Genomic DNA, 288,358 nt, shown 5'->3' on the forward strand with positions numbered 1-288,358 from the left:
AGTGTATTATACATCAATGCGGAGGATCCATTTACTTATATTGATGACCAAAATGAGCAATATGGCAAAGTATGAAAACGATCAGATAAGAGGCAATTTTTTTCCTGAATTGTAATCGTAACGTAAAGGAGGTTTGTAATAAAAAAGACGACAGCTGGAGGTGTCTTTCACAGGGGTGTGCTCATGTACAATGCCCTCCATGTGTGTCAGGTCTTCTTAGACAGTGGATGCATTCTTACGAGGTGCAAGGAGAAATTTAGTATATATAAAATTTTATAGTTAAGTAATTAAGAATGTATTTGAGTAAAAATAGAAAGTGTATTAATAAGCTAAAATTATATAAATAAATATTTTTTTTTTTGTATGAAATTCAACTTACGACCAAGGTTCAAGAATATACGCCCATCGCAAGTCAAGGAATACTTGTACTTACGTACAATAGATGTCGGTTAATAAAATAGGTGTATACAAGGAATAAAAAATATTAAATTTTTTAATTTATGTCTTTTAACAAGGAAATTGGGAGTAGAATAAAACATAGAATAAATGTAAAAACAATTTTATTATTTACTTGCAAACAAGTAAATAAATTAAACCTTACAGCGATCATAATTCAAAATAAAACAGTCTCATATACATAGATAACTTAAATGAAGATGAGAATGGGGGGGGGGAGGAGGAAATACACCACAATTCAGTCATCTACCCGTTGCTCACATGTTCGCATACAAAAATAATATAACACCGGCATATAATTTCATTATTTATATGACGACTAAATCATTCGAAGACCTTTTATGTAACTTTGAAAAATTATCTAAATATATATATATATATATATTATGGTTTAAATTTTCCTATGTAAATCTCTTCTATTTCTTCTACGAGAGCATCAAGACGACTTTGATTAATTCACACGCACACATACATACATCCCAACATTCAAACCAATCAAACACTTATAAATATAAAATAAATTACGTATCATCTGTTTTTTTTCCTCTTCCGAAATCAATAATTTCACAAAGTAAATATATGTACATTCAACGCAAGTGTATCAATGATGATCTTTTCAGAATGTGTCCAGTTTTAAACATATGAGGGTTTACAACAGCGTGCCAGCATATTAATTAAATAGATTAGATTGAACTATGCAAAGAATCACAATAAATCCTTAAGTATATAAACTGAGCAAACATACGTCCGAGACTCGCGCGGCAGACATGCATGGCATGTGTGCAAAAAAAAAAAAAGAAAAACATACACTCTCCGATATAATCCTGACGCTAATACATATATAACGATAGTCGGAAGTTTCAATAAACTTCGCACATTGCAGTCTTTGGATCGTCCACCTTTTTTTTTTTAAATATTTATATTAATTGAATGTTTAATTTTCTCTTTTTTAAATATATGTATATATCACTATTAAATGCACTCTTCAATTGGATTAGTAATGGTGGAGATGATGAGCACCGATTGATGTTTTTACAATTCGTCCTTCATGTCGTCTTCCTGCTCCGACGACGGTGGTGGTCCCTGTCCTTGGTAGAGCTTCGAGATGATCGGCTGTACTACGTCTTCCAATTGCTTCTTCTGTTTTTTGTATTCTTCGGAGTCGGTGTCTTGATTCTCTTCCAACCACTTGATGGCGGCATCGATGGCTTCCTCCATCTTGGACTTGTCATCGTCTGTAACCTGATTAAAAAAGCAACCGTCGTTAGACACAACACCTCTGAGAACTTACAATACGTTTTCAGTAATAATACAAAGGAATACATAATGTCAAGCGTTGAAAATTTCGTTGAATGTGAAAAATTTCAAATATAATACGTGCTCAATACTTAAATAAATTTCATACAAATGTTTCAAGCGAATTATAAATGTGTCATAGATAAGGTTAAACTAATCAAGACACGATATTAAATATTAAAAAAATTTACTTTGTCTATGTACGTAGTAACAATAGAGTTCTGTGATCATGAAAATTCAAACCAGAGATTTTGACTGATTCCAACTAAGAATAAATCACTGATCACGTTTTCATGATCTAGAAAAAATGTGTGTGTCTGTGTATTTTGGGGAATTTTTGAACACCGTTAGTCCTATCGAACTGAAACTTAGTATCGGTTACTGAAATTCTTATCAATACGAATTTTTAAGTTGACCGGATATGGCACCTCCCCTTAAAGGTTACACGACAATTAGTCCAAAAGGTTTAACAACAAAATGTACCCGAAAATTAGTGCACTGATAAAAATTAGTGCATCTATACGATAAAAAGTACCATATACATCGATAGATATATAACATATAATACAATAAAAAGTTACGTTTTCCATTAAAATAGGAAAATTTAGGATTTTTGAACATTTAGTGCACAATATTGTGCAATGTCAGTGCACAATATTTCGGGTACATTTTGTCGTCGAACCTTTTGGACTTGCACCAATTGTCGTGTAACCTCCTTAAACTCTTCGTGTGCTCTTCACGAAAAAATCAATGTAATAAAAATAATCACTGAAATTGGATTTTTTCCCGACAGAAAAGTCAAAAATGTTGTGACATGACAATTGGTGCAAGTCCAAAAGGTTCGACAACAAAATGTACCCGAAAATTAGTGCACTGATAAAAATTAGTGCATCTATACGATAAAAAGTACCATATACATCGATAGATATATAACATATAATACAATAAAAAGTTACGTTTTCCATTAAAATAGGAAAATTTAGGATTTTTGAACATTTAGTGCACAATATTGTGCAATGTCAGTGCACAATATTTCGGGTACATTTTGTCGTCGAACCTTTTGGACTTGCACCAATTGTCGTGTAACCTCCTTAAACTCTTCGTGTGCTCTTCACGAAAAAATCAATGTAATAAAAATAATCACTGAAATTGGATTTTTTCCCGACAGAAAAGTCAAAAATGTTGTGACCACGATTCTTTACACATCCCTGAACATGTCAAGCTGAAAATTTATATTTGTATTATTTATGTACTAACTTAGAGCTGATAAGGGTTTTGGTCAGAATTTGTAAACCGGAAATAAGTATTTTTTTTATAAACAATATTTCCATATTTTATTTTGACCTTTTGAATTATTTTTATTTTCTTGATATTTAATGTGTATAATAATTATAGTAATTTTAAGTAATAAAAGAATTTCGAACAAAATCTGACAACCGGAAGTAGAACTTTTGTCTTTTGTAAGTTTCCCTATATTTGCGCTCAATTTATATCGAAAATGCTCTCATAACCGGAATGTGTGAACGTGTATGTATGTTTAATTATCGAATTTTGTTTTTTGACCTTCTTATATTCCTCAAATACATAGATAAAGTCATAGTTTGGTCACATCCGAATTTTTTTTAATGTACTTTCTTTGTTTTCGACTCATGTATGACTTGCTTGAAGACATGGAAAATTTGATATCGAAAAAAATTTAGAACCATGATGACCATGCAGTGGACTAAAAAATATGGATGAACACATTGGAAAGACATAAAACACTAATTGTAAGTGCCTGATGGAAAATATTCTATAGAGCAAAAAAATATCTGACCGAGGTTCACATTTCATCGGGAACTGGGTGCCCCGTCAAAGTCTGCTGTGGGAACAATGTTTTGATTTCAAAAAAACAAAAATATTCAGCCAAATGTTAGATCATTCAATGCAACGACAGTATGCGAGGTGCGATCAAGTATGAAGAAAAAAAGCATTGTTTTAACTCATTTTCTCGATCACACTCTGCATAATATGACATTATGTTTCCGGAATAAATTTACGGTCCCAAATGAAACCTATCTTACCTTGGCTCCGAGTTTTTCCTTGTCTTGCAATTGGTTCTTTAGTGAGTATGCATAGCTTTCCAAGTCGTTTCTGGCTTCGACGCGTTCCTTCAATTTCTTATCATCGTCGGCGAATCTTTCAGCATCCTTGATCATTCTTTCGATATCATCGGGTGTCAACCTGTTCTGGTCGTTGGTGATGACGATCTTCTCCCGATTGCCGGTGCCTTTGTCTTCGGCAGACACTTGGAGGATACCGTTGGCGTCAATCTCAAAGGTGACTTCGATCTGAGGAATACCTCGAGGTGCGGGTGGGATTCCGGTCAAGTCGAATTTTCCCAAAAGATGGTTGTCCTTGGTCATTGGACGTTCTCCTTCATAAACCTATTTACAGTAAGACAAATAATGTAAGTAAAATGTAGGGACAATTTAAATGCGCATTTACCGTAAGCATGTCATAAAATTTGTGTGAATTAAAAAAACATCGCATCATTTAAAAATACGAATGCACAATTTAAAAACAATTTCTAATATACCTCAAATAAATAAATCCATTGTTTTAATTAGGTCAGCATTTTAATATCAAATGTGAGCATTGGAAAATTTAAATAAAATATTGCTCAATGTAACATTTCGTTATTTAACAGAAATATACTAATTTAATGACCAATTTCTTTTATTCAAATGCGCAAATGATTCGTTCTAAAGAGCAAATTTATTTTTTTAAATGCACTGTTATATTGTATCTGTACATAAACATTATGTATTAAAAATTACCTGGATGGTGACAGTGTGTTGGTTATCGCTGGCAGTAGAGAAGATTTGAGATTTCTTAGTGGGGATAACAGTATTACGTGGAATCAATTTAGTCATCACACCACCGACAGTTTCAATACCCATAGTCAAAGGATTTACGTCCAACAATACAATAGCGTCAGTGTCTTGTTCACCTGTAAATGATATGAAGAAATTAGTATTGTCAAGTTCAACTTTTAAAAAAACAACATACAATGTCATTTTTTTGAAGCTTGATTGTTGAAAATTGGATAAAATCCACACTTACCACTGAGAACTCCAGCTTGTACGGCAGCTCCATATGCGACAGCTTCATCAGGATTGATGCCTCGGGATGGTTCCTTTCCGCCGAACAATTCTTTGACCAATTGTTGAACTTTAGGGATACGGGTTGAACCTCCAACCAAAACAATTTCATCTACGTCTTTTTTGTTCATATCAGCGTCTTCCAAAACCTACAATCAAACATTTTTATTTTAACACATACAATATTTCATTCTTCATATCCCTATTTTATTAAATATTCTTAAACAGAACAATAGATTACCTTTTGGACTGGCTTCAAGGTAGATCTGAACAGGTCCATGTTCAATTCTTCGAATTTGGCACGAGTGAGAGTTTCAGAGAAGTCATCGCCTTCGAAGAATGATTCAATTTCGATCCTAACTTGATGACTGGCTGACAAAGCGCGCTTAGCCTTCTCAACTTCACGACGGAGTTTCTGAACGGCACGGTTGTCTTTTCTGATGTCCTTGCCCTTCTTCTTCTTGTACAACTTGATGAAGTGGTCCATTACACGTTGATCAAAATCTTCACCACCAAGATGGGTATCACCGTTGGTTGCTACTACTTCAAAGACGCCGTTATCGATGGTGAGGAGGGACACGTCGAAGGTACCACCGCCGAGATCGAATACGAGTACATTTTTCTCTCCGTCCTTCTTGTCGAGACCGTAAGCGATAGCTGCAGCAGTAGGTTCATTGATGATTCTCATGACATTGAGGCCAGCGATAACTCCGGCGTCTTTGGTGGCTTGACGTTGAGCATCGTTGAAGTAAGCTGGCACAGTTACGACGGCGTGGGTGACCTTTTTGCCGAGGTATGCTTCCGCCGTTTCCTTCATTTTTCCCAAGACCATGGCGGAGATTTCTTCAGGGGCGAAGATCTTATTACCTTGACCGGTAGCGACCTCGACATGTGGTTTACTGTTCTTTTCAACAACCTGAAAATAACAATTAATTCAATTGATCAATAGTGTTTTAAGCTAAGCTTTCTAAGATTCTGTTTTTGAAGTATAAATCAAACGTTTTGTATTGAAATATATAAAAATTACCTTGAAGGGGAAGAATTTCAAGTCGTGTTGAACATTAGCATCGGACCATTCCCGACCGATCAAACGCTTGGCGTCGAACACGGTGTTTTCAGGATTGGTGGTCAATTGATTCTTGGCGGCATCACCGATGAGACGTTCACCTTCAGCGGTGAAAGCCACATACGATGGAGTGATACGGTTGCCCTGATCGTTGGCGATGATTTCCACACGTCCATTCTTGTATACACCAACGCTGTAATGCAATACATACATATTATCAAACTGAAAAGGACATGCTTTGACTCATTTGACCGTATACATCTTCACAAGTCTCACCAGGAATAAGTGGTACCGAGATCGATTCCCACAACAGTTCCGATGTCCTTCTCCTTCTCCTTCTTGTCGTCGGCGTAAACCACCACTGCCAAAAGGCAGAATATGCTAGCTAAGCTTAATCTCATTTTTGTTTGATTTCAATAGATTCTAATCTGAAACAATCGATTAAATCCAATCAATACACAAATATCCAATCGAGACATACTCAGTATATAATTTTTTTGTGAATTTGACAAAAAATCATCAGTAAATTTACATATCTAATCACATTTATATGAAATTTTTGTTACATTTACATATGTTGCTAAGTTTTTCTACAAAAAGCAATACCTTGAATACAAAATAGACTAATTAAACATCTACAGTAAGAATGATCGAATAAACTTGACCTTAAACCGGCGATTCCAAACACGTGTTACACGTAATCGATTACGACGAAGTCAAGACCATCTGTTCAGACAAATTCTACACACCATAAGGTGTATGCACAAGTTTTTAAAAAACATGCTGTGGGGATATTTACAGCACAGTTACTACAAAGATCAATCAGAAATCATTCACATACTTCACCTCAAAAACCAACAAGCGTGACATCAGCTCACATATGTGGGTCAAAATAGTCACTATTTTGAATACATAATCATTATTGTAGTGTTTGAAAGCACACATTTTATCTAAATATATGACTAATTTTGATTTGAATATAGTCATTGTTAGGCGAGTAAAAAAAAAAAAAAAAAAAGATCTTGAACATTCATACTAAATTCGAACTATGAGTTATGAGAAAGGTGCAATATGATTTAAAGTTTGATGAAATTTTTAAATGTATGGAAAAAAAAGATGTACCGATTCATACACGATGAAGCGTTAGAAGCATGCGGCATTTATCAGCAAATAGTGGAATAATCGGGCGAATTTTGAATGAAAATGGCGAGTGCAAACGTCCACGTGTCGACTTGCAGGGGTATTTGAGGTGGAAATCGAAGGGATTCGGATTCGGATTCGGGACACGTCAGCCGAGGCATAGCTCGATAATGGAGGCGACGCGTGTCAATGTAACGGTATCGGTATCGGTATCGGTATCGGTATCGAGTGAGTGAGGAGCTACAGCGAACCGAAAAGGGCAACGAGTGCACCATCAAACGATAGGTGAGGCTTACCTTCACACGTATTCACAGATCACAGTGTGAGAGCGCCAGTCGACGAAGGAGCGACGCGTGCTTAACGTTCTACACTCGAAGGGAAACTGAGCGTTGAGCGTGTGCGCTCTGGTTATTTAGGCGCGCAGGTCACCGTGGCCTTTGTCGATTGGTCGGTTTGCGCGCGCCTTTTGATTTTCTCGCTCGCGATTGGTCCACACGTGCCGATTGAGTGAGCTTTTCTCGTCACTGGTTGGTCGACGTGGCACAGTTGGCCGTTCGCGATTGGCCCACGTTCGACGCTATGCCACTTCTCGCATTTTCTGTGCGGATCGTGTACGCTCCAATTTTCCATTGGCGCGGCGAAAAGAGAACGTGTCCCTTTTTTGTTAGGTCTATCGTCTGGACAATTTGCTCCGTTCGTTTTGTTCGATATTGGAAAGTTGGATGTATTTCTTCCGTTTACTGGTTTGCGACGTGGTTTAGACAATACAACGAATCTTCTTTTTTTTCTCGTTTGCTCATTGCTGAGCGTCGTGGAAATTTCTATAATCTGGGATCCGCCTCCATTTATCCCGATCCTGTGTAAAGTTGAAAGCAGCGTTTAGGGACAATTCTGTTTTTAATTTGATCTGACCGTCTTATGGGTCACCGTCCTCTCGCTCGCCTTCCCTCTAGTGTTCCGATGAGCTTCTCTAGACTCTGCCATCTTTCCTGACAATACGACCAAAGTAGGAAAGAATCCTTTTTCTACATGTTATGGAGTCTGAAGCTGCCAGTTTTGCGGTCCATGGAATTGCATCAGATAGATTTTCGTCTTTATCAGCATTTCTCTTATTTTTACAAACCTCCTTTACGTTTCACATTATTATCAACAGTTTTTCCATGTCTTTGTCAGACTGACTTTTCGCCATTCCTATTGCGAATATCTGATAACCATATTCTTAATTTTGAGATCAAGGCACCTAGGTAAATAAAATCGTCGGCTTTCCGTCTTTTAGAATAAATAGCAACCTTGAAAAAATCAATTAAAGCAATTTTTTTATAATCTCCTATTTGATACATTTTATTATCAACACATCAAAATTTTGAATGGGAACCTCATATATTAAAGGTTTATAATAAAGCTAATCGATCAATAAGAATCGATATCCAAAATCTATCTATTCCGGACCTAAATAAGAAGAAGTTTGTAATAAAAAAGGATATTTATCGCAATAAGATTGAGAAAGAGTGTTAAAATTATTATTCAACGGAATTATTCAGATAAAGTGCAGCCATTCTTATTTAAAAACATTGTGAGGACTTTCATCAAAAGTAATGAATTATTCAAATACTTTTCTTGTATTACAGAGTATCGACCTACATATATATCCTTTATACAGTTGCTAAAATCAGCGAGTAATCAATGAAATCATAGAATTTGTCACTTTGTGTTATAGTTGAATAGAAAGTTGTAAATAATTTACTAATTGCTGTCTTGTAAGTAAGCTTTAAATTTCCTTTTAAAACTTATAAGCACACATATTTAAGGTGTTTAAACAATAATTGATCTTAAAAATTATTATCATTAGACTACTCAACTATCATATGTAGAATTGCTGTCGACAACCAAACTATTTGTCATTTTTTTTTAAATGTTACTAAATTGAATTAGTTGTGAATGTGTATTGGTTTACTTAATATTCCCAGTTATTCAAATGAGAAAAATTCTTAATACATAGTTGTAAAATTAATATTTCACAATCTTTAATATGTATAGTAAATAAATATATGTATGACGCAATTTAAAAAAAATCTTTATTAAATATTTAAAAAAATGTTCTATAAAATTGCATAAATTATGCCACCACAGCAAATTTATGCCACCATAATGCATAAATCAAAAACCCAATTAAGCTACCTAATAAAAACAACAACAGAGCATTTTATTTTCAATTTTATATGAAACCTTCGCTCTGAATATACACAACCATTATTGCTAAAAGCTAAGCTTCCTTTTACAGTATCATTATAAGTCCATTTCTCCGTTTTTGATCCAACTTAAAACAGTTGGGGTGAAGTACGATATGATGCAATCTGCACCTAAAAAGTCGTAAAAATTATTGATAAGTGTCAGAAGTACATCGTATTTCACGAGAATGTAACTGATAATAAACCTGCACGCCTCATTGATCGTAGTATTTCGGTGAGAATACTTTTTAGCCCTCCCGTTTCACCAGCTTTCATCAGCATACTATACTCTCCGGACACCTAAAAGGCGGTTCGATTAATACATTGCAAATGGCTTAGCAATTATAATACAGTATTGTCGAATAGCATGATTTAAATTTACTTGATATATAAACAAAGGATAGTTTGGATGTCTGTCTTTGATTTGTCGCAAAATATCCAAATAAGGCAGACCAGGTTTCACCATGAGCATGTCGGCTCCCTCTTCAATATCTCGATCCTGTAATTAATATAACATCTTAATGGAAAAGTGACATATATATATATATATGTATGTAGATAGCACATTTGATTATGTAGTGTTTACTGCAGCACGGATTGCTAGCCCGGAGCTTCCCGGTGGTAATTGATAACATTTTCTATCTCCGAACTTTGGTGCAGCTTTGGCCGCTTCTCTGAATGGTCCATACAGCGCTGATGCGAATTTGCAAGAGTACGAAAGGACAGCAATCTTATTGTGAATGTTATTAGCAAAGAGAACTTGTTTGATTGCTTTCACACGGTTATCGTTCATGTCGGAGGGAGCAACTATATGAGCACCTGAAATGAAAATATTTTTAAGCGTGAAAAATTCTGCGTTTGAGTTCTAGAAAATAGAATATTAGTAAATCAAATATTACTAATCAAACGATAAATAACATTAAATGTTTTTCTATTATGTCAATGTAGATACATACATACATAGTTAATTGATATTACATACATAGTTTAGTATGGATAATCGAGGTTCTATGTACAGTACAAAAGTTTTACTCTGTAATATTAAGTAATTATTTATCTCATAAGAAGACAAAATCGTCATCCTTAAATGGAAATTCCTACTATCTAGATTTGGGAAATTTATATGATTGCACAATTTCAGAATTACACAACATTTGTTGAAGTTTAACTACCACCACAAAGATTTGTGACAGTAAATTACAATAAAATGTAGTTATTATGATGAATTACCAGCTTGAGCATATGCAAGCGATATGTCAGCAATTCGCTGCACCGACTTAACATGATCAAGTTCACCACTTTCACCCAGAATTCCACAGTGACCATGTTGAGTATAAGGGCAAAGGCAGACATCACAAGCTAACACTAAGTCTGGGAACCATTCACGCAGCTTTGGCAGTGCGCGTATTACAGGATTCAATTTTGAATCTGCATTAGAACCAGTGTTATCCTGGAAGTAAAATAGTAAGGTTCAATGTTCGATCATTACTCAGACACTGTATATAGATGTCGGAGTAATGACGACTCGAGACGAGATTGATTATTACTTTTGGTAGTGTGTCGGGTACGCCAAATAAAAGAATGTATCGTAAACCATTTTCTACGACTGGTGCGAGAGCATCTTTCAGTTGCGACAATCCATAACGATAAACATTTGGCATGCTTTGTATAGGTTGTTTGGCATCATCGTGATCTCTGAAATTAAAATGAATAAATTATACAATAATAGTAAATAAAATAATATTTTCTAAGTTGTATGAATACTAACGTAATGAATATGGGAAACATAAAATTATTAGGCGTTAGTTCAACATTGGGTTGTTGTAGTTGTCTTAGTGTCGGATGAAATATACTGCTATGCAGCATATTTTTGGCATTAAAATTCATGGTCATCTGAAATAAAAGTCCGATGAATTGGATAAATTCAATTTTAAAACAATTTGTATACTTTTATGTTCTAATTGAAGACTTTGTATATTGAAAGTCAAATTATCTGTTTTGAATATTATGTATTAAAATTGTTAATCTAAAATTCTTTAAAAAAGTTTTTTATAGGAATTTTAGATATCGAGTGAATTCAACTTGAAAGATAAGAATTGAATTGATAATAAAGAAATGAAGTAAATACTGGAAACGCATAGGTTATATCAAAACACACATGCTTGATAATTTATATAATAAATAAAAAAATATCCATATAATAACATAAAAATTATAAATTAAAATACCGTTATTAGAATGAGCAAATGGAAGGCAAAGCACCTCTGAAGAACTGTCAAATGAATTGACAGTTCACAATATCGCACGTATTCAAATTCGATGTTGCCACATATGTATGTAGAATATACAAAATGTTCCCACATGTGAAAATATTTTTAATAAAGTATTAGATATTGTAACGCGACGTTTTCCCATCGTCCCATAGGGCAACACTCGCCCTTTATTTCGAGTGGCCACCCAGGGAAATGCTATATAGGCGCACGCGCTCTCTCACACGCGATCTCCCGTCGAAGAAAGATCTCTGCTGTGCACGTCTCCAGGGGAAGACGGGGCCCAGAGATCCACCGCCATCTTGCTGAAGAACCGCCGCGAGGTCGAGTGTAGCATCACTCCCTCCCCTGAGTTCCAGCACAACTTCCCCTGCATTCCTCACGCCGTTTCCGGAGAAACCTCAGCCGTGAGACGACGAGGAAGCTGTTATCTACGCAGACGACTTGCAGTCAGGAACCTCCCCGACTATATACACATATATAACTATCCCAAGGTTAGTCCACGTTTCTACATAACTCGACTCTTGGAAGAATAACGACGTATCACGCCCTCTGCATAAAGACGCGCGTAAATCCGTTCATACAATGTAATTCGGGTTCGGTGATTACTAGTCAAATGTGAATCGGTCACAGGACAACCGGTCGCTCTAGATCGGTCACACGTGATCACCCGTCACACGAAAACTGGTCACACCCTAAAACTGATCACACCCGAAAATTGGTCACGAAAAAACTGGTCACACATCTGGTACGCCTTACTTTATTTTATCTCAGAAACGTAAACTTTGTGTAACGTATATTTTTCCGAAAATTCGTGTTTATTGTTTGTTGTCAAGAAAGGTTTTAAATTAATATTTTACTGAATCGGTTCAATCCGAACTGTTTTTATTTGTCGTATTTTTTTTTGCGGACGTCCAATCTCTCACAAAACAACGAATGAGATGGATTTAATCTTCATGTGTGACAAGTTCGGTCCAAAAAAAGATTTAGCTATTAAATAAAATTGTATTCTGACCAAAACCTTATCAACTCTAACATAACTAATAAGTATGTAGGCGGGGTACGATGTGTTGACCGTATCCCGGCCTAACGAAACACTGTTGTGTGGTTCAAAGATGGGGTCACCAATGTAGGCGGGGTAGCGATGTGTGTTGACAGCGCTGTTGGATGATCAGAAGGTTGCGTAGATCACGTCGGATTAGTACCAATGTAGGCGGGTTACATGTGTGTTGACCGTATACCGGCCTAACGAAACACTGTTGTGCTAGTTTTATAAAGTTTTATTGTTTGCCTATGGTTGTACAAAGGTATGGTATTTGTGGGCAAAAGTATGTCGTTCAGCGGTCTCTGGATATGGTAGAGTGTCGCTGGCTCAGCATTCAGCTATGTTCGGAAGGTCTCTGGATACGGCAGTGTGTTGCTGGCTCGTCCGGCTGGTTGATCTTCCAAGTCCGCGTAGTGTAGTGGTGGCTGGTCAGGAGCTGTATGTTGACTGGTCTGCTGCTGTGTGTCGACGCTTGCTGCTCTGGGTCGACTGGTCTGGTGCTGTGTGTCGACGCTTGCTGTTGTGGGTCGACTGGTCTGGTGCTGTGTGTCGACGCTTGCTGTTGTGGGTCGACTGGCGTTGTTTGCGTTGTACCTCCTTTTATAGTGTTTCTGGAATGCTTGGTGGAAGTGGTTATTGACGCGTACGAAAGGAATTTTGTTTTCGTCGAGGCGTCGAATTTTCTGGAATGCTTGATGGAAGTGGTCGTACGAGCATTTAGTTTATTGATGCGTACGAAAGGAATTTTGTTTTCGTCGAGGCGTCGAATTTTCTGGAATGCTTGATGGAAGTGGTTATTGACGCGTACGAGAGGAATTTTGTTTTCGTCGAGGCGTCGAATTTTCTGGAATGCTTGGCGCCTTTCCGCTCGATGTATTTTAATGGTGGCGGCGTGTTTCGACCGGTTTGGTTCCACTCGACTGGTAGGGGCGTTCCGCTTGAGTTTAATATAACGACTACAGGTGCATGTCGTCTGGGTTTCGGGAATGTAGTTTGTTGTTGCGGAATATTCTCGAAGGTTTCGATGACGATGACGACGACGAGATTCCTACATGGCTCTCCGGTGAGTGTTAACGATGTGTGTGATTTTGTGGGAATCTTGATGTGTTGGAGTCTATTGACTCGATGGCGTCGTTGTTTGTCCGGTTGTGCTGGAGAAAGTTGTCTCGACAGCGGGTCTTGTGTTGCATGCCGGTCCAAGTCTTGTTCTCTACCAGGTTGCTTATTTTGGGCGAGCTGCGTTGGTAGTGAAGGTTTGTGATGGCTTGGATGGTGCTGTTGTGCAGGCTGCTGTGTTCTGCGTGGAGTCATTCGCGTGACTGTTTTGCTGGTTGTGCTGGAGTTAGTTGTCTCGGCAGCGGGTCTTGCGTGAAGAACGTTGGTTGACGAAGTGCGTTGAGTGCTGGTCTTCGTTGGTTGTGCTGGAGTTAGTTGTCTCTACAGCGGATCTTGCGTGAAGAACGTTGGTTGACGAAGTGCGTTGAGTGCTGGTCTTCGTTGGTTGTGCTGGAGTTAGTTGTCTCGACAGCGGATCTTGCGTGAAGAACGTTGGTTGACGAAGTGCGTTGAGTGCTGGTCTTCGTTGGTTGTGCTGGAGTTAGTTGTCTCGACAGCGGATCTTGCGTGAAGAACGTTGGTTGACGAAGTGCGTTGAGTGCTGGTCTTCGTTGGTTGTGCTGGAGTTAGTTGTCTCGACAGCGGATCTTGCGTGAAGAACGTTGGTTGACGAAGTGCGTTGAGTGCTGGTCTTCGTTGGTTGTGCTGGAGTTAGTTGTCTCGACAGCGGATCTTGCGTGAAGAACGTTGGTTGACGAAGTGCGTTGAGTGCTGGTCTTCGTTGGTTGTGCTGGAGTTAGTTGTCTCGACAGCGGATCTTGCGTGAAGAACGTTGGTTGACGAAGTGCGTTGAGTGCTGGTCTTCGTTGGTTGTGCTGGAGTTAGTTGTCTCGACAGCGGATCTTGCGTGAAGAACGTTGGTTGACGAAGTGCGTTGAGTGCTGGTCTTCGTTGGTTGTGCTGGAGTTAGTTGTCTCGACAGCGGATCTTGCGTGAAGAACGTTGGTTGACGAAGTGCGTTGAGTGCTGGTCTTCGTTGGTTGTGCTGGAGTTAGTTGTCTCGACAGCGGATCTTGCGTGAAGAACGTTGGTTGACGAAGTGCGTTGAGTGCTGGTCTTCGTTGGTTGTGCTGGAGTTAGTTGTCTCGGCAGCGGGTCTTGCGTGAAGAACGTTGGTTGACGAAGTGCGTTGTGTGCTGGTCTTCGTTGGTTGTGCTGGAGTTAGTTGTCTCGACAGCGGATCTTGCGTGAAGAACGTTGGTTGACGAAGTGCGTTGAGTGCTGGTCTTCGTTGGTTGTGCTGGAGTTAGTTGTCTCGACAGCGGGTCTCGTTTTGCGTACCAGTCCGAGTTGTTCTTTTCTACCATGTTGCTTATTCTGTCTAGGCTACGTTGATAGTGAAGGTTGGTGGTCTGGACGATGTTGTTGTGCAGGCGTTGTGCTGATTGTGCTGGAGTTAGTTGTCTCGACAGCGGCTGTGTTGTGTTGGAGCTAGTTGGCTCAGTGGCGATTTGTTTCGCCGGTTGTGCTGGAGTGGGTTGACTCAACAGCGGGTTGTGTTGGTAGCTGGTCCATATGTACTTTCACACCATGTTACTGTTGCGGTCGTTACAATGGTAGTGAAGGTTTGTGACGGTCTGGACGGTGCTGTTGTGCAGGCTGCGGCGTCCTGCATGGGCTCATCGAGGTGATGAATCATCGAAGGTGTGATGAGCGGTGCTGGCGGATCAACAGTAGTGGATCCATTTGGTTGTTGTCTCCGGGTTGCGTTTTGTTGTGGCGAAAGCTGCGGAGTTGTTTGACATGGTCACTAGTTGTGGGGACATGTAGCGGACTGCGTTTGAAGTCTGCTTTGAGGGTTGCGTTGTAGACTGCGTTGAAGGCTGCGGTTGCGTGAAGTCTGCGGTTGCTATGTAGGCTGCGATGTGGGCTGCTATGTAGGCTGCGATGTGGGCTGCTATGTAGGCTGCGATGTGGGCTGCTATGTAGGCTGCAATGTGGGCTGCTATGTGGGCTGCGATGTGGGCTGCTATGTAGGCTGCGATGTGGGCTGCTATGTAGGCTGCGATGTGGGCTGCTATGTAGGCTGCGATGTGGGCTGCTATGTAGGCTGCGATGTGGGCTGCTATGTAGGCTGCGATGTGGGCTGCTATGTAGGCTGCGATGTGGGCTGCTATGTAGGCTGCGATGTGGGCTGCTATGTAGGCTGCGATGTGGGCTGCTATGTAGGCTGCGATGTGGGCTGCTATGTAGGCTGCGATGTAGGCTGCTATGTAGGCTGCGCTGTGGGCTGCTGTCGTGGCGGCTGTTGGTTGTTGTGGAGGCTGCACTGTGGGCTGCCGTGTTGACTGCGCTGTTGACTGCTATGAAGGCTGCGATGTAGGCTGCTATGTAGGCTGCGCTGTGGGCTGCGATGTTGACTGCGCTGTTGACTGCTGTCGTGGCGGCTGTTGGTTGTTGTGAGGGCTGCACTGTGGGCTGCCGTGTTGACTGCGCTGTTGACTGCTATGAAGGCTGCGTAGTTCTAAGATGGGGTCACCAATGTAGGCGGGGTACGATGTGTTGACCGTATCCCGGCCTAACGAAACACTGTTGTGTGGTTCAAAGATGGGGTCACCAATGTAGGCGGGGTAGCGATGTGTGTTGACAGCGCTGTTGGATGATCAGAAGGTTGCGTAGATCACGTCGGATTAGTACCAATGTAGGCGGGTTACATGTGTGTTGACCGTATACCGGCCTAACGAAACACTGTTGTGCTAGTTTTATAAAGTTTTATTGTTTGCCTATGGTTGTACAAAGGTATGGTATTTGTGGGCAAAAGTATGTCGTTCAGCGGTCTCTGGATATGGTAGAGTGTCGCTGGCTCAGCATTCAGCTATGTTCGGAAGGTCTCTGGATACGGCAGTGTGTTGCTGGCTCGTCCGGCTGGTTGATCTTCCAAGTCCGCGTAGTGTAGTGGTGGCTGGTCAGGAGCTGTATGTTGACTGGTCTGCTGCTGTGTGTCGACGCTTGCTGCTCTGGGTCGACTGGTCTGGTGCTGTGTGTCGACGCTTGCTGTTGTGGGTCGACTGGTCTGGTGCTGTGTGTCGACGCTTGCTGTTGTGGGTCGACTGGCGTTGTTTGCGTTGTACCTCCTTTTATAGTGTTTCTGGAATGCTTGGTGGAAGTGGTTATTGACGCGTACGAAAGGAATTTTGTTTTCGTCGAGGCGTCGAATTTTCTGGAATGCTTGATGGAAGTGGTCGTACGAGCATTTAGTTTATTGATGCGTACGAAAGGAATTTTGTTTTCGTCGAGGCGTCGAATTTTCTGGAATGCTTGATGGAAGTGGTTATTGACGCGTACGAGAGGAATTTTGTTTTCGTCGAGGCGTCGAATTTTCTGGAATGCTTGGCGCCTTTCCGCTCGATGTATTTTAATGGTGGCGGCGTGTTTCGACCGGTTTGGTTCCACTCGACTGGTAGGGGCGTTCCGCTTGAGTTTAATATAACGACTACAGGTGCATGTCGTCTGGGTTTCGGGAATGTAGTTTGTTGTTGCGGAATATTCTCGAAGGTTTCGATGACGATGACGACGACGAGATTCCTACAAGTACATAAAGAATACAAATATAAATTTTTAACTTGATACGTTAAGAGGGCTGGACAGCAGCGCCTCGTCCATACAAACGTACTATACTTCTCCCTACCTCAATTATGGCACTAGAGAAATTATTTTTTAATATGCTATGGATATTCACCATTGGGGTGCATCTATCGTTTTATTTTTTTGATTAATTATTTTTTATAGGAGCTAGGAGCCGCCAAACATCTATAAAATCGCCTCTTTTTTACACCCACGAAAAGAGTCTAGCGTGGTTATTTAACGGTCGATTTTAAAAAAAAATACGCCGATAGATGCACAGAAAATATCTTTCTCATACCGACAACGAATTTTTTTTAAAAATTAGTCCAGTTTTAGAGGAGAAAATAGTAGAATACGAAACCTCGATTTTGTCAATTTAAAACACGTTTTATCTGGTCGAAGCGCAACTGTCGCATTCACTCAATATATATATATTGATATATATTGTCGCATTCACTCAATATATACATACACTCAATATATATATCGAAGAAAGGAACGGTAACAAAATTAAGGTTTCGGGTGTACAGCCCTCTTAAGCGGTGTGGAAAAAACTATGTGGTCACAGCATTTTTGATTTTTATAATTTTTTAGTGATACAGTTTGATTGACGATTTTAAGATTTTGGTAAAAAATTTTCGCCTGCGGCGCCTTTTGAACTTTTTGCATAGTACAAAATATGAATTTGAATGTTAAAACTTGAAATTTTTTTTACAAACGAAAAAAACAAGTGTTGTATATGAAAATAATAGAAAAATTAAATATTTTAAATATACTGTGGCGACTCGCTATATGACATGGTCGTATAGCGAGTTTGGAGTTTGGTCACCTTCCTGCGAGTGGGGACCAACTCGATTGTGTTCGGAGTTAGCTACCTCACTCTGCCTTCAGCTGTCATAAATAAAACACGTGCATTAACATGCCAGTCGTCTCATTCGTCCATCCCCTATAATACCCTTATTTAGTCTAATGTCGAAATAATTAATTTTTATTTTTCTAATTTCTCTCTTTAATATTTTTTTTTATCAAAAATAAGCTTATTTATTTTTCATAGTCCATAACTCACTAAGGTGTATGCAAAGTATATTTTCCATTTTTATTTTGATATAATTTTTTTTTTTTTTTTTAATTCAATTTGACCAATTTTTGTCCGCCTCCCCCCCCCCAAGAAAAAGCTGAAATGATGTCCCTGTCCTCCATTGTTTAGCTATAAGCAATAATAAGTTATTGGCCGCTTGAATTTTAATCCTTTCTGCCCTTGATGGCGTTCCTGTTTACTATTAACTGAAAGCAATAAATATATTGATTTACCATCTTCTTCTTCTTCACGTGCCATGTCGTCCTATCCATGTTGATCACTTCGACATGTTTTCCCATCAGGGCCAGCAACTCGACATTGGTTCATATAGGTACTATTGATTAATTCATTTACCTCGGCATTAGTTGATTTATCAACGATTGATGTTATTGTATTATTTTAATTTAAAAAAAATCATCGATATGACTAAAGGCTGAAATGTATCTTCTGTATAATAATTAGAAGAATCTTGTAAAAAAATATAATTTTTAATATATAAGGGAAACACGATAGTCGTTGGTCATGTGACAGTTATTGGCCTTTTGATTTAAATTATAAATTGAGGGCACAAAAAAAAGAGAAAACACTAGTTATTGGCCATGCTAAGATCTGGCCATATTAAAAAATTTGAGAACCCTGTGACATTACTGTTTACCTTGTGTGCCCTCAATGATTCTCCTGTTCAAAACTAACTGATAAAAATATATGTATTAATTTATCGTCAATTGGCGTTAATGTATTATATTATTTTAATCCAAGTGATCAACGTTTGTCTTGCCTTTTAATTAATATTTTATGAAATTTTGATAATAATCGAACGGTAAACGTTGCCACAAAAATTGCGAATACGGAATATCTGGCTCTCGAGTTCTCGTTAGTACAATGTTTCGCGTGGGTATTTTTCGATTGATGGAGTTTTTGGGTACCAGATGTTCTGTGATCGAGATTTTAGTGACTTGCGCGAGATCGCTTTTTGCGGAATAATCACCGAACCTAATCAAACAGTGAATAATAATCGAATACAATAAAGGACGGAAAATATTTGAAAGTTTACAATAAATTTTCATCGAAAGAATAGATGTCTTACATACGAATTAAATTTTCAACAGTTATCAAATTTAAAAGTGAACGTATCACCATTAGAGAAATCGATAGAAATGCATACATATTTAAAAAGTAGGGGGAGGGAGGCAGTTTATTTTTGCACCGAGCGTTCCGAATATGATTGATTTACAACCGAGGGAGATGCATTCTATGTAGGTCTGGGGTGTGGTGGGTTGGTAAGGGAACATCTAGGGTGTGAGTGTGGGGTTGAGTATAAGGGTGGGTGGCATTATCGATAGTCGTCGGGAATATTCTGCCAGTGTTCAGCGAGTTTTCAGCGAGTATACAGCTTTAGTAGAATGGCTATGGGGGCTTTGGTGGGCCTATTGATGATGGGAGCGATCGCTGTGGTGATCACCTTCACCTTCACAGGCGTCGCTATCTATCAAGCGACCCTCACCGCAGATTTTTGCCAGAGACTTTGCGCATCTCCACCCTCTGCCACCCCTCAGTTGGACCAGGTCTTTGTTTCCATTGCTCCCTTTCCTCCTTTACAATGATTTTTTGATATACATGTCGTTGTTTCAGCATATTTTCAGCGTTGACGACCATATTCCTTGCGAACATATGGTCGATTTCTCGGTGCATAAATAATCGCCTTTTTAAACGCATGCGCTTTATTCCCTACGTCGCAGGTGTTAATACCGAATACGACTATAAGGGCGAAATCACACAGGAAGGAACGCGGCACATGGTGTTTTTAGTTACTTTTAAACATGCGAAAAAAATGTGGCCTATCGCACACCATCCCAAAATCACCCCCTGGAGTGTTTTCGGTAAAATTTTATCCTTGATTGACGGTGATCGATAATGGTTTATACCATATTTGAAGAAATGTAGGAGAACCCCCACAGCGGGGAGCCAAGCACACGACGTGCAGTTCTTCCCTGTGTGATTTCACCCTAATACGTTTTCTGTTCGAATAGCTTTTATTTGAACTCTACCCTTTATATTTAATTTAAATTTGAAAATATACTGTTACAAAGAATTTACACGTATGAAAATATTCTGTAAGGGTTTTCAGTTTTTTAAATTATTAAAAAGATTCGAAACTTATCACTTAGAATTATACAAATATTGGTAATTTTTAACACAAAAATTCTTTTAATGATTTTCATCACATCTATTTATTATGCAGACCTCGGTTCTTCAATGCCAGCAAGGTTGCAGTTTTCCCAAAATCGACACGAAGATCAAACGTCTGTATGATAGATTGGTCTATTTGAACACAACTAGAGATCAATGCTATGGCCGTATGTTTGATTTCAATAAATATCTTTCAAAGCAATAATATATACTTAAACTAATCCATGTACATGTTCATAGTATGCACTGAAGCGTATGACGACAACGGTAAAGTCAACTGCTTTAGAGGATGCTCGAAAATTATCAAATTCCAAAAGGCAATTTGGCTATATCTGGAACAAGGTATTGAAAATCGCTAATGAAACTGCAAAATAAAACACATACGATGTAATAATTTTTTGAATTTATTTCTATTTTTAGGTGAAGTCGAAAATGTTTTAGAAGTCGAAGTTAGTCTCGTATCTGATCCAGCTTTGTGGAAACAAAACTCTGAGTTTTTCAACGTGTATAAATTGCCGCAGACTTTTATTCGAACTATGCCAATTCAACCGGAGGTAAAACCATGTGTATGTATACAAAACAGTTTATACTGGATTAAATATATACAAAAATCTTGCAAAAATAACATCTTTTTATGTACTAATAAGAAACTTTTCTACAATATGTTGAAATTAAATGTCAATAACTTGTTGCCTTATTGAAGTCCTAAATATAGTCACCAGAAAACTGTGAAGTATCAAAAAATTCGCAATTTAATATTAAAATACTTTCAATAATATTCAATTACAGATAGCTGAAGACATTGATGGAAAAAATTGGTCTCCATGCACGACACAGAGGGCTGATATACCTTTATGGATTGTCGCCTTGATCGCTGTAGCCCTTACCATATTCACATTGTACGTCTCCTTCATATTACCATCGCGCAATGACGAAGATAACATTTACAGGAATCTGTCCCAAGAAGACATGTACGAGGGTGACGACTTGCGCAAGGAGCTGGATATGCTTTACCGTGGCAACGGAGAAAAGAAGGACCCGGCAGCTGATAACATAGTGGTCGATTTGAATCTGATGACTCTGAATGAGTTCCTTACTGAAGACTACCACGCCAATGTAATTCCACCGCCCAAGTATACTTTGCTCCCCGTCGCCAAGGAACGTTCTGATGCTTAAGTTTACTGAATCACATGCAGTGTTTTTAATTCACGAAGGCTCACTTGCTATTAGGAAAATCTGAAACGCGCAGGAAACAAATCTGTATACATTGGAACTGTATTATTGACCAATAAATGTAAAACTCTTATATATTGGGAGCATTGATGGAGAATTTTTTTGACGGGAGAATATGCGCAGTCGTGAAATAAAAACACTGTAGATATAAGTACCCGCCCGTTTCAATCGTGAGGTTGTAATTCATTCTTCTGAATGTAGCACTAATATCTATACATTAAGTGTTTTAATCCTACCTATTAAGTTTTAATTTTTATTGTATACATGATTTTAACCTGTAAAGATATACATATTTTATTATTATTAACTGGAGAAACTTATCTGCTTAAGACTTGAATTGAAATTTATGTATTCATGTGTAGAACTTATAAATGTATAATATAATATGTAGGATGAGGATCGATGAATGAGAAGAATTATGGTTGTAAGACAATTTCGGTTCATTATTATAGAATATAGAGGACCGTCATTGACCGCAAGACTTTTTACATTAACTAACTGGAATCTAATGTCAAATTACACATATAAATTTAGCTCAACTGTTTAAAAAAAGCTATTTTACTCCACATATTTGTCAGAATATCATAAATATACTGACCAAATTTGTAACAAAGTGATCTTTAGAGTGGTACGTATTCCAGTCAGATTAATTTTGTTCAACGAAGCGGATTTTATTTCCTCATTCATCGAACGTCATCCTAAAAATTTGTGAAAATTCAGTGTATTGTGTAAATGTCAAGAAACGACAGTTTCAATCATACAATATGTATCTAATATTAAATGTGATAAATTGACGTTTCAGTTCATCGAAAACGGTAAATTTTATTATGCTAAAATCATGTAGAATTACCGATAAATCATAAAAAATATATAATATAAATGTGATAAAAAAAAAAATGAATGTATTTCGTTGTTATAATATATATACATATATATTATAGCTTATATATATATATATATATAGCCTAGTTGTTACAAATAAGGTTGTGCTTTACAAACTTGATTTTATCCCGATTATTTTATTACTTGTATCAATTTTAAATTTGTGTCATGAATATCGAATACAATCAATGAAATTATAAATAATAAATAAATATAAATAAAACGCAAAAAATTAAAACGTGTCAATTTTATTTCAAACACCCAAGATTGCAGTTTAAAGATCAGTTTTATTGCAAACGACAACGTATTTGCATATAAATAAATACATACAGCAAACGAGCCTTCCATAATATTAAAATAAAATTTAATGCAATAAAACATATCGCCTAATCGCCGATTACTTAACAACGAAGTAAAGAAACTTACCTAATTATATTTAATGGCTTCCATTTATTTGGTCTTAATTTTATATTTTTAATCGTCACTATTCGAATCAAACGGATAGTAATTTTAACATAAATACATACTAACCTTTTATATTAAATAGAAGCCGTATGTAATTTGTAAATTGTTAAAATACTTCTGTGGCTCAATTTTTTAAAGAAACACCGACATATTTTATGCCTATATGAATATAAAGGGAGAGATGCATCATAATTTAAACAAGTCCATGTTTTTAAGTTTGTGATATTTTAATGTATCCTATGTAGTAACGGGCCTGTATGAGTCAGTTCATATTCAATACAAGACCTGATCCCATTGATTATCTGTTAATTGCATCATGTATGCATTAATTTTTCACAGCGTAGGTGAATATTGTCAGCCGTTATTATAGTTATGTTAATATTATAGGTGAATATTGTCAACTATTAGTAATCAGTTTGAGTCCGGTAATCATCATATGTTTTTCAAACTGACGACTCCACATATTTTAGTTGTCACGGTCATTGCGCAACATTGTTTTTTTATTATTCTATTAGATTTTTCAGTCAACAATTAAAAATTTAAATTTCATAATACAATGCCAAATTTTAAATCTATTTAAAACATATTACTAATTTACATTTATATTAAAGTGAAAAATATTACATCACAGACGGTAAAATAATAAAGAACAAGATTAGAGACGCAAAAAAATATATAATGACTTCTTATAATTTATATTAAAATAATACTACATACATATATACAGCGTGTGAATATAATAACTATTTTCATTAAAGTACGATATGGCATAAATGATTTTATGCATTATAGTGCAACAAATGACCATAATCATATATGTACATATTATACACTATATGGATAAAATATATTCTAAGAACAAATCAACATTGGACGAGATTTGCAATGCAAGAAATACATGGTTTAATAGTCTGTGTACACATTGTATAACGTTTAAAATTGAAAACAATATAATATCTCGATTATGGAATACGAAAACTTAAACTACTCACAGTCTTAACAGAACATTCACATCTCGTTTAAATTACATTCCGATTCGACAATCAAATACTACAAATTTGTTTCAAACTATATACATATATATTAAATCCTCCTTTCACAGTGTTTTGAAATGTGCATATCGAAGGCTTAATGCACAGATATTGTATGTCCATTTTTTAATTTTAAGTTTGTAGATGTTTTTCCTTTCAAGGTAATTTATGTGGTATACCTTCAAAGGAAAAACCTAAATTATTCCAGCATCTACAAACTTAAAATTCAAAAATGGACATACAACATCCGTGCACCAAGCCATCGATATGTATGTATCATGTCACATATTTACTCAACAATGGTTTTTCTTTGTTTGATAATTAAATATGCGCACATTCCAATTCGCTTTGATTAAATCAATTTTTAATGTTACGTTAAGTTGGCCAACTACTACAAACCAGGTTGTAGTTTCTTTCCAATTTGACTATTTGACTTTCAGATATCATACGCATATGCAAAATTCATAAAACAAAGCAACTTCTCTGTCAAAAAGACAAATGCTCGTTAATAAATATGTATGATAAGAGAAAATATCTGCATAACAATGTCTTTTAAACATTTTTACTATTTCACAACCAACACATTGTTATATCGTCTTTTCTCGATTGTAATTTTACGACATGCCGGTATATTTTCAATGCAGGTCCTAACGGAAGTCCCAAGCAAGTTATTACATCATTTCTTCTCATCATCAGCAACGATTTCCCATCAATTTCCTGGAAAAAATCAAGTAAAATCAATTAAACGTTAAAAATAAATTAAGTCACAAAATAAGATTAAAATAAAAATTTAGAGTTACAAGAAAATTCTACTGAAATATGTATGTATGTAAGAACCCTCTCCAGTTACGCAATTTTATCAGGGAATATGATACTATTTTAATGAGACTAAATTTTCGCTTGTCTAGCAAAAAATTATATATTCAAAACATAACAAACCTGTTCTTTAAAAACATGAGCCTGCTCTGGAAAATACATAGAGAAGTAATCAAATACTTCGCTGAATGACCAAACTTGAGCATCAGGTATCGAAGTGTCAATATTATTATCTTCCTTATATAAAGGATGCCTTTGAAAAATATCATTGTTGTAGAGCTTATTTAAATCATAGCTCGGCAAAAAAATCGAATCTTTGGCATTGCCATTTTTCATTGTGTCATTGGTCGTGTCGCACTTGGCTTCCTTTCTCCTCTTACTACGTCGATTTTTCTCGTCTCGTTTACTGTTGTCTTGGACGTCATCGCTTTGCTTCCAGTCGTAGACGGTGCGCCGTTCGGGCGATACAAGCTTTCTCGAATAGTCCCATTTGGAACTATCTCGATAGATGGGTAGGAATGGGGAATTGTCGGCATCGTTCGATTTGGAATTTTTCTTGCCGACTTTCTCATCGCTGTCACCGCTCTTCACCAAGGACTTGTCTCTCCGTCGATCGAGCGTTCGGTTCATCGATATTGAGTCTGATCTGTCCGAAAGTTTAGAACTACGATCAGACCCAGGCATTTTTTCTATGTAAGTTGTATCTATACTTTGTCCCGAAGTTTTGGTTTCTTGACAATTTTTACATTCCCACTTACTCCAAGCCTTCATGGTCTCGGGTATCGGAGGTACGTGACAAAGTGCATGATAAGCGTCGGCGCAAACGCTACATACAGTCAAAATACCCTAAAAAAATAATAAATCAGATTATTTATTTCTGAAGTAAATAAATATAATATTAAGACCTTATATCTGTGACTTAGTATGTACTAGAAGTTTTTTGAAAACGTTATATGTATATGTACATCTACCGATTATTGTGATCTAAAAAATCTATATTTGTATTGATTTAGCATTGAAACAGATTTATATTAAAATATAGATTTGTTAAGTTCCCAGAAGAATGTACTGAATAGTGGAGTTTCGAAAACTCGTAATTTTCAAAGGCGCCCAAGAAGATAATATGCAGTAGAACTCCACAAAAAAGGGCTTACACCCTCGGATAACACACAAACACTCCTTAACGCTATTTTGTGGAATTCTATTGCATTGGTTCTTCTTGAGCATCTTTAAAAGTTTGGATGTCTCGAGAGTGAGGCTCTCTTGAATGCATTTATCCAATCACCGATTTGTTCATATAAGCTATAAAATGTATCTAACTTATTTGTAAATGTCTAAATCTGTATTTGAATAATGAAAAAAAATTACATATAAATATAAAATTACAATTTGATATTAAGAACCAATAAAACTAAACCACAGATATTAGTATATATGTAATAATTTACAGCATCTGCGGTTTCTATGCAGACGACGCAAGTTTTACAATGCGGACATTGCCAGGTGTTATCAGGCCGCAGCCGTAACATTCCATCATCTGGTAGACACGATGGATGAGCTGAAACATATAAAAAATATACATACAATGGAATGCTCCAATAAATTAATAATATATTAAGTATATATGTAAGTAAAAAAAATACATACCTTTGTTGCTGCAGTCTCTACAACCGACGAGTTTTTCTGAATTATCTTTTGAACTTCGATACTGCCGGCAAACAGAACATACACCACCCATACTCTTATTATTAGTCTCTATGATATAAGAGTGGCTGTCGTTAGTCTCGTCGTCATTGCTCGACTCTATACTTTCCGATTTTGACTTTTGGCTAAATGTCCTCGCGCCTTTTGAACTGCTCGATACCTGCTTCTTTATTGTAGTTTTGTTTAACGAGCCTATAGGACGACCTCTCTTTCTCTTCGGCAAATGATTATCGGAAGGGTCGAATACTTTTTTGGCCCGTTTCCGCCTCTCGCCGACGCGTATCCCCATATCTTGTTTAGTGTCCGTTTTGGCTGCCGATAACAATATCTTTTTCAGCACTGATGACTTTTTCTTGCCTATTTTGTCTTTGAGACGGTGAGGTGAAGATGCAGCTGACGAGTTATTCGACGAAGTCATCTGATTTTTGAAAATAATATATAAATATTTTAAACATTCCACAAATTAAATATAGCATTTAAAATAAATAAACAAAAGAAATTGAAGGATTGTATGGAGAAAATAAATGACACCATTTTTACACATTATTCGGAAAAATATGAATCGCACTATATTTTTGAATATTGAAACATACAACTAATGTTATATTTAATTAAAAAAAAAAAAACGACGTATTGATTACAAAAAATTATTACCTTTCATTTTATACTGTCCGATTTATAATCATATACCTAATTGAACTATGTACATATACTGAAAATATTTGCATTGAATACTGATAGAATGAATACTTATCTCGACTTACACATAGATATGCGTTTGATTTACGATGGTTTTTTTTTTTTGATAATGCGGTCGATTATAGTACATACTTAGCTTCTGCCATGTAAAGAAGTCTTGGAGAAAATGGATACTTCTCGAGTGATTAAAGGAAGGGACTAGGTAGAAAGAATATTTCGTAATTTTAACTGTTTATATGGAACAGTCTAACAATTATGACGGATAAAATCCATTAAATTTAGATAGAAGATCGACTATTTCTTATAATATATCTAATATCTAATATAATTTCGAAAGAGACTTTGTATTAAGGCTTCCAATCCCGGGATCCCGGTGTTTTCTGGTACCGTGAATCCCGGTGCTGAAACTTGTCTGAATACCGGGATTACGGTGCTGGCAGAAATTTCTTTAAAAGTATTATTTTTACAAAAATAATATGGAAAAAACATAAAACAACATTACATAATGAACAATGGTGGGATGAGCAATGCCATAGTCCATTTGTTTGCTCTAATCCGTTTCGACGCCGGCTTGAAATGGTATGAACGGCCTGTATTGTGTCGCAGATATTGTGCTCAACCGCAATGATATTTGATGGATATTTTGACTGATTCGAACTCAGAATCGATCACTGATCACGTTTTCATGATCTAGAAAACTGTGTATTGTGTGTCAGTGTATTTTGGGGATTTTTTGAACACCGTTCGTCCAATCGAACTGAAACTTAGTATCAGTTACTAAAATTCTTATCGATACGACGTAATTTTTTCCTAAACCGAAAGTAGTACTTTTACTCTAGAGATTCAAGGTTTTTTTTGTTTTTCTCAGAGATCAAAAGTAGAACTTTTGTCTTGTGTAAGTTTCCCTACATCTGTGTTCAATTTGTATCGAAAATGCTCATAGCCGGTATGTGTGAACGTTTATGTACATACATATGTTTGATTATCGAATTTTGTTTTTCATCCTTCTAATATTCCTCAAATACACACATAGATAAAGTTGTGGGTTGATCACATCCGAATTTTTTTAATAAAGTCAATGTATGTAATTGCAATTTTTATTTTAGGTGGATCGTTTCGATGAATAATTACTAGACGGTACAATCTATTACGACGGAATCAAAGTGATGTTTTATAATTTATTTATTGTGTTTTATTTAATCTTAGATATCTATGGAAAACAAACCGAAGTTACTATGACGATCATAGAATATTACTTTTTTTTCGATTCAAATTAATTTAATAAAAAAAACAAATGTTTACTATTAGATTAACCATGTTTAAGCGGTTTATATTACAAATACCGAGCAAAGCTGGGTAAAACCACTATTATAATATATATATATAAAAACCTTTAGGTATACAGAATCGTTATTTGAGTCGTCGAACGCTTCAGCAGTGCTGTCGTCGAACATCTTCGTCCTGCTGCCGAGCGACAAGTTTCCATTGTCCAATTTGATGATGCCTCCGTTAGCGTACTCCTTTTCCACGATTGACTCCAAATATTTTCTCGACAGGTTCACATTCTCCTTCGACATGATTTCCGTTAACAGTTTGCGGGTCGATACACCCTCTTCTAAGCAGTCAGGATCTTGGATGATCAAATCAGCCATAGTAGTGGTAAGCAGCGCGCGTTCGTAAAACGTGTTCTCCTTCATAGCATTACGATCTGCAAAATTTGAGAGAGTAAATGATAACAATTCTTCGTAATACAGAAAGTGCACATTCAAGCATTCAATAAAGGAGCGGGTTGTTATTATGCAGACTATTTGGTATATTAAATATTGCATATAATACTCATTATGAGTCGGACCACACCGGATGATTTTGTTGCCTAAATGGAGTTGCTCGTGATCACTTTTGGTCACCCAACTCGGGCAAACAGAAGCGACCAAGAATCCGTCCACTAATACCTATAAGAGTTTTCAATATGTGACGTATACACTCACGTGTTCATAGTTTTTAAACTATGAAGTCGCCGGCAACTAATCACCTTCAATACAATGCAATACATTGTGAAGAATTGCGATGGTTGTTCAAGTAATAAAATCACCGTGATCAGACGCAACGTTAGCAACCAATCTCGCTGATGAGTTGCCTGGTGTGGCATGCTCCATACAACTGCATACATTTGATCTGGTCGCGCAACAAAGTCACCCATCGAGTTGCCCGCATGTCAGCCGGTGTAGCCAAGGCTCTATAAGACGATTTACTGGTATTTAAATTGTGGCCCTAATATTTTGATTGTTGTAATAATGTAATAAATCGCTTTTCTTTTTAATTTATAAATGTATTATATATACATACATACAGTTATTGAAAATATTGTTTTGGACCTTTAATAATTGGACTCGTATAGAAAAATTATCCAGTTAGTATGTGAAAAAATAAATAAAAATGCGATGATATAATGTGAATTTTTAATGTTTTATTTCAAAATATTACACACCGGAATGTATGAATATGAAATAGGAATGTAAGTATTGTAAGTCAATTGATTTTTAATTAATATTTATTAAATGTATTGATGAATTCTGACTTAAAGTACAATATATAGGTAAAAACATGAAAAGATGTCTAATTCTAAACATGCTTACATCTCAAAGTATTACAACATGGATAAATGTCAACATTATTATATATTCATAATCAATAGTTACGATAAGTAGAAATAGTAAACATTATACAGTGCTACTATTATCAGACATGTTGCTTTACTGAAGACAAATTTGTTTCTGGAATAATTTGAACTACATACTGCCCTTTTATTAGTAGTACAAATTGTCCTATCTATTGTAAGACCATTGTACTATATAAAAAATCTCATCAACAAAGAAAGAGAAATAAAATAAGAAATTCCGATTAATTTTAATCTCAAGCTCAAGTGAGAACAAAACGAGAATTAATACTATAAGTAACTGTAAACAGATAGCTTTTAAAATGACTACTACTACTGCGGAAACTATTTTTCAACTATTTATAAATGGAAATGCACATGTATTTATAATAAATTCATATATATCTATATTTAAATTATATATATGTACTCAGAAGTGTCACCCCAATTTTGGACAACGGGTTTCCAATTTATATATATATATGAAAAAAATGTGGAGCCTTCGGCTTTCTTTGGGTATATAAGAAACGATGCAATAAAATGTATGACTTTTAATAGGAAGGATGGTTCCGAGTGCAAACTGCAAACCATAAATATAGTTAATACATATATATAATATAACATATTAAGTTATTCTATATCAATGCAGCAGACACATTGAACGGTTAGCAGTTAATTTTGCTTGTGCATAACGCAATGTGATCGACTGCAACCTTTTCGAAGTTGTAACTGTCAAAAACAATTTTTAAGATTTGTATAATTTTTGATAAAAATATGAATTTTTTAGATATCTAATAACAGGTTTCCGGAAACCCATGGAAACCATTAGGGTGAATGTACTGCATTTTTGTTGCTAGATTTTCTTATTGACAGACATTTCAATAATCTGTATTATATGAGGGGCTGAAAACCAGACTGGTACAAGTGACATTTAAAAAAAAATCTGATTTAAGTGCTAAAATATGAAATGCTATTATTTTAGCAATTAAACCAGCTTTTTATAAAAATGTCACTTGTACCAGTCTGGTTTTCAGCCCGTCATATGTGTATCAGGACTCTTTTATGTGAAGACATTTTACTCAATATACAATTAAAAATGGCATCAAAACAGTTTTTTTTTTAATTACCATTTGTAGGCTGCATTGTACTTTTGTCCAGGCCTATACATACATAAAATAATAATTATAATTATATAATATATATACATACATATAATATAATATTTATGTACAATCATGGAGCTCGTAAAAAGTAAATTAATGTAAAATCATCCAAGCAAATATATAGTGTATGCAGCTTTGTGTGTATGTATTATAATCTTGAATTTAACGTGACATACATTTGTTGACGTTTAGAGGTAAAGATTTGGCGCTTTATTAAGTGTACATCAATTGATAAGTCTACTTTAATCAAAACTGTAATCAATGTGCGACCACAGATGATGATTCATAATCTCCATTACTTATTCCCGTAACTAAAATTATATTTATATTTTAACTTGATATGTGATTATGATTTTGACTTGACCGCAGAGAGAAGACATTTCAACAAGTCAAATTGTTTTTAGTTAATATTATGAAATAATACTTTCTCAATTAGTCGTTTAATGAAATAGAAAGCATAATAACACACCAGTTACATTCAAATCTTTGCATATATATATATATATATATATATATATATATATATATATATATATATATATATATATATATATATATATATATATATATATATATATATATGTATGTATATTGTTCGATGGATTATTGATTATTACAAGCGAATTGTGATGACATTTTTAAATGTGTACCAAATATAATTTATTTACATACAAAATCATCTAGTATCTGAATGTTGTTACAATAGAGGAATTGTAGACGGTTCTGACATAGGATCGGACATCGGTTTATAATAATAAGACTCGGGTGTTCCGATTCATAACAGACCGTTCTTACAGTTCTTATGTGCATTATGTAAGTAGACAGCTAAACAAATGTTCAAAGAATCTGACAAAAATTGTTCAGAATGCAATTGCATCAAAGGCGACGTGTCTCATATTGATGCAATGAAAAAGTTCAAGGGCACTTTCTTCATGTGTGTATTTCGAGAAGCGAATTGAATGCTATTCGATGCATTCGATATATAATTGTTTTGATGATTCAATTCAGTTTGCACACTCGTGCGAAATGTTCTGTGGTGGATATAATTTAAGGTTTATTGCATATGGTGTGAGTTTGGCAATGTTTAAGTTGAAATATGTAAACGAGGAAAGGGACAGAAGACGGTCTGAGGTGAGAAGGGTGAGGTGAGGTGAGGTGAGGGGAAGGGGCACGACTAGAGTAGAGTCGCTCTCTCGACAGAGTCACCAGTCACCAGTCACCACCTGAAGCGATGGAAGGGCATGACGCGGCCGAGGCTGAGGGCTGGGGGCTGGGGCTGGGACTGGGGCTGGGGCTGGGGGCTGGGCCCGACTCTCGATCCTTCGCGCTCGCCGACAATCCGCACCATTCAATGTTCCGCGTTCGCTACAATTAGATAGGAGATCGCGATCGCGATCGCGAGCAGGAAGGAGAGCGACGATACGACCTGCGAGCGCAGCAGCCACCCGCTAACTGATCCGACGCTCAACACCTGGCTGGTGGCCATCGGTGGCTCGTGGCTCGTGAATCGTCTCTGGATCAGGATCAGGATCAGGATCACCCACGCTTTCGACGACGCGCCGATCGGCCAACGTTTACATCCCGACCGAACACGTTCCCATTCATCGCTAACGAACAAATCGACTATTTCAATCCAAATTCCAAGACATTGTTCCAAAGTGAGACGTTGCCGCTGTATTTTAACGATCAGGCAAAATCCGACGATTGGAACTCGTGCGAAACTGTCGTCTCCACTCGTTTCGTGATCGTCGTTATCAAAAGTCACATAGAAATTGGATAAATTAGCGGATTTTTAAAATTTCGAATAACGGGTGCAGTGGCTACTCGTTATTTCGAATGTTTGATCGACAACGTGCGTAGCTCGTTATACGGCCATGTACGCTGAGTGATTTTTCGAAATTAAAACGTAACGCTTTATAAACTTTTAGTAAATATATCGTACCGGTCTTTCATTTGATGAAGTCTAATCGTGTGAAAACACTCTGCTGCCAATGCGTACGTAATGCTAGCAAATGCGGGTATTTTGCGACGTGGCGATTGTATATACATAAGTTTTAAGGTCTGTTCATACCTAATCGGCACGCACCGACTTCAGCAGGTATCCGGCCGTACGAAAAGTATTCTTTGGTACATTTTGTATGCGTATGTTCATTTTAATCGTCACGTTTACGCCACGGCAGACTTACAGCAGGACCCGACATTTCCTGTTCATACCTTACAGCAACATCCGTCAACGTATCGTATCCGTCTTTTTGGCCATCGTGGAGATATACACGCGAATTACGTGCCATGAGTCTGCCGCTTTGCTGTTTTGGACCAATTATCGATAGTGACAGTTGACAGCTGTTCAATCTTTCGACATGGTTTTGGCGCAAATATTTAATTTTTTTTTTTAATTTTTTACGGAAATATTTAAAAAAAATTTGTTCATCATCCACAAGCTCCTTATACAGTGTCCAAAACTATCCTTTGGTTTTTCTATTTTTTAACATGGGATGCACATCAAAACGCCTCCCTGCTTTTTTATTGCCTTCTTGAGCTTCTTCTTTCAACAACAACGCGATTATACATAATTTTTCGTTCGATAAACGCCGAAACATTTTTGCTGACTTGTATTCTGACGCGTAGCTACGAATTCACATGTATGCATTCCAGTGGCGGCTCGTGATAATTTTTAGTGGCGGGGCTGCACTGAAAAGATGTCTAAAAAATGTCACCATAATTGTTCTATCATGTCATAACAGGACAAAATAAGCACAATTTTTAGCGTACGACCACTTACATGTGGATTTAAGTACTATTGAAAAAAAACTAGCAAAATTCACCACCCATTAAAGGGGTGCGTCCAAACGCGATGAAGATTTCGAAAAATACGCTGCTACTCCAGTAAGATTTCTAAAAGAAATTCGCGCTTGCTGGTTTCGCGACCCGGCTTTCTCAACAACTAAATTAAGTTGATGAGCATAACAGTGAACGAAGTGTGCATTTTTATAAGTTTGTTTCAAAATTTTCTGTACACCTCCCCTCTCTCCGCTCATTACAGCGGCACCGTCGTAAGTTTGAGCAATAAGTTTTTCATTGTCATCGTTTAAAACTAGTTTTAATTGTTCAGTAATGCATGCGCTCTTATTTTCCGGATTAAAAAAAACCCCAAAAACTTTACCCCCTAATTCGTAACGAAAAACATTAACCTGTTGACAATGTACATATATACATCGGTTGTTTCATCTGCCATAACAGCTAGATAAGTTGCTTTTTTTTTATTTCAGCACTTATTTGTTCCCTACACACGTTCAAAATAAAATCTAAAAGTTCATTTTGAATAGTTTTTGATGTCCCTTTAAAAACCGAAGAAGTTTGAAAATGTTTTTTTAAAGAATCGTCGAAATTTTGTGAATATTCTAGAAGCCCCCGAAAAACTCCTGGATTTTTTGAATTATCTGTTCCATCGTGTCCCCTCATTGGCATTTCAAATTTACCGCAAAATTTAATCAATAATTTTAAATAAAACATCCCGATTTTTTTGACGTTTTCGTTATGCTTATCTATTTCCCGCCGACAAGCTTCGCTTAAATGGGTTTTTATGTTAGCCGATCCCAAAATCGTGAGATTACACACATTTTTTAAGTGTTCGACACTTCCATCGTGTTATTTAATTTTATCGTTTAAATGTTTTAAGTCAATAACTCCTGTTTTATAAATGTCTGGATTAAATTTTCGCGAGTAACTAAAAGATCTACTAGTTGCAGGCTGTGAAATAATTAAATTAGGCGTGAGGCAGCCTAATGCTTTTATAGCGACTTTTTCGGTAAGTTCTAGTCGCGAAAAGTGCAAATTTTGTAAATATTTTACTGAATTCTTTTTTTCTTCCATTTTTAAAAGAAAAAAAAACTTAATATATTTAAATAAAAATTACGAGAAAAAGTTCAGCAGATTTGAAAAAAGTTTGCTGTTATCAAAATGAAAACGACTCACCGAAGATTTGATGAGGGCTCGTACACAACCAATTAAGAGTAACGAAAACGAATAAAGCTGTGATCGTGCGATTCAACTAATCAAATGTAAGATCAAGCGCGCGAAATCTTAAACAAACTGACAGATGAATGTCGTTTAACAGGCGAAGGCTGCCGACTATCCAGCCCAAAACGCCAGAGTGAGTGAAAGAGAAAGAGCTATCTGCCAGTTGCAAATAGCTCTTTCTCTTTCTCGTTCCGCAACTCCGGGCTGCGTGGCGTTCAGGGCGGCGCTGTAAAACTTTACAGCCAGTACAACAACATTTTAAATCATCTGTCACCATACAAGTTAGTGGGGTCTTCGAAACGGTCAACATTACTTACAATATCACCCTTTTGGATATGGGTGATATTGTATGTAATATTTACTCTGTCGAAGGCCCCAATAGTTCGTCCATCCAACTAATAAAAAAAATATCATTAATAAATAAAATATTAAATGTATTATTAATATATTTTAGAATTTTATAGGAGGGGCTGCAGCCCGGCAGCCCATTAGGACGAGCCGCCACTGATGCATTCATATTGTAAGTACTCGACAATACGACGTAAGCAATATTGCGCCGTATCGTCATGGCCTGTAATGTATAAGTAAGCCGATTTTACCTTGCACTCGGCCAAAGTGCTGTAAACGTGACATGACCGCGACGTGTAGGTAGATATGAATAGAAATGTAATAAAATGACATATTTGAAACGGAGTCGTGCAGTGCTGTTAAGTATGAACAGACCTTTAAGGTCTGTTCATACCTATCCAGCACGACCCGTATCCTGCAGGTATCCTGCAAGTGCGGATAGTATTCTTTGGTACATTATATGGACGTATTCACAATGGAGTATGCATTCGCGCATGCGCATTTTCGCATTCATGCGCGTCCATATAGAATGTACTAAAGAATACTGTCCATACAAGATACTTGCAGAATTCGGGTCGTGCTGGATAGGTATGAACAGACTTTTAAATGGTTCGGTGACTATTTCGATACTAATAATTAAACACCGGTTAGACACAGTGCTGTTTTCAGGAATTGGGGCGGTTCAGCTCTATTTACAAAGCTAGAGTAAAAAAAAAAATTCGATATTGAACTGATGACTATGATAGCGATACAAATTGAGCGCAAATGTATGGAAACTTGCACAAAACAAAAGATCTACTTCCGGTTGTCAGATTTTGTTCAAATTTTTTTTATTACTAAATATCACTATCAGTATTATACTCATTAAATATCAAGAAAATAAAAATAATTTTAAAGGTCAAAATAAAATAATGAAATATTGTTTTAAAAAAAAATACTACTTCCGGTTTACAAATTCTAACCAAAACCCTACTAGCTCTAAGTTAGTACACAAAGGATAGAAATATAAATTTTCAACGTAATACGTTCAGGGGTGCGGACAGAGTAGTGGGCACAACATTTTTGACCTTTTCACGAGGAAAAAAATCCCACTTCCGGTTCATTAAATTAAGTAATTTTTTTTTTATTTTTACTTAAAATCACTATTTTTATTATACACATTAAATATCAAGAAGCTTAAAACAATTTAAAAGGTCAAAATAAAATAATGAAAAAATAATGAAATATTGTTTTTAAAAAAAATACTACTTCCGGTTTACGAATTCTGACCAAAACCCTACCAGCTCTAAGTTAGTACATAAAGGATAGAAATATAAATTTTCAGCTTCATACGTTCAGGGGTGTGGACAGAGTAGTGGGCACAACATTTTCAACCTTTCTAAGTGAAAAAAATCCCACTTCCGGTTTATAAAATTTAATAATTTTTTTTCATTTTCATCAAATTGCAACAAGAATTATACTTGAATTTTTTTGTGACGAACACACATGTTTAAGGGGTCGAAAAAAATAGTGGAAGAAAAATCGAACAAGAGTAAACTGCTACTTCCGGTTGACGGATGCTAACTAAATTTTATAATTAACTTGGTATTAAACTTAAACTTCTAGATATGAAATTTCAGTTCAATAAACCAAAAGGTTTCTGAAAAAAACATAAAAAACTTCGATTCTCTAGAGTAAAAGTACTACTTCCGGTTCAGATAGAAATATTTAAAAAATATGAGGTTATAAAAACTATTATTTGTATCATATTTAAAAAAAATTCAGTCCGATACAGTTAGTGGTTTGGGAGATAATTGAATTCAAAAACTTAAAAAAAGAGGACACCTATAAGGCGAGGTACCATTTCCGGTCAACTTAAAAATTTGAAAAAAATTTACGTCGTGTCGATAAGAATTTCAGTAACCGATACTAAGTTTCAGTTCGATAGGACTAACGGTGTTTAAAATATCCCCAAAATACACACCCACACAGACACACACACAGACACACACACACACAGACACACACAGACACACACAGACACACACACACACACACACACACACACACACATTTTTTCTAGATCATGAAAACGTGATCAGTGATCGATTCTGAGTTCGAATCAGTCAAAATCTCGAGTTCGAATTTTCGCATGATCACAAAACTTCATCTATTGTTACTACGTACATAGATAAAGTAAAAATTCGGGTGTGACCAACCCATGACTTTATCTATGTATGTATTTGATGAATATAAGAAGGTTACAAACCAAATTCGATATTGAACTAATGACTATGATAGCGATACAAATTGAGCGCAAATGTATGGAAACTTGCACAAAACAAAAGATCTACTTCCGGTTATCAGATTTTGTTCAAATTTTTTTTATTACTAAAAATCACTATCAGTATTATACTCATTAAATATCAAGAAAATAAAAATAATTTTAAAAGTCAAAATAAAATATTGAAATATTGTTTTAAAAAAAAATACTTCTTCCGGTTTACAAATTCTGACCAAAACCCTACCAGCTCTAAGTTAGTACATAAAGGATAGAAATATAAATTTTCAGCTTAATACGTTCAGGGGTGCGGACAGAGTAGTGGGCACAACATTTTTGACTTTTCTACGAGGAAAAAAATCCCACTTCCGGTTCATTAAATTAAGTATTTTTTTATTATTTTTACTTAAAATTACTATTTTTATTATACACATTAAATATCAAGAAGCTTAAAACAATTTAAAAGGTCAAAATAAAATAATGAAAAAATAATGAAATATTGTTTTTAAAAAAAATACTACTTCCGGCTTACGAATTCTGACCAAAACCCTACCAGCTCTAAGTTAGTACACAAAGGATAGAAATATAAATTTTCAGCTTAATACGTTCAGGGGTGCGGACAGAGTAGTGGGCACAACATTTTTGACCTTTCCACGAGGAAAAAAATCCCACTTCCGGTTCATTAAATTAAGTAATTTTTTTTTTATTTTTACTTAAAATCACTATTTTTATTATACACATTAAATATCAAGAAGCTTAAAACAATTTAAAAGGTCAAAATAAAATAATGAAAAAATAATGAAATATTGTTTTTAAAAAAAATACTACTTCCGGTTTACGAATTCTGACCAAAACCCTACCAGATCTAAGTTAGTACATAAAGGATAGAAATATAAATTTTCAGCTTAATACGTTCAGGGGTGCGGACAGAGTAGTGGGCACAACATTTTTGACTTTTCTACGAGGAAAAAAATCCCACTTCCGGTTCATTAAATTAAGTATTTTTTTATTATTTTTACTTAAAATTACTATTTTTATTATACACATTAAATATCAAGAAGCTTAAAACAATTTAAAAGGTCAAAATAAAATAATGAAAAAATAATGAAATATTGTTTTTAAAAAAAATACTACTTCCGGTTTACGAATTCTGACCAAAACCCTACCAGATCTAAGTTAGTACATAAAGGATAGAAATATAAATTTTCAGCTTAATACGTTCAGGGGTGTGGACAGAGTAGTGGGCACAACATTTTCAACCTTTCTAAGTGAAAAAAATCCCACTTCCGGTTTATAAAATTTAATAATTTTTTTTCAGTTTCATCAAATTGCAACAAGAATTATACTTGAATTTTTTTGTGACGAACACACATGTTTAAGGGGTCGAAAAAAATAGTGGAAGAAAAATCGAACAAGAGTAAACTGCTACTTCCGGTTGACGGATGCTAACTAAATTTTATAATTAACTTGGTATTAAACTTAAACTTCTAGATATGAAATTTCAGTTCAATAAACCAAAAGGTTTCTGAAAAAAACATAAAAAACTTCGATTCTCTAGAGTAAAAGTACTGCTTCCGGTTCAGATAGAAATATTTAAAAAATATGAGGTTATAAAAATTATTATTTGTATTATATTTAAAAAAAAATCAGTCCGATTCAATTAGTGGTTTGGGAGATAATTGAATTCAAAAACTTAAAAAAAGAGGACACCTATAAGGCGAGGTACCATTTCCGGTCAACTTAAAAATTTGAAAAAAATTTACGTCGTGTCGATAAGAATTTCAGTAACCGATACTAAGTTTCAGTTCGATAGGACTAACGGTGTTAAAAATATCCCCAAAATACACACCCACACAGACACACACACACACACACACATTTTTTCTAGATCATGAAAACGTGATCAGTGATCGATTCTGAGTTCGAATCAGTCAAAATCTCGAGTTCGAATTTTCGCATGATCACAAAACTTCATCTATTGTTACTACGTACATAGATAAAGTAAAAAACGTTCGGCGAACCTTTAACAATGCAATGAACAATACGCAGCACCCTATGGGTCCGTTTTTTTCAAGACGTCACCTTGGTTTTCCGGCCTTTACTAATAATCAACCTTGCCGATGATTTGGGTACCGATGTAGATTCGAAGTATGTCCCAAATGATATGAAAATTTGTTAAATTTATGTTGGCTTTTTTATTTCTTAAATGTTATTTTTTGTTATACTTTTTATTTATTGTATTTTTTACATTAACATATAAAGTCATTAATTAATGAATTATGATTTTTTTATTTTATGCCTACATTTATACCATGGTAAACGCATTATTTCGCACATTACGACCGCGCGCACGACAATTATTACCACAAAAATCGCGAATGCAGAATATCTGGCACTCAAGTTCTCGTTATTACAATATTTCACATATGATTGATTGATAGAGTTTTTGGGTGCCAGATGTTTCGTGATCAAGATTTTAGTGACGTGCGCGAGATCGTTTTTTGTGGTAATGATATAAAACTGAACAATATTTACTGCTGGCTAAACGATGTTTCTGCCGGTATTCAATTTACACGCATTTCTTTCCAATACATATACAAGTTATTAATAGATAAGACTTCGTGAACTAAAAGATCTGTACAATTTCAGTGCATTTTTTTTTACAAAACACATTGAAGATGAAAACTATAACGAGCGAGGATATGTAAATATAAAGATTGCAAATTAAATTCAAAACATATATGTAATAACATTTAAGGTTTGTTCATACCTATCCAGCACGACCCGTATCCTGCAGGATGCAAGTGCGGATAGTATTCTTTGGTACATTCTGTATGGACGCGCATGAATGCGTTGTAGGCGGGGTAGGAAGTGTTGACCGTATCCCAGCCTAATGAAACACTGTTGTGCTTGTTTTAAGTTGTTTTATTGTTTGCCTAAATATTGTACAAGTGTATTAGAATATTTGGGGAAGTTTTCTTGAAGCGGCTATTGGCTGTTGACTTGGTGTCGTGCGAGCCGCTGGATCTGCAATGTGTCGTTGCTCTGGATCCGGCTATGTTCAGATGTCTCTGGATATGGCAGTGTGTTGCTGGCTCGGCGTTCGGCTATGTTCAGCAGGTCTCTGGATACGGTAGAGTGTTGCTGGCTCGGCATTCGGCTATGTTGCAAGCGTTCTTCCATTGTAGGGTAGTGTAGTGGTAGCTGTTCAGATGCTGGATGTCGACTGGAGTTGTTTGGGGTGGACCTCCTTTTATATTGTTTTTGGGCATCACGTGACTCGTCGCAGATGGTGTTTATGCGTGTGCGAGGAATGTGTTTTTGTCGATTAGGGTGGACGTTTCTCGAACGTTTGGCGACGTTCCACTCGATTTATTTTTTCTGGCTGCAGGTGTTCTTCGACTGGTGTCGTTCCGCTCGACTTGTAGGGGTGGAACATGCTAGAATGTTTGGCGCCGTTCCACTCGATTTAGTTTAATGGCTGCAGGTGTTCTTCGACTTCGGGTGACGTCAATGGTTAAGCGTGGGAAATGTATACTGCGTCGCAGTAGATGTTTCGATGACGATGACGATGACGAGATTCCTACAGCGTAAATGCGCATGCGCGAATGGAGTATGAATACGACCATATAATGTACCAAAGAATACTATCCGCACTTGCATGACACCTGCAGGATACGGGTCGTGCTGGATAGGTATGAACAGACCTTTATTAGTAATAAAGGCGTTTTTATATGTCTTAACAACGTTTTTAATTTTATTTTAAATATGTAGGTTTTTGAGCTCTTTTCCCTATTATGCTGTAGATTAACATTAGAATAATATAATACTATGATTACTAACCGAATTAAATTGAATTGTAAAATAGAAAATGATCAGTAGATCAGTGGCTATTAAAATAGATATAAGATGTATTGTGAACATAATTTCGTAATAATAAAAAGCATTTAAAAATCAAAAAATTTTATACATATGTATTGAGTGTTGTAACGCGACGTTTTCCCATCGTCCCATAGGGCAACACTCGCCCTTTATTTCGAGTGGCCACCCAGGGAAAAGCTATATAGGCGCACGCGCATGTGGCGCGCGCCCTCTTACACGCGAACTCCCGTCGAAGAAAGATCTCTCCTGTGCACGTCTCCAGGGGGAGACGGGGCCCAGAGATCCACCGCCATCTTGCTGAAGAACCGCCGCGAGGTCGAGTGCAGCATCACTCCTTCCCCTGAGTTCCAGCCCAACTTCCCCTGCATTCCTCACGCTGTTTCCGGAGAAACCTCAGCCGTGAGACCGACGAGGAATCTGTTATCACCAAAGACGACTTGCAGTCAGGAACCTCCCCGACTATATACACATATATAACAATCCCAAGGTTAGTCCACGTTTCCACCTAACTTGACTCTTGGAAGAATAACGACGTATCACGCCCTCTGCATAAAGACGCGCGTAATACCGTTCATTACAGTGTTGATTTGTAAGTGAAAGTCAGTTCTGAACGTATTGAGTCGATGAAGAATCGAATCATTTTATTATGGTGATGCATCAATCAGTGGGTTTTCATACCATTGCGAACAGAACTGATTTATTGAAATATTTTTCATGACTCGTCTTGAAATTTTTATTAATCAACAACTGCTGCTATGATTAAGTATTGATTGTATAATTAAGTTGGTACACTGCTCTATGGTCATTTGGCGGTGCGTGTTCCTCGTCATTGTTGTTATCAGTCTCATTTGAACTGTCACTCTTCAGCTGTAAGAAACTCTTTCAATTTCTACATTATATGCTTAGTTGTTTGAACGGTTGCGTGGATGCTTGAATGCGTTTGGTTCGAAGTAGTTTGATGCAGCAAGGAGCAATGTCATTGCAAAGTTAATGTCACATCTCGTTGTTACATTCAGTGAGGAAATTGTCAAGACCGTTTCGTACTAATTTGATAATTCATATTGCGAGAATACCTTTTTATTTATTGTACATAAGAAGACAGTGAAAATCGGCGGCGAAATGTAATTACATTGCACAATATAATCTAGTATTGTTTTTTTAGATCGTATTGCATTGTATTAAATTGATGATTTTGTTTTAGAGTGTGATGTCTGCTTGTTGAGAGCTATGGAAGCTGCTGTCGCTCCACACGGCCATCGGTCGCGCAGTCATCTTTTGAACCACATCGGAGCTGAAATCGACGACGTACCTACCGAATTCGTTTGGGTTAAATTCACCAATTGCTTATTTTTAGCCGTCACCCAGTATAAGAAGGTGGGATCGCTCGTCGTCGTCGAGAAAGACGATTTTGTATCGTCACCTGCAGGGAGTACCACTTCGTACGACGTCAACATCTTACTGGGCAGTTCGGACGTAGAAACCCAACTGGCCGCCAGATATCTCGCTGGAAATTTAAAAATAGACAAAACTCTGTATTTGTTTTGCAACTTGAGACACTACAATATTGAACAATTGAAAGCCGTCAAAGACGTGTTTCTAGACGTGCTCGATCTGTAATTCAAAATGGCTCTCGAGACGTTTAAAAACATCAAAGCGGCCAAGGGTCTCTTTGGCCAACTCGTCATTGGTCCACCAGGCTCAGGCAAAACGACCTACTGCTGGAAAATGGCTGAACATTTAACAAAATGCAATAGAAAAGTTGTAACTGTAAACTTGGACCCGGCTAATGACACTTTGCCGTACGTCCCTGATATTGATATAAAGAATTTGATCATACTAGAAGACGTCATGTCGGAAATGTCGCTCGGACCGAATGCCAGTTTGATGTATTGCATTGAATATTTGGAAAAGAATTTCGATTGGCTTTTGGATAGCATCAGAAGCAAAGGCGACAAGTGCTACTTCCTCTTCGACGTACCGGGACAGGTCGAACTGTACAGTCATCACGAGAGTCTCAGCCGTTTATTTTCACTGTTACAAAAGAAGGCCGAAATACAAATTTGCACAGTAAATTTGATCGATTCGCATCATTGTTCCGACGCTGGGAAGTTCATCTCGTCACTTATGCTGTCCCTGAGCGCAATGCTACGTATAGGCCTACCGCACGTCAATATTCTAACTAAAGTAGATCTGCTGAAGAAGCATGCTGAAAAGTTGCAATTCGGTTTGGATTTCTACACGGATGTGCTGGATCTGAATTACCTGTTGGACACTTTGGACAGCGATGCATTCACGTCAAAGTATAAGAAGTTGAATGCAGCTATGACTTCCATCATTGAAGATTATAGTCTGGTTTCTTTCACGCTGCTGGACGTTTTCAACGAAGATAGTTTGATGAAGGTTAGGAATGTCGCCGATCGAGCCAACGGCTTTGGGTTTGGCGTTGACGAGAAAAGAAGTATTAATTCGATGTTCGCATGTGCAATGGGCATGCAAGGAGACTCTTCAAATTATGAATTTTGATTTCTTTAAATAAATGGATTTCTGGATTTATTATTGTCTTTATTCACATATATCCTATCCCATGAGTTGTATTTTGAAAATACTTGAAAGAATTGCTTGGATAATTAATAACCAAGGTTTTCATTTCAATATATTAAAAAATAATAGACATGTTCGGTAGTAAAGAAGAAGAAATAAAGAAACGTAAGAAATTAGGATGGAGTGCATTTGGACGAATGAATGCCGTTTTTAAAATCAAAATACCACTTCGACCATTGTGTTTTACCATTGCTGACTTATGGCTGTGAAACTGGGACATAAAACGCTAAGACCATACCATGCAACTTTGTCAGCCGACTAGTTGCACGACCAGAAAAAATGTAAGCAAATGTGAGCGACAAAAAAGTTGACAGGTGTGGCATGCCCCATCTAACTGCATACAATGGTCTGGTCGACCTCAACCAAGTCGCACGGTGTGGCCCGGCTCTTAAGTTGTTACACAAAATCCAATGAACTCAAAGAGGCATGGAACGTTGTATGCTTGGCACAACTAGGAAAGACAGGAAATTAAATATGTGGGTGAGAAGTATGACAAAGGTAGTGGATAGAGTTAATAGATTGAAATGGCAATGGGCAGGCCACGTGGCTAGAATGAACGAAAGGTGGGCAGAAGAAGTGCTAGAATGGTACCCTGGAGAATGCAAAAGGGTTAAAGGAAGATGGGTTGACGAAATTAGGAAAATGTGTGAGTGAAATGGATGAGTTGCGCAAAACGAGTAGAAGCGTGTTGGAGAGGCCTTTATCCAACAGTGGATGGTGAGCGGTTGATGCTGACATACATTAAGTGATTACAACCGATTGGATAAAATTTACTTTCGGTTGACTGAAAGTCATGTGAAACCAACAATATTTATAATTTTGAATCGTGTCGTCGGGAACTGTTGGGAGCACCCCGGCCATCGTCATCATCCAGCGCTCAGTCCATTCATGCTTTGTCTAGTTAATTAGTATGAATTATTCTTGTTGGATATTGAATATCAATAATATATTTGAAACAGAAAAAAGTATATAGCAATAAGTCTTCCAACAGACGTTGCTGATAAAATTAATTAAACTTTTTAATATAATACCACATTTAAATACCTTATTTGTTAATTCACTTGCGTATTGTGTCATATTTTTTAATGTAGAAATATTTGCAAAAAATCGAATCCACATAAATATTTACGATGTATTACTAATGTATCTAATGCAAGATTTTTGTCCATTATTTGATAAGGTAAAATAAACTAAGCATATGTTAACTTGCAGAATTGCTAAATATGGCTGTCAGCGCTTTAGAAGAATTGGAAAACCTAAAGAAGCAAGAATCCGAGGTTGATAAACAGTTGTTGAACTTAGACGATGCTCACATTGAACGGCATCAACTCGCACTAATCCACGAGTATAATGATTTGAAGGATGCGGCTCAGGCCGTGATGGGTCTGCTGGCTGACATTGGTGCCACTACCGTCACGGAGATTCACAAGAAATTTGGGATAGAACCCAAGGATGGTGGGAATTGAATATCAAATACGTTTCAAACTCCTTTATTTATTGAAGACAAGTACAACTCTTACAATTTACAATTCTTTCAAAAGTCGGCTCTAAAATCCACCATCGACATCCATTGCAACAGTTAATACAATGAGAGTAAATTGTGTGACATTTTATTTAACATTTTTTCTATTTACGTTCAGATTTTAGATTTTTTAGTAATAATAATAATGTAATGTTTTGTAAAGCCATTAAGTTTTTTATTTACCTTATGGTTTTTTAAAAGCTACTTCAATAAACATTTTTTATTTGCTGTTTACATGACAATCTAATTTATTTGGAATATTATACTTTGACATATAGCAACAAAACTATTTATCAGAAATGTTCAAACTTTTCAATAATATGAGCATCTGATATTTTCACTAAAGCTAGTTAATTATTTTAATATTGAATTGTATATATTTAAACTGAAACTCAAAAATTTCTCATGCTGTGTTGATCTAGTAAATTCTTAATGAAAATGAACAACACAAATAACAACGGCAAACTTAGCCGAACATCATTATAATATAGTGTTGCGAGGGGGGGGGGGGGGGGAGGACTGAACAACTAGCATGATGCAGAAACAAGATTAATAAAAGAAAAAGTTCTCAACTATTTTAAATGTAATTATAAAACAAGAATTAAAAAGAACGAAAAACAAGAAAGTTCTACCAATAAAACGAAAAAGGGAATATATGAAATTCCCGGGTTTCTACTACAGTATATGATTAAACGAAAACCCCAATATCTATATAAGTGTAAACACATATTTTTATTATTTTATTATTCAAACAGTTTTTTTTTAATATCTTGAAATATTGAATATATCAATAGAAATCTAATATTACTATAATATTTGTGTTATAAGCAAGCAACGATAATTAAGATTAAGACTTTTTTTCAAAATGGGAGAGGCACATTAAGCCATTGTCGATGCCCCTTTTAATCTGGGTATACAATTTTTGCGTTACACAAGTGTATATACGTATTCGTACGATTCAGTCGTACAAACAATTTTATTGTTATTGTGAATGATCCCCTAGCCGAGGAAATATCGACGAGAAATTTCGCCGTTGCGTACATGACACTTTCAATTAAACTTTAGCGAGTCACAGATTTTACATTTTTTAATTTAATTTTAAAAACGTTTGAAAAATATGTTTCGACTCCGCATGTTTCTAAATGAAATAAACTTGATTGTGTGTGTGTGTGTGTGTGTGTATTTAGCCATGTTGTTTAAACAGTTATTTGCCGTGAATACGCATGAAATTTTACTCGTTCATATCATCTAGTAAATTGTTTCTTACAAGAGTTTCATTGTCAAATTGTTTTTCTTCTGTTGTTTTGTTTTTAATACTTTCATTAAAGCGCCGTATGTTTGGCGGGTAGCATTGTTATGTATTTGCATTTCTACGTTTATATTTTTTGTTGTAATACAGTATCAATAAACTCACTTCATTCCGTTGTTACATCTTACTTAGCCTGTTTTTTAAAGTTTTAAGGCAGTGTATAGGTATTATTATAAACATCATATAAAACACCGTCCATGCTCAAAAACTGCAAAAAAATCAGAACGCACACTCTCACGCATACAACTCTCTAACTCTCTAACTCTCTCTCTCTCTCTGTCAGTGTATTTGTCCTGCAACAATTTGTAGATAAGACACATTATCACTTTTACGATGATGGTCACCAGACCACATAATATATGGCTGCTATGCAGTCGTAGTTTATTGATACACATTAAATGCATCCGTATCCATATTAATAGTATCATAAATCCGTAATCAGTAAAATTCATACTTAATTTAAGTATAACAATATATAACAAATATATAAAAATACAATGTTACCACACTTCCAACTTACGAAATGAAACATCCTCACCACCATCATAATCATCTTACTCTTTTTTATACCACAAATAATACTTATTTACCACCTAACAAAATAGCACCTATATGAAACGACTACTTATATAAAATAAACCGGACAGTTTCACTGGGGGGTTAGGACGCATGGTAACTTTTTGTCAAGGTCTATTCTTTTGCTTTTTAAATATCGATTTAGATCTAGTGATCCCGGACACGACGGTGTCAACTCTCATCTCCCGTATAGCAGTTTCATCAACGCCAAATCGAAACTGCGTCTAAAAGGCACAATAAATATATATATATACATACATATGTAAACATAAATCAGAATTTTCAAACAAATCGACATAAATGTAATACTTTTCAAGCAATTGACGTCCAACTTCATCAAGTCAATAAAATACTTGTTCTGTGATATGGAAAAATTTATCGCTAACCATTTTTAGAACATATAGAAAAATTCTTGTAATTAGTCAATTCTTTTATAACGCAGTAGATTGATTGGATATTTATTTTTTCCCTGTCTTACATTTCATATGTTTTTTTTGTTGTTGAACCAATCTATTGTGTTATAAAATTGACCATACATATGTAAATATGCATAAAATTTTCATGTTCTCCGAAAGTTGGATTTCACTTGTTTGAAACATTCAATATAATACAGCACTCCTCATGTTATGTGCCGTCAACTATCAAACTACCGGGTTTCGGTGAGTTTTTTTCACATCAGATGCCATCAAAACTTACCAAGAAAAACCGGTTATCACATAAACGTCGAAAATTTCTTTGGTGTCTTCGCTCGAAAACATGAGAAGCGCTGCAATGTACATGATGTTGAAAAGCATAAACCAAAAGTATACGTGGCAACGTAAAATAAGTATTTTTTAAACGTATGCACACTTATAAAGCGATTATACTTTAAATTATCGTTATAAAATATATTTACACTTCGTACTTGCAAATCCTAATATCACTTTTCAATACCGACGTATCCGGGATTCTTCCGATTGGTTTAGTTCAAACATACGATCATTCAAATTTATGAAAGGAAAAAAAAGAAGAATTTGTGACTAAATAATACAAGAAAAAGTATCGCTCGAAAGCTTACACATGTTGTTTATAAAAAGTTATACAAACTAATTTAAACGAGATAAATGAATTTATAAGCACTTAATGAACATAATAATACACAAAATGCTTAAAAAAAAAACTAAAATCTAAACCTCAGATCGAAGAAAATAAATATAATACATACGAATATAATAAATATTTAACTAATATATATAATTTAAGGAAATCTTAAACATGACATTGCACTCGTTTATTTTTTAATATTTATATATTATATATATATGAAATGATTTCAAATGTGTGAACTAAACCTTTAAAAATAAAGTTTTGGTATATGCATTATACGCGTGCGCGAAAATGCATGTAAGGATCTATGCACACGCGCAAGTACACGCTTAAATAAATTCTTTTTAATAGTTATATATCTTATTATACTCTAATAGTAGAAATATAATATTTTTATACATATATATTAAATATATATCACTTTCCGTCACAGCTTGACAGCGTCCCTAACGTCTGATAAACAATTATTTAACTTTTATCTTCAGTTAGGGAACGGCTAACAGTGGTCAAATTCGGGTTAAATGCGTCTTAGATTTTTAGGGTTATAAGATACGGTGTAAAGTTGTATCAAACATATGTTACAAATCAGTTATTATTTTTCAGTCTATAATGTATATCATAATATAGAGGAAGCCTTATTTATAAAATATATATATACATATATTTGTATGTGTATATATATATATATATATATATATATATATATATATATATATATATATATATATATATATATATATATACATATATTTGTATGTATATATATATATATATATATATATATATATATATATATATATATATATATATCATATAAAACATGAAACGTTCGTGGCAAGGTTATTTCTTATAAGATGTTTCATTTTACGGAAGAGATCTTCAGGCTTCCTCGATTAAGTCTATCGATAAGGGTGTTTTTTAGTCGTCGAGGGCAGACTTGCCCTGACTTTTGTGATCCCCATTGGATTCGTTGCCGCCATTGACTATTGAGACAGGCTTACTGGGAATCTAAAATTCAAAACAAAGTTCTATTACAGATTTATTTTTTAAATGTCAAAATATCTGTAATGTTTAATGCAACCAACCTTGTTTTTCATTGTCGTATGATTTTCGACGAGTTTTCCATTATTTTCGGACACTTTTATCACATCTTCAGGTTTGGCAGGTGATTCAGTCTTTTGTGTTCCCTTTTTCTTTCCCTTGGGAACTGTTTTCTTGAAATTTTTGGCCGATTTTGGCTTGTTTACTCCGTTACTTGACGTGGCGCTGTCAAATTGGGAATCGGGCGATTCGCCATTATCAGACAACTGCTCTTGTTGATTGGTGGAGTCTGTCGTCGAATCGACTAAAGCCTCATTGGCGGCCGCTGCATCAGTCGCGCTATTAAAATTTTTTTTCTCTTCGCCATGTAAAACCTTTCCATTTATCGATATGGTGGGTTCTCGTATCGAGTTGGTGTTGGTATCGGAGCGTCCGCGAGGTGCCGCGGGACGAGTGGTGCGATGGCGTGTGCGACGAGCCAAGCCTCCCCGAGTTGTTACTCCTACACCTCGGCCGCGACTGACCCCACGTCCTCTTGATGAATGATGATTGTATGTACTGTGTTGTGAAGGATACGTGGAATATCCAATCTGTGACATGTTTATTAACTGATGAAAATAATTCAAAATGGTGATCCTGTTAATGTATATATTTAATTCTAATAGCATTAAAAAAAAAAGTCACCTGGGGAGTGTATCTCGGTTGAGCCGAGCGAGCGTAATTGGCTCCCCATTGTCCGACCACAACTCCAGCTATTTCCAATCTTCCGCCGACGCGGTGAGTTGTGTTCAAATTTCCGCGACCTTTCGAATTGGCCCAACCAAGGACGCCCGGTGGAGGATAGCCGATATTCGTCATATCTGGAAAATTTTGAGTTTCCTTTATAAAAATTGAAAATGTATTATACAAACTATATATAATAGTTTTCTTCTTAGTCGCCTCACAACACGTACACATATGTATGTACGTAAATGTGGCATTTATAGTTTATCAAGTACTAGTGGTTTTTGAATCAAAACTTACATACATACATACAAAGTCCCTTTCGAAATTATATATTAGATGTAATAATTAAAATTTGACAAATTTTTGTATTAAAACCAAAGCAATCTAATGTAGGCAAAAGAATAATTTAAAATAGTACTTGGGTTCATCGGCAGTGGTGGAATTGCGAATTCAATGTTCAGTCCTTCCAAAATAGCTTTTCGCATTCTTTCAACCTAAAGTGAACAAAACAATCAATTAACACTTCAACTTACGGTGAAAGTAAATTCCCATTCGTTAAAACACATCGGAAGATTTATACACTTGATATTAAATTACCTTTACAACGACATCAACTTGATTATCGCAGAGCTGCACAAGATTTTTGACAGAATTTGCTCTCGCTAGTTTGTGTTGGAAGAGTTTACCATCAAAGAATATCCAAGGAGACGTGAAGGGCCACCAGATTGGGGCACCACAAGCGTCATTTGCCAACAATGCATTTTCGATACCAGTCATAACGAGAGCTCCTAGTTGTACACCACGCACTGTGACAGCAGACAACTAAAGCAAATGTTTTCAAATAAGTTATATAAAAAAAGGAAATGTCAGCAAACAGTCTTCATATGAATATAAATGAAAATTCACAGTCATTTCTTGTAATGGTAATGGATTCATAAGATCGGTAGCGAAAGCAGTGGCCAGGAAAGCGTCTAGTTCATGTCGTCTTAAACATTGCACCTGCGATGTCATAATATACCTAAAACGAAAAATAAAACAGCATATAAATTTCGATTCATAATGTATTTAAGTCAAAATTGTACATTGCATACCTTAAAACTGTAGCAAACAGCATGAGATGTTGTGGCACATATGAACTGTTGGTCATCAAGGGATTTTCTGAACGCATACAAGATAAGAAAGCTCGAATTCGACGATTTTTATCATCTTGCGCAGTTCTAAAAAAAAGAAAACCACCCAAAAAAATAAATATCTTATGGAAATTTAATCACCTATATATATATATGTATTTACACACATATGTATGTGTGTGTCACAGTGAAATTATATTTTCACTGGCGTTTCAGTCAAATCATAACCAGTTACATTTTCAGGGTTGGTTTTATTCATTTAAGATTAGATTGTTAAGGTTGGTATTATTTAAGGGTTATGATAGGTTAGGTTAAATAAGGGTTGGCCCTATTCATTTAAAATTGGGTTGTTAGGGTTAAATTTATAGAGTGAAATGTTGTAAATTCGTTGTTTGATACATGTTTACTGCTTGAATTGGTGAAAATATGCTTTCACTGTAACATATACACTATCTAAAATAAATAAATTATATATGTACATACCCAAACCAAAGACGTTGAACAGTCGGAACAGGCCAGTCCAGCATAACCCCTGGCACAAGTTCAGATGACTTTCCAGGATTCCGCCGACTGTAAATCCATTCAGATATATTAATGGGAAGTGGCGATGTAGATTTCTCTCCTTCTGCAAGACATTTCGGCATACATTTATAACTAGACTCATAATAATGCATAATTTATATATACATATTTATATCTACTACCTTTATTTCGAGTCGCCATGAAGTGATAGTGATGCATGTTGAAAAGAATAGCATATATGTTTTGTCTGATTGGTTGGAAGAGGTGATGAATCGATGGCAATTCTCTATGGGTCTCATCCTCTAGCAGTACTGGTAACGTTAACTGACGATGCATGAGAATCGTGAGCAGTGACGGTGACATGAGGCCCTTCGAATGTCTCTCGGAACAAGTTCGAAGCACTTCAATGGGGAACGGTGTAATTGGACTTTTTATAGTCTGCAATGTACATCGTTAAGTATTAGAAAATGTATATGTATTTTGACAAATTGATATACGGTGGTAGACCACCCTCGAGAACACGGTAAATATATAAAAAAATAAAAAGTATTTTACGTTCACGTTTTGAGACAAAACTGTGTTCTCAAGGGGTTTACTGTATTGCGAAATTTCAATTTGATTACGTCTTTTGATGAGATTGGTGTCGGCGCCGGAGTCTTGGCTGACATTAATGTACTGGCACTGACATTTGATTTTGTGTCAGAAGTTGATTCCAATCCAACGTTTTCAGACCAGTCTGTTCCGGAGCAAGATACATTTCCTAGTTTAAACTCACCCATCTAAAAATACAATTATAATAATATAGAATACACATGATAATGAAAGGAAGTAAATCACTATTCGGTAAATTACCTCAGGTTTATTAGCTTCCGATGCCAGTCTGGATGTATCCATATCAACTTCTTTAGAAACATTGTGGATCGGCTTACGAAGTTTTTGTTTCCATCCTAGATCATTATAAGTTTCGTGAATAAAAATACAAATGTGTTTTCACAAAAATGATAAAACTTACTAAAATAAAAAGCTAACCGACTGTATTCTTGTACTTTAAAAATCCATCTTTCGTGCCGTTAATATAATACTGAATGGATTGTTTCAGCAGAGGACAACGATAGTCATTGGTGTTGCCGAAGACGTCCACGCACAATGCGTCCAAATCTTTGCTTGCAAAATCACGAATATGAGTAGCAACGCTGCGAACTAAAGCTTCGCCCGTTAACTGGAAAATACAATATATTAAAAACATCAACGTCAACGAGATATACATATTTATGGAATGAAAAAAAAAAACCTTTTTTTGGTTATTGTTCAGTCTTCTGTGAAAATCGGTCAAATGCTGCTCCGTTAAAATATTATTGCCAAGCAGAGCCGCCACGATGCATATTTTATCTTGGGAAATCTCAAGCCACTGCGCGAGATCGTGCACCATATATTCTTTGGTTTCTAACGATGACTGCAAATGCAATGAATGAGTACACCGATATTGATTTTTCAATATTGAATTCTGATGGTGGATCCCTCACCCTGTACGTTAGTTTCAAGCGAGAGGAACAGAAATATCTAGGTGGTTGGAATGCAAGATATTCTCCAGCACATCCAAGTAGCCCAGCATAGCCCCGCTCCCGACACAAACCTACGACTTCCTGGTGATGATCATCAGTGGTAACCATCTGAAAACAAAAACAGTTTTATTATTATTATTATTTTTTTTTATTTCATACCAGGAAGGCATTACAGGTAAACCCCAATGCGCCTTCCTGGCCAAATTACAAACAATACAGCATTTTTTATTATATAAGTCGCTAAATTACGAGACACTGACTTAAACTCGACAATTAACGAGACATCTATGAATTGTACATACATTTTTATTGTAATATTTACATTAATCATACTCAAATAGTGGTGACATAGTGGGTAGGAAGGATTTTTAGCCAATTTTTAATCGGGAATCGTTTCAACAATGAAATCAGAGAAAATTGGCAAACTCTGATAGGAAACGATCAACCAGGAGTCACAAATCCTGGTCTGACCAGCAGCATTACAGATATACTTAAAAAAATTCTTTTCAATCGAGGTCAGCTCAAGGGATCGAACTCGGCGCCTCTCAGTGTTAAGCAGAAGCTTAATGACCGAGCCACGCTGCTGCTTATAAAATAATCTTATAAAAATATAATTTTATGAGTTAAAACGCAATAATTACAAGGGAGAAAGTGAAATTGATTCATTTGACAAAATTAAGATCTTCAGATACATACATAATTACAATTGCGTATTGACGATTGAAAAATCGTCACAAATACGATAAAAATTCAACATTGAATTGATATGCCTATTTTACCAGCATCTGTGAAACCTGATATGGGTGAATATGCAGACCAACCAGTAAAATATATATTAAGGTCTATCCATACTGGTACAGTACAGACCAGCAACTGCACGTAAATAGCAGTGTGAAAAATATTTTTTAGTATATTCTATATATGGACACATTCATATGTTCCATAGGCCTGAAAAACGCCAATAGGCGTTGTATTTTGAGCATCTACAAAATAAACAAGAATACTACCTGCTAAGCCTTTCCATGTAGCATAATAAAAACTGCATTGAACATGGGAACATAAAGACTGGTTTACACCGGAATTTCTAAATTTATAACCATAGCAGAATTTCCCGATGGAAATCCCTAACCGCTGAGTATTTTCGATTGTGGCTTGGCATTTAGATTGTGAGCATTACATTTTAACAACAATGAAGGAGATGGAACTAGTTTTAGAACAATACGTTAATTAATAGACTTCTTTTGTTTTTTTTATATTGTTGCAAGATATGTTAGAGTCTAAACACACCTTTACAAAACTCGAAATCCTCAGCGGTAGTTATCTAGGGTTTGTTTGGATTAGCTACAATTTTTATACCTGCTTTCTATTGGATTTCTAAATAATTCTAATTGGAAATGTTGGCGAAATTTTCAGCGTGGCGGGCTTTCAACAGAAAGCCGTCAAACGTCAGCACTCAAAGGGTTAACATCTATATAATATGTTTTAGAGTTTAATTTTTCTATGAGCTTACCATGGGAATACTCAAATGACGTAGAGCGGTTCTCAAACAGGAATGTAATCCAGCTGGCGGCACCCACCAAACTTTTGGAGGTGGTGTACCCTTAGCAGCAATGTGACGCAACACCTGTAATAAATTCTAAAATTACTTACACACCTATTGAAATTATACATAATACACATTAAAAAGTATCAACAGGTAATCGGAATAATTTATGAATTTAAGATAATAATGAAGTTAGACTGGTTATTATAACAAAAATGCTAACACTGTTGATTCTTTGCCGATTGGCTGCTTGCTGCTGTGCCCATTGAGCTGGAGGGACGAGTGGTGCACCGGCAGCTGTGGTAGGATGAGCTCCATTAAAGCATATGCAAACGGAAACTTGATGTTCGCCCAGGGCGGCTTTCAGTGAGACGAAAAATTGAACACACCGTGCCCACTGACCGCCGCAAGCCCAATCTGTGGATTACCAACACTTGAACATATTAATCAAGCACGAAAAATGTAAATAAAACCAAACCACACACACATGATTTTTTTCGTTTATATTTATATATGTATATTATTACATAAACTCGCCTGAAAAAAATCCACCGTACAATCTATCAAGGCAACCTTCGGCGTCGACGAGTAGACGGAAACCGCCCGTGTGGTTTCTTCCAATTCTGAACAAATCGACGCTGACTCCTTCGTTCTCTAGCAGAGCTTGTAAATCTTGAATGCCCATATTTTCAAAATTCTATGCGAGCTGTCTCGTCTGTGATAATACCAGTTGCTAAGCTCCGGAAAGTTTGAACTTATTATAATCTGGAATGCAAAAGTTCGAAATTTATTAGTATTGAAATAAACTTTTTTAAATAACTTATAGGACTATAATATGAATACAACATTTAAAGCCAAATATATTTTCAACTTTACAGATTACCATCTGATTCAGATTCTGAGATGGTTTATAAATAGTTGAATATTATCCAATGAATTCAATAAACCCTTTTCACCTACACACATACATATATTCAGAAACTAATGTCAAAAAACAAACAAAAATAGGTACATTTTTTTATTTATTTATCTAATAAAATGTATATTTACCATGGTGCTATTATGGGTTTTGCTCCAAGGTAACACCTATGACCAAATTTGTACATATGTACATTATATGAATTTATAATAAATTTGTATATATGTATTTTATATAATGGCGACAAATGAGGATAGGTTGCCAATTTGTTAGGAACCGTTTCAACAATGAAATCAGATCAATTGACTAACTACCATAGGAAACGATCGACCTAGAGTAATATATATTTAAGGTCTGGCCAGCAACATAGAGCCAGGGTTTGAACCCATGACCCCTCAGTTGATAGCATTGTATGCTAACCACTGACCTGTGTTGCTGGTTTTATCAGTAGTCATACTTGATTTCCATATGTGAAAAAGGAAGAAATCCCAGAAAATTGATTTTTTCGGTTCAAACAAATACTACAAGAGCTATTCTAAATTAGTGGACCAGGTTTCACCAATATTCGTTAAATGAACTCTTCGTTTCTGTACTTGAATATAATTTGCCATCAATTTTGAATAAGATTAATAATTTTATGTGTATTACAGCTACATGCTACTATGTAATTAAACCAAAACCTTTTAAATTGAAAATTCTAATATATTAATTTTATTTAAAATAATTAATTTTCATTTATTATATTAAATATTGAATTAAAAGTTGGAACAAGTCGTAACATGTAAAGATATTGGAGAATGTTTCTGGAATGATTTCTATGATGATTCTAGTACCAAGTCGAAGAGACAAGTAGAAAAACAGAGTTCTAGAATATGTATAACAAGAATTGGACGATGGACATCTAAATTTACTAAATATGATACGTTTTATGCATCTATGTATTTTTTACGGTTTATAAAATCATTTCTCGGTTTTAACAGTAGATTGGTTTTGCAAAATTGATATGTAAATCGATACTATCATTTGTATGTAAAAAGTATAGAACGAACATATGTAATAGAATTTTTTTATGATTTTATCAATATACCTATGTAGGTACAAAAGTTCATGTTTGTATGTAGAAAGATTGAATTCAACAAACAAAAATATGATATTATTGGAAAAAAATGATGGATTTCAAAACTTAATAAAAACATTGAAATCATCTACACCTCAAACTCCATAGAAGAAATGACAATTCCAGAGGCCAACTTTAATCCTTTGAAGTGAATAATAAAATATATTTTTAAATCATGTCATATAAACGGTAAACGGAGTTCGATGTCAGAAAAATCGCGAATGTGGAATATCTGGTACTCGAGTTCTGGCTAGTACAATATTTCGCGTTGGTTCTCTTTCGATTGTTGAAGTTTTTGTGTGCCAGATGTTCAGTGATCGAGTTTTTTGGTGACGTGCGCGAGATCGCTTTTTGCGGAGTAATCACCGAACCCTTATAAACAGAATCACAAACGTAATTGTTATAGTATTTAATTGAAGTACATATGTATGTATATGTCTAAATACGCAGATTTAGATTTTTTCTGATGAATTTGTTTTTATGCTAGTCGAGTGCTTTGTAAATGTATAGTATAAGTATAGAGAAAATGTTTCGTTTTAAAACCAGTAGTTTTCGAAATTTCCAATATTTTGAAAGCCTTTTTTGACCAAACTGAATAGATAATGATAAAATACACATACATACATATGTAAACTTACTATATTATTAGCCAAGTGTCATTATAACCATAGTTTCAGCAAGATTTTTCTTGCGCGCGCAGAATACGGGAGGAAAAGCCTGTTCCTCTTGTTCCTGTTGTATCCTGCTCGCGCAAATTAAGTGAGTATGTACCGTTTCCCATGCACCCTTTTTTTTGATCTTTCGACTTAAGATCTTTCAATTTTCGATATTTGGTTTTTCGTGCATTTCTAATTCGATCCTGTGAGGTGCACCCTTCTTGTACATATATACGGTTTTTCTATAATCTGTTTATAATCATGTTGACAGTATTAGCGTTTTTCAACATGGTTCTCTTGGAGTCCCAGAATATTTCTATATAAGTTTGTCGCAGACAACATTGCTTGCCAGTTTGCGTCGGACATAAAGATCACATTAAATAGTCAATAAACTAAAAATATGTAACAAATTAAAAGTCAGTTACATATTTTGTTTTTAAAAAAAGAATATATTATATAAGTATTTAAATAGTTCATTAGAATATATTTTGAAATTTTAAAACAAACGATGTATAACATATAATTTTTCATTTGTTTTTCTATCAAGCAACTATTGTGCGGGGGGGGGGGGGTTGCTTTGTTTATGTATTATGAAAATATATACAATATGTATAGCAAATTCGAATGTCAAAATTATTATTAAGTTTCATTAGGCGAAACTATTACTTTTATTTATCATTTTTTTTTCGTTTCAGCTGTTATTCAACAATTTGAAATATGTACCCAAGTAAGATTCTCGCAAACGAAAAGCTGGGCGAAGCCGAGCGCTCGAGTGCGTAAATTAGCCGAAAACATTCAAATGGGTAGATTCGAATCGTAATCGATATGCCATGTGTCAGTTCGGCCGGGTGATAAGGTTCGCATGTCCTCGTCTGAACCGGAAGACGGGTCGATCCGAGCGAAAGTGCATCGGAATCGGCATCGGCATCGGCACGTGTCTCGAGTTGCGGGGCTGAAGAAGAAGAGGAGAAGGAGAAGAAGAAGGCCGGGCTCGAGGATTCACCTTCGGGGCGGCTGCAGCTCGCTAGCAGGAGGCGGCCGCCATTCGCACTCGGAGCGGGCAATCAATCGGCGGAGACCAGCTCACTCGCTCGCCAATCGGTGACCGCCGGTCGTCAGTCGTCAGTCGTCAGCCGCCACCCACCACCCACCACCCACCAATCGGCAATCTAGGATCCCCACCCGAGTATCGGCAATCGACAGTAGACAGTAGACAGTAGACAGTAGACAGTCGACAGTCGACAGTCGGCTCTCGCACTTTGCACTTCCCACTTCGCCACCAGCTGGAGCTGCCGGTCTCGATCGGCCGTCCCGGTCCCGGTCTCGCTCCCGCTCCCACTCCCGCTCCCTCTCCCACTCCAACTTACACACACATTCGCACTCGCACTCGCCTTCGCCCTCGCACACCGGCCACGTCTGCCAACACTCTTTGTGCTCGTCAAGTTGCCGACTCACACTAGTGCGGCGCCCCAAAGCAAAATTCGGTTCGGTGATTATTCCGCAAAAAGCTTTGAAATAAAAACGCTAAACCAATCTATTTTTTTTATCCCAAGCTGAACACCTGAGAAGTAACAAGTGATGTGAAGAGAGCGTGATGTCCCGAGACAAAAACAACCCCCGCCATCCACCCTTAAGAGGGCTGGACAGCAGCGCCTTGTCCATACAAACGTACTATACTTCTCCCTTCCTCAATTACGGCACTAGAGAAATTATTTTTTAATATGCTATGGATATCCACCATTGGGTTGCATCTATCGTTTTATTTTTTTTGATTAATTATTTTTTATATGAGATAGGAGCCGCCAAACATCTATAAAATCGCCTCTTTTTTACACCCACGAAACGAGTCCAGCGTGCTTATTTAACGGTCGATTTAAAAAAAAATACGCCGATAGATGCACAGAAAGTATCTTTCTCATACCGATGATGAAATTTTTTTAAAAATTGGTCCAGTTTCGGAGGAGAAAATTGGAGAATACGAAACCTTGATTTTGTCGATTTAAAATACGTATTATCTGGTCGAAGCGCAACTGTCGCATTCACTCAATATATATATCGAAGGAACGGCAACAAAATTAAGGTTTCGGGTGTACAGCTCTCTTAATGATAATTCATCCACAAATTAAGGGTATATCAATAAAGAAAACGAAGCATGAAATTGCTGTTCCGCAATGCTACTTTCCGTCATAAAACGCACCAAAATAAAGAAATGTACATATATATTATAATTTTAATATAAAAGGAACTTATGTGTAGATCTGTTAAGGCTGGGGTGGTAGAGTTTTTGCTGTGAAGGCTGTGCTTTTCCAAAATCAATATCATGTGGATTACACCCGGGCAACAGATGTCAACGAGATTGAATTAATTCAAGCATGTACATATATGAAGAACTTATAAATGATTTTATTTAATAGTAACAATCGGGTTATTTAAATAAATAAGTATTATATTGTATGGATTTATTAATAAAGTACACAACATGAATTCATTGGAATTATACAATTGCACATATTACAATACGTAAATGCATACAAACACGAAAAAAAATTACTTAGTATGCTTGCGTTTATTTTCCTGCTGTTTAGCAGCTTTTTTCTTCATTATTTGAAGACGCTTATCAGCTGATATTATATTTATATTAGGAGTTACAACTTTAGAAGAACCGGGCAACGGGTTAAAAGGGGCTTTTCCTGAAGATGGTTTACTGGCACTTGCAATCGATGGCATGGAAATGATTGTCATCTTCGAAGAACTGGGACCACTTTCCACATCCATGTTTTGTGCGGTCGGACAAGTTGCGCACTGCCAACCAGTTTCCGCGTCTGCTTCACTTATAGGAGGATCATGACATTCCTGAAAAAAAAAAAAAAAAAACAAAAAAATATTTCCCTCACATCGTTATTATAATACTGCACATATTTTATTTATTCTAGTTTTCCAATTACTAAATATGCCAAACGATATCTTCATATTTCGGGATGTACATTGTATCTACTTATTTGGCATGACGTTGCAATTCGAATAATTGAATAGTTGATATACCTGATGATACAGTTTGTGGCAGACGTCGCATTCGACCAGTCTGTTTCCCGCTTGTACGGCGAGATGGCGACAAACAGCACATGCGAGATCTTCTTCCAATAACTCTAATGTCATCTCGTCACGGTCCCGTTCCCTTTCTCTTTCACGCTCTCTCTCGCGCTCCCTATCCCTTTCCTTTTCTTTCTCCTTCTCCTTCCCGATATCGAGATATTTCTTGGGTAGGACGTTGGCCATGGTACGTTCAGGTCCATCTTGAGCGAGAATCAGTTCGTCTAGAGCTGCACGCAATTGTTCGGTCGACTCCGGGCTCGAAGAGTGCAACCATCGTAACGCCTGACAAATGCCGGGGTCCAATTCTATCGAAGACATGGCGTCGCGACACAACGAGCAATGGCTGGCGAATGGACAGCTGTCAGGCGCAGAACGCCGACACTGCCGCCAACAGATTGGTGGGTCTACGTGACGAGGCAGAATGTTAAACTAATGTGCGCGCGCAGAATTAACATTCTGTCTCGTCACAGAGACCGATCGTAGGTGCAATAGACGTCCATACTAACAATATTTGCGAATTTTTCCATAACCAGTTCCTAAATACAAGTTGCAATATGGGAACTGGATATGGAAAATTTGAGAATATCGGGTGTAGATATCGGTAGTATGGACGTGGCAATGGCCCTTTCGACATTAGCCAAATAGAAAAAGATCAACATTATACTGACGAGAGGGGGGTACCAGCCGATGCTAAAAACCGAGATTCAGTCCTCGAAAGGGCCCGTGTCATATTTTATAATATTTAAATTATAGCGAATTTTTATTCGAAAAACTTATATTTTAAAAATCCGAAAAAAAAAACGGAGCGGGTTCGTAGTTACACCAGAACCCAGATGTTTTCTTGGCTGCTCTGATTATAGCCGTCCTTGTACATCTTTGAATATAAATTGAAATCACAATCAGATAATGGCGACAGCAATGGATAGAAATGAGCCAATTTTTGAGTTACCATTTCGACAGTAAAATCAGATAAATTGGCATTTAGATAGGAATGGCTAAAGAAACAAAAATCCATATCGATAACCAAACCGGCTTTTACGGTTTTTATAAGATTTTTTTTACACCATGCACATATGTATATAAATATGGACCTAAAATAATTTTGTTTAATAATTTGGGTGAAAAATTTATACACAATTTATCAAAATCTTCTGTATAATAAAAATAATTATTTTATTTTTAAATAATTGTTTTACCCCTATTATATAGGTACATATAACAAAAAAGCATATTTATAAATAAATAATAAATAAATTTATTTTCATGACAATATAAAATGTATTATATACTGGTTTTAGTTAGTTACATGTTTTATTTTATTATCTCAATGCAATTTATGCGTTCAAAAGTACTATTTCAATATTATTGCAGAGGTAATACATCAAATTTGTTACGCAAACAACTAATTTATAATGAAGGCAAATTTTCAATACAAAAATAAGCTACATCATCATTTTACTATTGTATGGAATACAATTTTATAGATTGCAAAAGAGTATAGGTGATTTCTTTCAATTCCTTTTATTCTTTTTCCTTCTTTCTTGGTCACTGATTTCTTCATTGCCGTTAAAATTTTCAGTCTTATTTATCAAAAGTCGAGGTAATACGCAAGGTGAAGGTGTTGACCGAGGTGACAATTCATCATTGTACACTTTAGTTTTTGCGGTTTTTCGTCTTCGCTTGGGTCGAGAAGAATCACCCGATCTACAGCATGATAATTCAGCTTCATATACAAGTTGACTTACACTCATTTTAATCCGAATCTGTTGTTCTTTGGGTAGTTGTTTCACAGTACGGGCTATACTCAGGAAGAACATCTCGATTTCATCTGTCGCTGAATTGAACTGTATAGATTTCGATCTTAGTTCGGTGTTCATTTTCATAATTTCAACAAGATCTTCCACGGTCGTGTCATAATTCTGTTTATTTGAAACTGGCCTCGGGGTATGTAATTGTCGTTCTTCAAATACTTGGTAGGAAGCGCTAGAATGTGGGTGTTCGATATCGTGCATGATTATATTTGGAGTGCTAGTTTCAGATTGCATATTAGAATTAACTGTAATATTGTCGATATGCGGTAATTTTTCCTCGCTTGATTCTCTAGAAATTGGAATGAAGATGTCGTTACAATCATAAGCCATGTTAGTTTCGTCTTCACTAGCGACGGGGTCGAAGGATTTACTGTAATATGTACATATATGTAGATTAAATTAAAGAGTGAAAATAAAATAAAATAAAATTTGCTAGTAAAATTTACCTCCACTTTTTTAATACGAATGGAAGTAAAAATGACATGTCAGATTCATGTCTCCATTGTGGCATTGAATATTTATGTTTTTTAGTACGGGCTCTTCTTTTCAATGCATTTGTGTAACAATTTCTCAGTTTTGTCCAATTAGTCCTACAATCTTCATCTGCAAATAAGAGAAATACTAAGTTATGCTATACACACATGTATGTACACAAGTCAGAAGTAAGAAGATCTGAGATATCAATTGAAAAGCGAGATACTAAAACTTTTAACAAAATAAAATTAATGTGTACATATATTCAAACCATTCCTTCCAAAAATGTTATTCTAAAAGACTAGAATAGCTGGAAAAATGTTGTTTTTTTCCTGGTACACTTTGAATATCACAAATAAAAATATTTATGTTTACTATTTTCAATCGTGAATTTAAAATACAATTTTTTTTGGTCTTTCATTTTGAAGCCTACTAGTTCTTGGTTTTTTACGGCTAAGATGTTAAGAGATGTTTCTTTGGATGCCTACTTCTTTCAGAAGTAGGCGACCTCTTAGCTGAATATTTCTAACATATACAATGAAAAGTGTACAAACTACATGAGTAATATGATAATCACAGTGACTTACATACATATTATGTAAACTTATAAAAAAATATAATAGAAACGTTATATGAGAAATGCCTGTGTTTTGGTCAGCAGCTTCGATTGATTTGGTCAGTAAATAGATGATGACTCGGTCAGTAAATAGTTATCGGTCACTGACGTCTTGACTATAGTCTGTTTGGCCAACAAAACTTAAACAATAAGCGATTTTTATCTACATAGTACACAATTGTTACTAAATTTAAGTAAAAGTTACTTGCCATTTATTAAAAACAACTGACCATTTAATTTGTTGTCTATGATAAATATGGGATTAGTGGAAACAGTAAGGCAAAAATCTCTAAAAAAAGAAGAATAAGATTATCAAAATATTACAGTTCGGTGATTATTCCGCACAAAGCGATCTCGCACACGTCAGTAAAATCTCGATCACGGAACATCTGATACCCGAAATTTCCATCCATCGAGAGTTACTCACGCGATCATACTAACGAGAACTCGAGTGCCAGATATTCCGTATTCGCGATTTTCGTGGCAACTATTGACGTGTGCGCGGTCGCCATGTGTAAAATATATAATCCGTTTACCATAAAAGTCATGTTTATGTTGTGTTCTGAATTTTATAATATATCTGATTGAATATGCTCAAACGTAATAAAGGCTTTGCATGTCATTCTTAGAATCAGCGTTTGATGGCAGTACATTAAGTAGGGCACTCATTCGGTTTCATTATAGCGTATTGCACAATACGCGCGAACTGCGTGTGATACCTATAAATGTACATATGCAATTATATGAAATCAATTTTTTATTTACCAGTCATATTTAGAGCTCTTCCGATACTTTCCCATGCCGTTTGTCTCACGTATGTATCTTTATAGTCTTTCGCTTTAAAATCGTAGAGACATTTGTTCTGTTTCACCAATTCTATGAGTGCTTCTTCGCTCATGTTGTCGACTCGCAACACACGCTACGACATCGAAGGGTCGCCGTACCTCGTGTCAACACGCGACAACACGTCGTAACGCGATCTTACACTGCCTACTTTACGACGCAATATTGACGAACAATTTGGAACCTTTATTTTCATAACACGCCCTAACACGTGTGACCACGTGTTAACACGGAAAGTCGAAAATGATGAAAAATATACAATAAGAGGCTTGTTAAAACTAAAAAAAGTATTTGGGTTGATTCAAAATGGCTTTTAGATTGTTTCAACGTTGTGTTACAAACGGGTCTACCTCACGGACCCGAGTGTGAAACGCCCGAAAACGCAAATATCGGAAGGCAAAGATCGAAAATCGAAAGATCAAAAAAAAAGGGAGCATGGTAAACGGTACCATGTATATATAATATTATGGAGGATGAACGAATGAGACGACTGGCATGTTAATGCACGTGTTTATTATATGACAGCTGAAGACAGAGTGAGTAGTAGCTCTCCGAACCCAGCCGAGTTGGTTCCCACTCGCAGGAAGGCAACCAAACTCGACCATGTCGTATAAGCGAGCCGCCACATCACTCCCCCCCCAGCATCAGCGATACCAAAATTACAAAGAAACAAATTTTACAATAGAAAAAAAAATTATTGTTACACAAAGAAAGAGAAAAAAAATTATTGAGTGGGGAGAAAAAAATTGTTGACGTGGGTCATCCGCTGTGTAGGTGTACCGCCCTGAATGGTCGGTACATTCGAGGGCGGTGACGTCGCGAGCAGGACGGAGGCTGGTCCGATGGTCGCGCGATGCGATGCTGCGCCGGCGCCGCTCTTCCGAGGCTGATGTCGGTTGGTGGGGCGGCGGGGGCGGCAGGGGCATCGATGTGGTTGATGATACTCCGAGCTGGACTGTGAGTCGTTGTGGCTCGTGGAGGTGTTGTAGCGCTACCGCCCGTCTCGGCGTGACGACGCTCGTGGGGACGGACGGGGCCTTGATGATGATGATGGTGCTGAGGTGGTGTATGTCTTGTGGTGCTGGATGACCGTTCTATGTGTAGTGGATCGCGCATGACTCCACATCCAGCTGTCAAGATCGTCGTCTCATTCGCTCCCCCATTTTTTAAAGCACCTGTCATCGACGTTGGCTGGACGTCGGTAGGTAGGTAGGTAGGTAGGTAGCCGTGTCTGCTCGTTTATTGTCACCCGCGGGCCGCGACGCGCTCTGTTGATGGCGATGGGGGCGCGGCGGGTAGCTTCTCCCGCCTGACTCGGCGAGGCAGGGATGAGCGGCATGTTGAAATTGATCGAGGCTGCGTGGCTCGATGTCGGGGGTCACCAGTATGGAGGATGAACGAATGAGACGACTGGCATGTTAATGCACGTGTTTATTATATGACAGCTGAAGACAGAGTGAGTAGTAGCTCTCCGAACCCAGCCGAGTTGGTTCCCACTCGCAGGAAGGCAACCAAACTCGACCATGTCGTATAAGCGAGCCGCCACAATATATATGAGTGGCATGCGGTGAAATTATATATCTTTTTGTCATACAGGAAAAGCCTGTTCCTCTTGTTCCTGTTGTATCCTGCTCGCGCAAATTAAGTGAGTATGTACGACGGGGGGAGACACCCTTTTTTATCTATCGATTTTCGATCTTTGCCTTCCGATATTTGCGTTTTCGGTTACAAACATACTACAGTAGGTTTTGAGTTTTGATAATTAATCATTATCGCTAATGATTATAATAATATCGCTATTCTATCTGTGTATCTGTGATAACGCTCGCCGAACTATAATAGTCGCTTCGATTCGACATACATATTATACGTCACAGCTAAAACACTGGCAACAAAATGTACGAATATAATAACGAAGGAAAAAACTTCTATATATACATATGTACTGTTTGCTACCAATGTTTCCTCTAGGTAAGTCTCTGAGCATTTGGCGCCATCTATTGAAAATTTATTTAATTAATTAATTAATTTTTCTATTGGTGTTTTATATTGTTTAGGTATGTAGGTAGTTTTTACCATTTTTTTTCATATTAAACAATTTGTCTAGTCTAATATATAATTTCGAAAGAGACTTTGCATGTAAATATTGTTGGTTGGGAACGAAAACAAGTCAAAATTTCCATGACGACATGGGGACGGGGGATGGGGGGCGTCGGGAGGGGGGAACTTCGTAAACAAGACAGTTTCTATGACCATTTCAAAACAGTTTCTATGACAGTTTACAGAATTTCCATTAATATTCAATATATATTTTTTTCGATTCAAATAAATTTAATAAAAACAAATGAATATTTACTATTAGATTCGCCGTGTTTAAGCTGTTTATATTACAAAGACTGAGCGAAGCCGGGTAAAAAAACTAGTTAAATATAAATATTAAATTAAATATATTTAAAAGAACCGAGACATTTCTTTTAATTTTTTTTATTTAATCACTTAATACGCCAACACCCATGCGATGATATTTCATCGAGTACAACATTAGTTATTGAATAAAAATATAGTGTATATATTGTGGCGGCTCGCTTATACGACATGGTCGAGTTTGGTTGCCTTCCTGCGAGTGGGGACCAACCCGGCTGGGTTCGGAGAGCCGCTACCCACTCTGTCTTCAGCTGTCATATAATAAACACGTGCATTAACATGCCAGTCGTCTCATTCGTTCATCCTCCATACTGGTGACCCCCGACATCGAGTCACGCAGCCTCGATCAATTTCAACATGCCGCTCATCCCTGCCTCGCCGAGCCAGGCGGGGAAGCTACCCGCCGCGCCCCCATCGCCATCAACACGCGTCGCGGCCCGCGGGTGACAATAAACGAGCAGACACGGCTACCTACCTATCTACCTATCGACTGGAGTCCAGCCACAACGTCGATGACAGGTGCTTTAAAACAAGAACACGCATCTGTCAAAACACGCAGCTGTCAAAAACGTACGGTACAAGCATGGCGCCCATCATCACAGGCCTTCTCGACGAGGCCCCCGCCGCCACCCCCGCCTCTACCCCCGCGGCAGAAGCCTATTCAGGAGCAGAGATAGAAGTGGCGAGGATAGCCGTGCGCGTTCCGCCCTTCTGGGACGAAGCGCCCGAGCTGTGGTTCGCACGACTCGAAACACAGTTTCCGTGCGCGCTCATCAAGTCGGACGAGGCGAAATTCGCCACGGTCGTGGGACTCCTCGACAACAAGTTCCTCCCGCTCATCCGAGACATCCTTTTGGAGCAGGCCAAGGGAAACCGTTATGAAACTACCAAAAGAAGACTGGTAGAGGCGTTCTCGGATAGCCACGACAATCGCATCAACAGACTGATGGCGAACCTTCAGATCAGCGACAGCCGACCATCAGACTTGTGGTTCCATATGAAGGCGACCGCGGGCAACACGTGCTCGACAGATTTTTTGAGAGTCATGTGGACGCGAAGACTTCCAGTTCCCGTGCAGTCGGCGCTCGCAACGATGACGACGACCAACATAAAAGAGCTGACGGCGGTCGCAGACCGCGTTTTCGAGACACAGCGGCCGGTCGACGTTTTCCAGCTAAGCGCTGCCCCCTCAGCCTCCGCCCTCGCCCCGGCCCCCGCTGCCGCCCCCGCCCCCGCCCCCGCTCCCGCGGAATACCCCAGCACCGCACCGTGCCCGCACGTGGACGCCTTTTCACGCACTCACGCACCCCCAGCACCACACCGTTCCAGCGTAGAAGCTAGGTTGCGGAACTGCGAAGACTGGATAGCCTCGGCGGACCAGAGCATGCAGGAGATTAAACAAATGCTGCGCGCGCAAGAGCGAAGAGGACCGAAGAATTCAAACCGCGGCCCCCATAACAAGACAACTTTCTACACGTGTCGGTTCCATCAGAGGTACGGTAACCGCTCGAACAGATGCGAACCACCGTGCAGTTTCAAGAAAGCGGGAAACGAGTAAGCCCGTCGGTCAACTCAACAACCGGCGGGCCTCACAACTCTCGTCTCTTCGTTCGAGACCAGAGAACCGGGATGAGCTTTCTCATCGACACAGGTGCCGACGTCTCCGTTCTCCCCGCCCCCCCAGAGAACCGCAATCGACCCGCGCAATTGGAACTTCGTGCCGCCAATGGATCGCGAATCGCCACATACGGAACACAAGAGATGGTGGTGAACATCGGTCTCCTACGCCAATATCCATGGTCGTTCATCGTGGCGGCAGTTCCACGAGCGATAATCGGAGCTGACTTCCTCGCCAAGTACGGCATCATCGTCGACTTGAAAAGGCGCCGACTGACCGATGCACAGACAACGCAGTCACGCCAAGTCGGCATCGAAACGGGTCATTCACTAGGGTTGCGGGTCGTATCTCGCCCCACAGAGTATGAGGAGCTGTTGGCCCAGTTCGACGATATCACTCGCCCTGAAAAGTCGACCACCACCAAGAAGCACTCGGTGACACACCACATCGAAACCCGAGGGCCACCAACAGTTGCCAAACCCAGAAGGCTAGCTCCGGACAAACTAAAAATTGCCAAAGCAGAGTTCGCCCAGATGCAGAGAGACGGGACATGCCGGCCATCCAGCAGCAGTTGGGCCAGCCCACTCCATCTGGTGCAGAAAAAAACTGGCGAGTGGCGCCCATGCGGAGACTTCAGGCAGTTGAACGCATGCACGGTACCAGACAGGTACCCAATCCCAAACATGGCGGACTTTAATCATAATCTGATGAACACCCGTTTATACTCGGTTATAGACCTGGTGAAGGCGTTCCACCAGATTCCAGTGGAGCCACGAGACGTCATAAAAACTGCGATAACCACACCATTCGGCCTATTCGAATTCCCGTGCATGACGTTTGGCCTAAGGAACGCAGCGCAAACATTTCAACGATTCATGGACGAAGTTCTCAGAGGGCTGGATTTCTGTTTTATTTACATCGACGACATACTCGTGGCATCACAGAATCCAGCCCAGCACAAAGACCACTTGAGGCAAGTCTTTGGAAGACTCCAGGCTTATGGAGTAAGAATTAATGCCAACAAATGCGAGCTGGGCAAACCAGAGGTGAAATTCCTGGGCCATCAGATTACGAAGAATGGAATTAAACCATCTCCGGAGAAGGTAGAAGCCATCAGAAGCTACCCCAAACCTCGGACAGTCCAGGACCTCAGGAGGTTCTTAGCCATGGTCAACTTTTATAGGAAGTTCATTCCCCACGCGACGGAGAACCAAAGGCTGATGAACGACCTCCTGAAAAATTCGAAGAAAAACGACAAAACCCCGGTAGCTTGGACTTCCCTCACTGATGAAGCATTCCAAAAAACCAAGACCCAGCTGGCAGACGCTACATTGCTGGTACACCCGGACCCGGAAGCGCCACTCTCAATCGCAGTCGATGCTTCAGATAGCACTGTCGGAGCAGTACTCCAACAACGCCAAGACGGCGTCTGAAGGCACTCGCCTTTTACTCAAAAAAGTTGACAGACGCCCAAACCAAGTACAGCACGTACGACAGGGAGCTAACCGCCATATTCCAGGGCATCAAACAAGTAATGCTCGAAGGCCGCAAGTTTGTGGTATTTACCGACCATAAGCCACTGCAGTTTATTTTCAAAAAGAAAGCCAACCAAGGTACCATGCGTCAAATTCGGCAGGCTTACTTCATCAGCCAGTTCACCACGGATATACAGCACGTGGCTGGAGAAGAGAACGTAGTGGCAGATGCCTTGTCTCGCCTGGAGGCGATCGCCTGTCCCAATAGCATCAATTACGAAGAACTGGCAAAAGCTCAGCTCGACGACGCCAACCTAGAGAAGCTGAGGAAGAACACCGCAAGCGGCTTACAGTGGCGCAGGATACCTGAACCGGAGAGCAATATGGAGATCTGGTGCGATATATCAACGGGCAGACCTCGCCCTTACATCCCAGAACGCTTCAGACGTCAAGTATTCGACGGAATACACGGATTGGCCCATCCAGGAACCCGCGCATCAGTCGACATGGTACGGAGAAGGTTCATATGGCCCAGTATTTCAAAAGACGTTAGGCATTGGGCAAAAACGTGCATTACATGCCAACGCACTAAAGTCAGCCATCACACTCGGGCAGGGATCACCGAGTACGACCTGCCGAGCGACCGTTTCGCATTTGTCCATATGGACATAGTGGGGCCACTCCCGCTGTCGCAAGGGTTCTTATATTGCCTAACCGTAATAGACCGTTTCACCCGTTGGCCGGAAGCAATACCAATCGCCGACATACGGGCAGAGACAGTCGGCAAAGCCTTCTACGGAGGCTGGATCGCCAGATTCGGAGTCCCCCAGGAAGTCAAAACCGATCAAGGGCGCCAATTCGAATCGGAGTTATTCGCCGAGCTGACGAAAATCCTAGGCACCCGGCGACAAAGAACCACACCGTATAGACCTCAAGCCAACGGGATGATTGAGAGATGGCACCGTTCATTGAAATCCGCTATCATGGCTCAGGCAACCGACAATTGGGTCGATGCGCTCCCGACAACACTACTGGGACTCCGAGCGGCACTGAAGGAAGACGTTAAGGCCTCGGCAGCAGAGATGGTGTACGGGACACCCCTGGTGTTACCGGGAGAGATGTTCTCCTCAAATAGGGCAATAACCGAACACCAATTCGTGAATAGAATCCGCCGGCAAATGGAAGAACTTCGACCGTCCCCGGTAAAAAGGCACGGGACAGAAAGGACCTTCGTACCGCAAAAGCTGCAGTCGTGCACGCACATATTCCTGCGCCACGACGCAGCACGAACAGGTTTCCAGCCCCCGTACCAAGGACCTTTCGAAGTGGTAAAAAGAAACGGCAGCATTTGGACTATCAGGAAGAAGGGAAAGGAAGTGAACGTGGCAGTGGACCGAGTTAAGCCAGCATACTTAGAACTGGCGCTATCACCTGGACCACCCCCGACCTCGTCGGAGCAATCACCATCACCTCCAGAGCAATCTCTACCACCGTCAGTACCAATGCCTACATCATCGACGACCCGCACTGGAAGAACCACGCAAATTCCTGCTCGATTTAGGGACTAGTAATTAAGCACTCGCATATGTATTAGTATCTACCCCAATTATGATGACATGTTAGCTTCTCATGAAATGCCCATAGCCACACGGAAGTTTCAGGAATGCATTTCTACCTAGAATAATCAGTTATTCAAATATTGTTATAGTTTAATGCTTTAATTGCAATAGCCTTAGATGATTGTGTTCTTGTCTATCTATGTATCCCGATTTTTTTCCTTACCATATGTAATGAGTATATTATTATTTTTGTGTGCCTAGCGTGGAGTCGCTGCTATTAGATCTCATTCCGTGTGTACATTAGACTGTCAGTCTTTATAACTAATGATGGCTGTTATGAATTGTACGATCCTCCACATACGCTGTAGCTCCGGGAAGCGAAATTCCAAAACTTTTATTCCTTACTGTTCTATGTTTACCTTTCCGTGGAAAGTATGGGTATTCGATTTACATATGTTGTACTGATGTGTATTTTAGGTTACTTATGTTGTACTGATGTGTATTTTAGTTTACTTATGTTGTACTGATGTGTATTCGATTTACTTATGTTGTACTGATGTGTATTTTAGTTTACTTATGTGTGTACATTCGTGGTCCACATGCATTTTTTGATATACTTGTATGATACCAAGAGAAAGGACACGAGAGAGGTCGGAAGTAACTGTAATATTATTTTGCTTCTGTAACTGTAAGACATTATTTCGTCTGTAACGCTGGGGTACCAGCTAAGTGGTATCGCCAAGGCTAAGGGGGGAGTATTGTGGCAACCCCAAAGGCTGGCCGTAAACGGAGGTGTTTTCGCCCCGAGGGCGGTCAGCGCGTCACGGAAAGCTATCTCTTCCCTTCGGACCTCGCAACCGACAACACCTCTCTCGTCTCCCACACTCGCTGTACCTGAACCAATAAACATTGTTTCCCGAAGCCGAACACCGCGTTTCAATCAATCGCCTGCTCTCCATAATATATTAGTGACAATTTTGCTTCAAATTCTAATCCTGAAAACAAAAAGTGTACACAATCAATTTAATGAGTTCATTTTGATTTACCGACATTTTGAAAGTCAAAACTCAAAACGATAAGTGAATCTAAGCTAACACGCCTTACAAAAAAAGTTTGATAGTAATGAATAAGCCATCATCTTTATTTCAGTATTTAATTATACATATCAGATTTATTTTTCTTTTACTTTATATACTTGTGTTCTACATATATAGCCAGCAGTTTGGCTTAATGGTAGCGTATATATTTAGCACCACTGAGGAGGAAGGTTCGTGTCCTCGTCAAACTGCTGGTTAGGTTTGGGGGTTTTGTGACTCCAAATCGATCGTTTCTCTATCAGAGTTTGCCAATTTGATCTGATCATTGTTGAAACGGTTCCTGAAAATAGGTATTAGATCATTTCCTGTTGTCACAAAATCTGTGTGTATAATTTGTAAAAATTATGCACAGTAATCTGAAATCTATAGATATCTCTATAGACATCTCTATAATTTCGTGTTTATTATATGTATAAAAAAATTGTAATAATAGTCTCTATGATTATTATTTCTGAACTGATTAATTGTTATATATGTATTATTGTATTTCTGACCGTTATCGTACACTCCTCGCATTGGAGCGATCTGTAATGACGAGTGTATATTGATTGTAACAATAAAATAAATAAAATAAAAATACACATGTTACAGTAAAAGCGCCAAGACTCGCAGACGTATACATTGTCTAGTAAGTGCATAAACCAGCTTTGATTTTTAGCTAAAGCTTACAACGCTAGATTTCACAGATGCTCTTATTAGACAAGTATGCTCTCACTAGATAAGATGCTCTTACTAGACAAGATGCTCTTACTAGACTGGCTAGCAAATTCATGCATTCGCCGCTGTGGACCAGTAAATTTTCTAATCAAAGTTTGACAGATAAGCTGCTTTCGATGTTACTCTTTTAAATGAATTTAATGTTCAAGAATTTATTTTATGGAACGGATTGTATTCAAATAACCAATTTTTAGTGGATTGATACGAAATGGATAACAATTAACAAGATTTAATCTACCGTATAAGTTTTACAACTATGTACATCCATATTACCTACGATTCTAGGTTAGGGTAAAATGATGTAGTTAAGAGGGCTGGACACCAGCGCCTTGTCCATACAAACGTATTACACTTCTGCCTTCCTCAATTATGGCACTAGAGAAATTATTTTTTTTAATATGCTATGGATATCCACCATTGGCATGCATCTGTACTTTTATTTTTTTGATTAGTTATTTTTTATAGGAGCTAGGAACCGCCAAACATCTATAAAATCGTCTCTTTTTTACACCCACGAAAAGAGTCAAGCGTGCTTATTTAACGGTCGATTTAAAAAAAAATACGCGCATAGTTGCATAGAAAATATTTTTTTCATACCGATAAAAATTGGAGAATACGAAACCTTGATTTTGTCGATTTAAAATACGTATTATCTGGTCGAAGCGCAACTGTCGCATTCACTCAATATATATATATATATATATATATATATATATATATATATATATATATATATATATATATATATATATATATATATATATATATATATATATATATAGCCTTTGGCGCTCTATTCTAAAATTTTGTATGGCTTTTGGCGCTCCAATTTTAAATTTTAAAGTGCCTTTGGCGCATCATGCGGCGCCCTAACTTATTTGGCGCCCTTGGGTGCCGCCCCCCCCCTAAAACCGGCACTGACTTTTACTTATATGATTTATATATACATTTATTAAACAATGTAACATACAAAAAGTATTATTTTGTCTATATTATTTTATTATTTTTAGCACAAATGTTTTAAATGAACAGTAACATTGCTGTTACTTTATCTCATATTTATTTATCAAATGATATAAAAGTGACACTTTATTGTGTGAGGCTATAAAACCAGGAATGTTCTGTTCAGTGGCGTGCGCTGAAATTCTCTCTCTTTTTGTCGTGCAGCCTTACTTAATGTGCACGAGCAGGATACAAAAGGAACAGGCTGTTCCTCTTGTATGCTGTTCGTGCACATTAAGTAAGGCTGTACGACAAAAAGAGAGAGAATTCCAGCGCACGCCACTGGTTCTGTTGATTCATACATCAAAAAATTGAAAATAAAAGAAATATTTAATTGAACTCTGATGTGAATTTTTGTTAGGAAATTGTAGTATAGTAAATTGAGAATTATTACTTGATGCTCTACCATCAGGTCTGTTTAATTTTTTATGAAAATGAACAGTGTGGCAGTATTGCCATATTCTTGTCAACAATTAGCTGTCAGTGTATAGGGTGTGTTGAATATTGGCGCAGGGGAGTATAATTCCAAATGGAAGAATGTCGGCTCTGTTTGGTGGTTTCCTCATCAACAGTTCCCATTTGGGGAACTCAAAGTTTTATAGTTCGACGTATTTGGGGCTGTTGTCGTCTGCAGGTGAGGAAATGCCCTTATCACTCGCCAAATTCTTTACACAATCATGATTTTGAAACTGTGTGTTTTTACAGGTGAAAATGGACGACGGTTTTCCAAATGTAATATGTCGAACTTGTGAAACCATGCTGGAGTCGTTCAACAAATTCAAGCAGATTTGTAAACAGACAGATGAAATATTAAAGAGTAGACTTGTAGATAAGTTAAAAGCTCAAGCTATAGAAGTCAAAAGCGAAGATGATGATTGGAAGCATGATAATTGCAATTTCAGTCCGATGCCACAAGATCAAAAAGAACAAAATCAATCTGATTTGGAGACAAATAAAGAACATGTATTAGTCGGAGTTAGTAGTCAACAAATTGATATAGATGACAAGAAGCCAATTTTAAGCGAATTATCAAATACAGAAGAGGTCAAGAAGGAGAGTTTTGCACAAGTAAAAATTTCAATATATTGTATTATATACAAAGCACTAAATACTCGACTAATATTTTTGAAGTCTGCCTGTGGGCTAGATAGAATTTTATGTAGTTTTTTTTTTAGTAACAAAGGTGTAAAATATTTTTTTACATTAAATATATTATTATTATTACACCAGCAGGTTAGCATATAATGCTTTGAACAGAATGGTAACGGGTTCAAATCCCACCGGCTTCTGCTGGCCAGACCATGGATTTTTGCTCCAGGTCGATCGTTTCCTATCAGAGTTTGCCAATTTATCTGATTTTCATTGAAATGGTTCCAACAAATTGGCAACCTTACCCATTTTCTCGCAAAATCTCGAGTTTTCAGCAATCTCGAATTTGCTGAATTGTATAAAATGCTGCAAATTTACTAATTTGACCATAGGTGTCTCTGTGGATATTAATTGATATGCATTTATGTACTTTGTATAATACTAATAATATTTCTATCAAATGTACATACAATGTTTCTGGCCAGGAAGGCGTATTGGGGTTACCTGTTATGGCTTCCTGGTATAAATTAAAAAAGATAAAATAAAATAAAAAATCATTACATTTGAGACAATCTCATCATAAGGACAAAGTTTTGATATATCAGTATTTTGTAGAATGAAAATTTGTTCTAAATATAAAGATAATCTGAAACATATATACATATGCATATGTACATACATATGTTATATATTTTTCTAATGATAAAGTAAATTTAACTCTTTCCAATGTGATTGAAAGAAATAAAGGTCTACTTATTTATATCAGGGCTGTGGAGTCAGTTTAAAATTTACCGAATCCGACTTTATTTTATTATTAGACTTCGACTCCGAATCCAACTCTGACTATGACTCCAAACACTGACTACAACTTGAACGATTTTAGTAACATCAACTTTTCTTGCCAACGTATAAAATTGTTAGTATTAAAAATCACTAAAATATGGCATGTAACCCAATTTATTCAATTATTGTTAATCGAATAGGTATAAATAAAAAGTATGTACATTAATAATATATGTCTATGAATTCCATACATAAATAAATCAATGAGAAAAATGAGAATGAAACTAAGAAAAACATTGTAAAAAAAAAAGTATGAGACGGAGGAAACAATCGGTTTTGGCCACAAATCAAAATACGATTTTATTTATAAGGTAATTATTAAATTTAAATTTATTAGTGGATTGACTTCAATAAAATTGGAGACTAGTTGACACATACCGTAATACTATTAATTAAAGAAAATAATAAAAAAACCCGGAGTCAGTTGATTTTTTACGACTCCGACTCTGACACCACAGCTCTGGTTTATATGTACTATCTAATCCTAACCATTAACATCTCAAACTATCCTATTAATATTTTTCATCTATTTGCAGGTAAAACCATTGACCGAAAGTTTGGAAAAATTATACAACTGTGACGTATGTCTTAAAATATTCACAGAAAAACAAACATTAAGTGAACACTTAAAAGTTCACTCGGAAAATTTAAACTATAAGTGTACGTACTGTGATAGAGCGTACAAATTGAGATCAAGTTTGCGACGGCATGAAATGACACACGTCGTTACATCTCACAAGTGTGAGGTGTGCGAGAAGACATTCCCAACCATATACCGTTTAAAGAAACACGCGATCATTCACACCGGCGATCGACCTTTCAAATGCTCTCTCTGTCCTAAAATGTTTGCCGAAGATTACAAACTGAAAGAACATCTCAAGTTGCACAAGAACGACAGACAGTACAAGTGTGAGCTTTGTCCGCAGTCCTATATCTGTAGTGCCTCTCTATCGAGACACATGCTGCTTCACACCGGCGAACGGCCGTTCAAGTGTGAACTATGTCCGAAAGCTTTTAGCAACAAGTCACAGTTGAGATGTCACCTATATACTCATCCCGCGTTCAGACCGTACGTTTGTGAACTGTGCGGAAAATCGTTCAGCGCCAAAAGCAATTTCAACGATCACTTGCGGAAGCATAGAGGTGAACGCCCGAACAAATGTAATGTCTGTTCCAAGGCTTATATCACCAAACAGGCGCTGAAAGATCACGAGAAAGTCCACCTGGAGAATTTCGGATTTGTGTGCGATTATTGCGGAAGAATGATGGTGTCGAAAGCCAACTTCCAAGTACATATATTGAGGCACAGTAAAATAAAACCACACAAGTGTGAGATTTGTTCGCAGGGTTTTTCAATCAAAGATGCCTTGAAGGATCATATCAAGAGTCACACTGGTGAGAGACCGCACAAGTGTGGACTTTGTGAAAAATCATATGTCACGAGGCGCGCTCTGAAGGCTCATGGTTCTGTGCACTCGGGCGAGAGACAGTTCAAGTGTGATGTTTGCGAAAAAACGTTTCGAGTAAAATTTACCCTTAAAAAGCACATGTTGGTACACACGGGTGAAAGGTTGCACAAGTGTGAGATTTGCAGTAAAGCATTCATTTCTAAAAGTAATTTAAAGACACACATGAAAGTGCACGCTAAAGACAGACGTTAAGCGATTTATTTGTAGTAAAAATGATAATATATTATTTTAATGTATGTACATATACTGGAAATATTTAAAAATACTTTGTACTGTGTCGAAATATTGATAGCTGAGCAATTGTTAATGATATGCCCTAGTTGTAAACGTAAATGTTTATAAAATCAATTAAATTGTAAGAATGTGCCGATGTGGTCTAACTGGATGATCTCCTTGGTCTGTTTTTCAGGACACTCCTCGGCCAATAGGTACTCTTTGTTCTTGCTACACGGCCTACTCATGTAAGTGGGTAAATAAATAACACCATCGTTTTGAAGTCCTACAAATATCTCTCAACGAATTGGCTAAAATTTTATTTTCAATATCAATCCATTACTAAAATAAAAAATAAAAACAACAAAGAAATAACCGGAGCAGAGACTAATCAATCTTTACTGAGTTTGGCACACTGAATTCGAATATGACAATGATTTTTGTTGGTTTGCTCTCATTTGTGAGATATGACCTCTTAAAAATATCTGCAATTTTTAGAGTTTTGGCTTTTGCAATTTTAAACTCAAAATCTGGTATTGCTGTGCCAAATGTGAGCAGTGAAATCGATAGACGGATGTTTTTTCTATTGATTGTGATTTTTATTACTTCCCCCTAGATTTAATCAAGCCACAAACATGCATGTGATTTTAAAAAATTATGAATCATAATCAAATCGATTATTCGTTGCTAAAAGGTTAGGCCATCAAAAACTAAAACAAGTCGATCAGAAACTTCTTTCAAAAAGCCAACTTTTGCCCCCCAAAGATTCAACAACAGTCATGGAGGATTTTTTAAAATCATTTCAGCGATATTGATGAAATTGTAAGATTTTTTAAAATCATGTCGGCCCTGGGTTGATCTTTTTGATTGATTATCTAAATTTGGACGAGCTTGACTTATGATACTCAAAATTTACAGTTAAGTTAAAATTTAAGAATACAATTTTGGGTAAACGGACTACTAGTCATATGTGAACCAGTCACCAGGACAACCGGTCACACGTGATCACTCATCACACTAAAATTGCTCACGAGAAAACTGGTCACACCCTAAAACTGGTCACCAAAAAATTAAAAATTGGTCGAATTTTTGGGTGTGACCAGTTTTAGTGTGACGGGTGATTGCATGTGACCGATCTAGAGCGACCGGTTCACATTTGACTAGTAATCACCGAACCAAAATTTTGTATATTTTTCATTACTTGCCAGGTAGTAGGTATAGTATATTTACTTGAATTTTTTGAGTGGCAGCACTGACTGAACTATCAAATTTGACAGTTGAGATGTTTTTGATAATTGTTCGGTGATGGAGTGTCGTCTTTGTCTATCATCCACATCGTCGATTCAAATTTGGAGACCACCGGAAACACTGGCATTGCAGATTTGGAGCTGCTGTCAGTTACAGGTGCAGTAAAAATTACCATTTCAAATATTTCTTTCTTATTCCACATAAGCAATTACTCTATTAACTTTTTCAGGTAGAAAAAAACGACGGATTGCCAGATTCGATATGCATGTCGTGCGAGTCTAATCTTGAGCATTTCGATCATTTTAAAAAGTCCTGCGAGCGGGCCGATGAAATTCTACGACAGAGATTAACGCAACATGTCAATATGAAAATCGAAGATGTCGCGTTCAAAAACGAGGACTGGAGGAGTGACCATTACAGCAACAACGGCATGTCAACATATAATCCATATTCGTATGTAAGCAATAGAAATTCTTATGATCAACGATACTCTTCTAAGGACGTTGTGCATCAACATCGCAGTTCTGAAGACAAAAAACCAATTTTACGTGAAATATCTATTAATAAGGAATTGATAGAATGCAAAATCATCGAAGAGAATCTTTCAAAGGTACATACATACATAGTTATAGTAATTCAATGCTTTGCCTAGATGCATTCAAGGTTTTTTTCAACTTTTTCGTATTATACTGTTGTAAATTTTCAGATAAGTAATTCAGGTTTACAAGATAGACTGACGAATCACGACAAACTGTACAAATGCGAAATTTGTACAAGAGCATTCAGCACGAAGCATAAACTGAACTTGCACAAAAAGATCCACTCGTACGACGTTCAGTGCTGCTGTGACTATTGCGGTAAAGTGCTCAAGTCAAAGACGAATCTTCAGCGGCATATCCTCTCACATACGCGGAACAAACCATATCAGTGCAGAGTGTGTTTGAAGAAATTCTCCTTCAAACACGACCTAACAGCTCATATAACGGTGCACGCGACAGAGCCTCTTCACAAGTGCGACGTCTGCTCCAAAACGTGTTCCACCAAAAGGCTCTTGAAGCAGCACACCATAGTACACTCCAGTGAGAAAGCTTACACGTGTACAATTTGCTCTAGAGCCTTTTCAGTTAAGCAATCCCTAACAAAGCACATGAAGATACATGGAGAACGTCCCTACAAATGTAATGTCTGTTCTCGGACCTTTTTCTCTAAACAAACATTCGACGACCATGCTAAGATTCATGCGGAGAATTACGGTCACATTTGCGACTATTGCAGCAGGGTCTTCAAGAAAAAGACTAACCTACGATACCACATTTCGACACATACGGGAGAAAGACCTCACAAATGCGAGCTCTGTCCCAAAGCGTACTTCTGCAAGGGCACGCTAACTAAACACATGCTCGTTCACACGGGTGAGCGGCCATTCAAGTGTGAGTCTTGCTCTAAAGCCTTCAGCACCATGTTTAAATTAAAAAGCCACTTATTAACGCATCCGGAGAATAAGCCGTACAAATGCGCGGTGTGTTTGAAAGCGTTCGGCTCTAAAAGCAACTATTCCGATCACATCAAAGTGCATACGGGAGAGCGGCCGTACGAGTGCGACACATGCTCGAAGACGTACATCAGCAAACAAGCTTTAAAAGAGCATGTTAAAGTCCACGGAGAGAATTTCGGGTTTGTTTGTGATCATTGCGGAATCAGAATCACAGTTAAGGCAAATTTCCAACTGCACATCTTGACACATAGTGCGGAACGGCCGCACAAGTGCAATGTGTGTTCCAAGTCGTTTTCGTTGAAGCGGGCTTTGAAAGATCACATGCACGGTCATACGGGCGAAAGGCCGTACAAGTGTGGTGTTTGCACAAAGGCGTTCTTCGCCAAGGGGACGCTGAGGAAACATCTGAAACTTCACTCGGGGGAGAGACCGCACAAGTGCGAAATTTGCCTGAGGGCGTTCTCGATCAAACAGTCGTTGACGAAGCATATTAAAGTACATACGGGTGAAAGACCACACAAGTGTGAAGTTTGTTTAAAAGCCTTCGGGACAAAGTATAATTTGAAGACGCACATGAACGTCCACAATAGAGAGAAATAAATTGTATATTTATATTGAAATTTAATTGTTTGATTTGAATCTGATCATTCTGTATTGTTGTAAATAGGCATTTCTTTTTTATGATTGTTAGTCGAAATGTTTTCAGTTGTAATATATTCCAACTGCCATTTTAGGTCATTCATATTCGAATACAATTCAACTAGTAAATTCTAACTCTACAAGCGCTAATACACTCTCAACAATGTGTCCTAGTTGTAATATAACAGTTGAGTTTTTACGAATGCTTTATAATTCAATAATGCGTTCATATTTGCTTAGGTCTTGGGAATAATGGTAATGAGTATCGTATTCCATCTAACCTGGTACTAACTTGTAGTTGAACTGTATTTTCAGTTGTAACATATTTCGACACATGAATCAACTTACGTAGATTAGACGGAATATATTCCAACTAATCAAAATATATTACAACTGAAAATACACTTCGACTATAATGGTAGTTGGTATCAGGTTAGATGGAATATATTCCAACAAGTCAAAATACATTACAACTGCAACATATACGTAGCTTAAAAAAGATTTAGTTTTCTTGATTATTTCACATTCAAAATTGAGCTCTGGTTTAAGTCTCTTACCGCCATGATGCACATCTGTGACTTATTCGTAACAGGGAATATTATTGCCTTGGAAGACATGGATCCCGGAATTATAATCAAAATATGGTCATCAATAATATTCAGTATGCGAATGACACACTTCCGACCACTAGCTTGCAGGAAATTTTTGTGCATAGCTTCAGAGCAGGGCTAACACTGAATATCAGAGAAATAAAGTGGATGATATTCAGTAAATCGACTCATAATACGGATTACTCTCTAAAAATTGTCAAATCATTTCAGATATCTTGGGTACTATCTGGGTGAAACGTATCAGGAAATTCGTACCAGAGCGAAGCAAGCAAGAGCTGTATTCTTAAAAATGAAAAATGTTCTAACCATGCGTGATCTTAGCATAGCACTCAGACTTAGACTTCTATGTTTTCAGAGTCCTTCTGTATGGTTCAGATGCTGAGTAAAAAGTTGCAGGCCTTTAGAATGTGGACATTCAGAAGGATGTTGAGAATCTCATGGATGGCGCGTAGAACCAATGACGATGTGTTGGCCGACGTGAAGTGCTCAACAATGTGAAGAGGCGCAAATTATCTTGAATAGTGATGCAGAACTAGAAATACGATTTCCTGCGTGTAATAATCCAGGGAAAGATTGTAGGCCAACATAGCAAGGCCTTAGCACCCAAACACTATTAAAAGAAGCCGTGGACGGGAGTTCTGGTTGCCAACGTTCAAAGACAAACGTCACATGAAGCAATTCTAAAATTGTTAACCTTCTATCAGGTGCAATGTGCTTGAGGCATACATTCAAAATATATAATCAATACCTAATTCACCATCACCATATTGTCCCAGAGACTTGGCTGATTTCCTCTGTATGCTCCTGTTACCATCTTCCTCCGAAAATAAGCCCTACCAAGATTTTATGAGAAACTGGTGTATGTACCTAAAGTAAGAAGGTACACCCGAAAATAACCCTTACTACAGTTTTCGAGTGTAAATATAAGGCCAGGTTGGGGGTCTTATTTTCGGGAAGACTAGATACAGCAATCTAATAAAAGCTTATATTTCGAGTACATCTGTGGGTTTGATGTTGCTTTCTGGAAAATAGTCCCTAATGGTTTTTATGTACTGGTTGGTGTACCTTACTATCGGTAAATAGACAATTTACAACAATTATCAGCAGCCCTTGCATACTCTCGACTTCTGGTAAGTGAATATTCAAATTGGGAGATTCCCTACGCACACTTCTCAATAGAATCTTAGAAAATGTGATGAGTTTGAGTGGAATGAGCTTCTTTGAACAAAACTCCCTGAAGTGAAGGTTTAGGACAGACCAAGTGGGAATGTCATATAGAGCATGTCTAAAGAAGCAGCTACTAGAAAAAACAGTCAAGTTGATTGTTGATACAATTTACTCCTATTATTCTACAATAAAGAAATGAGAAAAGCGATAGCTCTAGCAATTCATATTTATACATATGTAAATAGGTAAATCTAAGGAATGAAAAACGATATGGTCGGTAAGACTTAAATTTTATTTTTTAAAGTGTTAATAAAATATTTCACGCCTTAGCCGCGGGCTTGGCTGGGGCCTTGTTTGTCTTGGGCTTGTCGGTGACTTTCTTCGGTGCAGCCGGGAGTCCTACCCTGAATCCGTTACGGAAACGCCTTCTGACAATTTTCAAGTGACGCATACGTCCAGTTCCGGTGGTCTTCCTGCGCTTAGCTTTCACTGACCAGTTATCTAAAATCAAAAACATTTAAATTATAACAATAGTATTAAATAAAAAAAATAAGCGCTACAATTGAATTTTAAAATGTTGTCATAATACAATACGACAAATCCATTCAAAGTGTCATAGTTACATTATAACATTTTGATATACCTGCTAATTACAAGACACAGACTTACAAGAAAAATCAGCATCTCAAACGTAGCAGGTTTCTAATATATTAGTTTACATTTACAACAAGATTTCAACTTCAAGCAACAGTGGAAATCTTATGTCTTGAAATTAGTTTGTTACCAACTGCAGTTAACAGCTATTAGCAGTTTAAACGATACTGAAAGTAAAATCGAAGAACAGGTGGGTTTGTTATGAGCCTAAGGATGGTGTAAATAGTTAATGCATTTTAAGATATATAATTACACGAAGTGTGTAGGCAATTCAGTTTTAAATTCAATTTGTAGGCTAACTACATGTGATTATTTAATAAATCGAATATAAAATTGAAATACAGTACACTTTAATCATATTGTATGGAACTATAAAATTGGTAAATAGCAGCTCATTTTAAACCAAACCAAAATTACTATTGAAAATTTATAAATAGCGCTTTCAACAAATATATATTAATTTTAGTCATAGTTCTTATCGGGTGAAAAGATTACGCACACGAGCATTGCTTGTGGTTTTCTATAGGTTTAATTTAAATGTGGGATCCTTGTGATGAATAACCAGACCCAATTCATTATTTGTTAAATACCAAGGGATCAGTCTTGAGGTTTATTTAGTATGAAAATAAGATTATCTATGATAAAGCATTTTAAAGCACTTTCAACGATGTGAAGTGAAATGAAGTGAGCATTTTGACATCGAGCAACACTTAACCTAAAAGGTGTAGAGGACCGTCGACGTGTAAACACGTCGTCGATGGGATGAGGAGCGAGGAGTGAGGAGCGAGGTGTGGGTGTGGGTGTGGGTGTGACGAGGAGTAAATACTAACATGATCGGAGCTTGGCGGCCGGATATCCGCACTGCGCGCATTTGGACTTCTGGATGTGGTAAGAAGAGCGGCCGCACCGGCGACATAGCGTGTGGGTCTTATTACGCCGCTTACCAAACGACGACGTGCCCTTCGTCTGAAATCAACGCCATCACACAATTACCTCACAATTAGCACACAAACACTCCCTGTATTCCATGGCTCGGGCCCGATGGGGCCGGATTAGCGAAACTCAGCCGCGACCACTCACCATGTTGGCGGCCGCACGTCAAGAGAGGTTGTAGCTCAGGTCTGCCACACCACTTTTGTCTGCACGCGCCCACCGGAAACAAGCGTCGTCTTTTACGGCCATCTCCGAATCACATACTTACACCTGTAATCGATGTAATGAGACTTTATATCCGAGTTTAAATATACATTCATACAAATTTAGCTCTATTCATAAAGGAGGTATATTTTGAATGTAAATTAGAGATGATTCAATTAAATGTTTTTCTTTCAACGATAATATTTCTTTAAAATGGAGAGACACGCTTATTATTATTGATAGATGTATGGTTATTGGTCATTTGGATTTTAAAGTCATAAAATAAGAATCCTATGAAATTATTGAGAATAATAACCGCTAGATACTTTTGATTTTAAATTTTAAGTGGCAAATAATTACATACTATTTTTTTTTTCGCTGCGCTGGAGGTGGGGAATCTTCGAAAGACAGCCTACAGTCCGAACTGCAGGGTAGTGCCGGATTTTTACCGATTAAGCCCCACCCCCGACCTTCACTCTCTGGGACTTCTGTGTATTACTTCAAAGATAAATAATTACATACTGGAGTAATTGTCAACAATTATGACGTTTTCTTGATACACATTGTTAAAAAGTGTGGATATAATTATGTCAAAATGTTTTGGTTTAATTAAAAAAAAAACAAACATATTGACTAGAACCAAAACTGAATACTTTATTTTATTAATTATTATTGTTGTTAGATATGTACACGTTAAAAAAAAGTTGTAAATACATAAAATTGCAATTTTATATTATACAACTAGCTATGTAGGTAGATTCAATTTGTAAAATTAGCTAAAAAAAAGTTTTTTTTTGGATCAAATATGTACATTTAATGAATCTGAGAATATAAAATATAGATAAATATATTCCAATCGCTTGAAACCTGTCCAAAATAATTTTTAAAATATACTTTTATGATGTAAATATCTTACATATTCGATAAATTATGAATTTAGTAGAATAAAAATACGTAAAAAAAAAAGTATTTGTATTTCGAAATAAGTACTTGCGTAAACAGATTATTTCATACATTGCGAATGCGCATACGACAATCGTTCGTTACCACGACAATCGCGCTTACGGAATATCTGGGACCAGAGTACTCGTTAGTATGATAGTTCATGTGGAATGATGTAATTTTCGGGTGCCAGATGTTCCGTGATCAAAATTTTAGTGACGTGTCCGAGATCGCTTTGTGCGGAATAATCACCGAACCATTTTAAACATGTGAGGGTACTCTACAATAAATTACAAACTGAGCTATGGCTGTTTTAATACAATATACATATCAGTGACGTGTCATGGATATCTCCCTGTTTTTATTGTATCACAGAGTCTCACTAGCGTGTGCGCGAGCAGGATACAAGGGGACCTGGTTGGACGTCACATGGTCCCCTTATACCCAGCTCACGTACATGTAAGTGCTGTATTTCAAACTTTAATGCGGTTTGTTAGTAGTATGCTTGCGCGCCGGTACAGTACTGAGCGCACGCACACTCGTGCAGATACCGAGTTTACGTACGCTACAGATGCTGAGTGTGCGTAGGACAACTGTGCGTATGTATAAATTCGAGTAACCGCATCAAAGTTTAGAAAATATTGTAACTAATGCTGTGCGATAAAAACGGGGGGATTTCCAAGACAGGCCACTGATTCACATGTGCATATGTATGTGCTGATTCACAATAGATTTCGGCTAATCTAAAATGATATGTTCTTATCTCCATTTATACTTAGCGGTTTTATACATATTACCAAGGCTTTTTTCCCATGTAACGCGGTGGAACGGCGTTCCGGAACCTTTTTTCTCAACATTTTTTATGTTTCAAACGAATATTCTATATAATTTAGTTTGAATATAATCTTTTATAATAAAAAACTTGACAAGAAGTGAGTTCCATTATCTTTTTTTTCAAAAACAGCCCTGCAGTTTAACCATTATTTGTATAAAAAGGGATAAACGGGATGCATCCCAAATGTTAATCGCTACCAAGATAACCACCGCTACGAAAATCACTCGCGTGGGTTCCTGACGAACAAAAATTCGTCGCACAGGAAAATTGCCGTACAGAAAACTGTCCGAATATTGCTCAAAAAATGCTTTTTTATACGAGTTTTGGGCAGTTTTCTGTACGGCAATTTTCCTGTGCGACGAATTTTCGTGCGACGGGAGATCCACGCGAGCGATTTTCGTAGCGGCAGTTATAATGGTAGCGATTCAAATTTGGGATGTGTTCATCGAACCATAAAAATAACGCTCAAACCTAACGCTCAAATATAAACGATCATTTATAATCAAACCCACGAACTCTCAAAATTTTGATTTTATTTTTAACTAGCTGAACCCTGCATGCGTTGCAATGCCACAATAACGCATGCAATTCCCGTTCCCTTTCCCGTTCCGTTCCCGTTCCCGTTCTCGTTCCCGTTCCCGTTCCCGTTCCCATTTTTCGGAACAACGCAGGCAGCGAACACTCTGGTCGCGACGCGAAAACATTTGAAATTATAGCGAATGACACTCATTCCCTTTTTTCCCGTTTCCGTTCCCGTTTTTTTTACAGTAATCTTCCCGAACATGCATACAACAAATCCTGAAAGTTCCATCGTAATCGCTTCAGTGGCTTAGGAGCCTATTTGAGACACACACACACAGACATTCATTTATATATATATATATATATATATATATATATATATATATATATATATATATATATATATATATATATATATATATATATATATATATATATATATATATATATATATATATATATATATATATATATATATTTAGCTAGTGGTGCTACCCGGCTTGGCTAGGTAAATGGAAATGAAATTAAAACGATGAAAAGATATTCATTTGATTTTTATGAAATTTATTTGAATCGAAAAAAAAAATTTAACGACCGACCAAACACAAACTATTTTGACCAATCCAGCCAATCAGAAACGACTTTGACGACAGCCAATCAGAAACGACTTTGACGACAGTCAATCAGAAACGAATCACAGACGCCGTTTCGATTTTATATACAAACAATCAAGAAATTATGGAAACATAACAATCTTTAGACTTCAGATATGAGCTCGTTGTAACTTTGTCCCCCGCGAGTCACGACCTATTGGTTCGTGTATTTCGAATTGAGGAAGTTTGTGGTCGAATACCAATACTGAAGTGAGTGAGAGTGTGCGTTATAATGTAGGTATAGTCATTAGTCAGGCCTGCAGTGAGGTGGTGGTGCGGCAGGTGAGCGGCCGGCTCGCCATGTGTCTGACTCTGTGCTTCTCGATACCATTTGTGCCATCATTTGTGTCGACACGGCTATCTGTCCTCGGTTATCTGGTGGGAGCGTGACGAGTGATGAGCGATGACCGATGAGCGATAACAGCGATAAGTTTTTCCAGTGAGGGTTCGGTCTTCGCCGGTGGCGATGTCGCTCTTCAAGAAGAAATCCTCCAAGCCGGCTCCTCCACCTCGTCCCGAGGAGGGGCCTCGCCCACCCAACGGCAGAAAACTACCAACAGACGAGATCCCTCAATCCGCGCCAGTGCAGAAACCCCAGCTGGTCTTCCACTGCCAGCAAGCTCACGGAAGTCCTGTGGGGATCATATCAGGTTTTTCCAACGTCAAGGAACTCTATCAGAAGATATCAGCATGCTACGACTTCCCACCGGAAGATGTAAGAACCCAATCTCACCAAAAACTCGTTCGCACTGGGTGAAAACACCAAACTTTTCCTCAAAGTTTTAAATACCATTTGTATATGTACTTTAACGCGGCTTAATGGAATTCTTTTATGAACTCATGAGTGTCTAATTAGATTTGAAAAATAATCAACGTAGAGATTAGATATGTACGTCCATTTATCAAGCTAAGTAGCTGTCAATTTAGAAACTCCACTATTTGATGAGCACAATCGCCAAAAATAGAGTGTGATTTACTTTTGGAGTATGACGTGTGCTACCTGAGTTTTTAGGAGTTTTGATTCACATTCAAAAATTCAAAAATGAAATCGATATTGAAGAATAATCGTCGATTCAATTGTATCCATTACGTTCAAACAATTGTGTTGAATATAAAGTGCAGTGGAATTTTTGTATAAACAAATCTATTGTTATGGATGATTCATTGAAATTGTCTTATAATAATATTAATAATAAACTCGCGTTGCTCAGAAATAAATAAAATAATTTAGTTTTACTATTATGATCGTATTACCATAAACGTTGTATGTCGTATCGTCAATAACTAGGGCTGTGCAATCGGAGTCGGGGTCGTAAGAAAAAAACTCCGACTCCGACTCCGATTCCTTTTTATTAATTTTTTTTTAATTAATAGTATTACGGTATGCGTCAACTAGATTCATTTATTTTATTGAACTAAATCCACTAATAAAATTGAATTTATTAATTTATTTATAAAAATCATGAATTTAAATTACATACATAATAAATATATAAAATCGTTGAATTGCACATATTTTGATGAGTTCTGGCCAAAACGGATGTTTCCTCCGTTTCAATTTTTTTTATTAAATTGATTTATTTGTGTTTGAAATTCATACGCATATACTATGAATGTACTTAATTTTTATTTATAACTATTTCATTACCAATAATTCAATAAATTGGGTACCATTTAAATTTTTAGTGATTTTTTTAATGCCTTTAATTTGAAAATCACTATTATTTTTATTACTTAATTGTATAATTGTATACGTTGGCAAGAAGTCCATTTTACTAAAATCGTTCAAGTTGGAGTCGTAGTCAGCCGAATCATAAAAGAAAACCGGAGTCGGAGTCGATAAAATTTGATCTGACTACAAAGCCCTGGCCAAAACTCTTACTGTTACATTAAAACCACAATCTACGTTTTATATACGCATTGTGCTTATCAGCTCAACTTGTATGTACATACGTATAGATTTAAAGTACCTACTTGTTAGATGTAAAATACTTTTTGAATTAAAAACGCTCGACAGAACTGAAAAATATTCGTCAAATTTATAAATCGATGTTTATTAAGACCGCTAACTACATACATATAGTTGAAGCTATAATAACAGATTTTTATTATATTCAATAATGTAATTATTGCGGTCCCCCTTCTTTGATTTAATTATTTATTCAGCCGAAGATAAGATAACCGAGCGTAATATGGATCTAGGATTTTTTCCTACCGGCTCAAATTAGGCATTGGTTACGCAAAACATGTGAATTTTATTATTTGTGTCCCAAAAACAAAAATCAAAGTAAAAACTAGTTTTGGTAATAGCTATGTATGGCGAGCGCAATCCAGATCTCATCAACTGAAGGCTTGCGAACTCTCGGTATGCTTTGGCGCAATTTATTTGGCATTTATTTCAATTGGACTGGTTTTATTGTTCGCGATGAAGCGTCACTATCGAGTGGCTGTGAAATGAAGTACATATCACGCAAGCCTTAAAAGGTTTAGAATCGCCGATGTGATCAAAACAATCTCCAGACATGTTCGGGGCCATTTAATTTGCTGTCGAACGAATCCGCATATTTGGTTCACTATGTAATTTAATTTTTAATCTGATACACAATTTAAGCCAGCGCTGAGTACAAAATAATAATAACATTCGACGATCATAACAATTCAACAATAAGAATAGCGTCATAACTGGTTTTTACATATTAAAACATCATTACACATATTTTCTTTAACGACCAGTTAGTTCACTGGGATATGGAAGTTTCGGGTCTACGTGACGAGACAGAATGTTAAATTACAGAAAACACAAATATCGGAAGGCAAAGATCCAAAATCGAAAGATCTTAAGTCGAAAGATCAAAAAAAAGTGGTGCATGGTAAACGGTACATACTCACTTAATTTGCGCGAGCAGGATACAACAGGAACAAGAGGAACATGCTTTTCCTCCCGTATTCTGCGCCCGCACATTAATACGGGAGGAAAAGTCTGTTCCTCTTGTTCCTGTTGTATCCTGCTCGCGCAAATTAAGTGAGTATGTACCGTTTACCATGCACCCTTTTTTTTTGATCTTTCGATTTTCGATCTTTGCCTTCCGATATTTGCGTTTTCTGTAATTTAACATTCCGGCTCGTCACGGAGACCGGGAAGTTTCATGCCATCAGCACAAAGCTGATACTTCGGTCGTCAAATGGTGTGAATCTGACCGGAAACTTACATACATACATCCATACATATGTGCATGCATATATCCACGTCACCATTAACAATCAGGTCAGGCTAAATTCATTCTGAACAGGCCATATAGTCTGAAATCCATTATCAAGCAGTTGGCTGTTTTTTTTAGTTTTAGTCTAATCGAATGAAATAAAGTCATGTAAACGTCTCGTAATTGAAACTGTTTTCTTTTCTCGATATCATTGAATTGATTGTTGATGTGGTTGACTAGGAAACATATAATCGTTTCTTTTGCACGTGCATGTATATGTATGTTACAGTCCAAGTGTTTACTCCAAGTCCGGTTCGTTCATGAACATACTAATTTGTTCATTCATGAACTATAAGTTTTAGTTGAAGTGTTAGTAGTCAAAACTTCTACCAGGTGTCACATGAAACACTTTGATGTCAAAATTCAAAAAAAAGAATATTTTAAATGAGAAATCCTATGGAAACCGCATTATAACATTGCGATAATTCCAATATCCAGAGATAATTCCAGTTTTAATAAAAGACAGAATGGAGGATGGGACAAACGATTGAGAATTCTTATGCCAAATAGTTAATTATTTTTTTATTAATAACTTATGCCTACTTAGTTTGTGCATTAATTGCTAGTCAATTTGATCTTTTGTGTACAATATTCGGCTAGATTGGTTCGTGTATGAACAAACTAGGATGTTCATGAACGAATGAAATGTGCACTTGGAGTGTTGCATACATACATATGTATATATGTATGCATCAGTATGACAAACACGGAGAATTTGTCATAGTACTTAATTTTTTTTGGAAGATAATAATAACTTCATAATCTGTAAACGCGATTTGGTTTGATTTTGGATATCATTATATGTATTGATGTATGTATTATGTACACACTTTAACTCCAGTAGATTCTCTGGTTAATTTGATTACTATTTTTTCATTATACCGGGCTGACACGATGCGAGCAGCTCGTATGAGTAACTTGGACGTTACTCGTAGCGTGGTAACAGGTGATTTGGAGCATTTTAGACGTCCAATTTAACCGCATCGTGTCACAGGAATAGGTGTGACGTGTATTTTAATATCTTTCATTGTCATAGAATTATCTTAAGTTTTTTGAGTTTTAAAATTTCGTTAATTGATGAGTTCTATACTGCCTTCACAAATGAAATTTACGATTTGTATTTTTTTTCATTGCCCCTCTCGAAATTTGCATTGGCAATTAAATAAATCGATTTTCGCTTCATCGTCCATAATTGACAATGGCTTACTTTTACTTCGGTTGATTTTTATTTACTTTTTTCCTGCGCTAACGAATGCCATTTTTTTTTCTTCGTTTACTTTTTACGTCATGAGACGAAACCAATTCCGAACAATAACGTTTAAATGAGTTTTATTTCTACTAACACAATACCTTTTTCGTTTTATTTCCACATTCATACCTTTGTTTACTCGATGTCGACCCAACAGAGTTAATGCGATAATAAACACAAATCTCATTACGGAGTTGCGACTCCGACGTCTAGACCTATTAGATTTAATTTTCAACGAACACGCAACCTTTCTACGCATATTTCTATTAAAATATCGAAATTTTGAAATTGATATTCAACTGAGTCGGATATTAAATTGAATCTTTGATGTATGTAGAAAGAAACAGATAGATATATGTACGTATGATAATCACCGCATGATTATCGGGTACATACATACATACATACATGTGCATGTGTTACACCGAATCCGTGAAATTGTCTATTACACGCATTCGGCAACAGAATTGCCGGATGCGTGAAAAATGCAAGCACGTTGCCCAGTTCACGGATTCATCAAATTCTTTGGCGAATGCGTGTATTTGGCAAGAATTTGTCTGCTCAAAGCGTGGAGTCGGCAGATAGACAGCAGCGCTCCGGTGTTGTTTTTTAGAACTGGACAGCGTGGACAAGTGTCAAAGTGACAGCTGAATGAGGATGTTTAATTTACATATTATTATGTATAAATATGACTACATACATATGTTTCGATCATCTCATATGACTTGTACATAAATTAATGCTATTTTTATACATTTTGATCAATATTTAACATAAATATTTAATTTCATTACACATGTCCCAGAACATAGCTCTCGGCTACACCGACCAGACCAAATGTATAAAAATGTGAACGACTAAGAAATCACCGGGTGTGAAACGCTTAATCTACCTGCATATATCTCTCCGGAGTCCGGAGATGCATTTGTCCGAAGGACCAAAACAGCCCTGTGTGTATTTTAACAAGCTCGTAGTCACCTCTCACTCAGGTCACGCAGGGCCATGTGGGACATGTGTAATGAAATTAAATATTTATAATATAATACTGATTCTTCAAAAGATATAAAATTCCGACTGTTAAAATATTGATCAAAATATATAAAAATAGCATTAATTTATGTACAAGTCATATGAGATATATGATATCATATTATACATAATAATATGTAAATTAAACTAAATTAAACATCCTCATTCAGCTGTCACTTTGACACATGGTTATAATATTACACGCTGTCCAGTTCACGCATTCGGCAAAGAATTTGCCGAATCCGTGAACTGGGCAACGTGCTTGCATTTTTCACGCATTCGGCAATTCTCTTGCCGAATGCGTGTCATAGACAATTTCACGGATTCGGTGTAACACATGCGAATTTATATTTGATTGCACACATGCATTGTCTTTTTTATTTCTCTCTTGAATCATTATTGACGAAATTCGTCGTAATAATATTTCTATTATTTGATTGCGGTTAGAGGTTGTGATTTCTCGACTTTTTTTGATTCTCGAGATTCGAGAATCTCATTTTCTCAGAATATTTGAATCTCGAGATTTAAGAATCTCATTATCTCGGAATACTTGATTTTCTATTTTGTTTCTCGAGATTCTCGTGACTTCTCGAGTATAATTTTTTTTTAATATAGTGAATCCATTTTTTTAGTCTATAAAATCGACAATATACAAAAATCAAAAGGACACAAAGACTATATTATGTTAGAAACTTATAAATTTATTAAACACGTGATGAAAGAAATATATAGAGATACAACAGAACATTTAATAGAAAAAAAAGTAAAATTAAATAAAATAAAAATATACAATAGTAATTTAAAATAGTAAAAATTACAATATGTAACAAAGAATTTTATAAAATTTCTAGTGTTTCTACCCGGATTTTCCGGTGGTTTTGTGACCAAAAGATAACATACTGATCAAAAAATAAAAATACTGACCATCTATTCATATTAAAATACTGACCAAAAATTGATTATATATGAAACAAATACATAAATAATAAATCAAACATGTTTGCCTGTTTCATGCTTCATGCATATATTCATACTGAACATGACACAAAAAATTATATACGAGTTAACAAGTATATAAATCAATCAGTTATTATTATTTATATTCCATAGTAATTACATATATTAATTCATAGTACATATATTATGAAAATAAATAAAATTCTTTGCTTATCTTCTAAGTCTTTTAAGTCCATCTTTTGTATTGAGCCATTTTAAAATGAAGGACAAAGGAGAACTGTTTTGAAAATATTAATTTGAAGTCAAAGAGAACATGATCGCATGATGTTTAGATGATCGTTAGATGTTTCATACTATACATATTATATAATACATATATACAAACTTGTACATTCTTGGAATGTCTATTGATCCAAAACGTTGACCGAGCGGATGTTGACCGGGTAAAGTGCACTTGCGACCCACAAAGCACACCCAGCAAAGCATTTGATGTAACGGTGATGGTACTGTCGCATCCGATCCAAGGTTCGCTTGCCCTTGAATGTACGTACAATGTAGGTACTCCAAGAGAACTCCCCCAGGGGCACAGCCTCGCCATCTCGGCCTCCGGTTCGAATTCCAGTTTTTTTTCCCGTCCGGCTTAGACCGGTTTTATCGCCGCTGAAACTTCCATAACACGTGCACTTTCTTGCTCGCGATCATCATCGTCTGTTTCTTTACCTGATTGAAATGAAAGTTGCGACGAGATGCCAAAGGAAACTTGTCATCATCAGACGCAATAAATATGTACTTGATCGATGGAAAAGTCTCAAGAGTTGACAATTTTCTGTGTCGTCGCTTTCCAAAGTATTATACGTGGGTACATATAATCAGAGATCGGTGCACTAGTTGCTTTTGCCCACAAAATATGGTTCACTATTGTCTATTATTGTCAACTTTTTTTTTTGCTCTTTTGCTTTGTAGGACAACAGTAATTGACAATAGTGAACCATTTTTTGTGGGAAAAAGCAACTTGTCCGCCGATTTTTTTTCATAATATTGAAGCAGGACCAGCTCATCGTGTTTTGCTTTCGTGTGAGATAATTGTTTGGCTCCACATCTACTATATATTTTTTGCTTAGACGAAATTTCGTATAATGAATTTGAAAATGGTCTAAACTAGTAGCACAAGGTTGTCTATCAAACTCAGTTTATAAATATTTGTTTACGGTTTGTTGTCACAAAAATGAAGCATTGATAATCAAGAACAGTTCCACCCTTACTGTTTATATCACTCTTAAGAGTCATTTTGGAAGTAGATTACCTGCAGCGTGTCGGTTCATGTTGTATTATGTCGTGCCAATATGCGCGTAGTCTAAATGACTCGTAACAATGGAATTGTTGTAGACACAACTATATAATATTATGGGCGGGAAGGAAGTAAAGTAGTTCCACCAACATGGTCGAATCGGTCCCAACTCATAGGATGGTGACCCAAAACTCGACCATGTCGTAGGGCCCCTACATTACTAAGTTTGCATATTGTTTTAGTATTCACTGATTTAATATTTCTTAACGCAATATTTTTTGATAATATGATCGCGAGCGTTGATACAAGTCAGTCGTCACCTTTATTTTGATATTGCACATTGCACTTTTGATTCAATTTGTGAATGAACACGTCTATCAATTAGACAATGTGATAAATAATACTCGTTCAGTGTTTTCAACTGCGTATGTTTATTTCTCGATGTGCCGAAATTAATTATCGGTATACCAACCTAAGCATACAAATGAGAGCGTGGTAAAAATTTCATACGTTGAACACAATGAAACAATATTAAAGTCAAAAGCGTTTTTTCGAGTAGAATTTGCATTCCTCGATTGCAAGTTTATCGCTTTGAACGATAAATAAAATAAAATTAAAGTACCGTCAACATTATTAGCTTGAGATAATGCCTTATCGATATTTTAGGGGGGAAAAAATTAAATGAAAATTCTTTATAAAATTCCAAAGAACAATAGTAAGATTGTGGCATATTCGTAATTTTTTGTACTTTAAAGTCATTCTTTATAATTTGGTAGAATGTGAATAAAATTGACCAAACTGAAATGCGGCGCAATTCAAAAGAACAATTTATGATCTTATACAATTGCAAAATTTTAACGGTAAAAGTGATTAAAAGTCGTTTAGACCAGTACTTATGAACGATAAATACTTTTTTTTATTTATAGGAAAAACAACGTCATTGTAAAATAGAAGCGTAATGGTCGACGTACTCAACCGGAAATGTCTTCTTATATCATTTTATACAAATTTCAGTTCAGCTGTCATAACAGAACAGTTTTTTGTACAACTGTAAAATGTTTTGGACCTTAGCACTTGGTAATGCCAGTTTTGGGACAATGGATTGCCCTCATTTTATTTTGCATTCGATTTAACATGCGATCTCCGGCTGCTGGGCGTGATGTGTCAGTTGTCACAGTCTGCTGATCTCGCACGATTTCGCCAATGTTTTAAAATTGTTTTTGTAAGTCGTTGAAAACGTTGATTCGCTCGGTGAACGAGCGAAAGTGGCCATATTTCCATGGAAAACTTAGAAATTGTGACGGTTGTTGGGAAGGTACTTGCCCTGACGAGATGATGTACATATGTATGTATGATATTATAACATTTTTAATTCTATTTAAGACGGTATTATGTAGATTTATGGCAATACCGTATAAAACCTTAACTTTACTCATTCTTCATATACAGAAATTAGCAGCGCTTCAGGACAATTTAAGCTATTAAAAAAAATATATAATTTGCTCAAATTCCGAAATTTTTATTGGTTTATCTGATATGGTATTACTGACCGGTTCGGTGATTACTAGTCAAATGTGAACCGGTCACAGGACAACCGGTCGCTCTAGATCGGTCACACGTGATCACCTGTCACACTGTAAAACTGGTCACACCCTAAAACTGGTCACGAGAAAACTGGTCACATCCTAAAATCGGTTAACCAGTTTTCTCGTGACCGATTTAGGGTGTGACCAGTTTTCTCGTGACCAGTTTTAGTGTGACGGGTGATCACGTGTGACCGATCTAGAGCGACCGGTTATCCTGTGACCGGTTCACATTTGACTAATATTTGAAAAATAAAATGACCAATACAATCACATGTAAAATAATAAAAATAAAACAATAATACAGATTGAAAAATTGAAAATTAGATAATGATATTACCGAGTTAACAGTTAGTAATATCATATGATGTTTTAAAATCCACGTGGCTAATAACTATCCAATGGTGTTTCCCCATAGATATAGAATAACTATATATACTTATTCTATATCTACATACATATGTGTTTCCCCTATCCAAGTAAATGGCAAATCATACGAAGTGAAAGTGGAATAAAATGTGATTGCATACTGCTTAAAAAAATGTCATGTGTTGCATACGCCATAATCTACTTGCATTGGATGGCTTCCCCTCGTTATGATTCACGTTTCCGCATAATACAAAATTAGACACTAATGGTGCGTACGGACCAAACCAACGATGGCTTCTGGGCCAACTTTTTAAACCAGTAGGATACAAAACATCGAAATAAAAATTAAATAAAAAAATTGAAATTAAAATATCAAAATTAAGCTAAATAGCGAGATTGAGCTAAAATTAGATCATCGTTGATGTTTTAAAATTACAACAATGTTTTGAATTACAATAATGTTTTGAATTACGACGATACGCATTTACAACCAGAGAGATATTATAATTTCTCTGCTTACGAGCGAAAAATAATCTTGTTATTATTTCTTAAAAGTCGTGCTATGTATTCTTCCGTCGATGATTGAAATCAATGCGACAAAAAAACCGACGTCGGTGATTTGTCAGAGTTTTTTTTTCTTTCGTCGAAATAAAATTAATAATCACACATTATCCGATAAATTTTACCTCTGAGCTAATTTATTTGTTTGATTTTTTTCAACGAGAGAAACAATTGAAGAATAAAAAAATCCGTTTGATGTACCGACAACACACCGGGTTAGCGACGATCGTTGGATCACCCATACTAATACATGATATATTTTCAGTAACTGTGCTTTACGGGGAAGTAAAAATAATAATTCTTTGATTTTTTTTCGATCTTAGTGCGTATCTTCGTAAGTCAAAACATCTTAAGTCGACGATTACCTGTATGTGATTGTTGATGATCTAATTTTAGGTCAATCTCGAAAATTTATTTAAATTGTGCATGTTCTGTTTTAACTTTAATTTTATTATAACTAATATTTTATTTTAATTTTAATAAAATGAATATAATTTAATTTTGATATTTGAATTTAATTTTAATATAATAATAATAGTTTTAATTTTGATATTTAATTTCAATTTTTATTTCGATATTTTGTACGCTACTGGTTTAAAAAGTTGGCCCAGAGGCCGTTCGTTGGTTTGGTTCGTACGCACCATAAAATTAACTTGTATTTTAATATGAAATACGTGCACGGAGGGCTATTCTGCATTAAGAAGTTTTCCCGCAAACGGTTTCAATCCCAATTTCTATAGTTTATTTTAATTTATTGTCTACTTTTTCAGTTCGGAAATTGACAGTAAATGCAACTAGATGTGACCATTTGTCTTGTACAGGATATATGGGTCGATGGACCTGCGGAAGTGGACAGTGGTGCATTCAATGTTTCCGGAATAAATTAAAATACATCGAGCCCACACATTACGCGAGGGGAGAGTCCAAACATGGTGTCAGTGATGTCACGCATTATTTTCAAGGACATACGTTCTACAAAAATGCTAATTATTCAGCTGCATTTGCATTCATTAGCATGTGTCGATTCTATACATATGTACATACGAGTTCACATGTCGTCAGTCATACCTCGCGCCATGGGCGCCCGCAGAAAATTTTCTAAGGGGGGGGGCAAAATATTTTTAGTAATGTTTTAATGTAGTTTTAATTTACTGTATCGTATTTGTATGGTGAACGAACGGTCAGGATTGTTAGAGGTTGTGATTTTTCGACTTTTTTTGATTCTCGAGATTCTCGAATCTCCTTTTCTCGGAATATTTGAATCTCGAGATTTGAGAATCTTATTTTCTCGAAATATTTGAATCTCGAGAATTCGAGATTTTATTTTTTTGTTTCTCGAGATTCTCGAGAATTCTCGAGAAAGTATAATTTTTTTTTAATATAGTGAATTGATTTTTTTAGCATATAAACTTGACAACATACAAAAATTAAAAGGACACAAACACCACATATGTATATTATATCAGGGGTTTACAACTTTATTAAAGACATGACGAAAGAAAGATATAGAGAGATACATACAATAGAACATCGAATAGAAAAAAAAGTATTATATAAAAAAAATATTATAAAAGAAGGCATGAAAAGAAAATAAAAATATACAAAAGTAATTCAAAATAGTAAAAATAACAATATGTAAAACATAATTTTATAAAATTCCCAGTGTTGCTACCCGGCTTTGCCCGTGTTTTTGTGACCGGACAAATAATAAAAATACTGACCATCTATGCATATTAAAATACTGATTATAAATTGATTAATATCTAAGGAACAAATACTCAAATAAATAAATAATAAATCAAAAATCTTTGTTTTATGTGTGTTAAGTGGGGTCATATTGTCAGTGAAAATATATTTTCACTAGCGTTTTAGTGATATCATAACCGAATACTTTCGCACTAGAGATTAGTACCTACATGCACATACATATATTTAACTTAAAAATGGTGCGATTTCGTTGTAACATGTGTATATGTACTTATATGATGACCGGATAATAATTTACCGGACAAATACTTCACAAATTTATTTACGAGTTAACAAGTATACAAATCAGTCAGTTTATTGAGTAAAAACATGTAGTGATAAATTAAGAATATTCTCGATATTTTCGAGATTCTAATAAACGATTTCTCGAGAATTTAACGATACTTAAGCTTAAGATCGATAGGAATCTTCGTAGTAGATTTTACATAGAGGCTGGCCAACGTTCTGTCTCTCCACACTTTCTTCATGCTAACACGAAGTGATTTAAAATAAAAGTAACATTATTTGACTATTTTCAATCAATCCAGGGGGGGGGGGGCAAGTGGCCCCCCCTTGCGGGCGCCCATGCCTCGCGCTGTGTTCCCAGTTGTAAAATCGCAAATATCGACCATGATCGAAACAGGTTACAGGGGAGAAAGTATTTACATAAATCTTATACATATGTAGGTATATGTAGGTACCTAACTGAAAGTTAAATTAGAAATATACTGCAATCGTTTGGTAGTTAGTAAGGGCACATTTGTAGGCACAAAAAATCTACCCTAAAAGCCAAGTAGCCTCAATCACAATTTTTAATGAATGAAAAATCAGAACATTTTTCTCGAGTATCACCTACATATATGTATGTACACGTAAATCTTTACCGAGTATGTAGGTATAATTAATTTATCAAGTTTTTATCGCTAACACTCTTGATAACGAGTGATATAATCAGAAAACTACACGCAATTGTATTATTCATAAAAGGAATATTTACTATTTAGCAAAATTCGGTGTCATATTTCTGTACATTTAGAATTTAAAGAAATATTAGTTCGAGGTGTGGATTTGAACTTGACACGAAATTTAAACGTGATACGTTTGAAAATAGAAATTGTTTTCATAATTAGCCCCGCATCAATTCGTTCCGATTTCAATATCGTTTTCTAGAATACATTTGCTATTTTGCATACATTTTCTAATCTATCGCAACAAAAGAGGAAAAATTTGTAATGTCATTCTATATGATTTCCTGCATTCCATTTTCGACACATACAATGAGTTGTACAATATATACACATTTGTGTTTAACTGTTATATATTTTGATTTCAGATTCTCTATTGTACGTTGAATACACACAAAGTCGACATGTCCAAGTTATTAGGCGGCCAAATAGGCTTGGAAGATTTTATATTCGCTCACAGAAAAGGCACGCCGAAAGAAGTCGAAGTTATAAAGTCAGATGAGTCTTTAGGATTGACGATTACAGACAATGGAGCTGGATATGCATTTATTAAAAGAATCAAAGAAAATTCAATTATATACAATTTACCACACATTCAGGTCACATACGACACAAATACCACGTTGTAGTTTTAAAATAACCTGTAAATAAATTTATAAAATGTTTTTATTTAATTTTACAGGTCGGAGATCATATAGAGAAATTGAACAATATAAACGTAGTAGGTCGACGACATTACGAAGTGGCTAAAATGTTAAAAGAAATCCCAAAAGACTCTGTATTCTCGATTCGGTTGATTGAACCAATGAAAAGCGGTTTTGGAAATATAGGTCCAAAATCGAGTGGGGCAAAGAGTGGAAAAAAGCAATCATATGGGTCTGGAAAAGAGACGTTAAGGTTCAAAGCTAACGGAAAAGCGTCTATCGAAAACGAGGTGTGTATCGACTTAATTAGAATACTTGCAAATTTATCCGATAAATCTAATTTATGAAAACGATTGCTTTCAGCATGATGACCGAGCGAAGATCGGCATTGATAAAATTAATGCTTTGTTGGAGTCTTTCATGGGGATCAACGATTTAGATTTAGCTACGCAAATTTGGGAATTGTCTGTGAGTAAAACGAACTCTATGCAGCTCGCTGAAGCTATAGATGATAGTGAATTAGAAGAGTTTGGTTTCACCGATGATTTTATCATTGAATTGTGGGGCGTGATCACCGATGCACGCTCGGGAAGAATCAACTAAAATAATAAAGTATAAACTGTGTACAAAAAAAATTTAATTGTAATATTATGGAAATAGTATACACATGATTTTAAAAGTATTTTATATTGTTATTAATTATTGTAAGAGTGAATCCAGTGAAATTGACTTATGTGCTTTACTTAAATATGTCTTATATATTTTTTATGCCATTTTGAGTCTTTAGATTTTCAAATATTTTTAAAACCTTAGATGTATTAAAGTTTTATTCTGTAAATTTTTATTGCGACACTTAGTACTGTTGTGAGATAATTTTGCACTTTTGGTAAATCAGTCAATTTATGTACAATCTTAAAAGTTTAATAAGTATTTATGTATGTATTAGCTTTTAGCCGAAAGGCGCTTAAGCCAATTAATTATCTGAATGCCTATATTATCACAAAGGCGAAGGATACACCAATAGATCTATATATTAATAAAATAATAATAGATCTATATAATACATATGTATATACATACATATCTACGACAATTAGTTTTCAATGTTTTGGTTAAATTTAATTTAAGTTCATTCTTTACTGATGTATGATATTTTATTTTATATATTAATTTATTTTCAAGAGAGTTTCAGGATAATCAAAAAGTAGCGCTTTTGACTAAATTCATTAACATGAAATGAATCACAAATACTAATGTAAAACGTTACGTATTATATTAAACATATCAATAGAAAAGAACATTCCATTTCTGAAAGCAAATATAATGCATCATTGATATTTTTATTTATTTATTTTGATGAACATCGTAAGTCGGACGTTGTGAATGTAATATAAATGTTGAAAACAAAGTAATTGTTATATAATATAATAGATATTTCTGTTCAAATGTATTTTAGAATAAAATTAAATATATGCTGCCATTCTAATTATACAATATATATATATATATATATATAAAAGAATACAAAGTAACATCTTTTTTTGATATTTTAAATATTAAGGTTTTGTTCTACACACCGAGTAACATGCAACACGAATTAATGTAGTTTATGTGTATAAACTTTTATATATTTTTACTTGTGATGTGCTTTAGATTTCTGAGGAAATCTTCTGTGTGCCGTGGGTAAGAAAAAGTTACGGTTAAAAAGAGTACGGTTCTACATATGTAATATATGGCGTGAAAGTGGAAAGTGAAAATTCGGGCCCAGTATCTGGATATATTTCATGTATTATTTGATTCTGAATCGAAATTATGTAATATTTCAAGAAAAATTATGAAATGAATCTTCATTTGTTTTATTAGACTACATATGAGCCGTTATATTCGAAAGTGGTATAAGTCCACTTTTCTTAATTTCGAGAAATATTTCGAAAAAAAATAAATACTATGTTGTACCCGATAAAATATCATCGCATGGGTGTTGGCATATTAAGTTATTAAATAAAAAAAAAATTAAAAGAAATGTGTCAGTCCTGTGTTCAATCCGTACGCGGTCAAATTTTTTTCACTTAAACAGTGCCAATCTAATAGTAAACATATTATTAAATTTATTTGAATAGTTTTATTTTATTTAAATTTATATGAATATTCATTTTTTTTTTATTAAATTGAACGTCACGGATTCTACGACCCAAATAAACAAACAGACATACAAAGTCTCTTTCGAAATTATATACCAAGATTTAATATTTATATTTACTATTAATATGAATAAAAAGGTAAAAATTACCTACCTATCTACATATAAAACAACGATAGATAAAAAAAAAATTAAATAAATTTTCAATAGATGACGGTAAATGCTTAAGAGACTTGCCTAGAGGAAACATTGCTAGTAAACGGTACATATATATAGAGGTTTTTTTCTTTTTTTTATATTCATACGTTTTGTTGGCTTTGTTTTAGCGAATCGAAACGACTATTATTTATTATTTATTAATAGTTTTGGACCATTGTGGCATTACAGGAAGAACCTAATGCGCCACAATGGCCTACATTTGGTAATGATAAAGCAAGTAAAATATAAAATAAAAAGAAAAAAGCAAAAGCATAAAAACATGATAAAATAAAATTAAAAAAAAAGTAACAAAAGAAAAATAATACTTCAGAAAAAAAATGAACAAAAGTGTAAAAATCAAAAATAAAATCAATAAATCCCATTCTTAGTTTCACATTGAACAAAATTAAATAGTACATAAGGAGAAAGAAAAAGTAAAATAAAACAAAACAAAATATAAATGAAATTATAGTACGGCAAGCGTTATTTTACCCAGACACACAGAATAGCGTTATTATATATATGATAATATTTTGCGTTAACAATATATAAAAATACTGGTGGCCTGTAATACGTTTATTCTGCTTTTCCAAGATTCTGGACATATCGAATTAAAAGTAGTGATAACAATTTGTGAATGAAGTCAAACTGAAATAGTTTTTGGAACTCAAAATTGGACTTCAGCCACTTTAAAATATAACGGCTCATGTGTTCAACAACAAAAGATCTCAAGGAGTTTTGAACTTGGGAAGAAATGGACCAATATAAAAGGTGAGGATTTATTTGGAATTATTTCGATGGATCGAAAACTCGGATAATAATTTCGATAAAAAATATCTAAACTTTATTTTCTGTACATTAATTATACACATTTCAATTTAAAATAAAAATAATATAACATAAAACAATTTATATATATATACGTAGTTATAATTTACAAAAAATACAAATTAAATGCATACGAATCAGAAGTACATAAATATGGTGCGCGCTTTACAAGTAAAATTTTCATATTTTACAAACAACTTCAATATACATATAATAATGAAAATTCCGAGGATATTATGTATTTATTTGATAAAAATACGTAGTATTTACATAAAAATGAATGACTCGCCAAATTTCAAAAATTGTTTTCAATCACAAATCCATACAAACGCACAGTATCTTGATTATTTACAAAAACTTAACTTAACATACATAGGTGTACAAAAAAACATTATAATGTATTATGAAACTTGCTGCATTGGCTTTAATTCAGGTGATACTTCGAAATCGCACCCAGTTGACATGATGATTTCTTCGACAGTTACACCTTCAGCTATTTCGGTGAGAGTGAGTCCTTTCTCCGGATCAACATCGAAGACAGCCTGCAGAAAATATGTAGCATAAAAGTTTGTATATTGTTGTAATCAAAACAAAAATATAAGCACAAAAATCATACAGCAAAAATAATTCACTTTCTTTTGATCATACTTTTCAAATTAAAACTGTGCTCGGGTGCTTTGAGTGAATTTACCTTTTCAGTAATTATAGTGTTGACGCAATTTTTCCCTGTCAGCGGTAAGTTACATTGTGGTAGAATTTTGTGTGAGCCGTCTTTGGCGGCATGCTCCATTGTAACAACGACTTTGGTTCCGGGAGCTGCTACGAGATCCATTGCTCCGCCCATTCCCTTCACAAGTTTTCCCTAAAATCAAACGATAGTAAATACAAGGAAATATATTTAGAATTGTACACAGAGTAGAGTTGATGAATTGTTACGGGAATCATCCAATTGGCCAAGTCCCCATACTGCGACACTTCCATAGCTCCCAGTATCGTCAGATTGATGTGTCCGCCTCGGATCATCGCGAAGCTATCGTCAGATCCAAAATATGATGCACCTATATTGAAAAAGTTGTTATTTAATGAATAAAAATAAAAAATATATACTTTGAAGTGTAATAAATAACATTTTGAGCTGAAAACTTTTCTCAAATTTAGTAATCTTGTTCTTTTGGAACTAAGAATTTTGACTAGAGCTTTTTATAACTAAAATACAGAACATTTCACTTACCAGGTACAACACTGACTGTTTCTTTTCCGGCGTTTATAAGATCACCGTCAACTTCATCCTTTGTGGGGAATGGTCCTAATCCTAAAATACCGTTTTCCGATTGCAAAAGAACCTTCATGTTAGCTGGAATATAATTACTGGAAAGGACAGGTATACCTGTAGAGTAATAAAATTTAATTTATGTTAATTTTTATTCAATTGGTGTCATTTAGAAGTTTGATAGGCGTGTATATAAAGTCAAAAATTTAGAACGAAACATAACCTATTCCTAAATTGGCGTACATTCCATCTGAAAATTCAGCTGCAGCGCGACGAGCGATTCTTTCGCGAAGCTTCATTATGGGAGTCTGAACTTGAGGACTTGTCTTTTCCTTGGTTATACTTAATTTCTCAATTCTTTTTTCGTAATTTTCACCTAAAACAATATCCAAATATTTAATTGTAAATATACATATGAGCATAATAAGAAATTTTCAAGTCTGACAATTCTGAGGATATCTATGTTGTCTTGCTTGGTAAAAAATATCTGTGATGATTTGAAGTTTTTGACGAATATTGCTAGATATCAAGTTTAATTTAACAAAAAATGAGGATGACCTCGAACGTAATATCATAAATGGAATTTTGCAAAATTGCAGTTAGAATTACTAACAAAAGTAATTAGTTAGTTATGATTAATCTTATACGTTACCTTTGATCAACCTATGAATGAATATTCCAGGGACGTGAATTTGATCTGGATCAATATTATCGACGATTTCTTCCACTTCTGCTATGGTCACTTTGGCGGCTTTGCACATAGCAGGATTGAAATTCCTAGCACTTTTTCTAAATATTAAATTTCCGTGAGGATCAGCCTTCCAAGCTTTTACTAGGGCGAAGTCTCCTGTGATCGCTTCTTCCATTATGTAGTTTTTTCCATTGAAGGTTTGCGACTGTCTAGCGACACTCACAACAGCTACCTGTAAGCGATTGTAAAATTGTTAGTTAGAGATCTTTATGGATTTGTAGGATATTGATTTATCCCAAGTTGTAAAATGTTTACCTTTCCATCAGGTGCGTATTTTATGGGTGCTCCACCTTCTTGAATGAGAGTGCCGTAAGCTGTCGGAGTATAGAAAGCTGGAATTCCAGCACCTCCAGCACGGATTCGTTCGGCGAGTGTTCCTTGAGGAGTTAGCTCTAACTAAATGAAAAAATATTTATGTATGATAAATATTAAATAGTATAGAAATATCAATATATGAGCTGTTACATTTGAAAATGGCGGAAGTGTAATTTTCAGTTCCAAAAACATTATTACTGTTTGACTAAATTCACAAAGTTTCATCACTTCTTTTAATTCGATATGTCCAGAATCTCGGAATAGCCGAATAAACGTACTACAGGCTACTACTATTTTTGAATATTGTTGAACGCAAAACATTATGTTTATAAATACCAAGCGAAGCCAGGTGGAACCATTAGTGATATATAAAACATTACATTAATTATGATGTATGTGTAAAAATAATACCTCGAGTTCTCCACTCAAATATTGTTTTTCAAACTCAGCATTCTCACCAACGTACGATGCGATCATCCTTTTAATTTGTCTTTGTTTCAGCCATAATCCTAAACCAAACTTTTCCACACCTAAAACATTAACATACATGTATTATACATTTTAAATACAAACTATTTTAATCCAAGTGAGCGATAAAGTCTGACGAACCTGCATTATTTGAGACTACAGTCAAGTCTTTGGCTCCGTGTACAAGCATAGCGCTAATGAGATTCTCTGGGATTCCACATAAACCAAAACCCCCAACCAGAAGTTTAGAACCATCTTTGATGTCAGTAATGGCGTCTAAAGCGCTATTATAAATTTTACTAGTATTTTTTGTGCTGAATTGACATCTTACAATCTGGAAGATAAAATTTACAAAAGTGATGAAATATGTTTGTATCAGTATTCTCAGGTGATAAATATTAAAATTCAACCAATTTATTGCATTGTTTTTCGGTACCAGTTGATCTTGACCTTTTGAAATTTTGAAACGGAAACACACCGTAAATAAATTATCATATTGTACAAGCAACTGAATAGCTGGATTAAAATTTTAAATTAAAATTTAAGATACACATCTATATTATTTTTGTCTGATATTTGAACTATAAAAAATTTGTAAATGTGCAAATTTTATCTCTGGTATATTTTGTATACGAAATGATAGAATTTGATTCTGTAATAATGTTCAAATGTTTCAATTATATGTATAGGTAAGTAATAAAATATATTTCAGTTACCTTAAGTAAGTAAATATTGCAAAAATTGCAAAAAATTCATTCATAAAATTGTGAATGTACAAAAATAAGGGTATATTATGAAAAACTAAATGGCATCCATATAATATATATTTTGCAATTTACATATTAATATTTTATCTGAACACAATAATTTATGAAATTTGCAATGTAAAGCGTGTACATTTTATATTACGTATTTAAATCAACAAATGTAGATTGCGCCTCTAAATAAATGTATAAAAATCATTTACGTAAGTAATTCTTAATCACACGTCAATTGTTTAAAGCGGGTGTGTATGAAACGAAAAACAAGCAAAGATAACGATAATAAAAGTGGTCCATTCGTAAACAGAATAGTTAAGCATATGAAGGTCGACGAATCACCCGATACTTATTTACGAACGAATTGGCTTGTTTATATAAACGTCAATAGGAATATCTCGGTATCGCCAATGATAATTAATCTGGTATTGAATTAGAGGTTAGGTATTGAGAACTCGTAAACATTTTAAAGAATTTAAACAAACTTGATAATTGGAGGTGGAAAAATAAATAGTTTTAAAAATGAGGAGGGCGAAGCACCCACCTGCAAGAGCGGAGTCGCTCGGGCTCCGATAACTAATCGACACGACAACATCTTGCGTACTGCTGCTAAAGTGCCAATATCGCACCGGCCAGTGGAGATACTTTGACGTCCGAGTTTGACTCTGACGTAAATACTCAATTCACCCTTAGCACCATAGTCAAAAGCCATATCCACTTGACACATTGGAGAAGGAATTTTACAAAAACAAGTGCAAAAAAAGTGAGCGTTAGATAATTCTGAAATAATCGAAGTGTAGTTCCACGTCAACAAATCGTAGACGTAGAACTATGCTGCTATGGAACTGATTATCTTAGTACCAAGCCGACGAGACTAGTTTAGTAACGGAAAGTTCATTTAATGAGAATTGATGTTCCCGATTGACTCCCGCTTCGACTTCCGCCCCGATCGCCGCCATGTGAGAAAGTTCTCACTCTCGGCATCTTCCTCACTACCAAGACACAGTTCGAGTCTGATCGGCTGCAGACGATACTTGGAGACCAGCTCCAGTATTCGTCCGGATGCTTAGCGAGGAAACCTGAGGAGCCATGAACACGAAGTGCCGTTCACCGCTGAGTGTTTTCGCCTTTAAGGTCAAACCGCACTATGCGACCACAACCTGCTGTGGTGCGACACGACAAGGCATACAAACAATATTTGTACAATTTCATACAAACAATATTTGGCCGCGCACTACTGTGTCGCGTCGCGGTTTCATAGTACGGTCTGGCCTTAAGGCCTCAGCACACTTAGGGCGCTACAGACGCTCTGGAATATCGGAGCGGTATGTCTTTTGGTAGACCGTGCGGCGAACGAACAGAATTTGGTTCAACGTGCGGTGTACTGAATGCGCTTTGACCTGACGGTGAATGTTCCTACACACGCTACGGTATGCGTCAACATTCGTCGCTGCAAGAAATACCGCTCCGAATTTCAGAGCGTCTGTAGCGCCTTTTACCGGATCGTCGGGTTCTCCCGTTGCGTACACCATCATACAAATGAGCGATAGCCGCCACACTATGCGGACCGCCCGCAAGCCCGTCGTGCGAACCGCAGGCCTCTGCGGATGTTTCAATTCCGCATGCGGTTGTCAGTCGGTCGTCGGTGCGCGCATTCGTGTGTAGCTTGAGTACTACACGATGTTCGACACCGGTTGATTCATTTTTGTAGTCCAAAGTCGAGTATGTCTTTGGGACTTGAATGACAAAAGCTACAGTGATAGTGTAGGAATCTCGTCGTCGTCATCGTCATCGAAACCTTCGAGAATATTCCGCAACAACAAAATACATCGAGCGGAACAGCATCAAGCATTCCAGAAAATACTACGCCTCGACGAAAGCAAATTCCTCTCGTACGCATCAATAACCACTTCCATCAAGCGTTCCAGAAAATTCTACGCCTCGACAACAGTGCATTCCTTTCTTACGCATCAACAAACCACCACCATCGGTCAGGCGATTCCAGAAACACTATAAAAGGAGGTACAACCCAAACAACGCCAGTCGACCCACAGCAGCAAGCGTCGACATACAGCTCCTGACCAGCCACCACTACACTACGCGGACTTGGAAGATCAACCAGCCGGACGAGCCAGCAACACACTGCCGTATCCAGAGACCTTCCGTACATAGCTGAATGCTGAGCCAGCGACACTCTACCATATCCAGAGACCGCTGAACGACATACTTTTGCCCACAAATACCATACCTTTGTACAACCATAGGCAAACAATAAAACTTTATAAAACTAGCACAACAGTGTTTCGTTAGGCCGGGATACGGTCAACACATCGTACCCCGCCTACATTGGTACTACCCCGACGTGATCTACGCAACCTTCTGATCATCCAACAGCGCTGTCAACACATACGTACCCCGCCTACATTGGTGACCCCATCTTTGAACCACACAACAGTGTTTCGTTAGGCCGGGATACGGTCAACACATCGTACCCCGCCTACAATAGGATCGCAAAGAGACGAACATGGAAAGAAATTTTAAAAATTGTTACGATCGAAGTCGATTGCGACTTTCCCCCTCAAAGGTCTGTTCATACCTATCCAGCACGACCCGTATCCTGCAGGGGTCATGCAAGTGCGGATAGTATTCTTTGGTACATTATATGGACGTATTCATACTCCATTCGCGCATGCGCGTCCATATAGAATGTACTAAATAATACTGTCCGTACTTGCAGGATTCGGGTCGTGCTGGATAGGTATGAACAGACCTCAATGCGGCCGCGATCGTCCGGAACGGCTACCGGCAGCTTGCGGGCCGCACCGGACGATCCGGCAAGTGTGCGGAGGTCTTCAGAGGCGAAAGCACACGGTTACATGCGGACGGGTTGCGGTTATATGCTTACCGAGGGGTGCACCTCACGGGATCGAATGTGAAATGTAGGAAAAACCAAATATCGGAAGGCAAAGATTGAAAATCGAAAGATCAAAAAAAAAAGGGTGCATGGTAAACGATACATACTCATGTAGAGATATAGCACGACTTGTGATATTATGGAGGATGAACGAATGAGACGACTGGCATGTTAATGCACGTGTTTATTATATGACAGCTGAAGACAGAGTGAGTAGTGGCTCTGCGAACCCAGCCGGGTTGGTCCCCACTCGCAGGAAGGCAACCAAACTCGACCATGTCGTATAAGCGAGCCGCCACAATATCACCTATTTCCCTCATCGAACTTAATCTGTACAAATGACATCATCGCGTCCTCTTCTTGTACACGAAAGTTAGCCGTGGCCGAAATACTTCGTCCAGCTTACCCATAAAGGCGATTCGACTCGCTCCAGATACGCAGTCACGAGTACACGGGAAATCCCAAGGAGCTACGCAACTACGTATCAAACATCGAACACAAAGGAAGACCTCGACCCCGTCGGAATCTTCCAGAACGTGATCTCACCAGCCCAGCTACGCGTTGCTCAAGCAACACCTTTATAAACCAGTGCATCGTCCCCAGATGCCAGTGAGCTTCAGGAACTCGACCTAGCTCGTTCCAGTGAATCCTTTACCTGCTTCGCTGTACATACGAATACACCTGTATTAATCGAGTAATAAAGATCCTCTTCAAAATTCAACTGAATTTCCATAGGCTGGGAAACGGTCCAAAACCTTCAACCCCCCTATACTCACTTAATTTGCGCGAGCAGGATACAACAGGAACAAGAGGAACAGGCTTTTCCTCTCGTATTAATGTGCGCGCGCAGAATACGGGAGGAAAAGCCTGTTCCTGTTGTATCCTGCTAGCGCAAATTAAGTGAGTATGTACCGTTTACCATGCACCCTTTTTTTATCTTTCGACTCAAGATCTTTCGATTTTCGATCTTTGCCTTCCGATATTTGCGTTTTCGGGCGTTTCACATTCGGGCCCATGAGGTAGACTGGGTACATCATCTCGTCAGGGCAAGTACCTTCCCAACAACCGTCACAATTTCTAAGTTTTCCATGGAAATATGGCCACTTTCACTCGTTCACCGAGCGAATCAACGTTTTCAACGACCTTTTTTTTTGATCTTTCGATTTTCGATCTTTGCCTTTCGATATTTGGTTTTTCGTGCATTTCACATTCGATCCCGTGGGGTAGACCCGCTTACCGAGCAACGGCAATGCAACTTTCATGTTTTGATGAGAGGTGGTTGGTAAGCGCGCTTCGGCGGCTGTCAAACATTCGAGGTTAGGTCAGCGAGAGTGTTGGGGCGTTGGCGTTGGGGTATTGAGGTGTCGAGAGATGGTGTTCCTGACGGTGTGGAGGTGCATCCGGTCGCGGGGGCCGGACGAGTACTGGCGGAAGAGGCGCATGTTCCGGCTGGCGGCGCACTACATCGGCCGGCGCCGCAACTGCTACAGCATCGCAGTGCGGAACGTGCACCGGGCGCTCGCGTTCGCCACGCAGGCCCGCCAGCAGCGCAAGTTCGACGAGCGGCAGCTGCAGGAGAGTAGGCTGGCGTCGGGCGCGGCGCAGCACAACGCGTCGCTGTTCCAGTTGCGGGAAGGCCTCGACCGCAGCGGCGCGCAGCTCAACCGCGTCGTCCTCGCAGACCTCGCCATCTGGGAGCCGCGCTCCTTCGAGGCTCTCCTCGCGCTCGGCCTGGCCAAGTTCGGCAAGCTCGACCACTTCGGCATGGACAAATCGCCCACCGGCCAAAATATCACCTACCACTTTTTCACCCGTGACGACGACGACCTAGACTAGACTAGACTAGACTAGACTAGACTAGACTAGACTAGACTAGACTAGACTAGACTAGACTAGACTCGACGGTGCAATCTCGACGGCCCTAGTCAAAACAGTAGCCCGATTGTGCATTTGTTATGTTTATATCTCTAATGTATAATATAGTATCGTAATCGTAATAATAAAATAAAAAAAAAAACAAACACTTATACATGCATTGTCTTGTGGATTTTATTCTTAGCTATAGTTTTTCTATTTTAATCCAACTGTTACTTTTAAGGTCTTGAGATACAGTTTTTGTCGATGCACTGTACAACAATTGTTTGAGCAATATAAAGGTCATTGGGCGCAATCCGACCCGGTCGCAGATATGAATGAAAATTATATAAAATTAAAGAGTATAAATTCACGTAACATTATATACTTATGGTAATTCACTTAACATTATATACTTAAAAGTATAAATTAATAAATTTTTTGGCCCAATTCAGTCGTTGCATTTCATTTTCTTGGTCAAAAATGGTTTTTTCGCCGGTATCCTGGCAACTAAACCGTATTCTTTAACCCAATAGAGAACCTTTAGGCTATAATGGGTTCTAAAATTAATAATAAAAAGCCTTCCTCTAAATTAGAATTAATTGAAAAAATAAAACATATATGGGATAACGATATCACAGATGAATATATTCAAAATTTAATTAAATCAATGCCTCGAAGAGTTGAGGCTGTTATAAAAAATAAGGGGGGGCCAATCAAATATTGAAACAAATTTTATATATAAGTGTTATTATAATAAATGAAATGTGATTTTTAGATTTTTTATTAATACGTCAGTTTTATGAAAAAAAAATTTTTTAATTACACTACTAAATCTTTCCATACATCACCGACTCCTAATAATTTGAATAACATTGTAGTTTCGTTTTAATTTCTTCGCATTACTACTTGAATTTATTTCAAACTTCATAAATTCAATTTTAATAAACAAAAAAAAAAAAATAAAATTGTTTTTAAGTCCGAAAAACAAGAAAATATGAGTTTTTTCGAGGTGGACACCTTTCATCGCCCGCTACTGTATGGTAATTTTATTTAGAATCCATGGGAGAACAAAGTTTGAACCAAAAATATATTTATTCAAAAGATCGAATACTACTATTAAATATAAGTTGTCGTTCTGTTAAATAGCTACTAAAGCAGCCATACTCAGATTTTTTTTCTTCCGGGTTTGTTTTGGTTTCTTCTCCACGGGTAGCTACCCTTCGACGCTTACAAAACTTTAGTAAGTAAAAGGTTGATGTACGTCCCGCGTGATGTTGATGTACGTACCCGGCAGGTATACTCTCTCACACGCAGGTATAGGGTCACGTCTCGCTCGTTGCAATATTTTTTCGCTGGTTTTTCAATATTCCGCTGGTTTTATACCATGATAAACTAGAGACATTTATCTATATATCCTCACAATTTCAATTCTGTCCGCCGTGGGTTTTTCTTCCATACTATTTGCCCATTGACCTTTACTTTTGATATACAATATTAAAAAACGATGTTGGGGACTTTTAAAACATCGTCTATGACATATAGAACGTATTTTATACCAGAGAATTGGAGCGATGAGATCTTGCCCGGAGCAAGAGCACGTAAAGTTTTTTTGTGCTCCATGCTCCGAATACATTTTTATTTTTAACGTGGTATACGGGTTACATTCCAAATGTGAATCACTATCGGGGTAACCGCTGCTACGAAAATCTCGCAAGAAAATTCCCGTACAGAAAACTAACCAAATATTGCTCAGCAAATGCTTTTTTTTACGAGATTTGGGCAGTTTTTTGTACGGCAATTTTCCTGTGCGAGGAATTTTCCTGCGACAGACCGAATTTTTTTGAGACATGATTTTTACTAGCCTCTTATTGTTGAAACTTTTTTACTCGGAGCGTGGAACGGAGTTGGAGCAGAGCAGTTGCAAACATAGTTTGCTCCAATTCACTGCTTTATACGTACGTGACAAATAGTACTAGTTTATTTCCGATATTCATTTTAATTTAAAGAATGGGAATAAGGAGAAACGAATATTGTTCCAATGGGTTACAATCTTTCGGGTTCTGATATATTAGGAATGTTCAGATTACCATTATTATCAATATTCGTCTTTAACTGCTTTGTTTTTAAAAAATTTGTATTCGAATTTTTCAACTAATATTTCGAGCGATCATACATATGTACCAATGAATATTTCGAAACCAATATAAAAAGCGTTTTATTCCATAATTTATATACATTGTTTTGAAAATGTTCCGATAAAAAAAACCTACTTGAAAATTATTCTCTCAATACATTTTATGTAGTTGATAATATCATATTAAATGAAAATGTTCACTTAGTTAATATATAGCTTCTTGTTCCTCCGTTAACGTTCATTTTTTAAAAAAATTGAATTTTATCTAATAATGAGCTTATATAATTTTTCTCAAGCCTGTGGAATTATGATATTTATGACGGATTCCGAGTCGTAAAAATAAATCCTGAGCTTATTCAAATCATATTTTAATAATTTTGTAATAACTCGATAATTTTAATGTGTATATAGTAAAATTAACCAATCAAATATGGAATGATACAAATTTGAAAATTAGCCTATTGCATTGGTTGAAGAAATAATTACTACATATGTATCTAAAAGCAGTCTTACTCCACAGCTGATGATAAAATCAGTATATTTGTTAGAATCATTGATTTTGATAGTCATAAGCAAAAAGAACTTGGTATGTTTTTGAAATAAGTGTGCGTTGTAATTAAAATGAATTAATTTACTAGTTTTACGATAAATTTTCATCTACATAATTTGATTCAAAATAAAAACATTTAATACTTATACATTTAATAAATTATTATATTATATAACATGCTCGTAAATCATTCATTCTGCGTATTTAATGCAGCGCTCTGTCTTTCAATCTCTCTTAATTGCTTGGTGAGCTCTGCCTGCTGTTGAAGCATATACAAGTTTTCAATCTTTCGCCGCTGTTGTCTCTCCACATCTTTTACGACACCTTCGTGTAATTTTTCTCTGTTGGTCAAAAAACGATATTGATTTGTAAACTCTTATTGGGAGGTTTATTGAAAATATGAAAAGTCAGTATTATATGCACCTGTCAGAATATTGTTTGTAGTGGACGAAGCCTATGATTGCAGCGCTAAAAGCACAGGCTGAATATAGAGTGATCCTTGAAGCCAAAGACATTTTTAGTGCATTTCAATAATCTAGGTTAGATGTGTAGATTTCTTCCCGTACAATCGTCTTTACGTAAATCGCTAGGTTATGTCAAGTATATTTGACAGTTGTGGTTTTTGAGATAAAATTTTTGGTCCAAGCACCAAGAATTACAACGTACGTAGCAAAATTACATTTATGGAAATTGGAAACCTTATATACAAATCAGCGGTGCTATCCGACTTCCGTTATAAACGGGTTTCTGGTAAAAATCTTGTAGCTAGAAAATCTTTTTTCTCCGACGATGCTTTATAATTTTTCATTGAGTTCAATATATTTTATATATAATATATGACCACAAGCACGGTAAACGGACTACTAGTCATATGTAAATCAGTCACAGGACAACTGGTCGCTCTAGATCGGTCACACGTGATCAGCCGTCACACTAAAACTGGTCACACCCTAAAACTGGTCACGAAAAAACTGGTCACACCTTAAAATCGGTCAGTTAGCATCCTAAACAGTTTTAGTGTGACGGGTGATCACGTGTGACCGATCTAGAGCGACCGGTTCACATTTGACTAGTAATCACCGAACTCACAAGCACATTACTACATACGATTTAGCTTTTGTATTTTCTCAGAAACTACTATCAATAATTAAAAAAATCTCACTGCTAGCCAGGAAAAGTTCAGTTGTAAAGACATTTTACGACAGGTTTTTGGATGTTTCAAATTTCTGAACAAAAGGTTTCCATAAATAGTTAGAAATACACCAGATAACAGCATTGCTCACAACGGTACCCATATTCAATACTAATAAATGGTATACTGACTATTTTGCACATTGCGATCGCGCACATGACAATCGCTGCCACGAAAATCACGAATATGTAATATCTGGCACTTGAGTTCTCGTTAGTATAATAGTTTTTAACTCGCTTATATCTCTATAACGTTTGTTACTCTTGATGGGTGGAATTTTTGGGTGCCAGATGTAACGTGGTCGAGATTTTAGTGAAGTGTGCGAGATCGCTTTTTGCGGAATAATCACCGAACCCTAATAAATAGCTACTGGTTATCCTTTTAGTTTTAAAATTCAGGTGGCCAACTTTTCTAATCTGGTTAATTGCTGTTGTTTCTTCTCTATCCATATTAACATGTACAATTCCCAATTGAATAAATGAAATATTCATAAACCTCAGGGAAGTCAGGCAAAAGTTGTCTAGTTTGTGGTTGTTTTATATCTATTCAAAAGGTGCCCTAGGTAAAGCTTACCATATGAAATGGCATCAAATTACTTATGATTTGTATTTTTCAATCAATTAAAATATATTAAGTTGTTCGACTTAATATATTATGTAAATGAATAAGTACACGTTTAATTTTTCAAAAATATGTAATATATTTTTTTATAAAATAGTCACAAAGAAATATTGAGACAAAAACAACAATAAATTGATTTAATAGGTAAAAATTATATTTATAGGCACAGATAATTTGCTCAAAAGAGATATGCTCAAGGGAATCAATAAGTTTATATATTAATTTTATGTTCTGTTAGCTTCTATCAAATTTCTTCGGCACTCGGTGGCGATGTACAAATTAATAAATTTGAACAGTCTCTTTTGAGTAAAGATCTGTGCATAGATACATTTTAAATGAAAAATTTAAATATATTCTTAATACATAACTAACATTTTTTGTGTTTGTATCCTAAAAAACACAATTACATAAGTGTACTTGAGATGAATGTTTTAATGTATAATTTACAAAAAAAATACAAAATTAATTTTTTAGCACTAAGATAAAAATTAAAATATCACCAGATTGTGGGCAAAGTTTAATTATATATACAGTTTTATGTGTAATATAACAATACAACATTTGAGTACGAAAATTTGGAAAAAAAGGTAGAATTTTAAGAAAATGTGGCAATGAGTCTATGGCTAAAAGAAGATGATAGTTTATAATTACAAACTCTTACGAATACAAAGTAATCAATGATAAATATACATATTATAATAAAGTCAGAAACTCCTTACATAGTAGGAATTTTAATCACAGATCCCCCATTAAGTATTTTTAATAAGTCTTAACAACAAAATACATAGGTCTTGCATTTCAATCTTACGCATTTGAACATACAATAAATGCTTTATTTTTTAATTATTTTTAAATATTTTTGCAGACTAGCTATTACATAAAATATAACATGTTCCCTCACTGCAGTAATCAAAACGTCTATTTTTAATTTAAATGAAAAATCAGAACAGTCATTATAAAGCGCATCTATCATAAAAGTTTGCCGAGCCTCTATTCGGAATCTCAGCAAAGTCCCTTTTTGGAGTGCACAGTTTGTTCTTGAAATCTATGTTACGCTTGCTGAAAATAAAATTGATCGCCGATAAATTTAATTTATAGTAATAAATAGTAAGAAGGTAAGTAACCAATTAATTTTCATTACCCTCTGGTTGGTAGTTCCATTTCATCTACTGTAATAGATTTTACGTATAGATGGTCGTTACACCAGAACAAGCACAAAGATCGTGGTTCTAGAACGTTCATATCATACTCCCACGATAATTCAACCTGAAAAGTGTATGAAAAAATTTAGCGATGATGTTTGACTCTAACTGATAATGTAATATTTTAATCGAAGTCAACACACCTTTCTAATTTTACCTCCCAGATCAACTGGATGGGTGACGACGGTCGTATGGGTCGTTCCATGTTCCAATCTAAAACGATTAACAAATACATTATCTGGAAAATGGTCCATCACAATTAAAATATCAACCCGGATGGGTCAAATAACCGACTTTGATTTTTTTGAAACTAAATTCAGTTATGAAAGACTCACGTTCGACTTTTCAGATTCACACAACAGTGGTTTTTTAACCATTGAAAAATCAAATTAAACCAACCTGACGTAATTATTTGGCGTCAGATCCAATCCCCTAATGACACCTCGGTCAGAATGAAGTGAAGCTTTCAAGAATCCCTACAAAATAAATATAAAAAATAAAAAAATGGATTAAATAATAGTATACATAGTATGATAAAGTAAGTACATATTTTAAAAATATCATACTTGAACCCAAGACTCGGCTCCTTTTGGATGAGCCAAATTTATAACGATCCGATAATGTCTCTCTACAAATATTAAAAAAAATAAAATAAATTTAGAAAAATTCATCTGGATTAGTTAAAAAAACAATTATAAAACTTACGACAGTATGGATAATCTTTTCCAGTAGTCATGAAATATTTAGCTCCCAGATTTTCTTTAGTGTTGGACGGAGTAACTTCATTCTCCGATTGGTTACTTTTATGAGTGATGAGACCTGGTGAGCTATCTGCATGGAAGCTAAAATTTTACAAATATATCATATTATTATTTAATTATGCCAAAGTAATTGAATTGAATTGTGTATTTATTATGCTAACCCCATTATAGCGCAGCCGTGGGCACAGTTGAAACATTTTCCGTCAAGAAAGTGTTGATACGATGGGCATTGGTGACCTTAAAATGAAATGCAACAGTTTAATTAGTATGCAAATTTTATATCATCTTCAAATATGTATATAGAGTATCAATAATTATACCGATATATGGACATTTGCCGTTAATTGAGTCCACAAATAATTTTATAGCTCGTACGTGATTGCAGGCAACTAGGACTCTGGAAGCTTCTTCTAAGCCTTGACGGACTAGAGTAAGTGGAATTAGAGGTCCAGCTGCTAGTTCACATCCAGGCTGCTCTTTTCCATCGTTCGGATAGAAGTCCAAGTGGCCAACGGGCTGCGACATGCCGTAACCTGATAGTGGGACAAAATCTGTGCCATGCCGATCAGTATTACTTTTTTTGATGATCGTAATTAAGAATGTTTTTGAATGAAGTCATATGGAGATTAAAAATTAAATGGAAGATTTCATTAAGGACGAATAACTTGTTTAAGACTTTAATTTCTCACCTTTCTTTAGTTTTAAATTATGAAAACTTTTTCAAATGGTATTTTTATGTAAAATTATGATAAGAATGAAATACATATAAACTTTTATTAAAAGAATACTAAAACTTAACCAGAATTTGCCAGATGAGGAGAAATGAAATATGAAATATGGATTCTATTATATAGATTTTGTGGTACTAGAGCTCGTTCATGCCAACTTATTTATTTGTTTAGTTTAATTTGCACATTTTTAAAAAAGAGAGTCAGGAATTTATTCCCTCCTTACTATGGTAAAAGCTTAAGCACTCATGAAAAAGCTCTAATGTATGTGTGTTTATGAAATTGAATACACATTTACCCAATAACAAAATGCTTTTGCCATCTGTATGAATAATGTCGACAAAGTTGGCATCGGATGGGTCCAAGCGGACGTGGTTACCCATTCCTTGGAAGTATGGCTCAGCTGGATCGAGTCCAGTGATTCGTCCGACACCCTGAATTCATCAAAATATAATAATTTTAGAAAGAAAACTATCAATAGAGGAAGATATACCAGAGCATGTTTGAATTTGGTAAGTTTTCTATAGAAACATTCGCTTTTATTACTATATTTTATAACGATTTTAATTTAATAATCTTTAGGACTTCTGTTTACTTCAACTTTCTCAGCAGCGTACCCAGCCGTGTGAGCTCCCAAAGAGTGTCCTATAATATGTATATCTCCTGGATTCAATCCATGGTATTTCTGCAAACAAAAATATATAGTTTGAATGATTGAATTTACAAAAGTTTGAATAGTATGCAAAGTTTGGAAAGTCTCCAAGCTCACTTGCAACTGTAAAAGGAAGTGTGCCACTTCGAGTCCGACCAGTCTAGTGTTAGCTGTAGCCTGGGTGTATAATGGTAGACTTCCACCGGCCCAATCAACCACAACAACGTTATAGTCACCATGTTTTACCAGCTCGTCTTTCATTTCACTTACCTGAAAGTGGAACATGACATAGATATTATTTCACTTTTAGTAGCTTCAGGTATTGATGTGCTAAAAGATAGTGGTGTGGATACTATGTGCATATGTTACAGGGGTTGGCGTTGCTCTATAGCTTATTTTAAAATGTTTTAGATGAACTTAATATTAAAAAAATAATAGTTTATTGCTCAATTAGCATTCAATATTAAAAAAATAATAAAATAGCTTAATAAATGTTTGGAAACATTATTTTTTTTATTAAACTGGCTTTAGTATGGTCATGTTATATATACTATTGGGGTTGGAGAGCCCTGCTTTAAGTCATTTGATTAAGAACTTCTTAATCTCTCGAATATGTATGTTACAGTGAAATTATGAGTCAGGTAGTGAGCACAGATGTAACATTAGAATTACAAATTCACTTCTCAATATCACTGAAGGAAATTATTTGTATCCGAAACCGCCCTCATAACGACCACGTTTGTTTATAATCACTGATCTTCTCCATATTCTTGATAACCGACAACCCGAATCTACTCTTACTAAGCAAAGCTTGTTTATCATCATCGTTAACCTCTATATTATGGACAACCCGCGATTTAGCAGTTCTACTGACAATACAATTACATTATAAATTTAAAATTTATAAAGACCCCCAAATAAATTTATTTTCATAGTAGGTAATATCAATTAATTATTGAATCGTAAAACATTCTAGGAAATCTTAAGTTAGTATTTTATCATCATTCAACTGTCAATAATTATAATTTCAATAATAAGGGCCAGTGAATATGTAATTTCCGTAGTGAAAATATAACTTTACCCAGTGAATGTGTAGTTGGATATGAATTCACTGAAACGTTAGTATAATTATGATTTTACTGCTGTTATAATATCCCTGCAACATATACATACGTACATAGGATATTATTTAATTATGTATTGAAATATACCCAATTGGAGAATGGGGTGTCTATGAATCCATGGATGATTATTTTGGTCGGTCTTTCAGCAAAGAAGTTCGACTTAACTATGGTTTTGTTAACATTTGGATTAAGTATTTGTCCTTCAGAAGGATTCTTCTTGGTGTATAAAATGAATCTGAAATATAATTTTAGTTTTAAATACAAAGCGGTTACTCATTGATTATAAATTAATTATTTTTGATATAGTAGTTGATACCTGGTATTGATTACTGATCTTGGGAGTGGAAATATGTTAATTGGTCTATGTATGAGATGGTACCAACTTCTTGTGATATTAAGGCATCCAAGTTCATCATAGCATCTTGATTCATTTTCAACTGAAATCATAAGTAAAACCTTTGTGAGATATTTCATATTTTCAGTAATATATTTCCTAACAGCGTGAATTTAAACACTGGTTGTTTTCGTGTCTACAAGGATACATGTACATATACTTACAAGGCAACCAAGGTAGGTTAACTTCAATTCTGTCAGCTCGAGCCCAGGAAAACTGGTCTAGTATCCCTGCACTGGATGGTCCAACCAACGCTGTCCAGGCAACAATAGCTCCTATGATACCTAGTCTTGCAATTCCGATCATTTTTCTGCAACAAAACAAGCATACCTATGATACAAGCTGCATCGAATAACGCTATAAAGAGTAAACTGAGTTACCAGCTATACAAAGTCATCAGCAAACCTTGAAAGCCAGTGCTTTGACAGCAAATGGTGCATTCGATTTAATACCAGTTAGTTGATATTGGCGATTGGAAAAGTGTGGTTGATTAGACCAAGGCTAACTATGTAAAAGAGATCAGTACCACGCAAGTGGTTAAATGTAGTAAAACGATTTCAATGATCAAACGTATCTTATACGACGGACATATCCCATATGTTTGTATAATCTAAGGAGTTTGGGTTTTAGTTCTGATTTAATGTATTGTTTAATTGCAGACACGTTTGATTTCGTAGTATTTTATAATAGGGGTGACAATTTAGGAATTTGTCTAGTTTATAGTAGTTTTAAAAATAGCATGACTTAAGAGGGCTGGACACCAGAGCTTTGTCCATACAAACGTATTACACTTATCCATTCCTCAATTATGGCACTAGAGAAATTATTTTTTAATATGTTATGGATATCTACCATTGGGATGCATTTATTGTTTTATTTTTTCGATTATTTATTTTTTATAGGAGCTAGGAGCCGCCAAACATCTATAAAATCGCCTCTTTTTTACACCCACGAAAAGAGTCCAGCGTGCTTATTTAACGGTCGATTTTGAAAAAAATACGCGCATAGTTGCACAGAAAATATCTTTATCATACCGATGATGAAATTATTTTAAAAATTGGTCCAGTTTCGGAGGAGAAAATAGGAGAATACGAAACCTCGATTTTGTAAATTTAAAATACGTTTTATCTGGTCGAAGCGCAACTGCCGCATTCACTCAATATATATATCGAAGAAAGGAACGGCAACAAAATTAAGGTTTCGGCTGTACAGCCCTCTTAATGACATATTTTTATATTTGAATCCTGAGAATATGGTCACCCTAACTATAGTCCGAGTAATCAATTAAAGTTCAATTAATATATGTACATTGATTAGGACAATTGCTATCGTATGGATTATATTATATTTAAAATATCAAAATCGATTGTATAACCAAATATGTATGTAGTTTTACTAAGGAATAGAAATGATCAACGCTTTGTTTATAAATAATAATATTGGAGAAAGTTAAGATTGACGATGAATTTTTATATTGAGACAATTTTTTTAATATTACGATCGAAAAAAAATAATCAATACGTAAACGTAAACGTTTGAGTTCGGTCAAGTGCAATTACGCAAATTTTACGTGATTTAGTTTCACCAGGTAATCGATTGTATATTTGTGAGGTTTGCGTACAAATTATCGCATACTACACAGTGAAATCGAAAGTAGCTTTCTTCAAAAAACACAAATAAAACAATGACAAAAGTGTGAGGTACAAGTGTCATATCTCACATATAAAAATTTATTTAAGTAACCATACTATAGTTGATGAATTGATCGTCTCCAATATCTATACGTTAGTTTTGTCAGTACATATAAAGTGAATCTATTGGTAAGACGAAATATTTTTTGGTCATTTGGTAAATGAAAATGTTAAAAAGACTCATATATATATATATATATATATATATATATATATATATATATATATATATATATATATATATATATATATATATATATATATATATATATATATATATATATATATATATATATAATTATGTACACTAGGGTTCAATTTACATACGATATAATTACTAATCTAAAAACTATTATCTTGGCATTTCAATCGAGGTATTTAATTTAATTTCTAATGAAGAATTTGACATACGAATTATCTTGAAATATATAAAAACTTGTTCAGCAGAGACGATACTCGATACAGATCGATCAAATTCTACAGACAACGTGAATAACACGTTTTGAACGTATAGGAGTGAGTGCATGGAGAAAGTAAAAAAAAAAGTAAATAGTAGTAAAATGTTAGTAATGTCAACATCGTGACACAATTCTCGTCAAACATCGATGACCACTATTCATCGCCAATATCGGTTTACAAATGCAATGTATGTTAAGAATGTATCTAAATGTTTTCATATTAGAATAATATTTTGAGTTTTCTGCTTTCCAGTTTCCAGCATTACCAAATTAGATAAGTCAAGTATAATATTGTTGCGTAGGGGTGGGTGGAGGATCCAAGTAAAAGGCCAAAGTCGTGTCACAGCATTTATTGATGATTAAGGAGATACACGCACTGGCAGTGCTAAAGTTCAGAATGTCTTGATATAGCCTAAGTACCGCCTTATAAGGGGCAGGTCTCTCAGGACATCTTCGACGTCTGGTTTGTTTACCTATTGTTATGGTCACGTACTCGGATATGTATTCCCACGACATTCGGTCCCACGGTACCACGGTATCAGTCACTTCTGAGAAGAGACCAATAACGGCCATTGTTTAGCCTACATGCACTTAGAGTCTAGATATAATCCTTAAAACCAATTATAACGGTAATACAGTCTCTGGGATGCTACTCGGGCTAATCCGATTGCAACTACTCGGCGGCTCTTTTTAGTATACGTAACAATATTATGAAGTTGGGGTACTGGATGAATTCATTGAAATTATCTAGTAATTACATCATTCGCATTGCCCAAACGCAAAACAGACAAAAATAAAGGAATAAAATTATTATAAGTTCTCTAAGTATTAATTATGATAAATGCGTGTATGTAAATTTATAGCCCAGTCAAAATTGAAAAGTGATAGAAAGTGAAATGTAGTACTTCGATTGATCGATGATTATTTATTATTTTTACGAGTTGTCTAAGTGTGTGCAATAAGATGCCATTTAAAAAAAGTGTATGTATAAATACTATGCATAGAAATGCGACATACTTTCTTTCGATATTTTATCTATTACATTATGAAAAGTTTCAACGTTGTAAGAGTGAGCCAAATTCAAAATTATAATATTTATATGTTGGGTTAGGCATTTCAAATTATTGCAAATGTAGTACTACATACATACTTTGTGATAGCTTTCGACGAATGTATTGGGGTTAATTGTGAGAATTTTATTTATTTCGTAATTTAATTTGCGAAAATATTCATCAGAGTGAAATTTTTTTCATATTATTTTGCAACGTTTTTATAAATTTTCCTATGAGAAAGTTCAGAGACCTGATCGAAAGGGGAAGCGTGAAACCCACAAAATTGAATGTCTCAATTTCTTGGTTCATTAAATAATAAAATAATATAAAAAACGACAAGAAAATATTGTTAATATATTTAGGGTGACAGTGATTTGATAAAGTGTTGGTAATTATTTATTAGAAGTATTTTATGTACATATGTATGTATGTTTTATGTACATATATAGTTTATGTACATATATTATTTTATGTACATATATTATTTTATGTACATATATAGTTTCATTTTGACTCTTTAAATTTATTAGACTGAAAATATATTCATACAAAAAAATTTTAAGAGATTTTTTTGAGACGTTACAACATTTCTGGAAGAAATACAGTCGACTCGGCTAAAACTAGTCAAGTATTTAAATATAATAGTTACATACTATATAATATCAGTGATCAATTCATATGTATTATTCACGTGACTCAAACGTAACTTGTCGATTAATTAAAATTACGATGAAAATGATTCTTTCAAAGGGCTGATTTTTTAAATGTAATCTTTGTAATTATGTACAATGCATGTACTTACATATATCGAGTTTTTTTGCATGCTGAGAGATTGTATGGGAAAATGCTTTAACCAAATTTTGATTTGGTTTATTTAACATTTTAATTTTAAAATGCTTTAACCAAATTTAAATTTAAAATTCTTTAACCAAATATAATTTAATATAATTTTAAAATGCTTAAACCAAATTTTAATTTTGGTTAACCAGAGATAGCCAGGAGGGCTATTTTAGGGTGGAGTTGATTTTTTCAGTGTTATCCTATTGGCCTTTTTTTCTATATGCAGTCGACACAATAACATAAATATACTATGTATTGTAATAAAATAAATCAATAACAATGTAAATATTTTAGATAAGATTCGTATTTTTCTCTTTTTCTTTGTCGGGGAGGTTTATACCAGACACAAAAATGGTTCCCTATTGTCAATTATTATTGTTCTATAAAGCAAGAGAGCAAAAAAAAGATTGAAAGTAGGGAGCAAGTCTGGTTTATATCAACTTTTGTATTTAGGCTTGCATTTACATTTAACGATATCGATCCATCCGTCCATTATAAACATTATTTCCTGTTTTAAACTATTCGAATCCTATGAGAGTATTATTTTTAAATAAAATGAACATCCCTGTTGGCAACTAAATTATGTCTTGCATAGGCAAAATGTATTTACATAGTTAACAGTAATTTCATACAAATTTAGTCTCACTGAACGGGTATAGCAGGTACTAATATACCACAAGTATTCATTGCAGTTATTTTCTTTCAAAATATGCGAGGACAATATCACTTTCTTGACTGGTATTCCTCCTTTATTAGTTGAAAAAAAAGGTTCACACCCAAAATATAAACTAAGGTCAAAATCAGCCCCCGTGGCCACCATCGTGGTGTACACAGAAGAACAAATAGCCAAACTAACTATTAGGCATAAGTATTCTCAATCGTTTGTCCCATCTTATATGTATTTAAATATTTATATATAAACTGGGTGGTAATATTTTAAAACTTACTGGAAACGGGAATTTGGCAATTATTTAAATTATTTAAAATTACATTTTAAATAATTGGTGTTTTGACACATAAGGTTTTGAAAAATTAAAAGTTTCGACAGCTAAAAGTTTCATGCGACACCTGGTGAGACTATTTTGATATTTTGACTGTTGAAACTAAAACTGATCGTTCGTATATGAACAAACTAGTATGTTCATGAACGAACCGAGGTGAACACTTGGATTGTATCACATTGCAATCTGGACCAATAGTACATACATATGTATGAATGTAGACAAGGCATCGATCAATCCAAAGTACGCAAGGCGGAATCGAGAAAAGCACGTTCGGTTATAATTGTTTTTCGGCACGAGAGTGACTTAACAGAAGGCCTCGCGGCAAGGACGGCTGCTGCGGAGGCTGTCGAGGAATTCGAAACATTCTGAACCAACATATTATGTTATATAATATATGTATAATGCAGAGAGCACCAAATACTAACACCGAACGTTCGAATGTGACGTGTCTAAGCAACTGTTGAACCGACATACACAAACACACGCTGGTAAATAAATATAACAATTTTCGTACACGTTTTACTCTTTTTTTTTCTTGTATGTATGTATGTATGTATGTGCAATTGCTTTCGTGAAAGTGACGAGTTTGCAGCTTTCGTTTCGTTCTCGAACGCGACAAATCGTTGTGTGAACGTCGATCGAGATTTTGTGCATAGATTGTATGCACATTGCGCTTTGGACTTAATTATATACATAATAATAATGTAATATTTGGGTTGTTTATATTATATTTTGTGTTATACGTTCAGTCGAGCGTATATCGAAGTGTTATATGTATCGCTTATATGAAAATATTAATTGATTCGGTCGAGATCTTGTATGTTAATTGTTGTTGATTATGTGTGCACATACATATGTACATATGTATGTATGTATATATATAGGTAAGCGATAGAGTTTTTCGTGGAAATTTGTAATTTTAACAGTTATTATGTAAATATAAACAGAGAAGGTTTGAAACAGCCAATATTGAAAGTATGTATTATGTTAGTAATATATATATATATATATATATATATATATATATATATATATATATATATATATATATATATATATATATATTATTATGTATATATATAATTAAAAAAAAACCGTAAGTCTTTGGACTGAGGTATGTGTGGCTCAAAATGTTCTAAATGATATGAGCTATCAACCCTTTGAGGCTTTGCACTTAGCTACCAAACAACCTGTATATTGTGGAATGATCTGAAATTGGTATAATTTAATGTATGTACCTAAGTGTAAGCGTTTGAGAATCGCCGATACGATAAAAGTTTGTACCTGACATTGGACATGCGTATTTATTATTATGGTACGTGTTATTACTATTTTTTTAAATGCATAGAAAAAAACCAAATCAGTCAAGGTGACCCACACAAAAATTAGCGAAAAATATGCATGAAAAAATGTCGAGGAAGCCCGAAATAATCGATGCTATTTTTATATAAACGACCGGAGTACAACGAGAGACATTTCTGGTAAACGGAGTCATTATTGGGGAAAAATCGTTGGAAATTACATTAAATTGATGGCTTTTTGACAAAATGTTAAGTTAATCGACCATAAAGTGACCATTGTCGAGGTCTTTCAGTTTAGAAAAACAGAGGGTAAAAAATGGTGCATAAAGTAAAAAAAATATTTAAGACCCCACTTAATTTTCTTGTTAAAAAGCTCCTGAATTACATACTTCGATCGTTATTTATTGGAAATCTAGTGTTCTACTTTTATTTTGGTTTTAGAGGGGCACTCTACCTTCTCCCTCCCCCCGAATACGTCACTATATGTTTGTATACATATACATACATATGTATATGCAGAAATCGCATTAATTTTTATGTTGTCCTCTCGGTTAGAGAAGAATATTTGTAAAGAACCCAGTAGATATATATGTATATATGTTACAGTTGAGTGTATCTTCCAGCTGTAATATATTTTGACTAGTTGGAATATATTCCGTCTAACTCACGTAAGTTTTTTCATATCACGAATTACATTCCAACTAGTCAAAACTGAAATACTGAAAAACTGAAAATACAGTTCAACCATAAGATGGTACCGAGTTAAAAGGAAGGAAGGTTTTTGTGAAAGTCACTCGACTAGTAAATTAAGTTAGAAAGTCATATTTTCGTTTTGAAAACATTCTTAGAGTCATCGTAATTGTCATATAACTTGAAAATTACAATTACAATTACTCTGACAATAACTCATTATCATAATTCGTAATACCTAGCAAATATGAATGCAATATTGAATTCTTAAGCATTCCTAAAAATTGTTGAAATTATATTTGCGCTTGTAGAGTTAGAATTTATTAGTTGAATTGTATTCAAATATGAATGACCTAAAACGTCAGTTGGAATATATCACAACTGAAAATACACTTCGACTGTAGCATATGCATACATACATATGTACATATTTATTTATTTATTTTATTTATTTATTTAACATATTAGCCAAAGTGACATTACAGAGATCTCCAACGCGTCACTGTGGCCGGTCATTCAGTAAAAATAACATCATAACAGTAATAATAACTTATAAAAATAACAATATTGACACAACATCATTAAAATCATAAAATCATAAAAAAAAAACATAGATAAAGTAATAACAATCATTCATATTTAATAGGCAAAATCAACCACTGGCATTCCTCAACAACCACTCAACCAGATTAGTATATTTTATATTGAAGAGGTCAATTTCACCAGAAATCCGGTTGAGCAGATATATAGCCCTAGATATAGGAGCCGTTGACAACATATTTGTGCGAGCCACAGGAGGAACAAACAAATCACGATATCTCAAGTCCCTGAATTTGCTAGGTGCATTAAACCTAAATTCATTTAGAACCTGAGGATTGTGAATTATCCCATTCAACAGCTTAAAAAAGTGCCTTCCCAGTAACATATTCCGACGAGACTCCAATGAGTTGAAACCTAACGCCCCTAATAGGAATGCACTAGGATATAGCCAAGGATAATAACCATACTGTTTCAAATAAAGATATCTGAGAAACCGTTTTTGGATTCTCTCAATCTTCAATGAATGAGTTATATGGGTAGGATTCCATATAATAGAAGAAAATTCTAGAATACTACGTACTAAAGATTCATAAAGAATTTTAAGCACCAACGTACTCTGGAAAGGTTTGCTAACTCTTAGTAAGAATCCCAGCATTTTTGTGGCTCGCAAACAAATATTGTCTATGTGTCGTTTAAATTGAAAATTATTCGAGAACAAGACCCCCAAATCACAATATTCATCCACAAACTTTAATTCAACACCACTTAGGCGATATGGATAAATCAAGCGATTTGAAGATCTTGCCACATTGAGAACACCGCATTTTTGAATGCTAAAAAATAATTTATTATCGACAGACCAACTTGACAGCGCGTCTAAGTCCAATTGGAGAAGGGCTGCGTCACTATGAGACTTAACTGTCATAAAAATCTTAAGGTCATCGGCGAATAAAAGATAGTCTGAATACTTGATTATTTTTGAGATGTCATTAATGTAAATTAAAAAGAATAATGTCCCTAAGTTGGACCCTTGAGGTACCCCAGAATGTGAAATAAACTCATTTGAGGAATTAGGGTGAAAATAGACAAATTGCCTCCGATTTTCAAAGTAATTTTGTATAAGTTGCATCAAGCCATTTGATAACCCAAAATTTCTTAACTTCACAAACAAAACATTATGGTCTACCATATCAAAGGCCTTCATGAAATCGGTATATACTACATCAACTTGGTTTCCCGCATCAACCGATTTGGTTACATAATTGGAAAAACATAATAAATTAGTAACTGTTGAACGAGAACTTCTAAATCCATGTTGTTGATCGATCAAATATGGTTCACAGTGATTGTAGATATACCGATGTAAAATTGCCTCGAACACCTTGGCAGGAGCAGAAAGTAGCGCAACCGGTCTATAATTTGTAATTGATAAAATGTCACCTTTTTTAAAAATGGGAACAATTTTAGTGATTTTCCAAAAATCAGGAAAAATTCCCGAATTTAATGACAAATTGAAGATAAAGCATAGTGGTTGCGTTAAAGGAGCTTTGCAAGCTTTCAACACATACGCAGGAATGAGATCTGGACCAGCCGACAGTTTTGGTTTCAGTCTGTTAAAACCATAAATTAAGTCATTTTGATTGCAGCAATCTAGGTTTAGAAAAGGGAACCAGCCATTGTCTGATATACTGTTAGACTGACCTTGTACAGATTGACAACTCCGCACAATATTGCTAAAATGTTCACCAAACTTATCAGCAATATTTTGGGAACCATGTACCTCACAGTTTTCATAAATCATAGTGCCAGGCATATTTTTAGTAAAACGTTTAGAATTAATAAGTGACCAGAAAGCAGACGGCTCCTTAGATAGTGCAATTTCACAATTTAAAATATATTTTTTACGGCATTCATCCATAGTTGATTTTACTAATTTACGCAGATATACAAAATCAGCACGTGCTATGCAACATTTCGTTGTTTTCCAAATTTTATGGACGTAAATTTTTCTTTGAATAATCTTAATTAAATCTTTTGAAAACCATTTAGGATACTTATAATCGTTGGATAACTGGGCAAATTTCTTTTTATTAAAAATGCCATTACATTCATTATATACAATATTATAGAAGGTGGAAACAGCTATATTTACATCACAACACTTATACAACTCATTCCAATTACAATTGGCCAGACTATTTCCTAATTTAACCAGCTTATCTCCATATTCAAATTTCCATCCAGGTATCATTTTTCCATCAGAACACAACATATTATTAATATTAACTTTAGCTGAATTAAAAATAATATCAACATCAAGTGCTGGATGATAAATATCCTCTGTAACTAAAGGATTAGACGCTCTTGATACAGATATATTAACACAATCAATATTAGTGAATATTAAATCTAAAATAGAACCATTATAATTGTTTTTAATAAAATTGATTTGACTTAAATCTAACAAAGATAAAACAAAATTAAGATCCTCACTCGAACAGTTCGAGGAGATTAAATTAAAATCCCCAATCAAAATTACACGCCCCTTGGATAAATCTAAAACATTTGAGACAATCAAATTAAAAAAATCCCTATAAGATTCAGGCGTTGATCTAGGCGGCAAGTAAACAACACATATATATAATAAGAATGGAATACAATACAGTTTCAGTTTTTATGCTAAAACTTATGTATACATATTTTGGAATTGACCCATATTTATAAGTACTATGTATCAAGTGCTTACATACATACGTACATATTGTCATATTTTTTTTCATTCAGATTTCAACATTTAAGCAGGTCTTGCATATCTAATATATAGTTTATTGTTTTTTTATTGGTCTTGGTTGTTAATTTTACAACATTTAAATTGACCTGTAGATTTAATCAAATGTTATATACATACATAGTTGCTAAGTATTTCGTAACTTTAGTTAAACGCCTCTCATATGGATGTAGTTTTGTTTAATGTGTATACCTCATACTTTTGCCATCTTTAGCTTCACGAAGTTTTTTGAGTAATTTAAAAAGAAAACTCGTTCAAAACATGTGTATTAAATAAATAAATGTTTTCTATATATGTATGCTATTTTAATATCCATCAGTAATTATCGTGTGTTAAAAGAATGATTGATGTAATTGCCGGCGCACGCTCTACAGGAGGCGCCAATAAAATTGGGGCACCCATCATATGTAGATATTATATAAGAAATTTTTACAAATAAATGCATTTTAGTCATAGGTGCATAATACATAAATAATATATTTTTATAATAAATTTTTTTTTTTTACTATGGTGCCATTACGGGTTTTGCTCCAAGGCGACACCTATGACCAATTTTGTACATATGTACAAAATTTATAACATTATTATTATAGATTTAAAATATTCAATTAATAGTGACAAATTAGGATGGGTTGCCAAATTTGTTTAGAAGAGTTTCAACAATGAAATCAGATAAATTTTCAAGCTTTGAAAGAAAAAGATCGACCTTTAAGTCACATATCAAAGGTCTGGCCAGCAACAAAGCCAGGGATAGAACAATCAATCGAAAGCGTTACATACTAACTACTTATCTACATATGTACATATGGGGTCTACCTCACGGGCCCGAATGTGAAACGCCCGAAAACGCAAATATCGGAAGACAAAGATCGAAAATCGAAAGATCTTAAGTCGAAAGATAAAAAAGGGTGCATGGTAAACGGTACATACTCACTTAATTTGCGCGAGCAGGATACAACAGGAATAAGAGGAACAGGCTTTCCCACCCGTATTCTGCGCGCGCACATTAATACGGGAGGAAAACCCTGTTCCTGTTGTATCCTGCACGCGCAAATTAAGTTAGTATGTACGGTTTACCATGCACCCTTTTTTATCTTTCAATTTTCGATCTTTGCCTTCCGATATTTGCGTTTTCGGGCGTTTCACATTCGGGCTCGTGACGGAGACCGGTACATATGTTATGCATGATGCTGATACATATCAACTCCTGCATCTTGTTATTCAAGGGAAGAGAGGCCCTTGAAGAAGAAGGACGTCCTGGCTGTAAAACCTGAGGTAATGGGTCAACCGAACACTGCACGGCCAACAAAATCATCATTTGCAAACATGATTGCCAACGTTCGGTAACGAATAAGGCACTAGGAGAAGAAGAAGCAAATTATTATTACGATATAAATTAAACACGTGAAAATAAAAATAAAAAAGCTAGGATTTCCGCAGTCGAAAGCAGCAGCATGCATTGATCCAGATCGATCTCTCGTCGACATTCCACACTGCGGTTCGAGAAAGTGTCACGGCGCTCACGACACAACAACGCTCGAATAAAATTGATTACCGTCAACGGAAGAACAACAACAAGATTGTTGTTGTTGTTGGCAACGACATACAAACCCCCAAATCGTTGCAGTGGGCTTGCAGCAAAGTGTTACACGTTTAATTACGCGCGATGGCGTAACGATCGCGTTCGGTAACGCGCGCGAGTTCTCAGTGCGCCATTATTACGCAATATGGCCGCCGTTAAGGAGTAGGAGGAGGCGCCATTGCGAATCGCAGCGAATGTCACGAAATTTCACCGGACTCATCATTACCGAGCGTCAGCTTCCTCGAACAGAAAGAAGGCTTCAAAACTCGTCCGCAATCATTACCATCTGATGTAATAACACTTTTTTATTATTATTATTTCCCTTCACGCGGTATTACATCAGTTTTGGCAACGACGACGACAACAACAACAACGACAGCGGAATTGCAACGTTTCTCTTCCGCTCGAGATTTAATAGGCGCGACAAGTGTCGTGACGTTTAATGTTTTTTTTTATATATGTATGTACATACATACATGTTTACATATAATAAATATTTAAATCTGAGTTTCAAAACCTTTTTAAATAGTGGGTAGTCTAAGTAGCAGGTTTGTATGTACATTAGAGGTGGCCACGAGGGCTATTTTTCGGCATACTGTATATTTTGGGCGTGAACCTTGTTTCTTCGACTAATAAAGGATGAATACGTCAAGAAATTGATATTGTTCTCGTATCTTTTGAAAGGCAATAACTGCAATGAATACTTTGGCATATTAGTACATGCTATGCCCGCTCATTGAGACTATTTTTGAAACTAAATACATTTTTCTCTAAGCAAGACATATATAATTTAGCTGCCATCCGGGATGTTCATTTTATTTAAAAATAATACTCCCCAAGAAGCTGAATAGTTAATAATAAGAAGAGGGTAGTAAAAAATGTTTTTTAAAAACTAACCTCTTCTATATTTTGTTTATAAAATTAAGAGAATATATAAAAAGCCTAATTATGAAATCACCAATTCTCTCCGTAAACTTTGATCACGAGTATGGCATTGTGCTCAATCTGCCATAGCGAGAGGGGGGCGAAAAGGGAAAACGATCAGAATAGTGTGGAAAAATGGGACAGTGTGTGTGGACGACAGACGTCACCGTGAAGGAAGATGCAGTATTTTCAAACGTGTCTATTACGATTATTTTTCACCATGGTAATGGCGGACGTCATTTCCACTTATATTGATGACCAAACCGAGCAAAATGGCAAAGTTTGAAAACGATCGGATAAGAACCCAAACTTCGTCAGACGACAAAATCGATTCTGAACTAAGAAGAGGTTAGTATCGGATCGATGTCGTTAAACGTAAGTACAAATCTAAATACAAAAGTAGGCATAAACCTCCCCGATATGCAATACGAAAACGTTAAATTGTTATTGATTTATTTTATTACAATGCATAGTATTTGTTTTATTAAAATACATATTTTATTTTATAATGAAAACCCATGTCAACTGCATCATAGAAAAAATAGGCCAATAGGATAATACTGGAAAAATGAACTACGCCCAAAAATAGCCCGCGTGGCCACCTCTTATATATTATACATACATACCTGCTGCCCACTGCCCACTCACCAAAACAAAATAATGCGAAGCGTTAACCCTTTTGTGCCGTCGACTGCTAATGTCTTAAACTATTATAAAATTACAAATTTGAACTGAATTAAGTATTCGTGCTGTGTCCAAGAAGTACCACGGTCGCAGTCTAATGGTTGTACTATCAATGAAAAAGCGAAATAATCAAACGTTTTCGAAGCACGACGAGTCGTGCGGAAGATGCGTTTTGTTATTTATGCATGCGATCGTTCGTTTGTGTATGTATTATCTGTACGTTTTGTTTTCGCAGTTTCTTGCACGCATTTCATGGGTATATTGTCCGATTGGACCGATTCGGAATTTAAATATGCCTCAAGTGATTGAACGTGTCGTGTGAGAGGAAGGAGGAAGGCGTTCAAGTGTATCTGAATAGAACAATCTTTAAGGACTATGTCAATATTGTGAAATTAATGGGTTACACGTTCGAAAATACGTATAAGCATAATAAATAAGTATATATCTGGAAAAATGCCAATATATATATTTGATTTGATTATCTTCTTTAAGTTAGTCTTAGAATACGTTGTATTGTATTCCCTGCGCTATTGCAACGATTGCAAACCAAACGGACGCACGCTCATTTCGCATTCTTTTGTCTCGGCTTTTGCCATTTTAAACTTGCCAGAAAGATCCAACTCAATTTTAAGAATTGCCAATCTTCAATGTACGCCGAAATGTCATCTGCGCAACCCCATGAATATCTCGTCTTTCGTACATGCTGAAATTCAAACAGTTAAAATTCAATCGAAATGAGCATGCAGCCGGGTGGTTTTCAATCATTTGTAGCAAACCCATACATATGTTTATATGTACATATACATACATACATACATACATACCAGTGGCGTGCCGTGAAAATCTACCTAATTTTATCGCACAGTCTTACTTATGTGTGCGCGAGCAGGATACAAGGGGATTCTAGTTTGCCAATTTATCCAATTTCACTGTAGAAACGGTTCCTCATCAAATTGGCAAACCATTTTGTTGCCACCTACCTACCTACTCACAATTTCAAATTTAAAATCTATAATATTATTTATGTACAAGTTTAAAACCATAGGTATTGATTAGGGCAACTGAATGGTAAAATGTAATTGAAAAAAGTATTTATAGCAAACGTTTTGTTCATGTTGGATTTTTGGCAAAGGAAGAAATGTAGAAAGGAAAAGACAAACACTATATCAAAACTATGACTTATGAAAGATGACTAATTTCGACTTTTGATTTAATATATTTTGTATATAATAGAAATACTGAATGCACCATCGTCTACTGCGTCAGACATAATACTTCAAGGGTGATTGTTAACGGCCTGCAGCCCCGGCCCAAAAGGATAATGCAAGGCTGAAATGTGCAGGATTCATTCCCGTGAAGACTATTTATAGTTCAAGTGTGACTACTAAGAATTGAATTCTTCTACTATGTATAAAGGTTTGATTTAGTGAATTCGTTATACATAAATGATATTTATGATCCATAAGACTTGTACATCACCGGGTACAGGTCGTGGGTTCAAGTCCCGGTCAAATACGCTACTGTCGATATCTTGGTGGTTATTAAAATACAAATTAACCGTTTCATGTTAGAATTTTCCGATTTTTCTAGCTCAATTGTTGTGACGGATCCAATAAATCGGTATCCTCTCCTTCAGTATCTCGCAAATTCGAGTTATAAGCGCCTCGAATTTGTTGAATCTTATACAATATGGTACTTACATAATTTATTTTTCAAGTTGATATTAAGCACCGAGAGGTCGCTAAGTTCGATCCCGTGAACTGACCTCGATTGAAAAAAATATATATTCTGAGTATAATCTATAATGCTGCTGGTGATACTTGGATATTTGTGACTCCAAGTCGATCGTTTTCTATGAGAATTTGCCAATTGATCTGATTTCATTGTTGAAGCGGTTCCTCCATCAAATTGGCAAAAAACCATCCTACCGACTATGTCACCACTATTTGAATATGATTTCAAAAAATTATTATCTATAACATTGATGTCTCGCAAATTTTTTATATATAGTATTTGTGCATATAATGCTTATATGTCTGGTCACAGTGACGCGTTAGAGTATTATGTAATGTCCCTGTGGTTAATATGTTATATATGTATGTATGTGGTTAATATGATAATATGTTAATAGGTTAATAATAAAAAATGAAATATACCAGTACTCGGAAAATTTGATAAAACAAAGAATAAAGTCAGATTAGTTTACAAGTTATATAATACATAATGATGTATATAAATAAATTTATCGACATACATGTATGTATGTATGTACATACATATATGGAATATCAAATTAAATAGGAACTTGACAAAGAAAGTTCAATGTTAATGAAACCAATTGACGTACTCGTGGAATTAAAAGGCATGTAGATGAACGTGGAGGTGATGAATAATAAACAAATAAATGAATAATGGCGAATATTTGTGTTAATTTGGCGCAAATGCAAAGTTCGGCGTTGTTCGCGAGCCGCCACTTTCTCTGACCGGTGCACGTTCACCGGTAAAGACAGGGACGGCGCGTGATAGTAAAAACAACAAATTAATTCAAGCGTTCACTATTCAAATGAGACGATAGATTAATATGATAGAAAGGAGATCCATCTATCATCAGACGACGTGCGAAGAATTTCGACCTTGATTATACATACATATTATATATACATGTGTATGTACATAGTTAACTCGATTGTTAACATTTTAATATCAACCAGTGTTAAGTAATACTCTTTGAACTTACGACACGTTGCAACATTCTTGTAAAGCTACTAAATTAATTTAATGTTGAATTTTTCTACTGTAAGTTTAGATTGGGATAGTATTCGTCCTTGCGTTGATGAAAGTGTGGGGTAATATTTTTTGAATATATCTAGCAATAAATATTATTTTAAATTATTAACATATTATGTACTCGTTTGCATTCAATGTGAATGATTTTGCATAAGAATTGTCCGCGTGAAAAGTTGTTGAAATTGTTGTTGTGGGCGTCGCTTATTGTGATCAAGCTTTTGATTATATAAAACAGTCTATTCATATTGATATGTACATAATTGTTATTGTAACTACATATTTTAAGAATCCTTTAAGTTACATTCGTTAAATGAAAACATTTATTATTAGAGTTTGCTAATTTTTCTGATTTTCATTGAAACGGTTCCTGTAAAATCTCCTTCCCTATCTCTTGCTAATCTCAAGCTATTCAGCATCTTGACGTTCAGCAATTTCATTATAAAAATGCTGTAAAAAATTCTCCATAGATGTCACTGTGGATGTTTGTATGAATTTGTATTGTATAAAATGCATATGTATATTAATTGTATTGATTGACTGCGTTGTATCTGTATATCTGTATAAGTGTTCATGTTCCATGAAATAAAAAATAAAAAATAAACAAAAATATTTGTAGGTATAAAAATAAAAATATATTATAAGCCCTCGCATTACGGTCCGCTTATGTTATCTAGCACTGCACATCACAACACTGCATGGAAAAGATTACTTCTATTGATACTATACAACACCATCCGTTTTCGGCACGTTCATACTTGTTTTGAACAAGGCAAAATCGGCTTATATATAGTTAACTAGCTGTATTACCCGGCTTCGCTCAGTGTTTATAATATAAACCGCTTAAACATGACTTAGCTAATTTAATTAAAAAAAAAAAAAAAATTTAAAAATTAAAAAAAAAAATAAAAAAAAAAATAAAAAAATAAAAAAAAAATAAAAAAAAAATCAAAAAAAAAATTTAAAAAAATCAAAAAAAAAAAATCAAATTTTTTTTTTGCCTTCTAGGGCTTCGCCCTCGGCACCCCCCTGAGCCTTTGCCTTCTAGGGCTTCGCCCCTCCACGCCCCATGAGCAATTGCCGTTTAGGGCTTCGCCCCCATGATCAGTTGCCTTTTAGGGCTTCGCCCCTCCGCGCCCCCATGATTCAAAGCCGTCTAGGGCTTCGCCCCCCTTAGTTAATGCCTTTTAGGGCTTCGCCCCCCGCGCCCCCAAGATTAATTGCCGTTTCGGGCTTCGCCCCCCTTAGTTAATGCCTTTTAGGGCTTCGCCCCTCCACACCCCCATGATTAAATGCCGTCTAGGGCTTCGCCCCCCCTAGTTAATGCCTTTTAGGGCTTCGCCCCCCGCGCCCCCAAGATTAATTGCCGTTTAGGGCTTCGCCCCCCTTAGTTAATGCCTTTTAGGGCTTCGCCCCCCGCGCCCCCAAGATTAATTGCCGTTTCGGGCTTCGCCCCCCTTAGTTAATGCCTTTTAGGGCTTCGCCCCTCCGCACCCCCATGATTAAATGCCGTCTAGGGCTTCGCCCCCCCTAGTTAATGCCTTTTAGGGCTTCGCCCCCCGCGCCCCCAAGATTAATTGCCGTTTAGGGCTTCGCCCCCCTTAGTTAATGCCTTTTAGGGCTTCGCCCCTCCGCGCCCCCATGATTAAATGCCGTCTAAGGCTTCGCCCCCATGATCAGTTGCCTTTTAGGGCTTCGCCCCTCCGCGCCTCCATGATTAATTGCCGTCTAGGGCTTCGCCCCCCTTAGTTAATGCCTATTAGGGCTTGCGCCCCATGAGGCTGGGCCCCCCGGGCCCCCTTCGGGGCCCCACGGGGCTGCGCCCCTTGTGGCGCCCCCTTTTGAGCCCCATGGGGCTGCGCCCCATGAGGCTGGGCCCCCCGGGCCCCCATTCGGGGCCCCACGGGGCTGCGCCCCTTGTGGCGCCCCCTTTTGAGCCCCATGGGGCTGCGCCCCATGAGGCTGGGCCCCCCGGGCCCCCATTCGGGGCCCCACGGGGCTGCGCCCCTTGTGGCGCCCCCTTTTGAGCCCCATGGGGCTGCGCCCCATGAGGCTGGGCCCCCCGGGCCCCCTTCGGGGCCCCACGGGGCTGCGTCCCTTGTGGCGCCCCCTATTGAGCCCCATGGGGCTGCGCCCCATGAGGCTGGGCCCCCCGGGCCCCCTTCGGGGCCCCACGGGGCTGCGCCCCTTGTGGCGCCCCCTTTTGAGCCCCATGGGGCTGCGCCCCATGAGGCTGGGCCCCCCCGGGGCCCCACGGGGCTGCGCCCCTCGTGGCGCCCCCTTTTGAGCCCCATGGGGCTGCGCCCCATGAGGCTGGGCCCCCCGGGCCCCCACGGGGCTGCGCCCCTTGTGGCGCCCCCTTTTGAGCCCCATGGGGCTGCGCCCCATGAGGCTGGGGCCCCACGGGGCTGCGCCCCTTGTGGCGCCCCTGGCGGGGCCCCATGAAGCTACTCGCCTTGCGCCCCCGCGGGGGTGAATCCATTGAAACGAAAAAAACAAATCGGCGCCCATGGATCGAAAAAAAAAAAATCGAATCACGTGTTCGATGACGTCACCGATCTACGGACGACGACGACGACGACGACGAAAACGACGACGACGACCAAGGATATTTACATACATACAAAGTCTCTTTCCAAATTATAGATTAGATTACAGTGTAATAATACGGCGCAATATTTCTTGCGTCGTATAGTCGTGTCTATATTTTGCAGCAGCACTTTTGTTAGTACGGGTGCACTCGCCACTATGACGTCATATTATGCGAGAATTTTTCACAGTGACCAAAGAAAGCCGGTTCTGCTTGATACCTTTCGGTGACATGTGCTGCTGTATAATATGAATAGATCGTGTCGGTTACTGCTGTTACGATACGCCACATGATTATGATTGTGTCCATATATGTATGTATAATGTACTAAATAGTATTTTTCGTACTGCAGTTTACGTGCAGTAGCCGGTCTGTGTGGTGCTAGTATAAAAGAGTAGCATCAAAATTTGCAATGCAAATCATTAGATTATATGTATAGGAAGAATGGTTTTGAATGAACGAAATCGATACTCGACAGTGTTTCGAGAAGTGAAATCGAGCTTATTGACCCTTCAAGCGCCAACAATTGTTACATGGGAGCAAAGGTACAAGATTTATCTGGATACGAGGGCATACAATGCCCAAGGAAACGTTGGATGATGACTCGTGACAATGTAGCGGTTTGTGCGGAAGAGACTTTCTCTGAAAGTGTTGCACTTTCGGATGCGCTTTCAACGATAAGTGCATCTAACTGAAATATGTATGTACTTAAAGCCGGTTAATAAGCTTGTTACCGATTGGGTACTACATATTTTATATGTACGTATGTAAGTTGATCGTGACGGATCATTTGATATTTTCTAACAATGTGAATTGAGTTATACTGTATACACAGATGTGAATGGTTAGACGGAAAAGTTGTTCGTTTGAAGATAATCTACATAGTGCCCAGCTTCACCCAGGCGTACTCCGTTAAATTGTTAGATATCAAAAGGAATACCTATATTTTTTATAAGTGTGAATTTTTATGTTGAAAATGACGGAAGTAATTTTAAGTGTGTGTATAGTTGTAATGTTTAAGGTACGGTACGATTTGGATCAATCTGAGTGTGACGTGGAATTAGAAAATATTAAAATACGTACTCAATGACTCGTACAAATTTGAGAAATAAATATAATATTTGCATAATTCGAAAGAAAATTTCTCGAAAAGAACATAGTGATATAGTTTCGTTTACGAATAAATAAAATTATTATTATCCTATTATTAGAGTCATCCGAAAGACTAAAAAAAAACCCTATACCTTTCCTTTTGGGCATGCTTGGGTATAATTCCTTTTAACTTCGGAGAAATTATTAATTATATTAATTCGTTTTGTTCTCCAGCGTCGTTGCTTAAACAGTCGGGTTTTTATGTCCGTAATAATTATGTGCGTGATAGACATCATCATTTGATAGTTGTACCTCTTCCCGCACAATTATTTATCGGATGGCCCCTATTCCAAGAGCTATCCGACTTCTTAATGAAATCGTTGCTGCCGTGCCTGAAAGTGATATTTTACGCCTTGGCATGATTTTAGCCTATTTGCCTGTCAGCCTGCGCTCATCATTATTTTTATAATTGACTGTGAGGTATCAATGAATTTTGATCTTTTCTCTTCTATTTGAGCCTATTAGTGATGTTTTCACGGTTGTTTTTTGTACAAACATACATATATTGGTTATGACTGTTGATGCAAGGCATTCCCAATTGTTCTCTCAATATTTAGCTATTATTGTTTTTTTTATGTATTGTATGTACAAATATGTATGTATTTCATTTCATATCTGTTATATTTTCAACAAATGTGGCGCATTACGAATTCCTGTAATGCCACAATGGTCCAAACTTTAAATAAATAAATAAAATATGAATAGTAAAATAGCCGGAACTCAACGACATCTTTGATAATAGTTAAAAGGTGTCCCGTCATTTCCGCGTGGATAAAATTGGGCCGAAATTTTGGCGCACCAACATTTCAGCGCAACGTCATTTCGGTGCATGGAAAGAATTAAAACTAAACAAGAAAAACAAAATTTGTATGCAATTTAAATACACAAATTAAAATTAGAGAATACTCCCATTGAAGGAATAATCAAAACTATTTGTTTTATAATGTTTTTCAATCGAACTATTATTTAAATACTTATATGATTTCAGTTTATAGAGCTCCTTCAGCTATTTTCTAGCAAAATTTATCTTTATAAGTTGTAAGAAAAGGGAACCTTTGAAATAGGTGAACTAGTAAAGTTACAAGGCTTTCAAAATGTCTATAAATAAAACATTGAGGAGAGGTTAGTACATATACGATTTTTGTGCTCCTAGGTTTCAACATGTGAGTAATGCAGATTATCTGCGATAAGTCCTTTCCAACATTTTAAGGTCTGTTCATACCTATCCAGCACGAACCGGCAGCAGCAGGTATCCTGCAAGTGCGGACAGTATTCTTTGATACATTCTTGAAAAGTGCGCTTAAAAATTAATTGTTGAATTTAATCATCTTCTCCTTCTCACCCTCATTTTCACCATATCTGCTGCTATGTTTATCTACACTGCTAATTTGGTGTAAAAGTGTATTATTTTATTTTGAAAATTCTAAACATGATATATTTTTGTAATTAGCTACACTTAAAATACCCCGGACAGTGGAAATTTCCAACTTATTTCATTATTTAGTCCACTGTCCGTTGATCATGGAAAATATTCTTTCTTCATTGGCATTTTGGCCAGGTATTCCAAAAGCCTCTCCACCACGTCATATCTTGTGAGAGAAAATATTGTACGGACTGCGTGAAATCGAAAAAGAGGACATTATGGGTATAATATAAAAAGATAGAGAACAAAAGAATTGTATTAAAAAAGAGAACACGTTCTCTTAAAAAAAATACCTGTTGGCAACCCTACGGGGTATTAGTTTATGTACTAGCATTTCCATTGATAAAACAAGCGAGAAGAAGAAAAAATAAGTCAGACAAACATGTGACTGATAGTTAAGCAAGATAATTGTGAGCTCGGGAAACTCTTCACACACATCATAATCCTTTTTTAATTTCTATAATCAGTGCTAGACTCGAAATACATACATAAGTACCATCTGAAGTTGATTTACAACCGGTCGTTAGAAAAAGGTCAATGTACACATAGTGCAACTGCATCGCATTGCAACCGGATCTGGTACATATGTATGAATACAATTTAGTCGCTCATCTATAATGATACGAAAAAATGCTACCCGGCAATTAGGTTTGTATAACATAATAGCGGATCGAACGTTTCAGTCGGATACACAGCAATCAGGCATAATACGCGTTCACACACGATAACGACGCTATTATGTTTCTAACGGCACTTGTGTGTAAAATAAATCTCATGCATTTCTTATTACGAGAAGTGTGTTGTCGCAAATGGGGGCGTTACGCGCGATGGTCCATCGCCGAGGAGGCGTAACGAGTCACCGGAAGTGCAGCATCGTCACTCGACATAACGAGACTACTGCGGACTACATTTTCGCAGTCGTCAAGAACGACGACAGTTGCGAAAAGGTTTAAAGAACTTCCAGGAAGATGTACAGCGTGAAAGGACTAGAGCGAAAACACACAGAGTGGTATGAGACGTCAAGTGTTATTGGCTTCCTGTTGTGCACGTGCGAAATAAATATGTTTGGGAGGTCGCACGTGTTTCCATATCAATATAATAATAATATTATTATATGGATATGCAAATTCCAGAAGATAGGGAGAATAGTGCAATCCCCATCGCCCATATAAATAATATATAGGTATATAGATAATAAATACAATAGTATTGAATAATAATAAAAAATAAATAAAAAAAAATATAAATATATTATTAATAATAATAATAATACACCTAATAATAAATAAGAATAAGTAATTAATTAATCAATTTAATGTCTATTAAGGCGCTCGGTGGAGTGGTTCCATCCATTGAACACATGTACAGTGAAAAGTGCAAGTGAGAAGACGCGGCAGCAAGAAGACAATTAGATGATAAAAATACACGAAGACGTAGAGAAGCCACTCTCATTCTGAGAATGGCCTCATAGTGAGGCACGGCTTTTATAGCCCGAAGAGAGTACGGTAGCAGTTGTTATATTGAACCTTTATATTCCTCATGTATCTGGTTCATAGTTCTCCAGTATAGAGGATAGTACAAAAGAACATAAATAATTGTCTCTTAACCTCTACACCCGAGTGGTAAAACCGTAAAACATATACAACTGACAAGTTTTTCCTACATTTCTTCAAATATGGGATTAACCGTTATCGATCAGCAAGGATAAATATAAGGATAAAATATCACCGAAAATACTCCAGGGGGTGATTTTTGGGACTGTATACCATGTACATATATGGGCTAGGGGGGGGGCTACGTTTTTTCACACGTTTTAAAGTATCTAAAAATATAACACGTCCCACGTCCCACTCTGCGTGTTTTCGCCTTTAGCCTAGAATGCGATTTAGTACATACATATGTACATATCTGGTCCTGGTTCCCGGAAGAATGTACTGAATTGCAATGAATAGTGACGCAGTTTCGAGAAATTCTTATTTTCAATGGCGCTCAAAAATAACTTACGCAATGTAATTCCACAAAAAAGGGTTAGCATCCTCGGATAACATACAAATACCCCTTGATGTGTTTTTGTGGAATTCTATTCCGTTAGTTCTTCTTGAGCATCTTTGAAAGTTTGGATGTCTCGAGAGTGCATTTGTCCGGTCACAATGGTCCTAGTTCAACCTCCAGATTAGTACATAGGTTCCTTATTAGAAGACATTCTGTGGCTGTTAATTTGATTAGTTGTGTTGATTAATTAATTTGATTAGTTAACGTGTTGGAGGATCTTTCTCGTTTACTTTTTACGCCATAAATTACTGCGAGTCTTTTCAGGTTGTTCTCCTCTTTTCAGGTTGAGTCATAAGAAGGCAGAAACTATGTAGACTGTCTATAATATAACTTCTCCAGATTGTTTTTTTAATTCTTTTTACCGTCTCAAGAACAGCGTTTTTCATACGCGCCCACCAACGTTTTATAGAATAACTAGTGATAGACTCGATGAAAATTTCATCGGGTGTATTATAAATAAAAACTACCTACTTACCTACATACATTTAAACAATATAAAACAACAATATATGGCGCAAAATATTCGTGGCACTATTTTCCGAGAGGAATTATTGGTAACAAACACACACATACACACACAGAGACAAATTAAGGCGATTGTATAATAGATATTTCGTATACACTGTATTGTGCAACAAGAAGAGTTAGTTTAGCAAAGCTGTAAATCTTATGTATCTATTCATTAATATCAGCAGTAGATTGTCGAACTTGTTTAAATCTTTATGTGAAATTTACAACGAAAAACATAATATATCTATTGTTTAATAACAACCACGTTCGATGGACAATACATGTGAAAAGCTTCAAAGTGATTATATGAATTTATCAATTTTATTCCTAAAGGATTTTTTATTGGTAAACAATTATTATTATTGCTTATTAGTATTAGTTCGATTAATAAACAACTGTAAAAAGTAACTTAACAATAATAGAAGCCGTGTTCATCGTGAACAAATTAAAAAACAAAGTGAAAAACCTTGTGTCGGATGTTGAAAATGTTCATTTTCTTTTTGTGATCTCCTAGGTAAGATTACAAACAAAATTTCGAAATTAAAATTAAGACTTAAAATAATAGAGAGTCTTCAAACTCTAAATCTGGAACTTGATGAAAAAGTCGAAGAATTGATTTATTTTAATACTAATAATTAAAAAGCTTTATATGTATGTATATATTTCTACGGATGGGCCAAATATCGAGTATGGGGTTTTGTTTTTCTAGGTATATGTAAAATATGACATATAAATAAGGTCCATTTATCGTTGCAGCTTCCCAAATTGAGACTGTCGATTGCACTTTTCATAACTTTAGTTCGTTTTTGAGCCCCCTAGCATTTGAATTTCTGTATAAATTATCCCGTTGAGTTGTTAATGAAAATATTCATATATGTACATATATATGTATGTACCTTATATTTCAGATATCCTCACAAAAACAAATCAGAAGCGGAACTGATATCCGTTGTGATTTCCAGTCATGAGAACTTTAACAAAAGGAGAATTTCACGTGCGTTGATAAGTTAAATATGTACTTGGTATCAAATCTAGTCTTAATAAATCGATTGCTGTACTCTATTAGGTTGTTTATTGTCTTTTAGGTCAATATTTTTTTGATTGTTGTCTTTTAGGTCAAGAAAATTCAGTTAAAACAAACCGTGCTTTATGATGAATCTATTTTTGGTTTTCCGTTGTAATATTATAATAATCTAAAGATTATGCCCTGGGTTTTGATGGAGTGTGTTTATTGTGTAATACACTCTAGCAAAATATCTAACAAGAAACAGTTACGATATTGCTCAACCACCTACAGGAGAGGAATTAAATAAAAAGTACCGACAAGTCATCGGAGGATTATGTAAGCATAAAGCATGCAACATCAGATGGAAAGGAAAAGCTCTGGGGACAAAGGAAAAGGAAATATGCATGTATGACACGGTTCAACTTGATTTTGATTTATAAAAGGCTTTACTCGAAGAAAGAAGCTTCCATTTTAGCCTTTGGGCCAGTTTAAGTAACTTGTTTAATACAATACCATTGAGTTTAAGTAACTCATACGTACATACATACATACATATAACATACAGACGAAAGATAGCACAAGCGATAATGGCGCCAACAATAAAGTACAATGATGCAACGGCTTATGCATTTCCGCTCTTTTGCTACAGAACGACTTTCATTGTCGAATCGAGAGCCGATTAATGCAGAGGCTTTATCGCATATGCATTTTTTCCACATTGTATAACAAGAACATACATATGTACGAGCGTATGCATTTAAATAAAAGCATAAAAACAACACGAACATCGGCTATGTCCGTTTCTATGGTGGATCGCAATTTTCACTCTCGCAGTTGCGCAACCGTGAACATACATACATAAATAAATTGATATGTATACTATTTGAATTTTTTTCACATAAACATTTCCGAAAATAAGTTAATGGCAATCGTAATGCATGTATAAGTACACGTGTTACAAATTAATGTACACTATGTGTTCGAATTATCATATGAATCTATTAATTAGAATTAGCGCGTGGTGCAATATAACGGTGTTATTCGTGTAATTTTGTTTTTATTAATAATTCATTAAACAACTTGTTAATATTGACCCAATTTAAGGGTGGAAGTACTAGAAAGGTGTTTGAATTTTATGCATTAGGTATTCTATCTGTACTTGCCATGTAGATTTTAATTTGTTGATTGATATCTGTGGCCATGAAATTTACTATATACTACGTTTTAATGTAAATTCGACATTTTTTAATTAAAAACAGGTATCTTATAAGTATGTAGCGTTTATGTGAGCTGTTAGTATTGATGGTGAAATATTTGGAATTATTATTCATATGACATAAAACCTTGCAAGAAAAACCTTTTTAGGTATGTACTAAAATGGTTGATGATGGAGCAATTTGTGATCTAATATGTACATTGATCGAAAACAAGTAGATATGTTCAAACCTTTTATAATTTTCAAATCAGTCAAAAAGGCATTCATTGATCTAAATATCGATGATATGTATAATAAGAATTTGTTGAATCTTTTAACAGAGAAAATTTAGCTCCGTCAAGAAGGAGCACTGAAATTCCTATTTAAAAATTAAAATAGAATCGAAAGTCAAATATGTAAGTTTGAAGATGTTTGAAATAAGAAATTAAATGAGAAATAATAAAACTGTATCACTATACATTTATATTTTTTCAAAATCCTAGTGTACTCAGTCAACAGGAAAAAGATATACATTTTAAACTGGTTTCTCGACACGATCGGTCGTCACGCCACATCCCTATAGCGGATGCTAAAAATGCACCCATTGGTCAGAATGTATCGTCGTTGATCTAATATTGGTCAAACGTTTTAGCCCACGTGAACCACTTCACGCTGATTGGTTGTGCGCTTCGTTCGCGGGTATTTATTTTATTAAATATCTTTATATGTTTAAGTTGTTTTTAACTAGAATTCATTTTTTTGAAATCTCCATACTGGTCGACGCGTCCGCCACAAAATCTAATTTTCAATGACGATGATATCGATATCGATTTCGATTCTTTTTCAGTTCCGGATCCTGATTCATTATTTAGTTCTGGTTCCGGATTCCTATTTTAGTCCCAGATGTGGATTCCTGTTTCAGTTCCAGATCCGCATTACTTTTTCAGTTCCAGATCCGGATTCCTATTTCAGCACCAATTCCGATTTCAGTTCTGAATCCCGGTTCCAATTACAGTTACGGTTACCTTATATATAAGAAAGGGATAATATTTTTGACACGGCTGTAAAATAAATTACACGACAAATGCAAAACGACATTTAATATCAAATTAACATCTCTAAAATAGCTCGCACGAAAGAATCGACGTTCGAACGTTTACTATTAGATTAGCCATGTTTAAGCGGTTTATATTTCAAATACCGAGCGAAGCCGGGTAAAACCACTAGTTATATATAAAATAACTACTTAATATATAAGAATAATAATAAGCTTGTAATAATAAAAACACACGATTCAATTATGCACGTATCTCAAAACGATAATGAAATGAAAATAAATAACTGACGAGAGATTTTCTTTTGAATATAATAAAAAAATGAAGGGAACAACAAACATACATATATTCATATACAAAAAAGCGTAAATTATTATACTTAAAAAAACAGAGTGTTACAGAGTAATGATGCAATACAAAAATTCAAAGCATCTCACTCCGGTAAATGTGTGTCGCACCGGTAAAAGTGGAGTGTGTCACAGTGTTGTTTATTTCGGTGAAGGCTGTTGCGCGGCCACCGGAAGTCGCGACGAAGAAAGCTTCCTATGACGCAACGCCAATGGCGCCAAGTGTTGACGAGCTTTGCAAAGCTTTCACGCAAAACTGCAACGCTCGCCAATTTTTGTCGGTTTTTTTTCCTGCCGCTGTTGATGTTGTTATCGCACATAACGAACTCGCTCTAGCTAATTCGTAGCTGTAATGAGTGGTCGAATTTTTTTTCACGGCAAAGGTATGAGGAAGTGAAATTTTAAAAAGTCAATAGGAGTCATTTTTATGTATTATGAAAGTATTGTGACTCAATTTCACACGCCGTCGAAATATGCATTTTATTTTTTTAAAGATGAAAAAAGTATGCACATAAATATGTACATATGTATGTTTGTCTGCTATGCAAATCCAGAGTTTTTATTTAATTTAATTTAATTTTTATTCAATCAATTATGCACACTCGTCTTAACAGATTTCTCCAATGCAACGAGGGTGCTACACAGATTAATAATTAATATAAGGTACACACTTATTGATTATATATTTACATTAAACACGACATATTTGGTCAAACATTTTACAGAAGTACTATACAAGGCAAATACAAACAACGATTAACATCCACAGAGAAATCTATGGACAAATTAGCAGCATTTATACAAATCTGCGAAAATCAAAATGCTGAATAGCTCGAATTTTTGCGAAAGAGATATGTAGGACAGGGATGTCAATTTGTTGGGATCATTTCAATGAGATCAGATAAATTGGCAATCTATGGTCAAACATTGTACAGAAGTTTTATACAAGGCAAATACAAACAGCGATTAACATCCACAGAGAAATCTATGGACAAATTAGCAGCATTTATACAAATCAGCGAAAATCTAAATGCTGAATAGCTCGAATTTTTGCGAAAGAGATATGTAGGACAGGGATGTCAATTTGTTGGGATCATTTCAATAAGATCAGATAAATTGGCAAACTCTGGTAGGAAACGATCGATCTTGGAGTCACATATCCAAGGTATGGCCAGCAGCACACACCAGGGATAGACCCGTGACCACACAATTTAAAGCATTACATGCTAACCATTGATCTACCATTGGGACTACCAAATTTGGCATACTATTACATACATAGTACTTTAAGGGTGAAAGCATACTGAGTTGTACACCATGCATCTTCCAGCTGGGAAGGGTGTGCTTTCAGATCGTTATTATTTCGACAAGTTTCTTGTACATTTATTCAATTATGGGAATTACTGTCAAACCTATGTCAATACAAGGAAGGGTGACCGGAGAAATGCACTCGAGATAGTTGCACTCTCGAGACATCTAAACTTTCAAAGATGCTCAAGGAGAACTAACGCAATAGAACTCCACAAAAAAGCGTCAAGGGGAAGTTGTATTATTTCCAAGGGTGCTAACCTTTTTTTGTAAAATTCTATTGCGTAAGTTCTTTTTGAAGCGCCTTTGCATCTTTCCGGGAACCACAAGGAAGATATATCACTGAAAATATTCCAGGCGGTGATTTTGGCTTGGCATAGTTTAGGCGTGTTAGCGGTTTTTTACATGTGCAAAACGTACGATTCTGTGTGTTTGCGTCTTTACCTAAACCGTAGGGTTTTTATCAAAATTTCATTCGCCCGAGCAATGCCAACTAGTCCGTTGCATACGGTAAAAGTATAACAGTGAGATAATATTGGAGTAATGTTTGAAATTATGTACACACACATAAGGAAGTAGTTCATTTTTTAATCCGATTTTTAAGCAGTAGTAATAAAGCGGCGTAGACGAATTCCACGAATACTTTCTATGAGAAAAAAATGATGTGTGTCATTAATTTAATCCGCAAGTGAAATCATGCTCATTATTCGGTCGCACCGTGCAAACGGCGGCAAAGTATAATAGTTAAATGTTGCGTAATCGTCTTTGATAATACATGTAATTGTGTAGGTTAATGGGGTCGGAGAAATTTTTACGAAAAATGGTGTGGTAAATTTTGATATACTAATTGTATTATATAATACATCCATTAGAGAAGAACTATATGAATTTCGTCAAAAAATCAGTACCTAGTGAGGACCAATCTAATGTGCCTCACATACCAACTATTATTACGATATACAAGAAATTTATAGCTTCACAAAGTAAGTACACAAATTGAAACAGTATTGTAGCGTGGACGTGTAGAGGGGTTTCCGAGATCTGAGTGAAAGATGCAGAAGTAGTGGTAGAGGTAGTCTATTGTTCTTGATCTCCGAATGAAGCACGGATCAAAACCGCGTAATTCTACCCATCGGGTACTCTCCGCACAAAGAGGCCTTATTTGTATGTATATATGTGTATTTGTATACATATATATATATGTGTATGTATATATATGTTTGTGTATTTTTATGCTCATATGTGTTTGTGTGTATGAACATGTGCTTTTTTTTTGTAATTGGCCAGGAAGGAGCATTGGGTTTACCTGCTAGGCCTCCCTGGTGTAAATATATAAATAAAGTAAAATAAAATTATTGACCGTTGTATACAGTTGTTCATATTTACTTTATCTACATATGTACGTAGTAACAATAGATTAAGTTTTGTGATCATGTGAAAATTTGAACTCGAGATTTAGATTTTTTAGAATAGTTCTGATTTATTTTACTATTTAAAAAAAGCGCTTAATACATACAAATGTAGTCATCTCTCGCAGTTTAATTTGGATTAGTTTTGGCTGATTAACAAGAATTCAAAATAACCGTTTTGCCAGAAGCTCTCATATAAAGGCACCACACTCATGGTGACCATTTTCATCATAAGTTGTTAAAAGGTATTTTGGGTATTTTTATATTTTTATATTTTTATTTATATAAAAGGTATTTTTATATTTTTATATTATCTGTATCAAAACTCAGTGGCGTAGCGTGAATTCCTGGTGCCCCCCCGCAAAATATTTTAAGGCGTCCCCCCCCCACATATTCATATTATTTACTTACAGAAAAACCTTTTTTACGTATCGGTATATGTACCTATGTATATATCGTAGTGCATTAATTTTTTAATCTGGACGACCAACAAGCAGTGCACAATCTGTTTAAAGTAACTGATGGTGAATTTTCCTTAAAAACTTCCCACCTGTTAATGGTGACAGCGAAAAATTTATAAATTTTATTGGTTTTAATCATATAATTTTGTTTTATTGTTTACACATTGAAAAAATATATACAAGAATAAGAGAATTCTCAGCAAATAGGTTGAAGTGGCACTGACGTTCAAAAGATGGAAAAAGACGGAAGTCTTCTAGCCTTATTGGCATAGATCAATTACACAATGAGGATGAATTCAAAATATATATATTAATGTATGTACATACATATAGTACAAATAGGTTGAAAAATAAGAGAAGTTTTAAAAAAAGTTATTTAAAAAAAATTACCGAACAAATTAAAAAATCTGTCAAAAAGGCGCGCTTCGTGGCGCCCTCCAGGTCTCGGCGCCCCCCCCACATTGCGGGGTCTGCGGGCGCGGTAGCTACGCTACTGTCAAAACTCTTACATATGTAAGTATTACATATTTCAAGAGAAAATTTGGGACGGGGGAAAATTTAATGTAGTGTCAAAAAAATAAAAGATCAAAAATAACTGTGCCTTTGATAAGTAAATATAGGTATTTGTTTATGTGTTTGTTTATGGTTGTTCCCGTCTGTTCGTCGGACAGATGGGAATTTGCAAGATTTACATCGCTTAAACCCGGGTCATTCCGAGCGACCCTTCCAATTTATCCAACATATGTACATACTCTTACTCTGCACTGTAATCCTAACATTCTTACATTTCCTCACATTAAAAATTGCACCTCATTGCCCTATTTTGAACTTTTTAATAAACTAAAAAACATTGATAAACTATCAATGTTCGATCCCTAAAATAGATTGAGAAATTTGGCGCAATATACAGTATGAGGCCGTTTTATTATTCACTCACATCATCTTAGTCTTACTTAAGTTCACTTAAATGAAAAAATTTTTTTTGAACTTAAGTAAGTTTTTTTTTGAACCGAAATATTATTAAAATGGTTATTAAGTACTTGATCATGACGAATTTCTAATAATGCATATTTTACGTTAGCCCAGTTAATTAATCTCAATACTGAAAATGATTTTATTCTATTTTGTAGTACTATGAAATTTTCATTTGTCATCATAATATAAGGGGAAGATACAAAAGAAACAGTTTTAAAAATATTCATTTCGTCGAACCTTTTATCAAGTTCCAGATTCAGAGATTTAAGATACTCTATTATTTTAAGTTTTAATTTTTAATTTTGAAGTTATTTCTGTCATCTTATCTATGGAATCACTAACAAAAGATAAAATTGAAAAATTGTCATTTTCAACTTCTGTCACAAGGCTTTTCGCTATAATTTTAGTTTGTCATTGATGAGCATGGTTTCTATAATATTATTGTAAAGTTACTTTTTTGTAGTTTTTAAAATATATATATATTTTTTAAATATTAGTATTATTTACTATTAAGTCGCTGGTGGCCGCAGCAAAATCCACTAGTGGCCGCATGCGGCCACCGCGGCCGCATTTGAGAACCACTGTTCTACACCCTTATAGTCTTTCTTTTTCTTTTTACTTTATCTGTATCTTTTTCTTTTCTTTTTTTTTAAATCTAAATAAAATGAAAAAAAATATATATATCACTTATGAATTGCACGTTTTCATTTACAACAGCGGTACCTGTAGTACGCGTACCACTTGGTGGTAGGCGTTCGATGATTGGTGATACGCGAAAAAAAATCAGTAATGGAGGACATGCAGGAATGAATGATATACAATCATAAAAATAGAAATATTTTTATATAATTAATAAACATTATCTTATTTAATAACAGTCGACGTTAATATGTACAGTCGATGATCGAAAATCTAGCAATCGATACGTTTTCCTCTGATCCGGCATGGATTTTGGACTGCCTTTTTAAATTTACCGCGTTAACGCATCAATAAATAAATAACCTGAATTTGAAACTTGAGAACAGCTCGATAATGATCTTTAATGTTGCAGATACAATTGAAACTATGTTTAGAAAATTAGATTTTTTGAATCTACATATGTATCGAAAATGATCAAACTCAAGTATTTGAAACTACATAATTTCTTATCTGAAAACAATATTAGTATGTCTCGGGATATATGTGAAAAAATAATAATTAAATAAAGCTGAAATCGTCTTTTACGCAGTGCTTCCTCAAACCTTAAGAAGACAAACAATAGGATTTCAAACCCCTTTGATAATAAACATATTCGGATAGCTACGTAATTATTAATCAAGGAAAGGAGGACTTAATTGAACTTTCAAATTATAGCATTTAAAAACTGAATTCAAAATAAATAAGGTTATTAATTTGTGGCTAGGTATTATTGAAGAATATGAACAACTTTCTGACATGCGTTTAAATTTCTGTCGCCATTTACTAGCCCTGAACTGGTTGAGAGAGCTTTCTCTTCATATATTTTAATAAAAGAGAAATATAGAAATGGCTTGAATGCAGCTCATTTGAACTAAATTTAAAGAACTACATATGTATGTTCCTCGAAACAAGCACAAGGATCTCATTAAATTTATTTTGTAAGGAGATTTAATTAATTTTGTATTTAATTAAAACCATTTATCAATAATAGAAATATGACAAAATAGTAGATAAATATATTAAACTTTGAGCATATTATAATTGTGACTCCGCAAATAACTTTTTTTTCACAAAATTTCTTAACAAAACAAATTTATTGCGTCTATCCTGTCTTCACATTAGTAGAGGTAGGACTTGAAGCGTGCCGTTCTTTGTTTATTGTTCGCCGTGTATTGTTCATTTTTACGATGAACCTTTTTTTTGCACTCAGGCTTTGTAGTTTGCTCTATTTCCTGGAAAATATACCAAAAACGCCCTGTTTCCCGGAAAACGCACGCTTCCGGTCCTACCTCTAATAAAATTTATACTTACAACAAATTTCATGAAATACAATCATTTTTATTTGGTGGTACAATTTAGCGTTATGTACTACCAAGTGGTACGTGAGTCAAAAAAGGTTGGGAACCGCTGATCTACAATTTAAACGAGCGTATCATCCGCAAACATATACATACATATGTATGTATATCGGAATAAGTTTGAGAAAATTTTGTAATTTTATTTAAAATACCCCGTAAAACGTGTCTGTAGAATCGAATTACTATATTAGCGTGTAAATGGATTTTTTTACAAGGTGAGGAAGGGTTACGTCAAAAGTTTAACGACTCAAGTCGAAAGCGTAGTGCAAGTTCACGAACGACGATCAGACGAGAGAGTTGAAGGTTTGAGGAAGAAGTGTTGAATAGTCGTTCATGAGCCACTTCACAACTCAGGCATCTCTCCCCCATGAGAGTGACTAATTGGTACGATTAAAGTGCAGCTTTCACTTTCGTCGTGAGACCGGAGGCTCGTGTCCCTCCCCCATTCGCCTAGGTTAGTTTTGTTGTTGTTTTTGTTTTGGCCGTCCCCGGAGCAACTTTCGCGGGACTACCGAAATTCGACGCCCCGAAATCGCAAGCAACCGGTTCAACCGGTTAACCGGTCGGAAGTAAACGCTTGCAATTTTGCGAGACTGCATCGCCGATCGTACGCGTGGGTGTTGTTCGCGAGTGGCGAATGATAATAATCGTTGTGCAATGATGTGGCGCGCCTATCCGTCAGATTTGACGGATCGTCGACGAATTTTTGCTACGAAATTGTCGGGAATTGAAGTCATGCTAAGATTTGACATTTATCCGCAGACAACTCTCTTATGATTCTCTGTCGTAGTGGTTTCAGAAAGACCGGAAGCTATGGCTTTTGTTTGTCTTCCGATAAGTCTATCGTAGCTAGGGTTAAAACGCCATACATTTTATGTAAGTGTTCTCATTTTCAAGTACGATATTAAGATGATACTTTTATCTATGTATGTAGATCTTTATTATATAATAGTATGTAGTTAAAATATATATGTATGTATAGCTCGCGGTTAAAAGTACATATACCTTGTAGTTTAGGGCCCGAGTGCTTATGCATATTATGTATGTACATATATACAATGTGAGACACATTTTGAAATTAGGGAAATATTTTTGTGGCATAATTTGACATAATAGAGATAAAATAATTGCTTATAATAATTTAGAAAGTATTATTTTGGAAACGTACTATTATATATCTGTAGGTTCGACTGAAGTAAAACATATAATAAACTTTTATTTAGAATTGAATAAGGAACTGAAGAATATTCAATCGTAGGCAAAACTTTACTGATATTTAAAACATGGGAATAATTCAAATCTAATCATGCCGCCTCTCCCAAGTATGTTTAATAATCATAAATATTTTAGTTTGTTATATTTTCGTATAAAAGGAATTGTTTTCAAATTGATAATTTTTTTAGAAGTTATCGTTATTTAACGTTATTAATTTTTTTAGGTTATCGCTTTTGCGTAATTTCATGACTAAATTTCGCTCATCTTTTCACATAATCCAAGGTTGATTTTAATACCTCAATGTTAATGTACATATTATGTATGCGATTTATTATCAATAATAAATTTTTCATGATTTACTGTGAATTTAAAACAATAGAAGTAACGGATTATACGCTCGTAAATATAAATTTTAAATAAAAATAACATTATTGTAAAATAATTATTAATATCAATATGTAATTATCGAAACGAAAAAATGTACATTAATACATATGTACATACAGATGGAAAAATTCAAAATTGCATACAATTAGGAATATAAAGTACATAGTAGCATTAAATCTGTAAAATTACGGTCTATATTAGTCAAATATTCCACATCCAAGAGGATAAAAGCTATTATGAAAATACAACAAAAAAAATTCATTCTATATATGGGTTTTATATGTTTTTTATTGAAAAAATTTACATATGTATTTGCACAACGATTAAGTCCAAATGTGTGTGTGTTCTTGTGCAAATAAATGCGGTTGATCCGTTTCCTGTACATTGGCTATTTCCGTTATTATTTGCAATCTGTCTAGTTCCGGGAAAAATACTAAATTGGTACACTCGGACCGATTCAATATATGTATGTATGTACATACATGTGTTCTTGATGAACGTGCGGATTATTTTTCCAAATATTTAAGTTGTGTCGTTAAAAGTAGAAAAAAACAGTTACGCAACCTCTGCGTTTGTTCTAGAATGTATAGACGAGACCGGTATTCAAATTAATAGATAGATGATATTAATATCCATTATTTTTTTCGTCTTATTATTGCATTATCCTTTTACAATGTCAATATATAATTTGCGGTGGATTTGAATAGTATCGCAATAGCGTACCATTAAAATAAACATACATTTGTAATATTAAGAAATGGGGCTTATTGGATGCTATGATTATGACATTTGGTATTATTGATTTGAATCATTTTTGAAAATATAATATATATGTCTCGTCACCTGATCATATTATATTGTAATTAATTTTCCTTTAAATTTAGTCCCGTCAAGGTACTGATAATGTTAAGATTAATTCAGCTTTTATATCTACAAACAACCATTGCGAAGAAGATAGTGTTGACACTGCTTATATGCATAAGTGTCAGAAGTGGGATTATAGTATATTGCATAAGTTTCAGAAGTAGGATTTATAATTTATGTGCCACAATATAGCAGGCATGGAAGATGCTATGAATGAATGAACCGCCAAGTAAACTTTGAAAACGTACGATGGTTGAACTTTGGAATTTTTCCGATATAAACGAAAGTGAGAATTCAATAATGCGAGAGTAGCACCGTCGGTTATAATTTTTTCTATTATACGTTGCATTAACTTTTATTTTATTTATTTAACGGAGAAAGTCATCGCGGCTTAGCATTGACAAATTTCGTGGGAAAATATTTGATTGCACAGTGTACATAGTACTTATACAAAAACACAAAAGAGATGAGACAGATCAGGGGTGTGTAATCTTTTTATTATTACTCTTGTTGCGATTCACTCAAAAATTTCCAGACACAATAAAATTCATGAATTATTCATAAATTGATTCCCAAGCTCAGAAATGGATAACGAACTTACGAAGTATTGATATTCTTTTAACTTTTAAATATGTACCTACATTGTAGTTCCATCAAAATTTATATGTGATATTGAGGGTTAATTTAGTATTCATGATGATTTAGTTTTGATATTCATTTCAAATTGGATTATAATTTTGCCAGATATTTTGATGTGATGAACGATAAGCACAATATTATGCAAATGTGTAAATATATGTAGATATATGTAGAGTTGTTCTAAAAGAAGAATTCAAGCTTTTTTAATTTTATTTAACTATAGCCAAATCTGTACATATGTATGTATGTACAGATTTGCTGATAATGCTGACAAATGAGGATAGGTTGCCAATTTATTTGGAACCGTTTCAATAATGAAATCAGATAAATTGATAAGCTCTTATAGGAAACGATCGACCTGGAGTCACATATATCCAAGGTCTGGCTAGAAACACCGGGCAAGGGATTGAACCCATAACCCCTCAGTTAATAAAATTACATATGTATATGCTAACCACTGAGATATGTCGTTAATTATATCTTATAAAATAGAGTGTATTATATACATATGTATATAAATTTAAAAGATATTTTATTTCATAGAACATGAACACTCGCCTTAACAGATCGCTACAATACAATCAATATAAATAAACATTTTATGCAATGCGAATTTATAAAAACATCCAAACATTAAATTCATACAAACATCAAATTGACGGACCTCAAGACGCTGAATAACTTGAGACTAGCAAGAGAGATAGGAAGGATATGCCAATATTACAGGAACCGTTTCAATGAAAATCAGAAAAAATTGGCGAACTCTGATAATAAACGATCAACCTTGAGTCACAAACCAAGGTCTGGACAGTAATGGGACTCTAGTGGGACTCGAACCCATGACCACTCTGCTCGAAAGTATGATATATGATAACCACTAGTCTACGTCGATAGTTATGTATACGTATTCTGAAGGTGAAAATTTCCATTCTTTAGCCACATGCGGCTCGTGGGCCGCAGCTTGCGTGTCCCTTACGTAAAAATAAACGATGTCTGAAAAAAATCTACTTTGTTTCGGTGCGAATCTGGTGAAAGTAGTAAAACAAACAATTCGAAACATCCAAATTGGAAAAAAATCCACTATGAAATTCGCGCTCTAATCACGGTACGTACAATCGAAAAGCGTCTGGAAAATTCGGGAAATTCGCGACATGCGTAAGTTACGCTGCGGCATACGTCTCACCGTCGAATTACATATGTATAATATTAATACATTGCGTACACATTGCCCATTTTGCAATCGGTCAAATGCGATTTTCAAGTTTGAAATAGGCGTGTCAACACGTCTCGTCGTCAAGTTTATTGCTAATGTCCATTTCTGGTCACAAGTTCAATGATGAAAGCTCGGTGATTTGCCTTGTAATTCATACTTGTAAGCTCGTTAGGTGTCCTTGGAACGCATAAAACACAATTCGTAAGCCCATCATGTAAACATAATGTTTGCAAGTTGAGAAAGCTACTTACTATACGAATGAATCTAAATCGATCGATAATAATATCACGCGACTCTAAAATTACGCATTGTTTGTTGTGCAAAGTGTCGATTAAAATACGACAATATGACCATTACAGTTTTTTATGTGACAGTTGTGAAATTGATTTTTATTATGCCACTCTGGAAATCGAAAGTGGAATAAAACAGTAGTAGGGTGTTTAAATCATTCCTTGATTTGTGGTTTAATGTCGTTCGACTACCACCTTGGGAAGTGCAGTAACCGGTTAATCGTTAAATATGAAGAAAAAATTCGAAAACGTTATTCGATTAATTAGATTTACGGCATTATTATTTTTTGTGTTTAAAAATAGGACGAAATTTGCATCTATCTGAATTCTAGATAACTGGTTGGTAAAAAATAACCGAGGTAAATCTTAGTGTACCGGTTCATGTTTTTTTCATGAGGTCTTTACTCGATCGTTGTTTGTTTTTATTATACGGTTCTATTAGTTTTATATTTTTAATGAAGATCTTGTATTTATTCCGATCTGTCAACTTTTTGTGTGTTTTTTTTTTATTTTACCATGTGGTTTAAATCTTTCGTCTTATCTGGATATGTTTTTCAGGCCGTTTGTTAATATTTGTTGTTATTTTTCAGACACATTATTGCTGTCAAATGCAATACATATATAAATTTTATTGCAAATTGTACATCGGATTAAGAAAAAATGTGGAGAACGTGTAAATAATTGAATTATAATGATTGCTTATATGCGCAATGTTTCATTGCAAAAAATCGCTAGTGCTGTTGTAAGTATTTCAATACTTAAAATAATGTTTTTCGACAAATAAAAATGGCAAGCCCTTTTTTAAAGTGTCCCAAGTATTTTATTTGAAATTTGTCATTTACGACTTACTTTTTAACTCGATCGAAATTGCAATACAAGTTTTTAGTCAGCAGTATGGCTCGGTGGTTGTGCTAATGCTAGCCACCGAGAGGTTCCCGGGTTCAAACCACGGGTTGATCTCGATTGAAAATAATTTATCCAGAAGTATTTCTGTAGTGTTGTTGGTCAGACTTGAATATTTGTGACTTCAAGTCGATCGTTGCCTATCAGAGTTTGCCAATTTATCAGATTTCATAGTTGAAACGGTTTCTCATCAAATTGGCAAAAACATCCTGTCCACTATTTGAATATGATTTCAAAATTTATAGTCTATAAATTTATATACATATGTATGTACAAGTTTAGTACCATAAATGTCGCTCATGGGCAGCCTGATTCGGTTCCGGTTCCCCATCAAATTGGCAAAACTATCCTACCCACTATGTCACAACTATTTGAATATGATTATAAATTTATAATCCATAAATTTATATATACATATATGAACATATGTATGTACAAATTTAATACCATAACCTGTAATGTCATACTTAGGGGAGGTAGTAAAGCCAATAGACCCAAAGGATTTGACTTATATGTATATAAGTAAATAAAAATTAAAAAAAAAAAAAAAAAATTCAAGATAAAAATGAAAATAAGAGATGAAAAGGGGAAAAAGAGTCTGAGAGTAGGGGTTCCAAAAAACCACCCTAAAGAAAAAGCCAGTTTTCATTTTTTTTACAAATATAAAGCCGGTTGGCCGGCTTTCGCCGGTTTTAGAAAATTAAGATTTTTTTAAGTTTAAAATTTTTATATCGAAAAACAATGTAAATATATATGATATTATGCAAAAAAATAGTTTTTTATAAATTAAATTGAGTTATAAACATTATGAACTTTCATAAGATCATTATGATATATTATTATTACAAATAATACAATTTGTATTATATATAACAGCCGTAAAATGGCAGATCCTAAATACGCTCAAATATTTAAATAAGCTACTATCAAGAATATATTATTAAAAAAATAATGTGTAACCTCGCAGAAAAACTATAATTGTGGAATCGTGAATAGATATTAAGAACTGCTGAGATTCGCTCTGCGCTCAACGAAGTATTTCAGATGCGTAAATACAATGAAAGTGGTATTTACGCATCTGTTTTAGCTTAAAAGTCCAAAAGCTTAAGAAACCGTTGCAAATTCCGAAAAAATATTAATTAGAAACGGCATATCACAAATATTTTAAAACCATAATAAAAGTAGGCATGTGGCCTCAATATTTAAAGGGCACCCAATTCCTAAGAAAAAACAATTATATCCCGGAAATTCCCACGCATTTTGTATAAAGTTTTTGCGATAATAATGTTTTCTATACCTGAAGCTGGATAGGTCATTGAAACAACATACTTTCAATAATATTTTATTGGTTTATGACCTGGTCTTCGTACATTGTTAAATCTCAAAGAAACCGCTAAGTGCTCTAACTTTTTTTTTGTTGTTCAAAGAAATATACGCCTATTACCTAAGAGAATTTAGATATACACATGTATTTTCACATATATTCTTTCATATATCGGAATAAACCAGCTTGGAAGCCCAAGTCTGAGAGAATAACCTCTAAGATGAGTGTTGTTATTGAACATTAACAGGTTGGACATAGAACAATTGTAATGATAATTTAATATTTTAAAGACGCCGATTCGATTCGATTGAGTCGCCTCTTATTCTTCTCGTCTCCAGTGAGATTCATTATTTTCAACCTTTCATTATAAAAAAGTGATTTAAGTTGTTTAATGTTTAAGTTGAGAAAATTGAAAATAAATTTAAATTCAAATAAAAAAAAAGAATCTTTGAGAATTGTATTATGCAAAAAATAAAAATTTCTTTTGATACTTCGTTAGAATAAATGTTTGAAAAAACTTTCAAATGGATATTTAAGGAGTTTTTGATGAATATTCTCTGTTGGCTGCACCAAAATTGCAGCAGATCTCATTAATGCCATAGTGAGGTATAAACAGTTTGTAATTGCATTCTTAGTAATGAAATGTCATTTTAAATGATTTGGGTTATGAAGTGAAGAAACGTAATGCGTGTTTAAACTGAGCTCGCGCCTAAAATGCAATTTAATACGTTGGCTTCATTAAGAAATTCATTTTACAAAATGGGAAAACACGTCGAGTGCCATATGATGATTTCATCAAATGGGTCACTAGTTTGTCATCGTTAAATGCAATTCTGTTTAAGAGATACGAAATACAAAATTGTTATTCAAACAGTATGCCTATTTCAGGTGTGGACTAATGCACAAACATGACTCAACGCTCTCGCGCAAATGGACCAAGGTTCGTTGAATCGATGAAAAAATAAACAAATTAAAATTCTTAATGCAAAAAGTAAATTCATTATCAATATCCATGTATACAATAATAATTGAGGATAATATATTGTATAAAAATGTAAGAGTAAAGTGTGTGTGTCATTGGAATCGATTGTTAAAAATTAGAATTTGCATTCAATGTGTATGCAGTTCGGATGCAACGATTCGTGATGCGAATGTTAGTTGTATTAAATCTGAGGATTACAATGGTTGACGTGGTATAGAAAGATTTTTATTTTGTTATGTACAAAATATGGATTATTTTTGGCAGGAAATGGAAACAGTTTCTTTGAGTATATATGAAAATTCTAATTCTAATATTGTACTAGTTCTTAACTTTTGATTGAAAATTTTATTGGAATTCTAAATCTCATGATATCTTGTTTTTATCTTGAGGATGTAGAATAAGAATAACATTTAAAAATATATGAATTTATTAACGACTTTAAACCAACGGGATTATTTGCTGAAGTTTCCTTCAATTCATCAATACTAATCCCAATTGACAAACTACGATTTAACTCTCTTGGGTGGGTTCATATAAAAATATTAATCTGTTACAAAATTAAAAGCATTACTAAAATTTGAATAAATCTAACTTAAAGAAATGACTACAAACTGGTAATTTTACATGCATTTTAACTTGACTTAAATAATATACTCGATACGACATATTATATTATGTGACCTGCTGACACATTCCCAAGTCTTTCGGCAATATACATACGAGCATAATATCTTCTTTTAATTTACAACATAGTATCTTGTGAAAATTACAACCTACTACTATCTGTATATATTACAATTGCACACAATTCAAATTTTGAATCATCATCGCGTTTAAACGCAACCGCCTCTATTAATCGAAAACTTTCACTTTGCATTTTTGTCGAATTAGTGCGACGCACGTAATATTCGATATTAAGAACATGTAATTAAAATATTGAACTAATATGAAACGATATGATATTTAAAAGTTTCGGCATAAAATAATTTTGAAATAATAAATTTACTATCGGAAAAAAATATGGTAACAGTGTCACTAACGTGTACAATTCATTTTTAACAATCAGTGATGATTTTCAAAACTTTTCTGTTATTATTATCAATCGAATAATCAGTATGTATGACTGTGGATAGAGAACAGTTATGTTATTGAATGATTTTGCGGAAAAAAGGATTCAGTCGCGTTTGAAGGCCGGTGAGAATTTGAGGTGCTTGGCTTAACCTTAACATTGATCGATTTTTTTTCGCTTAGCTTCAACATCCTTTTCCGATGAAAAAATTTACGTTATTTCGAAACATATTCGAGATAATAATAATGCTATTAAAACGGCGAGGAGGTCGAGTGATATTTGCACAATTATGCACTACTTAAATGATTGTACATATCATGCATACTTGCCGGTGATGTGCAATTTCGACGGATTTCCTCTACATTTCGGTGTGATAATTATTTTTTGTTAACACATTTCACGCCAACGACAATGGATGTGCATTGTCTGTTTTTTGGGCTTCTGACTAAATCGTCGCAATGACAATTATGTGACGTGTAGTGAATTCATGACGAATTCTTTAGTGGCAAAACGCACTTATGTTAATTATGTATGCAATGTAAACATTGTTAACCGTATCGAATGTTTGTTTATCGTAATTTGATTCAGGACGGTGTGAATTGATTGATTTAATTATAATACATTAATAAAACCGATTTTTTATAAATTTAAATGCGAATAGAATTGGGGCTATGTACCTCAAAAAGAAATGAAAGGTCATGTACTTTTAATAATCATATTTATTACAAAGTAATCGATTGATATACATACATTAAAACATTCCATTCCAAATTTTGAACTATTTTCCTCTACTGGTAGAAAAAATACTTCAAAGCCTCGACTAATCAAGTTTTACACTTTCAATCAACAACATCACGATTTTAATCTCGTTGATTTTACGTGGTTTCTCTTTATATTAGTAAAAAATAATGATCCTCTTCTTATTACACATTCATTTTTTATTGTAATCATAATCGTACGATATCCTTCTAATTTTAGTGATCTATCCACCTTAAGATAAAAAAATCTGTCACGAGAACGAAATAAATATACATATGTACATATGTACATAACGTATGTATATGAGAATCTTTTCGTATGGAATTTTACCTACATACATATGTATATATGTATGTATAATACATAAAAAAAATTGGAATACTTTCAATGCTATCTGTCTACTTATCACGATAAACACTGTAAATAATAAAAAAAAAATAGTAATGGTGAATTCCGATGAAAAACCGATGGCAATAACTATCAATACTGGTATAAAAGGTACCATTGAAACATTTCAATGACGATCATTATTCTTTCTAAAATGTCTTAACGATTCAGTGAGCACACACATCAATAATAATAAATATTTCAATGAAAATAGCATATAATAGATGGTTGTATATATGTATGTACATATGTACATACATATATACAATATGTATGTACATATGTACATACATATATATATATATATATATATATATATATATATATATATATATATATATATATATATATATATACATTCATATATTTACATACATATATTACTACATACGAATGTATTATACATTGATTTATAATGCGTTGTACACACGAGTCAGCCTTCAATTTGTTCACTAAGAACATTAAATGCTTTTTATGAGTACATGCATGATTTTAGCAAGATTACTAAGCAAAGTGCACTGTATATAAAGACTGGAAAAAATAGACGTGACAATGCAAAATAAAAGATTCAATTCACCGACTTCTTTATGAGTCGTATCGGGTAGGGTAGGACATGTTTGGATTAAAATATCTCGATTTTACTAAATTAAGATGTACATATGTATACAGATTGGATTTAGTGATTTAAAATTTAGATTATTATTTTACCATTTTGAAGGAATGTTTTACTGATATTTTGAATGAAAAAATATTGAGTAGAATGCTTGTAAAGTGACATTGAAAAATAAAAAAAATGCAATCGATACTTTCATGAGATTTTGTTAGATTTGAAAACATTGTTCATTTTATGTCGGCGTTGATGGGTTGAACTATAAATTCAACTTCAATAACGTGCACAGTGTGCGAATAATTGCTTTTTTGTGTTCGGAATACAATGTAAGATAGGTATGCGAGTGCACATATATGTATGCACATTTCCGATCTGTGATGCAACAGCATCGACGTGGTGAGCGATCGACCGGTTTTAGCGCATTTTCATATTTATTCATTCTATATGTACGTACGTATACACAAAGGGAAATTGGTATCGATCGCGTAATATGCACTTGCACAACGAGGAAGAGATGCTTAATCTAAATAATTCCTAGATACCTATCTAAATATAACGTGTCCAACGACCGAGCTGTTGGATTGATTTTAAGGTCGCCTAACGGTAGCGTTTTACTTTTTAATTTGCTCAAATTGGATTTTAATATATTCGAGTTGTGTTTTGTGATCGAGAAATTGGCACGAATTGTGCTAAAAGTTGACTTTTAGTATGCAAGATTGAACATTCAGTTTATGGTTTGTGGGTGAAGATTTATCGATGATGCGCTCTAACGGTCTATCGCTAATTGGTGTTAAATGCGAAAGTGTTGGACATGTATCGCAAATCATTTATTATGTATAGTTTGTTTAAATTGATTATTAAAATGGAGGAAAATTTGTATATTGTTGGTAAATAACGAAAATATTGTTTATGCCATAATTTTTTATCCTTCTTAAAATATTCCTAAATGGAAAAAAATGGACCATGAGACTATATCCAGAAGATTTGAATGCTACATATTGGCAACTAAAAAAAAAAAAAAAAATGGTGAGGAACGCATTAATGTACACATAACCCTAAAATAAATCATTTTCATACGATATGAGATTAAAAAGAATACATTTTTCCAGAAGAATGAGAGGTGATCTACATAATTGAAGTCTATCTATAATATATATCAATGTTTGTCTGTCTTCTCTGTCACGTAGCGTTCCTATACCATTCAACCGATTGCGATGAAACTTACATGAGTGCATGCCCGCGATGGTTTCTGTAAAAAAAATCACCCAAAAACAGGAACGAGAACGGGAAAACAGGAATGAGTGACATTGCAACTTAATAATTTCAACTGTGTTCGCGTCGCCACCTGCGTTGTTAGGGTAAAATAAACAAACAATTGAATAATTTAAAAGGTGTTCGCCACCTGCGTTATTCCGACAAATTATCATTACAGTAATTTAATTTGATTATTAAGTATTGATTTGAAACTGAAAAATTCACCTATGCCACTTTTCCCAAGTATTCTTAAATAAATAAATAATATAAGTGATATATGTATGTATGTATGTATGTATGTATGTATATATACATATGCATGTATTTGTAATATGCGAAATAGTGCTTAGTAATAAATAAATGTCTTATTTCTACACAACAAACTATTTTCTTTTCATTTGATTTAATGTCCTTTCGGCAAAATTTACGTCGACCGAATGTCCGCGCAAGTAATGAACCGATAGTATTTGGAGATTTACTAATTAAACACAAATAATATTAGATATAACTTTGTTGAGAATCTGAGATGAATCAACTGAAGTTTTAGTGACATTTAAAATTTGAATCATTCAGAGAAGCGAGTCTTTTTTTTATCCGAAATAAATCTCCAATTAATCCGAAATAAATCTTCAATTTTTTGAGCACACAAGGCCAAGCGGATAAACAGTTTTGAGCAAATCAGTATAATTGTTGTGGTGGATGGAACGAGAGGAAGATACATTCAACACGCCAGAATTGAAAAAAGTTCATTGGAAATGATAGCCTCTTATGTTGCAGATAATGTTTATCATGAATTAAAGCTTTTAATTCAAAGAATTCGACCCTTAAAACCCTCAAAATGAGACTACCCCCCCCCCCAACGAATACAGTCTGAGAGACCCAAATTATCATGAATATAATATAATACATACATATGTAGGTTCAAGATGGAAGTAAACAATGATTTGCATTAAAAAAAATCAAACACCCGTTAAGTTCGACGGTAAGATTGCGTGCGGAAGAGTATTGAGTACATATAAACGAAGAGTATCATGACGCTATTATGCCCCATTCATACATACATATATGGGTGAAGCAGAAAAACAATGAGACCTAATTCGTTCGTTCGTAATTGATGCGTGCTAGAAACGTGGTCGTGTGGCGTAAAAATGCGTAACACTGGGAAAACTTTCGATGTTACCTAATTTTTAACGGTAATGGTTCATTCACTTTCGGCAAAAGTGGTTAACCAAAACAACAACAATAAAAAAGAATTCGAGCGTTTTAAAGCTATGAAAGAAAGCAGTCGGCAAATTTAGCCAAAGGCAATTCTTCCGACACTCGTGAACATTCCTATCGAGAATCTTGAAGGTTGTGTATGCAGTACTTGTTAGCATCTTAACGGCTAACGGTAAAAAATAAACTATTTGGAAGCTCTTAAAAACATTCGGAGAAGTAAAGATTACACCTTACGGTAGCACTTGACAATATATAAAAATCCCAAAATGGTGTCTATATGTACAACACTTATGGCGGTGTTACGTTTAAATTTGGAAAAAGTATTTCCTAATGGACTTATAAATATGTATGTATATATTGACATTAGCAACAAATAATATTGATTGAAATTAAATAACGTCATTTTAATCTTTATTTGTGCTATTATCTATGATTACTGCTTTTCTGAATTGTTTTTAAATTCTACAAAAAATATCACGAAATTGCAAATGCCAAAAATGACTCATCAAAATTGGGTCTATTATATGTATATAACTACGTTTATGTTGAAAAATTACATTGCATATTACATAAACCTTTTTACACATATTTTTTATAGAATTTTCTACATATTCATACAAATATTATCTATATTATATATTTATATTAGCCTTGGCTATATCCTAGTGCATTCCTATTAGGGGCGTTAGGCTTCAACTCATTGGAGTCTCGCCGTGTTATGTTTCTGAGAAAGCACTTTTTTAGCTATTAAATGGAATAGTCCACAATCCTCAGGTTCTTAATGAATTTAAGTTTTATGCACCTGAGGAATCGTGATTTGTTTGCTCCTCCTGTGGCTCGCACAAATATGTTGGCAACGTCTCCAATATCTAGAGCGATATATCTGCTCAACCGGGTTGCTGGTGAAATTGACCTCTTCAATGTAAACTGTGCTAAACTGGTTGAGTGGTTGTTGAGCAACGCCAGTGGTTGATTTTATCAATTATAAATGTCAATGATTTTTCCGTCAAGATATAGCAGGTTGTTTTAAATCTTTAAGGTTATTATTATTATTATGATGATATGATTGTATGACTGGCCATAGTCACGCGTTGGAGCTCTCTGTAATGTCACTGTGGTTAGCTAATATGTTAAAATAAAATAAAATACGTACATATGTATATGGATTATAAAAATTAATATTTTATATTATCGATATTTGTTAAATGTACAAGTACAATACAGTATTAATTGCAACATAAAATTGATTTTATTTTTTTAAATTTAATTTTATTATATATACATAGGTGGCCAATTTGGCGAGGAACCGTTTCAACAATGAAATTAGATAAATTGGCAAACTCTGATAGGAAACGATCGACTTGGAGTCACACACATACACATATCTAAGATTTGGTCAGCAAATACCGTGCCAGGGATTGAACCCATGACCCCTGAGTTGAAAGCATTATACGTTTACTACTGAGCTTTGTAGCTGGTTATTAAATGTAAATTAACCACTAAAAGTCGTATTAAAAAATGTGCGACATTATATATTTAATGCATATTAAAATAAAATATATAAATATCTATGTACATGCATATATAATTTTGAAAAAAAAAGTGATGTCCGAATAGGTTTTCTGAACGTCATGTAGATAAGAGGTTTGGTATTTTAAGATTCTTTCATATGTATATGTACATATGTACATACATACATATTTATACCTTCTACATATGTATAATATTGTTGGTATACTAGCAGAATGTCAAAAATCTTTGTTTTCTGAAATCAAAAAGTTTGAAGTTCTTTCTTTTCTGACTTAAATCATTATTTCTTTTTTGACTTAAAGATTAAGAAAAGAGTCCAATAAGCTTAAGTGAGTTTTATTCAATCTATTTGAATAACTGGTTTCCAAATTATTTATTTAGGCAATATTGTAAGATGGTGGTTAATCGTAAAAAAAACTGATAAGAATGTGATCTAATCTAACGCGGATTGGGATAAAAAATGTGGTATGTTTTATTGTGAAAATGAAAAGCTATTTAACAATAAATTGCAAAGTCAAACATTTCCCAATGTGTTTGACGCTTTTATTACTCAATTTTATTGCTCAAGTCATGTTAAATTAGCAGATACTTTAGTATTGAAGATATTGCTGGCTTAAAGAAAAGTATTTAAAAAAATGAATCCATGCATATATCATAATAGTGAATAAATCTATGTATTTTAGCACAAAGGTACGTTCAGGTTGACTATTAAAAATAATTGATTCCTTTTACTTCTGAAAAACGAGTTAAAATGACTTGTTTTGTGCCTTATCTCCATAGCAGTTGCGTATTTGTTTCTTATTTATTTATTTATGTTTATGAATTAATCGTACAAACGTTAGGACGTGACAGAAAACGTATGCGTCACACTTTTCTCTAACTATGATAAAATTATGCATTACTATGACTCCTTGATGATGCGTGAAAAATCCGTAAAATTGCGCTGACATTCGATTAAAACGACCACGGATGCATATGCAAATTTTAAACCGGAATATCGAGTCAACGATGTGGTTAAAACTTTTAACTCATTCGGAAAAGTAAATAACAATAATTATTGTAGGAACGAGAATTAGCCCGAAGAAGATGTGCATACGTTTTTGAGTTATAATCAATACATTTTAAATTATAATTATGTCAATTTGAATGAATTTGAGAAAATTAGTTTTGGCCTTTTAATGTTGAAATTTATATCATTTTGGATACTTTATAGGATTTTGGACAGATTTTATATCAATGAATATAGTAAGGATTTATAAGATAAAAGCGTTGGAAAATTGTAATCACAATTTCCGAATAGGAATAATTTTTATGACTATTTTAAGTAGATATAATAAATACCTATTTACATTATAATAAACTATCATGAATTTGAGATTTCATGGTCACGATGCGGAATTGAAAAGGACACTTTGAAAGTAACAGGAAATGAAATAAATAAATTTTCTTACATACGTTTACATAATGTGTATACATACTTTTATATATAAATGTATAAATTTGATGGACTAAGACTTTTAAAATCATTTTCTAATCAAACAGAAGATGATAATTAAAAAAAAATATAATAACGAGTCATAGAAATTACATAAAACATACGTATTATTAATTTTTCTGAAGAAACCTGAAAATTAACTCTTTACAAAACAAAATTCTAGCCAATTTATATTAATATTCATTTTAAAGTAAACGAAACTTTGAATTGAAGCAAAATATTGAGACAAAGTTTTGACACAATTTGAGAAATTCTATTGTAGAAACTGGCAAATTAGCACTTATAAGGAATAAATTGAAATTTTAAGCAGACACCTACTTCAAAAGTGTTACAGATGACTGAAACTGACAAAACTGTCAAAACACGAAGCGTCTGTATAGGAGAAATTAGACACGCATTTGCATCGGCTTTGACATTAAATTTAATCCGAGAACCACCACATACTAGATGTCTGAAACGAAAATCAAGTCTGAAAAAGGTCGAGCGCTCGAGGGAACTCGGAAAATCAATAGACTTATATTGATATTATCATGACTCGTTCACGTACCCACATGCATATATACGTATTATCGCGTTTTTAAGTGAAAACGTTCGACTCACCATGAATGTTTCCTCGGGTCGCTTTCCAAAAGGGCTTTCACGAATTTGAGGAGTCCGCATACAACGTGTAATCACACCTGATAAACCTGGAAGAACTCCACGGTCTTAAGACGTCGATAAATAAATCAAGAAAAGTCTACGATACACGCGTGTATGTTTGTATTAAGAAGTGGTCGATTGAACGATTTCGCCGAGTTGTGTAAGAGCACGCGCACGCCGGTCAAATAGCAATGAGAGAGAACGTGTTGCCTTCGCCACTGTTGGCCCGTGAATGGCTCTTCAAAAAGTGGTTATAGAAGTGGCTGTTGCCACTGATGCAGGTGGTAGGAAGGTGTGCTAGACCGGAAATGCGCTCTGGTGTAAACTGTGCACTGTGCTGTTTGCGGTATGTCAAGTTAATCTGCGTTTGCGGATAGAAATTTGTCGGTGGTTAGAATTTTTAGGATCGTAGCATCATTGTCGTATTAGATAGGCAGAGTACCATATTTACAAATGTGTGCAACGCACACAGGCGGCCGAAATATAAAGGTGGCCGAAAGAAATAAGATTCGAAAAAATTATGTTCCTTAAAAAATACGAAACAAGACATTGTACTTTTAAAAATGCATTTAGGTTGTCTCGTTGTATACTTGTGGATTGATGATGCAAGTTACAACTTGTAACATGCCCGAACTACGTATAATTCGGGGAAATAACGAGATGGCAGGTATAACTTTGGTCCGCATAGTCTTTTATTTTCTATTAATTTTGCGACTGCCAGATGCATTTCTTCAAGGATGTTGAGTATTGGTTGGTTATCGAAAGAACAATGTCCTAGGATATGAGTTTGGGGGTAAAAATACTATTTTCAATTATAAATGTCAATGATTTTTCCGTCAAGATATAGCAGGTTGATATTAAGCTTTAAGGTCCTAGATAAACAATGTCCTAGATATGGGATTGGGGGTAAAAATACTATATTTTCATGAATGTTTTTGAAAGGGCCGGGCCGCACCGTGCAACTTTGTCGGCCGACTAGTTGCGCGACATGAAAAAATGTACGGAAATGTGTGCGACAAACAAGTTGACGGGTGTGGCATGTCCCATCTACCTGCATGGATTGGTCTGGTCGCCCTCAACCAAGTCGCACGGTGCGGCCCGTCCCAAAACGTTTAGTCTTTCTTATCGTCTGGTCCTCTACATAACTAAACGTTTTGATCTTCTGTCCGTTTTTCTGATTAATTTTTATTTTGATTAAAATTTTCAACACTATATTTCTCACAAGGGAAGATTTTTGCACTACTCGCATGCATTTCTTTTAATTTTTTTGATTAATATGATTTATTAAAATGCTGATAAAATTAAAGAGCGGCTGATTTAAGTTTACACACAGGCGGCCGAACTCCTAAGCGCGGCCCTGCAGATAGGATATGTTGGAATGATGATGCCAATCAGTAAATATGAATTTCACATAAAGATTTGCCTGGTGATGCCCTTCTTAGGGCTTCTGGTTACGACATTAGCTACAGACCTTACAATATATTGCATTGTCCGGTTTATTTATTTTAATTTTTTTATTTAATTTTTTTTATTACATCAATTAATCGTGCACACTCACTCAACAGATTGCTCTAAAGCGACAAGTGTCCTATTATTTTATAACATTCTGAAAAAACACCTGGATGATTTTGTATTGTTGGCAGACAAGTTAGTATATGTATTATATAAATATGAGAAATCGGTATGACAGATGAATCATGCATGGTCTCCTTTAGGAATAATCGAAAGTGAAAGTTCAAATGGAATCGATTTGTTATTAAAAAGGATCGTAAGGTTGTTGTAGTTTTCAATTTGAACCATTCCTAGTTTATTTATTATGTACATAGGAGTGTACGTACAAAACCGATTAATATCTGAATAGGTTTACTTTGAATAGTGGATGACTCTTCTAGGTCAATGAATTTATGTACATAAAAGCTGATCCTTCGTGGACAGACTTTCGCTTTTCATTTTTCAATCCATTGAAATCCCAAGCGAGTTATCGCACGGTTGTCGATGGATGTTCAATGTACGATTTGGATCAATGCGGCTGAGGCGTGGAGTGTTGACAGAACGACTGGAAAATAATCAACAGTTGTGACCGCTTGTCTTTACATATATATATATATATATATGTATATTAGCATATGATTTTTTTTCACTGTAGAGATTTTAAGAGGTTGATCTAAGATCAATTTCAAATCAATAATATATAAAAACGGAAGGGATGTACTCGTATATTCATGTTTTTTGGCATGGAAAAGTGTGGAGATTTAAAAAAATAAACATCATAATAATCAGAAGTTCATAAGGTTGCACCTTAACCACTGAAAATGCTCATTTTTACGCGGACGGACGTATTTGCAAGGGGATGGAATGAGGGGCAGCGTGAGGGGGGGGGGGGTGGAGTGAGGTAACACTAAATAATGAAATGAGCCTCGGGTGTGGTTTACATGCATATTTTTGTATCATATTTAAAACTACCCATTGAAACATCAACGGGCGCAACACTAGTCATATATTATATAGAATTTCAATAGATGATAAAATAGTAGAAGTGGTGAATAGTCATTTATATTTAAGACAAATAATAGACATATCCGGTAGGTAGTAATGAAGAAGAACAGACAAGTATGAAATTGGGGTGGAGAGCATTTGCACGAATGAATCTGGTTTTTAAATAAAAAATGCCACTTTGTCCGAAGAAAAAGATCTTCGATCAATGTGTTTTATCAGCGATGACGTATGGATGTGACATTTGGATTTTGAACGCCAAGTTGTTACACAAAGTCCAATGCAATCAAAGAAGTATGGAATAACGAGGAACCACAGGAAACGGAATACGTGGGTGAGAAGTATGACCAAGGTAGTGGATATAGTGAAGAGACGGGCGGGCCATGTGGTTAGAATAATGGACGAAAGGTGGACAAAAGAAGTGCTAGAATGGTATACGAGAAAATGCAAAGGGGTAAAAGGAAGACGCAGGGTAGATGGGTCGACGAAATTAGGAAAACGTATGGGGTGAGATGGATGATAGTTGCGCAAGACAGACGAGTGGAAGCGTGATGGAAAGACCTTCATCCAGCAGTGGATCATGAATGGCTGTAGATGATGATGATGATGATGATATAAAAGGGTAAGTATTTCCATCCGCTAGTTCGTCCGTTCGTGTTGGATAATATAATACATTGTACATATATGTATGTATTAAGTAATAATTTTTCATACTTGAAATAAGAGCGCGTTTTACATACCCATATGTCGATGCGGTGCAAACGATCGACAAGCGCCAGACAGACTGAACCACAGATTAACGACACGTGTACCTTATGCGTGCACACTGCTCGCACTTACACTAAGCGAAATCTACCCGAAGTCCCGACATACCTACCCTGTATACGTTCTGTGCTTCTGATACTTAAGTTCCAAATTTTGCCTTATTAAACTCGCCACAAAGATCGAACTCAATTTTAATAATTGCATCACTGCACATCGAAAGGTTACTCGTCATCTGATGTGCAATCTATCATTCGTGAAGTGGAGAATTGCGTTTAAAGCTGCCATCCAGCTAATCTGTGGTTCAGTCTGTCTGGCGCTTGTCGATCGTTTGCACCAAACCCGTATATACTAGTGTTGTACCCGATGAAATATCATCGCATGGGTGTTGGTATATTAAGCTATTAAATAAAGAAAAATTAAAAGAAATTGTCGGTCCTTTGTTCGATCCGCACGCGGTGGAATTTTTTTCAAATACCTTTAAAATATATTTAATTTAATATTTATATTTAATTATTTAATATGAAAAAAAGTTGAAAACTATCTACCTACCTACATACATATAAACAATATCAAACACAGATAGAAAAATTAATTAATAAATTAAATAAATTTTCAATAGATGGCGGTAAATGCTCAGAGACTTTAGCCTAGAGGAAACATTGGTAGCAAACAGTATACATATATAGAAGCTTTTTTCTTTTGTTATTATATTCGTACGTTTTGTTGGCATTGTTTTAGCTGTGACGTACATATGTATGTCGAATCGACACGACTCCTATAGTACCGCGAGCGTTATCTCAGTTACACAGACAGACACACAGCCACACATAATAGTGATATTATATATATGATATTTATTAAAAAAAGATAATAACTGACAGTTTATTGCATCGGTATTTTAATAACTATTAATACTTAAAATTATCTATATTGTAATCGCCAAAAGACCGTTTCATTTATAATGGAGTGCGAAAAGATATTGATCTGAAAAATTAGAACTGTCGAAACTGATATGTGTCAAGAATCAAATTCACGTATTATACAAATCGTAAAAATGTTTTTTTCAGCATCACCGTTATTTGAATTTATCGATGACTATCATTAGAGCCTCATCACTAAATTGATTTGGTGCGTGGACTGTGGAGTCCGATTACGAAAAGCTGACCCAGACTGACACGCCAGACTAAATTTTAAACGTTGGGTTACTGCAACGACACAACACCACTGTCGAAACGAGCACGCAAACAATCAATTATGCGCGTATGTCCAGGGTCAGCTTTTCGCAATCCGCCTCTACATAGGATGGAACAAATCCCCGTTTTCACACACAAGACCCATCAGAAGATAAATAACGATATCCGGGGTTGGAGCGCGGGGCAATTAATATTATTCTTGCACAATTCCGGCACGCTAATTTTGCGCATCTAATCGTCAGATGCGACGCTAATGTTGTTTGAAATTTTTTTAAAGAGGAAGTAAATTTTTTTTCGCATTTTTGAATACAAATTGTCGTTCGTTACGTTGACATACCCATTTTATAATGCGCGGGCGATAAATTTGAATAATTAATTATTACTACGTGTAAATAAGCCGTGTATTATTACGATGGGAGAAATATCTAATATTGTGCAATAATTGTATACATACATACATTTATCGTATTATATGTATGTAGGTTGTCGGTGTGTGTGAAATAAACATCCTTCCGATTTCCAACACTTTTTATGGGAATGATAATAAAATATAATGATATCCTATTTTGAAATTCTGTAAAAATGTGTGATAGAAAAATAGATATTTATATTTATATAATACTGTAGCATATGCTAAAAGGAGCCGCCGTTATAATTGGTTTTCGAGGATTATCTCCAGGCTTAAGTGCTGTCGGCTAACAATGCAGACCCCCGAATGGACTTAGTGGTCGGTAACGGCACCCAGCCACTTCCCGCTAGAGTTCTCAGAACTGACGGCGTGAAATCGTGGGACTGCATATCTGGTACGTGACTATAACAATAGTGACGTAAACAAACGTATCGAGGAAGATGCACTAAGCGACCTGCCCTTTATAAGCAGGTTAAGTACCATAAATGCCATACCAAGGCATTCTGGACGGATCACTGGCAGTGCGTGGATCTCTTTAATCACCCAATAAATGCTGTGAAGCGACTTTGGCCTTTTATTTGGTTCCTCCACCCACCCCTATGCAACAATACAATAAAATATCAAGTCAAATCCGTAAAATTTCATATTTTTTAAGTATATGAAAAAAATGTGCGGAATTGCTTCCTATTTTTGATATAATGATTCAAAGTTGTACAATTTATGATGGTTATACACATTATGGCTATCAACAGAATTTCAGGCTTCTTAAAAAAAATCTAAACTAACAATAAAATAGCCCAAAGATCGTGCGTAATTAAATAGAACAAAATATTTGGAAAAATTTAGTTAAATAAATAATGAAATTACTGCTAATGCGTCACGATAAAAATGTTATATGTATATTGAAATCATACGATGAGTAATGATTAAAATACTATATTTAAATTAACCGTTCACGTGTTGTGGTTCTCAAAGATTTTTTAGTAAACATTTAAATGAAAAGCCATATTAATGGATACTCATTCAAATTATGATTTTATAATTATTATCACATAAAATAAATGCATATTAATTTTCTAGCCGTGGCAAAGAATCGGGGCTACGTGTTATGTCGTTATGATTAAATTTAAATATATAAAAATAATAATAAATAATTTTATAAAATTTATGAATAAAACATTCGCTTAATATGTAATGTCAGATTGTTATTTTTAAAATTTTCCTTTAACGCAATAGAGGTTTTTATAACTATTTTTATGATTCGGCATTGATTTTTTGTACTGAAAACAACATTTTATTCATATTTTTTAAAATTTCAATACAATCAGACTTGCATAATACTTGTCACAACAAAATAATTATAATGTAATAACATTAGCATCAGAAGAATCGATAAAATTCACCAATCATTGATACGACGATTCAAGCAAAATGTCACTTCGAGTCAGAAGGTTAAATGTGATTTTTTTTAAATAAATAAATCTACAGTTTAAACACGTACTTAAAGCACGATGGCGCAATGTTAGTTGTATAGTTCAATAATTATGACATCGTTTCGATGATCGAATAAAATGAATGGAGAAAAAAAATTATATATATTTGAGTTAAAAAATGCATATCATCATGTAAATTGTGAATGCATAAGTGCGGAACTACGAGTGTATATTATAATTTCAATAATTATTTTACGTAGCGTAACGAAATTGCGCAACGTTTTAGCACCTCTGGAGTATTATAATTTTTTTTAATGTTTTGATTTTGCTACTCGAGATGAGGGTTTTTGACCCGTGAATTTCAAAAGAGATTTTACGATTTGTTTACATTTTTTAATACAATACTCTCTTGTTGACATTAGAAGAGTGGATTTGAACCTTGAATATTATAATTGCGATTACGTTATCTGTATTGCATTGGAATTTATATTGAATGGCCATATACGTATTTGTATACGAGTCCTAAAAGCATGGATGATGGATGTAAGATTAAAGGCAAACTCAGTGTCGTATTTTCTGTTGTAAGATTGGTTATGACGGTGAGAGTGCGTGAGGTTTTATTATACACATAATGAAAGATTAATTCTGAATAATAAAATTTAATGTTGCAAAATCGATTAAAATTTTGTGAACATGCTTAAAATATTGAAATACGGAGAAAGTACAAATTAAATGGGGCGTTTTGTGCCATAACTTATCGCTCATTACTGATTGCATTTTAAAAGGTAACAGACATACAAATTTTAATAAGTACTTTTTTTCGTATATAGGCAGTAAGAAATTTATCCACATGTATTGTTACGATTCAGTCATTATGCTCTTATTATTTTTGTTATATTCAATACAAAAGAGTAAAAAATTTCACGTAATTGTGACGCAACACTAGGAAGATTCGTTTAAGTATATGGTTTTTTTTTTATTATTATCTTTACGCTTAACAACATTGAAAATACGTGCGTGCGCTCATGCCAGTCAAACTGTGCGTTTAGGTCATAAATTAACAAATAAAAAAACAACCGTTCTGAAAACTAGGCTTTTCAGACAATGCACGACACATGCGTGATCGTTTAACATTCGATCACGTAATTGTTACGAGAGCAACAAATATAAAATAAGCAAAAAATAAATAGCAATAGTGAAAAAAATACATATAAAAACCAGTGGCAGTTGCAATTGTGTTAAATTGGAATTTTGCAGGGCCGGTTTTGGCGAAAGAATTGCAAGCGCTCCTTATATGAATGGTTAATTTACCGTAGGGCTTTTTTCCACATCACTGTTCGAAATGTGTCGAATTGTTATTTATAAGATTACCTTTTTACTGCTGATTTATAGTACATATTTGAAGAAGACTAGCATTCTCATTTTCGCATGAAATCCTTGAGTTACATACATATTACGAAATATGGCAGGAATATTTATGTTGTTTTCCAGAATAAGGTGGGCATTTTAAATATCACATTTCTCTGTCAATTACAAATATTTGCACAATGTGCTGTAAAATAAGTTTACATTTAATATATACATACATACATAATCTGTTGACTACCATATATATAATATGTATGTAGATACAAAATACTTGTAACTATACATATGTATATGTATGTGAATTTCGAAGGTGACGTTGCGTAGTGAGTACATTTTGACACCTCTCAAACAATATGTGCATTTTGTTTGCACTAAACTTAAGCCTTTTTTTGTATTTATGTATATATTTTAGGCGTTTTTATAAATTTCAATTTATTCTACGCATTTAAAATGTTTGATATTTTCAGGGCTGTCGAGCCATTACAACAAACATGACCCTCTCTCGGATATATGTAATTTTTGACTATTTCTGGAGTACAAATATGTATAGGTGCCGCATATCATTAACTTTTTTTTATTCGACTATTTTGTACCTACATATGTATGTATTACGAAAAGCATACACGAAAATAATAAAATTTATACATTTTTGGCGTGACGGATTTGGCAAATATCAGGTCTCTCAGGATATCATTTAAAGGGTAGGGGGGGGGGGGGGTAGGCAGGGAGGATAATTTACCTCCCCCCAGATCTGGCCAGACCGGGAGTATTGATGAAATACCAGGGCTGTAGAGTCGGTTCAAAATTAACCGACTTTGGCTCCAACTTTATTTTATGATACGACTCCGACTCTACAGCGTCTACAGTAAAAATAATAGCGATTTTCAAAATATAAAAAATTAAAGGAAGTAAGAAAAATCACTGAAAACTGACAAATAACCCGATTTATCGAATTATTGGTAATGGAATAGGTATAAATAAAAAGTAGATTCATAGTTTATGTGTATAAATTATATTCACAAACAAATCAATTTAATAAAAAAGTATGACAGTATTGTTTTGGACATAATACATCACTATTGATGAGCACAAAATAGTCAACTTTTACCCCCCCCCTCCTTTTGGAAAAACTGAAATGACGTCCCCAAGGCCTCTCATCAATTTGACCTAAATATGAGAAAAAGTCAAAGATAGAAACATCTTTTGTTTTTGATTTACGAGTATTTTTGATTCACTCCAAGTTAGTTATTCAATATTCAAATACATTATTAATTAAAAAGATAAGTGTGACGCGAAATCGGAGTTGGAATCGCTCGAATTTTAAACGACTCCTACTACAGACAAAAAGCCTCGATTATACTCTACGGTTATTTTATTATTATTTTCGTATTTAGATTTTTTTTAAATCAACTTAATATATTTGAATGTGTTGATTGTGATCACGAATTTAACATAACCATTATTAAAAATGAGGTGATGAAATTTTTAATGAGAGGTTTACGACGCTACAAGCTTATGCAAAATTGTGAGATATGCAAGCTTTATAAATACGTTAGTATTATTATTTTGATGACATGATTAATATTTTTTTACTGCAAACATGGAAGAAGTTTTGAAAAACAGGACCCAATTGAGTATTATTTAGACAGTTGCAACTTTATGAATCCGTTTTGTACAGTGTAAAAGTTTATACAATTCGATTACAGGATGAGGTAAGAGTACCAAAATCGTGAATCAAATTTTTGAATTTAAAATCTTCACATTAGCTTTTGTTTATTTTGATTTTTTTGATTTTTAAATGCTTTTTATTATTACGAAATTATGTTCTCAATACATCTTATATCTATTTTAATAGCTACTGATCTACTGATCATTTTCTATTTTACAATTTAATTTAATTTGGTTAGTAATCATAGTTATATTATTCTAATGTTAATCTACAGCATAATAGGAAAAAGAGCTCAAAAACCTATTTACAATCCTTATAAATGTTCATAATACATCTAATACATAATATTAATTAAAGACTCTCTAAAGTCGATGACCCTAAAGCAGATTGTGTTTGGGTAATCTGTGTTTATACTTTTGTTTATTTTGTAAGAAAGCGCTTTAAGGAAAAATTACGGACATCAAAATATGCTGATGCGGGAAGAATTAGGTTCAAATAATTGTATACTTTTACATATTTTATTGAAATATGTGTTACAAATGAGAATGTAAAATAGCGTGCATAAGTGCGGGAGAAACCGAAAAAAATTGGAACGATTAAAAAATTGAAAAAAAAAAAATTGTAGACGTTATCATGTACATATGTATAATACATATAAATATAGCTTTTGGCTTCTTTCTGGCTTTGCAACCCCCATCGCAAAGAAAATGTGATTTTTCACTTCTTCAGCCAGCATGGAAGGACTGTTTTTGGCATTTCTAAAGACATGCGTCGTTAAAATGAGATATTTATAGTGTTTTCATCATTATTAAAGCCTGTTTGATCGATTTTTTTTATAGAACCACTCTCACTGTATCCCTTAAGTGTCGTTTGGATTTATAAATCACGATAATTTAAGTTATTTGGAAATTTTATGGCGATCCTTGAAAATGTATTTAAACAATCTGAATCCTGTCTCTTTTACTCGATTCCCGGGATTTTGGCATTTTTTTTTTAATAAAAGAGGATGCAGTTAATTAAAAAAAAAAAAAAAAACGCATATTGATCGATTTTTAATTATTAATCAATGATTTGTGTTAAAATAAGATGAGATACATGTAGTGGCTGTTTCAAATACTCAAATATTTAGGATTTAATAGTATTTTCGGTCAAAAGCATTTCTACTAGTGGCTTAATCCTTTTGACCACGACTGTATATCTACATTATTGGCAATACTGTACAGAACAAACGGAAATACAAATTTTTTGCGTGTAACGATATTTTTTTTTGCATTTGAAGATGCATTTTAACCTTTAGCATTTGTGCGGACATCTTGTTTAATTGCTAAATACAATATACTGACAATTGTGCTGCAAATTGCGAAGGTCTCGAATCACCGTACAACCGTGACACATTTCATCAAACCATTTTGAAGATCGAAAGTATCGATGTTGAGTGCGCCTGTACTTCTCAATCTGTTGTCCGCATATCGATCTATTATATCTATCGTTCGTACACACGCGTTGCATAGGAGAAAGTCGAAGCGGTTTCGCGAAATAGCGCGAAAAAGGTCGGTCGGTGTGAAATGTGCAAAATGTTCGATTTGAAAACCTCATTGCCCAACGGCCCCGTCTAGTTTTTTTAATACAAATTTTTTAATGATGGCATTGTGGAATTTTGCGAAATTTTTGCCGTATGCTGTTGTTCCTAATACGTTAGTCGATTTATGTATGTGTGTAGATGTTGATGTACAGCACGTTTTGTGTGTGATATTGCGTCAAATCATCTAGATGGAATTTATAAGCGTTGTGTGTCGAATTGATATGCTCCCGTGTGTTCGTTGAGCAATGATTGTTTTGATTGTCAAATATGTATTTGATTATAGGTATTATGTTATGATATGATCTAAATGTCTTTTGCATTACACCTATTATTTAGATATGCAATGTTACATGTACACATTCTGAGTTTGTTTATTCTTAATAATAAAGATATTTATGATAAATTAACTTGATATATGTAATTAGTTTGGGTTTTGCGAGTGAAAAAAAAGTGGAGTTCATTTTATCATATGATACTCATACTATATGTATGTACATCTCATTTGTATTGTATAATTAGATGGAAGATATATGTATGTAAGATGTAGAAGAAGAATTTAGGAGAAGGTACATTATACATATCTTTGAAAGGAGGCTTTAGGTTGAAGGAGAAATTTAGAGTTGATTGTTGAAGGAGTTTTCAGTTACCTAGAATTAAAAATGTTGTGGCAGCTCGCTTATACGACATGGTCGAGTTTGGTTGCCTTCCTGCGAGTGGGGACCAACTCGGCTGGGTTCGGAGAGCCGCTACTCACTCTGCCTTTAGCTGTCATATAATAAACACGTGCATTAACATGCCAGTCGTCTCATTCGTTCATCCCCCATAATGTATAGTTTATGTTCCGTTATTAGGGATTCCAATCGAATATTCGATATACGAATATATTCGGCCTTTTTTGGATACTCGAAAAACCGAATATTTTAAATTTTATTCGATTATTACTTGTTGTGATTTAATTGGCACAATGACCCAATTTGCGAAGACATAATGAAAAAATCAAAAAGTATGTTCGACCATTTTGAAAAAGAAGTGAGACGTTAAATATATTGTATAATTATTTATTAACTATTAAGCATATGTATGTATATCAACCGCAACTGAAAGAGTATTTACTATAGCAGGATCAATCAAGACGAAATTGCGAACAAATTTGAAATTTGTAACTTTCAATGAACTTTTAGTTTTAAAATATGTATTTTTAAATATTGTCTTTATGAATATGCTCGTTTTTGTTAAAAAGCTATACATATATTTTTGTATTCGAATACCTGAATATTTCATGATTTTAATATTTGATATTTGAATAATTCATTTGAGAAATATTTGGAATCCCTATCCGTTATACATACATACATATTAGTATGTATTTTTGCAATATTTTTATTTGATATTAACTCATTATGACACCAAGAATTTTCAAAAACTTAAATATTTCTCCTAAAAATTTCTATCAATTAAATTGAAAATTGGAATACAGCTTCTTTACAGTTGTCTTCAACCGAATAAATGATCAGATCAGTATTTCTCAAGCTGTGGCGATTGCTGAATTCATTTTTGTGATAAATTTACATGCATTTCAATATATTTCCACGAAATAAAACGATATCTGTCTTTTAGAGCATTGTGTTATTCATTTGAATGAATGATTCAATATCATAAGAATGTATGCTATCCAAGAAAACACTAGTGAATTTTGATATCAGAGGATTTGAAATATTTTCTGAATTTTGGAATATTAACGATGAATTCCTTGAAAATAAAAGCTTTAAACTATAGAAATATATACATATATGTATATATTTTTACGTTTATTTATCGATATTTTGGATAAAGATATTCTGGTCTGATATCTATGAATGGAAGTTTGAAACTAAATCTTTTAAATACTACTTTTTTTTGTATTAAACACGCTGCATTGACGGCCTTTGAATGAGTTTTATTAAAAACACAGCGTATGTGTATGTATGTGGCCCATAGTGAGTTAACAAATAAATGAACTATTTTTGTATGATAAAAGAGTTAAATTTTGCATCAAATTATTGCATTAAATTTTGCAAAATTTTTTGGATCTATTCATTAATATTTTGGTGACTGAAATATAATAAATAGATGATTTTTTTTGTCGAATTATGGTATAGAATGAATTAATATATTGCAAAAATGTCGTTGTTATGGAATATGTATAAAATTTAAAACAATAAAGTATTTGTGATGTTATAAAATGAAAAAAAAAAAATTGACAGACAGAGTTAATTTTAAGATTGGAACACACTTTAAAAATGGAGAAAATAATAATAATGGTTCCAGTGTCCTATAGGAATCCCATCAATCACACGCATTCGGGTCATGGTGTTGATATAGGTATTATAATAATAAATGTAAACCAGTCATCGTACATTTGCACCTTATATGGACAAAAACATCGTTTACTACACGTGCAACTGGAACGACATCTTTTGACATTTATCTGTCTCGACACACTGACAAATAACTTTCGGAGAAATTGAGAAAGCTGACGATCAGAGGAAAATTTACAATTATTACACACAGTACGTAGTATTTCAATTAGTAAAAGTTGATTTGTAAATTATTCAAACAGGTATATTAACGCCGATAAAAAATTGATACACAATTACTGGATGCAAAGTGACGGAGATTGAAAGCGTGCACGCGAATGGACCGACAGTAATAAAAATCAGTACAAATTAAATAAATATTATATTTACTCATTTTCAATACAATTCATCAACCGACAGTTATCATATCTTCATCTTTCGAATACATTTGCTGCGATCCATTTGTTCCTTTGGGTATTACATAATCGGGACCAACTATACACAATTTCAAAGAACAGCCTTCTTGAACCGTCGCTCCTGAGTAAATTATGCAATCTTGTAGCACACACCTAAAATTCATAATATAGATAATTAAACATAATAAATAATAAATCGAAATATGGAATATTTCAACAATATATACCCTTCTTTGAGAGTGACGTTGTTCATGATGATGGTGTTTATTACTCGTATTTTGTTTTCAACCATGCAATTAGAGCCTACTATGCTGCTAGTGAAAGACGTCTTTTCGCTGATATTGCTCTGTTCACCGATTATTGTCAAGTCATCTACTTGTTTGCTCTTAACGTCGCTGTTAACATGTATTTTGACCAATGGACTATCTTTGGCTATATCGTCCCATATCTTCATGATCTGAAAATATTAAATTTTATGAGAATGGAATTACAACAATGGAATATAATTCATAAAAGCTAATTCTAGTAAATTTATTTGACAAATGAGAAAGTTTATTTACATACTATATTAACTGGCCCATAATAAAAATGCATATAAAAATTGTAAGGTAATGTTTAACCTATTTATGATACATTATATAATCAAGTTATAAAAAAATATTTTTTACATTAAATGCGTATAAATTATCAAAATTTTAAAACCAGATAAGTTGACAGTACTTTGACTAGAATAGGATCATACTTACTTTACTATTGATGAGGCAATAAGTAGGTAAAGTGTTAACTCGAATTGCATAGCTGCTCTTTTCTGCAACATAGGCATAACAACGTATAACATCATTGTTATAACAGCCTTTCATTCCATGCGAATGATCATTATAAAATGAAAACTTTCTAATTTTTTCATCTAAGGGGTCTTGGCAGATGAAATTAAATATATCAGCTTCATCTATAACTTTTTTTGAAAGTCTTTCTTCATCGCTATGATTCGGAGTCGGTTTGCTCAGTTGCTTCTTTACGATGAACGGTAAAAGTTCACCTTTGATCGTAGAAAAATGCTTTTTAGCATCTAAGAAATCCAAAACCCACTTCTTAAAAATGTATACATGTGCATCAAGGAATTTACTGTGCATCGACAAGACTGGATGTTTTTTCAAAAGCGCTCTCGGCAATTTCATTTCTTCTTCAAAATCGCTGGCGCTAGCAAAGAAGACTAACCGTTGGGTTTCTTTATCGATCCCAACAAGATCTCGTTCCGGTTTGACTTTGCTGCTTGGTCCTGGACATTGGATGAACTCTTGTGGTCCGTTGTCGAACATTAAAGCAACGGCTGAGGCGTCGTGACGCCTGAATAAGTCTATCATGCCACTCAGGTCGACGTCGGCTATGAAATCGCAAGATATGACCAATACATCGGTGATTATGTACTCTCGGACGAGTCTTAGAGAGTCGGCTGTGCCTAGATCTTCATCTTCTGGTATCGATACATATTGAATAGATAGTTTGAAATTGCATTTGTCTATGGCTGCAATTATTTCGGTCTTTTTGGAGTCCAATACAATGACTATCACCTCTGAAATATTACGAATAGTGTGAAAATGTAAGATAAAATGGATTAGTTAGTTCAGATATAAATGTACTATACCTTGAAAGCCTTGTTTCTGCAGCATATTTAGAGGATACCAAATAAGCGGATAAGGCCCAACGGGAAGTAAACATTTTGGTGGTGCTCCTTTTAGCTCTGGTAATCGAGATCCGGGACCTCCACATAGCAGCACTGCCTGCAGCTCTGGATTGACTTTCATAATTTCTAACCTACAAATCCCATGTACAAAATTTTTACAATACATACATTTGCACAAATTTATATGTCAATTATATAAAGCTTAATGTAGCAACAGAACATAATATGCACAAAAGTACAATAGCGGTGTTAATATTGTATAAAAATGTGACCTGTATGGTATTTGACAGCTAGCAACGTGAAACGTCAAATAGATATAAACAGGTTAGCAGTAGTCAGCTTTGGTCGTAACAGTAATATCGTCGAGCATTATTAAAAGAAATAATTTAAGCTTTTAAATTCAATACTATGGGTAAATTGACAGAAAAAAACTATTTGCAGGATTAAACAAATTTTTAATATTTAATATATATTTCAATGAATATAAATTATGTTTAAAAATTTTTTTGAATGAATTATTTTTCTTATCATTGAATTGCAATGAATGCTGAATACAGTATTATGTTTTTGTATGACTGAATTAGTGATAATGAACGCTAAATTAATACCATCGACGCCAAAAAAGGAATTAAGTAACGTCACAATATTCTCTTTTTTTACCATTAAAAATAAAGTAGTCAACGACATAGTATAGTGAGCGTCTATGATATATCCTCTATAATATAGAGGATATATCAAAGACGCTCACTATACTGTAATCGAAAACGGCTATACTTCCATAATTTTGTACTGAAGGCAAATGCTCCACATCCCGTTAACTTAAAATCGGACAAACGTCTCCACCCCTCAAGAGTTTAAAATATAAATATAAAAATCAACGGTGTGGACTAGTGGTTAGCATATTATGATTTCGAGCAGAGTTGTCACCAGTTTGAGTCCCACTAGAGTTCCGCTGCTGGCCAGACCTTGGTTTGTGACTCCAGGTCGATCGTTTCTTATCAGAGTTTTCCAATTTTTCTGATTTTCATTGAAACGGTTCCTGTAAAATTGGCATCTCCTTTCCTATCTCTCTTGCTAATCCCGTATTAATGTGCGCGCGCAGAATACGGGAGGAAAAGCCTGTTCCTCTTGTTCCTGTTGTACCCTGCTCGCGCAAATTAAGTGAGTATGTACCGTTTACCATGCACCCTTTTTTTTGATCTTTCGACTTAAGATCTTTGCCAGCCGATATTTGCGTTTTCGATCATTTCACATTCCGGCCCGTGAGGTAGACCCGAAATGAGCATGCTGCCACTTTGTTTGCAACCATTTGTAGCGCAGCGGAAAGATTCCCCATAGCCCGTGAAAGGAATATCGTATTACAGACATGTTGTCTAGATACGTCGATAGAACCTGGACCACGAGGGGGGGCATGTGCAAGGGGAAGATCCTCAATACAATGGATGAGTCAGATCATAGAGTCAGGGGGATCTTTTAATGCGTTATTATCAGCTTGCTACCGTACCGGGCTTCCAGTACCGGGGAAGTGGAGTGAAGTTTTCATGAGACGACGATGCTCAGTATTGAGTGAACGAGAAGAAAGATCACAAGTAAAATAAAAAGCGACTAGAACCATTTTTGGTACCTTACTATTCATATAAACCTATTATTTAATAATGATCAGATAAAGTCAATACATATGTATGTATGTGCATGTAATTCTGTAGGGACGGTTTCGTGAAACATGTTTTCGAAACCATTTTCTGAACTCATAATAAGCATTATGTTACAAAGGCTTGTAATTATTTATGATCCATTTATAAAAAGTACAATTAAACTTCGGCTGGTTCGCTATATTGTTACCAAGATGCCCGTTCGATACATGATCAACTTTGAGCTACATCGCAACTTGAATGTAAACAAAAGAGTTTGATTCGGATTTCCTCTGCGAGTTAAATTTGACTCGGGTATTAAATATACCTAGCAATTTCAATGCGGGCTTTTATCTAGGGGAAATCACTATTTATTCACTCCTTTAAGCGAAGAACTTTATATAAAATTACTAATTTAATTTAACAGTAAAGTTTAAAAAAATAACACTACTATAACAATAGATAGCTTAAAATATATGTACATATATATTTACCTTATGTTTCTGAAAACAATACTCTTTCATGGATATATTAACGTAAAAGTTGTATTGTAAAACCTTCTTGTATGGATCAGTGGCGGCTCGTGATAATTTTTAGTGGCGGGGCTGCACTGAAAAGATGTCTAAAAAATGTCACCATAATTGTTCTATCATGTCATAACAGGACAAAATAAGCACAATTTTTGGCGTACGACCACTTACATGTGGATTTAAGTATTATTGAAAAAAAAAACTAGCAAAATTCACCACCTATTAAAGGGGTGCGTCCAAACGCGATGAAGATTTCGAAAAATTCGCTGGTACTCCAGTAAGATTGCTAAAAAAAATTCGTGCTTGCTGGTTTCGCGACGCGGCTTTCTCAACAACTAAATTAAGTTGATGAGCATAACAGTGAAGGAAGTGTGCATTTTTATAAGTTTGTTTCAAAATTGTCTGTACACCTCCCCTCTCTCCGCTCATTACAGCGGCACCGTCGTAAGTTTGAGCAATAAGTTTTTCATTGTCATCGTTTAAAACTAGTTTTAATTGTTCAGTAATGCATGCTGCTAAACCTTCTGCGCTCTTATTTTCCGGATTAAAAAAAACCCCAAAACCTTTCAAAAACTTTACCCCCTAATTCGTAACGAAAAACATTAACCTGTTGACAATGCATCGATACATCGGTTGTTTCATCTGCCATAACAGCTAGATAAGTTGTTTTTATTATTTCAGCACTTATTTGTTCCCTACACACGTTCAAAATACAATCTAAAAGTTCATTTTGAATAGTTTTTGATGTCCCTTTAAAAATCGAAGAAGTTTGAAAATGTTTTTTTAAAGAATCGTCGAAATTTTGTGAATATTCTAGAAGCCCCCGAAAAACTCCTGGATTTTTTGAATTATCTGTTTCATCGTGTCCCCTCATTGGCATTTCAAATTTACCGCAAAATTTAATCAATAATTTTAAATAAAACATCCCGATTTTTTTGACGTTTTCGTTATGCTTATCTATTTCCCGCCGACAAGCTTCGCTTAAATGGGTTTTTATGTTAGCCGATCCCAAAATCGTGAGATTACACACATTTTTAAAGTGTTCGACACTTCCCTCGTGTTTTTTAATTTTATCGTTTAAATGTTTTAAGTCAATAACTCCTGTTTTCGTCCAAGATGCTTCGCCTGGCGACTCGCCTCCAAGCAAAAGACACGGATAACAAAATAACGCGTTTTTTTCTGTACATCCCGTTAACCAATTGTATTTTTTATAAATGTCTGGATTAAATTTTCGCGAGTAACTAAAAGATCTACTAGTTGCAGGCTGTGAAATAATTAAATTGTGCGTGAGGCAGCCTAATGCTTTTATAGCGACTTTTTCGGTAAGTTCTAGTCGCGAATTTTGTAAATATTTTACTGAATTATTTTTTTCTTCCATTTTTAAAAGAAAAAAAATCTTAATATATTTAAATAAAAATTACGAGAAAAAGTAAAACAGATTTGAAAAAAGTTTGCTGTTATCAAAATGAAAACGACTCACCGAAGATTTGATGAGGTGTCGTACACAACCAATTAAGAGTAACGAAAACGAATAAAGCTGTGATCGTGCGATTCAACTAATCAAATGTAAGATCAAGCGCGCGAAATCTTACACAAACTGACAGATGAATGTCGTTTAACAGGCGAAGGCTGCCGACTATTCAGCCCAAAACGGCAGAGTGAGTGAAAGAGAAAGAGCTATCTGCAGTTGCAAATAGCTCTTTCTCTTTCTCGTTCCGAAACTCCGGGCTGCGTGGGGTTCAGGGCGGCGCTGTAAAACTTTACAGCCAGTACAGCAACATTTTAATTCATCTGTCACCATACAAGTTAGTGGGGTCTTCGAAACGGTCAACATTACTTACAATATCACCCTTTTGGATATGGGTGATATTTTAAGTAATATTTACTCTGTCGAAGGCCCCAATAGTTCGTCCATCCAACTAATAAAAAGAATATCATTAATAAATAAAATATTAAATGTATTATTAAACATGTATTTTAGAATTTTATAGGAGGGGCTGCAGCCCGGCAGCCCATTAGGACGAGCCGCCACTGGTATGGATGTATATGGAACATTTTTTAAATTATTTTATTCATGAAGCCATTACAGTTGTCCCCGAGCGTCATATATGGTATTAAACTTGTGCATATATAAAATCATATTCAAATAGTGGTAACATGGTGGGTAGGATGGTTTTGCTAATTTGATAAGGGGCCGTTTCAACAATGAAATCAGATAAATTGGCAATCTCTGATAAAAAACAATCGAAATTGAGTCATGAATATCTAAGTTTGACCAGCAGCACTGCAGAAATACTCCGAATAAACTCTTTTCAATCGACATCAACCCAGGGCTCCAATCCAAGAACCGCTAGGAAGTTAGTACTAACGCAACCACCGAGCTATACTGTTGCCTAATTTGAATTTGAATTTCTTAGACATCGTACAAACATAAAAATAATTCAGAATAAAATTTTTCTATGAATATGAAATAATAGCCCAGGGCCTTGTTGTGTATTATTTGAAGTTAGATACCTGGAAGGTAATATTATACATGCTTATCTCACAAGGTTGTAACCCATCGAGATGTTTTTTGTCACAAAGAACATTAAATCAATAGATAGCTCGATTTGTTTACAAAGTTGTTCAACTGACGCTTCAATTATATTTTGTTTTATTTTAATGAAATTTGATGAGTTTAAAATAAGGCATGGAATAATTGGAATAAAAAAGTAAATGGCAGCTCCTTGAAATAAAATTGTTCCATCGCAAATAAATAAAACATTCTCATTATTTTTCCATGTTAAATTAGACAGTATGAAACATTTCGTTGACGTACGCTAAGTCATTTTTGAGTTCTTTGAAGCGGATTGTAAGTATCATATCAAAAAGTTAATAATAACAAAATCGGTATAAAAGAAAATAAAAGGAAGAGAGAGCAAATATAAAAATGATCACATTATATTTGCATTGTATATGTACATATAATGAACAGTAATTATTTAGGCATTTGTACAAAGCAAAATTAAACGTGTTGTTTTTATTTATTTTCGCTTGGAAACATAACTCTCGCTGTGGTAAAAGTTCTGTTTGCAAATGACACTGCGACACCGAACATCATTAAGGTTACCCGCAGTACTGCAAAATAATGTCACTCGAGCCATGTAAACCTATACAGATAGATCGAAAGCTCTAATGATGAGTTGCGAGGGTGAAAATACATACATTTTTGCCATAATAATTTAGTCGTGCCATTTTCTCTCAAATGCAAATTAAATTTGTATCGATTCAAAGTACATACATATGTACATATATGTTTATATATAAATACATACGTACATATGTACATATGTATGTATATACTATTTCAATGGTGAATCATACGAATAGTTTGGCAAGCATCGTAATTCCTCGAAGGTTAGCCAAAAGTCCTTGAACTCTATAATCACCCTGTACCTAAGAGAAATGCGTCAGTTGTACGAACTCATTTCCTGGAATTCGTATTATTTGTAAGTACATATGTATTACATACATAATTTGAATATAGAGAAAGGTCTATTTATTATTATGTAAGTAAAATACGAAAAGTCGGGTACACGTTCGTTATCTCAAAATTTTAATAATTATTATTACTATCACGCAAATATAATAGTAAACGTCAACGTTGAAAGGTAACGAGCGTTGAAAGCACAATGAAATAATGAAAATGGACGATTTCGTTTATGGAAAATGTACAAAGTTTATTCGATTATTTATACTAGACAGATACAGAACAATAAAAGGCGATATAAATTGAAATTGATGTGGTCGATTTGAAATCCGATATTCAAATTTTAGTCTGCCTTATTCCAAATTAAAAGACAAAAATTATACGCTATTGTAAATGACATATATAATATATAAAACAGACTATTAATTCAGACATAAAGTTGTTTTATTTGAAAATACATTGTATTATACATACATATGTATGCATACAATTATCTATTTATTCCTTGTATTTATAAATATAAAAGTATTTAAAATAAATATTCCGTTTCAACATGAACAAGCTGAATACAACAACCAATTATGTTGACCCATCCCACGACCCATTGACCTCAATGATCTCAATAATCTCTCTGTGTAGAGAGTACCAGATGGGTATAAATATTTGGCAGTTTTGGTTCGTGCTTCATTTGGCGCTAGCAGGCCGACGGATCAATAACAATAAACTACCTCTACCACTGCTAATGCGTCTTTCAATCCGATCTGCGAACCCCTTCCCACACGTCTACTCCACAATACAAAGTTTTCATTCATACTATTTTATATTTATATAATTATTTTTATATATATATTCCACCATTAGACGACACGTTACATTTACTGGCAACCATGATTTGAACTTTTTTTTATTATTAATTATTTTAAATTTAAGCATATGTAAATTTATAAAATTATAAATTATATTTAAATAATGGTGACACATGAGGATAGGTTGTCAATTTTTTTGGTTCAATGTCAACAATGAAATCAGATATCAGATATCAGATATATATATATATATATATATATATATATATATATATATATATTTATATATATATATATATATATAAAAATATATTTTTTGAATTGTTAATAAATGTAAATTAATTATTAATAAACAAAAAATATTAGTGCTAACGAGGAAACTCGATGAAGCGCACTGTGGTTTAATCAAACGATTTAACTATAATACATAGGTATAGTCAACGTAGAAATCGACATTTATATTCAATGAACCATTCAAATTATAAATTTTAACCATTTAATATATTATGAAGACTATTTTCTGTGTGTTCTGCACTATTAAACAAATTCAAAAAAATTTTATTGCACAGTATGCTTGCTACCATTATCAATACTTTTATTTATGTAATTTCAATACACTTGAAATGCGCACTGTGCATAATATAAATTGTGTGATTTCATTTGTCGAACTGAAGGCACGGGATTTATATTTAAATAAATATGTTGTCAACGCCCGAAAGGTGCTTTGGAAAAATATTCAAGGTATTGTTTTATTTCAGAGATATACGAAACTTTAATATGTGTACGTACATAGACATACATACATATATTATGTACAGGTACAGTTTAATGTGGAATAAAATGCAGAAAATAAACTTTGCTTTGCCGAGAGCAATAATTTAACCAAATAGTACAAATATAAAGATCAAACAAGCAAAGTAAAGATAAGATTCAACGTATAGATAAAAAATCCAACAAAATAAAAGTACTATGTATATGTATGTATGTAGGTTGCTTTTGCACTTTGGACAGATTTTGCCGTAGATCTGCCCACTGTACCATTGAATAAATGCGTCCTATACACGATTAAATTATGCAGTATAAGGTCTGGTAATTTATTAATGTGTACGTGGATATTTACTTTAGCTGAGTTGCCAAAGGCGTCCGAAAACGAAATATTATTGCTGGCGTGGATTGTTTCAATTTCAATGCATTAATTATAATAATTAGTTAGCGATTGAGATCAATTCATGCGAAGTAAGCATTATGTTTTTTTAGAATTATATTACAATATATTAAAATTATTATCTCGTTTATTTAATAATTTACACCTTTACATTATTTATATTATATTTATAGCTGGTTTCCAGTCCCGTTTTTTCGTGTGCTGAATTTTCTATGTTCGCAAATTTCAGTGATCGATTTTTGTGTGAAAGGAATTTTCGTGGGAGGTTTTTTCGTGACTGGGTTTATTTGATCATTCTGTTTTATTACTATGAACTAATTTTAAAATAAAAAAAGTTTAACAATAAAATAATTGAATTGAATTGAGTTTATAATATACTAATGTTTTTACCCGGCTTCGCTCGTTATATATACATATGTAGTATAAACAGCTTAAATATGGCAAAACAATCTAATAGTAAACATTCATTTGTATTTTTATGAAATTTATTTGAATCGAAAAATAAATAATATTCAACCATCGTCATAGAAACTTTGATTTGTTTTTGTAGCTCTCAACCAAACCTTAAAACCTTAAAAAGTCTGTTTCGAAATTATATATTAGATTAATATAAATACGTTGAAACTGGTTTTTGAGTACACGTATTAAAATTTTATTGTTTGGAAAATGTTAAACGAGTAGCATATGAAAACTGAAAGATATCTTAATGCAAAATTACAAAATAATATGTACATGAATATATGTACTATATAAGGACTATATGTACATATATGTAAATATGTACCTATGTACATATATATTAAAATAATAATTGTAAATAAGTTTATGGGGTTTTTTCAGATCATGTAGTTCAGTATAGTTCGGTGGTTGTGCTAATGCTAACGATGTTCCCGGGTTCGAGCCCTGGGTTGACCTTGATTGAAGATATTGAATTCCTTAGGCTAGTTTTAGAATAAGTTGTATTATATAATAAACCTTATTATATTATTGCATTATTATTATATTATATGGCGACAGTGATTCTGTAGATATGTATTATATATAAATGTGTAAAAGATTGATTCAATAAATCCATACACATTAATACCATTGACGTACCGTGAAAATCTACCTGTTTTTATCGCACAGCCTTACTATATATATATATATATATATATATATATATATATATATATATATATATATATATATGTATATAAAATTATCTACTGTGTATGAACACACAGTCAGTTCCATTGTATTTTTGTGTAATTATTAACTACATGTTTTAAATGTATGTAGTCAAATTTGTAGGGCTGTTAAGATAATTTTAATGTTAAATAACTCGTTTGCCACTTCTATCACTCTTTTTGAAGTGGCCTCAAAAAACTAAATTTGGTTAATGAATTAGAAATAGATAAACTTTGGAAATCCACCAAGTCTTTGTCCTCTTTAGTTAAGGTCTGATACTGTAAAAGGCCACATGACATTCTTCCTCCGTGGACCTCTCACTCTGTTCAATAATCATTTTAACAATAACAATCATTTTCACAATAACAATCAGTACAATTGCAGTGTTCTGAAATTTTGTTTTAGGTTTTCTTTTCCCCTTTATATCTACAAGCTATATGCATTTCAATTATAATTGATAGTACATAATTTCTATTGACCTTTACTTTTTATCATTAATTCTTTACACTGTAACAACTCCTGTGAAATACGCCAAATTTAAATTTGAGCAAATTCTATCTGTGACGGTGGGAAAAGTTGAAAAAATTGTTAAATATTTTAATGTGTAATGAAATTAAATATTTATAATATAATACTGATTTCTTCATAAGGTATAAAATTCCGACTGTTAAAATATTGATCAAAATGTTTAAAAATAACATTAATTTATGTATAAGTCATATGAGATGATCGAAGCGTATGTATGTAGTCATATTATACATAATAATACGTAAATTAAACATCCTTATTAAGCTGTCACTTTGACACTTGGCCACGCTGTCCAGTTCTAAAAAACAACACCGGAGCGCTGCTGTCTATCTGCCGACTCCACGCTTTGAGCAGACAAATTCGTGCCGGATACACGCATTCGGCAAAGAATTTGCCGAATCCGCGAACTGGGCAACGTGCTTGCATTTTACACGCATTCGGCAATTCTCTTGCCGAATGCGTGTAATAGACAATTTCACGGATTCGGTGTAACATATATATATATACATATATATATATATATATACATATATATATATATATATATATATATATATATATATATATATATATATATATATATATATATATATATATATATGTACATACATCTAATATATATATATATATATATATATATATATATATATATATATATATATATATGTATATATATATATATACATATATTAGATGTATGTACATAGGTGTCCCGTAAAACCCGTAATGGCATCACGGTATACTTTTAATAAGAAAATATTCTATTCATACTTTTATATACATACAATAATTAGATAAATTAAAAGTTGACTATCGACATTTGAAAGTTTGAACTGTTTGAAAGGCCAACTTAATCGCACTAATTGGACTATACATTTCACGTCCCTAGTAACTTGACATTTAATGTTTGAGCACGCATACATATGTACATATATGCAGACTAATCAAACATTATTAAAAAAGTCGAGCGACGTTGGCATTTGATTTCAACGACACTTGCGTATTAAATTCCGCATAAAGTGAATGAAAAACGAGGAAAGCTCGGAAATATTCACGAGGAAATTGTCCAGAGGGCGGATAAAGGCACGTGATGCGTTTTTAGCCCCTCAGACCTTTCATGTCTGAACAAATGTTCCTATACATTGCTTGTCTGTAGGTACATATGTATGTACGTGTTATGTATGTTGTGTGTGCCGGATGGCTGTTCTACGCAAGCCTACATTTCGTAGACCTCGTGTACGTACGTTCAGTGTTTGTACAAACGTCGACCGGGCAGGACGCGCGCGGTTCACTCATTGCTTCTCAAACCAAACGCGTGTTTCAAATATACTAGAACCACCGATCGAGTTTGCTTTAAGCCCTTCTGTGAACCCGCAAAGTGCTTGTGAAGTGATATCTCTGTGCGATAAAGTGCTCGAGATGCGATCTTAATACGAAGTGCCGTCGCCGATCGAGTTTTTATACGATTTGTGGAATAGAAAAATTGAACGGAAAAATTTGTGACAGTAGTTCGAAACCTTCGCTTACAGTTGGCGTAAGTTAAATTTTAATTTTCATTTCGTATCATCCACTAAATTAATGTAATACTTGTCTAGGTACATAAGTCGTTGAATGTTCCTCAATAAAGTTTCATTTTTATGAAAAATCACCAAAATACTATTAAATTTGGATTCAGTTCGTTTCATACTATTTAAAGTTTAATATGTAAAGGATTTTAGTTCAGTATTTGATTTTTTTTAAAAATAAGCATGCATTTATAAAATTTGATTGAACATTTCAAAACTTTATAAATTGTAGTGCAAAATTAGTTTTATTTCATATTATGTAAAAATTAATTGTTCAAGTTTGCGGCAGTAAAAAGTTTATCCATTTAGATAGCAATCGCAAGTTTGCATTTTATGGATTTTGAAGAAATAAAATATAAATTTTCGGCGAAGGGAGATTGTAAAATATACTTTAAAATGCACGTAAAATTTCGCATTAGTTGTATTGTTATAATTTTTATACAATAAATTCAATACAATTTTAATATTTAAAACAGTAATAGAAAATCCAGTTGGTTTGAATATTATTTTTACAAATAATTTACAATAAATTGATGAATAGTATATGTAATTACAAACAAACATAGCATAATATAATAATTTGAAATGTTTAAGCTATATATTTTTAAGCACATACGAGTACAATTTTAACTATTGTCATTTGAATATTCGATATATGTATAACACATAGCAATGACGAAGTTTTCAAATTTGTATGACATTCGGAAACTGTCCTTAGTAATAATTAATTAATTCATGGAAAAGTTTGGTTCGCAATCGAAGACGTTCATTTATCCGTGGGGAAAATCGTTTGCGAGTCGGAATGTCAACTCGGGAAAATTGATTAAAATCGGTTCGGTTCGGTTATATTCAATTATATTATATTTGGCTCGAAACGTTTTAGAGCTTGGAGATTAATTAGTTTTCAATATGTTTACCTTTGTTGTTTAACTTAGATATAAGGCAATATTGTGGTGATACTAAAATGCGCTCGATTAAATTATCCCCGAGATATTTACGATCGTCTGATAAATTCTGCGATGAAAAAGTGTATAGAAAATTACTAGACTCTGATGCTATTATATATCGGTTATCGATATAGCATTTTTTTATCGGTTTATCAAAAACGTATGAAATAGTATTTTAATACGAATTTAGTTTATAATCAACTCTCAATTCAAAACAGTACATAAAAAAGACTTAAATTAACTTTAATGTGACCAATGCGTATGAACTAAATATATACCTATATGTACATACATATTACACATGTACGCTTATTTACAAAGGTATATAATATCAAGTTTGTTTGTCCGCTAAGAAAATCTACAGTTGCCAATTTCGAACTATCAAATTTGGAATACTATATAATGAATAAAAAATGAATTGATATCATGAGATAAAAAATGTGCAATTTTTGCTTTTTTTTTTTTTTTTTACTTTTACGATCTTTAGCTCACAATCTAGTATTTCTGTGCTCAAAATGATTATTGAAATCAATAGCCAATTGTTTTTTCAATACATAAATGTAAAAAAGTATAAACCTGACTTTAAAAATTCGCTCGAAAAATGCCATGAAAAATCACCAACAATAGAAAAAAAATCTGACTTTTGATTACAATACTCACTTTTTGCACAGCAATATTAGATTTTGAGTTAAAAACAATGGCGTATCTTGCATAGGAATTGCGGCACTGCAGGTGCTGCAGCTCCCAAAAAAAAAAAAATCGAAAAAATGGCATTTGTATACATTTTCAATTTGTGAATATAATTAAAATAAAAATGATTAGATATTTAACATAATCATTATTAATTTGTGGTTTTACCCGGCTTCGCTCGGTATTTATAATATAAACCGCTTAAAAATGGCTCATCTAAAAAATAATAAATTATAATAGTAAACATTTCATTAAATTTATTTGATTTTTTTTTACTAAATTTAATGTCACGGATTCTACCACCCAAACCTTACAAAGTCTCTTTCGAAATTATATATTAGATCAGGATCTCAAATATCTTAATGCAAGTTAAAACTAAATAAAAACTATATCGAAATGACAATCAATCAAGAAAACATACGATATCAGGAAGTAATTGGTGTTGTGAAAAAAATTAAAAATTAAAATGTATAGATATTGTTATTTAAAAAAATGTTTACAATATTTGACGCATTAAAAAGAAAAAAAAAATAGAGTGAAATACGCTTTTATCAAAGTACAATCAACCTATTCTTCTACAACTGTGGTTTCTTGGTATTAGGATCGATACTGGTGTACATGTCCAACAATGTAAACCTCCCAGAATAAGTCCATAGTGCTGGGGGTATTCTAACACGCAGAAGACGATATAGGGGGAATTATCATGACAGGAATGGGTTACAGTTTGGCAGTGTTCAATTATCTATCGGGGAAAGTTTTGCGGTTCGAAATGAATTTACTTTGCTTTGCGTGCCGTCGAGTGGTCGGTAATGACACGAGGATAAAACGAGTACATATTTACTTTTCTATTATGTGCAGTTTACATGTCATAAACTGACACATGCACTTTAACTTTTGGGGTAGCAAATGGGGTATAGATTTAAGGCTGGATTTGTCTATCGTAGCGGTTTCTCAGAGTCCAGAAACGTGTCTGTCGATAAATACAGTCGGGTGATACTAGTTACGTTCGTCGCTCGTTTTAAAACTGTAACGTTGAAGAATTTTTATTAATACGATTTTAGAGCTTTTCATTTGGCTAAAAATATTCACGAAGTTGACAGTAATCTGTCGTAAGTATTTCAAGTTACGATTAATATCGTAGCTAGATATCGTGTGAGAGACTCGACTGCCAATAAGGTTTTTGACAACTTCCAATTTGGTTACATTCATTTAAAACAAACGTGCATATGATGACATGATTTAAGCTAGGGATTGTGGCAGAAGGTTTTTCTATTATTAATTTCATAGATCATTTCGTAATTATGCAGATGGAATAGTCTATTGAGGTTTGAAATTACCCCGACGATTATCCGATGTTTAACGATGAACGTATAATGCTGATTAAAACATTAATACTGTCTATTTTTCTTTATTTTGACCCATTTCTTATACATTCTAAAAATTTCCCGTATTTTAACATATACGAGTTACCAGGTAAAGCTGTCGAAAATGTAGTATTTCTTTTGTGTATGACAATAATGGATGTCAAAAATTTACTACAATATACATATATATGTAGGTACATATAATACATACATACGTACACAACGTACAATAGTATCAAATAAACTACATATGTACATATAGGTACATACATATATGCGTGAAATATGTGAAGGAGCAATTTACCTTACATGCAATGATATTGTCTACCGTCTACTTACATCTAATATATACTTTCGAAAGAGACTTTGCATATACATATGTATGTAACATTGGTTGGTTGGTTGGTTGGGAAAAACACATTCGATTTATTTATTTTTTCGATTCAAAGGATTCGAAGTCCCCGGGGCCACAGCCGCCGGAGGCGCCGCTGGGAGCAAAGCCTCCGGGGGCGAAGCCCTAGGGGACGAAGCCTCCTAGGGGGTGAAGCCTCCTAGAAGGCGAAGCCCTTCCCGATTACACTACTACTCTTCGGATTCCGGTATACATATAATTTCGAAAGAGTATATATGTTTGTTTATTCGTGATTTAATAAAAAAAACAAATGAGTATTCAAATAAATTTAATAAAATGTTTACTATTAGATTAGTCATGTTTAAGCGGTTTATATTACAAATACCGAGCGAAGCCGGATAAAATCACTAGTATATAATATTACTTTTGTATATATACTCGAGGAATATGAAACGTTTGTCAAGCGTACTTTATGGCATACATCAAGTTTGCTCTAGCTAAAATCTTCAAATGCCTTCAAAAAATCACACGTGTATGTATGTAGTATATGTACATATATGTTACAGTCGAAGTGTATTTTCAGTTGTAACATATTCCAACTGGTGTTTTAGGTCATTCATATTCGGATACAATTCAAATAGTAAATTATATCTCTGCAAGCGCAAATACACTTTCAACAATGTGTGCCAATTGTAATGTAACAGTCGAGTTTTGACAGCTGTGATGTTTTCACGAATGCTTTAGAATTCAATAATGCGTTAATATTTTCTAGGTATTACGAATAAAGGTAATGAGTACTGTATTACGATACCTCTAAGAATGTGCTCAAAACATAAATGTGACTTTCCAACTCAATTTACTAGTCGAATGACGTTTTCGCGAATACTCAACCTCTCCATCTTACCTGGTAACAACTTGTAGTTGAACTGTATTTTCAGTTGTAATATATTTTAACCAGTTGGAATGTAATTCGCCATATGAATCAACTTACGTATGTAGGCTAAACAGAATATTTTACTTTATTTTTAAGTTTGGACCATTGTGGCATTACAGGAGTTCCTAATGCTCGAAAAATACAGAGAAATGAGAAAAATAAAAATATATACATACAAACGCAATATACATTGATAAATCACAAAAAAATAATAGCATTATAATAATAGCAGATAAAGTAAAAATATCAAATAATAAAATACAAAGAAGGGAATGTCTTGCACCTATAGCCAGACATTTCATTCGCGCACTTACATATGTACAATTATGGAATATGATTTCTCCTAGACGTATTATAAAACAATTTAGACGTACATATATGGAAAAGAAGTTGAGCAAAGGGCGAATAATATATATGAGGGCCATCAGTTTGAGAAACAAGGTTCGCTAATGTAACCGTTACTTGGTATGAGCTTTATGTTCACTCCAACGTTATATTCGCCTCCGTTATTGCGCCATGATTAAGGCGACTTATTTATTATTTCTCTCATTTTATAGATTTTTAGAATTACACACAATACGTAGGAATTTCTGAAGGTTATTACAAAAAAAAAAACGGTTCATTAAATTTTCCTCACATTTTCCGATAAATCATCGCCAAATCAATGCTTCCTAAGCTTCACGTGTTCGATAAAAGCGATTCTAAACATAATATTATTAATAGCGGTCGTAAATATGGGGCGCACGCGCGCGGCGAAAAACATTAACGCTGGAGTTCACTTTCGCAAATTGAGATTTATTGTCGTTAACGATTTTCGCGAACGATTGCTCAGGGCGTATTTAATTTGAGTCACCATGTATGTCCTGATTTTTTTTTATTTTTTCGTGCGATTATGGCCCGTCTCGTGCGGTTGGTTAATTAGACGGTGAAAATTCTCCGCTTTGTAGAGCAAAGTGGCGTCGACGTTTTATTTATAGCGAGGCAATGGATCGGGTGTGTTTACGTTGGGAAATTGTGCTATTTTTGAATTTAACTTTAGTCTTAAGACATGTTTGCAAATACGCACACAATAGCTGTGTGATCTATTGATAGGTTTGAAAGCGTATCTTTGTATGCATGTTTACTTAGGGAAAATTTCCATTGTATGTGTGTAGGGGGTGAAAGGTTTTCAAAACAAACAAACACAATGAAAAAGGTTTTGACTAAGATTGAAGGATTATAAATAATAATATTCCAAAACAAATGTTGACTTTGTGAGGGAAGTAAACGATTTCTGAGTATATTTTTCGCGCTGAAAAGTTTACTAGGCGCTTATATAAACTTTCATTGTAAGCGTCAAACTTTTCGATCGATTGAATTGAATGTCATTTTAAGAGGATGAATATTGTTTCATCATTTTCAATGAAATTTTTTTTTTTGAATGTTTTAATACAGTAAGTCCTCGACTTACGCGAATTCGTACTTATGCGGTTGAGAATTTTAAAAAAAATCCGCCGATTTCCGCCGTTATTGGCACGTACAGTTGACACATAGGGACAAAAATATATTTAGCACTAAATAACCATAGCAACGCGAGCACTTCCACTTTTATGTACTCGATCTTCAAATTCACCATGATCAGTAAAATGTCGGTTACCAAATAAATGTTACTTTCATGAAGATTTATACACTTACTCTTATTTTTCTCAATTTTCCCTTGATATAAAAATATTAATACACATGTACATCCATACAGTTCATACGTCAAATATATTGAATTAAATAATTCCTCGACTTACGCGGTTTTCGAACTTCACTGAAAATTTCGGAACGAATTAACCGCGTAAGTAGAGGACTTATAATACGTACAATACGTATGTACGTACATACGTATAGGACTTACTGTATAATACGTACAATACGTACGTACATATACATACATATGTATGTAGATATGTGTATAAAATAAATAAAATTTTGATGTATTATATGTTTAAAATCGCGTAGAAAATCTTTTCGATAGGCTTTAAATTAATATTTGAATACAAGCTTAGTTAAAAGTTACAATTATATACATACATATGATTGTTAAAACATTAGCTCGCTTATTAATGCGGAAAAATTTAATTTACGATATAATTTAGCACTTCACAAAGATATCCATTACGGTAATGATAAGGGCAACTGTGGAAAATTTATTAGACATAATTGCTTTTGGAGTATCAAACCGAAAGTTGAGTCTCAATTTATGTCAACTCTTCTTAGGCCTAAACCCTAGTTAGGACTTCGATATATGTAGGATATATTTAACAAATGTAATTACACACTTTTGCCGTGTCCCATTTTGTTTTGAAAAGTCTTTAAAGTTTATTTTCAATTTTCTGTTGTTTGCATAGTTGGTTTTCTGACACAACAAGCTTTTGTGTGGAAAACAAACGGTCTTTTGAGTGTGTAGAATAATATTTGTTGTTAATGAACTAACAGCTAAAATCTTTTCGATTAATTACTACTCAAAATCGTGATAATGGTACGCAATTGAAAGAAAAGAACTATAAAATTTTCTATTCCAAAATATTTGTTTCCTTTACTACAAAGGAAAATATATACTTTTGTATATAATATGAATATACATATGTATGTGTATTATACATATATAGCAATAGTTTTATGTTGAAGAAAATAAGGAAAATTTAATTTTGTTATAAAATGCAAGACACTTTTCGATCAAGAGTTTAATTGAATTTCTTTATATTTGAGATTATTTTTATTTTATTTACTAACCAACAACGTGAAAATATCTCATTATTTTTTATTACTTCAATCTCAATTTTAAAGTGGATAGATTTAGTATTCACTTTAAAGCAGGGGTGTCAAACTCAATTTGTGACAATTTTTCGTTCTATGTAAATGTAATATAATAGGGATAAGGTTAGCTTTCAATTAAACACGAACTTTATTTAAAAAATATTATGTATAAGATACATCAAAATTACAATGGAACAAAGATGGAATCGAATGAAGATGCTCGTTTGCAAGCCTTGAACGTTTTTGAGATTAATTAATTTTCATTGTTGAAAACAGTTGTTTATATTATACAAATATGAACTTCCGAAAATAACACGGCTTTTATATTGGGTTGGTTGCTATGACTTTTGAACTAATTTGTATAACAAGTGAAAATGTCAACGCTATTGAATTTTTCTGTTAAAGCAGTATCACATTGCTTTTTCAGCCTCGACTGGAAAAGGGGTTGTTAATAGGGAAAATTCGTATGTATTAAGCTGGCGAAATTTTTCAAACGGCTTTTTAAAATTAATAACAAGATCATCGCACTTGAAAAAAAATGTAGTGTTGGAGTATAATTAGTTGAGGTCGTGAGCCGTATCTTTGACATGCCTGATATAAAGCGTCTAGTTTAAATAACCAAAAAAACTACTCCTTTCTGTGGGCAAATAATAACACTTTTCAGTTTTATTTTTGAATATTTTACAAAATATGATTTTATCAAGAAAAATTTATCAAAAGAATATTTTGAAATCGTATTCAAACAAGTTAAAAGTTCATTAAAATTTTGGAATTATATACCTATATATTCTCACAATACTAAACGCAATACGATAGTTAATTGTTTAATGTGAAAAAAAAATGGCAAAAAAACCTACCTATCTACATGTAAACAATATAAAACACCAATAGAAAAATTCATTAATTAAATAAATTTTTAATAGATGGCGGTAAATGCTCAGAGACTTAGCACCGTTTATTAGCGAGGAAACATTGGTAGCAAATAGTGTATATATATGTATGTATATATATATATATATATATATATATATATATATATATATATATATATATATATATATATATATATATATGTATATATATATATATATATATATATATATATATATATATATATATATATATATATATATATATATATATATATATATATATATATATATATGTATATATATATATATATATATATATATATATATATATATATATATATATATATATATATATATATATATATATATATATATATATATGTATGTATATATATATATATATATATATATATATATATATATATATATATATATATATATATATATATATATATATATCTTGGTTCTCGTCGAGGATATTCTTCAGCCTTTCTGTAATAACCTTCGTGAAAAGCTTGTAGACCGCTGAAAGTAAACTAATGGGTCGGTAGTTCTTGATAGCGCTTTTATCACCTTTTTTGTGTATTAAGATGATAGTTGCGTTATTCCATATATATATATATATATATATATATATATATATATATATATATATATATATATATATATATATATATATATATATATATATATATATATATATATATATATGTGTGTTTTTTAAATCGAGCGATTTTTCTATATCTTGGTGTTGTTCGGTCGATGTCTCAAAATCTGTCAATTTTCTGTTCAAAATGAATATTGAAATCTATATTCGGGTATTTGATATTTCATTTATAGTACTTTTCAGCTTTTAAATCTTTCTAAGTAGTCGTCCAGTTTAAATCAAAAGTCAAAAGTAAGTATTTTCACTTGGGATTTTTTCCCACTGTTAATACTATTTTATATTGAGTATTTTCTATTGAAACATGTTTATTGGGATAGTTTTCTGGCCACACTATTTTTTTTCGTTTAAAAGGGTTAATTGGAAGTGGGCTAAATTTTAAATCGCTGAAATTGCAAGATAAAAATTCACGTAGTGGAGCACGGTTTTGTGTTTTTAAATGTAAATCTCAGAACAATATACATTTTTATCGCATTTTTTTTAAAAGGCAACGATAATCTATTGAAAATTATGCATTATTCTTTATTCAAGCATTTCATTATAATAAACGATAGAAAAAATCTCTAGGAATGTAAAAATGTAATCTTTTTATACATACATATATACATACATATGTACATCACCCTAATGCGACACATGGTTAGATTATTTTTGTAAAGAAGTACTAACAAATTTTCAAACATAACGGGGCATAAAATACAATAGGTACATCTATGGACGATCAACATTTTTTTAGATATAAAGCAAATTTGTGAGAAATAAATTATGTAGGTAGCATTTTATAAGATTCAACAAAGTTAACATGCTTAAAACTCGAATTTGCAAAAAACTGAGTGGGAGAATACCAATTTATTGGATCTGCCACAACAATTAAATTAGAAAAATTGGAAAATCCTAACACGAGACCGTTGATTTGTGTTTTAATAACCACAAGATCTAGCCATCGTTGTTTTTGAACCCACAAATTATTGATGCAATAGCTCTATCAGTGCACTACGCTGTGGCTCAACTGGCTTATAAACAAAAAAAATACTTTTATTACAAAAATAAAACATTGAGAATCCCTTGAGAAATGTGTCTCGATATTAAAAATGTATTAATTGGACTTTATATAACTGTTGGTGTCACATTTAGTTTCAATTATACTCCATTTTGAATAGTCACGAATACCCCAAATACACAGTGTATCATTATAAATGTTATACGAATTTCAGCAAACTTCCGATAAACAAAAAAAAAGAATAGAAAAAGATCATTTAATATTTATTGTACTACCCGATGCCTAAATTTCTATCTCGTGCATATACATATTTAATTCAATCATTAACCATCTATAGATAATATAGACGGTGTTAATTATGTTTGTATATTTTGATACTCATACACAATTGTACATACATACATATGTATATATGCATGAGTATATGCCCAACTAAATATGCTAAATATATTATATGTAGTTCGGTGATTTTTTGTTGTATAAAATTTTCTCTCGCTTCTATTTTATTGTGTGATTATTTACCATGAAACAGTTAGTACATATAACATCGTATTGATCGCCGTAAATGATGCAAGTCATCAATACGACAACGTTAATTCAAATACGACGAAAATTTCAGCGCAAAGCCGATTAATACGAAACATACACATTTGCTCATTTAATTTGAGTGGTTGTCTAATATATCACGTATGAGGGTTTGGTTAATCGATATTTTGAAGCCGTATAATGCTATCTTCATTTGAATACGCAGCATTTGGAAATATTTATATATGCAATTATATACATACATACATACATAGAATGCTTCATATGTGCAGGAGTACGTGAATAAAAATGCAATTTAGCACTAATTTGCATGGAGCATACATATTTGCATGTGTGTGTACAACGTCGGTAAAGTAATAGCGGAAGTTTTCCCATACCGAGTAGTACATTTTTCAATCAACTTAGATTATAATATGCATAATATAATGTAAATATAGTCAAGAGTGCTTACATCTAATGAACTATTTTCAGTTGACTATAAAGTTTCAAAATGCTTTTTAAACATCGCATCTGAATGTATGTATGTACCTATGTACATACGACCTAACGTATTACTATTGACTATTATATCAACGGAAAGTGAAATAATTTTATATTTTAATTTTAAAGATTTATTGACCTTGTGATTGTCTTCTAAATTTGTGAACATGTTTGGAATTTACAAAAGTTTAATTTATAATAGTTATTTAAGAGGCTTCATATAAGATTTTATATATTTCTAGCATAAATTTGATATACTTCATTTATACTAGTACAACACTCACGTAATGCGCGTAAACATCAGTACAAAAAATATTCTTTACTTTATTTTATATGGACACATACATGCATACAGTATACTCTTGATTATCCGGGCTAATGCTGGGGAGGAATGGCACGGATAATTGAAAAACACGGATAATCCGAATCATCAAATTTTGACTTGATTTCGAATATAATATCATATTTACAACACAATTTTTTTTTCATATTTTCAATACTCATTATTTATTAAGAAAAACGCTCATAGTTAAGCAGATAAGTGGCCGTTAGTAGTTAGTACTATGTTGTACCGTTTTATGACTAGTGTAATCACTGGTATCTTCTTCACTTGTAGTGTCTTTTGAAATTATATTTGCATCATCCATGCGTTTAAAACCTGGATCTCTTAAATCATGATTGAGCCACTCCTCGATGTTTTCCTTATCCACGTTTTCAAAACATTTTAAATTTTCCAATTATCCACATATTCATATATTTCAGATAGATATATCTTTTGCTTCATTCTCTTCAGAAACCAGTATATCTGTTTCCATGTCAGGAAGAATCTTTCTCCATGATCGTATAAGTGTTACTGGCTTTACTTTTGACCAAGATAATAATAAGATTGAAAATTATATCGTGCTATGTAGGATATGTTCGACCAATTCAACATAACTGGCATTGAAGAGGTCCAAGTAAAGTGCCAGTAAGTTAAGGAGTCGAACAGCTCTCGAGAGGGGGAGTTCATGAGTACGTTTGTTTAAGCCCTAATTGGCAAAAAGATATAATGTTTTCGCAAATCCCTATGATTTTCCGGGGCCCAAAATTTTAGCTTCTCCAGATAGCGGGATTGTAATTTTACGAAATGTTTCCCTAGAAATAAATCTCTTCTCTTTGCCAGGGAGTTGTAATATGTAGATATAAATTAAATTAGATTTTGGCTTAAAACAATATTGAAATGATCTATATAAAAAAGTGTAAAAATACATATAATGCATCATTGTATAGTTTCCATCGAAGTACAACATTTCCGCAATCGAAATGACTAACTTTAGAATTTATTACGTTTCAGCGACTAATTACTACGTTTGCAAATTTGATTTGGCCATAGAAAATATTAAACTTTCATCGTCGTACGCCGTAGGTATACTAAATAAATTAAAGGTAGTGTATTTTGGCCTGAGGTTATGTTTTCAAGTCACGGACGTGTTTTAACGGCGACCACAAGATAGGCCACACCGTCGGATACCAATTGGGTTTCAGATCGAATGTGCCATTTCAGCGACCGGTTTCGTTTTTTTTTTCATTTTCAGTAATTGCGAACTTAGAACGATTTATTAGATTGAGGTATTGCGTGACGCGATCGCATTGCAGATGTAATGCATCGTTTAATCTACTTTTGAATAAGCACCATATGACCGTTCTTTCCACATTCTACCCTCTTTGGCGAGACTCCGTTAAGCGAAATTTAGTAATTAAAGCCGTAAACTGGACGATGCCTGGTACTTAGAGGTAATGGCTTTGTAAAAAGAGTGTGGCGCAATGCGATGATCATACTATGATCGTTTTAGTATTCGTGTACGAGTGTTGTGAAAGTTCGAGCTTTCGCGGTGCCCTCATTAGGACAAGTCCTGGCTGAGTGAGAAAAAAAAACAAGACCGCATTATGACGAGGTCACAAAGTCAATGTTTTACATTTGCTTTGGTTTGCCAAGTTTGTGTTTTTTCACCGTCGACGTTTTTTTGTTTTCGATAAGGTTTTAATAACGTGCAAAACTGAGTCAATTTCGCACTGATACGTTTTTTATTGGATGCGCATTAAACATTCGTACGGAACGGTTTGGATTTTTGCCAATCGTTTACAGCCAAGTAACATTCATCATTTGGGCTTCTATTGATTTTTTTCAACTGTAATCAACATAGTACAAGCGTACGGAAAGAAAAATATTTGCTGATAATTCATCAAAATATTACAATACGTAGCGTAGCTGTTTGTGAATTGAGATTCATCTACATATTATATTACATATACATACATATAGCGGTCTCATTTTAGGTGGTACATAAAATAAAATGTCAGTATAAATATACGTTTCATTTTTTTTTGTATATTTAAATTAAATTATATTCAACTTTTATTCTACACTAGTGGTTTTACCCGGCTTTGCTCGGTATTTGTAATATAAACCGCTTGAACATGGATAATCTAATAGTAAACATTTTATTAAATTTATTTGAATAGTTTTTATTAAATTTAACGTCACGGATTCAACGAAACAAAACTTACATACATACATACGTACATACAAAGTCTGTTTTGAAATTATATATTAGATAAGCTGAACCCAGCATGCGTTGCAATGTCAGAATATGGCATGCAATTCCCGTTCCCGTTCCCATTTCAAGTGATGGTTAGATCTCTACTAACTTCTCTTCAAAGCCGAAATTCTCTTCAAAACCAACTGGTATCGTGGTTACCGACAAACACATTTCCTTGACTACGGAATGGCGTTTCAAACTTTCGCGTTTGGTAACTTTCGCGTTTGGTAAAATCGTAATTACGAATATTATTATTAAGAGGCTTTTTCCCGTTTTTTTTCACAGTAATCTTTCCGGACATGCATACAACAAATCCTGAAAGTTCCATCATAATCGGTTGAGTGGTTTAGGAGTCTATACGACACAGACACACAGACAAACAGACAAACAGACAAACAGACAAACAGACAAACAGACAAACAGACAAACAGACAAACAGACAAACAGACAAACAGACAAACAGACAAACAGACAAACAGACAAACAGACAAACAGACAAACAGACAAACAGACAAACAGACAAACAGACAAACAGACAAACAGACAAACAGACAAACAGACAAACAGACAAACAGACAAACAGACAAACAGACAAACAGACAAACAGACAAACAGACAAACAGACAAACAGACAAACAGACAAACAGACAAACAGACAAACAGACAAACAGACAAACAGACAAACAGACAAACAGACATTCATTTTTATATATGTATATACTAGCTGAACCCCGGCATGCGTTGCAATGCCATAATAACGCAAGCAATTCCCGTTCCCGTTCCCATTCTCGTTCCCGTTCCCATTTGTCGGAAAAACGCAGGAAGCGAACACATTTGAAATTATTGCGTTGCAATGACACTCATTCCCGTTTTTCCCGTTTCCGTTCCCGTTTTTTTTCCACAGTAATCTTTCCGGACATGCACACAACAAATCCTGAAAGTTTCATCGTAATCGGTTCAGTGGTTTAGCAGCCTATTCGAGACACACACACACACACATACACACAGACATTAATTTTTATATACATATATGTATAGATAGATTGTATATAAAAAGTATGATTAATATGTTTTCTTATTTAAATATATAGATGAAGATACATTTTTTTAACAATCAAATAAATTAATAATAATATATTTACTATAATACCCAAAAAGGTTGCTTGAATCTGTAATTACTATTGAATATTTGAGTTTTTGTAAATATTTAATTAAAATGACAAAATCAGTGCAGTCTCATTGGCGTGCGGGACTAAAGCGCACCGACGTTAGCGCGCCGACTTTAGCACGCCGACGTTAGCACGCAAATTATATATTTATTATTTAATTTATTCATATTAATACATACATATATAACAGGTAAACTCAATGAACTTTTCTAGACGAGTACAAATAAAAAGATATAACCATTATATAAATGAAAAACTAATATACATACATATAACCTTTAAAAAAACATCAGCACCATTCATCAATGTACCAGCAGCATAGATCAATGGTAAGCATATAATTATTTAAATTGTATGGTCACGGGTTTTATTTATCTCGTATGCTGCTGGTCATACCTTGGATATGTGAGTTCAAGGTCAATCGTTTCCTATCAGAGTTTGCCAATTTATCTGATTTCGTTGAAACGGTTCTAGAAAATTGGCAACCCTGTTCTAACTCATTCGCGAAAATTCGAGCTATTGAACTCTATACTTTCTATGGATAAGTAGTTTAGAAATCAAAACTTTATTGGTTTAATTGATTGAAGAATTCAATTCAAAGTGGAGAAATACTTATTCGCTAGTTTCTAATTGATGAAAATTGTATAGATACGTTTGTAAAAGTACTAATTTATCTTAAATAAGATGTAATTTTAGCGGAAAAAATATTTTAGGTATGTAAATTTCTTTAAATGGGCAGTTTACAATACAAAAAAACTTATATTGTGAGCTATTGTTTGAGCCCTGAAATCCCGCGCCCTACTAACTCGCGCGCTAACGTCGGAGTGCCGTTAAATTCTTTGAATTAGATATTCTTAATGTTAGATTTTTCGCTTATTTTCATTTGTATTGGTTGCAAAATTATTTATTATGTCATATATTGTATATTGTAGAAATAGTATATATTACATGACAACTTTTGATATTGATCGTGAGTTCTATTTCTATCATAATACTAACCAAATAAATTTATTCGGGTTAAGTAAACGCAATGTGTATGTCAATATACATATGTAGGTGAAATTGTACGATTCGGTCGTCGAAAGGGTCACCAAAACCGAACGACGCATTAATTATTATTCGACACGTATAATTAAAGAGGCGTCTCATCTTAAAAGGGCTGCCAAAGGAAAAGCCTTTGATGTTTCGTTTGCGTTTTAAAGCGATTCGGAGCTTAAAACAAAGTCTCTCACGTCTCTTCGGGTAAATCGAGAAAAAATTACTTATTCAATATGCAATTACTCGGAAAAAATCACTTTGTCTTGACGAGAACAAAATTGAATATGACGCGAGAGGCGCATGGAACATATTTTATATCTACATATTTACATGCAATATATAATACATACATATGGATATTTATATATAGGTATGTACATATGTACATACGGATTTATTTATTTATTCGTGTGACGAAAATATACTGTTACAGAAAAAAGGGCGAGGGGTTTCAATTTAGCGTGTGTATTCGTATTCAATGAGGAAAAATTCTTTGAATATTGGAAAGTGTGAATTTTTTCCTATTGTAATCTAAAACGTTGTCTTTTGTGAATTTAGCATTTTATTTGATTTTCACATATGTAAGATATCTATGTACTTATGTACATATGTAGATATACATATAAGAATGAAATATAATTCCAATAGGTTATATACATACATACATACATATGTAGGGTTTGAAATATTATTGAATTTATTATATTTTATTTGGAAATAATAAAAAAAAAATAATAAAAACATTACAACCAGTTCAAAATATTTATAATAAATAGTGGATATTATTAACCAACGAAAATATTATATAAATATTTTTATATTTATTTAAAATAGATATATATATCAGCTTGTTATATAAGGCTTGACAGGAAGACCACAATGCGCCTTCCTGGACAATTAATTACAAACAATGCGGCATTATTATTACATAAATCACTGTATTTCGAGAAACTGAAGAACATGAAATGAATAATTAATTAATTAATTAAAGAATTCATCAATTGAGACAACTGTGGATTTTAGGCTTGTACATAAATTTTTACAAATTGTACATATTTAATACAGAAGATTTGTGACAGCAGGTAGGATGATTTTTCCGAAAATTTTAAGGAACCGTTTCAACAATGATCACATAATATTGGCGAACTCTGATAAGAAACGATCGACTTGGACTCACAAACACCCAAGTCTGACCAGCAGTATAGCGGGTTCGAACCCAATAATCACATGGTGCCAAATATACACGCTACCACTGAGCAATACTGCTGGCTATGTAAGTACTGTGTAAGCTTATATGTAAGTACAAATATAAATTAAAGATTTCGTATTGAAAAGTTCCCACCAACTACATATTTTTAAATTTATATTTTCCTATGATTCCCTAAATTTATAGCTTTAGAACTTACAACTTAGAACATATATAAATTTATTAATTATAAATTTGAAATCAAATTGAAATAGTAGGTAGGATGGTTTTGCCAATTTGATGAGGAACCGTTTCAACAATGAAATCAGATAAATTGGCAAACTCTGACAAGAAAAGATCAATTTGGAGTCACATATATCCAAGTCTGATCAGCAGCACTGCAGAAATACTGTTTACTTTACAGAAATACTAAATAAATTATTTTCAATCGAGTTCAACCCAGAACCCGGGAACCTCTCGGTGGCTAGCATTAACGCTACCACCGATCTATACTGCTGGCTACTGATTTTTATTTATTGATATGTTCTTAAATATACATACATATTCTAGAATATCCCAGATATAGAAATAAAAAAAATATTTATTATCGAAAACATTCTAAACTGAAATATCTGTATTTGTCTGTAAAGTTAACTAAATTAGCACAATATACCTAACAATATTTTTATTTCTTGCCAGTTTATAAAAAAAAAGTGTAAATATTGACAAATTAATACAGAGTATTTAAAAAAATTAATTAAATTAGTGACTCGTTGCCAATTCACTATTGTTATTATTTCAATACCGAGTCTTCTAATATGTAGTAGCTCTAGTTATCTCTACCATATGTGTGTATGTTTGAATGATATGAATTATCAGCATATTATATTACATTTCGTAATCGAATTAAGAATTTTGTATTGGTTTCATTCCAAATGAGACTTGTTTACTCGGAAGCTTAAGCATACATAGAGTTACGTAGAGAAAATTGACATTTTCGGTTTATGAATCTTAGTCCAAATATTAACAAGACGAAGTGAGACACGAATAAAGTCATGTATATAATACATATATAATATTAATAATATCTTGGAGCGTTTGTTGATTTGTATAGGTACATAAGATTGTAATAGTATATGTTTGTATTAAGACTCGAGATGAAATTCAATACATTTTAGAGGAATTCATTTCTAGTATTATAATCTAATATGTACATATGTATATACATATGTATGGCTTTTTTCAATAAATCGGGGCTTCCACTAATTTGTTTACCTAAACGTGTATGAACTGAGTAAGCCCAATTAGCTTTTGATCGAAGCATTGTGAAAATACTGACGAAAATTTCAACTATATAGTAGTGCTCTGGATGAAGGCTATTAACATAAATAGCTCTTGTGCCAAATTTGAACCGTATTTGATGACCTCGAAAAGTTTTTGTGTTTTATTTTAACGATTGAAAAGCACGCATCCAGCAGATGATCAATCAATCCCGTCGTCTATCGAGTGCCACTTTTTCCGCCTTTTTTGAGTCACTTTCCGTCTAACTTTTGCATTATAGAGAAATATAATTCAATATTTTGACGAGGGAAATTGTTTATGAATTACTGCGAGCGCGAACGTTTTTTTGTAAGGATATTAAAACAGTTTTTTTTGGTATGGCATGTTTATGTATGTATTTTAACATTTTTAAATTAAATTTTCATTAAGACTGTGTATAAAATCTCTGAAGAAAAAATAAAGTTACTTTTCTTGAAATTAAAATCATCGTAAAATTTTAATTTCACTTTTTCGAAAGAAGAAAAGATTAACGTATATACTATGTATGTCTTCGTATTTTTCATTAAACTCTTTGAATTTATTACGTAAAATCTGAAAATTAATTAAATCTAATCCTACTTAATATATAAAGATAACCTAAATTTAGATCGACCGTAACTCAGTATATAATATTGTACAATCAATTCACTCTATAGGAGAGTTACAAAGTGATGAACTCGTCTAAAATTTCTTAAATTTTTAATCTTAATTGTGCAATATCAATATGTCGACCCTTCCGCTCATATTTCAGCATGAATAATGTATAACTTTTCGTATATATCTATCATAGTAAATTTATGGCTTTTATAACCCCTTTGTAGAAGAAAAGTGGTCTGTCTGTCTTGCGACAATGGCGCCCGATTCATGAATAGCTAATTCGGGATTGTTGCATGCGAAATCAAGCGAATTTGAAAGAAAATTGTATTTATATTCTATTTATATTTTAAATTGTAAATTGCATTTATATTCTATAAAGACTATATTTTATATGTATTTTGATTTTATTTTAAAATACATTACTGACGAAAATAAATTTGATATGTAGTAGATCGCGTAGAAAAAGTACTTACATAAACTGATGTGTAAAATGAATAAATTGTGATATAACGGTTACTTTAAAAGTTGCAATCGATAATTCTCACTTATATTACTCGATATATATATATATGTCTGTATTATATATATTTGTATATAAATATATAACATGAATTTTTAGTTATTTATTAATTTATTTTAAGTGTATATGCGTATTTAAATTGTAATTACAGAAAACAAATTATTTTGCGTATTTTAGTGAAATCGGATAATAAATGTAAAAGTTGTGAGTGTTCTGCGCAAAAGTTCACGTTAATAATGATTATATTCCGCTCGCATTCAGTGAAAGTACGAAACCCTGTTGTGAATTATTGTTATTGTACATATATACATAATTACATAAAGTTTTAATAAGGTGATTGTATTGATTGCTATAATTTGTCACCCAGAATGTTATTTTACATTTACTGAAAGCTATTTTAGTATTCCTGCTTTATAAATGTAATATATTTATTTAAAAAAAAATTATATATATGTATATATATATATATATATATATATATATATATATATATATATATATATATATATATATATATATATATATATATTACCATGGTGTCATTATGGGTTACCCCACGGAGAAACCTATGGCCATGTTGTACATGTGTACTATATATAAATTTGTAATACTGTTATAAATTTGAAATTAAATTCAAATAATGGTGACAAATAACAGTAGGTAGCCAATTTGGTAGAAACCGTCTCAACAAACTTTGACAGGAAACGATCGAAGTCTGGACAGCAACTCCAGGTCAGAGATCGACCCAGTGACCTCTCTGTTGTTAAATTTGTCAAGGGGTATTTTTATGTTGTCTGAAATTATATATAATGTTTTGCAAATATTTTTCGAAATGTAGATAAGTGGACTCTTTTACTTTCAAATATATTGGCTCAAATATATAAATAACCCATTTATTTTTATTTAATACAAAATAAAATAAAAATAATCTATGTATTTCATAAAATTAATGCAATATATAAAAATCATATATGTAAATTCAAAACGTATTTTATTTTATTTGGCGTACAAATAAATAATAAATAATATACCTAGCATGTACTATACATATGTATGTACATACATATGTACATGGCTTCGCTATGCAAATTCATAGTTTTCGATTAAAAACCATAAAATTTGGTATATTATCTCATTGTATCCCAATAAGGGTTGCCAAATTTCCGAGATTTTTTTTAACTTTTTTTAGCTTGTTTCAAAATATGTTCACCTTTACTGCTCAATAAAAATTTTCTTAAATCATTACAATTGTAATCAAAATTTTGCCTAATCATTAATTCAGCTTCTACGGTTTTTAATAATTGTTTACACTGTTTCTCTCTTTTCTCCCGGTTGCACTCATTAGACTTAATATCAAATTGCATTGGAATGTGGAATTGAGAGTATGCGGGACACAATTTTATACAAATTATTGCAGCGGAATGATCTTTAAAAAATATTATTCATTTCCCATCTATTGTTTTTTTCTCGTTTGTTTCAGTCATATTCAGTAAAAATTTGTTTAATAAACGGACAATTTTGTATAGAAGGTCAATATCGCAAGTAGTATTAAATAATTTCTGATTCACTCGGATTCAGCTGATTCCAACACTTTCAGCTGACGCTGACAGTTTCAAATATTATTCATAAAAGATTAACTATAACTATAACTATACATACTATAGCTTTACATATATAACTCTATAACTATACATACGGTTACAAATTTAGTTAAGTCGGGATTTTCAGAGGCATTGCTGGACTCGGGATTTGTCTGTTGAACTCGGCAACCCTGATCCCAAACTAAACTGTAGATAATTTTTGGAACGGGTAGAAGCAGCATTGAAGGGTTTTTTTTCTTTCATCTTTTAACGTCAGGAAAATGTGTATCCGCTATGCAATTCCACCAATCGTGTTTTAGGAGGGATCAAAGCATTTTGAAAAATGTTTTCCTCACTTTCATTCTTTCTCCCGAGTAACGCCAGAGAAATCCCGGAAATGCCCGCCAGTGCCAGACACCCCGGGATTGCCAGCGTTATATTAAATTATATACACATTAAATCATATATTTTTTATATCAATTTTAAAACACGACTAATTTTCTATTGTTTAAAACTAGCATTTGAAAATTTTGTCTATAAATGCAATAGCTGTAATGGCTCAAAGTAGTATATTGCGTGAAAGTTCACGTCTACGATTGTATGCCTGGTGACCATCACGCCCGCGAATTAATGTCTCGTAAAGGTTCTAAGTTTCCTTTTTACGCAAATGTCAATGGCAAGAGTCCCTTTGACTGATTAAAAGCACGCCATTGTCACTTTTCTTATCTGCGGCCATTTTACCGACGACATGTTGTGCCGATTTAACACCGCGAGGCTTTTACGTCGCTCGACAACACCGAGCTTTTAATTTGACGCAGCGAATTATTGGATAATTCGCAATGAAAGCGGACAGCGGGTAAAATAATGGGGGTATTTTCTCAGAATTACGTCAGTGAGAAATCTTTGAAAGGTAGGTGTGAGAAATAATATCATCACCCTTTTCTACGGCGCTCGTTTATTATCGTTAGGAGGATTATGTGTGCCCGTGGGATAATACGGTAAAAATTGTACTTAAGTAATTCTTTTTCTATTATAGATACAAACAACCTGGACACTAATGAAATGATCAATAATCAACCCGTTCGAATTGAAAAAAAAGATTGTTGCGAAATTGTTAACATAAATGATAAAAAATTGTTGATATTAAATAAATTACATCCGAACGTTTATGTATATTTTCGAGCGGAATTTTCATCTTGTTTGAAAACACTGAAAAACGTTTTCATTGAAATTTTAAAAGCATACCGGTTTTTAATTAATAATCCCGCTTTTTAGTGTGCGTTGAATGTATGATTATACATACATATTTAGTGTGTGATCGAAATTATGCGGTTTATAATTATGGTTGAAATATTGTATTGAATACGTAGTATAGTTACAGTTCGACGTATTAATTGAATTATGAACGTACTTTTAATTAGTATAATTGCAAATGATTAATGGGTTTTTATTACTATTAAAAAGAGTGTTTACCTATTACAGTAAATATAATACGAGGGTTGGATATATTATTAACTAATGGTCTAGTTTAATAGTCATTATTTATGAGACATTAGGGTTAAAAATGTCGTACAAATGCTCTTACTTATTAAGGCCTATTTAAATTATCTAGAACTGCACGTCAACAGCGCGGCACAGTACTGCACGAAAAAGACTATTTCTAACCACACTATACAGCAGCGCACGTTTCGGCACGTGTAGACTTGTTTTGGATGATTGCAAGGCAAAATCAGCTTATATATACATTACAGAACGTAACGATATGGTGCAATATTGCTTACGTCGTGTCGTTGAGTCAATATTGTCATAATATGACGTTTCCAAATATATTCATATGCGAATGCGCGCTTTAATTATTACGTGCGCACTTGCTCATATGACGTCACGTCATGTTTGAATATTTTCATATGGCCGAAAAAAACCAGCTTTGCTTGGTATAAATAAATTGTGTCAGTTACTGCTGTTATGGATACGCCACGTACTAATTAGGGAACGTATGAACGTATGAATGCGTCCAGTTTGCGTACAGCGTTGGTAGGGCCGGATTTAGATAAAATTAGGCCTTAGGCTATTCCCCCATCCTCACTTTATTGAAACATATATAACTATCATTATTTATGTTAATGACTATATGTGTTATTATTAATTGATTAGAAAAAAAACATTTTTTCCAAAATAAAAATTCGGCTTTTTTATTTACCTCTTCTTAGCTTGCAAACGATTTGGTCATGTGACGAAGTTTGGGTTCTTATCAGATCGTTTTCAAACTTAACAATGCATTAATTAAGTTTTTAAAAGATTTTTTAAACTATAAAAATTATCAATGTGCACATATTTTTGAGCGTACATTTTTATTATTAATTTGATACACCTTGGCTGGAAGCCCCCTAGATTCTGAGGTCCTAGGCTGAAACCTAATCTGCCTATATGTACATAGGTAAATCCGTCACTGAGTGTCGGTCTGTGCTGTGCTAGTATAAATGAATCTCTATCAAACATTCAATTTTATTTTATTCAATCAATCATACACACGTCTAACAGATTACTCCAATACGACAAGAGCGATATAAATATTAAGAATTATTGCATAAATATAAATATTGATTATATATTTGCATTAAACAAGACGTTTATCGTCAACAATTGTACAAAAGTATTGTTGCGTAGGGGTGGGTGCAGGATCCAAGTAAAAGGCCAACAGTCGTTTCACAGCATTTATTGATGATTAAGGAGATACACGCACTGGCAGTGCTCAGTCCAGAATGACATGATATCGCCTACGTACCGCCTTATAAAGGGTAGATCTCTCAGGACGCCTAATCTGTTTACCTGTTGTATAGTCACGTATTCGGATATGTATTTCCACGACATTGGGTCTCCCCGTACCGATTCTGAGAAATAACTAATAACGGTCATTGTTTAGCCTAAATGCACTTAGAGCTCAGATATAATCCTTGGAAGTAAGTGCATGCACTTAGTTAATCCGATAACAGATATCTGTTGGTCTAAGTGCAATTCGCTCAATCCGCGGCGTACGTAACAGTATTGTAAATATTGAACAAGACAAATATAAACATCGATTAACACCAACAGAGACATCTATGGATAAATTTGCAGCATGTATACAAATCAACGAAAATCGAGATGCTGAATAACTCGAATTTTTCCGAGAAAGATAGGACAAGGATGCCAAATTTTTGGAACTGTTTCAATGAAATTAGATAAATTGGCAAACTCTGATAGGAAGCGACCAATCTTGCAGTCACATATCCAAGGTATGGCCAGCAGCACACACCAGGGACAGAACCCGTGACCATACAATTGAAAGCATTACATGATAACCATTGATCTATGCTGCTGGTTGATGCTTGAATTGAGGATGTACAGAAAATGGCATGAGTCACATTATTTCATTACTATATAATAGTTGAAAATGCTTACTACATTTTTTGGGATTTTAGTTGAATCAGTCAAAATGATCTTTTTAGCTTCTGTATAAAAATAAAAGAAATTGAAGCCACTGACACACGTGTACTAAAAGCACATTATAGAGGTTCTAAAAATATATTTCTGAAGTTTCAGCCTTTATGTATTTTAGTTAAAGTGCTGCAGCGTTTTGAGTATCCTCAAACTCCTCCATATATTGACACACACTGTAGCGTTTTCGACGTAGAACATTGTGTTTTCGCGGGGGTACAAACTAGCAATAGCCGTCATACAAAAATATATCACCTTTACATTTTTAAATAGAGCAATAATAACAATAATGAATATATTGTTTGGTGACTTTTATTTAGTGTCGCAGTATTGCAAGTCTTATTAAAAATTACTTCAAATGATAAAAATAAACTAAATTAAAAGTTAATAACGTATATCATTATTTAAGCGAGTTGATATATTTGATAAAAACCGTTTTCAATACTGATCGTAGTCTTATCATTAGCAGACTGTAAATATATGTAAATATGTAGATACTTATTGATCAGACTATGCACGTACACGTCTATCAAAGCGTACCCTAGTTAGCGTTGATCCATTCGAATTATTATTTAGCTAACTCCCAAACTCAATTTGTAGGTTTATCACCTATTCCCCAAGGGTAGTCGTTAAAACCTATTGTCCCTCAACGCCCTAAAATGTGTTGTCATAAAATTTTAACCGAATTTGGAGAGGCGTGTCCCGCGCCATAAGTCTCCAGGTCACATGACGCGAGCGTGTAACGTTTCGAATTTGATGGATTAATCCAACCAACCAGTTTTATACACGTGTTTATTCCGACAGAAATACACACGCGCTTAAATAAAATGATAAAAAATAAAATGAAACGTAAAGTTTTTCGCGGGAAAACGAGATTTATTTCTAGGAGAAAAATACGAGAGCGTTTCTCTGCTTCGAATGTGCCCACGTACAGTAGGGTCAGCTTTTATGCGTTGCAAATATTTACTCAATATGTGTGTGTGTGTTTTTTTATGACGTGAACACATTTACAGTGCTTCTCAAACATATTTTAGTGTAAAATCCTTTTTGATATGATGCAATTCCTCTTTGTCACTTTTCTGTTGTGAAAATACACCAACGACAATATTGATACAAAGCTTTTATAAAAGCATGCATATTCATTTTATTTTTATATCCATTTTTATGTTATTAACACTACATCTATTATCAACATTGTACATAAATAGTGTTGCGTAGGGGTGGGTGGGTTCAGGATCCAAATGAAAGGCTACATTCGCTTCATAGCATTTATTCAACGATTTGGAAGGGCTACACGGAACCACCGTTCACTTCAGAATATCTGATCTACCGCGTGTACATCTTTATAAAGGAAAAGTTGCAGAGCACAGCTTCCCCGATCCGTTAGTGAATCTATTGTCTAGGCACGTGAAGGTCTGCCCTGGTGAGTCTATTGTTTACGCACGTACTTGCCCAGGTCTGTGAGAACTCCAGCGTATCTTTTGTTCGGGCACTTACTGAGTCCCGTTAGTCTAATTCGGGGACTTTATTGGACACTCACGAATCCACTTAGACAGTGGATACTTTCTCTCATGTTCCCACGTAACAGTATAATTCAAAGCCAATTACAAATATGGATCATCAAACATTACAATCATCAGCGGACAGCATTTTAAATGTCAACAAGTTTTGCGAGAATTAGTACAGGATTGCCAATTTGTTGAAACCGCAAAAAGAAAACGATCGAAAGGTCTGGTCAGCAACAAAGCCAGGGATAGAATCTGTGACATAATCGAAAGCATTTAACACTAACCACTGATCTAAATATGTTTCTGGTAATATACATATGTACATATGTAAGTATGCGAGTAACATATGTCAGTATGTAAGTAAGTACATAAGTAGCACGTACCGGAAATTGCATGTAACCAGCAGTACGAAGAGTATTCTTTGGTACATGTTGTATGGACACATTGATGTCTATCGTGGCGTAGACATAAGAGCAAGTTACAGCAGTAGTCGACAAAATCTGTTCATACTATATAGCAGTACATGTCACCGTAACGCATTAAGCAAAATCAGTTTTTTTTAACCAATGCGGAAATATTCACTCACCATGCGACGTCATAGTAGCGAGTGCACGCAAGCTAACGAAAGTGATCATGCGCATATTATTATTTTCATATTGTGACAATTTTGACTCGATGTTACGACGCAAGCAATATTGAAACATATCGTCGCTCACTGTAATGTATGTATATGCTAGCCAATTTTGCCTTGCAATAGTCCAAAACAAGTCTGAACGTACTGAAACCGATAGTATGAATAGAAACTGTCGTTTACGTGAGCTGCTGTGCTGTGATCTAGCCGTGAACTGTTATATAGTATGAATAGAAATCTACAGCCATTCACCATACACTGCTAGATGAAATCCTTTCTAACATGTTTCCATTTTTCTCTATTTTGCGCAATTGCTATCCATCTCACCTCAGACATTTTTATAATTTCATCCACCCATCTTCCTTGTGGCCTTACTTTCACCCTTTTACATTATCTCGGGTAATATTTCAACATTTCTTTTGTTCACCTTTCATCCATTCTTCTAGCCATGTGACTCACCCATTGCCATTTCAATCTACTTATTCTCTCCACTATATCAACTACCCTCGTCATACTTCTCGTACACGTATTCCATTTTATGTCTCTCCTCCTTATGTTGTTCCATAATTCTATACTACACCATTTTCTAATACAATTGCTTTGTATCTACATTGTATATATGTACAAAGGCAACAAATTATCAACTTTAACAAGCTTTGTTTTCATTAAATTATACTATTATACTATTGCAATACACATACATGACTCGCGTTTGCTAATGAATTGCTAAATATTTGTACTCGTTGCATTCGTATCGTAGGCACATACATAACGAGCTCGTTATACGATGGCTCGATTCGCACAGATTGGGTCACGTGCTCTCGTTCGCCGGAGATATGATATGCTACGGATTCATTGTGTTTTGAGATTCCATTTGTGTTCTATGAATAGCACACAATGGGTTAAATTTAATATATCTCTTATGAAACTGTTACGTTCGATACATGAAAATTAAAAGTAAAGTTAAAAAGTTCAATAAATTAAGAAAATTACTCATTTCAACGATACCCTTGATGTGAAATTTAATACTGTTATTACGCGAGATTATTAAATATCCAGCTTTTCGAATAAAAATGGTCGAAAGCGATACGTGTGTGTAGATAATAAAAAAATATTAATTTATTTAATGCGTTGCGGTTTAATATTCGATCGGGGTATTGTTATCCTTTAATGGTATATGAACGAGTTAACAAGCCAAGTTAGAACATAATAAGGCTTTAGGGGTCTCTAAGGTCGTCGAGAGAATTTAATCAATTGCTTATCTATTTCGCACAGGGTTATTAATGCAATTTATTTATTCAAATAGGGCAATATATATATGTATATGCGGTTTAATTTAATGGCATAGAAAAATATAACCAAATCAAAGTTAACTAAATATGAGAGAAACTAATGTAAACAAAATAATGTACTAAAATAATTAAAAATGATTTATTAATTAATTATTATTATTTATTTATTAAAATTATTATTTAATAATTAAAATTATTATTTATTGATTAAAATTATTTTTTAATATAGAATAATCCACCTAATGACGAGAGACGCATTTAACTTTAAATTTATGTCATTATATTTAATATTAAGGGAACTTACATATATTTGAGTAAAGGGGATTAAAGTAAAGGCACACATACATATAGGTATGTACATACACAACGAGCCACGTGTCGATACACGTCGCAAATATCATGACTGTTTTGATACATCATCAGCGCGATTGGGACTCTCAACATAAAGTTTAATTTAATTTTGTTTTGCGAAACGATAAATGGTACAAGTGTAAATATTTCCAGACATGATTTTTATTAGTTACAACTTGAAATTGCTCACTTAAACACACCGTAATCGTAAATCACGCGAAAATTTTAGTACCCATGTATGTTATTATGAATTTATTTTTACGCAGTCCTCGCAGCGTTTGCATATATCGATCTGACGTGACGTGTGACAATTAACGAGGCAAAATTTAAATTTAAGCTAATTTCGGAGTAATAACGTACTGCCCGTTTAATGGGTTTAATCTCACCTTACGCCTCGGTCTCTGGCGTAAGATACGATACCAAGGCGTCGTAATACCGTCACTCAAAACGTGGCGTCACATTGCGAAAGCACGTAATGCGCGAAAAGTTTTGTGCGTGAATTATATGGAACTTTTATTTAACACCCTGCAAAAAAGGGTTTTTACAATGGAAAATGTGTATGCTTACATTCAATGCAAACTTGTATACAGTACCGGTTATTTCATTGTGTAATCCTACATACATATGAATATTTGCTTCAAGAAATTGGAACGTTGGATATTTAAAGATATACCTATGTATATGGTATTAAGATAAATCATTATAGGATAATGCGTAAAAAATAAATTAAAAACGGTTTTGAATGTACCCTGATATATTGAGACGTACATACATATGTAGGTATTCAATGATAGATGCGTTCCATAGATATCCAAATAAATACTTGCTGGGATGAGTTTCAATGTACTGGTCATTAACATTTGGAAAGGAGGGGCATATCGCTCAGGAAAACCCAATATTGTCTGGTTTGGGCCGCATTGTATTGGCCGCGGCACGAGTTTGCACAAAACAAGGCCGGTGGGGCTTACCTTCCACCTTCCTCAATACCGAGACGGATACATGACAACGTCGCTTTGCGAAAAAATGCGAAAACACCGAATTTCAAACGTAGCGTATGGTAATAACGTCCGAATATACATATATGTATGTATATATGTATGTATATTTTTTTGAGAATTTTCATTAAATGAACCGTTATATTTGAAATTGATGGAAATCCATTCCGAGAAATATCTCGCAATTACGCCAGTTTCAAATATAAACCATATAAAAAAGATTCGTATAAAAAGAGACCTGAGTGTATTTTGAAGATGACAGTAGCCACTAGTGTTGAGTTGCCATTAGGGATCCCAAATATTCATCGCCTTCAACTATTCGAATATCGAATAGTAAATCAAGAGCTATTCGAATATTTGAATATATTCGAAAATTAAAAAAAAGGTAATAATATGTATATGTACTACGCATTAATTATATTATATTTATATATGTAATATATAACAATTAATAACACATAATTTTAAGAAAATTAAAAAAGCATATAAAACTAAAATACACACATAAAATATAAGATAGTTTAAAAAATTTAGAAAATTGCAATTGAAAATAAATTTACAAAATATAATACGAAATAATCTTAATTTAATTTCAGAAAATGATATTTTAGAAATAATAATGCGTTGAATGTTTCATTGTCGAGTCTCTTTCTAATTTTTGTTTTCGTCCACCCTGCAGTCGAAAATACTCGTTCACACGCTGTTGTAAATTTGGAATAATTCCTGTATTTAGGTAAATTAATAATGTTATAACCGTCTTTCATTCATTCTGTTTTCTAAAATTTGTGAAAAATTTTTGGTTGTTTGTGAGAACTTCTTAAATAAAAAATTATAAACTCCTTCTGCTGTTATTAATCAAAGATGTAGATATTATTATTGATCGAAAAGTGATTTTTTTCAAACATTTCTGTATTTAATTAATAAAAATCCGTTTCTTCAAATGTAGACATTTCTTCTTCTTCATTATCTTAATTTTGATCATAATTATCCCCATTACATATTTCAATTTCTTAATAATCATCGGCTTCTTCGTCATGACTCTTTTCATGTTGATTTTGTGTATTTATTTTATAAAAAAATATATACACGAATAATATTCGAATAGTTCATGAAATATTCGAATAACGAATGGCTGAAAAATCAGACGAATAATTCGAATACTCGAATATTCGAATATTCGATTGGGATCCCTAGTTGCCATATGTTCCGGTAGACTGGACCATGTCCCGGTTTATAGATCTGTGTCCTCGTGTCCCGGTCCACGAGTCAATTGTCCCGGTATTCTATCTAGCTAGTTAGATTAAAACTTCTAAAGAAAATCAAGCAAATGCTTGTATGAAAGGTGAAAGGGCCACGAGGATCCAAGGGTTCAAGGAGTCGAATGCGAGTCGCTAGAGCTAGCCTCGTCTCCTCGCTTGGTTTATGGTCATTTCACCGTGTGATATTTCCACCATGTGACCATTTCACCGTCTGACCTAGAATAGCTTAGCGAAAATTCAGAGCCGTGCAAAGGTAGCAATGATCCAGGGCTTAAAAGTTTAGAGAAAATTTTAAAACACAAAATTTTAATGTAAATTTTAAATGAATGCAACAAATTCCTGAATTTTAAGTGAAATAATAAATAAAGTTCTTTTATTTATTTGATAGATTTAATTTGACAGAGAATTATAAAAAAAAATGAAGACAGAATTTAGAATGTTTCAGTATCTGCCAAATGAGTTGAAATATCTTTCAGTAAACTTTAAATAATCAGAAGTTGGTTAAGATATTCAATTGCTCAGGATTTTAATTTACCATTTATCATTCAATTCTCAAATGCCCCAGTCGGCATCACGACATTCCACATATTTGTACCTATGTATATATACATACATATATGTATAATATTATGTATTAAAATATTCCGAACCTTTCATATTTTGTTGTCAATATATGTATGCCTCTTTTTTACTATTTTTTTATTCGAAGAAGATTTACTTCTTTATTGTACGAAAAGAAGAATGATATCGAAGTGCGGATATTATTCTCATATACTACAGTACGAGTGCATCATATTCCGGAATCATTCGTGCATTCATTCTTGCACTTGCAGGAAAATATGCACATCGCAAGTATGTTCATATGTATGTACATATGTATGTCTATACGTAAAAGCGCATGCATTATTAAAATTAAGATTTCTCTTTGAAATACCGTGAAAAACTGTACTCGAATTATTACATACATATATTTGACGGTGCAGACGTATAGGGAATATTGATTCGAAGTTGTCGAAGGAGTCATAGTCGACCCGTTCGAGCGACGATAATAATGGGTCAGCATTCGCAAAAAGTAATATCACTCATTTTTCTTGATCTTTGTGCACGATAAATACGGTAATATGATAATAGTCTAGTAATTACATTAACGGTAACATAACCAAGGGCATCGACATGAATTGAGCAATTTTTAAATATATCATAATTTCAAATTCAATAAATAAATATTTCAAATGAAGTGAATCGTTTAAAAACAAACAAATTAGGTTCCAATTAATTTTTCCAAATTAAATATACAATAAAAAAAAGTTCCAAATTAAATATAAAAATGTATAATACGTACATACATATGTATATTACACATAAGTGTATTCCCTTTTGATTTGCATATGTTTTTCATTTCAAAAATCAACGATCGTCCTCGGTGCACTTAAACCCTCTCATGCGCAAAAAGCTCCCTTGGTTCATAATATTGCGACCAATTACATGCGATTTCCTGTGGGAGTTTCATGTTATTAGCAATTTAATATTACTAGCATACGTTTGTATGAAGATAGGATTTTTAAAAATAATTTTAACGCACCGTGAGTATGCATATCATTTGGAAGTATAATTGAATATTATACTAGGTGATTTTTTTAATACATATTTTATTTATTTATTTGACATACCTGGGGGAGGCGGCAAAGCCGATAGACCCAAGGGATTTGACTTATTTATATAAATTAAATGATAAACTTAACTAAAAGAAAACGAAAATCTAGAAAGTAATAGACGGAAGTCCAATTTTAAGTTCCAAAAACACTATTTTAGTTCGACTTAATTAACAAATTATCATCACTTCTTTTAATTCGATATGTCCAAAATCTCGGAAATGCAGAATACAATTATTAAAAGTCATCAGTATTTTTAAATATTGTAAAATACAAAAAAAATATATTTAATGTTTTTTGAGATATTTCTCGAAATGAACTTATAAAGATTACGGCTAATATAGGAAAATAAGAATAATAAAAAGCTTTTATGCTTAAGAAATACATTAGTTAAATTAATTTCACAAAATTCATTTTCTATTTATTTTATCCGTCAAAAGACTGAGTTTAAATCCCTACTCAAATAAAAAAAAACATTATTGATAGTTGATTTTAAAAATTTTCTGTTATTCAGTTATTCGGTTGGTCGATCCATCTTATTGTTTTAAATCTCTCACCATTTTCTATACTTCTCGCTCCAGAATGGAACGGAAAATGACCGAAGAAATACATTTCCCAAGAAAGCTTCACTACATAGCACATAATAAAATTATGCGACAGTGAATTTCAATTCAAATTTGATACCATACTTAATGGCTACATATGTACTATATGTATGTCTGAATTTGATGAAGTGATCTCTGAACAATTTAAAACTGAGCCAAATACTCGTAGATTAGAAGAAACTTTTTATTAAGCGAGGATCCAAGGAAATCGCAATGGCAATACTTTTCACTTTAATGTACTGAAAAAGTGGGCGATATTAAAAAACTTTTAGATTGTGTCTGAACATTACTTTCGCATTAAATTCAATATACATATGTACATATAGGCATCTAAATAAGCATATTACGCAACGCAATAGCTTTTATAGAGATTGGAGGTGGGATTTTCTTTCCCCACCTACGTACATATGTCCTACATATGTACATTCATAAACTTTGTCGAGTTCTCGGGGGTGTTGTTGAACAAAAAAATACGTTATGCGTTACGCGCAACACACTTTTATATTCTAGCAAGAATAATAATCACGAACAGACGTAGCTTTCGAATCGTTTTTTCCCCAAACACTATAAAATTTTTACGACAGCGTATCATGCTCTTGTTGATAAGAGCACACGCGTCGTACCAACGTTTGTTGTACGAAATATAATGTGGTATGTAAGTATAATATTCGACGTTACCCGGGTATATTTCGGACTGAAAAATCTACATACATAATTAAATATATGGTTGTAAATATATATGCATATGTATGTACATACATGCATTACCACAAGCATCTACATATGTACATTCAAAAACGGACGAATTCACTAAGGACGGCTTTTCGAAATGTACTGAATTATAAACGAGTACAACAATGTATATACATACATATGTAGCTTTGTTGGGAAATGTATTATCATTTTTGATGGCTGTTTAATTTTTTAAGTATATTCATCTAATGACATATACATACATATAATATTATATATGTGAGTTCCGAAATCGATGAATCCCATTTCTGACAGTAATTAAGTGAAAGATTAAGGACGCGATTCATATGTACGCAGTATATGTAAGGTTTCTTATAGAATTATGCTTTAATTTAAGGAGAGGTAATGTCGACTTGGTGATTAAAATCAATACAAGTTCACATTGTCACATTGATTTCAAATTCAAACAGGTAAAATTAAAAAGTAGATTAACTCATTATGGACCGCCCGATTAGCCGAAAGCATATTTTTCGCAATGTAACTATGAAAGTAACCTTTTTTCCAGTTTGCTCAATCTAAAAGTTAAAGGGACAATCCTGTCGGTTCTTTGATTTGGTCAGACCATCTCTTGGGAGACCATCCTCTTACTTGCCTTCCTCTTAGCTCCAGCGTTCCGGTGACTACCAGCCTCTCCAAACTCTCCACATTATTTTTGGCCATATGGCCCTTTTCCTACTTGTTGTAGAGTCTCTCGGTTCTTTGAGGATGGATATGTTCATGTCATGTGGTCTATGGCAGTGCTTCCCAATTACTTTCATGTTACGGCCCCCTAAATCTGAAATAATTAATTCCCGGCCCCTAAAATTTTTTTTTCTAGTTTAAAGGTTTATTTAGTAGTAATTATTACAATTATACACATATTAATTATTACAATTATACACATAGTAATTATTACAATTATACACAATTATAACACATATTTATAATCGGCACGAAATTATAGGAACTTGCTTAAAATCATTTTTTTAAAAACTAAAACTTAAAAACATTTAATGCGATAGATGAGGCTGCATGTTTTTACGTAACAAATCGATATCGGGTTCAATATCAAAAATGCTAACTCGCAAAGCATCTTCCAAAGTCTCCGTGGAAAGGCACGAGCTTTGCTTATTTTTTGTAAGCACGTAGTCGCGAAAGGAATAAGAGTTACCAGGGCTTCTTTTCCAATAGCAGGATATTCTTGCTGCCGCCTTAACCAAAATTCTGAAATACTTTTTTTCATTCCACTTCAAACAAAATCTGATCTGATATCGATCAACTCTTCTTGGTTTGTCCACGTAATATGATCATATTTTAAGGACTTGGCAAATGGTGTTCTTATCCAATTGTTCCTTTCATCCTCATTCAAGTTTGGGAAATATTTTTTGAAAAATAGTATCGATTCGGCCATGTGATCAAGTATAACATTTTTCACTGAAATCGACAGTGATATTTCATTATTCGTGAGAAAATCATTCAAACACGAAAACATCTCCGTGCATCCTTAACTTATACCTTTTGACCACAAAGAAAGTTTTTTTTGCAAAGCTTGAACTTTTATGTTCATTATCAAAATGTTGCTTTCTTTTCCCCGAAGCGAAAGATTTAGTTCATTGACTTTATCAAAAAAATCCGCCAAATAAGATGCAAAACACATCCACTTCTCACCTAAAAAAATAAAGAAGCGAGATCTGGTTTTTTTGTCGTGAAGAAAGAGGCGAAGTTCGTCACTAAGTTATACAACTCGTTTAAAACCCTTTCCGCGAGATAGTCATCGTACTTCAGTATGATACAGTAAAACTCCGTGCACTGAATCCATCTCTTTGCACAAAATGCTAAATAATCTTGTATTTAAAGCATTACTTTTCACAAAATTTACTATTGACACAACTTTACTTAAAACTTTACTGAGTTCACAACATATATGTCGAAAAACTAGATGTTCTTTAAGAAACATGCAGTGAATATGTTTCGCATCAGGGTATACCTTTTTTACTTCAGCTTTAAATCCCGATATTTTCCCAGTCATTACAACACATTTTAACCATTCAATTTCATTCTCGGAAAATAACTCATCTACTTTCTTAAATATATAAAGGGATAGCCTTTTGTTGTTGATGAAAGTTCCCGACAGAAAATAAAATCATCAAATAGTTATAAGTCATATTGATATCTTATAAAAACCATTAACTGTGTGCAATTTTTAATATCAGTAGTTTCATCGAGCTATATTCCAAAGAATTTGCTTTGTTTAATCCGAAATGTTAATTTACTTTTAATATTATCTGCCATGCATTAAATTCTTCTTTTGATTGTATTATTTGAGCAAGGAATTAACTTAAGTGGTTTTGCAATTTTATCTCCGTGAATGACTTCACAAATTATTATCGCTGCTGGTAATATAATTTCTTCACCAAATGTAAGAGGTTTTTTTTTTTAATTTAGCTATCATTAATGCAACCTCGAAAGAAGCTTTAAGTGTAGATTATTTATTTTGAATTGATTTGATAAGATTTTTTTTTGTTTTTTGATACTTGTTGCTTTCCTTTGAAAAATATTTGTACCTTCTACTGAATATTTTCGCGACCCCCGTGAGAAATCCTACGCCCCCCCACAGGGTCGCGACCCCCCAATTTGGGAAGCACTGGTCTATGGTATGCGCAGCATCCGTCCGCATCAGCACATTTCGAGTCCATGTCTCAACTCCATGAACTGCAATGGGGAATACCAGAGATCGCACCAGACGAATTTTAATTTTTTCATAATAGAGCGGTTCGTTTATATTTTATCCGACTGACCATCGCCGTTTTCGCCATTCCTACTCTTCCGCGGATTTCCGAATGGCATCCTCCTTCCCTTGAGTTCAAGACATCTAGGTAGATAAAGTCGTCGACTTCCTCATAGTCTTTTAGAGCTTTGGACTTATGGGAGTCTCAAATCTGTCAACAAATAGAAATTTTATTTTATTTTTGTTTATCTCTAAGCCCAGGTGTCTACTCTCTATCAAATTATACGAAGTAGTACAGCCACTTCATCGTCTTTGCTGGTCATTAATGTCGTGTTGTCTGCGAATCTTATGTTAGAAATCTTAAGTTTATATGAAAATATATTTTCTCATAATTACCGATATCTATTTTAAAGATCATTGCGTTATTCATTTGAATTAAAGATTCAATTTGAGAAGTATGCATACATATTGCGCCAGTAAAAAACGAGTCAATTTCAATATCTAGGGAGTTGAAATATGTATGTTGTGAATATTATTGATCAATTAATAGGAAAAAAATCAAGCTTTAAACCATATAAATATATATTTTTAAACTTGTTTATCGATATTTTGCGTAAATATGTGCTTGTATGAAATCTATAAATGAAAGTTTAAAATTAAATCTTTTAAATATATTTTTTTTGAATGAAGTTTGAAGGATTTAAAAATGGGTCTTTGAATGAAGTTTTATTAAAACTGTACAAATTTATTTGAAAAAAGAGTTTGAAGTTCATGTTAAGAAAGGGTACTGTGTTAAGTATTAAGTACTGTATGAAGATTACTGTGTCGATTTATATAGAAAAAATTATTTAAATTGTATTACATATTTTGAAAAATTAAAAGGTACACATCGCGGATTCTCCGAATATAATAATACCGTTAGTAAACTGACAGGTATTTTGTTGAAATATTTCTTGATTTAGGTGGGAGAGTATGTTAATTTTCAACGATTTAAATGAAATTTCTTCCTTCTCGAAATGTTACATACTATACATCGTTAAAATTTGAGTTTATATTGTACATATGTGTAAAAGCTTCGCAACAAATTATAAATATAATACATATATCACAAATAATTTTTTACTAAAATGAAATGAAAGAACAAAGAAGAGTTTTTACTATAAAATTTTTGGCCGCTTTTACATTTAATCTGTTATCGTAAATAAGCGAAGTAATTTGAGAGCGCGTTCGTATGTACATAGTACGGCTTCTTCAATGATAAACTAGGATAAACACTTTACGCGACTCTCCTTATGTGCACAAAAGAAAAACACATTTTAAACTCTTTATCAAAAGGAAAAGCCGTCCGGAACCCCGAACAATGGTTTTGAATTATTTATACAATACATAAAGCAACGTATGGACCCATATAAATTTTAAACGAATCGTTAAGAGGGCTGTACATCCGAAACCTTAATTTTGTTACCGTTCCTTTCTTCAATATATATATTGAGTGTATGTATATATTGAGTGAATGTGACAATATATATCAATATATATATTGAGTGAATGCGACAGTTGCGCTTTGACCAGATAAAACGTGTTTTAAATTGACAAAATCGAGGGTTCATATTCTACTATTTTCTCCTCCAAAACTGGACCAATTTTTAAAAAAAATTCATCATCGGTATGAGAAAGATATTTTCTGTGCATCTATTGGCGTATTTTTTTAAAAATCGACCGTTAAATAACCACGCTAGACTCTTTTCGTGGGTGTAAAAAAGAGGCGATTTTATAGATGTTTGGCGGCTCCTAGCTCCTATAAAAAATTAAAAATTAAAAAAAATAAAACGATAAATGCACCCCAATGGTGGATATCCATAGCATATTAAAAAATAATTTCTCTAGTGCCATAATTGAGGTAGGGAGAAGTATAGTACGTTTGTATGGACAAGGCGCTGCTGTCCAGTCCAGCCCTCTTAAGAGAGGAACAAAAGAAAAATTCGGGTGTGACCAACCCAGGACTTTATCTATGTATTTGAGGAATATAAGAAGGCTACAAAACAAAATTCGATATTGAACTAATGACTATGATAGCGATATACTTTTCGAGAGAAAAAAATCCCACTTCCGGTTTATAAAATTTAATATTTTTTTTTATTTTCATCAAATTGATACAAGAATTATACTTGAATTTTTTTGTGACGAACACATGCTTAAGGGGTCGAAAAAAATAGTGGAAGAAAAATCAAACAAGAGTAAACTGCCACTTCCGGTTGACGGATGCTTACTAAATTTTATAAATAACTTGTTATTAAGCTTAAATTTCTAGATATGAAATTTCAGTTCAATAAACCAAAAGGTTTTTGAGAAAATCATAAAAAACCTCGATTCTCTGGAGTAAAAGTACTACTTCCGGTTCAGATAGAAATATTTAAAAAATATAGGGTTATAAAAATTATTATTTCTATCATATTTAAAAAAAATTCAGTCTGATTTAGTTAGTGGTTTGGGAGATAATTGAATTCAAAAACTTAAAAAAAGAGGACACCTATAAGGGGAGGTACCATTTCCGGTCAACTTAAAAATTTGAAAAAAATTTACTTCGTGTCGATAAGAATTTCAGTAACCGATACTAAGTTTCAGTTCGATAGGTCTAACGGTGTTAAAAATATCCCCAAAATACACACACACACACATACACACATTTTTTCTAGATCATGAAAACGTAATCAGTGATCGATTCTGAGTTCGAAGCAGTCAAAATCTCGAGTTCGAGTTTTCGCATGATCACAAAACTGCATCTATTGTTACTACGTACATAGATAAAGTAAAAATACACAAAACTTGTATTATAAAAATATGTATAAAATACATATATAGTGTACACGTATGTGTAGAGGTATTGAGGAGTACATCCAATTGAATATTTTACCGAGTGATTGTTGTTGGGATGTAATTGAATCTGAGAATAACTTTTGAAGGAAATTTTAAGAGAACATTAGCGGTGGAAAACTTGTACAAATCTGTGTCCTAAAAACCAATATAATAATGAAAAGCGCCTCACGAATTTTCCAAGAATAAAATTGTACTAACAACGCTTAGTACGTATGTATACATTTCCACAAATTAAGTAATTATAATTTAAAGCGAGATTTTGAAATTGTATTACATGGTGTCAGAAGGCTTATTATTAACCCATATACGACGGAAATATATACATACTATTTCAATATCTGCAATATATTGTATGAAAAAAATCAAGCATACAAATGATACTTTATTCGGCAAGAATTATCAGCACGGGCTTATTATCACTTTTAGAATCACTTAATTTGGAAGATCTTTGGGTAGGCCTCTTGTGCACGTTTTGAACGGTTTCATCTGTCTCCCAACTTGTCGAAAAATCCTCAAAATGCTAAAATTTTTACGCTAGCAGGCTATATAGTTCAATCAATTGAATCGTTGTTGATAATGTTAAGCTTTTTCATAACCTTTTTACTTTATCAATGTATGTACGTAGTAACAATAGATGAAGTTTACGATCATGCTAAAATTCGAACTCGAGATTTTGCAAGATTCAGACATATCCAGAAAAAATGTGTGTGTGTGTATGTGTGTGTGTCTGTGTATATTTTGTTCTCTGTGTCTACAAATTATACAAGAAAATAAGTTAAAGTTGCAAAACATGATTGTGTATAAACTAATTTAGTACTTAGTGCATGAAAATAAATGACCTGTTTGTAAATTGCACATATCAAAGGACTATTTACATATATGTATGTATGTATGGAGTACCGGAATACGTTCGCAGGAATAATTGTTCAACGTTTGATATATTTATTATACCGTATAGAATGATATATACGAAAACAACAGGTGGTTTATGTATCATTGAGAAGACTCACCTCTGATTTATTAGAGGCACATCTGTGGAAAATTAACGAGTCGTTTTAAAAGTGAACAAACATATGTACAAAAGTCACGATTTTTTTTAAAGCGTAGCTTTTGATGTTTAAAATTTTTAGCAATCACTTTACAGTTACGTAATTTTAGCTATTTGCAATAATCAAATTTATGTGAATGCACATCTCGGTACCAAATTATCAAATTCTATCTAATACACGTTCATTCATTATTTTTTTTATTTATTTGACTTAAATGGATGCTTGGTGTGATTTTGACTTGATTTTATTGAAATAATTGATTTAATTTAGAAACAAAAAAAATAATTAGGTTATTAAATTTCTATAGAATACTTCTAAATGCATTATGAGCTATTTTAAATGAGTTTGAAAACGTTGGGAGTTACTCAAGTTCAGTTTCCTTTTAAACAAGAAGTTTAAATGAGATTTTCCCATTACTGCACGTCTTAATTGCCTATGTAAACCAGAGATAGTTTAATGAGCTTATAACCGTGTGCAAAAATTATGCACAGTAAAATAAATAATGAATAATAATATTTTATTATAACAATAGAAATAATATATAATCAAATCTTAATCATAATCGAAATATTTGGCTATATTCTAATAAATGTAATTTAACTTTAATTAGCCTTTGGTTTTGCGTTTGCACTTTGTAATTTATCTATCTTTAGTGTATTTATTTATCGTTGCGATTCCAATTAAAAGTTTATCGAAACGGATTGCAAAACATTGTACATACATATGTGTATGTATATATATATATATATATATATATATATATATATATATATATATATATATATATATAAATATATATATATATATATATATATATATATATATATATATATATATATATATATATATATATATATATATATATATATATATATATATTTATATATATATACACACATATGTATGTATCTTTTGTATTAGTAAATAACTGCAAATTTAATATTATAATAATACTTCGGTGCTCTTTGTATTGATAGATACACTTTCAATATTTCTGAAATATTAAAAACAAATATAAAGTTGAATTAAAATTTGCCAACATCTGGTTTTTCGTTGTTGACATTTCGATTGCGAATAAAAAAGTTTATAATTGCCAATTTTAAAGTTTCCATTTTATGCGTATTGTTAGTGTAATCATCAAGTGACGGAACTTTTTAATACATACATACATACATATATATTACATTTTATACATACATACATATATATTACATTACATTTTATAAACATGAATACATCTTCTATAATGTATACGTATGTTCATATGAATCTACGTCTTCACAGAAATACTATTTGTTGCATTTGAAAAATACTTTCAATATGTTTCTCAGATTGAACATCTTATACATACATATGTGCATATAAGTGTGTACAAGCAGGGGAATAGGATGCAATTCGCAGAATTGCACGTTGCACATGTGTTGCATATTCATGAAGAGTCTCGACTCTATTGATCTCTACGAAGATACAATGTTAATTCAATTTTCTCGTTTGAAAATTTTAAAAGCATGTAAATTTTTCATCACCCACCCATATATCGCATATCTATCGGTATTTCCGTTCATTTGTGTTTTAATATGTGTTTTTATTTTCAGATATGAAACAAGCATGATACGATTTTGTACTGATTTCTTCTGTTGATGGTCAAATAACGCGGATAAGCTGAAGAAGATGCAATGATCTAAATATACAAAGTCAACACTGATAAATTTATTATGTCTTGCGTCGTCGACGAAGAGTTTGGAGTCACTCCGAGGAGTCACAGAGAACAAATGCTGGGTAGAGGTAGACGAGCGTGTTCAGAACAAGGACCATATCCTGGAGTACCACACCGTGAGTTAACAAATTTCGAGTAAGATATATGGAACGACTCCGTTTCAATTTCCATTCGAATGAATTACGGGGACGACTCGTTTTTCAGTGAAATTTTCATTCGAGCGACTCTTCAACAGGACCGTGAGTTCTTTGGTTAATTGAGTGGACGAGGTTTCTCATCCTTTGTGTCGATTCGCTAATTGATCGTCTAGACCAGATTTCGAGTCTACTAATAATGGAGGTATAACATATAATGGGTCGAACAATTTGTTTTTCGGGTGTTGAAAGGGTTAAAACACAATCTGGTCGATGTTTATCATGTTGTCAGAATAATTTACGATTCAATCGATCGAATGAAGTATTGAAGTTCAACAGCAATAACAACAACGATATACTGCCTTTCTGAAAAATTAAAATTTCGTACGTTTTCTCTCTTTGTAGATCTCGCCGAGAAAATAAAAACGTGGAAAACGAAGCGTTTGCGTGTATAAACTTTCTTCTTTTATTTTATTTCGAACGTAACAATAAATCATTAAACTTCTACTGGGATCCTTCCGATATCGTAAACAGTGAAATATACATGCTTTTATTTGCATTTTTAATTATATAATAATATAAAAGATATGTATATATTATACACGCAATACGCAAAATTCAGATAAAAAAGTATTCAAATATATAATAAGTAAGTTCATCTACAATACAATATAATATTTAATAAGGGGAATTCACTGAAAATTTTCCTTAGCGAAGACTAATCAATCTTTACTAAATTTTACCCACTTAATTCGAATATGACAATTATTTTTGTTGCTTAATTTTTCTTTATGAGGTATGAGCGCAATTTTTACGGATTTTTGACTTTATAACTGAAAATCTAGTATTTCTGTGCCAAAAGTGATTATTATTGAAATCAATAGCTTAATGTTTTTTCTATTGATTGTAAATTTTTTATTGATTTAAAATACATATAATAAATTATTTACCGACTTCTCAAAGTCAAAAATATGTTGCTTTTACACAAAAATTGCGATAAAACTTTACAACGTATGTTTATTATATACCAAACTAATAATTATATTAAATGCATAAATTTTCATTTTTAAAATATAATACAAATATATAGGGCAGTTTTTGACTTCAAAAATGCTCTTGTTGATGAAACACCGGTCTAATGGATGAACCAAAGGTTGCAATTTATCGAAAATATGTTTTTCCCGATTAAATTATCCATCCATTAGGGTTCAGTAAGGATTCGCGTTTTTGAAGTGGAATTAATGCATTTTCACGCTGGGGTTTAACTGGGACAAACAAGAGTTTGAGTAAAAAGCCATCACTCGCAATATATGTTAAAAAGTCAAGACTGAAAGAGCGCTATAACGTTCAAATTCAATGAAAAATCATTCAATGTGATAATGAGAGTCGTTTCAAAGAGTTTTTTTATGTGTTTATTTATAAAACATTGACGTTTTTTGTTTTTATTTCAACGTAGCAGAACCTGGTAATCTTCATCTGTGGGGTATGCAGTGCAAACGAGGAGGATGGGGGAAAAAAAGAACATCAGCACCTCAAATGGGCCAGGCTAATCCTCCAGGGTCTGTTAGGAAGGCGCTTATACTGCGTTCGAGACGGAGTTGGCCCGTGGCACCGTTACAATGCAGAAGGTATAGTTATACTATTATATTACAAATTATACAATCCAAATATAAAAAGTTATCCTTTGAATTGAGATCTGAAGATATTTGTACATATAAAATTGTTTAATACAGTATGAAGATATTCAAATGCATGTAGATCTTCGAAATAATTTCTCTAACCAATGGGGAAAAATATATATTAAAAAAAATTCAGATGTGACCAACCCATGAAATTATCTATGTATTTAAAGAATACAAGAAGTATAAAAAACAAAATTCGATGATGACGCACACATACAAGCTATGAGAGTATTTTGATACAAGTTTGAGCGCTAATATAGGGAAAATTACACTCGAAAAAAATTATACTTCCAGTTTTCGGATTTTGTTTTTGATTACTTAACATTAATATAAATATAATAAACATAAAAAAATACTACTTCAGGTTTACCAATTTTAACCAAAACCTTATCAACTCTAATTTAATACATAAGAAATACATTTTTGACTTTTCTAACCGGAGAAAATTTCAATTTAGGTTCATTAAATTTAATGATTTTTTTTGCCTATCATCACATTAATACAAGAATTATACTTGAATTTTATTGTGAAAAGCACACATATTTAAAAGCTCTAGAAAAATAGTGGAAGAAAAATCGAACAAGAGTAAAATGCCACGATTGACGGGTGTTCACTTTTTTATATATTACTTGGTATTAAGCTTAAACTTCTAGATATGAAATTTCAGTTCAATAAACTAAAAGGTTTATGAGAAAAAAATAAAAAAAACTTCGATTCTTTAGAGTAAAATTACTACTTCCAGGTGAGTTAAACATATTTAAAAAATATAAGTATATAAAATTTACAATTATAAAAGTTTTCGTCTGATTCGTTGAGCGGTTAAGGAAATAATTGAATCCAAAAACATAAAAAAAATTACATTCGTCATACATAACAGTTTTCTTTTTTTTGTTCGTATTGAATAGGTTAAAGTGGGGTTTTATTGGATGCCACCAATGTAATACGCTTTGAAATTGCTTTAGTTTTATACATAATGTACATGTATATATATATATATATATATATATATATATATATATATATATATATATATATATATATATATATATATATATATATATATATATATGTATATATTATAGATAAACATACATATATAAATGTATGTATATTCATTGGATCTGTTCTTTATGTTGTTTTATGCGAAAATGCGGAATAAAACCTTGCAACGAAGAAAACCTCGTCGATTTGAATTCTTTCTCAAATAAAGATTCCGTATGTTGTATGTTTTGTGAAATTTCCGCATATAAACCTGAAATTTTGGGATTGGAAAAAAATGAAAACGCGTATTTGCAAACATTACATATATGTATACTTACTCTATGATATTACATAAGCGTACATACATATGTAGCAGAAATATATATAAAAAATTGCCTATTTTTCTTTGGTCGCATTTTTCATTGAAAATGTGACTTGCGAGTATAACAATTTCATTTGACAAAAGGTTCGAGATTTTCCGGTGGACGAATTAATTTGGATTTTGCTACTAAAATATGCGAAATATAATTGATGTATCATTAGTAGCTCTACGTTTTACATTACATCATTATATAAGTAAAAAATTGGGGACATATGTATGTATGTGTATTTTTTTAACATTTACTATGAATAATTTTCAAAAATTAACACAACGAAATTATGTAAATACCATATGGGAAATATATACATACATATTTTTCAATGTTCGCATCTACATATATAACAAAAAAGTCCATCCCCTTATGACCGATTTCTAATCTAATATATTCTCCAGTGTTATAAAAATCCGCAAAAATGTACGTGTGTATACACTTTTTTTCATTTTATTCCCACTGGCAAATACTCATGTAATAAAAAAGTTATTTTAGCTCTTGCTTTGTAGAGGACGGGAGAAAAATAATGCAGAAATTATACAAGCCAAGGTCATATTTTTCTATAATAATAATAATAATAGTATTTTATATGTTATAAAAAGTGCGAGAAAATGGTATGATTGTAAAAAACGACTCATGAATTTGTAAGTAATAATATATAATTTGCAATTTACATACGTGTATATATGTATGTGAAATGGTTTTTTTGGGTATAAATAAGTATTCGTTGAAATATTCCTTGGTTTATGGAATTTTTCGTTATGTTAGTCATCCGTACGACCGGAAAATATAGGGAAAATAAATCGAGGAAAGTGTACGTAAAAAAAAAGAAAACGGTAGAAAAAGCAAGTTTTCCTCCAAATAATTTAATTAAGATTTTAGGTTTTATATAAAAAAACAAGAATTAATGGTAAATTGCTGACATAAATCATATTTAACGACGAGAAATCGACTTATAAGTGTGAAAAGTAATTTAGAATAATCCGTTTTTCATTAAAACGTTACAATATTTTTATACCTACATATATGTATATGAGATATAATGCATCGTAGATTTCGTATATGAATAACAAATAAACATATCTTGAAATTAGTCAACTATGTATGTTTGTATATAAGAACCAGGAGATGTTATTTCAACGTTAATATTTGAACATGGTTATTTGGCAAATACAAACAATGTTCACAACTTATCGGAAAGACCCTGGTAAATGACACACAGTGGGATGGGATACAATGGGATTTATCTATTAATACCCATAAGTACATACACACATATTTTGGTGACGTCATTCGTATGAACATATGTAAAATGCGTATGAATGCGAATGTTACTTTAATGTTGCTTCTGTTACGATAGTAAGGACGGTCCTCGGTGAAAATATTCAATGTTGGAATTTCCTATGGCAATACTACATGGAATGCTTGGAAAAACTTCCATTTCCATCTTCACTGTCTTTGTTTTGTTGTTGGATTTTCCACGTCATATTTCAATGGAAAAAGTTTGTATGGAAAAATATCTCTGCTGTGTATTTTCCTGCACATGGGTTCATTTTCTATTCTTATTTTATTATGTAAAATTCTAATGATATTTTTTTCAAATTTTCAATTCGACAATGTTTTATAATTTATTTCTATTATGATTTTATTTTTTGTATACCTTTTTGACAATATAATTTTAATTTGTGTGGTTCTATTTTTCTCTATTACTAAGTCACTGAAGTTTAAAATCTTTCAAAATAAATAAATAACATATTCATATTAAATTCTGTTAGAAAGTCTGTTAGTTAGTCTGATTCAGTTGATGGTTTGGGAAATAATTGAGTTCAAAAACTCAAAAAAAGACGACACCTATAAGGGGAGGTACCATTTCCGGTCAATTTAAACAATTTGAAAAAATCGTATTGATAAGAATTTCAGTAACCGATACTTAAGTTTAAGTATAAGTTTCAGTTTGATAGGACTAACGGTGTTCAAAACATCCCCAAAATACACTGACACACAGACATACAGACACACAAATTTTTCCTAGATCATTAAAACATGCTCAGTGATCGATTCTCAGTTCGAATCAGTCAAAATTACGAGTTCGAATTTTCGCATGATCACAAAACTTATATTTCTATAAAACTTCTATTGTTACTACGTACATAGATAAAGTAAAAATTCAGACGGTCCATAATAAGTTAATATATAATTACTTTAAACTCAAAAACATTAAGAAGAACACAATATAAATATCACACACATTTAAGTAAACATACGTCTAACATTTACCTTTGTATATCTACATTAGATTTGACTGTAAAAATATATTAAGAGTAATTTTTGTAAAATATACAGTCGGCTGAAAATTATTATATTATTATGATTTAAAACATGAATTAGAAAGATATTGATTTCATTTAAAACTTGAACAGTAGAAAGAGACTTGAATACAGTTAAATCGAACATTTAGAGTGATTCGCGTTATTTCAAGTGCATCACATTCAATAAATTACTAAGTGGCATCTCAATTTGATTCGACTTTTGAACGAAATTTCCTCAAAGATGACTCTTATTCTAAAACATTTTCATACTCCAGATTCAAAATGGACATTTAACGTTACAGTAGGTAATATCAAAATCAAACGAAAACTTCGACGGCCGTCAGATGAATCCCAATTCCCAAATCCAATTGCAACTACTCCAACCGTAAAAGGACAATCAATCGCAGTCAATTGCGTCATTTACTTAACTCATTCGCCGAATTCATAATAGTACCGAATTTCTCAGAATGCTAGGCTTTCACGCGAACCCGGCAACTTCGGATGAAAAGCAATGTATACGAATTTTTTCCCCCATCAAGTCATTGTGTATCGTTTTTGGAAACGTTTTAGCGTGATTCACCTGAAGTTTTTGTATGGGTCACAAAATTACGGGCGTTGTGGATGAATATGGCGTGTTGTCACGCTATAAATAATGCCCGACGGTGAAACGTTTCGAAATATCCCAGGCGAATTTGCATAAGAGAACCCTTCACAAAGTGTGTCTGACGGGGCGTGTAATACCCCTCCCTGTGCCGGATCGAGCCCCGCAGGTCGGGAAGGTGTTAACGCCTATTAAATTGCGTCTCGAATGGAGAAAATTAATTTCGTGGAATGCTCGTCGTCAGTATAACAATCTACGGGACATTCGAACAGAACGAGACCCACTCTCATTCCGTCGAAATTATATTTAAATTTTATTCACCTCATTGTGTATACAAAATATAAAACGACTTTCAAAATACATATATTGCATATTTTTTTAGTTCTATATGTGAAATATATGTATGCTATTTGACATATGTATGCGTATATGCGTATATCAGTTGCATAACACGTGTAGGCAGTGTAAGCACGTGTTTCGTTCAATAAACAATCATCGGTTGATTGATTTTACGAACGCTCTAGAGAGAACGTTTCCAATTTTAATCGGAAAATCAAATATACATTTATTATGAATCGTTCCTATCGTCTGTTCCGCACTTGAAATATTCAATAGTGTGTGAGTGCGAAGGTGTTAAAATATTTATTTACCTACGCTGGAATTCTGTATTGAACTCGAATAATATTTATTATTTAACTAATGCATGATATCTATGTATATACATATGTACATACATATAATATATACACATGTGATGTAAATAATACGAGACGAATCTATCCCCATTAACCAATCTAAAATATTTGTATTTCCGTTTAAGTTGAATTATATATGTATGTATGTACGTACGTTATCTCGTAAAATTATGCAGTGTGCGTGACCGATAAGAAAACCTTCTATAATAAAGAAAATGCGTACGTGTGAATGTACATACATACGTATGTTTTAAGTATGTACATATAGTGCGAGCCAATTGCGTTGTTTTCTTAGTACATACTCGTATGTACACATATGTATTATATATAAATACGACATAAATTTAAAAAAATCATGTTAGCGTTCGTATAAACGAAAGCCGTCTGCAAAATTATTAAAATAAAATATGTTAATTTTATTGTTTACCATGGTATTTTAGTGATTTTTTTTCACATACATATTTTTGTACCTACATACATACATACATACATTTTGTACCTACTACATACAATATACATATGTATGTACATATATTTATATATGTAGGTATCAAAATCGTGTTTAGATTAATTAAATAAAATAAATATTTTTTTAGGTATGCATTTAAATTAAGATAGTATCTAAAATATAGTTTCAACCCTTTTTGTATGAAATTTCCATATTAGATGGGAGGCAAATATTCGAATAAATCTATGGCTTTATTTTTCATATGATTTTTTATATTTTATCGCCCAAATCTTGATATTGCTATTTAACATATGTATATGCATGTTTATTTTTAAAATTATCTATATATTGAATGTCTGTTTGTCTGTTTGTCTGTTTGTCTGTTTGTCTGTTTGTCTGTTTGTCTGTTTGTCTGTTTGTCTGTTTGTCTGTTTGTCTGTCTGTCTGTATGTCTCGTATAGGCTCCTAAACTACAGCTTAATGTGAAAAAAAAACAGGAAAAACCTCTTAATAATAATAGATATTCATAATTACAATTTTACCGAAGCGAAAGTTTGAAGCGCCATTGTGTAGTCAAGGAAATGTGTTTTTTGGTAACCACATTACCAGTTGGTTTATGACGACACGGCTTTAAACCATCACTTGAAACGGGAACGGGAACGGGAATTGCATGCCTTATTCTGGCATTGCAACGCATGCCGGGTTCAGCTAGTTATTTAATAAAAAAATGTATTTAATAAAAAAATGTTGCCCTTACGATTTTGCTCTAAGGCCAAATTTGTACATACATATGTATGTATGTACTTCAAATAAATTTCCAACATTATTATTATAAATTTAAAATTATATTCAAAAAATGAAGTCAAATTAGGATAGGTTGCCAATTTATTAGGAACCGTTTCAATAATGAAATCAGATAAATTGGCAAACTTTGATAGGAAACGATCGACCTGGAGTCACATACTGAGTTACGTCGTTGATAATATCTTCTAAAATTGAATGTATTAAATATGTATGTACATACATTTATAAGATACTATTAAATAATATAAATTGAGAAAATTTTTGTAGCATTTTATTACACAAATTGGGGAACTTTGAGATTGGAAAGGAGATGTCAATTGACAGAAACTGTTTCAATGAAAATTAGAAAAATTGGCAAACTCTGTAATAGGAAGCGATCGACCCGGAGTCACATACATATATTCAAGGTCTAGCCAGTAACACTGGGCCAGGGATTGAAGCCATGACCCCTCAGTTGATTGCTTTATACGATAACCACTGAGCTACATATATGTATATGTTTCTATTTACAATTTATATGAACGTTATGTATAGCACTATTCTTCTTATCATATGGAATATATAATAATAATTTTATATGCATGGATACGTATTTGATATTCGAATATACGAATATATGTACATAAATATGTATTTCATATGTAAATTTTAATATTAAAAGTATGAAAAAATATGCTGTATATGACTGTAGTTTACGGTTTCCGCCCGGGTCAACCCAGGATAGAAATTCCCGGAAACTCACGGAGTATTTGATATCCCGTTGCCCGGGAATTCTAATTTCGAATCCCGCGAAAATATCTCAATTTAAACTCTTATATGTATATCTCAATCTAAAATTTAAATTTAATAATGGCGAATGCATATCCGATGATCTACAATATGAAACGAATATATCCTTTTTGTATTGACGTATCCCCAATGGATTTCGGGTCAAGGTCAAGGAGTCATCAAAGTCAAAACTACAAAATAACGTAATTAAAAAAATAGGGTCAATTTTAAAAAATAAATGAAAACATATGTACATATATGCTGAGAGGAGAAAAAACAGATTCGTCCCTTTTATCTATAAAACCAACTTCAACCGAAACTGAAATAGTTTTTTCTATTGCTGGAAATATTTGTGCCTTTTTATTTGAACATTTCAGTTTTCTTATTAATAAGCTATTTAAAATACTTGATTGTTTAATTTTTTTAATATTAATTTGATACATAAATTTTGTATTAATAGAAAAAAAATTACATCATGAATTAAAAAAGTCTGCGAAATCAGAAACCCTAATGTAGATATGTACATACATACATATGTACATCAAAGACAAATTTTAGCAGAAATTTAGATGAAAGGAAAATTTATGAATGATGTCAAATTGCTCCAACGACATTACAAAGAAATATCGTTTTAAAATCCATGGTAAAATCTACCTACACATGTACATATAAATATATGTATGTATGTACTTTATTATACTAAAGTCTAGTTCTTAATAAACATAAATAGCTCCACGGTATGGATGCTATATATGTATATACATATATAGATGTACGCTCGAAGAAAGAATAACAGAATTGAGACGATATTTGAAATTGGTGCAGTCCACTTTTCTTCATTTGAAGAAATATCTCCAAATGAAGATATATAATTTTTTACCAGATTCTGGACATACCGAATTAAAATAAGTGATAACAATTTTGTAATCAAATCAAACTGAAATTGTGATGGGAACTGAAAGTAGGACTTTTGTCGCTTTCAAATATAAGGACTCAATTTTAAATAGGTGTTTGAACTATAATAGTTTCACACTACGCCTTAAACACAAACGTAAAAAATAAATGAGATAATGATCACTGGATCGGTAGTTATTCAAATAGACTAAAGATGTACAGCGATTGTATAATATGAACGATGAAAAAGACTTAATGAGGTGTGTTCGACTCAAATACATCGACATTTAAAAAGCCGATAGTAATTTTTACAAATTTCAAAAAAACTTGTCTTTCGTTTGATGTACAAAGTGAAATCATTTTTTTTACTATGAATTTTTTTACTCTCAATGCGACTTGTTCACTTTTGGACCGCTTTGTCATTGTCAATTTTGACCAAGTTCTTTCGGCCATTGCTGACTTACGAAAAGGGCCAAAGGAATAGAGTAAGCACAGCTTAATTGAATTCACTTTGTTCGACCGTTTTTTTCATGCAAGACTGTCCCTTTAGCTAGCGATTGCTTTGAATCGTCGACCACGATGAGTTGGGTTTATTTTTTAACCTTTTCGTAACCGTTGACGAGTCCCCGATACTGGGGCAAAGGATTCGTTTACTTTGAAACCCAACTGTTGTTTCGTAGATTGGATTAGCGCGGTGTTAATTGGTAGATCTGCGTTGCAGATAAGCTGCACCGTTCGAAGGGGCATGTATTTTTAGCCTCGCATTTCAATTAACTCTTTTCTAGCCGCCACTAAATCTGATACGAAAACGGTCGATGAATCATTGAAAATCAGCGGGGAAAACCATCGTAGTTGTATTCTATGTAGACCTGTTAACTCTAGCTATATCATTGTTTGAATGAAAATTTCAATCGCTTTGGTTCAGTACCTCAATGGATGAATAAAAAATAAATAATACAACTTCTACTTCTTTCGCATCTTTGACCTGTAAATTGGTTTCTTTGGACTTTATTTGCAGTTTTTCCTAGCTCCAACCAAAATTAGTTGCATGTCTTTTTTTCGCATTTTTAAACACTGAGTATTCAGATTAGTATTATATGCTTTTGCTTTATACATTTTTTTTCTAGTAGAAAAGGCAGCCTGAGGTGGAAAAGAAAATTTCCTTTCACCGCATCTGCGATGCAAATATCTTTGGTGAAACCGTTATTAACTTTTTTTTATATATCATATGGATAAATTTTCATCCACGTAAAAAAAAAGAGTGGAATACGACGCTTAAATTAAATTTGTCAAGATTTTACCGTGGAAATACATGCAAGGAGTAAAAGGATATGAAATATTCCACATGAAATTAAACATTCTACATTAAATTAAAGTCATTAAAATTAAAATATTAATAATATATATCAAAGGATAAATATACCTTGTTTTGAGAATGTTAAAATATAATTCGATGTTATTTTACTGTAAAAGTAATTAGTAAGAGAAAGTTATAAAAATTACTACATATGTATATATGTACATACAACGGTTTCTGATTTACCGGACTTTTTCAATTCATGATGTATTTTTTTTTAAATAAAATTTATTTTTTATTATTATAAAATTTATGAATTTAATTAAAATTAAAAAAGTAAACAATGTATCTACATATTAACTGGAAAAAATCTATTTTAATTTATTTGAAATAGCTTATTAATAATAAAACAAAAATATTTAAATGAGAATTCGTAATACGTAATTCCCGGGACACGGGATAAAGCTCGGGATTCCCGGGATCCCGAGACAAATGATGTAAATTTATTTTTAATTAATGTAAAATTTATTATTATTTGTTTTTTAATATCGAGGCAATTTTTTTATGTTATTTTGTCTTGATAACTCCTTATTTAATTAATCATTCATCGTCAAACACACAATTGTCTCGTCTTCATCAGAATCTAAAAGAGTTTCTTCCTTTGTACATAGAATCGTCAAAACAAGAAGGATAAATTCACTTCATAAAAGTTTCATCTTAGGACATACGTATAACGTTTTGATTGAAATATTATTTCCGGGATTCAGGATGAAAATTTTTGGGATACGGCATATCAAAAACTCTGTGACTTTCCGGGAATTTCTGTTCCGGGTCGACCTGGACAGAAACCCTAGTATGTATTGTACATACATATAATACGTGGATAGATATGTATCTATATGTACATAGATAAGAGTACGAATATCCGGAAGGAAACAAAAACAGTTCAATTCGAAGAACACAAATAAAATATAAAAATTAATATTTGTATGTTTGATGCCCGCTTTGCAAGCTTATAGCATTGAAGTACTTTACTAAGAAACGCTGGGAAGTTTGACTAAAATTATTCAAAAGCCGAAATATTCATGCCTAGCAACTTATCTCAATAGCTTAAAACGCAATTTGTTTTATTAAACGTTTTAAATTTATTTTCTTACGAAGAAAAAAATTGAACGCAGGCAATTTCTATAATAATACCAATATTTTTTTAAGTAAATTTCATTTTATAAAATTAAAATCGTTAAAATATTCAAACAAAGCTTTTCAGCACAAAATACTTACTCACAATCCGTATGAATTATGTAGATAGAAATATTGATAAAACTGCTTTGCAAACAAAGGTGACAGTTTCATGACAAAAATGGGATTAAAAGGGATTTTCAGCAACTGGTTGTCGTCGCTGTGATTAGATTGTGTCGATACGTTTGGATTTTTTTAGAACTACTCTTCGCACATTTTAGATATCTGATTTACTATCTACTACCTAAATATCTATCGCAATCAACCACAGCAACGTGTTTTTGTTTAGGATACGATAAATTAGCTTACACTATTCTCTCATTTGTTCTAAAACGAAGACGTTGAAATTTATCGGCGTAGATAAATCTCTCGGCCTACCTGAAAAGCGACAACAAACTATGTACATAAATGTATCTTCCTTTTATTTAACAAGACCGTAAATCAGTATTAAGTGTTTTCGCCGCTAGACGCATACACTGAAGTTTCGGTGAGATTTGTGTCTAATTTCAACATGGATTTTCTTTTGACGAGACTCGATTTTCAGCCGAGCAAAAAGCTTCAGTGCTGTCTGTGCAAATTGGGTCGAAGCGAAACATTTTCGTAGAAAACTACGTCGATTTAAAACATAAAAGAAAAAAGTTACCAAAATTTCTTTTGAATACAACTCTTCGAAATTCACCAAATGGGCACCTCACATTGAGGCAGCGAAATGCAAGGGGATGCGGGTTATATCCTCAATATACCCAATATTTAATTGCCATAGTTCTTTATCAACTCAAAATAAAATAAAATTATATCGCGTGCTCATATTACCATTATTAACCTATGCTTCATTTGTATGGAATAATGTCTCGAATACTAACATTTCCAAGCTCCAAATAATACAAAATAAATCCCTAAAAATAATATATAATAAACCCACACATTCCATTAGTTACAGAAATTACTAACAAACTAACCATTAGATTCTATGACAGAATCACTAATAACCATACATACTAACACACTTTTGAAGAGTCTCGGTGATTACAACAAAATGTCTATACCCTTCAGGTATAAACACGGATTACCTACACACAATCTGCTTTAGATCGTCGAATTTAGAGAGTCTTTAATTACTATTATGTATTAGATGTATTATGAGCATTTATAAGAATTTTAAATAGGTAAATTAACATTATAATACTTTAAAACAAAATTTAATTAAAATTGTAAAATAGAAAATGATCAGTAGATCAGTAGCTATTAAAATAGATATAAGATATATTGTGAACATAATTTAGTAATAATAAAAAGCATTTAACATATTTACATATGTACCACCCAAAATGAAATACTACGATGCAATCAGTGTGTTATTGTATTGAATATTCAAATTTTATTTCATGAATATATCCATTTATTAGTATATTAACTGTCTTAGGTTAAATAACTCTTCAAAATTCTTGAAAAATCAAATACGGCACAAGTCTGATAATATAATACTATTATAATTGAACAATTTTACGGTTATGGGGAAAACAACAGCGCGTTCAAACAACTGCGATTCTATGGCAAAGGGATCGTTAATTACATTATATGAAGCGATGTTGAGAACGCGAGGAATCTCTCTGGTGCGGAGAAATTATTATAATCGAAATATTTCACGTGGAATTTTCTACGGTCTGGGAAAGTGCGAACGGAAAAAAAAATCGCCAAGAACGAGCGGTTCGCTTGGTATGTGCGGATTGACAGACGTTGGCATCGGGTTCTTGTATTGTAAATGTCATTGGAAATCGATCGATCTTTGAGTTTTGTATGTGTATGATGAGTACCCATTTAAAAAAAGTTCAATATAAATTTTATTTATAGATATTGTCTTCCAATCATAATAGCCAAGTGAAAAAAGGTGTCATGAAATGAAAAAAGAATCACTCGGGTACTTAAGTTCTTCAAGAACAAAATAATAGTTATGGTCAATATAATATATACATATGTAAACATATTATACATATATTTATAAATTGTATATTGCATATGTTTAAATCAAAATTAAAGTGAAAATTTTCTGCCATTTAAATTTTACAAATAAAATCACGAAAATTATTAGTGTGCATATTGAGTGCGAAATATTAATCAGTTTGTTAGCAAACATCCACAATAATCCGACTGAAAATGAAACTGCTAAAATCGCGAGCCCAACGATAACGCAACAGTTAATGCAAATCAGTCAAAATTAACACCGCAGCTATTGTAAAACTTTGCCAAATGAAGTTTGTTTCAATACATACATACATACATACATACATACATATATGCATAAGTTGAGCTATACACACACATGGAAATATCTAGTAAATGAGAATCATTTCGTTATATTTTGATCAAATGAAATTTTCTGGGTTTCGTTTTGCATCAAAATTTACCGACTCCAACTTTATATTATGATTCGACCCCGACTTCGACTCCAAACTTCGACTCCAACTTGAACGATTTTAGTAAGATGGACTTTCTTGTATACAATTGTTGGTATTAAAAAAATTATAGCGATTTTCAAATTATAAATAAATAAAGGAATTAAAAAAACACTGAAAATTAATATATAACCCAATTTATTCAATTGTTGGTAATTAAATGTGTATGCGTATAAATTTCACACACGAACAAATCAATTAAATAAAACAATGAGAATTAAAATGTATGAAATGAAGGAAACAATCATATTTGGCCACAACACAACAAAATACGTGCAACTCAACGATTTTATTTATAATGTTATTTGAATTCATGATTATTTTAATGAAATGATTAAATTTCGATTTATTAGTGGATTAAATTCAGTAAAATTGGAGGCCCTAGTTGACACATACCGTAATACTAATAACAATGTTAGACAAATGACGACTTTTTTTTTGGTTCAGAGACGAGATATGACTTTTCTTATAGATCTATGCCCAGTGAAGATGAATCTGGTAATAAAAAAATTTGATTGACTTGAGATTTGAAAATATGTGTTTTTTTAAATCGCGCGATTTTCCTATATCTTGGTGTTGTTCGGTGGATGTCTCAAAATCTATCAATTTCCTGTTCAAAATTAATGAGTATTAACAGTGGGAAAAAATCCCAAATGAAAATACGTACTTTTGACTTTTGATTTGAACTGGATTTTATTGAGAGAGATTTGAAAGTTGAAAAGTACTACAAATTAAAGATAAAATACCCGAATATACAATCCAATATTCATTTTGAACAGGAAATTGATAGATTTTGAGACATTGACCGAAAAGCACCAAGATATAGAAAAATCGCGTGATTTAAAAAACACATATCTCTGAATCTCGAGTCAATCAACATTTTTTATTACCAGATTCATGTTTACTGAGCATAGATCTATAGGAAAAGTCATATCTCGTCTCTGAACCATTTTTCATGTCGTACAGTGTAATTATAGGAAATAATAATAAGAGGTATGTAAAAAAGGAATCGGTGTCGGTTGATTTTTACAAGCCTCTTCTATACTTCACTTGGTTTTTAAGACTTTTAAAAAAAATGCTACGACTTTGTGATGCCGACTCCGATTTCACAGCACTGGAAATTTCATTCCAGCTTACATAATATATTTATTTATATTTGCCTAGAAATGTGGTGTGAAAACTTTGCGGTTGCTGTGATTTTTCACAGGCCGAACGCATTTATATGTTTTATTATATTTAGAAGTAGTATTTTTGACGTGTGTGATAAACGATGTAAAATGACAGAGATGATTGGAGCAATAAAGGTGTGAACGTTCACTCGTTCAAAAATTTCCGTTGCGTTGCGAGAAAAGCGTTTTTCACACACACACACACACACACACACACACACACCCACACACAAACACACACAAACACGATCTGTTTGTGATTGATTAATGCAAGATGTATTACGGTGAAAAGCAGACGCGGCATTGTCGGAAAACTCTATTCATTTTCTGGGCATTTTCCACAGTGACGCCACATAATAATTCGAAACGTTCGCCAAACACGTGGCGTGGCGCGTTTGCGATTTTGAATACACACTACAAAGAATCGAATATACATATGTAATATAATAAACACGCCAATTATTTCAACAGATTTTTTAATTTTTTTACACATACCTACATATGTACAGTCAACATCATATCTTTTATTTTTATACATATTACAGTTAAATCCCAATGCGCTTTTTCGTCTAATTACGAACATCGACAAAAAATTGTGTTTATACAGTATCACAGATACGGGTCTACCTCACGGGCCGGAATGTGAAATTACCGAAAACGCAAATATCGGAAGGCAAAGATCGATAATCGAAAGATCTTAAGTCGAAAGATCAAAAAAAAGGGTGCATGGTAAACGGTACATACTCACTTAATTTGCGGCGAGCAGCCGCGTTTGGGGCCCTCGAATCGTGGGCCCCTGATACGGGCCTTTGCTACCAAAATTTACAATTAACCAATGATTATTATTGTCCACAATACTTTCGTAATCCAAAAATAAATCAAATTAATACCTATTTTACGTAGAATTTTAAAAAAGTACCTATTTTATTCTTGTGAAATCCTAATGAAAATCCTAATAAGCATGGTAAAAAAGCGATGATTTTTTTACTGAAGAGGGGGCCTCAAATTTCATCCGCCACTGGTGGGTAGTATATTTATAATATCAACAAATTGAAGATGCTACGAACTTAAATTTGCGAGGGACAGAAAGGTTGCTAATTTGAAATCATATAAATTTACAAACTCTAATATGTATCCAAATTCAAGCCGGCAACACCGGTCAGGAAACGAGCCCTGGTGTTAGAATTATATATACTACATAGTTTACATATTGTAATGTAGGAACATGGGAAAGAGGCTCCACTGTTTAATTGGATTGGTTGGTGAACAATCAATACCCCGGATTAGGCTAACAGAACTTAGTAAGTGCCCAAACAAAGGATACGCTGGAGTTCACAGTGCGGGACAATAGACACGGTAAGGGATCAGGGATGCTATGCTGGGCTAATTGTGCTTTATAAGGAGGTACACACGGTAGATCAAGTATTCTTGAGTGCGCGGTGATTTCGTGTGGACCTCCTGAATCGTCGAATAAATGGTGTGAAGCGGCTTCGGCCTTTCATTTGGATCCTGAACCCACCCCTACGCAACAATATTATATGTATAATGAAACCACGCGAATGTAAAAGTAATATTAAATAAACGTTTGAAATTATAACCGGAATAAATTATATACGCATTGAATTTTTTCCGAAATTGAAAAAAACACACGCCGAGTTGGGTCACATTGTATAAATTTCACATCCCGATAAATTCTTAATGAACTGTGACAGTGTGTATTTATGTAAAAATCTTGAAGTATTTAAAATTTACGTGTGTGAATGTATTTTTTGCGTTGACACTTTAATGGAGCGTTACAATTCAATAATGATTTTACCAAATATTCAATATAATGAATTTCAAATATTTTCTTTATTGTTACAGGTGAGTTTTTCATGTCGGAAATAACGCTTCGACCGCAGGTAAGTAAACTAAAAATTAAACAAGTCGAATTAGTGGGTGTAAATGATATAGATGAGTTGGTATAGGCTTTGTCTTGAACGATCGTTTCTAATTCCTAAAAGCCCAAATCCAATTGAATAATTCAATAAACCTACATAGATGACAGAGCGTAAGCTCATTAGAAGTATTATCAAACGTCTGGATTAATAAATAATCCACCCATTAATAAGCTCGCCGCGGAAAAACACGTACACGTTTATGTGCTAAGCATTATATACGCAGGGGATGCGCAGTGCCTTTCGATAACAATTACTGGATTTAGGCCTTGATTAAAGCATATGTGGTCTAATTTCGAATGATGTTGAGCTTTTTATCATGTTTGCGGGGTTTATTTTCAACAGGGAAGGGGTAACAGTTGCTGCAACCTGGTTGTTATTAGGGCGAATATCGATTATTTTTTATCGGGGTTATTCACCTGATTTTTTACATTCACGACTTTAACAAAGCTTACGTATATACATAACTTACGTAGATGGCTTTTAAAATTTTATATTTTTCAATAACAAGGAAAATAAAGTAAGTAAGAATAATAGCGTTTGTTGCATATGAACATAATTATAGCATGTGAGGGTAGGTACGAAACACGTTAATATGTTGATATATTTATGCATATGTTGTATATACATACATATGCATATATGTATGTATGTATGTAGCTAATAGGAAAAGGGAATAGATAGATACGTTTGATGTTTTATTCTTTTCCACAGGTCGTAAATTTAATTTAATAAGGTTTTGAGAGCAAAATCGGCAGGTTTTTTTATATCACGTGCATATTGATATAAAGGCGTGAATTTAAATTAAATACAAATACATATGTACATACATATGTACCGATGTATGTGTGCTAAATAAGAGAAATATGTTCAGTGAGATCAATTTATCTACAATATAATGCGTTGTATATTGATATAATAATTGATATTATGCATAATTAAATAATAAAAAAGAAATATATAATTTGTGATCGCGAACAGAAATTTTTTTTTTCCAAAGATGTATTTTTTTTAAGGAAATCACTTGATAAAAGAAGTATAAGTACTGTTTGTAAGCTGAATATTATTCGTAAAAAGCGAGACTTCGTTATATTTTCTCGATAAATGAGAAAAAATTATGTTATCAAATGATTTTACAAATGTAAAATCATTTCTGAAGTGAAAAAATATTCAATTTTTTTTACGACAACGTCATTAGGGATTTTTTTCGCTATTTAATAGTTGAAAGCTCCTTAATTCACGCTATAAAATTGCTCATTCGATTTACAGCAGCGTTTTTTTTAGTTATTTGGGACCATTGTTCGAAATGTAATAGAAAAGTATGACAATTTTATTTATAAACATGTAGATTTTTTTGGGAATTTAGTTGTATATAAATTCCGAACGAAAGTACAAACGTTGAACGAATAATTTTTATTTATTTATTATTTTACCACAAGAAAATATAAATATATAGACATCTATTGACAATAATAAAAAACTGTTTTCAATTTATAGTAATTATTTTTAATCTAAAAATTAAAATATTCCAACAAATTTATTAATTGGTTTGTCACTTGGATGATTTATAAAGCTTTTAAAATATTTTCATAGGTGCTCCATAGATTCCACTAACAAAAGAATTAATATTAAATATTTATAAAATACATTTACTATTAAAAAAAATCAATAGTATTTATATTGATAATTAGTGGTTTGACCCAGTTTCAATTGTTGAATACTATCCATGTCAATTATCATTTAGTAATTTAAATTCTATGCTATTATTCTAAATGATATTTTATTCTGAACTCACTTTATAAATGTAAAATGTACTATGAGGCCATGCCACACTGAATTATTTATTTGGAAACTTGTATCGATTGTGAATTAAATTGTACACGCATAAAAGCTCTTTGTAGAATTAATATTCTGTTACCGTATTCGAATTGAACGTTTTTTTTACATTTTCATATGGAAAATTACCATCAAATCGATCTATTCGATCGTTACTCTTCGTTATAAGCAAAATAATAACAACGAAAATACACTAATACCTTGCGCAGATGAAATTTATACTCGATTTACCTCTCGAAAAACTTACAGAAAAGCTTTCACGTGTACTAACTTCGTATGTACACACATATGTATGTATGTACATACGTGCGTGTAAATAAAATATAATTCTGTACAAAGCTCCTCATTAGAGTGTATAAATTATTTAGAATATTTATTCAAAACGTCTGAGTATATTTAATCTAAACGGTACGTTCTGACGTAATGAGAAATTGCTTTCATTTCGAAATTCCACTAATTCACTGTATACGTTCACAAATCAGCTTATATTATACATATATGTATAATATTAATATTTACTTTGATATGTCTAGTGCAGTGTTTCCCAACCTGTGGTACGCGGTTGATGGTTGGTGGTACGCGAAAAAAAATCAGTAATGGCGGACATGCAGGAATGAATGATTTACAATCATAGAAATAGAAATATTTTTTATATCTAATATATAATTTCGAAAGAGACTTTGTAAGTTTGTATCTTTGTTTGGGAACTTCGAAAACAAAATAAAATTTCCATGTCGACAATTCAATTGGTTGAATATTATATTTTTTTCGATTCAAATAAATTTAATAAAAAAACAAATGAATATTTACTATTAGATTCGCCATGTTTAAGCTGTTTATATTACAAATACTGAGCGAAGCCGGGTAAAACAACTAGTAATTAATAAACATTATCTTAATTAGACATCGTTGACATCAATATGTATGAACAGTCGATGATCGAAAATCTGGCAATCGATACGTTTTCCTCTGATCCGGCATGGATTTTGGAGTGCATTTTTAAATTTACCGCGTTCACGCTCCAATAAATAAACAACTTGAATTTGTCACTTGAGAAAAGTTCGATAATAATCTCTAATGTTACAGATAAAATTAAAAGTACATACATATGATTAGAATTTTTTTTGGAATTTATGTAAAGAAAATGATCAAACTGAAGTATTTGAAACTTTACATAATTTCTTATCTGAAAACAAGTCTCGGGATATACGTGAAAAAATAATTGAATATTTAATAGGGCTGAAATATTCTTTTACGCAGTGCTTCCCCAAACCTTAATAATATTTTTACCATCAATAATAGAAGTATGACAAGAAATTAGATAAATATATTAAACTTTGAGCATATTATAATTATGACTCCGCAAATAACGTTTTTTCCACAAAATTTCTTACCAAAACAGATCTATGTACATATTGAGTGTATCCTGTCTTCACATTCCTTACCATGCAAATACTATATATAATAATTACACTTGCAAAAACAAATTTCATGAAATACAATCAGCGTTATGTACTACCAAGTGGTACGCGAGTCAAAAAAGGTTGGGAAACGCTGGTCTAGTGTATGAAGCCAAAGTATGTATTATATTTCTATCTTGAGGTCTATATATATATATATATATATATATATATATATTTTTTTTTATATATACTTTTTCATACTAAAATAAAAGCGCATTTCGCATATCGAGGAGATAAACCTGCAGATCGAGCAAGATGACGCGCGCTTTGGCAACAGAGGCGCGATGCGTGCGCGAGGTTGGACGCTTTTCGTAAAGCTACAAACACTTCGATTCACATGTAAAACTATGCGCAAAAAAAAAATTACATATGTGTATACGTATATCCGTTTGTAACGGACCAGATCTTTTTTTCGTTTCCTCTTTGTAGAGATCCCTGCGCACTTTGGCTAGCACTAATTTTCGTGCACCGGACCACTAGTATTATTACTAGTATACGATACGAGAAAAGAAACCACCTAAAATCTGCAATCTTTAATACTATATTACGCTGTTTATACATACAACTATACATATGTTTGTAAATTGTATATCATATTACCAATTGTTGTGAATTAGCACAATATGATAATCAATTAGAATATTTATCATTAATATTATCACGACGTATGACGTAAACAATTATGACGCGGAAATCGAGCGCCACTTTCCCGCGGGAAATCTCAACATCAACACCACACCGACCCATCCAGCGAATCCCAAACTGCAAACGACAGAAAACAATTAATTTGATTTTCGCGTCACGGATGCAATTTTTTTTGTAACTAAATTTTATTTTTATTTTTTTTTACAATTTTTTTGCCGTAAAATGTATTTATTTGACATTATGTGGTTTTGAGGGTGTATTTTGAGGTGTTGGTGAGACAGTGGCGCTGCCGTCTACCGCTCAACAGGTCGCCTGATCAATACCGGCAGGGGGCGGGGGATAGAGCTTTCCAAGTTTCAGGGGTGAGCTTTCGCGATAAAAGCTCCATTAGTGTCGTCGTCAAAGATAGTATACCGAAAGCATAATAAAAAAAGGAAAGATTCGAATCAATTTTTCGATTGCGAGGTTTGACTTATCCACGATTAGACGAGCGACGTCAAATCGAAATTGACTCGGGTTGATCAAATCAGGGATGGGTTTCAATCGGGATAAACTTTACAAAAAAAAGTACGTTGAGATTCTAAGCACCTTACGATCGAGAAGATGACACATGACCAGCTTGAAACTGAAAATAACACATGACCAACATTGAAAAAATTACTATTTAAAAGATATATGTATGTGTTTATGTATAATGTGGAAAATTGTACAGATGTATTAAATACGATTATTTGAAGTCGTGTACAACACATTTCTAGTCATATAAGGAAACATTTCTAACATAAGATTATAATGGCCAGTAATGAGGATGAAATGTCTGAACTCCTTTGTAGAATAGAGATAGAGAGTAGACACCTGGGTTTAATGATAAAAAAATCCTATTCGTTGACAGATTTGAGACTCTCCTAAAATCTAAAGGAAGTCGACGACTTTATCTACCTATGTAGATGCCTTGATCTCAAGGGAAGGAGAATGCCAATCGAAAATCTGCAGAAGAGTAGGAATGGTGAAAACGGTGATGGTCAGCCTGATAAAAATATACGTCTGAAGAAAGAATATACGTCTGGTACGATCTCTTGTGTTGCCCATTGCATTGTATTGGGCGAGATATTGACCATAAATTAAATAAGGTATAATGTGAAAAAGATGAAGTTATAGGCGTTTAAACAATTCAAATCTGATAAAACGAGAGAAATCAACAGTAATAGAAGGGCCCTTACGAATAATAATTGCTATCAATATTACGCGGTATGTCTCTATAAATACGCTACAACGCACGGAATACATCGGATCAATTTACTTATAAAAATGTATCCCATGTTGTTTATTGTGTGTTTTTGAATGCATCGTGCATTTTCTAGCGATGCTTGCCCATCTTGCGAGTAATATAAACAAACAGAGAATTTTTTATCGGACATACGTCGAGCTCCGAGCATCAGATACGACTGATGCTAAAATTATTTAGGATTGTCTGTGGACAATCGTCACTTGACAACAATATGACGCCTAAAGCCACTTCTATTAATACAACATTTCTCTGGTCTAACCAACGTAAGTTGATTCATATGGCGAACTACATTCCAACTCGTCGAAATACATTAAAACTAAAAATATACCTCAACTATAAGTTGGTAACAGGTTAGATGTAGAGGTTAGGTTTACGTGAAATCCTCACTCGATTAGTAAATTAAGTTGGAAAGTCAAATTTTTGTTTCGAACACATTCTTAGAGTTATCGTAATACGACACTAATTACCTGTATTCGTTAGACCTTGCAAATATTAACGCATTATTGAATTCTAAATAATTCGAAATTATATCAGAGCTGTCAAAACTCAACTGCTATAATACAATTGGCGGACATCGTCGAAAGGGTGTTTGCGCTTGAGATATAATTTACCAGTTGAATTAATTGTATTCGAATATGAATGACCTAAAACGCTAGTTGGAATATATTACAACTGAAAATACACCTCGACTGTGACATATGCACTAACAAAAAATGAATATTTGATCATATTCGAATATCGCAGGTCAAATTTCAATTGTAACAACCCTGGCCGTAGTTTCAGCTGACATCTGAAGCTCCAAGGCCGCCTGTTGAACGTTACGTTACCGGGGGAGCGGGGAAGGTGTGGTGGGGGGGTTCATGTGGAAGCGAGGGGAAGCTAGGTAGGGGTAGACAAAAATAAAGAGGGGAGGCTGGGGTGGAACACACCGTTACGCGTCACGACCCGGAAAAAAAGCTCGACGCTAAGCCATCTCAATGTCGTGGAAAGCGGAAAATTCTGTACTCGAAAAATGCAGTCAAGTTGTCTCCTCCAGCCTCCTCCCATCGTAATAAAGCGCATGTTTTGAGATTACGAGTACCCGCCTAAAGGACGCGCGCGGTCATTGTCAGCAGTTAGGAGGAAACTTAGGGATTATTAATTAATTAATTATCAGATCGGAATGGTTTAATCTGTCGGGGAAAACACCACTCAATGTTTCAAAAAGTTTAATTGATTTTTACAAGGGTTGAGGTATCATTTTTCTTCTCGAGGAGGCGCACTTCATCTCGAGGGCACTTCGTCACTTTGATAGACGTTTTTACCCTTTTTCAATGGTGAGATTTCATAGGAAATATACTTAATATTATGTAGTATCCTGTCACCGGCTGTAATATGTAGTACATATATGATTTTGTAGCATCATTTCTTTTTAAGATTAAACCTACACTTTGATTTAACTGCATTGTCATTTCGTTAGGGCTGGTGCATTAACTCTTTGAATGCTGACCAACGCTGATCGGCGTTTTGCCAAAAAGTCCATGGGCCTGAAAAACGCTGATAAGCGTTGTATTTTGAGCATGTACAAAGTAAACAAGAATTCTAACCGCTAAGCCTTTCCAGGTAGCATTGAAAAAAAAACGCATTGAACAAGGGTTGTGTAATCCGTGTTATTCATTTGTCAACGTTTATAAAGACTGGTTTATACCGGAATTTCTGAATTTATAACCATAGCAGAATTTCCCGATGGAAATCCCTAACTGCTAAGTATTTTAGATTGTGGCTTGGTATTTAGATTATGAGCATTACATTTTAACAACAATGAAGAAGATGGAACTAGTTTTGAAAAAATACTTTCATTAATAAACTTATTTTGTTGATTTTTCTGTTGCAAGATACATGAGAGAGTGTTAAAACCTTTACAAAACATGAAATTCTCAGCGATAGTTATCTAGGGTTTGTTTGGATTAGGCACAATTTTTATACCGGCTTTCTATTGGATTTATAAATAATTCTAGTTGGAAATGTTGGCAAAATTTTCAGCGTGGCGGGCTCTCAACCGAAAGGACGTTAGATTTCAAAGGGTAAACTGGTTTACATAGAAAATTGGGAAAAATAAGTCATCGAACGGCACCCGAGAGAATGTAAAAGGGCAGTGGGGTAAATGGATTTAAGTTTATCAAATTGGAGACGATTGTTAGCGTGTCATTTAGAAGTGGCTGATCAATGGCTGTAAATGATGATGAAAAATATGGAGGTGGTTTTAAAAGTAAAGATTCACAAATTTCATACGTAATTTCTATTCGATAAAAAATTATATTTTAATAAATTAAAATGAATATACATATTTTTAAATGTTATTATTATTATTTTTACTTGGGAAAGGCAGTATAGCCGATGGTTTTAATTTTATATTTTCCAATTTTGCCATTTTCGGGTTGAAATCTATGGTATTACGCTTGTATAGATGTAAATTTATAAATGACATAAATATTGAAATCATATTCAAATAGTGGCGACACAGTGGGTAGGATGGTTTTTGGCGATTTGATGAGAAACCGTTTCAACAATAAAATCAGATAAATTGACAAACTTTGAGAGGAAACGATCGATTTGGAGTCACAAATATCTAAGTCTGCAGATAATACTCGGTATACATAATTTCTTTTCAATCGAGGTCAACCCACGGGATCGAACCTAGTAACCTCTCGGTGGTTAGCATTAACGCAACCACCAAGTTTACTGCTGGCTAGCTATGTAAATGTATGTATTCGTATATATTGTACATACATATATACATTTTTCTTATCGATAAAAATCAGTTGTGTTTTTTTAAACGATAAGAGTTGGACACAAACTACTTTTGTCATAACTAATGGTCGAGTCTGAAGCTTGATTGATTTAAATTGATTTAAAATATGTTTTTATATAAATATGCTTATTTAAGTTCTTGTCTAATAAAACCCATCTGGATACGCTTGGGTTTGTTTCCTTGGTGGAAACAAGTGGCAAAACTACTCTACATATAAATGAGACACTATTATAATCTAGCACGCCTCATTCGTTTTAATTATTGTATTTTAAGGGTAAGTTACGCGTTATAACACCCCGGGCTATCGCTTTGTAACGCTACGAGAGACGAAAAGTTTCATAATTGGCCGAGAAAAGTCGTCGAGAGTTTCAAATTTCGACTTGTCATAATTTATAAAGCCGACTCATAAATTCTCTGCATACATATCGTTTTATATTATGAAATGCTAGTCATAAATTACAACGTGAAGAAATGTTGGAAACAATATAATAAGTAGAAAATAATATTTTTGATGTTATATTACATATGTACATATGTATATAACATTAGATACATTATATTATACATACATACATATACATATGTATGTATGTGTAATATAATATATGAATGTAACGTGTTGTGTGTGTTCGTGTGTACATTCTTGAAACGTATGCAGTTTGAAAGCACTCAACTAGGGATTGCGTGCAATTTTCTTCCACTTCTCTATAGAGTGGAAATTTTGTATGGAAAATGCATTTTCATCACTTGCAGTTACTTGCCGTACGGCAAGACTTTGAAAGTGTGCATATGAATATTTGATTTAAAACGATATACCTATATATTCTAGGTTTATTTTACAAGCATAGTACAAATTATAATAATAGGTGTACATCTAATATAATATATAAAGCCTGGGGTGCGCCGGGGGCGAAGGCCCGGGGGGATGCCGGTGGCGAAGGTCGAATCGTATAATATAATTTCAAAAGAGACTTACTATATATGTACATATGTTTGTTTGTTCGTGACAGTCAATTTAATAAAAAAAACAAATCAGTATTGAGTATTCAAATAAATTTATATAAAATAAAACTATTTAAATAAATTTATATAAAATAAAACTATTTAAATAAATTTATATAAAATAAAACTATTCAAATAAATTTAATAAAATGTTTACTATTAGATAAGTGTTTAAGCGGTTTTACTATTAGATAAGTGTTTAACATGTTTAAGCGGTTTATATTACAAATACCGAGCGAAGCCGGGTAATACAGCTAGTATATTATATTTATTTTATTTTTATTTTTTATTTTTTTTTATTTAATTTACACCAAGAAGGCCTAACAGGTAAACCCAATGCACCTTCCTGGCCAAAGACAATTATATAAACATATATGTACACCATCCATATATACACAAATTCTTACACGTATACACAAATACACATACATACATTCATAAATATAAAAATACACATATATACATATACACACCTACACACATATATATATATATATATATATATATATATATATATATATATATATATATATATATAATATATATATATATATATATATATATATATATATATATATATATATATATATATATATATATATATATATATATATATATATATATATATATATATATATATATATATATATATATATTCACATATACATACATACACATATACATATACATATACACATACACATACATTACATACATCCATAAACATACAAACATTATACATGCATATACACATAAACACATAAATACACATAAATAAAGATAAATTACTCATATATATATATATATATATATATATAAATAAAAAATAGCATACATATATAAATAAAGATAAAACCAACATACATACACATTATGCTAAATAATAAAATTACAAAATGAAAACAACATGTGTAAATACGTATGTAGCTAGAAGTCATTTAAAATATGCTGCCTGACAGAACTGTATGATGAAGTAAAAACATCAAGGCTCCCAGAAAGCAGGTTAAATAGTCGAATGGCTCTTGAAAGGGGTGAGTCATCAAGCACATTAGTTCTGGCCCGAATAGGCAGGAATAGAGTTCTGGAGCGAGATTCTCTCAGTTTCTCAGGTACTCTAAGTTTAAGATTACACAGAACTTCAGGAAGATGACATTCACCCCTTAGAATTTTTAGAAAAAGCTTACCAAGATGATTGTTTCTACGTGAAGCTAAGGAGTCAAAGCCCAAGGAGCCCTTGACAAACTTACTGGGAAATAAGTAGGGATAGCGCCCAAACTCTCTCATGTAGAGATAGCGAAGAAATTTTCTTTGCACCCTCTCTAACATTAGCGTGTACCTTAAATGATTAGGACTCCATATGGCCGAACCAGATTCAAGCAAACTGCGCACCAATGTTGTATACAGTAAACGCGTCACTCTGGTGCTATTAAAGGCGCGTGCGTTTCTGATGACGAAGCCTAAAGTTTTTGTAGCCCTATTGCACACATCTTGGATATGAGAATTAAAATTCCAGATATTTGAAAAAGTAATTCCCAAATCCTTGATATGTGTGTGACGGGCAAGAATAGAGCCATCAATATTGTAACCAAATTCAATTGATGATCAAGATCTGGAAAAAGAGACAATGTGACACTTGTCAACGCTTATCGGAAGACAATTTTGGTGTGACCAAATAACGAGTGAATCTAAATCGCTCTGTAGCAGTAGAGCATCGGAAGAAGATTCAACGCACCTAAAAAGTTTTAGATCATCTGCATATAATAAGAAGTTGCAGTTGTGGAATATTTCCCTAATATTATTAACATATATGTATTTGTTGAACGTTTTCTATTCTATCACTTTATGTATATAGTACTAGCTGAACCTGGCATGCGTTGCATTGCCACAATAATTCCCGTTTCCGTTCCCGTTCCCGTTCCCGTTTTCGTTCCCGTTCCCGTTCCCGTTCTCGTTCCCGTTCTTGTTCCCGTTCCCATATGTCGGAAAAACGCAGACAGCGAACACGTTGGTCGCGACGCGAAAACAATTATCTTCCCGGATATGCATACAACAAATCCTTATTCAAGACACTATTCAAGACACACAGACAGACGGACATTCATTTATATAAAATATATATTAAATATATATATATATATATATATATATATATATATATATATATATATATATTATATATATATATATATATATATATATATATATATATATATATATATATATATATATATATATATATATATATATATATATTCAATTCTGCTATAGCAAATACCGAATGAAATTGCTACACAGCTATTTTAAGTTGCATCGTAACGTATTTTCATATATATATATATATATATATATATATATATATATATATATATATATATATATATATATATATATATATATTAAATATATATATAAAATTTTGGAAAAATGACTAGACTAGACTAAAATTATAGTAAATTCAAAGCGTATATATTATTTAATAAGAATTGCAAATAATCTATCTTCAACGATAAAAGATTGACAGCCACTGCTACAAACCATATATGTATGTATGCTTACATTATGTGCTTTCAGTTAGCCTTTTAATGACGACGAAACATGATATCCGATGTACATATTTATTTTGCTTTGCTTTTACCCTTATAAATAGCATATTATATTATAGTAGCAAAACCGCAAATTAAAAATAAACTTAAAATATTAATTTAAGCTAAATTTATCTTTGCCAACTTTGATAAAATTTAAATATAATCTCAAGGGGAAAAATAATAAATGTATGTTATTTGAATATTAAAGTAAAGCCGACTTCGTTCAATGGAAACGCTGGATGACTAATTAAATACAGATTGTATTTATATCTATAATATGAATAAATTTATACACATGTTTGATAATGTACATATGTATATAGATTAGAATAGATAAATATGTACGTGCCGACTAGGGATTCTAAAAATATTTCATTTGCCAATATTATCTACTGAAATATTGTTATCACTAGCGGTAGTACCGATATCAGACGGTATTGATTTAATTAAGTAATTAGTACAATAAAATATATTTCATTACCAATAAAATATTAATTAATTAATTGTAGCCTAAAATTATTAAATTCGTCCACACCGATCAGCTATTATAAATCGATACATTATATGTATTCGGAAATATTCACAGATATTTTCGAGATTTACGATATTTTAAATTGATAAAACACACAACTCCTTTAAATATCAGGTCAAAAAGGATGACGAATGAGCGTTGACTCATTCTTCAATCGATCCTTACTAACTAGCCGATACTTTTTTTCTTTTAAATTAAAAACAATTCAACTAACATAAAAATTAAATTACACTGTTCGACATGAAAAATGGTTCAGAGACGAGATATGACTTTCCTTATAGATCTATGTCCAGTAAACACGAATCTGGTAATAAAAAATGTTGATTGGCTCAAGATTCAGAGATATGTATATGTATTTTATAAATCACGTAATTTTTCTATATCTTGGTGTTGTTCGGTCGATGTCTCCAAATCTGTCAATTTTATATTCAAAATGAATATTGAAATATTTAGTTGGGTATTTTATCTTTCATTTGTTATACTTTTCAGCTGTCAAATATCTCTAAGTAGTCGTCCAGTTCAAATCAAAAGTCAAAAGTACGTATTTTCACTTGGAATTTTTTCCCACTGTTAATACTATTTTATGTTGAGTATTTTCTAATGAAACATGTTTATTGGGATAGTGTTCTGGCCACATTATTTTTTTTGTTTTCGTTTAAAAGGGTTAATTGAAAGTTTCCTGAAATTTAAATCGGTAAAATTGCGAGCTATAAGCTCGTACTAGTATTGACTCGTATTTATACGAAGCTGAATTGAAATAATAGGGATAATATATTAAATTGTCTGAATTGAAATAATAGGGATAATATATTAAAAGTCCACTTAGAAAAATCATATTTCGACTATTCTTGTGGATTAATAACAACAATTATTTATCAAAAGTTTATTTTATCGAGGTAAGCCAGTTATCAATATAATTATATATGTACTTTATCACATATATCAAGTATATGTACATATATCAAGTATATATTTAAATATTTCAAAAGCCCACTATATTGAGCGAGTTACATACATATATAATACATATGTACATATGTATATATTTATGTAACTGGGATAATTTACAGGATAACAAAACATCTTCGTGAGTAAATGTATATTAAATGCACGGTGAACACACGCCGTAAAATAAAATACGTGGAAATTTTCGTAATGGAGGTGACAGACGGACAGACATAAAGAAATGTCTGTCTCTTTATTCTCATTATCGCTTTAATAATAATATCTCATACTGTTTACGCATGTCTGTGAACAATTTGAGGATTGCTTTTAGCCTTGTAAAGTTGGATTAAATTAAAAATGAAATGTTAAGCTTTTAAGATTTTAAGATACGTAATATTTTTCAAACGTTTTCATTTACGTTATAAATGTATACCTGTAGATGAGTAGTTGATTTAACCAACGTTAAAGCTAAAAGAAGTTTCATGTAATGTCTTATTAAATACAATTGCAAAATATGCTTTGACGTTTATTAATACTTTACTTCTTGATCTTGAAAGCTTTAATATATTCACCACTACATATCATCATTACACATATATGTACATATTGAATGTTTGTATGTATTTTTGCATGTTACAATTCAAGTTTCACTCCGGATCGTTCATAAACATAGATACTAGTTTCCTCACATGCGAACTACTGGTTTTAGTTTAAGTGCTTACAGTCGATAGCTATCTTAAATAGACTCAACAGGCGTAGATGAAACTTTTAGCTATCAAAGCTGTCAAAACATTTGTGATGTCAAAACGCCAAATGTTTGAAACGAAAATCCTATGGAAACCACACTAAAACGTTTTTATAACTTGGGTTTCCACTAATATTAAAATATTGAAACCCAGGGTAAGCATACATATTTATTTATTTATTTAAAATTTCGCCATAGTAATATTACAGATTAGCTCCAAGTTGTGTATGTATGTATGTATGTACCAAAAAACCGCCCGAAAGATAAAGTTGGTTTTCGTTTTTTTTACAAATAAAAAGCTGGTTGACCGGCGTTCACTGGTTTCAGAAAATTAAGATTTTTTTTCTTTTAAATTTTTATATCGAAAAAAAAAAATTACAAATAATAAAATTTGTATACTATATTGCAGCCGTAAAATGACAGATTCTGAAAACGCACGAATAATTAAATGTTTTAAATAAGCTACAAATTATCTAAAAACCCAATTCGCCGAAATTCTGAAAGGCCCTGTGTAGGTTATTGAAACTACTTTCAATAATAGTTTATTGGTTTACGAGCTGGTCTTCATCCATTACTAAATCTCAAAGCCACCGCTTAGTGCTTTACCTCCTTTTTTTTGTTTAAAGAAATATACGCATATTCCCTTAAAAAGTTTGGATATACATATTTTTTTTGAAATTTGAAATTCATAATTGCTAGTTTTGAGGAAAAAAGAACTAGTTAAAGAAAATCTTAAAAAGCCGGTTGATCGAGTTAAAATGCTGGTTTTCGGTTTTTTGAAAAATGGTCAAAAAGCCGTTTTTTCGGTTTTGGTTTAAGCCGGCTTGAGAATACTTAAACTTATGCCTAATAGTTTGTGCATGAAAAAACTAGTTCGACTTTCAATTTGTTATTTTGTGTACACTATATGTAAATAGCCAGATTAATTTGTTTGTGTACAAACTGTAGTATGTTCATGAACAAAGAAAATGTACACTTGGACTGTAACATACGTATGTATGCAAATGTGCATATATTATATGTATATGCTGTAGAAATACCAAATTTGGTATACTACATCAAGGGGACGAAACCTGATGTATTTTTTTTTTCACTCATCTTCAGCTGATATAATAATGACATATAATAATGAGTCACATAAAAATATTTTTCACATAAAAAATATTTAGCTATGTATATAATCCATCTAAGTGTTTTCGTGGCCGTAGCCTTTCTAGAATGAAAGCTTACAGGCGATCAAATTCATAAGGTGTTTGTTTGCTTTGACAATGAAAGAGCAGGGAGGTGATTTTGCCTCTTTTCACCATGGCGACAAAGCCTTATAAAGCTTCCGAAAACAGCCTCGTCCTGAATTTCTCCCCCACCGATAATCTGCGCGGCTCTACGCACCTGGAATTGGAACGAGTGATTAATGTCGCCTGTTTCTACTCTACTTACCAGACACAAATACGAAACGGCAGAGAAAACCGTATCCAATTTGAGCTCGTCTTATTCTAAGGAAACTATGTATTCATTATGATATTCAATACAAAGAAAATAAATTCACGAGACATACTTACACACACACACATAGCATTTTGGGTTATTTTTAGAAAAAATACTAATAAGTTATAAAGCAGGAAAATAAAATTTCTATTGTTTTTTTCTAAAGAAAAAGATTTTTATTATTGGTTAAGCGTTGCATTTATTTGGATTGTAAAATTAAGCTTAGAAAAAGGGATTAAAAAACAGTTGATTCTTGAGTGTAGGCAAATAAATGTTGTATCAAAAAAACTTTCGGTTTACGAATTCAGACCAAAACCTTATCAGCTCTAAGTTAGTACATAAATAATATAAATATAAATTTTCAGCTTGATACATTCAGGGGTGTGGACAGGATCAAGGCGACAACTTTTTGACCTTTCTAAGAGGAGAAAATCTCACTTCCGGTTCATTAAATTTGGTGATTTTATTTTTTATTTTTACTTAAAATCACCATTTTTATTATACACAATAAATATTAAGAAGTTTAAAATAATTTAAAAGGTCAAAATAAAATAATGAAAAAATAATGAAATATTGTTTTAAAAAAAATACTACTTCCGGTTTACGAATTCTGACCAAAACGTTACCAAATCTAAGTTAGTACATAAAGAATACAAATATAAATTTTCAGCTTAATACGTCTAGGGGTGTGGATAGGATCCAGGCGACAACATTTTTGACCTTTCTAGGAGATAAAAATCCCACTTCCGGTTTATTAAATTTTGTGATTTTTTTTATTTTCATCACATTAATAGAAGAATTATACTTGATTTTTTTCGTGAAGATCACACGTGTATAAGGGGTCGAAAAAAATCGAACAAGAGTAAACTGCCACTTCCGGTTGAGGGATGCTTACTAAATTTTATACATAGCTTGGTATTACGCTTAAACTTCGAGATATGAAATTTAAGTTCAATAAACCAAAAGGTTTCTGAGAAAAACATAAAAAAACTAGATTCTATGGAGTAAAAGTACTACTTGCGGTTCAGATAAAAATATTTAAAAAATATAAGGTTATAAAAATTATTATTTCTATTACATGTAAAAAAAATTTAATCCGATTAAGTTAGCGGTTTGGGAGATAATCCAATTCAAAAACTTAAAAAAAAGAGGACACCTATAAGGGGAGGTACCATTTCCGGTCAACTTAAAAATTTGAAAAAAATTTACGTCGTGTCGATAAAAGTTTCAGTAACCGATACTAAGTTTCGGTTCGATAGGACTAACGGTGTTCAAAAAATCCCCAAAATACACGGACACACAGACACACACACACACACACACACACACACACACACATTTTTTCTAGATCATGAAAACGTGATCAGTAATCGATTCTGAGTTCGAATCAGTCAAAATCTCGAGTTCGAATTTTCGCATGATCACAAAACTTCATCTATTGTTACTACGTACATAGATAAAGTAAAAATTGAAAGTATAGAAAACTGTTGGTGGAATTTCGAATAGGTTGCAAAGTGCATACAATACGAGCTTTCAATGTATACAAACAAAATGTTGTAAATTTATCGATTACAATTTTTTTATGTATTATTTCTATTTTATGATTGCCTTGAATATGATATTATTAAATATCTTATAACCTTTTCCAAATATTTTAATACTATAGTTTAATTATGCAATGTACTACATATTTTGTCATGCCTTTATTCTTTACTTTTTAATTTGTTTTCCTTATATTTATCTTTTTCATTTTTGTAAAAATCTATTATTGGACTCGGATGTTACATATATTATTTATTTACTTTTTGTTTTTTTTATAGCTATCTCTGTACATCCTGTCTGTTGATTTTTCAATTAATAAAATAAATAAATAAATAAATGTAGAGTTCGTGATAACGTGTTCACAAAACATGCACCCATTCAATTTATTTCTTAGAATACATACATATATATATATATATATATATATATATATATATATATATATATATATATATATATATATATATATATATATATATATATATATATATATATATATATATATATATATATATATATATACATATATTTATGTACACATGTACAAACAGGAAATGATAAAATTCGCGTGATGGGAATTTTTGAGACGCCCATATATGTACTTACATATACATATAATATATAATGAATCCTAAAAATATTCGACTAAAACACGCTACTCTCAAAGGTTTATCGTCACAAATAAGAACCTATCCAATTCAATAATTTTCCTAAGGCTATATAATAATATATTGTACGTTCTGATTTACGATCGCTAAAAGCAAGCTTTGCCATATAAAAGCTTGACCATTTCATTGTCGTCTCTTATCGCTACGACAAAGTGTCTCTTTTTCTTGACATTTAAAGCGAATGTTGACATTGCCGTTTTATTTTGTCAAACTATTATGCTTTTCTACATTTGATTGTTGAGAGCTTTTAAAACGAGCGTCTTTTTTTAAGTGAATATGTACTTAAAAAACAAAAGCTTCAGATTGTCTGAGTGATAATTATAATATGAACATTATGTTTTTGATCAAAATCTTTGAAAAATAGTGCGTTACTACGTTCAATGCTGAATTAATTTAATAATTTCGGCTACTGAGTGGATGTGAGTGGTGGAAATGTGGGTCAAAATCAAATTTTCATCGAAGAACGAAAATGTTTTCGGTCGCAGGATCCTTCGTAGGTGCAAATATCTATATAGAGAGTAATTTCTAAAAGGCTCGCTCAATACCCAGTGTTTGCCCAACGGTGGTTTGCGTCTGTAGGCTAAAGATAAGACAGTCTAAACGCGCCGACAAAGAAAAACGGAAAAGACCTACGAAGAAAACACTTGAGAAAAACAGTATTCTGTCTGACGATGGCTAAACTTTAGCTAACCCTAATCTGTCATTTGAGCCGAGCATAGGTGTTTTTATGAAATCGTAAGACAGGTATTAAATATAAAAAGGACCGGTGACATAAATCTAAACAAAAACAAAATTGCGACATCAATCTAAAACTTTACGAGAAATGATATAGCTACAGCGTACTTATTGTTATTCATGTGTATTTTTGTTTGTAATTAATATATGTACAATTATTTAAGTAATTAAAATTCTACTTCTATTGACTTTTGGGGTGGTTGAAATGAAATACCTATGTATATATTATATGAGAATTTTATTTTTCATACATTTGAAAAGTATTTCTAGCTTTTAAAATGACTAATAAATCATAATTTAAATCTGAAGAATCGTGTTTCTGTCGCGTTTTATAATAAAATACCATAATCTGCTTTGTAGTGGTAATCGTATTAACCTCTGGAGTGCCACATGGGGCTTAACTCTTTGAACAAATGCAATCACATTAAAAATGGACGCCTGTAGCCTCTCAGTATTTTTATATAAAAAGCTTTTTGTAGGCCTTCTTCTAACATATTCAGGATTCAGGATAATTTATTCACTCAGAATTTCATACTATTATACCAACCCTTGGCAATCAGAGAAGTAATTTGTGAATTTTTCAATAATATGGCCGAAATAAATTTAGTTGGTGTGCATAATAAACAGAATATATCGGTACCAATCTCTTGCACCGTAAAGGCCCGTCTATTATCAAGATCTGCACGTCAACAGCCCAGCACAACACTGCACGGAAAAGACTATTTCTATTCATGTTATACAGCAACACCATTTTCGGCACGTTCATACTAGTTTTGCACGAGTGCAAGGCAAAATCGGCCTACATATACATTACAGAGCGCGACGATACGGCGCATTATTACTTGCGTTGTATCTTCGAGTCAATATTGTCACAATATGAAGAAACAGAACTTTCGTTAGTACGGGTGCACTCGCCGCTTTGATCGCCGATATTTCCACAGTTTCCAAAGTGAACCGGGTTTCCTTTGGAAACTGATAGATTTCGGTAACATGTATAATATGAATAGATCGTGTCGGTTACTGCCGTTTTGGTACGCCACGTATATATAAGGGAACATATGAATGAGTCTATATAGAATGTATTAAATAATATTTTTCGTACTGCTGTTTACGTGCAGTTGCCGGCTTGAGCTGCACTGGTATAAACGAACCTTAAGAGGGCTGGACCCCAGCGTCTTATCCACACAAACGTATTAGACTTCTCCCTTTATTATTTTTTACTAACCTCTTATACGTTTCACATGGTTTTCGTGTAAGCGGTCATTTTTTTTTTCCATTATCTCTTATCCGATCGTTTTCATACTTTGCCATATTGTTCATTTTGGTCATCAATGTAAGTTAAGGTATCATCCGCAATTACGATGGTGAAAAAATATCGTATTAGACACGTTTGAAAATATTACACGGTGACGTTTATCTGTCACATTCATCATTCACATCGGTAGTTTCATTACTTTTCGCCCTGCCATCTCGCTGTCAAATTTTAATTATTTAAATGCCTATAACTTTTTCTTTTCTCACTCTATATTTTATAAAATTTTTAATATTCTATGGATATCCACCATAGGCATGGTTCTATTTTTTTTGTTGTTGATTATTTGATTTTTGATTAATTTTATTTTTTAATTAATCAAAAAAATAAAACCATGCCTATGGTGAATATAAATAGCATATTAAAAAATATTTTCTCTAGTGCCATAATTGAGGAAGGGAGAAGTCTAATACGTTTGTATGGACAAGGCGCTGGGGTCCAGCCCTCTTAATACTTTTCCGATATCATTCCGATTTAAAAATTGGGTTTTAAAATAATACTGAATTTCAAATATTCAATGAATATAATGATATCACATAAAATTGTTATTTTTAACAACAAAAAAATAATGCTAAAGGAAATTCGTAGACACGAGTGAGAAACAGGGTCATTGCATAAAAGTATTTACATAGAAACCTTCAAAGTGCAATCAATATTCAATTGACGCAATCGGAGACTGTTGAAAAGCAGATGTGATAGTTGATTACGTATGTGTGTATGTATGTATGTACATACATATATTTCAAAAGATCGTAGACGTATAGATCATAGATCAGTACTAGTAGGTACATGGTTTTGCTGTAATGACCACGATAATACAAATTATGCTTATTTTTATAAAATAAAATAATATTTTTCATGCTATAAGTATTACGACATAGCTATAGCACGATATTACGAAGAACAAAGAAAGGAAAGATAATTAATTATAAACGGAAAAAATGAAATGTCTTAAATGAAATGATATTTTTTGAAATAATGAAAACTTGTATATGTACGTATGTATGCATGTATGTGAAAATTTTGTTTATAATAATTTGCTTATGTATTTGTCACAGTGAAATAATAATAGCATTGAAATTATAATTTCACTGGCGTTTGAGTGAAATCATAACCAGTTTAATTTTTACTGGGCATAATTCAGTGAAACCATAATCTATTACATTTTCACTGGCTCCTATCAGTTAAATTATAATTGTTGACAGTCGCGCCACCCCACGTCACAACCCCTCTCCTTTCCATCCCCTCTCCGATACTGAACTTGCGCTTACACGCCCTCCCCGCAACCCCGCTCCTGTCCATTCTCACTCTCCTTATTGTCCACTATCTGTTTCGATTTGGCTTTTTTTGACTGGATGCGGAAGCAAACACATCATAATATCTTGCAGTCAACACTTATTTAAGGTTAGGTTAGGTTTGGTTAAGTTAGGGTTAGTTTTATTTATTTAAGATTAGATCGCTTGGGTTGGTAGTATGTACGTTGTAATTCGAATTACAAATTCGCTGACATTGAGAAGTGAATTTGTAGTTTTATTGTTATATCCGTACTCACTGCTTGAGTCAGTGAAATCATAATCTCATTAGTGAAATTTTGATTTCACTGACAATAACAGTTTCACTGTAAAATATTTCGATTTGTAGATTTACACACAGTATAATCAATTCATCCAATTTATACGAATATTATTATATTTTATGTTTCTGTTCGTAAGAAAGAGTCATTTAGGAACTGGAAAATAGTATAATCATGTAGATTGAATGAAAAAAATATTGTGTTCCAAAGTGTTATTGAAAAACATATTTTTTCGATTGCTTATGAATTGAAACATAATCGTTTATGTGCGCTATCGAGATCGATTGTCACGCTTAATTACGATGTCCACACATTGTATTCGAAATAAATAAAGGATTTTCCTTTGTTTCGCGCTCTGACTACAAATTTTGGAACGGGAAGGGAGGCTAGTGAGGCCCTTGGGGTATTTGAATAATGGCTTACATGTGAAACCGATAATGTAACGAACGGCCGATACATAATTGACAGGAAAGCGAACTTGGTTGTTTATTTATTTATCGGAAGGGGGGAAATCGGTGAGATAGGGATGGCCCTTGAACCCCCTTCTCTTTCTCTGAAAACCCTCTTCAAAAGGGAGGGGTAGTTTGGCACCCGTACAATAAGGGTAGGCCAAGCGGTTATTTGGCACTCGACTGGCGCCCCGCGTCCCTAAAAATTGTACGAAATACGAATCGTAAATTATTATTATTAGAGGAAAATTTTCGAACATTTTCCAGTAGAAAATTAGATTCGGGCCGATCTGATCCTATTATTCGGAAAAAAACGTAATATCATCACACGAGTGAATGATTGCGTGATTGCGTATGTGCGGATGTGAAAGACCGTGAAAAAATGTCTCGTGGATAAAAATATGTACAGGGAAAAAAGAGCCAAGTCTGTGGTTTGATAAAATCACTAACCAAATTAAAAACATGACAAAAATTGTTTCAAATAATGTAATTCAAATGGAGCTAAATTTATTCAAATTTTTATTTTATTTTTGTTCAATCAATCATGCACAATCGTATTTTTTTCTTCACAGATTGCTTCAACGCGATGAGTGTGCAATATAATATTAATATCATATTAAGAGTTATTTTTATTAATTATTTAAACAGGCATATGTACACTTATTTATTAAACACGACATCTATGCATGGTCAAACGATTAACAGTTACATAGACATCTATAGAAAATTTTTTGCAGTATTTTTTTAATCACCGAAAATCGAGATGCTGACTAATTTGGATTTTTTTGAAAGGGATAGGACAGAGTTGCCAATTTCTTGGTCAAATTGGAAAACTCTGATAGGAAACGAACGACCTTGGAATCACATATCTAAGGTCTGGCCAGCAGCATACAGGATAGAACCCGGAACCACACTATTCAAAGCATTACAAGATGACCATTGATCTATGCTGCTGGTTATAGAATCTGGAAAAATATTACATTACATCTATTATATTAAATGTCTGTTTGTTCACTATATGAATCTATTTAGAGTTTATTTATCATGGTGTTGTAACTAAGATCGTTGATTATAAAATTTTCTGGAAAAGTTCCTCTTCGTTACTTTTGTTTCCAACTTTAATTTGTCTAACTCAGGTATTATAAATAACTTCTGTGTTTTATATTATATTTGTAAAGTTAACTAGAAACACTTGATACGTACTGGGATCGATATCACGAAAGTCTTCCTTCGAAGTGAATTTTTCCATTATTAGTGTGCCACAAGATTCTTTGGGAAACCTCTTAATTCTCCCGTCGCCATTTATCATCATCACTCATTATTAACGCCATATTATGTATGTATTATACACATAAAGCTTTCTCATACATACGTAACCTCCCTGCATTGTTTGGATAAACAAAGAAATTTCCTTCTAAAATATGTATGTATCAGATGTGAACAGTTTTATTCTAGAAATGCGGCGATAATTTAAGCAATTAGCAAATTGGAATTGGCTTGTAGAAGAAATTCACAATTAATTTTTGAATTCGTATTTATGGCATGATAATTAATTTTTTGAATATGGATAATGAGTAGATATTACTATTTTGTGTCTCATATAATAAATATATGAGCCATTATATTTGAAAGTGGGGGAAGTCTAATTATTAGTTTCAAAAACACTATTTCAGTTCGACTCAATTCACATATTGTTATCACTACTTTTAATTTAATTTAAATCTTGCCACAGTGTCGTATTGGGGTAACCTGTGAAGAATATCGAAAAAGCAGAATAAAACTATTAGAGGCCACCAGTATTTTTAAAATTTGTAAAACGTAAAATATTATACTTGATGTTTTGCAAGATACATATTTCTCGAAATTATGAAAAGTGGCCAATTTCAAATATAACGGCTCGTATATTTGATTTATTATTTAGTGTATTATATAAAGTTGCATGTTGGATACGCATATTTTTTAGCATTCCGGTAGTGTTGTATTATACACAAAACGATTCAATCGACATGGAAAGAAAACAGGATTGAAAAATTTCAATCATTTCAGATTATCAATTTTGATTTGTGGCGTATTCCGCTGACGGGTCTACATATTGAATTTTCCACTCACGTAATTTCGATTTTCAGATATTTTTTTTATATATGTACAAATGTATATAAAAAAACAACGAAATTGCCTTTGATTTACGCGATAAATTGAAAAATTGTTGCATAAACACACGAAAACGTAAAATTGAAATGTCTAAACGTTAACGTTTCGTAATTGAAAGCTTTTCGTCGCATATAAATGTCATTTGCTCGTCGCTTACTTAACGCTTTTAGTTTTCACTCTTTTTTATATATATACTTTTTTTCATTTATTTTCCTTTTGTTTGGTCGTGTGGACGAAGAGTTGATGGTGTCAATTAGTGTCACAAGCGTTAAAACGTTAACTCTTCCACATACTAGCAGCGTTTCTCAAACCTGTACGAGTATAAACGTTTATGCTAGCAATAATTGTCTCCCATTGTGCACGTTCGTATTTTGTTCTTGAATTTGGTATTTTTCCTTTTTTTTCCGGATTTTTTCCCGTCATAATGAATTATCGGAATTTTTCTTTTGTTCTTGTGCTACAAAGTAAAATATAATATCGTGTTTACTCTATTTTTCAAATTAAATTGCTATTTCCGTACGTTTCATACGCAATTTTACTTCTTGTCGTTATATATTAGAAATATTTAAGAACGTTTCTCTGAAAGTTTGATTTATAATATACATACATACATAAGTTTAACATACATATATCCATTTGTATGTAAATAAAGACAAAATAAAATTGATTAAACCAATTACATATATACATATGTATAATTACAATCAGTATGAATAAGCAGCATTTTGTATTGCGAATTTTAAATTGATTTTCATTAAAAATACAAGGGAAGATGGCATAGCCGATGTATGAAGGGGTTTTTTAAACAGTTTAGAAAATTACAAAGCCATAGCGTAGTACAATGGTAGAGATATTGCAAACCAGTAGAGAGGTCTTGGGTTCAAATATGTAAATACATTGCTGGTGAAATCTTGTGGTTATTAATAAAACATCAATCGTCTCCTGTTAAAATTTTTCTTAATTGTTGTGACGGATCCTCCCCTTCAGATTTTTGCAAATTCGAGTTATTGGCATGATGAATTTGTTAAATAATGTATTTCTTGCAAATTAGCTATGTTCCAAAAATTTGTTACTTGTCCATAGATGTCTCTATTGTATTCTATGTTCTGTTATGTTTGGAAAATTTTTATTACTCATGTACGAAAATAATCTAACCATATGTGTCGCCTTGGGGTAATTCCTGTCATGGCACATATGATGTATGTGGGTATGTAATAAAAAAACAATAAATAAAACACGTTGAAATTTGTGTTTAATACTAAGAAAACAAGAAAACAATGTAAATTGAAACAACAACAGTAATAAAAATTTGAAAAAAATTTACGTCGTGTCGATTAGAATTTCAGTAACCGATACTAACTTTCAGTTCGATAGGACTAACGGTGTTAAAAATATCCCCAAAATACACACACACACACACATTTTTTCTAGATCATGAAAACGTGATCAGTGATCGATTCTGAGTTCGAATCAGTCAAAATCTCGAGTTCGAATTTTCGCATGATCACAAAACTTCATCTATTGTTACTACGTACACAGATAAAGTAATAAAAGTAACTGCAAAACTCCGATAATTTTTCGCCATCAAGTTTATTTTTAAACAGTTTTAGGTTACTAAAAGTTACTAATTCATTAAGTTGAATATTCCAAAATTTAACGATTCAATTATTAAAGAAGGATTCTATAATTTGAATAAAATATTCAAAGAATATTTTATATAAATACAAAGTTGCCTTTTCTATGACGTTTTGTATTAAGGTAACGTTAAATAAATATAATAAATTAAAAAAATTATTCCCGTGCGCATGGAGGCGTATCGTACCACAATTCGGCCATCGCGATGCATCGTATGGTTGAGTGCATTACATTTGCATGTGCATTTCATGTGCATTTCATTTTTTAAATCAATTTAAGTATAGTATATACTATATTTGTATACATATATGTTATATTATTTTTATTAATAACATAGTGTATAATGCATATTAAAAATAGTGTATAATGCAATTATAGTACCATTGTACATATGTATATAAATTAGTTTATTCAAAATATTAAAATTATTTTATAATTGAACGCTAAATCATAGTATCCGTGATGTCGATGCAGAGGTTTCATGCTCAACGTTGAACGACTGTGGAACAATGGGTCTCAAATTTACGGCTATGAATCTGTAAGCCATTCGCAGTTGCAAAATGGCTTATGTGCTGCTTTGTTTTAGAGATTTTCATGTACCGGTCGCATTGTGACTTATATATTTTATATTGTTCTCGCACGCCTTCGTGTGTTCAATTCCTCGAAACACGTCGTCGAATTCCATATTGAATATAAATATTTGAGTGGGTGTTTTCCGACCGAATCTACACAAATATGGTGAATGCGTCAAATAGAAAATCTTTTTTCACTCTAAAGGGATATAAAAAGAAAAATATAAACTTTAATCTACAATGGACGCATTTATATTAAAGCCTAAAGTCGACTTATTGAAAAAATGTCATATTTTATGTACATATGTAGTATAGAATACGACGATTTTATTTTACATATGTATATGTACATATGTATATTAAAACTCTAATATGGAGCTATTAGCTATCGGTCCATTAACCTTTATAAATAAATCTGAGGAACATATCTATAAAATAAAATTTTCTGTTAAGATAAACGTAATGAAATATATTTAAAATAATTTCCTTCATTTTTTGTTCCGTTTTTTATATTTGTTATGATGTTTTAAATTAGAAAAAAAATTTTGTAGACATAAACATTGTTTACATATATAAAATTTATTTAAAATTTCTTACATATATCACACTAGAAATATTGTAGAAAGCGTTGATTTTCCGATAAAAAACTAAATATTATGGTAGATCCAATGATTAAAATTTTATCCATCAATTTAAAACAGCTAAAAACAAATAAAAACATGAGTTTTTTCAAAAAATCACGACCGTAGTTATTCAAAAGCTTAATTAATTTTATAAATAAATATTTGTAACCGTTTAACCAGCCCCTCCAAAATTAAAATACATACTTGGTGCGCCACTGGTCTCAGATATGTTTATAATTAACTACAATATAATATATTATAAAAATTAGGCACACTACGAAGCCTAGTGACAATACTAACAATGTGTTCATGATATGATCATATTTGTTTAGATGAGATTAAGTTAGGTTAGATTCAAACTTTGACACTCTACTTGCACCATCGTATGTATTCATTGTTTTACGAGATATTAAAAATAATATAAAACAAAAAGGGTAAATGTATACTTAATCGAAACATTATTTGTACTGACAATGTGTTTTGAAATAAATCAAAGGAAAATCTGTAAAGTGTTCGTGCTCGTTTCGGACTTATTTTAAATCGTATTTTAATCAAATTTCTAAATACAATTTATGAAGCATGAAGAGATTTCGCTTCCTCTTGAGAGAATTCTCCCCATCCATCTAACGGCAAGCTGAATAGACTCTGAAAGCTAACGAAGGTACGACACCGTTTCATCCTGCAACAATAGAACCATCGTCACGTCGATGACGAGATAAAGTCGCCACAGGGGAGGGGATCGAGAGGAATGAAGGGAGAAGCTAAAGAGAACTGAAGGAGTGTAGTTACGAGAGAGGACGCCATTAAAAATTTAATCGTTCCTAATTAAAAAGTTAGTCGTGCCTAAAATTAACCACTCCATTTAGCACATCTTACGCAGAAAGGGCCATAACGCGTTTATCTCGTGAGTTTGTACTGTATGTATTTCGAATTGTGACGACGCGAAATGGCGGTCGACTTGAGTAGAAGACTATTGCTATCTGTAGTCAAACCCTAGCAATTCAATGGGTCTTTATCTGGGATCTTGACGTAGGGAGAGGACTCTCGGTTTCGTGAGGGCTGGTAGTTAGTTGTGTTCGGTAAAAGGTGAAAGGAAAAGGGCTTAAAATGTAAGCGGTTTTTGTGCACAATTCTTATGTACTATGTATGCTAGTACTTACATATATAGTGTAAAGTCTGAGGATTGTTTTTTGATTTTTCTTATATACTTATTGTTTGCCAAATATAGTGTTAAAGTCTGAGAAAACTCACTCATTTGAAAAGAACATTTTTCTTTGTGTACTTTGATAACAAAATATAAAATTTTGCTTTGAAATTTTTCCAATAATTATATTCAAATATAAAACTCCCTAGCCATTAAACTGACGATAAAACATTTCTCGAACGCAAACAATTGGCGAAAACAATTTAATATTTTTCACAAATAATTAGTTAAAAATATTAAATCGGGTTGCATTTCAAACATATTATATGGCATATTACATATATAATATACATATGTACATATGAACATGCCCCAAATTGCATTCGATCGATACCTTTAATACTCATCTCCTACTTGATCTTTATATAGTCATGCATTTTATTAGTTTTCCAGTATACTGTGTGTATCTTTTGCATATTCCAAATGTCAAATAGTAATATTCTCATCACATACATACATATGTACATATGTATATACATTTCTACAAATATAACTTTTTTGTCTAATTATATGAGATTGGATGTTATGATACATACATAAATATGATCATATAATTTCAATTCATACCAGCTTTCAATATACATACATACATACAATATTTGGCTGATGATAGACGCATTACGTAATATCATTCGATTTGTGGACACTTTTCGTTGGCCAAATACTGAAATGGGTCAAGTGTGCGGAAAGCTCGCCAAAGCCTGAACATATTCGCATTAAAAATGCACATTGTGACGTGCACTCGACTAAGTGTGACGTCATATCGGCAAATCGATAACCATTCAAATAATTAAAAAATATACACTTTACATGTACTTACATAAATATGAATAAAACATAGGTGCGTATTTCAGGTGTAATGTTTTATGTGCTCGGACTTAAATTTGAAATGACAAATTACGAGTACATGCATGAGACGATCTTAGTGGTACCTGGGTGAATATTATATGTGTGTATTTTGCACGTGGGGAAGGTGTAGTTTGCGTTAATTAATGCGTAAGTGTAGAGCAGTGCTCAGGGCGTATGTTACGCCGCATATTATTTCTATTACGCCAGAATGTGGAGACCCAGCGAGAGCTGTATTGACGTCAGCAGTACATGGCTTAAGGCTTTCGTCGAGTTTGCCGACTTTGCTGTCATGTATGTCGAAATTAAATTCCGCCATTTTTTTTCATTTCCTTTTTCCTCTCCTTCGACGTCTTGTTCAAACTTAAGGAGGCGTAATTTAGTGCCAGGAATCGGAAGTATGTATATCGTTTTGTGTGAACACACTATTCAAAGTTTGAATCGAATTCAGTATCAATCAAAGGCAAAATATAAATTTAACAAGTTCTAAAATCGAGAGTTTGTTTTGTCAGCTATGCAAATCAGTTCTCAAATTTAGTATAATATCTCAATTATAGATATTTAGTATAATATATATAATTCTATATTTAAAATAATATTTAAAATATAGAATTAAATTATGTGAATGACTGGTTGTGTGAAAGTAAATTGAAGCTGAATGTGAATAAAACAAAAATGATGTGGTTGAAAGGTAAGAAATAAAAATATATTGAATGAAATTAGAATTGATGATAATTTAATTGAAAAAGTTGAAAATATAAAATACTTAGGAATATATGTACATAGACT

General features: G+C 33.7%; 20 protein-coding genes across 23 annotated transcripts; 8 read left to right on the forward strand and 12 right to left on the reverse strand.

The window, feature by feature from the left end:
• Window positions 1–544: 544 nt before the first annotated feature.
• On the reverse strand, window positions 545–7,610 carry Hsc70-3 (heat shock protein 70 cognate 3). Its single transcript, XM_077441867.1, has 8 exons — window positions 7,398–7,610; window positions 6,238–6,389; window positions 5,923–6,154; window positions 5,137–5,811; window positions 4,858–5,044; window positions 4,572–4,744; window positions 3,816–4,178; window positions 545–1,698 (listed from the first exon to the last, which is right to left on the reverse strand). The coding sequence occupies exons 2-8, from the start codon at window positions 6,360–6,362 to the stop codon at window positions 1,489–1,491; spliced, it is 1,965 nt and encodes a 654-aa protein (XP_077297993.1). The 5' UTR covers window positions 6,363–6,389; window positions 7,398–7,610; the 3' UTR covers window positions 545–1,488.
• Window positions 7,611–7,890: 280 nt separating this feature from the next.
• Pbgs (Porphobilinogen synthase) lies at window positions 7,891–11,662 on the reverse strand. Its single transcript, XM_077441881.1, has 8 exons — window positions 11,558–11,662; window positions 11,098–11,222; window positions 10,877–11,024; window positions 10,560–10,779; window positions 9,916–10,148; window positions 9,712–9,828; window positions 9,536–9,629; window positions 7,891–9,461 (listed from the first exon to the last, which is right to left on the reverse strand). The coding sequence occupies exons 2-8, from the start codon at window positions 11,220–11,222 to the stop codon at window positions 9,388–9,390; spliced, it is 1,011 nt and encodes a 336-aa protein (XP_077298007.1). The 5' UTR covers window positions 11,558–11,662; the 3' UTR covers window positions 7,891–9,387.
• A 1,206-nt stretch (window positions 11,663–12,868) lies between these two features.
• LOC143910381 (uncharacterized) lies at window positions 12,869–16,728 on the reverse strand. The gene is made up of 4 exons (XM_077428829.1): window positions 16,173–16,728; window positions 15,244–16,101; window positions 13,605–14,674; window positions 12,869–13,335 (listed from the first exon to the last, which is right to left on the reverse strand). Exons 3-4 carry the CDS (start codon window positions 13,953–13,955, stop codon window positions 12,979–12,981), a joined length of 708 nt encoding a protein of 235 aa, XP_077284955.1. The 5' UTR covers window positions 13,956–14,674; window positions 15,244–16,101; window positions 16,173–16,728; the 3' UTR covers window positions 12,869–12,978.
• A 2,968-nt stretch (window positions 16,729–19,696) lies between these two features.
• LOC143915743 (uncharacterized) lies at window positions 19,697–22,710 on the forward strand. 2 transcript variants are annotated; one of them, XM_077436520.1, is made up of 5 exons: window positions 19,697–19,967; window positions 20,645–20,759; window positions 20,833–20,934; window positions 21,013–21,146; window positions 21,382–22,710. In XM_077436520.1, exons 1-5 carry the CDS (start codon window positions 19,806–19,808, stop codon window positions 21,766–21,768), a joined length of 900 nt encoding a protein of 299 aa, XP_077292646.1. In that variant the 5' UTR covers window positions 19,697–19,805; the 3' UTR covers window positions 21,769–22,710. The 2 variants fall into 2 exon arrangements, with proteins under 2 accessions (XP_077292646.1, XP_077292636.1); XM_077436510.1 differs by having other exon boundaries at window positions 19,732–19,967; window positions 21,013–21,158; window positions 21,382–22,686.
• A 231-nt stretch (window positions 22,711–22,941) lies between these two features.
• On the reverse strand, window positions 22,942–32,695 carry Lint-O (L(3)mbt interactor in ovarian somatic cells). The gene is made up of 6 exons (XM_077429805.1): window positions 32,465–32,695; window positions 28,814–29,130; window positions 26,667–27,141; window positions 26,468–26,577; window positions 25,143–25,865; window positions 22,942–24,920 (listed from the first exon to the last, which is right to left on the reverse strand). The coding sequence occupies exons 2-6, from the start codon at window positions 29,117–29,119 to the stop codon at window positions 24,774–24,776; spliced, it is 1,761 nt and encodes a 586-aa protein (XP_077285931.1). The 5' UTR covers window positions 29,120–29,130; window positions 32,465–32,695; the 3' UTR covers window positions 22,942–24,773.
• Window positions 32,696–41,959: 9,264 nt separating this feature from the next.
• On the forward strand, window positions 41,960–47,303 carry LOC143919043 (DNA repair protein SWI5 homolog). The gene is made up of 2 exons (XM_077441227.1): window positions 41,960–42,238; window positions 45,565–47,303. The coding sequence occupies exon 2, from the start codon at window positions 45,576–45,578 to the stop codon at window positions 45,816–45,818; it is 243 nt and encodes an 80-aa protein (XP_077297353.1). The 5' UTR covers window positions 41,960–42,238; window positions 45,565–45,575; the 3' UTR covers window positions 45,819–47,303.
• LOC143919032 (GPN-loop GTPase 2) lies at window positions 42,517–45,611 on the forward strand. 2 transcript variants are annotated; one of them, XM_077441206.1, is made up of 2 exons: window positions 42,517–42,620; window positions 42,953–45,586. In XM_077441206.1, the coding sequence occupies exon 2, from the start codon at window positions 43,375–43,377 to the stop codon at window positions 44,272–44,274; it is 900 nt and encodes a 299-aa protein (XP_077297332.1). In that variant the 5' UTR covers window positions 42,517–42,620; window positions 42,953–43,374; the 3' UTR covers window positions 44,275–45,586. The 2 variants fall into 2 exon arrangements, with proteins under 2 accessions (XP_077297332.1, XP_077297340.1); XM_077441214.1 differs by having other exon boundaries at window positions 42,540–42,872; window positions 42,953–45,611.
• A 2,337-nt stretch (window positions 47,304–49,640) lies between the features above and the next one.
• On the reverse strand, window positions 49,641–59,479 carry LOC143919051 (constitutive coactivator of PPAR-gamma-like protein 1 homolog). Its single transcript, XM_077441236.1, has 18 exons — window positions 59,065–59,479; window positions 55,907–56,134; window positions 55,593–55,786; window positions 55,337–55,450; window positions 53,788–53,934; window positions 53,556–53,717; window positions 53,294–53,483; window positions 53,117–53,211; window positions 52,888–53,043; window positions 52,447–52,702; window positions 52,226–52,367; window positions 51,704–51,829; window positions 51,519–51,630; window positions 51,210–51,434; window positions 51,031–51,106; window positions 50,571–50,746; window positions 49,931–50,476; window positions 49,641–49,853 (listed from the first exon to the last, which is right to left on the reverse strand). Exons 2-18 carry the CDS (start codon window positions 56,052–56,054, stop codon window positions 49,764–49,766), a joined length of 2,955 nt encoding a protein of 984 aa, XP_077297362.1. The 5' UTR covers window positions 56,055–56,134; window positions 59,065–59,479; the 3' UTR covers window positions 49,641–49,763.
• A 1,013-nt stretch (window positions 59,480–60,492) lies between these two features.
• Window positions 60,493–61,789, reverse strand: LOC143919061 (integrator complex subunit 12-like). Its single transcript, XM_077441246.1, has 2 exons — window positions 61,104–61,789; window positions 60,493–60,914 (listed from the first exon to the last, which is right to left on the reverse strand). The coding sequence occupies exons 1-2, from the start codon at window positions 61,470–61,472 to the stop codon at window positions 60,609–60,611; spliced, it is 675 nt and encodes a 224-aa protein (XP_077297372.1). The 5' UTR covers window positions 61,473–61,789; the 3' UTR covers window positions 60,493–60,608.
• Window positions 61,790–62,309: 520 nt separating this feature from the next.
• On the reverse strand, window positions 62,310–65,437 carry LOC143910240 (uncharacterized). The gene is made up of 3 exons (XM_077428632.1): window positions 64,821–65,437; window positions 63,412–63,568; window positions 62,310–63,335 (listed from the first exon to the last, which is right to left on the reverse strand). Exons 1-3 carry the CDS (start codon window positions 64,951–64,953, stop codon window positions 62,666–62,668), a joined length of 960 nt encoding a protein of 319 aa, XP_077284758.1. The 5' UTR covers window positions 64,954–65,437; the 3' UTR covers window positions 62,310–62,665.
• A 2,468-nt stretch (window positions 65,438–67,905) lies between these two features.
• Window positions 67,906–68,880, forward strand: LOC143917548 (uncharacterized). The gene has a single exon (XM_077439089.1). The coding sequence runs from the start codon at window positions 67,906–67,908 to the stop codon at window positions 68,878–68,880; it is 975 nt and encodes a 324-aa protein (XP_077295215.1).
• Window positions 68,881–75,065: 6,185 nt separating this feature from the next.
• LOC143909995 (uncharacterized) lies at window positions 75,066–79,808 on the forward strand. Its single transcript, XM_077428331.1, has 3 exons — window positions 75,066–75,424; window positions 75,496–75,858; window positions 77,259–79,808. Exons 1-3 carry the CDS (start codon window positions 75,320–75,322, stop codon window positions 78,381–78,383), a joined length of 1,593 nt encoding a protein of 530 aa, XP_077284457.1. The 5' UTR covers window positions 75,066–75,319; the 3' UTR covers window positions 78,384–79,808.
• Window positions 78,253–83,818, forward strand: LOC143909955 (uncharacterized). Its single transcript, XM_077428282.1, has 3 exons — window positions 78,253–79,808; window positions 79,882–80,262; window positions 80,359–83,818. Exons 1-3 carry the CDS (start codon window positions 79,710–79,712, stop codon window positions 81,745–81,747), a joined length of 1,869 nt encoding a protein of 622 aa, XP_077284408.1. The 5' UTR covers window positions 78,253–79,709; the 3' UTR covers window positions 81,748–83,818.
• A 65-nt stretch (window positions 83,819–83,883) lies between these two features.
• Window positions 83,884–85,396, reverse strand: RpL37a (ribosomal protein L37a). The gene is made up of 3 exons (XM_077428928.1): window positions 85,299–85,396; window positions 85,049–85,184; window positions 83,884–84,065 (listed from the first exon to the last, which is right to left on the reverse strand). The coding sequence occupies exons 1-3, from the start codon at window positions 85,299–85,301 to the stop codon at window positions 83,884–83,886; spliced, it is 321 nt and encodes a 106-aa protein (XP_077285054.1). The 5' UTR covers window positions 85,302–85,396.
• A 2,976-nt stretch (window positions 85,397–88,372) lies between these two features.
• On the forward strand, window positions 88,373–103,794 carry kermit (PDZ domain-containing protein GIPC-like protein kermit). The gene is made up of 4 exons (XM_077443094.1): window positions 88,373–89,022; window positions 101,683–101,913; window positions 101,997–102,248; window positions 102,322–103,794. Exons 1-4 carry the CDS (start codon window positions 88,774–88,776, stop codon window positions 102,559–102,561), a joined length of 972 nt encoding a protein of 323 aa, XP_077299220.1. The 5' UTR covers window positions 88,373–88,773; the 3' UTR covers window positions 102,562–103,794.
• A 1,319-nt stretch (window positions 103,795–105,113) lies between these two features.
• SCOT (Succinyl-CoA:3-ketoacid CoA transferase) lies at window positions 105,114–109,511 on the reverse strand. The gene is made up of 10 exons (XM_077427611.1): window positions 109,231–109,511; window positions 108,070–108,262; window positions 107,872–107,990; window positions 107,401–107,541; window positions 107,047–107,317; window positions 106,618–106,770; window positions 106,356–106,511; window positions 106,061–106,182; window positions 105,816–105,986; window positions 105,114–105,666 (listed from the first exon to the last, which is right to left on the reverse strand). Exons 1-10 carry the CDS (start codon window positions 109,411–109,413, stop codon window positions 105,526–105,528), a joined length of 1,650 nt encoding a protein of 549 aa, XP_077283737.1. The 5' UTR covers window positions 109,414–109,511; the 3' UTR covers window positions 105,114–105,525.
• Window positions 109,512–112,971: 3,460 nt separating this feature from the next.
• Window positions 112,972–113,447, forward strand: mRpL20 (mitochondrial ribosomal protein L20). Its single transcript, XM_077427622.1, has one exon. The coding sequence runs from the start codon at window positions 112,972–112,974 to the stop codon at window positions 113,434–113,436; it is 465 nt and encodes a 154-aa protein (XP_077283748.1). The 3' UTR covers window positions 113,437–113,447.
• Window positions 113,448–116,277: 2,830 nt separating this feature from the next.
• LOC143915886 (protein PET117 homolog, mitochondrial) lies at window positions 116,278–116,664 on the reverse strand. The gene is made up of 2 exons (XM_077436711.1): window positions 116,565–116,664; window positions 116,278–116,482 (listed from the first exon to the last, which is right to left on the reverse strand). The coding sequence occupies exons 1-2, from the start codon at window positions 116,654–116,656 to the stop codon at window positions 116,329–116,331; spliced, it is 246 nt and encodes an 81-aa protein (XP_077292837.1). The 5' UTR covers window positions 116,657–116,664; the 3' UTR covers window positions 116,278–116,328.
• A 2,151-nt stretch (window positions 116,665–118,815) lies between these two features.
• On the reverse strand, window positions 118,816–173,685 carry LOC143913702 (pancreatic triacylglycerol lipase-like). Of its 2 annotated transcripts, none has more exons than XM_077433669.1 (15): window positions 173,412–173,685; window positions 122,980–123,125; window positions 122,738–122,858; window positions 122,509–122,656; window positions 121,415–121,567; window positions 121,241–121,330; window positions 120,944–121,079; window positions 120,238–120,450; window positions 120,079–120,154; window positions 119,862–119,998; window positions 119,723–119,784; window positions 119,556–119,632; window positions 119,300–119,369; window positions 119,096–119,220; window positions 118,816–119,013 (listed from the first exon to the last, which is right to left on the reverse strand). In XM_077433669.1, the coding sequence occupies exons 2-15, from the start codon at window positions 123,119–123,121 to the stop codon at window positions 118,908–118,910; spliced, it is 1,656 nt and encodes a 551-aa protein (XP_077289795.1). In that variant the 5' UTR covers window positions 123,122–123,125; window positions 173,412–173,685; the 3' UTR covers window positions 118,816–118,907. The 2 variants fall into 2 exon arrangements, with proteins under 2 accessions (XP_077289795.1, XP_077289803.1); XM_077433677.1 differs by lacking the exon at window positions 173,412–173,685 and adding an exon at window positions 134,791–134,882.
• Window positions 173,686–186,947: 13,262 nt separating this feature from the next.
• Window positions 186,948–189,159, reverse strand: eIF2Bgamma (eukaryotic translation initiation factor 2B subunit gamma). Its single transcript, XM_077442576.1, has 5 exons — window positions 189,071–189,159; window positions 188,760–188,929; window positions 187,861–188,687; window positions 187,342–187,571; window positions 186,948–187,267 (listed from the first exon to the last, which is right to left on the reverse strand). The coding sequence occupies exons 2-5, from the start codon at window positions 188,917–188,919 to the stop codon at window positions 187,108–187,110; spliced, it is 1,377 nt and encodes a 458-aa protein (XP_077298702.1). The 5' UTR covers window positions 188,920–188,929; window positions 189,071–189,159; the 3' UTR covers window positions 186,948–187,107.
• Between the last annotated feature and the right edge of the window lie 99,199 nt (window positions 189,160–288,358).

The sequence above is a fragment of the Arctopsyche grandis genome, chromosome 1 (assembly GCF_051622035.1).
Source record: "Arctopsyche grandis isolate Sample6627 chromosome 1, ASM5162203v2, whole genome shotgun sequence".
Lineage (NCBI taxonomy): Eukaryota > Metazoa > Arthropoda > Insecta > Trichoptera > Hydropsychidae > Arctopsyche > Arctopsyche grandis.

Coding starts and splice junctions, on each gene's coding strand:
- Hsc70-3 (XM_077441867.1), bottom strand. CDS start 6,362: ATGAGATTAAGCTTAGCTAGCATATTCTGCCTTTTGGCAGTGGTGGTT. Junction 4,179..4,571: donor AACACACTGTCACCATCCAG/GTAATTTTTAAT, acceptor TACTGTAAATAG/GTTTATGAAGGAGAACGTCC. Junction 1,699..3,815: donor AGGAAAAACTCGGAGCCAAG/GTAAGATAGGTT, acceptor TTTTTTAATCAG/GTTACAGACGATGACAAGTC.
- Pbgs (XM_077441881.1), bottom strand. CDS start 11,222: ATGACCATGAATTTTAATGCCAAAAATATGCTGCATAGCAGTATATTT. Junction 10,149..10,559: donor GCTTGCATATGCTCAAGCTG/GTAATTCATCAT, acceptor TTTTCATTTCAG/GTGCTCATATAGTTGCTCCC. Junction 9,630..9,711: donor ATCCTTTGTTTATATATCAA/GTAAATTTAAAT, acceptor ACCGCCTTTTAG/GTGTCCGGAGAGTATAGTAT.
- LOC143910381 (XM_077428829.1), bottom strand. CDS start 13,955: ATGACTCCACGCAGAACACAGCAGCCTGCACAACAGCACCATCCAAGC. Junction 13,336..13,604: donor AACCCAGACGACATGCACCT/GTAGTCGTTATA, acceptor ACTTCCATCAAG/CATTCCAGAAAATTCGACGC.
- LOC143915743 (XM_077436510.1), top strand. CDS start 19,806: ATGGCTATGGGGGCTTTGGTGGGCCTATTGATGATGGGAGCGATCGCT. Junction 20,760..20,832: donor TAGAGATCAATGCTATGGCC/GTATGTTTGATT, acceptor ACATGTTCATAG/TATGCACTGAAGCGTATGAC. Junction 21,159..21,381: donor AACCGGAGGTAAAACCATGT/GTATGTATACAA, acceptor ATTCAATTACAG/ATAGCTGAAGACATTGATGG.
- Lint-O (XM_077429805.1), bottom strand. CDS start 29,119: ATGAAGGAGAACACGTTTTACGAACGCGCGCTGCTTACCACTACTATG. Junction 27,142..28,813: donor ACGATTCTGTATACCTAAAG/GTTTTTATATAT, acceptor TTCAAAAATCAG/ATGACTTCGTCGAATAACTC. Junction 26,578..26,666: donor TAGAGACTGCAGCAACAAAG/GTATGTATTTTT, acceptor TATATGTTTCAG/CTCATCCATCGTGTCTACCA.
- LOC143919032 (XM_077441206.1), top strand. CDS start 43,375: ATGGCTCTCGAGACGTTTAAAAACATCAAAGCGGCCAAGGGTCTCTTT.
- LOC143919043 (XM_077441227.1), top strand. CDS start 45,576: ATGGCTGTCAGCGCTTTAGAAGAATTGGAAAACCTAAAGAAGCAAGAA.
- LOC143919051 (XM_077441236.1), bottom strand. CDS start 56,054: ATGGGCATTCAAGATTTACAAGCTCTGCTAGAGAACGAAGGAGTCAGC. Junction 55,451..55,592: donor ATCGGCAAAGAATCAACAGT/GTTAGCATTTTT, acceptor AATTTATTACAG/GTGTTGCGTCACATTGCTGC. Junction 53,935..55,336: donor GTCATTTGAGTATTCCCATG/GTAAGCTCATAG, acceptor TTTTGTTTTCAG/ATGGTTACCACTGATGATCA.
- LOC143919061 (XM_077441246.1), bottom strand. CDS start 61,472: ATGTCTTCGATAGAATTGGACCCCGGCATTTGTCAGGCGTTACGATGG. Junction 60,915..61,103: donor GCCACAAACTGTATCATCAG/GTATATCAACTA, acceptor TTTTTTTTTCAG/GAATGTCATGATCCTCCTAT.
- LOC143910240 (XM_077428632.1), bottom strand. CDS start 64,953: ATGAGCGAAGAAGCACTCATAGAATTGGTGAAACAGAACAAATGTCTC. Junction 63,569..64,820: donor AAGAGCTCTAAATATGACTG/GTAAATAAAAAA, acceptor TCTTATTTGCAG/ATGAAGATTGTAGGACTAAT. Junction 63,336..63,411: donor TTCGTATTAAAAAAGTGGAG/GTAAATTTTACT, acceptor TACATATTACAG/TAAATCCTTCGACCCCGTCG.
- LOC143917548 (XM_077439089.1), top strand. CDS start 67,906: ATGGCGCCCATCATCACAGGCCTTCTCGACGAGGCCCCCGCCGCCACC.
- LOC143909995 (XM_077428331.1), top strand. CDS start 75,320: ATGGAAGAATGTCGGCTCTGTTTGGTGGTTTCCTCATCAACAGTTCCC. Junction 75,425..75,495: donor GGGGCTGTTGTCGTCTGCAG/GTGAGGAAATGC, acceptor GTGTTTTTACAG/GTGAAAATGGACGACGGTTT. Junction 75,859..77,258: donor AGAAGGAGAGTTTTGCACAA/GTAAAAATTTCA, acceptor ATCTATTTGCAG/GTAAAACCATTGACCGAAAG.
- LOC143909955 (XM_077428282.1), top strand. CDS start 79,710: ATGGAGTGTCGTCTTTGTCTATCATCCACATCGTCGATTCAAATTTGG. Junction 79,809..79,881: donor GGAGCTGCTGTCAGTTACAG/GTGCAGTAAAAA, acceptor TAACTTTTTCAG/GTAGAAAAAAACGACGGATT. Junction 80,263..80,358: donor TCGAAGAGAATCTTTCAAAG/GTACATACATAC, acceptor GTAAATTTTCAG/ATAAGTAATTCAGGTTTACA.
- RpL37a (XM_077428928.1), bottom strand. Junction 84,066..85,048: donor GGCCGCCAAGCTCCGATCAT/GTTAGTATTTAC, acceptor TTTTGATTTTAG/ATAACTGGTCAGTGAAAGCT.
- kermit (XM_077443094.1), top strand. CDS start 88,774: ATGTCGCTCTTCAAGAAGAAATCCTCCAAGCCGGCTCCTCCACCTCGT. Junction 89,023..101,682: donor ACGACTTCCCACCGGAAGAT/GTAAGAACCCAA, acceptor TTTTGATTTCAG/ATTCTCTATTGTACGTTGAA. Junction 101,914..101,996: donor ACAATTTACCACACATTCAG/GTCACATACGAC, acceptor TTAATTTTACAG/GTCGGAGATCATATAGAGAA.
- SCOT (XM_077427611.1), bottom strand. CDS start 109,413: ATGTGTCAAGTGGATATGGCTTTTGACTATGGTGCTAAGGGTGAATTG. Junction 108,263..109,230: donor GAGCGACTCCGCTCTTGCAG/GTGGGTGCTTCG, acceptor TTTATCTTCCAG/ATTGTAAGATGTCAATTCAG. Junction 107,542..107,871: donor ATTTGAGTGGAGAACTCGAG/GTATTATTTTTA, acceptor TTTTTCATTTAG/TTAGAGCTAACTCCTCAAGG.
- mRpL20 (XM_077427622.1), top strand. CDS start 112,972: ATGGTGTTCCTGACGGTGTGGAGGTGCATCCGGTCGCGGGGGCCGGAC.
- LOC143915886 (XM_077436711.1), bottom strand. CDS start 116,656: ATGTCTTTGGCTTCAAGGATCACTCTATATTCAGCCTGTGCTTTTAGC. Junction 116,483..116,564: donor TACAAACAATATTCTGACAG/GTGCATATAATA, acceptor TTTGACCAACAG/AGAAAAATTACACGAAGGTG.
- LOC143913702 (XM_077433669.1), bottom strand. CDS start 123,121: ATGATCGGAATTGCAAGACTAGGTATCATAGGAGCTATTGTTGCCTGG. Junction 120,451..120,943: donor CAAAAGCATTTTGTTATTGG/GTAAATGTGTAT, acceptor TCCCACTATCAG/GTTACGGCATGTCGCAGCCC. Junction 119,370..119,555: donor ACGCCAAATAATTACGTCAG/GTTGGTTTAATT, acceptor TAATCGTTTTAG/ATTGGAACATGGAACGACCC.
- eIF2Bgamma (XM_077442576.1), bottom strand. CDS start 188,919: ATGAAAGTCAATCCAGAGCTGCAGGCAGTGCTGCTATGTGGAGGTCCC. Junction 187,572..187,860: donor ATTGCCTCATCAATAGTAAA/GTAAGTATGATC, acceptor TAATATTTTCAG/ATCATGAAGATATGGGACGA. Junction 187,268..187,341: donor AACGTCACTCTCAAAGAAGG/GTATATATTGTT, acceptor TATGAATTTTAG/GTGTGTGCTACAAGATTGCA.